This window comes from Phycodurus eques, chromosome 16 (genome assembly GCF_024500275.1).
Source record: "Phycodurus eques isolate BA_2022a chromosome 16, UOR_Pequ_1.1, whole genome shotgun sequence".
NCBI lineage: Eukaryota > Metazoa > Chordata > Actinopteri > Syngnathiformes > Syngnathidae > Phycodurus > Phycodurus eques.
The window spans coordinates 3,339,452-3,624,572 of NC_084540.1; the positions used below are offsets into that span (position 1 = coordinate 3,339,452).

General features: G+C 43.5%; 15 protein-coding genes, 1 long non-coding RNA gene and 2 other non-coding genes across 33 annotated transcripts; 7 read left to right on the forward strand and 11 right to left on the reverse strand.

Annotated features, from left to right (window-relative positions):
- Positions 1-2,839: 2,839 nt before the first annotated feature.
- On the reverse strand, positions 2,840-22,797 carry med25 (mediator complex subunit 25). Of its 3 annotated transcripts, XM_061701296.1 has the most exons (20): positions 22,626-22,797; positions 22,128-22,268; positions 22,004-22,049; positions 20,957-21,081; positions 20,778-20,876; positions 19,323-19,443; positions 19,106-19,253; positions 17,984-18,108; positions 17,774-17,849; positions 16,653-16,921; positions 16,471-16,560; positions 15,890-15,975; positions 15,773-15,830; positions 15,586-15,693; positions 14,816-14,992; positions 7,003-7,113; positions 6,748-6,819; positions 4,182-4,352; positions 3,982-4,102; positions 2,840-3,225 (listed from the first exon to the last, which is right to left on the reverse strand). In XM_061701296.1, exons 2-20 carry the CDS (start codon positions 22,262-22,264, stop codon positions 3,122-3,124), a joined length of 2,244 nt encoding a protein of 747 aa, XP_061557280.1. In that variant the 5' UTR covers positions 22,265-22,268; positions 22,626-22,797; the 3' UTR covers positions 2,840-3,121. The 3 variants fall into 3 exon arrangements, with proteins under 3 accessions (XP_061557280.1, XP_061557281.1, XP_061557282.1); XM_061701297.1 differs by lacking the exon at positions 6,748-6,819; XM_061701298.1 differs by lacking the exons at positions 20,778-20,876; positions 20,957-21,081.
- A 4,114-nt stretch (positions 22,798-26,911) lies between these two features.
- Positions 26,912-52,117, reverse strand: syt3 (synaptotagmin III). 4 transcript variants are annotated; one of them, XM_061700614.1, is made up of 14 exons: positions 51,862-52,117; positions 49,150-49,268; positions 47,907-48,247; positions 43,527-43,928; positions 43,318-43,356; positions 42,189-42,297; positions 40,668-40,844; positions 36,685-36,811; positions 34,107-34,325; positions 32,306-32,426; positions 30,967-31,138; positions 30,753-30,882; positions 30,486-30,582; positions 26,912-29,890 (listed from the first exon to the last, which is right to left on the reverse strand). In XM_061700614.1, the coding sequence occupies exons 3-13, from the start codon at positions 48,055-48,057 to the stop codon at positions 30,490-30,492; spliced, it is 1,740 nt and encodes a 579-aa protein (XP_061556598.1). In that variant the 5' UTR covers positions 48,058-48,247; positions 49,150-49,268; positions 51,862-52,117; the 3' UTR covers positions 26,912-29,890; positions 30,486-30,489. The 4 variants fall into 4 exon arrangements, with proteins under 4 accessions (XP_061556598.1, XP_061556599.1, XP_061556600.1 ...); XM_061700615.1 differs by lacking the exon at positions 51,862-52,117 and adding an exon at positions 50,779-51,037; XM_061700616.1 differs by lacking the exon at positions 49,150-49,268.
- Positions 52,118-66,366: 14,249 nt separating this feature from the next.
- Positions 66,367-79,809, reverse strand: si:ch211-51c14.1 (protein kinase C and casein kinase substrate in neurons protein 3). The gene is given in 11 exon segments (XM_061701149.1): positions 66,367-67,729; positions 67,816-67,895; positions 67,980-68,050; positions 68,421-68,541; positions 68,861-69,036; positions 69,941-70,052; positions 70,054-70,097; positions 71,862-72,097; positions 73,767-73,923; positions 77,663-77,730; positions 79,600-79,809. Coding segments are annotated over 10 exon segments (1,167 nt in total). The 5' UTR covers positions 77,723-77,730; positions 79,600-79,809; the 3' UTR covers positions 66,367-67,619.
- Positions 79,810-82,675: 2,866 nt separating this feature from the next.
- LOC133414395 (uncharacterized) lies at positions 82,676-84,399 on the forward strand. Its single transcript, XR_009770016.1, has 3 exons — positions 82,676-82,777; positions 83,723-83,819; positions 84,037-84,399. It is a non-coding gene; the product is annotated as an uncharacterized LOC133414395 (long non-coding RNA).
- LOC133415533 (small nucleolar RNA SNORD88) lies at positions 83,557-83,647 on the forward strand. Its single transcript, XR_009770148.1, has one exon. It is a non-coding gene; the product is annotated as a small nucleolar RNA SNORD88 (small nucleolar RNA).
- Positions 83,882-83,970, forward strand: LOC133415534 (small nucleolar RNA SNORD88). The gene has a single exon (XR_009770149.1). It is a non-coding gene; the product is annotated as a small nucleolar RNA SNORD88 (small nucleolar RNA).
- Positions 84,400-84,432: 33 nt separating the features above from the next.
- shank1 (SH3 and multiple ankyrin repeat domains 1) lies at positions 84,433-161,123 on the reverse strand. Its single transcript, XM_061699715.1, is given in 28 exon segments — positions 84,433-86,715; positions 87,774-88,664; positions 90,926-94,301; positions 95,210-95,288; positions 99,157-99,272; positions 99,462-99,518; positions 99,597-99,623; positions 100,728-100,808; positions 100,876-101,011; positions 101,370-101,494; positions 101,567-101,649; positions 117,498-117,573; positions 121,471-121,584; positions 122,563-122,726; positions 123,214-123,338; positions 123,460-123,629; positions 123,872-123,938; positions 124,067-124,144; positions 124,367-124,483; positions 125,742-125,909; positions 128,769-128,923; positions 130,092-130,200; positions 130,573-130,644; positions 131,423-131,626; positions 141,882-142,221; positions 142,223-142,365; positions 160,850-160,929; positions 161,011-161,123. Coding segments are annotated over 26 exon segments (7,101 nt in total). The 5' UTR covers positions 142,315-142,365; positions 160,850-160,929; positions 161,011-161,123; the 3' UTR covers positions 84,433-86,636.
- Positions 161,124-162,442: 1,319 nt separating this feature from the next.
- kmt5c (lysine methyltransferase 5C) lies at positions 162,443-178,966 on the reverse strand. Of its 2 annotated transcripts, XM_061700826.1 has the most exons (9): positions 178,701-178,966; positions 177,346-177,478; positions 174,420-174,585; positions 172,797-172,906; positions 171,901-172,064; positions 170,386-170,405; positions 170,085-170,221; positions 169,844-170,004; positions 162,443-169,146 (listed from the first exon to the last, which is right to left on the reverse strand). In XM_061700826.1, exons 2-9 carry the CDS (start codon positions 177,456-177,458, stop codon positions 164,441-164,443), a joined length of 5,577 nt encoding a protein of 1,858 aa, XP_061556810.1. In that variant the 5' UTR covers positions 177,459-177,478; positions 178,701-178,966; the 3' UTR covers positions 162,443-164,440. The 2 variants fall into 2 exon arrangements, with proteins under 2 accessions (XP_061556810.1, XP_061556809.1); XM_061700825.1 differs by lacking the exons at positions 177,346-177,478; positions 178,701-178,966 and adding an exon at positions 175,996-176,241.
- Positions 178,967-180,452: 1,486 nt separating this feature from the next.
- ppp1caa (protein phosphatase 1, catalytic subunit, alpha isozyme a) lies at positions 180,453-194,741 on the reverse strand. Of its 2 annotated transcripts, XM_061700019.1 has the most exons (9): positions 194,523-194,741; positions 194,160-194,259; positions 188,513-188,527; positions 187,372-187,503; positions 186,030-186,260; positions 185,829-185,933; positions 184,976-185,199; positions 183,730-183,864; positions 180,453-183,598 (listed from the first exon to the last, which is right to left on the reverse strand). In XM_061700019.1, the coding sequence occupies exons 2-9, from the start codon at positions 194,212-194,214 to the stop codon at positions 183,482-183,484; spliced, it is 1,014 nt and encodes a 337-aa protein (XP_061556003.1). In that variant the 5' UTR covers positions 194,215-194,259; positions 194,523-194,741; the 3' UTR covers positions 180,453-183,481. The 2 variants fall into 2 exon arrangements, with proteins under 2 accessions (XP_061556003.1, XP_061556004.1); XM_061700020.1 differs by lacking the exon at positions 188,513-188,527.
- Positions 194,742-197,067: 2,326 nt separating this feature from the next.
- Positions 197,068-203,667, forward strand: cldni (claudin i). Its single transcript, XM_061700879.1, is given in 4 exon segments — positions 197,068-197,262; positions 199,131-199,263; positions 200,521-200,999; positions 201,001-203,667. Coding segments are annotated over 3 exon segments (636 nt in total). The 5' UTR covers positions 197,068-197,262; position 199,131; the 3' UTR covers positions 201,026-203,667.
- coro1a (coronin, actin binding protein, 1A) lies at positions 203,468-212,077 on the reverse strand. The gene is made up of 11 exons (XM_061700877.1): positions 211,973-212,077; positions 210,758-210,964; positions 208,604-208,726; positions 208,395-208,524; positions 207,925-208,106; positions 207,724-207,843; positions 206,514-206,618; positions 205,776-205,921; positions 205,638-205,695; positions 204,483-204,701; positions 203,468-203,738 (listed from the first exon to the last, which is right to left on the reverse strand). Exons 2-11 carry the CDS (start codon positions 210,953-210,955, stop codon positions 203,646-203,648), a joined length of 1,374 nt encoding a protein of 457 aa, XP_061556861.1. The 5' UTR covers positions 210,956-210,964; positions 211,973-212,077; the 3' UTR covers positions 203,468-203,645.
- A 1,256-nt stretch (positions 212,078-213,333) lies between these two features.
- On the reverse strand, positions 213,334-220,795 carry paqr4a (progestin and adipoQ receptor family member IVa). Its single transcript, XM_061700878.1, has 3 exons — positions 219,746-220,795; positions 218,121-218,339; positions 213,334-217,391 (listed from the first exon to the last, which is right to left on the reverse strand). The coding sequence occupies exons 1-3, from the start codon at positions 220,017-220,019 to the stop codon at positions 216,958-216,960; spliced, it is 927 nt and encodes a 308-aa protein (XP_061556862.1). The 5' UTR covers positions 220,020-220,795; the 3' UTR covers positions 213,334-216,957.
- A 1,160-nt stretch (positions 220,796-221,955) lies between these two features.
- Positions 221,956-229,057, forward strand: LOC133415063 (perforin-1-like). Of its 3 annotated transcripts, none has more exons than XM_061700873.1 (5): positions 221,956-222,956; positions 225,571-226,049; positions 226,132-226,270; positions 226,357-226,544; positions 226,638-229,057. In XM_061700873.1, the coding sequence occupies exons 1-5, from the start codon at positions 222,699-222,701 to the stop codon at positions 227,506-227,508; spliced, it is 1,935 nt and encodes a 644-aa protein (XP_061556857.1). In that variant the 5' UTR covers positions 221,956-222,698; the 3' UTR covers positions 227,509-229,057. The 3 variants fall into 3 exon arrangements, with proteins under 3 accessions (XP_061556857.1, XP_061556855.1, XP_061556858.1); XM_061700871.1 differs by having other exon boundaries at positions 221,957-222,956; positions 226,333-226,544; XM_061700874.1 differs by having other exon boundaries at positions 222,865-222,956; positions 225,487-226,049; positions 226,333-226,544.
- On the reverse strand, positions 227,849-234,064 carry LOC133415064 (uncharacterized). Of its 2 annotated transcripts, XM_061700876.1 has the most exons (22): positions 233,552-234,064; positions 232,857-232,904; positions 232,228-232,251; positions 232,093-232,152; positions 231,945-231,980; positions 231,469-231,540; positions 231,307-231,384; positions 231,155-231,178; positions 231,036-231,080; positions 230,508-230,573; positions 230,383-230,427; positions 230,254-230,310; positions 230,120-230,173; positions 229,998-230,033; positions 229,852-229,896; positions 229,715-229,756; positions 229,573-229,644; positions 229,415-229,477; positions 228,632-228,658; positions 228,439-228,480; positions 228,242-228,298; positions 227,849-228,082 (listed from the first exon to the last, which is right to left on the reverse strand). In XM_061700876.1, exons 1-22 carry the CDS (start codon positions 233,667-233,669, stop codon positions 228,078-228,080), a joined length of 1,116 nt encoding a protein of 371 aa, XP_061556860.1. In that variant the 5' UTR covers positions 233,670-234,064; the 3' UTR covers positions 227,849-228,077. The 2 variants fall into 2 exon arrangements, with proteins under 2 accessions (XP_061556860.1, XP_061556859.1); XM_061700875.1 differs by having other exon boundaries at positions 227,849-228,298.
- Positions 234,065-238,141: 4,077 nt separating this feature from the next.
- On the forward strand, positions 238,142-240,675 carry LOC133415405 (cytochrome c oxidase subunit 6A, mitochondrial). 2 transcript variants are annotated; one of them, XM_061701446.1, is made up of 4 exons: positions 238,142-238,309; positions 238,454-238,517; positions 240,271-240,413; positions 240,471-240,675. In XM_061701446.1, exons 2-4 carry the CDS (start codon positions 238,454-238,456, stop codon positions 240,609-240,611), a joined length of 348 nt encoding a protein of 115 aa, XP_061557430.1. In that variant the 5' UTR covers positions 238,142-238,309; the 3' UTR covers positions 240,612-240,675. The 2 variants fall into 2 exon arrangements, with proteins under 2 accessions (XP_061557430.1, XP_061557431.1); XM_061701447.1 differs by having other exon boundaries at positions 240,522-240,675.
- A 4,622-nt stretch (positions 240,676-245,297) lies between these two features.
- Positions 245,298-260,090, reverse strand: armc5 (armadillo repeat containing 5). 4 transcript variants are annotated; one of them, XM_061701363.1, is made up of 9 exons: positions 259,788-260,090; positions 259,242-259,578; positions 258,703-258,733; positions 258,481-258,591; positions 256,435-257,314; positions 251,006-251,709; positions 249,412-249,544; positions 246,856-247,399; positions 245,298-246,813 (listed from the first exon to the last, which is right to left on the reverse strand). In XM_061701363.1, the coding sequence occupies exons 1-9, from the start codon at positions 259,853-259,855 to the stop codon at positions 246,103-246,105; spliced, it is 3,519 nt and encodes a 1,172-aa protein (XP_061557347.1). In that variant the 5' UTR covers positions 259,856-260,090; the 3' UTR covers positions 245,298-246,102. The 4 variants fall into 4 exon arrangements, with proteins under 4 accessions (XP_061557347.1, XP_061557349.1, XP_061557346.1 ...); XM_061701365.1 differs by having other exon boundaries at positions 245,298-247,399; positions 259,836-260,090; XM_061701362.1 differs by having other exon boundaries at positions 245,298-247,399.
- Positions 260,091-260,418: 328 nt separating this feature from the next.
- si:dkey-66i24.7 (uncharacterized) lies at positions 260,419-262,290 on the forward strand. Of its 2 annotated transcripts, none has more exons than XM_061700942.1 (2): positions 260,419-260,657; positions 261,385-262,290. In XM_061700942.1, the coding sequence occupies exons 1-2, from the start codon at positions 260,504-260,506 to the stop codon at positions 261,963-261,965; spliced, it is 735 nt and encodes a 244-aa protein (XP_061556926.1). In that variant the 5' UTR covers positions 260,419-260,503; the 3' UTR covers positions 261,966-262,290. The 2 variants fall into 2 exon arrangements, with proteins under 2 accessions (XP_061556926.1, XP_061556927.1); XM_061700943.1 differs by having other exon boundaries at positions 260,419-260,549.
- A 4,792-nt stretch (positions 262,291-267,082) lies between these two features.
- LOC133415365 (jupiter microtubule associated homolog 1-like) lies at positions 267,083-283,927 on the reverse strand. Its single transcript, XM_061701355.1, has 5 exons — positions 283,689-283,927; positions 281,055-281,197; positions 272,362-272,516; positions 268,753-268,783; positions 267,083-267,592 (listed from the first exon to the last, which is right to left on the reverse strand). Exons 1-5 carry the CDS (start codon positions 283,742-283,744, stop codon positions 267,456-267,458), a joined length of 522 nt encoding a protein of 173 aa, XP_061557339.1. The 5' UTR covers positions 283,745-283,927; the 3' UTR covers positions 267,083-267,455.
- Positions 283,928-285,121: the final 1,194 nt, after the last annotated feature.

Here is a 285,121-nt window from a genome sequence, read left to right on the forward strand (position 1 = left end):
TTCTGGCCACCGCTATTACGACTGTTACTTCTCCTCGTGGGCTGGAATAGCAGCTCACTGGTTCCATCGGTCGGTGGTCTTCCGTGCAGATGCAACACAGATGTGAAGCAGCTCAACATTCAATCGCTGTCATCTGTGCAGGCCAGTCTCACTTCCCACGCCGCAACAGGGCAAGCAACCTGCTCTCCCGTTTGAACACGTGACCGCTGCTGCTTGCGGCCTTCACGCACTTAATGAGCACTGTAAGTGCTCATTAGCGGAGACCGCCCACCCTTTTCTTTTTTTACCCCCACTCCCCTTACACGCCGTCTGCAGTGAAGGTCTGCCGTTATGATGCCTCACGCACAGCAGCAGCTTGTTTAGTGGCTCCCTCGGTGTGGCAGCTATTAAATTTCAAGTCACACAACAGTGCAGTGGAGATCCCTCCCCTCTCTGTTCCCCCTCCACCCCCACTGCCTTTCACACACACGCACGCACATACCCCTCCCCTCTCTGGCTCACTGCGTGTATTATGGTCATTCCGGATGTCTCCCGCCTCTCTTGTCACTCTGCCTCCCACCCCGACTTGACACCCCTCCCTCCGCGCCTCATTATTTAAATAAGAGCCCCCTCACCACACGTACCCCTTCACCCATGTCCCCTCCTCTTCAGGTTTGTGCTGCAGAGCCTTTAACACACACACACACACACACACTGCATGGGACTGAATAAAGATGGCCGCCGGCGTTATACGGACGCGCCTCGGGTGGGATATCAGAGCCTATCAGCCTTTGCCTTTCACACAGATCTCAGTAAAAAAGGGGTATTGCAGTGATTGGAGGTGATTTCACACAGCAAGATCTTGAAATCAGACAATTAGGTTGGATAAACACCCGTTTCTGGGACATATCAAATTCAGGGTGGCAGTAGTGAGTGTCGGGTGTTAAACTTGAACCCCCCCGTCCCAGCTTTCCGCCGACTGTAATGTAATAAAGCCAGGATTTCCACCTTTGGCCATTTTTGTGTGGCAGGTACAGAAACTGGACAGCTTCGACAGACAGTCAAAGGGGGCGTCATTGCCCTGTCAACTTCAACATCACTTGTTCTGTATCATTTCTTTAACATCTAAAGACAGCTTTGATAGGCAGTGTGAAAGGCGCTTTACAGTTGGAAAGATTATGCTAAAACATAACCAAGTCAGATTTCCATAAAACTTGGTAGCGGTGACACCACCCACTCTGGTGTGATCTATCAACTGCTTTGGCAGAACGAGTGAGTGTCGGGTGTGACTTTTCATGACTTCCACTATTCCCTTTCACACAGATGCTTCCTACCCTACTTTCGGAAGCTAGGAAATTGCCTCAAAACCCTGCAAATTGCGGCGTCCACGTCAACCATCCCTCTTTTCAGATTGTATTTTCAGTGCAAGGCTTAATGGATAGCCCCTTTCACGCTGTCTGCCAGATGTTCTGCCTGAAAAGCAAACATTGACTTTGAAAGGGAAGGGAAACCTGATAAGCTGGTAAATTGCCAACCTGTAACGCCCACATTCTACAGTCTGTCATTCACACAGAACATGAAAAGAACAGCTTTGACAGACAGTGTGAAAGGTGCTATACCGTTAACGAGGTAATGCAGTCAGAGAACTGGGAAAGCCTTGCACCGGATGCATCAGTCTACTGCATCTGCTTTTCTGTCCGATTTTTCAAAGCGACTGACTTGCGCCCGCGAAGTTCAGTGCCTTTCGGAAATTCCAGGTCGATGTTAGCGTGGCGTGAGCTGAAGTGTCGCTGAAGATTTGAAGCTTTGAAAGACGCCTGACACAAAAAGGCAGAGTGGCTTGCCGTTGCGCCCAACAAAATAATATCAGCTCTCCCACTCTGGTAAAAACGTCCTGTGTTCGTTTAACTGTGCTTTCTTCCCCTGCCAAATTTGACAAATTATTTTCCCGAAAGAACGCGATCCGACTGGGAAACTTCGAGCTATTTTCATTCAAGGCGCATGGCCAGTTTTGCGACAATACCGTCACGAACTCAAGCAAAGCGCGTAACACACATTAAAAAAACTAAACTTCGATATGCTTTGATGCCTTCGTAAGAGCCGCGTGAAAACGGGCAAAGAGCCGCGGGTTCGCCACCCCTGCTGTACAACAACAGGGTAAACCAATGTTAGCGTGCATGTTTATTTAATCCAAGAGGAGACTGGGGGCAGCAAGAAAACAGTGCTGCCCCGGAGCTAGTGAGAGGGGACTAGTTAGGGGTACTGATTGAGGGGTACTTAGGGGCCTAGTGACAGAGCCCTATTAATGGGACATAGTGAGAGATACTGATGATAGCGAAGGGGCCGAGTGAGGGCAGCCATAGTAATGGGACCTAGTGAGGGGGACTAACGAGGGGCCCTAATGGTGGGGTACTTCTGGGGGAACAAGTAAGAGCAAGTGAATGGGCCGAGGGGGACACGAGAGGGGGCCGGGTGAAGGGGCTTTATTATGAGGGGCCTAATGAAGGCTCCTAGTGCCTAGTAAGGGGATCTAGTGAGGGGGCCCTTGTTAGAGGGCCTCGAGAGGAGGAGCTTAGTGAGGGAGTCTAGTGTCCATCGAGAAGAAGAAAAACGGCCAGAAAAACAAAAGCCCACTGTCGCTATATCCTAGCAACCGTCTCCCGGGTGACGGACGGCGACGTCACTTCCTGATCGGCGCCGTTGGCGGCCGAGCGGCGCCATCTGGTAGGACTACTTGGCCACGAGCGGCGGCTCTGCGTGGCGGGAGGGGGCAACATATTGGAGCCGTTAAAATTAACACGCTGACACCGTTTGGCTGAAAACAGAAAAAAAAACAAAAAAAAAAACAAAGCATCCAACATACTGCGTTTATTTTATGAAATTAGTAATTAAACACCTAGCCATAATTACTGAAGCATCACTACTACTTCCTGTGTGTATGTGTGTGTGTGTGTGTGTGTGTGTGATCAAACCAAACCAACCTTAGCTTCACACATACTCAGTCCTGCTCATCATTTGTTCCTCAATTATGTCCAAGGTCTGCCCCCCCCCTCCCCCCCCAAAAAAAATACAATAAAAAAATACAAAAGAGTCCAAAAAGAGAAAAAGTAAGTCCAGGATCCGACCCACTCCCAAAATTCCCTTAAATAAGGTCCATGAGGATTTCGTCCTCCATGACGCTGGAGACTTGGGGCATTCCGGGTTGGGGTACGGCCCCCCGCTGAGCACCGGATATCAGCATCTGACCTGCAAACCACGCATAAGCATTTAGACTAGTATTGTTGTTATATTAAATACAAAGATGCAATATTCATGATGTGCCGTCAAATCAAGTAACTGGAATACAAAACCTAGTGGTGGACAAAGTGGCCTTACGTTCGCCACAGTTAATGAGCGGTTATAAAATGCTAACGTTCTTACCTATCATGCAAGTGTTTAGGAAAAAAAAAAAAAAAAAAAAAGTGAACCACTGTTAACGCGTTTACTGCTGTGGACATTCATACTGATCAATTGGAATTGGAGGAGTTTTGGCACCTCAACCTCGAACTGAGTCTGCATATGTATGGCACAAACAGAGTATGTGTCGCAGCAGGTAAAGCAAAAAGAAAAAGCTGTTTATTTGCACAGAAAGCTTGTTTTCTCCACTTGTTGGTCAGAAACCGGTGATTTTGGTGAAACCAAACCATGCTCTACTGCTAATTAACACCATCATCTCAACACAATATTCTGCGAGTGTTCAACGATGTAGCCGGAATGCTCTAAAACGCCCGCTAAGTGAACGGGTTCATGGATGAATGTTGACGCGCTCAACATTTTCAAAATTTTCTCGGAAAATAAATGAGGCGCCGTTGAATTTCGTAAGATGTAAATGTCTTTATTCAAGTGTTAAAAGAGTTAACTACCATTACACAACAGTCTGTGACAAGAAGTTAACCACTGTGAACTGACATCTCACAACAAGTGTAAAAAGAATCTAAGTAGCGTTACTGAATTGAGTCAAACCTGGCATGGGCTGTCTCCACTGCGCCTGCATTTGCGTGCCCCCTGCTGGCGCCGAGTGGACCATCTGCTGGCTGAGTCCCTGGTGTGACATCATCCCGGGCATGTGGGACACGCCCCCCTGCTGAGAGGCGGGACGACAAAGTCAAACCTCGCCCAAGGCTCCGGCAGACGCACCGGAGGTTGGACGGCAGCGTTCTTACTGGCTGCTGCTGGCTGAGGAGGAGGCTGCGTAGTTGCGGATTGGCCCCTGGGTTGGCCAGACGCAGGATGGAGCCCTGGGGCGGGGCCTGGCCGCCCTGCGTCACCTGATTGGGCGGCGCCCCGCTGACGGGCGGCTGCTGGCTGTTGGGCCCGGCGGCTCTCATACTCATCTGAGTTCAAAGATCACACGGGTTAGTCACGCCAGCCGGCTCGGCGCAGACGCTCGTTTCTGACCTTCACGCCAACATAATTCACGACGAATACACACACGATATTCATTTTCTATGAATACATGTATGCTGTTAATACAGTCACTATGAATACATGCGTGTTGTTAAGTGTGTTGGCATGCGGCTGCTGCAAAGGAGAATAAGAATGGAGATCAAAGACTCATCCACTGTGAAAATGAATAAAAACACTGCGTTGTCCACAGATACCATTCTATATTGTCTTATATATTATGATTGTAATATTGCGTGAGTATGTTCATTTCAGTGGAAGTGTAGGAAGCATCTTTAGTATGATGATGTGAAAGTTTATGTGAAAAGTATGTGAATTTTTGTGTCGTCGTAGAAATGACGTGAATTTCTGTTTGAATGTACCAATGTGTTCGTGTTTGTCAGTGTGAATATTTTGGATTTTCTTTTGTATTTTAAATATTTTTGTCAAGTATCTGTACATTTTCTATAAACTGGTGCCTTGAGATGCAGACCCATTCCAAAAAAATTGAATATCATGGAAAAGTTGATTTATTCCCACTCATTTCTTTAATCACTGCCTCGATGCGCCGTGGCATTGAGGCCATCAGCCTGTGGCATTGCCTGGCAGTTATGGAAGCCCAGATTTCCTTGATGCTTGCTGTCAGTTCTTTGTTTTTGGGTCTGGCGTCCCTCATTTTCATCTTGATAATACCCCATAGATTCTCAATGGGGTTTAAATCCGGTGAGTTGGCCGACCGGTCAAGCACTGTGACGGCATGGGCATCAAACCAGGTTTTGGTTCTTCACCCGTCTTCCTCCAAACCCTTGGACCTGGATTCCCAAATGAAAGGCACACTTTACTTTCATCGGAAAAGAGGACCTTGGACCACAGGCCAACAGTCCAGTCCTCCTTCTCCTTGGCCCAGTTGAGACGCTTGCTACGTCGGCTCAGGCTCAGAAGTGGCTTGACCCGAGGAACCCGACAGTTGTAGCCTACCTCCCGGATGCGTTTGAATGTGGTGCTTTTTGAAGCTGTGACTCCCGCCTCATTCCACTCTTTCTGGAACTCTGCTAGGTTCTTGAATCTTCTCCGTTTGATAATCCGCTGAAGCCCACGGTCATCTCTTTTGCTGGTGCATCTTCTCCTGCCACATTTTGTCCTCCCACTAGACTTTCCATTGATTTGCTTGGACACAGCACTCTGTGAACAGCCAGCCAGCCTCCTTAGCTACGAACTTTTTGGCTTACCCATCCTATGGAGGGTCTCAATGATGGTCTTCTGGCCAGTTGTCAAGTATGCAGTCTTCCCCATATTGAACCCAACTGAAGCAATTTAATGACAACTGAGGAAACCCGTGCAGGTGCTTTGACTTTAGTAGAGGATTAGTGTGTGACACTCAGTTTAAAACATTTATGGGCTGCAAAATTTGGGCTGATTTCTTCACAGTATTCTAGTTTTTTGAATTTCTGATTTTGTGGGTTTTATGAGCTGGAAGCTCAAATTATGTAAACATAAACAAATAAATGAAATTGTTTACACTGTGGGCCTTGAATCTATAATCTATGAAAGTTTATCTTTTTGAATGGAATTATGGAAATAAATAAACTTTTCCATGATATTCCATTTTTTTGGAATGGGTCTATACAAGTTAAACTGGGCAAATTTTTTGACTGCCACTCATATGCCTATGAGTATTGTTATACTGTCCGTCTACTTGTGTTGCTGTACCGTGTCTTCAAATATCCGTTACTTAAAGCGTTATAACACCACCAGATGTCATTCATTAGCCCGTCTATGGCCTTTTGCACTGTGTGTTAGCATTAAGCTACACTGACTTTATCATGGCGAAGCTATATGGTTGCGGGCAGCCGTGGCCCAATGGTTAAGATCATCGCCTACCACCGTGGGGGACTTAGGTTCAAGACCCCGACTAGACCATCCGCCAACATCCCCTGGACTCACGGCTGTGGTGTCCTTGAGCAAGACACTGATACCCCGAAATGCTCCCCGGGCGCTTCAGCTGCCCCCTGCTCCAGTGTGTTCCACTAACATGTGTATGTGTTCACTGTGATGGGTTCAATGCAGAGAACAAATTTCGTGTGCATGCATGCATGTTCATGACAATAAAAGGTGATTCTTCTTCTTCTTCTTCTTCTTAAATACACAATCTGTGATTGTGTTTGTAACTAATTTTTTTTTGCTTGCAAGTCAAAGTCCCCCAAAAATCTACCCAAAAAAAATCCGTGAGTCGGGTCACTCGTATCTCAAGGCACCACAGTATACAAGTGTGTGTGTGTGTGTGTGTGTACGTGTAAAAGGGCCAGAGCACACATGATATGGACTGTACATGTAAGAATCTCTCACCATGTTGTTCTGCCTCTGCTGCTCCTCCATCATAGTGACCTGACTAACAGGGGGCATGCCCACCACCACCGACTGGACAGGAGGAAAAGGAGGAGTAGGTGGAAGAGGAGTAGGAGGGTGTTGGCGGTGTTGTGAAGAACCAAAGAGTTCATTAAAAGAGGCGAGCAAGAGTACATGCACACAAGTCAACAGCACAAGGCAGCGTGTGTGTGTGTGTGTGTGTGTCTTGTTTTTGTTGTTGTTGATGTGGCCGACCTGCTGCTGCACATTGCCGTGGGAAACGGGGATGGGGCCGGGGGGGCGGGTGAGGAAGTTCTGGTTGGGAGGGACTTGACCGGGCTGCATCTGACCTCCGCCACCACCCAACTGCAAAAACCAAAACTTATTATGAATAAAGTTTCTTCTTCCAGTACCACCTTCTCACCTGCATTCAAATTGAAATGTGGAAATGTTGAACACTTCACACTCTCAAACAGAAAGCATTTGCATACATAAAAAACTAGTATATTCAATATTTTGATTGAAGACTCTAAATTTCCCGTAGGTGTGAATGTGTGTGTGAATGGTTATTTGTTTCTCTGTGCCCTGCGATTGGCTGGCGACCAGTTCAGGGTGTACCCCGCCTCCCGCCCCACGATAGCTGGGATAGGCGCCAGCACGCCCGCGACCCTGGTGAGGAAAAGCTTCAAAAAATGTTGAAGAACAATGTAAAATGTAATTGTATATATGTATTACTATGCAGGTTAACAAATATATTTTCTTTACAACTGGACTTGTTAAGCCTTCCTTTTAGAACTAATCATGCGGTACCAAGAGCGTACACACTTCCACCTGCTGGTGTGGAGAGTCGATACCTTCTCTTGCTTTTTCCGAGGGAAAATTCAAGCAGATTCTAAATACAAAACAGTAAATGACAGATTCACCCTTTTACTTGATAACATTAAAAGGTAATGTTATGCTAAAGGCAAACACAATTTAGAGGGAAGAAGCGGGAGGAAGAACTATATTTATGCAGCTTATTCCACCATCTATCAAGTCAGACATTTTCTAGTCCTAAAAGTGGCATCATTTCAACTTATTGAACACACTCCATCCACCACAACCAGACAAGCAGAAGAAGAAGAAAAGAAAAAAAAACTATTTAGATGTGACGATGTGATGAATGAGCGCATCAGATGGCGGAGAGAAAAAGAAACACTGCACGGGCCTCGCAAATCCTGGGAGCGAGCATGCGAGGAGACGCGAGATCCTAAAGTGCTGGCCCTAAGACGTGGGGCGCACTTTCCAGGGAAAAGCGTCACACGCTAAGAGGAGCGCGTCGTCCCGCCGAGCCGATCTCGGCGACTTGGTGCAAATTGAAATTTTAATTACGGCCTCAAGATTGCTGCTGCCGTGGCTTCCTTTATTAGCGATGCAACACTGAATACGTGATGATACACAAGAGGCAGCGGTTGAGAGGAAATAAATAAATAAATAAATTACAATCATTACTGTTTCATGCGTTCCTTCCACTGCCTCTAAATGCTCAAGACGCACACGCACTTTGTCCGGATATAAAATTAGCAGGATGACTAAACAACCACCATCGCCAAAAACGAACACAAATAGAATCAGGATCATTTTGTATTTTGCAATGTTTGTGAGTTCTTCTGCGTACAGTGTGGCTCAGGCATGGCTAACGTTACAGTTACAATATTTACAAGTGACCCGATTCACGAGTTTTTCAAGATACTGTCCAAGCTGTCGTATTTTGGCTTGCGAGTGTCACGGTGTCATAACCTTTAATAGAGACGATTTGAACACAAACGGTGCATCGACACATGAAGACAGAAACTATAACAATACTCACAAGCATATATTTTCATCATCTGCGACTCATATTACTGCAGTTTAATGAGCCACTTCCAGTAGTTGTGTCACTAATAACTGTATTATACTGCCCCACACACGCCAGAAGGAGTCACAATCAATTAATCATTAATTCTTTACATTCTAGTTAATGATGTTATTACCCAGTGATATTTTCCTAATTTAAAAAACATTACAAAACGTTGCTTGTTTTTTTGGGAGGGAGGCTGGAATGGATTAATGTCATTTCCATTCATTTCAATGCAGAAAGATGATTTGACATGATGTGTTATGGAAAATTGCAAAGTCGGTTTCTCTGTAATCATTTTAAAAGCAGCTTGTCATTAACTTCTGCTATGTTTTACAAATTGTACTTCTGCTGTATGTGTCGTTTTGGAAGGTTTGTCCCAAAAGCTGTTAACTACACAAACTTTCTGTTCTACATGACCGGTCTATCGCCGTGCGTATGCCTCTCCGCCCCATCTGTACCGTGAGTCTTAGTGCAATACAGTTAGTTTTCCCACAATAATTATTGAACCGTGAGATTAGTACCATGATAAAAATCGAGCCAAGTTTTAAGAAGGGAGTTATTTCAGTAACTTCACACGAGAGGGTAGATTCGCACACATCAAAGCCAGCCGCAACCTTATCGGGAGATTGCGCACAAAACAATAGCATGCTGTTCTACACGAGATGCCCGGCTAACCAAAGTTACACTGGGGTGAGTTATGGAACATTTATAAAAAAAAAAAAAAAAAAAAAAAAAAAAAAGAATACACAATTGAAGAATATAAACTTATAAAGGTTAATATAAGTGACAGTCACTTGAATGCAGCATTCACTCGATAATAACCCAAATCACTGGGAATACAATTAAGCTCAAATAGGAGAAAAGTATGATGGAATCAGTTGCATTTTGCCGTGTTTATCGTATTCTTCAGGTAATATACCTTTAGTGGTACCAGGCATTAAAATGAACAAGAAATTGAAGAAACAAGGGTGCTCTAATAATTAAAAAACAAAACAGATTTGAGTTAAGAGCGTGGGCACGTAGAACGAAATAGACTTATCTCAAGGCACCGCTGTATACTAGTTAGAGGTGGAAACGAGAGAGATGTCTATGGGTGAAAAACAAGCAATTGTGAAGCTGAGCACTGCATAATTTAGTCTTAGTATAGTAGAGTTGGGCATTGAGTACCGAGAATCGGTTGGAACCTGAACTCTGATTCTCCTGGAATATTTCATATTTTAAAAGTTTCGGTTTCGATGTTGACAGTCCATCGAGCCGCCGAACCGAAGACGAACGTGCAAAAAACGAAAGAAGATGTGTTGAAAACAACAAAGAAGGGCCAACAAACTTTTGGACTGAGAGACGACCACTCTACCACCTGAGCCCTGTCGCCCCCTGTCCTGTGAAAGGGTAAACTATACTCCTGTGAAAATTAATATCATATAAATTCAAGTTTATAGCTTTTCCATTAATACTGGTTAAGAATTAACCGTGTGAGAAATTGATAGTCAAGTTCTTAAAAAGTAAAAAGTGAATAGAACTGCAATTCATGTAGAAGTTCAGATGATTTAATCCATAAATAACTGGTTATCTTCATTTAAACCAGGGATGTCCAAACGTTTTCTTCAAAGAACTCAAATGAGGCAATTAAAGTCTACTTGACATCTTTACTTAAAACAAACCATCAGTTTAACTAAAGATATGTTAAGCTATAGTTATTTTTATATATTCTATGTAGTTACAAAAATGCAGCCCTTTGGGGGGCACAAGCCAGTGCAAAACTGTAGGCCGGTCCCAAGCCCAGAAAATGCAGAGGGTTCCGTCAGGAAGGGCAACCGGCTTAAAACTTTGCCATTCCCGAGCTGTTGTGGCTCGGGCTAACAACGTCCGCCACCGACACTGTTAACCGACAGGGCGGCGGTCGAGATTCAGCTATTGTGGGTCGAAGACGAAGGAGAGGTAGAAAGCGGGTTCTTCAGCAGAAAGAGAAATGGAAAGCACAGGGCCTAGAAATGAATGTGTGAGACTTTGAATATTGGGACTATGACAGGAAAATCCTGGGAGTTGGTTGACATGACAATTAGGAGAAAGGTTGATATATTGTGTGTCAAGGAGACCAGGTGGAAGGGCAGTAAGGCTAGACGTTTAGGGGAAGGGTTTAAATTCTTTTACCATGGTTGGACACTAAAGAAGGAGAAAAAGATCTATACAGGTTGGGCAGACAGAGGGATAGAGATGGGAAGGATGTGCAGCAGATTAGGGTGATTAAGGATAGAGATGGAAATGTGTTGACTTGTGCCAGTAGTGTGCTGGATAGATGGAAAGAATACTTTGAAGAGTTGATGAATGAGGAAAATCATAGAAAAAGAAGAGTAGAAGAGGCAAGTGTGGTGGACCAGGAAGTAGCAATGATTAGTAAGGGGGAAGTTAGAAAGGCACTAAAGAGGGTGAAAAATGAAAAGGCAGTTGGTCCTGACGACATTCCTGTGGAGGTATGGGAGCATCTAGGAGAGGTGGCTGTGAGGTTTTTGACCAGCTTGTTCAATAGAATCCTAGCGGATGAGCAGATGCCTGAGGAATGGAGGAAAAGCGTACTGGTGCCCATTTTTCAGAACAAGGGTGATGCGCAGAGCTGGGGGAACTATAGAGGAATAAAGTTGATGAGCCACACAATTAAGTTATGGGAAAGAGTAGTGGAGGTTAGACTCAGGACAGAAGTGAGTACTTGCGAGCAACAGTATGGTTTCATGCCTAGAAAGTGTACCACAGATGTATTATTTGTCTTGAGGGTCTTGATGGAGAAATACAGAGAAGGTCAGGAGCTGCATTGTCTTTGTAGATCTAGACAAAGCCTATGACAGAGTACCCAGAGAGAAACTGTGGTACTGCCTGTGGAAGTCTGGAGTGGCAGAGAAGCATGTTAGAAAAGTACAGGACGTCTGAGGGCAGAAGAACAACCGTGAGGTGTACTTGTAGGTGTGACAGAGGAGTTTAAGGTGGAGGTGAGACTGCGTCACGGATCAGCCCAGAGTCCCTTCCTGTTTGCAGTGGTGGTGGATAGGCTGACAGATGAGGTTAGACTGGAGTCCCCGTGGACCATGATGTCCGCAGATGACATTGTGATCTGTAGCGAAAGCAGGAAGCAGGTGGAGGAACAGTTAGAAAGGTGGAGGCGTGCACTGGAAAGGAGAGGAATGACGTTTAGCCCAAGTAAGACAGAATATATGTGCATAAATGTGAGTGGTGAAGAGGGGAGAGTGAGGGTACAGGGAGAAGAGATAACGAGGGTGGATGACTTGAAATACTTGGGTTCAACAGTTCAGAGCAATGGTGAGTGTGGTCAGGAAGTGAAGAAACGAGTCCAAGCAGGTTGGAACGGGTGGAGGACGGTGTGTTATGTGACAGAAGAGTCTCTGCGAGGATGAAGGGCAAAGTCAATAAGACAGTGGTGAGGCCAGCCCTGATGTATGGATTCGAGACAGTGGCACTGAAGAGACAACAGGAAGCAAAGCTGGAGGTGGCGGAAATGAAGCTATTGAAGTTCCCTCTAGGAGTGACCAGGTTGGATAAAATTAGAAATGCGCTCATCAAGGCGACGACCAAAGTTAGATCTTTTGGATACAAAGTTAGAGACAGCAGACTTGAATGGTTTGGACACGTCCAGAGTAGAGGGTGAGTGTACTGGTAGAAGGGTGATGAGAATGGAGCTGCCAGGCAAGAGAGCTAGAGGAAGACCAAAGAGAAGGTTGATAGATGTCGTGAGGGAAGACATGAGGGCAGTTGGTGTTAAGAGAGGAGGATGCAGGAGATAGGCTTACATGTCGCTGTGGCGACCCCTAATAGGACAAGCCGAAAGGAAAAGAAGAAAAGTTACAAAAACCGCAAGGTCATAAAGCAAAACGGCAATGATTTTGCAGCAAGGAAGTGAGAGATGAGAACAAACTTCTTTTCCACCCAGAGTAATACAAGAAAAAGTACTGTCGTAAAATGCAGGCACACGACACGGGCTGTGTCAAATGTTCATTTTATTCTATGCTGCACGCCGCTAAAAAATGGTCGTACTTTGAACACCCCTTATTGAAACCGTGCACACCTTTGTGAACAAGTGCCCTAAAATAATTGTAATTAAGACTCGTGTGGAACCAGAATCAAAACAATGAACCGGAATTGGAATCAGAATCATTCAAATTCAAATGATGACCAAGCGTACAGTATAGTTTTGTAGTAACAGAACTGTATCTAAACAGACGCGGCGGACGAGTGGCTCTACCTCCATTGGGGAGACGTGGGGGTTGGGAAGGAAGCGAGCTCTGGTTGCGTCCCTGCAGACTGGCACACGACGTGTACGGCATCTCATGTAATATATGTGACATCTCCGCTACCCGCTCTCTATTATTCATGGCTGTCCAACTTTAGCTTTGTCTAATCTTATCACTTTCAACATCACTTAACTGCAGCACAGGGCCTCATATGTACTGTCTAAACATTCATCAGGCCCTCAAACTGTGCACGAAAAGATACAGGAGGTCTGGCATTTTGGTTTGAAAAGTCAATTTTGGGGTTATTTTGGTACATTCCTGAGCTTCTAAAATTGGAATGCCACCTAGATTTTTTTCAGATTGATTCAAAATTTGAACCACGTACAGAATACTAGACAAATTTGCGACGCCAAACTGCGTAGAATTTGAGTTTTCGTCATTGCATGTGGGTAGAGGATGACGGGGAAATTTGATGACTCGTCGAATGACACAAAATTATTAAGTCAATTTGTGAGCTCCGAGTTATTGCCCTCAGTCGAATGGTGACTGTAGCGACACCAGCTGTTCTTTTCTCATCAATCCATTGCTCGAGTTGGTCAGCTTCGTCTTCTTGACCTGGCGGAGCTCGTTTTCCTGCTTCCTCCACTTGCGAACCATGGATTCGTTCATCTTGAATTCTCTCACGGCTGCTCGATTCCCATGTTCCTCCGCGTAACTAATAGCTTGCAGTTTAAACTGTGCTCCGTAAGCGTGTCTCTTCGTAGGTGCCATTTTCGGGGGTCCTTAGCCAAACCGGAACTATATACCTACTGGGGGCGTGTCTTTAGTGTCCTCTGTCACGCGCAACCGTCCCCCTTTACGTCCGCGTCCGCCTACCTCTATATAAGCAGCGTGTTGGCAGGAAATGCTCCCAGTCAGTCAAGCGCAGCGTTCATTAATGTCACACAACATCATTTACAGATTTTGGGAACTCGGTGCACACGTAAGGAGCGCCGCATTATAAAGACTTTTAAGTGCGCCTTATGGTCGTGAAAACACAGTCCACATGCTGGCTGTCAAGTGGGACTAAAAATAATAATAAAATAAAACAATAATTTCAACAACAACAAAAAAAAACTTCTCCTGACAGTTCCGCCTTTCTTACCATGATATTCACGCACTCACAGCCGACGACGGGGTTCTTTAAAGCGGTCATGCCAGCCAACTATCCAAAGGGGAGATGTATTTTCAGGGTCTAGGCATAGCTAGTTAGCTAACTGCACATCGCAATTGCGCTGGATAACCACTGATGCGGACGAAGGCACTCAAGTTCTTATATTGTGGGGGAGCAGGGAACTCCAAGTGAGTCATGCATTGCAGTTTTCGTATACGATGGCGACGCGGCGTGAATGCCGATCAATGACGTAATTGATAGGCCCAGACAATGATTACATTAAAGCCGATTAGCTGATGAGCATAAAATGCTAATTATCGTCCGATACCGATCAAATCGGTGTAAAGTCTACAATACATCGCATTATCTTTAAACGTAGAATGCATTTAGAAACAAATCTCTGAATTCGCTTTGCAGGGTCTTTAAAGTGGGAAAAAAGGTTGAAAAATATTCAGAAAAATTAAAATAAAAAGCACGATGAAATTTCTTCTGTATATGGCTTTTACAAAAACAATACTACTTGAAACTGGAAAGTGAGCACGATTAGCCTCGTCGAGGCAATTTAAAGTTTAGTATCAGCCAGAGAGGTTGATGATGAGCGCTTATGTCGTTTTCCATTAGCATCTTGCAGGGGGATGCAGTGGAGTGCCTGCGCTGAATGAAACGTCAATAGCGATGCAGGTTAACCGCCAGTCAACTCCCCCAGCGCTCCTCTACGTGAACTCCTCCTCCTCCTCATCATTATCGCTCTGGTTCACTAGATCGCTTTGGCCGCCCCCCCCCTCCGTTAGCACTCACCGCGCGGTGACTCTGGATCTGCTTGTGGTTGGTTATGACCTGCCGGATACCGTTGACGAAGCCGCTCTGGTCATTGGGGATGAGGCCCATGAAGATGCGCTTCTTGGATGAGTAGAGCAGCATGAGCACGCGCACCTCGCATGGCGACGTCGTGTGTGGGAAGTGGACGCAGCCGGCCTGGAGGCAGAAGAGGAATGGGCTAGCAGCAAGAAAATGACAAATTGTGGCCTCCACCATCATTTAGGTTGCCCCTCCCTGCTAATCTATGCATAGTATACTATTAGTCTGCATAGTATAAAATTACACATCACTGTAAGGTACTTCATACTAATTATTATTATTAATAAAAACATTTCATATAATATAGCTTATGAAAAACAAATGGGTGTGTTTTGGTAGCTACGAGCATGGTCACAGAAAGAAACTCCTCTCAACTCCACTGTACTTTTGTATCTCTGCTGCCTTTTAATTAAGTACAGGCCAATATTTCTTTGAACTCGCCATTCAAGACAGTAGTTTAGTTCTATACATTTGATTTGTTCTTTCACTAATTGTTTTAAATTAAATTCTGTCGTGCGTTTTAACTTGTGAATAATCGAAAGGAAGAGGAAAAAAAAAAAAAATAATCACATCAAAACAGTTTGAAAACATTCAAATTCATCAATTTGATAATGGACCCACCTTGCTTTTTAAAAGTATAAGTATTGTTATCAGTGACACTAACCCTGTATCTACTTGGCATTGGATTGCCACCACATCTCGAAACTTACAAAACCGTTGGCCATAATGCGGTAGAGGCCTTTGAGCGATTCCATGTCCTTGTTGGTGAAGAGAAACTGAACCATTCGAGAGTTTCTGAACAGGGGACCTAACGTCGTCTGCGGAGAGAGCGCCAAACGGTCAAAATAACAACAAATGAGCTGCCGTTACAATTAAAACCACCTGAAAGCGGCTCACCAAAAGCTGCTGCGGGATCAGCTGCATTATGAGCTTCTGCGGCCACTGGTCCGTGTTGCTGTGGAGACAAACGTGTCAGCGGCAAAAGGTTGGCAAAAGAATGACCGGTCCACTCACAGGTTCTCCCCCTGGTTGACTTGCACTTGACACGGCAGGGAGCGCGTCAGATTGGTGGCAGAATCCATGGAGGAGGCTTTGGGTTTCTGCAGGAGGGGGGGAGAAGATAAACTCACACTCCAACTAGGAACATTTTTTTTTCTTCTTCTAACACCTGCTCTGATCTGCAAAGTCACAAGGTGAAAGATTTCACGCGATTATGCGACGAGGTACATCGCTGCCACGTTCTATTTTGGGTCTACGTGAGAAGTCAGCTCAATTTTAGGACGAGTCAACACATCGCACACTATTTCTTTACAATTTTAGAAAAGTTTTACCGACAAAAAAAAAACAAAAACACTAAAAATATAACATCACTTTATTGATTATTGCTACATGGACTGCACGGAACACATTAGGTAAGGGAAAGGAAGCGCAGCCACAAATTGCCCATAATTCAGGCTGCGCCAATAGTTACTGTTGTTTCCTAAAAAAATGAATTGCATATACTGTTAAAAGTTTAAATTTACATGCCATTACATTTGATTGTTTCCAATGTGTTTGGTCTCTCCAATTCTAAGTACGTTCACAAAATGAATTACCTCCTGCCACTCCAGCACGCCGCTCCACGCCACAATCTTGTTGGCCATGCCCTGCTGCTGCACCATAGGATTGGGGTTCACTTGTGGTGCCTGCCCAGCCGACGTTTCAAAGAACATTGAAACATAATTTTAGCGCTGTGTACACAAACGTGGCACAACTGCTCAAAGGTCGTATGTCGTACCATATTGGGCTGTGTCGTAGGCGGTGCGGGCTGGCTGGGCACCGCCTGCTGCTGATGAGTGGCCAGCTGAGGCTGCTGACCGGGCAGCGGCTGGCCAGACGGCGGCACCGCTTGCTGTTGCGGGTTGGGAGGGCCCGGCTGCTGCGGCATCATGGACTGAGAAGCTGTGGTGACGGTGGCAATGTTGGGCTGGTTGAGCTTCACCCCCGACAGCGACGGCATGGACGGCTGGCCGGCAAACGGCGGGCCTGCATTGACCAACCCCGAGACTGGAGGAGAGAGGGAGGACTTGTCGTTAGTAATCATGTTTTCCAATTCAGCAAGTCTAGCATAACTCTGTTCGCTTTTGAAAAGTATTTCTTTAATTGTACTTGTTGTTTACAGTGGCGTTTAAACTGCACTGAGCGATGATAATGCAGGAGTTTGCTTTGGTTGGTTAGCAGGGTGAGGCAAATCAAATTCAGATTTCTCTGTAAAGTACTAGTTGCGAGTCACTATAACCAGCGGGTGAAGCTGTGGTGAAAAAGCCTGCTTCTTCTTATTTATTTTTTTCCTAGGTTTGTTTGGGTTGCACAATTCAAAATTGTTAATAATCTCTCTATACTGTACATGACAATATGCCCCAAGAATTATACAAAATATTTTATTTTAGCTTTTGACCATATCAAATGGACTCAAGCATTTTGCACAAAGTTCTTGAACTTGAATTTGTATTTAATAATATACAAAAAGGTTTTTAGATTTTCATGTGATTTCTTGCCACACTAATTTATCATTGTCTCCTTTTATTGGCTACGGCCTTAGTCACGAATTCTGTTCCATTCTCGTGTCAGTGCATTGCAGAATGTCAATCACGATAAAATTCCCCTGACCCGCGAGGTGATGCACGTGTGCCTAATGTGGCCAATGACAAATACAAACCACTCAAATTCCACCTCAGCAATGTTAATAATCACCCTCACAGTGCTGTGCTTTAACAGCCGTTGCGTGTAACTCTCGTTGAGTACATCCTTTAAATAGCAAGCATGCAAACAAGAACAAGAGCGAGACAACAACAAGACAAAAGAAGTGGAAACTTGGCAAGCATGCACACACAGACACACATTGAGCTGGCAACTAACATCGGTTCTTCTGGCCTTTGGCTGCCTCCACAACCATCTGTGCAGCCACCTGAGCAGCAGTCATGGTGGGTGGATTCTGTCGGTGGGCAGATTAAACAGGAAGACAAAGCTGCGTCAAACATTTTTGCTTCGGCAACACAAACGGCGCCACCTGAACGCTGGCCAAATGCAAAATGGCTCAAATGAAAACTGCTGCCGCTGTCTGAGTACCTGATAAGGATGCGCCGTACTCATGCTGGGAGGCGCCGGCGGACCTCCGACCAGAGGCTGATTGACAGTCGGCAGCTGAGGCGGCAGGACTGGCTTCAATGGCCCGGGACCCCCAGCTGACGACACTACAAGACGTGGAAAAATGGTTAAATTGCATGTTTTATTACATCGGTCTTAATAAAAAATAAAACGTAAATTCATAGATTATTTATTGAGTCATGCTTAGTCGTCACACGTTTGTGTTTATTTCATTCTCAACTGCATATACATTGGTTAGATTGAATTATATTCAATGCTGCTGATTATTCTTCCTGCTTGTGACCATCTACATATCTAGTACCCTCTTGCATAATACATTATTTTGTGTATACTACTTGCAGATAATTAATATAGCTGGTATTTATTTAATTCTCAACTGTATAAACAGGCTAATTAGATGAAATGCTGCTTGACTATGCTTGCTGCATTTGGCCATCTGCATATCAAGTATGCAGAGACCATTTTTTATGTATGTTAGTCGCTAATAGTTAACGTTGCTGTGTTTATTTCATTTCCACCTGCTTTTTTTACATATGTTCATTGCTGCTGACTATTTTTGCTGCAGTTTACATTCATTTTTAAATCATTGCATTAGTTAATATTAATCGATTTATGAGAATCAATTTATTAATGTACAGCAAACCCGTGCTGCAAACCGAAGGAGCATACTGTATACCGCCTCCAGCTACAACATGCAAGGAGTTGGTTGTTACGCAGAAGACGGCAGATCAGGATTGGCTATGATAAGACTTGGAATCTACCAACCAATGGCCAGAACGTTTGTAGATGATGTCATCATGTTTGCCTCCGTGTATAGAAGAAAAAACTGGCTTCAAGCTCATCTGACGGGCCGCTGTGAGGCTGCAGCTATCTTGGTACTAGCTGCTACTGTGGCTAACACGGCGCAGCGCTCCTCTTTAAGTCACTGATCATCACCTCCACGGCGACGAATTACTCATAACTCTACCCTAGGATGAGGACTATGAACAGGAAAAGACAGCTAAGCCATGCTAAGATATCTTTAAATGTCATGAAGCAAATGCCAGAACAAGAGGTCCAATCTTAGTCATATGTGTAACTTACCAGGAAGTGAAATGCCCCTGACCAACACCATGTCTTGACTGTAGTCCGGGTGGGGCTCTACAACGCCTCCCACCGGAGAGGCCCGCTCAAACAGAGCTCGCAGCGCAGGCAGCTTCCTCGGGGCCACCACCGAGAAGTGGATTCCTCTCTGCAAAGTACACACTGACGTGAACGTCATGTCGCGCACGGAAATAACAAAAGGTTTGCAAGAACTCACATCTCGGATGATTTTAACCAGGTTGTCGGCAGTGCAGCCAGTGTAGCTGACGCTCTCCACGGCAGGAAGCAAGTACGGCGGGGAGTTACACAGCAGCACACACACTTTGTGCGTCTGACCTCTGGTGATAGCAGAAAAAAAAAAAAGCAACATGATAGCAAGAAAATAACCCACATGGGAGTTGTTGTGTGTATTTCTTTGCCAGCTCGCTAGCATAATTACTATTGGGGTTTGAGCATGTTCTGCAAATGTTTTGAAAATTAAGCCTCAAAGCTAAGTTTGACTTAACAACATGACATTTGGTAGCCATGTTTATTATAAATAGCTGCACAAGAGGTCATTGCTTAAAAGACAGGAACTCTGATGCTTTGAAGTGGCCATTTAAGGCTCATTTTGGACAGGGCTGTACAAGTTACCTATAACTGTGTTGGTTTATTTCTTAAACCCCATCGTATACTTGTATTTATTCTATATTTATTATGATTTTATGTATTTATTGCTAATTAGTTTGATTTATTATTTATTTAAAAAAAAACATTTTTTTAAACATTATTTATTTAAAATCCCGTGTCTGAAAAGAGACCATTTTGGTGTGATCCAACCATTTTTGGGTCACTGTGGTTATGACACTCCTGATTATTTTATATTGTAATAATAAAGTTACAGTTAACTGTATTGATTTTATTAGTTATAATTACATTTTAATTTAGTTAATATTTAGCATTACTTTATTTTTAATCTAGTTTAGAGTATTTTTTTAAAAAATATCATGAAACCACACCTGAAAAGACTCACCAAGGCATACATTTATTTAAATGTATTTTATATTCATTACGAATGTATCCATTTAATTTGTATTCATTTTAAAAAGTCGCCAAAAAAAACATTCCTGAAAATAAATCATTTTACTTTATGTTATTTTAGACATGGCTGTCTATTATTTAGCAATGTTACTCAAAAGTGTATTATGGGCAAGCAGTAAATGTTACTATCCTCAATAATTATTACATAATTTTTCTATTCTTTATTATTCTGCTGTTTTTTGATGCAAAATGCATCTTGACCAGACTCAGATCGCAATACTTTTTTTCAGAATTCCGTGTTACCATAGCGACACGGTTCCCCAAAGACTGCCCAAAAAGTCCCATTGGCAATTACTCTCCCCCCCCCACCAATTTCCCTGTTATCCCAACGACGTAATCGCAAAAAAAAAAAATACAGAAAAGTCCAAAAGTTCCATTGAAATGAATGGGACCCGTGTCAAGTTTAACGTATCCGCACAAATGAGGGGTGAATAGATTCGTCTCGGCCGGACTAGGATTTGACTTTCCAACTTGCAAGAGTCAGCATGCCCGTTGAAAAGCTCCGCTGGAATTTTCTAGTTTTTATTTTTAACGTCCATTTAGTATGGCCACCTGTCTGACTTGAGACTGTAATGCATGTGAAGAGTCTCACATTTGTTCCCGCATCTTCTTGAAGTCGTCAAAGAGCTGCAAGGCCACAGAGAGGCCCTCCGCAATCAGGCTGCAACTCTCCGCTCCCCCCCCCATGAATCTGAGCAGAGAAGTCGGGGAAAACACTTGAGACGCCCTGCTGCTAAATAACGCACACTTTACACAAAGAGGTGGACTCACTGGATGCTGTCGATCCAGGAGACAAACTCGAAGGCCGAGCTAGTGGGTGCGTGACACTGGACGTATGACTCGGGGGCGCAGTCCACTGTGTTGAACACCACCAGGCCATACTGAGTTCCCCCGTACTGGTGGACGGTTTGAAAGGGGGGAAAAAAAAAAAAAAAAAAAAAAAAGCATGTCTCGTTAAACAGCCATGGCTAGAAATAATGGCACCCCAGGGATGCCAATATTTTTGTGCACGACTATACGCATTATATATTCATATGTTTCAGTGACACGGCACAAGCTTTTACATAGGATGCAGTATGCCTATATATTGTATGCCCCTCGATCGAGTATCGTTATAACACGCCACACAGAAAGAGTTGTAGGTATATACAAGGAAATCATCACCTCTTGTCAAATTTATCGATTTAACTGCTCTATGTCTGCTATATAATCACTTTGAAATGGCAGATGTGGTTTGTAACGGGGTTCTAGAGTTATCGAGAACATTTTGAACATCTTTGTCCTGTTTTCAATGTTTATTACAGTAATGTAGAACTAAATTTGCCCGTTTTTAACATTCAGACAGAGTTGGTGCACCCCCCTCTCTTAAACACTTTATAGCCAATGAAGGAAGGGCGTTTAGCGGTGTTAAAATTACATTTTAGAAAAGAAAAATACATATTTGACCTGTGACCTCCACTTGGGGCAAACTAGATGTGTCTAATTCTCATATTCACTGTATCTGCAGGTTTTTGGACACCAATTTAAGACTTTTAAGCAGCCTTCCAATCAGATTTAAGACATCTCCTTCACTAAATTTGAAAACATTACGTACAATTGCCAGTACATCCATTCCTCATTGCATCTGTGGTCATTTTAGAACAGCTGAACCATGGACTTAATCCTCATTTTTAAGAGTAATTAAAGCCTTTGTTTAAGGAAAATCCCCATCCCAAGGGTGTGCAAACCACAGTTTGGTAATTCCTAGATAAGTAGTAAATGATCACACTGCCCATTTCGGGCATCAGATGGTACAAAAAGCCATACTGAAACACTCACGTCGCCTCCAAAGTCTGTTTCCGCAGGCGGGCCTCCGTTGAAAAACCTGTGGTAAGACATGCATTGCATGAATTAACTGTTTATCCATGATGATAAGAGGAATCGTCATTCATGATGGCCTTACTCAATGGCTGGAAGTATGTAATTCTTCCGGAGGGACTCAAAGTAGGGACCCAGGTTGGCAGTGCCTTCAATAACAAAGACCACATCTGCCACCTGGTTGCTGCCAGGCTTGGCGGACGCCTCCATGAGGGACACCATGGATCTACACAAACAAGGATCAGCAAATGCATCAATTATGATTCCATTCGCGTTTTTTATGATGCTTTTCAAGGTCTGGCACCTCAAACGACAGTGACGTCTTGTCAACAGAAACTTTGTCAACAGTTAGCTTCGTTGGCTCCTAGCTTTAAACTGTCAAGACAGGCTTAGGAGCACACGCAAACGAGTGCACAGCATTTTTTTTATTATTATTATTTTTTTTTTTTACAAATTACACTACTTTTCAATTACATGGTGAGCTAGAAAGATACAGAGAAATCGAAAGTACAAAAAGAACAACAATGTAAAGATGCTTTGGAGTGACAGCAGCCATTAGCCAGGCACCGAGTTTTAAACTCACGCGAGTGAAAACAAAATGTCCGTCCGTCCCGTCACAACATGGCGACGTTCCGCCACATATATCAGGATCGAGAATCAGCTTTTAGTGAAATAAAAGACGAACTAAATAACCTAAACGTGTGACTCGCTCTTGTCACAGCATGGCTAGCATAAACGTTTTGTTGTATTTTCACAGGAAGTGGCGGAGCAGAAAAGTGAAGTGACGCAGGTCTTTCGTCTTCTTCGTCCATCATTTTAGGGCGGTATTTTGACTCTGCTGCCGCTCAGCGGTCATTGTGGTTGACACCGACCTCTCTCCCTCCCTCACGCCCACGGTGTGGTGAGCCACGTCGTCCAATAGATGTCAGCAAATAGCTTCAGCGGATAAAAACTGGATGTTTGACACCGAACAAGAGGCTTTGAGGGCTATTAAGGTACTGATTCCCCTAACAGGGAGCTTAGAGTCCGTACATCAGTATAAATTAAAACACATGTAGCAAACATTAGGATGTAATATATCATTACAATAGTAGCCTCAGTGATGGGTAAGCCACTGCAATGTAATGCTAATCAGGCACAGACAGACAGACAATTTTATATATATATATTTATATATATATATTGTTAAGTATCAGAACTATTACAAAAAAACTATTCGAAAAAAAAACTTCAACAATAACTGAGACAATACTGAAATATTTGACCAAAAAAAATGGACAAAAAAGACAAACATAAGAAAAATATTATTAATTATTTAGATACTACACAAAATATAAAAATATTTCAACAAAACTAACATAAAATACTAAATTAGAAAAAAAATATTGGAAACAAATACAAACATTAATTGAAAACTACACGATCCCCGAAATACTGAAATTTTATTCAAAGAAATCAAATTAAAAATGTTTGACAAAAACGACACAATAGAAAGAAACCCCAAAAGATACGAAACTAACAAACCAAAAAAAAATGCAACAAAATTATCAGGAAATAATACAAACTAATACAAAATATTGGACGAAAAATACAGAACACCTAGATGGAAAATACACAATCCAAAATAGTAGAAAGCAATACAAATGTTTGACACAATAGAAACAAATATTTGAATATATACTGTATTATTTAAAAAATGCTACAAAGAATAATCACAATCATTTAAAACATATTTAAAACTAAAACCAAATATTTGACAAAACAAAGTAACTAAATTATTAAATGAGAACGACACAATATAAATAATATTGAAATATTGGACTAAAATACAAAAATGTTTGGAAAAAATATTTGGCATGTGATTTCTTTTAAATGCGAACAAAAAATAACAATATAGCAATTATTAGAAAATAAGGCAATAAATACAAAATACCAGACAAAAATCACAGACAAAAAAATGAGAACATGTTGGACAAATATCAGTAAAAAATGTTTAAAAAAATAAAAATAAAATAGGGAAGAAAACACAATAGAATGGTTAGAGAGGTTAAAAGTGTGCCGATAACCATAGAGCAGGGAATGGACATTCCATGTTAGGTGTCTTCAAAGAATGAGTCGTTTTACTTGATTTTAGCCATACCATACAGTGGTTAACTTGGGTCCCGTGAGCAATAATGATGCTCAAATGCTACTTAATGCCTTGCTTTGCACAGTTTGAACCTGGAGCGGCTGAATTGTTGTGTTACGTAATTGGCAAAGCGCCGCGTGTCCATCACGCCGTGATTCATTGCTCTTGTTATTCTAACGAGCGACATTAGCATGAGCAGCTGCTAGCTGCTGAACTTGTCGGCATCTTAAGCCGTGCAGCGCGATGTATAAACGCCTCGCACCACGGCCCCCCCACCCCCAAGACTATCACACCACCACCACCTCCTCTCCCTCGCTCGATTCTCTCAGCTCACTGAACTGAGTCAAATGTCTTTCCCACTAAATTATTTTTTTTCTCTTCTGCACAGTGGGAACGTTGCCATGGAGACACGAACCCCCCTCGCCCCCTCCCCTCCCTCTTTTCTTCTCGAGCTGGTGCCATCTAGAGAGGCATCATGCCCAGTGCCCATTTTAGCAATACTCAGAAGAGACTCTTCAACCTTTACATGCATGATGCAGATGATGTAATATTGTTGATGTCATAGACGTAAATGGCTAAAAGGGGATATTTGTTATTGGGATTAAACAAATAAAATAAAATTACACAACGTATCGGTATTTGTATCTAAAAAAAAAAAAAAAATAGCTCAAAAAGTCATCGGTATCGTATGTAATTAAAATTTTCTGGTATCGCCCATCACTATTTCACACACTGAGAAGCGACGCGTTCAGTGGCACTTGGAAATCTCAGTCCTCAGCACAACTCAGCTTTTGTACTGTACTACACATATATATATTCTATTCCTTGTAATGTGTTTTGATGAATTTTCGTTTTTCAGCTAGAATATGTTTATTTTACCACAACTAGTGGGAGGCGGATCGATCCAAATATCGATAGTATTGATACCAAGTCCGTATCAGTATCGGGTGGATACTAGCGTGGTTAGATCCATACGGTAGTATCAGTTTCGCTGTTGTATGTGCCGCTGGGATTTTCGTCAAACGGGCGACGGCCAGGTCGCCGGACTCGTCGCTTCTGTTTTTTAATGCGCTCAATAAAACAAAAAGAAAACCTGTAACTAAAAACCTTTGTTTTGCACAGGGTGGCTTCTTTTTTTTTTTTTTTTTTAAAAGGCTTAGGGAATTGTTTAGTTGTTCACATCTTATTTATTATATTTCCACCAGTTGTTTGTTCTTTTTTTTCTTTTTTCAATCACAGAAAAGAAGTGCAGTGAAGGGGAGAAATGTTGTTTTATTTTGGGATTGGATTCCCTGAACACACATTGTCCTTGAAAAAGAATTGGTTTTAAATGTTGAATAATATTTGCTGTGGAGGGATAATTTTGAACAACTTGTTTATTTAAGTAAAAAAAAATTTAAAACAAATAAACGGTTCCGGCATAAAGGGGATACAGATCCTCCTTTCTGCTTGACCTAAAAAAATAAAAAATAAAAGGATGTAGTAGTGTAAAGCATGCCGCCACTGGACTCTGGAGCAGCGGAGACGCATTCTCTGGAGTGACAACTCACGCGTCTCCATCTGGCAATCTAATGGACAAGTCCGGGTTTGGTGGTTGCCAGGAGAGTGGTACTTGTCTGACTGCATTGTGCCAAGTGTAAAGATTGGTGGAAGGGGATTATGGTGCGGGATTGGAGCTGGCCCCTTCCTATTACAACATAACCGTGCACCAGTGCACAAATCAAGGTCCATAAAGACATGGGTGACAGACTCTGGTGTGGATGAATTTAACTGGTCTGCACATAATCCTGACTTCAAACCGATAGGACACCTCTGGGATGAATTAGAACCTTCTCGTCCAATATCAGCGCGTGACCTCACAGATGCGATTCTGGAAGAAGGGGCAAAAATGACCATAAACAAACTCCTAAACCTTGTGGACAGCCTTCCCAGAAGAGTTGAAGCTGCTATAGCGGCAAAGGGTCAACTGACATCATATTGAACCCTATTGATTAGGAATGGGTTGTCACTTAATATGTGAGTCAAGGCAGGTGAGTGACTACTTTTGGCAATGTAGTGTACATATAAATAAATATCGTAATAACGGTGAATTATCAGCCATATAAATACGATTTAAGAAAATCTGCAATGCACTGAATCCACAATAGGTGAATGTAGTGGGGGATTACTTTACATGAAAAATGCAGAAATATTATGCAAAAAAAAAAAAAAAAAACCATCTGCAACTTACCGTAAGGTGTTTTCTCAAGTTAGAAGTGGGCTGAAATATCAGAGTTTGGGCTGTCACAATTGAAGAGCTGCATGATGAAGCTGTTGTTTTTGAAGGCTGTAAAGTAAACTATGAGTCGTTTTGATCGCCTCGCGAAGGCCTACCTGCACAGTCATGTGACCGCCTCGCGTCGTCTGATGGGTGGAGTCAAATGAGACTCGTGATCACGTTGAATTGGCGCAATGTCGCCCGACGCGGAAGTCCACAAACGGAGTAAAAGTATCGATCCTTCCTCACATAAATACTCAAGTAAAAGTAAGAAGTGTGGTGCATTTAAAGTACTCTGACAAGTACAGTTTATCGAAAATGTTACTTCAGTAAATGTAACGGAGTAAATGTAGCGCATTACTACCCACCTCTGCAGATGTGTCTTCTTCTTCTTTGTTGTTTTTGTCTATTGTTAGCCTAAGCATCCTAAACATTGTACACACGTGTTGAAAAAAGCCATAGACACCAGCGGGCTGCATGATACATAGCTTTTATTTCCAACGGCATTGCTTCACTCTTCCCGGACTGAAACAATCACTCCCCGGCTTTAAAAAAAAAAAAAAAAAAAAGCATACTTGTGAATAAACCCTTTTTATTTCAAAAAAATAAATAAATAATCCAAATTGTTCAATATTAATCTTAATTCTGACACAGAGAGAAAACACACATTTGCCCCGCGTATCATTATTATCGTTGTGGTCATTAGTTGTATTAGTAACGAGTTCATAATTTTTAAAATTGTATTTTATTTTATTATTTTATTTTTTTTTAGCTCCGAGCGTCACTTATGTCATTTTGCGTCGGGTTGACATCATTCGTGTTAATTGAGAAGCATGCAGAGCTCCGTGGCGACCATTCACAACACCACAGGGCAGCCTGGGTGGGAGCCAAGATGGTGGGACTGAGTCATGAAAAAGATGGAGGAGGGAGGGAAGGTTAAAATGAGGTGGCAGCAATGGTGGATAAGTGCTGACAAGAGAGAGAGGGTGAGAGTCACGGAGCCTTGGGACCACTGGATCCATAACTTTTCCACTCAGACAAAGCGGATCCATAATGTACAAGTCACAGGACGCACACTCACATACAGACATCCGTTTAATTCCCCAGATGAACGCTCGAATCAAAAAAGCCGACTTTTTCGTTGTATTGTTTTGAAGTGTTTTTTGTTTTTGTTTGTTGCCGTCACCCGGGTTCTCGTACAGCACACTGAATAGCGAAGCACGTCAGAGTTACACGACACTGGGAGCAAGAGGGTGGGAGGCCGCGAGGGCTGAGTGACATGGACGAATGCATGAGAAACAGCGGCTTTACACAGACTGCAAGATCAGTCGGTCGAGTAGTTTTACTGCATTTTACTTCTCCCGTGGCATGAAATCGATTCCATCAGTAGCTATAAAATAATACTGTATGGCTCTGCAGTTCAATTTGAGGGGTTCACATATTATTGGGATGTGGGGGGAGGGGGTTTGCTTCTTCTTCGAGGATGTACAATTAATCAAAGCGCCTCCTTGGTGATGGTCTTCAAACATTGAAGGTAATGACTGAAAACGCGCAAAAAGACGACGCGACAGCCCCGGCTGGCGCGGCCACTTTTGGATTGTCTCGTTATCATGGGATGGAAAAGCTCTGTGACCACCTGGGTGGGATATATTGAAGCCGGCAGAGAGTTGAAGCAAATAGATTTTCGCAGCCCGAACATGCAAGGGATGTGCGGTATAGGCAGAAGAAAGATGCGCCACGAAGTCACCGTCATTCCACTGGTATTGGATTGACAGCTGAGCAGGAGGTGGTTTCAGCGCATTCGAGGGCCACGGCATTTGTTTTTTTTAATCATTCAAATTTTGCACGGTTGTTAAAAACAATCGTCTCTATGGTGTGCCAAATTTACAAGACATTTATTTTCTTTTACAGGGACTCAATTCTAGGAGTACCTATATAGTGCAACTAGGTGGCGGTGTGCTTTTACAAACAATTAACTTGATGGTGTTCTGTCAGGCTGTTCTGCTTTAGTGGATTTTCGTTTTAGTTCACCGTGGTAAATTTGGCCCACTTGATGAAGAGGTCTGTCCCAAAACCTTTGCTCCGACAAGATGGACACTATCATCTCACAAAGTTGTCCCACAGACACAAAGTTGCTGATAACAAGTGAAGTCAATTTAACCGTCTGCGCTTTGCTGGCCAGCCCCATCAGTCCTGAATCTACGGGATTTATGTGGCAAAATGTCGCCTTGACAAATCTTTACAGGCATCTTTCTAACATTGGGTCACACCAAGTTTCGGATTTCTGTACACATCCGTGGTCCATGTTTTTGGTGGAGTTAAACTCGTAGCCCCTAACCCGAGCTCTAGCCCCAACCCAAACCCTAACCTATGGAGTTTATGTGAGTCAACATTTTCTCGGTGGCGTCAAACCAGTCTTAACCCGGACTCCAATCCTAACCCTCAAGCCGTAACCCAAATTGTGATTTCATTGACATTGCAGTCCGAGTAAACGTCCGTGTTCGTATATCTGGATATTGTGCGCACAACAACATGGATCCTTGTGACAATGTGAGACAGGGCTCGTGAAAGTCTTGTGGGCGGGGGGGGGGGCAAAGTCAGAAGGGGATAAGGAGTTGAGGGGGTGGGTCATGAGCACAGAAGGTCACTTGGACACACAGGCATACATATACAAAACAAACACACCCACGAACACGGAAACACACGGATGAAAGCAACACAGATGTGTCACATGTATGACTTGATTCTAAAGCTCATGATTGGGAAAATCAAAAGAAAAGTCCTATTTTTATTTGGGATGCATCCACCAGGGAAATGTCCAACAGTTTTTTGGGGCGTCCCTCGTATTCTTGGTACAAAACGGCACAACGTTCCATCCTGGGAATGGTAAAAGAAGATGCCATGAGGACAACGGGATGCGTGAGGAAGACGGACGCAAGGTAACATGCTCAGGCCACAGTCAGTCACTCCTCTGATATCGATGAAGACCACGTTGGTCCTCCTTCCTTTGGGGAGCAGGGTCAGTTGCATTGGACTCAGGGAAGGCCCGGAGAATCCAGCAAGTCCGGCTACCTTGTGTGATATGGTATGTCTTCTTTTCTGAAAGTCTGTACAAGAGGTTTGGTCCCACTCCAGGTGACCGCGTGAGAATGGCTTTGGTTTTTTTTTGGTTTTTTTTAAATTGATGTGTGTGTTTTTTGTTTTTTTTTAAAGAGTTTATCACATCACACGCCTCCTAGATCAACAACTACATGTCAACTACGCACCTACAGCAAACTAACTGTGTGTTAGTGTGTTTGTCTCCGCTGTTGCGTGGTTGTTGTTTTTTTTTCCCGTCGACGGATTGAGCAGAGGCACAAAACCGTCGACTATGTCTGCTTGTCTCTCTTTGATGGAAAAAGACGGATTCACAGATGAGAGGAGAGAAAAAGGAAAAGTCTGGAGGTGGAGCGACTGCGTGGACCTGCGGAAAAAGAGGAAATAATAAGGAACTAGGCCAGTGACAGCAGGCGTTTGTACTGGGGAGGGGAGAGAAAAGGCTTTGAGGCATTGCGTAAGACGTTTTCGAGAGCGCCCACATCTGACAGACTCATTGCACGCGAGGTTTTACACACTCGAGCCCAAACGTTTAACACCAACGCGTACTGTAGCACTAACACTCACCCAACCCCAACGGAACCCCGAACCCAAAACCATCGCCCTAACCAAAGTATCAGCCCTCGCCCTCTGACTTAACGCTGATGCTGACTCTAATTTTTTTCAACCCAAGTCTAACCCTAACCTACAACCCAAACTCAAGTCGTAGCCCCAATCCAAATCCCTACACTGAACCTTCACCTAACCCGAACCTTAACTCCAACCCCAAAACCAAACAGTTACAGTCCATGTCAACTTGTTGTCCTTGTTATGCCACGCGGCAAGTGTCCACCCAATAACATGGCTGTTTGGGATGCCCTTGCATAAGGCACGTAACACGAATTCATTTGCATGCCTCCTCCAAACAAAGGATGCCAGTCAATAAAACAAATAGACAGCACAGATGCACAAAAGGTACTGACCCATTTAATCGGAGTGAGGACTGTCCACCACGATGTGTGGCTTAGAGGAGGGTGACGCTTCGCCCTTCGTCGACACAAATGTACCGATTGCTTTTTCCTGCCCAGAGAAATAAATAAATCAATACAAACTTAGGGTAATGGAAGCGGTAGGTTAGGCAAGTGAGGGTTAATGCCAAGGCGTTAGCTTAGGTTTTGGGGGTAGGCTTAGGCTTGGTAAGGTCATAGCATCACTTCAAACGCCACGCCAAACAAATGTGCGCACGTTACCTCCACCAGCTGATGCCAGTGCTCTATTGGCTTGCGTGGATTGGCCAACATGGCAGTCCAGTGGTCCCTCCCCGGGCCATCGGCGTCGCTGCCAACGCGGCACATCCCTATCACTTCGTTATGACCGATACTGAAAGAAAAAAAAAAAAAAAAAAAAACAGACGTCACAACGGCTCATGCTGGGCGGGCCCGCCGGCTGCACGACGAGGCTCACCAGTCGTAGTCCATCACAGCGATGACGATGGACACGCTCTCGATATTCTCATTTGGAATGTCGAACACCAGCGCCTCGTTGTAGGTGGGATTCAGCGTGTTCTTCTTGATGGAGGTCTTCCTCTTCTTCAGCCTGCGACCGTCGCAGATCAGTGAGGCCTTTACGTAAGGGTCTGAAGGGAAGAGCAGAATACAGACGTTCCGTGAATTAGACCGGACCGAAATGTAAAAAGCAGCAGGTTGATTCGCTTTGTTATTCATTCAGCACGCCGCCCTGGGAAACGCACATGCCCACGCCGTTGTCTTTTTTTTTTTTTTTTTTTTTTCCCACACTCTGTTTCCCGAGCGTCTGTCTTGCACTGTTGGGATCGCACTGGCGATAATAGTTGCTATCTCGTTTATTCCGGGAGGGCAACGCTGCCAACACTAACGCCACTTCCGCCGCCACCGTTGTTGCTCCCCAAGTGGCGAGTAATAAAACAGCTGTCAGTCAAAGATGGCGGTCAACAGGTGCACCTTTTGTTCGAGAAAGCTGGAAGCCTTAGAGAAGCAAAAGTAGACCTGACCTTTCAAGAACAGAGTCAGGCTCCTCTGGGCCCAAAACCAGACCAGGACCACCTCTTATAAAGAAAACCAGTCAGGTCTCATCGAGTCCTGGTCAAGTTCTTTATCAGAGAAAACCAAATAGTTCCAAGTACTCCTTTATCTGAGAAATTGGTCGGATACTGTGTCGTCCTTTACCCACCAAACTCACGAGATTCACATTAGTCCTTGACCAGGGCCAGTCAATCGCAGGGCACATGTAAACAACCATTCACACTCACATTCACACCTACACACAGTTTAGAGTCTTCAATCAACCTACCAGTTATGTTTTTGGGATGTGGGAGGAAACTGGAGAAAACCCACGCAGGCTCGGGGAGTACATGTAAACTCCACACAAGAGAGGCCGGATTTGAACCCGGGTCCTCAGAACTGTGAGGCAAACGTAGTAACCAGTCGACCGCGCAAGTTAATCCTTTGCCCAAGAAACTAGCTACCACCCAAGAAAAACAGTCAGGTCCACGTAACCATTTTTAGTCAGCTTTGTCATTTTTGTTCCATTTTAGTCTTTTATCTGTCTTTTCATCTGACAAACCTTTAGGTCTAGGTCAGTCCTTTCGCTGAGAAATCAGTCAGGTCCACATTAGTCCTTTTAGATCTATGCTAATGCTTTACCCGAGAAACCAGTCAGGTCCATGGTCTGGTCTTTTACCAGAGAAAACCAAGTAGTCCTTACCCCAAGAAATCAGTCAAGTCCATTGCAGTCCTTTTAGATCTATGCTAATGCTTTACTTTACCCGAGAAACCAGTCAGGTCCATGGCCTTCAGGTTTGTAGCCTTGATGACGGTGGCCGTGAGTCGGCCAGCAGTGGGCAGGTAGCACAGCGAGAAGTTGAGCTCCCCAAGGTCGGCCTTCTCCTGTGGATTCAGATAAAAACAGAAGTCAAAGGAGTGTAGTGGTGGCGGGTGACAGGAAGAAGGTGGTTAGTAGATTTCGAGGGGGCTGGGTGACGTGTCACTGTAAATAATCTGTCCTTGCCAACCGCAGGCGACGACTCTGTTGTGTTTTTCAGGCATCGCATCCATTTAGGATCAATATTTCCTCCGCGAGACTGAAATTGTTTAATAAATCAGACATTCATGAGTTGTCTTGTTGCATGAATAATTCATTTGTAATGGACTCTAGCCGTCTTTTTCTTCATCTGCACGCAGCACGCATCTGTCACTGATCAGTTGGCCAATGAGACGCACAGCAGCATGCACGTTGCTCGTCAAAAGTAACTTCGAAGGACCACACCAGAACAGCGCACAGTTGAGGGCTCAATGACTTAACGTCAACAGCGGATCAATAGTCAATATGTGAGCGTGAAATGTGCATTTTTAAAACACGCAAGTGGACTCGCATTGCGAAAGACGAGCTGTTAAAGAGACGATTTTATTGATCAGGCCCTGTGTCGGGAGTGCTCAGCCCTGAAATGGTTGTTTGATATGGTCGAATTCGAGTTTAACCAGTGCAATGTCAACATAAAGTGGTCAGTCAGGTCCTTGTAAATCTTTTAGTTCTACGTTTGTTTTGGGTCTATGTATGTCCTTTACCTGTCAAGTCCCCAATGAGTCCTTTTAGTGCTCTTAAGGCCAATTCATACTTTCCGTGCCTGCATGTCCACAAGGTGTGCATTGGTCCATGTGACGTCAATATTGTCATCTGCCCCTGCGCGGGAGGGTCTGCGTGGACCCTTCTGCAGTCAACTGCGTGCAGCCCAATGTGTTTGTGACTGCGCAGACTGAACGCAGCGACCACGCATGCCCCAGGGCAATGAAAAAAAAAACAGCAAAGGCACTTGCGTCACCTTGCGCAGAGGCAGTCCTGGACCAAATGGTGCCCTGTGCGAGGGACAACAATTTGTCAGGTTCGGATTAGTTCTTTTAGGTCTCCATATGTCAGATCTATGTTCCTTTACGTGAGAAACCAGTCATGTCCAAGTTAGTCCTTTACCTTAGAAACCAGTCAGTTTCAAGTTAGTCCTTTTCGGTCTATGTTACTCAAGTCAATTTTATCTATTTAGTTTACTGAGTGCTCTTGGATCTTTACCTGGAAGTCAGTTCCATATTATTATTATTATTATTATTTTTTTTTTTACCTGAGAAACCTTCTGGTCCTTGTTTGTCCTTTACTTGAGAAACCAAAAATGTCTATGTTAGTTCTTTACCTGAGAAACCAGGCCGTTCCACGTTAGCCCTGTTAGGTCTACATTAGTCTGCCTAGGTTTATGTAAGTTCTTTACCGAAGAAACTGGTCAAATCCACGTAAATCCTTTTAAGTCTACATTAGTCCTTTATTCGAGATACCGGTCGGGACCGAATCACCACTCTGAGGTGGTCTTATTTGGATTTGGAAATGTGAACACAAAGTGGTCCAAGTTGAGTTTGCCTTAGACATAGCCTTGTAATGGAGCAGAACCAAAATCGTGTTACTTTTCAAGACAAATGGCAAGAAACTGACCTTAGTAATGTGAACGCAAAGAGAACTGAATTGGGTTTTGGTTGCTTTGCCTTTGGTCGGAGTTGGTAAGAATTTGACTAATGGTGGTGACTCACTGCCGTGCCCTCCACGATGTCCCTCCACACTGGTTTGTCTCCACTGCCCTCACTGAAGTCCAGCAGGTTGTCCACCACCACTTGTCCAATCAGGTCGTGGCGGGAGAAACGGTCAAAGTCATAGACGGAGAAGTGAAGCTTGCGGGAGTGGAGCTCGTTCAGGGGCACACCGAACTGGAACGTCTCGTTGAACACAGGGTTCAGCGTCTTTCTGTGAACCTGCAGGAACACAAGGAAGTCAAGTTAGAACGGTGCTCCTTTTGTTGCTGCTTTTTGTGCTCTCTTATCTCTTTGCTTAACGTGATGTTCCAAAAGGTGCGGTCTTTTTTTTAAATGACTTTTGGAGCTCTTTTCTCCTTGTCCATTTCCCGACAGGTGTTGTTTCTGTTTGCGCTCTTCTTTCTCGTTCCGATTTATCCGGTTCCTCAACCAGGTGTCGACAATTCATGCTGTTGTCTTTGGTTATTAGTTTTTGCTCTCTTTTTGGTTATTACTTTTTGCTATTTTCCCCTTGTTTATCACCCAGTCCCCTCAGCAAGTTGCTGTCTTTTACTGCTGATTTCTCTCTTCTTTTTCCCCCCAGCAGGTCCCCCGACTATATTAGAACAGGCGTTGTTGTGCTTTGTGATTACTCATTGATCTCTTATTTTTCCAATTGTTTATCACCTGTTTCCCCAATTGGGTATCGTCTTTTGTGACCACTTTCTGTGGCCTCTTTTATCTGTTTATCACCCGATTGCCCCAACAGATTGCCCAAGGTGTTGTCGTTGTCCTTTTCCTTTATTTCAGCACTCTCTTTTCTCCTTGCTTATCATCAGGTTACCCAAACAGTTTCCGACAAGTGTAGTTCCCTTGTGTTGTTCCTTTTTGCTCTCTCGTTTCTCCTAATTAATCTTTCCAGTTTCCAACAGGTGATATTGTCTTTTGCCAACCACTTCTCAGCAGGTCTTTGTTGTCTTTTACGCTCCCTCTGGGTATCACCTACTTCCCCTACCAGTTTCCAAGCGTTATTGTCTCTTTTATTGCTTTTTTTGTGTGTTCTCGTTTCTCATTGTTTGTCCTAGCAGGTGTTGCTGATGCCGTTATTGTTGTTGTCTTTGGTCATTTCGTTTTCTCTTTTCTATTCTATTCCGTCTCAAACCTTGAACGATCTCTCCGAAGGCATCCGAAGGCTTCGCGCGTTTCATTCCCACAAATCCGGCCCACCAACCGGCATTTCGGGGAATTGGCCGAAAATAAAAGGGCCCACACGTACTACACTATTGGCACTCCGCTTGATTAATTGCGAGGTCGTACCCACCGAAACGTCCTTGAGAAAGTAGATTCACCTTTATGTTCTGCCACAGAGCGCAAAATTTAATTTCTCCCGCTTTCCTGCAGGGAGCAAGAATCTAATTGACCTTTGTTTAAAATGTCATTTTCTGCCTCACAAAAAACTATGCGATTTCCTGTTTGTGCCACAGACATCAAAGACGCTAAAACGAGCACATTGATGTCTTTGTTTGCTGCACTTTGCTGATTCGCTGCAGGAATCGAAGCGTTGGATGAACTAACAAAGACCACGACAATGTGCTCGTTTCTCATGCTTGCTCAGAGGATCTGTCACTCTCGCTTACTGTTAGCGCCCCATCGTCTCCTGTTAGCGGTGCAAGCTAACGGGAAGCCGATTGGAGCGGGCGGCGATGAGACAGCGGGGCTCAATGAGGGCCTGATTCCATGAGACTCAGTTGCTTCAACACATATAGTAGGCACTACGCAACATAACCTATATTCCGGAGAACAAAATTCTTGTTTTCACTGTCCAGAGCTGCCCATTACTGCAACAAACTCGTTGAGCCTGGAGCCATTGCTTCAAGATATACAGTAGTGACTTCACAATATAACCTTGTTGATTCTAACAAATCCCTGTTTTGATGTTTACAGCAGCCTGTTCAAGCAGGAAACTCGTCGGGCCTGATTCCACTATCCTCCGTTGCTTCGACACAGCGACGACACAAGATAACCTAGATTCCACGAAGCTAAATTCCCGTTTCAAGGTCTGCATCAGCCCATTTAGACAGCAGCCTCGTTTGACCTGAATCTATTATAGTTGGTTGCTTCAATACACAGCAGCAACACACGATAATCTTGGTCATCCTAACACGTCCCACATAACGTGTCGCTATTTCTACAGCAGCCCGTTCATGCAGCAAACTCGTTCGGCCTGGAGCCATTATCCTCCTTTGCTTCAAGACGTAGCGACTGCGCACAAGAATCTTGTTGATGCTACCAAATGGTCTACAGCAGCCTGTCAAGGCAACGGGTCTGACTCATTAGCCATAATCCCTGAAGACATGCAAAACAGTAATGACACAACATAACCTGAAATTCCATAAAACGTAATTCCCTTTTCCATGTCTACAGCAGCGTGTCTAGGCAGCAAACCTAGTAAGGCCTGAATCCATCATCCTACATTGCTTGAAGACAGTGATTACGCCAGATAACCTTGTTGATGCTACCAAATCCATATGACAGAATCCCTTTTTTGACCATCTGCAGTCGCCCGATGAGGTAGCAAACCTCGGTCAGGTAAGCCTACCTTGGTCTGGAACTTCTTCTTGCGGTCGGGAAGTAGGTAGATCTTGACGTAAGGGTCGGAGAAGCCATTGGCGTCCTTGGCTGGCAGATCCAACGCCTTGAGGATCTTCACCACCAGCTGCTCCGTGCTGACACACGGACAGACACACAAACATACCCGTTTAGGCTAATACGCCAGACATGCTCGGCCCACACACACCTGGACTGGCTGTGTACACAAATAACAAGGTGGGAGGTTGCATGTCTCTGGAGCAACCGTGGACCAGAATAGCACTACACCGGCGTGTGTGCGTGTGTCGCTACGCTGCGTATTTGATTAGCAGGCGGCCACTAATCAGACCCGATGAGGCGGCGTCTGCGCTTGTTAGCCGGCGTGTCGCCGCATCATTAGCCGCCCGCCGTGCACTTTGGGCTGACACGCCAACCAAGCGAACGAGCGGTCGATCGGCACACACGTGTTCACCTCCGTTAAAACACTTCGAAGCAGTCGCATGGAATCATGGTGGAAGTGATTTAAATGACATTGGCTTGCAGTGTGAGTGAAGAAATCCTGGAGCAATTCTGTTTATCTGTCTGCCGGGATCACCGCAGAGCAACCGGTACAGAGTTTAATCGAATGAAAAATGTTAATGAATGGTTTCATTTAAATGAATCGCTGACTTGTACGCCTGAAAAGAAATCTTGTTGTTGTTTTTAGAGACGAGAAAAGGTTTACAGAAAAAGAATCGTATAATTTGGAAAAATATCTTATTTTTAAAGAATAAGTTCATATTTTTCCCAAGACATAAATTACATTATTTTCAAATATGAAGCTGGGTTTTCCTTTTTCTAAACACGTAATAATATATTTTTTAAAAATCATTATTTTTGAAGAAATGTTATTTTGATTGAAAAAAATATTTTGGATTTAATAAAAGATGGGAATTTGTTTTTTTTTTTTTAAATTGTCTAATTTTTTAGCAAATAATTCTATATTTTTTGTTTAAACGTATATATTTGAGAAAAATGTCAATAATTTAGTTAGAAAAAGCTTGCAGTCTTATATTTTCAACAATCAAACCATTTTCAAAAATACATGTACATGCTCCCCGCAACGTGAGGTGACACAGGGACTGCCAAGACTAACGTATAAACAGCCAGTCTAAATGCTTGACCTGTGAGAGTAGAGAGTCCGGACCGGACGCGTTAAACGCTCACGTTTTCAACTTTAGTCCAACACACAATGTTCCATTTCCATTTTCGTACGCCTATTTTCTTCTTTGTACCATTATGAATGTTATTTTATTTCTTTAGTGAGATCCCCTTTGAGTGTTTCCCTCTAGATCCCTTGTAGATGTCATAAAATACACCAAAAATTCCAGTCTTGGTTGTGTTTTGCGTGTGGGCTGAGTTTAAGTAGGCCTCTATCAACTGGAACTCGTATTTCAAAAAATGTAGCAACGTTCAGATTCTGAGACTGAGAAAACAGGTTCCTCGTCACTTTCCCTAAATTTTATACATATAAAAAGTGACGTGGTGCCCCTTTACAAGACAAATTAGTTTGATTTTAACGATTAAAGCGTAAATTGGACTAACCCGGAAGTGAACGCAGGCGTTTACCTTCCTTCGTATCTTTTTCCAAATTAATTGTATTTTCATTTCAACCAACATACGCTACATACATAAAAGTCTTTTCAAGAAAAAATAAAAATTAAAAAAATCCCTAGAATTTGAAATGGGCATTTTTAGGAAGAAAAAACATCTAATGAGGTCTCTTTTCTTTCATAAAATATTTGTATTTTTAAATTGTATTTCTAAAGATTGCATGTACAGGGGTACCTTGGCTTATGAGTGACCTGACTTCCAATTTTTTTTGTCGTGAATCGTGAACAAAACTTTGAGTTGCGAGGTTAAAAGCATTAGACTTTTTGGTTGATTTCCCAAAGAAAAAGAAAAAAACGCAAAAAGTGAAAAAAATGGTTCAAAAACAAGGCCAAGTGTTTGCTTCAAGTTGTTTATTGTGGTCAGTTGAGGTTTTACAATCAAAGTTTAATTGTTCACATTCCATTTAATTACATTATTAATCATATCAAAATGAAATAAATACTGTATAGTGCTATTGTTCGTATAAATTTTCTTTTTTTTTTTTTTTTTTACACATTTGAGTGCTGTCAGGTGCCTGTCACAACCACGTGCGGCACTATAACACCACTTTAGCCAATCAAAAACCGGAAGAAAGTCATTTGTGGAAAAGGCCCGAGGACAACACTGGTGAGCGGAAGGAAATGATTCATAATTATGTGGACAAAATGCTAAAAAAAATAAAACAATAGTTGTGTTTTTGTGGACGTAGTCTTGATGTAACAAAATATTTAGTGTTGTGCTGCCTTAGAGGATAGATACTGCGATGTGGAAGTATTCTGCATCCCATTGAGAGCTGTGCCTAATATTTTGGTAGCCTTCTACCGGGCGGAGAGCCTGCGAGCTATTAGTCCTCTCAGGATGATGCAGTGCCACTGACAAAGTGGACGGTTTTTCGAAAACAAGCTCACGTGCTCCGCGGGACATTCGGGCCGCTAGCTGGCCGGCGGCGGCGGCGGCGACGCGTTGAAGCATTGCAACGGCGCCGCAAAGTGCTGATGGTCAGAAAAGTCAAAGGCGGCACGTGAATTATAAATGCTGAGCCGCTTGAAAGCACAACAACACACGCACAGGCACACATTCACGCATGGCGGGAATGAGTCCGGCGGCGGTTGGATTGGCCTCATGATAAAAAGCATTCATACGGCCCATTTATGAGGGCGCAATATGATTTATGGTGTGATGCTCCTCACACTGTCGCCTCATTAACTGGAGACAAGGCACAGTGAGTGTGTTAGCATGTGTGTTAGCATGTTGCTCACGCACGATAAAACCGACGGATATTGCCGGCGTCACAACAACAGAGTCAATATTTCTCGTGTTCCTCCGGGAAACAAAGATTCAATCGGCAGGCCCATTAAAAGCCGACACACGGTCGGTGCGGGAGTAGCAGATAGGTCGTCTTATCTTTTTTTTTTTTTTTTTTTTTTAAAAAAAAGGTATTTTACCTCCAAATAAATTGGGATTGAGAAATGTTTTTTTTTTGTTGTTGTTGTTTTTCAAGATTTGTCCTTATTTTCAAATTGTATTTTGCGAGAAAAATGTTTGGGGGAGAAATGTTTTGTATTTTGGAAGAAAAATATGATATAAGAAATGTTTAAAAAAATTTTAGGTAAAAAAAAGCTGTTATTGTTGATCTTTTTTGCTAAGAACATTTTTCATTTTTAAAGAAATTTGAAACTTTGAATTTGGACTTTTTAATTTTTCAAGAAAAAACTGCATTTTGGGAGTTTCAAGAAAATTAGGCATTTTTATTTTTTAAAAAAAATAATAAGTAAAGGTGTATTTTTGGAGAAATGTTTTTTATTTTCCAAGAAAATCAAATATTTTTCAAGAATTTATTTTAAGGAATGTTTTTTTGGACATCCAATATGGACTCCAATACATTCAATAATAGTTCTATTTTCTTAGGGAAAGTTAAGCTATTTTCTCAGGAACAATACCCATTTTTTAAGATTTTAGTCTCCACAGAAGAGAAAGAACATGGAAAAACACTAAAAATTAAGTTTGATTATTTTTATTTTTGCATTAGCTTGAGCATGCAGGTGTGCCTAATGTTATGTCCAGTACGAGGATCCCAGCATCACCGCCGGACGGTTGTGTGTCTTTTGCTACATTTTGTGTCGTAGGATGATTGCGTGTTTTTGTGCAGACAATGACGACAACTGTGAGAGGCGAACGCAACCTTGGAGACGTTTTGGGAGGATTTGAGGCTGTTTTGAAGGCGGTGAGCAAGCATAAAGTCAATAAAGGCTTAGCACAGATGCTGAGTCAGCAAATTCCCACCGACTTGGCCTGGCTGCGCGTGCGTGCGTACGTGCGTGTGGGCGTGTGTATTAGGCCGCGCGCGCGATTGTCACTCACTTGAAGGCGTAACGCAGCAGGAAGCTGATCTTGCCGCAGGCTTCGCCCTGCTTGCCGTCGCCCGGGTCGCCTTTGGGCCGGTACAGCTCGGGTTTGATTTGCCCGATGCTGGTCACCTGCTCCTTCTCCTCGCCGTGGAAGTCGGGACTGGACAGCTGGTGAGTCATGGGCTTGGGCCTGAAAACACACCACGGACACACAACGGAGTATCAAGTCAAGCAGCGCCAAAGCATCTTCTTCCACTGTTAATATAGCCCGACACTTATTACAGCAGCCCGGCCTTATTACAAACGATTTTCCAAAGCCTCCAAACACAGTAAAACCCGCTTGCAATAAAAACTAAATATGTGGATATGTGCACTTAAAGCTTTTATAAGGCATGGAATCATATTTGATCATGAAACTCGAGACTAAATGCTTGAAAGAAAGTCGGAATCCTGCAGGAATAAAGTCGTATTTAAAAAAACAACAACAGCAAATGTATATTTTTGGAAAAATAAATCACAAAATATGAAAATAAGCTTCTTTTTCCTATTAAAATACACAGCAATGGAAGGGTTTTCTTTCATTTTTCTTTTTTTGTTGGTATTTCATACACTGTGAAAAAATTCCCTCTCACTTTGTTTTCTTTTTTTTAGAAAATAAGACTTTTTAAAAATATATAATTTTACAAAGCCACAATTTAACTATTTATTTTTCCTTTGAGAATAAAATGCACAACCTAACAAGAATAAAGTCAGATGATTTTTTTTTCCCAATAAATATTTTCTTTGTAAAATTATTTATCTGAAAAAAAAAAAAAAACAACTTTAATTATGGGTGAAAAAAAATCCAATTTGTTTTGAATAAAAGTTGTAACTGTCCTAGAATAAAGTTTTATTTTTAGGAAAAAAGTTGTAAAACGTAATCATTTTTTATTTAAATTTTATTTTAAAATGTAAAAAAAAGGCTTTAAAAACAGAATGTCTTTTACTTTCAAGAATAAAATCTAATTTTACCAGAGAATTTTACCAAAGTCATAATCCTGCAAATAAAAGTTGCGTTTCTACAATAAATATCTTTATTGTAACAAAAATGACACTTATGAGAAAAAAAATCTTTCATTGTATAAAAAATCTCATTCATTTAGAATTAAAGTTGCAATCGTCCAAGAATAAAGTTTTCATTTTAAGAGGAAAAAAGTAAAACAAAATATATATATATATTTTTTTAATATTATTAAAAGAATATACAATATGAGTATTTTCTTCCTTTCTTTTCTTACTCTCTTTATTTCTTTTAGTTTGTTATTTAAAAAAAAAAATATATATATATATATATATATATAAATATATTTATATGATTCACCAACAGCAAAAGAAGGGCCATTTGTGTGAAATGGGTTGGCCTTTTTTTTTGCGCTCCATTTCGTAACGGATGCTGACTCGGCCATGAATCTTTATGACGTCATAAAATAATATCAATCGAGGAGTTCATTGGTGATGTCATTGACGGTTTTCCTGCAACTGGAGGCTAACTGACCGGGCCGTGACCTGCTGCTGGGAGACGGCGTTGGGCAGGTCCTTGTGGGGGTGGGCGCCCCCCTCCGAGTTGGGGACGTCCGGAGACGTTTGGCTCAGCTTCAGGGTCCCTGAAGGTTCCGGTTGAGAAAAAAAAAGGGGTTAAAAAAAAAAAAAAAAACACATAAGTAGAAGAAACCAAGCAGCATTAATTACTTCCAGTACGAGCAGGGAATATCATACAGGAAGGCCGATATTCGATCACAGAACCTCAAAACCGTAAGGCAGACGGACAAACCACTCATCTTCTGACTGAGAGTGACGTTGGTTATGTCCACTGGGAGTCATCGATGCCATCGATCGAACGTACCAAACCCGTTTTAAATGTTGGCATAAATACAAGCGGGTCGCCATGGAGACACCACACCAAAACATCCCGATTGGATATCTTTTCAGCGGGCCAGTCGGAGCATCGTGCGGAGGCCCCCCGCCCCCACCCCCACATAACACTAATGACAGCAGTGCGGTGTGGACTATTTATAGCACACGCACGCTTTATACAGCTCGGTAATGTACACCGAAAGGACAATTTATTAGGGACAGCACACTCCACACGCAAAGTGTTTTCGCTTCGTTATTTTTTTTTTTTAGAACCTCGCCTTAAAAGCGTACCAGGAAAATGTGATGTGTGACAGTTACATTAAATGCAACAAATCACATGAGCGACTCGCTGTGGTGACCTCTGACAGGAATATAGACGAAGGAATAAATACTGTGCCGCCTTCAAGAAAAACATTCCAAAAAAAATGTTACTTTTACAACAACAACACATTTTTTTTTTTTTTTTTTTTTTTTTTAGAAAAAAACCGAATAAAGAGATGGGGCGGCACGGTGAACGACCGGTTAGCACATCTGCCTCACAGTTCTGAGGACCCGAGTTCATAGCCGGCCTCGCCTGTGTGGAGTTTGCATGTTCTCCCCGTGCCTGCTTGGAATTTCTCCAGGTCCTCCGGTTTCCTCCCACATCCCAAAAACATGCGTGATAGGTCGACTGAAGACTAAATTGCCCGTAGGTGTGAATGTGAGTGCCAATGGTTGTTTGTGCCCTGCGATTGGCTGGCGACCCATCCAGGGTGTAGCCCACCTCTCACCCGAAGGTAGCTGGGACAGGCTCCAGCGCTCCCGCGACCCTTGTGAGGATAAGCGGTACAGAGAATGGATGGATGGAAAATAGAGATGGAAAATAATCAACAAAAAAAGATTGTTTTGTTTATTATTAGTTCTTCGTTTTCACCTTTTCCTCAACAAGAAATCTCCCTTGAATTTTAGCTAAAAAATTGGTGTCGAGTGCAGGTCTCACCAGCGTTGTTCGGGTACGAGTCCATGTCCAGGTAGGAGTGCTCCTGGGTCTCATGCGGGCCGCCCACCACGCCGCCAACGCCGCCACCGCCGTCACCCCTCTCCAGCCCCACCAGGTCGGAGAAGTGCGGGTGGTGCTGCCCCTGCTGGCCCAGCGACGGGTAGAGCGATGACGAAGACTGGCCCTCCTTCCTCTGCAGCAGCGGCGGCAAGAAGGAGGAGCCCGGCGCGCCGCCCAGGCCTCCCATGCTGCCCGGCAGCAACCCCGACGTCAGGCTCAGGCCACCGCCCTCTTTGTCCCGCCAGGGCAGCCAGCACAGCTTCCATGACACAAAGAGCGACACCGACAGCAGCACGATGCCGCAGAACGTCACGATCACCGACAGTAGGCTCACCGAAATCTCTGAAAATGACCACACGGACGATTTTAGTGAAACAAGACCTATGCCAAGGCGCTACAATATGGCATCATGTCATTGACACGTCCCCCAGTAAGGGCTTCATTCTCTTCCCGCACACCACCCCACTGATAAACCGGGTAACTAACGACCTAGATGATGAGCGCAGTCATTACAGTTTATATACGAAGTCACCAACATACTAACAGACAACAAATGGGCTAAATAAATAACAAAAAAAACAAACCAGCTGACAAGTTCAAATTGACGCATTAACAACGAAGTAACACGATCCCGAATGAATTTAATTTAACAAGCAACAGACCATCCAGCCGACCGACCGGACTTCGAACTCCGAACCCCAATTCCAATGAAGTTGGGACGTTGTGTAAAATGTAAACAAAAACAGAACACAATGATTTTTAAATCCTTTTTAACATCTATTCAGTTGAATACACTACAAAGACATGTTATTTTTGAATTGAATGTTTCTGATAAATACGATATTGATGATATTTGTTTTGCACATATTCACCCATTTTGAATTTGATGCCTCCAACACGTTCCAAAACAGCTGGGACAGGAGCATGTTTACGACTCTGTTAAATCACCTTTGCTTTTACCAACACTCAACAAGTGTTCGGGAACGAAGAACGCTAATTGTGGAAGCTTTGTCGGTGGAATTCTTTCCCATTCTTGCTTGATGTACAACGTCAATTGCTCAACAGTTCGCGGTGTCATGTACTGTCCTGCAGTTCCATTATAGTAGCCTTGAGGGCTCTTTGCGTCCTCTCTCCCCTCTTTGTTTTCAGCACATGTCTCCAATCAGCCTCATCACCGCCGGTATTTAAGCCTGCCTGCTTTGCCATGGAGGACGTTAGTGACAAACGCGACCTTGGATCGTTCGGTGGGATAACTACGGTTGTAGGTTGAAGACTCGGGAGCAATTGAGGAGAAATCGGCTACATGCACCTAGGTCCCCGGAGTAGGGCTCGGGCGGGGGGGACATGAGGTTCTTTGTACGGGAGACGGGGTGGCTCGGAGGCTGCGGGCTCGGAAGGAGTGCTTACTGGGGAGTGGTCGGATTGCATGTTCGGCGAAAGGAGGGAGATTTGTTGCGTGAGGGACTGTAGAGATTCCATGAGTTCTTGAAGAGTTTTGAAGTAAGTAAGTTGCGTAGTGTCGCCAAAGATGGACGAAAATGACAAAAACAAAGACAATATTAGAGAGGTATCCTGATCGTGTCAAGCCTCGTAGCCGCACAAGTGTGCACACACCCTTTAAATGACGGTGTTCAGAATTCACCAATCACATTTAAACTCATGTTTTAGGAGTCAGCACACACCTGACACCACTTTAAATACCCCCGATTAACCCCAACTCAAGTTCAGGTGTTTTAGTAGGCTTTTATTTTTGCTTTCAAGCAGAAGCCTGAAGGTTTCGTGCTAACACTGGCTGCTATTTGGGACTGTTCAGAATTCCCTCCCCAGTTCCACCGGAAGAAAAACAGCCCTCAAGCATGATCCTGTGAATTCCTGATTGTCTGGGCGAAATCACGTGACTCAAGTTATCTAACTCATTCGAAAATGCTTCTTTCTCAAGGTCATATTTTCTTAGGTCGAGTACGTTCAATCACTCAACGACGGAATCGGGAGCCGAAAAAGTGTCTGGAAAACGCTGGCTGGTCGCTGGCAGTTTTCCCATGATGCGCTCTGCCTGCCCACCCGCCCGCCCGGCCTCCCTCCTGTGAATTATTCATCAGTCTCTGTATGTCATTAATCAGCACTTGTTCCTCAGTGATAGGACTGCAAAGAAGGGGGGATGGGAGGAGATTCAGGAGGGCTTTTTCAGATTCCTTCGCCTCGCTTAGCCCCAAGAAAGGGGAACTGGCGTGCAAAAGGGAGGTGGAGTGGGCGGTGGTCCCGGGGATCCACCTTTCCACCTCGGGGGACACAAATGAATACCGTTAGAGAAAAACAGAATAAACAGAGGGACACGGAGAAGGTTATTGCCGAGTGCATCCGTTCCTGCTTTTCATTCGTCCCGAGGAAGTCGATGCGAGCGCGCGTGAAGGAGAGACGGGTAAAAACAAGATGGCGATGATTTAGGGCCGAGGCCAGTGAAGGCGATGAGAAAGCTTCATGTATTGATTGGGGGGGGGGGGGGGGGGAAGAGGAAGGAGAAAGGGGGGAAAATTGAAGTAGTGGGCGACACAGAAAGTGTCGCTAATGCTCGGATGTGAGTAAAAAAAGTGCGTCGCCACTGTCGGGATGTGCCACCTTCCTGTGACACCAAAAAAACATCAACACAAACCCACCCATCCATCCATCCATCCATCCATCCCTCCATCCAGCCATCCATCCATCCATCCAGCCATTTTCTGGACTGCTTGTCCTCACCAGGGTCGCGGGCTAACACAAACCCCTCGTTTGGAAAGAATTACACACATTGTGACGTCATACAAGGATGAATCGTCAAAGAAAAATGTATCCTAAAAGCAAAACAAAAAAAGCAAAAGACAAAACTGTTGAAGACAAAAACAATCATCAAATACAAGAACAAAGCTTGCAACAATCATCAAAATCACAAAAACAAAAAAATAATCATCATCACAGATAAAAAAACAATGGAATAATAAGACACAAATAACCAGACCAAAACAATCACAATCAGACAAACACAATCAAAGACAGAAAAAAAAAAAGAGAAATCTCAGACCAAATCTGAGACGTAGAATACTCTGCTGGACCAAATTGAAACTCTCGAGACTTGTTCCACTTGGAGTATTCGGTTCTATGCCGAGGGACTTCAACTGGACACCACCGAACAGTGCTTGGGTTTTAAAATGTTGATTTGTTGTTGTTGTTTTTTGTCGTGTTATTTGAAACATACCGTAGCACCTTAACTCTCACTGTCTATATTGTCTATTTTGTCGCTTCCTTGTAACTGTTCTCATGACATGCTGCTGACCTCTTGGCCAGGTCACTCTTGTGATGGGTTTTACCTGGTTAAAACAGGTTCAATACATACAACAAATATATCCAAGACCAAATTGAAAGACCAAAATAAACCACAAACCATCATCAAAGACAAAAAAAACAAAAAAATGCAGCACGGTGGTGAGTTGGTTGCGGCGGGGCGGGGGTTGTCTCTGTCGCGACGCTGCTCTGACACTTCCTGTCAATCACATCCATTTGCAACTGCTCTGGGAGTGTGTGCGCGTCAAAGACTCCCCCCCCCCCCCCTCGCTTCCCGTCCCTCAGAGACCACCGCCTTGGGCCGCGCTGTGACATTTTCTTCGCAAATCTCGCAAAGCGGCGACCGATTCGGGCCAATCGACACGGCAGCGGTGCTAATCTGCAAAAGAGCGCACGGCTCTGGAGCGAGCAACGGCGCGCGCCGAGTCCATCGGAGCGAACAATCAAAGAGCTTTCATAGCGAGACTCTTTGGGGGCTCATAAAACAAATGAGATGCGCCTATGAATATTTCATGCGCGAGCATGTTTACGCATCTTTTTAATGACAGACGCGCTTGGCACTCGACGCAGATAATACTGAACAAACATTGAATGGCAATGAGTTGCGCAAGTACATCAAATCCTCGTTTCCACCGAGTAAGGCGGTTCGGTTCGGTTCGGTTCGGTCGGATATGAATTCCTAAAACGTCAGAAATATGGTGTTTCACTTTTTAGGTGTTTTTCGTTGAAATGAGTTGTCCAGGCACATCGAATTCTACGTTTCTTCCAAGTACGGCGGGAGGAAAAAGTAAGTAAACCCTTTTGAATGTATAGTTTCCATCGAGTAGCCCGGTTCGGTTCTGTTTGCTACGGTACAGATTTCTCAGTGTATTCCTTCTAAAGAGTCTTAAAATATCAGACAAATAACATCCCACATTTCAGCACTTTTCCATGTTGGTTACGGTTGCGCTACTAGAATAAATCTGTAAAATTCCGTTTGGTACGGTTCTGTGCTTTTCTTCTTACCTGCGTCCAGCTGTCTGTTGCGGCCCCTGAGCAGGTAGCTGAACTCCTGACAGAGTTCGCTCTGGCTGTACCCGCGGGGCGAGTTTAAGCACAGCTCCTCCACCAGCATCAGTGCCTTCTTGCACAGGTCTTCATCCCAGTCACCCGACATCCTCCAATCCGCATCGCACTCTCGCCCGCGCTCGGCCAATCGCAGCGCAGCACCTCAGCCCACTGCCCGCCCCCTCCCTGTCCGGAAGTTGAGCAGAGAAGAGGCTCTGCCCAGGAATGTCAGGGCCGGATCACGCGGACCGAAATGACGGGCCCATGAAGGAGCGATGGACCCCGCCGATTCACTTCGACTGCAAAAACAAAATCAACAACGAAGAACGTCACATATCTGTGCGCCCGCTATAATGTTTGATGCAAAGTTCTACTGGGAAGGTTTTGCAAGGAAGATGTATCAGAAGTTCTATTGAGATGCCTTGCTAGGAAGTTCTACTGGAATGGTCCACATGGAGGTTCTACAAGGATGTTCTTTGGGATGCTAGACTGTGGAATTTTACTAGAAAGTTCTACTGGGATCCTGTACTCAGTTACTTGTACAAGGAAATTCAGTTAGGATGCAGTACTTCAGAGTTTCTCGTAGATCATTGTCTTAGGTTGCTCGAATGTTCTACTGGGACACCGCACTAAGAAATTCTACCAGGAAGTTCCACTGGGAACATTGACTGGAAAGTTGTACTGGGAAATTTGGCTGGAAACTCTGCCTCGGGTATGTAGTAGGGGACTTTTACGAGGAGATTCTACTGGGAATTGCTGTTGGCATGTTGTCCTAGGAAGGTCTCCGACAAAATTCGAACGATATCCTGTACGAGAACGTGCTGATAGGAAGTTCTACTGGGAACAAAGAATTTCAATTGGGATGCTTTACTAGAAGGTTCTCCTGCAGTACTGTGCTGGGAGGTTCTGCAGAAAGTAGAATCTACTGGGATGTTGTATTAAGAAGTTCTCCTGCAATACTGTACTAGGAAGTTCTACTGGTAAATTCTATTGCGATCCTATACGAACAAATTCTACCGGGAAGTTATTCTAGGGTGCTGTACTTGGAAGGTCTACCATAAAGTTCTATTGGGAATTTCTATTGGGATGTTGTATTAGCAAGGTCTACTAGGAAGTCCTATTGAGATCCTGTACTAGGAGCGTCTACCTACTGACAAGTTCGACTCGGATCATGTTCTAGGAAATTGCGTGTGTGTGTAACCTTTAGCATGTCGTCACGTTGCTAAAGAGCAAAATGAGCGCCTTGCTTTTTATTCCTCCGGCTGAAACCTATCAGCCAATCAGCATAGACTTCCTTGAAGGACTCTCTCCTGACATCTCCTAAAAGCACACAAATGAAAGAAACCAATCAGTCTAAAACCAGAAGAGAGTTTAAAACGCCAACACGTTGAGTGAGCATGCTTTATAGCTCTGAGAGAAACTTTTGTTGTTGAACTAATTCTGTCAAAAAAACACAAAAAAAAAACCCCCAAAAAAACAAGCAGACAAAAAAAAAAAAAAAAAAAAAAGCAGGTCAGAGCCAGAAACTCTCGCTTTCGCTCAGCCTGAACGCCTCCGGGGACAACTGCAAAACGACCACACTCACAGGACACTTTATTAGGTGCAGCCCGCACACACTACATTACAGCTTTGTCAAAAAACAACAACAACCTATGCCAAGGATAGCAATGCTCACTTTCGATCATCACTGTCAGGAGGCACGTTTTCACCGAGTAGAATAGTTCACTTCCGTTTGGTGTAGTACACATTTTTTGGCATATTCCTCATAATTGAATCCTGAAAGTTCAGACATCTAACAACCAGTTACACTGTCGAAAATGTAATAGCGGTTGAACTTACTTTCTCAAAGTAATATAACTAATCACACTCGATTAGCTTTTCAGCGCTTTTCTTCATTTTGAACGACTGCGTCAACAGAACCAATCAATCAGAGGCAAAAGAGCGGCAGGAGGTCAGTTCGAGGAGGGACCGGAGTGAACGGGCGATTGGTCGCCGGATGTCATTCGAGGAAACGTTTCTCTCTGAGTGGCAGAGAGAAACGTGGCCGCTAAATTCATGATTATTCGCTCAAAAACAATCAGGTTGATCAGTTTGAACGTGAAATATCCTTGTCTTTGTCGCGAAGTAAAGCAAATGTAAAGTAGTAAGTCAATGAGGACCGTGTAGTCCAGTTTGTAGTCCAGCTACTAATAAAAACGGGCTAACCGACTCGGCCACATCGTGCGCGGGTTTCTGAAGCGGAGCATTTCCGTGGCTGCTGGGTAAAGGAGCCTTTTGGTGCACGCGTGGCAACACGATACCTCCCGCAGACGCTCCATTGACCGGCGCGCCGCTCGGGATCGATACACGCAGCGGGCCGCCCGGTCGCAACCGTGCCGCCGGACAAGGTCGGCGTCACATTATGGCGGACAAAAGGGAAAATCACCAGAAGATAATAGCCGGTCAGATTATGAGGAAATAGATGGAAACAACGGCGGAAATGTTTGAAATGTACATGATGACCTCCAGTGACTCATTAACAAGCTGCGGCTCTCATTTTGAACAACGCCACCCTGCCATGACTCGGCCGTCAAGCCGACGGGCTGCTCGCGTCGCATCGTTGGATTGCAGTTCCCACCGCACAAGGTGGGCGGAGGGGTCCACCAAAGCTATTTAAACACCCACATTTCCCACGGCTGGGAAAGGGGCAAGCGCGACGATGAGGACGATCGGTTTCCCTTGCTCAGAGATTTCAATTAAAGACAAGCAACAAATCCAAACACAAGCAGGAGGCTCATGAGGGATTATTTCCAAAGCGGTCCAATATCTTCATCTGGGATCAATAACTCACATTGGCTATATATGGAATGGCAGAGAGGAGAGGGAAGATCACGATGATGGAATTCCCTTGCTCTGATATTCCGGTGACGACAAATAACATATCCCTACCCGAGCAGAAGGTTTATAAAGGATTATTTCTAGAGTGGCAGGATTGGGGAATCTCTCCTGGCACTATGACTTGGATTCGGGACGGACTGGATTAAGAGTAGGAGGGAAGAAGAGGACAATGGAATTTCCCTGCTCGGAGATTACGATACAGACAAACAACAAATCCCAACCTAACTAAAAGGTTTACGAGGGATTATTTCCACAGTGACGGGATCATGAAATCTCTTTTTTTTTTTGGAGGGGGGGGATTTAGGAAGGGCAGGGTAGCGGTGAGAATTGGGAAGAAACGGTAGACATTCGGATAAAATCCCAATCCGAGCATGAGGATTCTTCTGACACGCCGTACAGCTCTTTGCTTACAAGGCACCGATCACTTCAATTGCGCGTGCGGTTTTGTTTTGTTTTGGGAATTTTCGATTGCTTCTGTCTGGGCCACCTTCCTTCTGGCATTTTCGGTTCACAAACAGGCCGATTGAATACTTCGACGGATGGGAAGTAGAGGTCAGTGCTTGTCTTTTTGTGCTGTGACAAACCGCTCTAGGTCCTATATGTCTATACTACACACACAGGCTGCCATGTTCTGCTGTAACAGGAAGAGCAACCTTTTTTTTTTTTTTTTTTTTAACGCCGCACGGGGCACGCGCACGCGCACACGCGCTATTTGCACGAATCCCATTTGGCGGTCAAGGTAAAGGGGCGTGGCCCCGCGGGAGCTGCGAAAGCAAGGGAGAGGAGACGCTTGACGGGCGCGCGCTCGCACGCAGAAGGCAGGTTGACGTGCGCGCGCGTCACCCGAGAACGTCCGCTGCTGCTCTTAATTTTTTTTTAAATAAAAATACATGTGCAGTCGGCAAACGTTGGCGCATCCTCGCTACGTGCAAAAAAAAAAAAAAAAAAAAGCAACATGAACGCCGTGCGCGCTACACGTAGAACACGAGATGTGCGCGCGCACGTTGCGTGACGTATGGAGTGCGCGCGTGCCTACCGTCGAACGTGCACGGATCTCGCCGCTTGCCGCCGTCGCGTCGGGTGAGAAATGCGGGCGAGAGCAAAGAACGGGCGCCCGGCAGCTTCCCCACCTCGCTCGCGTCCTCTCACGCTCGCTGACGAGGATGCGGAGAAATGGAGCAAACGATGGCAGCCCTCCCGCTCGCTCGAATATTCCTCACCCTCCTCCTCCTCATCCTCCTCATCCTCATCCTCCTCCTCCTCCTTCCTTGCTGGATGCTTGCTCTCAGCTTCCCTCCCTGTGCTCGGAATACTAATTCCCTGCCTCGCTCTCCCACTCCTCTCTCTCTCTCTCTCTCCTCTACTAAAGACACACTGATGTATGGGAGGTGTTTCTGTGTGTGTGTGTGTGTGTGTGTGTGTGCATACACGTTGTGTGTATATCCGTCTGTGGGCAGCACCTACATATAGCATCTGTGCTATTGCAGCTGCGATGAGGTGGTTAGATCATAATTATAGTAACAACAGTGCTGCCGCTGCGGCATAGGTCCCTGGAGACGCGTCGACGGCGGTAGCGGTGGTGTCGAGTGCTTGCGCGTGCGTGCGGTTCCAGTATAGTTCTTGGAATTGCAAGTATCGCGATACAGCTCGTATCGCGACGCAGCCGGTAGCGCAATACACATTTTTCTTCGTTGGTATTCGCCGCTTTCTTCGTCGGGGTCGGCGGACTGGAGGCATCGAAAGCGGGAACCGACATTTTTAAATTTGAACCATTCCAGGACAACCGGAACGTCAGTCCCGGTTCCAATCGGTTCCCGATTCTCGATGCCCCGACCCTCATGGTCGATACTGATAGTATCACAATGCAAGTTGTTTAACCACACCGTACAGCTAGTACCGAGTACCTTGTATTAGGATACTGCCAGCATCACGATATAAGTAGCATCACGATTCACCCACTATAACAACACAGCTATTATCACGATGCGGCTAGTATCATGATACCGATAGTATAACAATACAAGTAGTATCATGATACAGCTAGTCACATGATACATCAAGTATCACAGTCCTGGTATCAGGTTTGTGCGATTGGCTGACGACCGGTTCAGGGTGGACCCCGCCTCTTGCCCGAAGATGGATGGATGGATGGCATTACAAAATTGTGGGACAAGAAAGAAGCGCCACAGGTTAGTTATCTATTATTTCATTTTTTTTCAGCAAGTCACCAACATCTCACTGAGGCTAACGAGGCCCAGGGAGCGGGCCTGTTTCCTGGAATGGCGCTGCCCTCGCACGGGCGCCGTTCCGTCTGCTTTTCTGGGGAGAATCTGATTTGATTTGTTGATCAGGCGGTGAGGAAAATGTAATTGGAATGTCAGCGAGATGTCCGTCCCCGTAACGTACGGCATCCGTCAGGAGAAATCTCATCAGAGTTATCAGACAAAGTGATTCGATGGTTGGGGGTGGAATAGCGGCTGCGGGTTGTAATCCGTCCCTGCGGAGCGTGTGCAAAAAAGGGGCGCCTCAGCCTCGGGGGGGCTGGGCCCCACGCCAGCATGCTCTGTCATTATGTAAGCGCCAGAAAAGTGCCGCGTTTTCCCTGGTCAGGATAAGTGGTACAGAAAATGGATGGATGGATGGAGGTCAATTTGATTGGACAAAATATAAAAATGCAACATAGACAAGCAAGCACTGGAGGCAATGAAGCCAAGTGAAACGCTACGACTACCGCGGTATCATGGTAGCGCCAGTGTCACAATACTGCCGGTATTACGACACAGCTAGTATCAAGACACCGCTCGTGCCATGATACAGACAGTATAACAATACCGTACGTGATATCATAATCATGTTGTGAAGGGAATCCTACGCTGAGTGTCAATTAAAAGTGAGCATTGTTAGCTTAGCTTAGCTTTGAGCTCACTAGAATGCGCAGGCATACTGTACCTAATAAAGCGAGCGCAGAGATTGGCCCTCGTCTCAGCATCGCCATTTTATTTATTTCTTTTTTTGTTTTTTTTCTCCCGATGACGGACAGCCGCCGCCTCCTCGCTAACGAGCTGTCGGGCCAACTCGCCGATCTGTCACTCACGCTGTAAACAGGAAGCGGCGGTACGAGCCAGCAATGCTGAAAGCGTGGGTTGCCAGCGCCCGGGGGCCAAGGCAACCGATTTGACCTGGTAGCACCCTGCACATATGTTTGGGACAGAGCGACGCAGGAAAGACTGCCATTCTGGTTCGAAGTGGCCATTAGGGTTCGGTGGCGCCCTCAGGAATACAAAACAAATCATCCCCCAAAGCCAGTTTCCCTCTGCAGCATGACATTTGGTCGGCTTGTCTGGCAGAAGTAGATCCACAAAAAAAGTCTCAAAAGCTCCCCTTTTGGCCCTGTAGTGCCCTCAAGACTCATAAAAAAAAAAAAAAATCGCCGAACTCAGTTCTACTTAGTGACATGAAATTTGGTAGACATCTATCATGAGTAGACCAGCCCCTGAAACCCATAGCAGCTAGCAACATGGAATTTGATGTCCAACATGAGTAGACCTACAAAAAGTCACAGCCATCTTTTTTTTTTTATTTTGGCTTTGTTTACTGTGTTTGTACCCCTGCAGTGTACAGCCACAATTGTCTGCTAATTGTGGCTAAACTGTGACCTACGCCAAGTGTCACAACACATACTGAGATACACGACAGAGACAGCAGGGGAGGAAGAGGAGGCTGGCGATGAAGAGAAAGGAGGAGTCCAATTGTGAGAATTAAAAAAAAAAAAAAAAACAAGCGGCAACAACCAACTCAGAAAGGTTGTTTGTGTCCTCCTGCAAAACAAGCACTGGTGTGACCGCACTTTAAGGAGAAAATCATCTGCTCGAAAACACACACACACACACACACACACACACACACAAACACCAGTGATATTTCGATATGCCCTGATGTACCCTCAAGTACAGCAAAACTCCCAAGTATTGTGATACAGACATCATACGGTACAGCTAATAATAACATGGAACGGCTAGTATCACAATACAGTTAGTATCACGACGCAGCAAGGGTCACGATACTGCTGGAGTTACAATATGGCTGGTATCACGACACAGCCGGTTAACACTGTATGAGCTCGTATCACAGTGATAACGATGGGACAGTTTTGTGTCGAATGTGAGGAAGTGGACAAAAAAAATACCTGCACCTCACAGGCATACATTGTATAATGGCATTAAAGTATGAAGCTTTTAAATATAGAGAGTGGGCCAAAAAAAAAAAAAAAAAAAATAGGCTGATTTATAGCAGTTGAGAATTACGGTTCGGATAAGTACCAAGACCTTCCAACAACTGATAACAATTAGATAAAAAAAATAAAAATAAAATAAAAACATGCTTAACTCATTCAATGTCAACAGTCCAAGTTACTTCCCTGGATCTACAGTGGACACTTACCCTTACTCATTTCTCAACCATTTTTCATGAGGTTTACTTTTTTTGTCAATGTCAAAGCATGTGCTATTAATACAGACCATTTGAAATAAGGGCAAAAAAAAATATTCTTACCTTAGCCTCGTCGTAGGCCTGTAGCTCAAAGAGGCGTGTTGTATCTACCAAATGTGCGTATCTTTGACCAGCAAAAGACTAACAAGTGGTAAAAGCATCCATGCTACTTCAACCACTTCCAAATATGGGCAAACTTGCACCGGACGTAGCGAGCAATCCTTTTCTAGGATTGTAGACATAAAAAAAAAGAAAAGGAACAGACTTAGTTGGGAAAATGATATGAGTGGGACTTGCCAAGGTGACAATCAACATCAAAATTCACTTTCATTTACGGTAAATTTTCATTGAACTGTGTTATGTTTTAGTTTTTGTGTGAAAAGCATTTTCCTGTTGGGTTTCTTCTTTCTTTTGTTCATTTTGTGCATAAATAAACTATATGCCTGTTTTGAATTGGACATAAACCATATTTTGTGTTTCCCAATTACGAAGGGTTCCGTCAATGCGTGTATGAAAACAAGGTTAAGACCCACTGGACTAATATAGTACACAACAAGTATTACGATGCTGCTAGTATCACCATGCAGTACTCTGAAAAGCATGCAGCGTTAGGACAAAAACTATTGGGACATGTACAGGAAGTGAAAAGTGAAGAGAAAGATACGTTTTGGAAGTATGACAGCCTCTACTCATCTGGGAAGACTTTATACTATTTTTAATATAAGATGGAAGGGGGAGGGGGGAAGCAGGAGAAGCACAAACATCGTTATTAAGTCCACTTCATCTTCTGTGCCTCCACACACTTTCCACTGGTGGACAATTAAATGGCCAAAAAAAAACAACAACAAAAAAAACAATTACGGAAGAAGAAGAAATGGCACCCCAAAAAAAAAAATAAAAATAAAAAAAACAATTAGGGAAGAAGTAGAATCTGCTGCTGTTCCTGTGAGATAATGGAAGGGCAGCAACTTCTGGAGTTGTTTTCGGGCCACTGCCGCCTCCCAAAGTCAATTAACCGTCAGCGCTGATAATTTGACACATGAGCATTCGCTCGCTCGCTCCTGGCCAGGCGGAAGACAACAACATCATCAACAACGCCGTTCCACGTCAGGCCGTCTGCTCTGTCTCCTCTCGCCAGAGGGGACAGACATGCCGAGGCGACCGTGGCTCAGAAATTTTGGCTTCCTCGGCGGAAAACCAGAGCCAGCCAGCACAAGATCGCATTTGTCTCGATAAACACACTGACAAGCAAGAGATAAACATTCAGTACCATGGTAAACCTAGTACTACAAAACAGCTAGTATCACAATACCACCGATATCAGAAAATGGCTAGTGCTGTATCATATCATGGTGTCAAAATAATGCTAGTATCACAATACTGCTGGTAGAAACACGTCACGTATCACGGCACAGCTAGCGTCACAATACGGCTAATATCACAACATAGCCGTTATTACGATACTGCTAGTGTTACGAAACAAGATGTTAGCACACTACCACGAGTGTCATGATAAAGCTAAGATCACGGAATTCCTAGTATACAAGTACAAGTAGTACCAAGACATCGTTAGTATCACGTTGCAGCTAGTATCACAATACTGCTAGCATCACAGTAAAGCACAGTAAGGCTAGTATTACCACAGCTAGTATCTTGACACAGCCAGCGTTAAAAAAACAACAACAGTTGATATCACGATACTGCCGATATCACTGAATTGCTAGCCTCATGGTACCGCTAACTCACGACACAGCTAGTATCGCAATACTTCTGGTGTTATGATATTGCTAGTATTAATACAGCTAGTATCACAACACAGCGAGCATCACAATACGGCTAGAATCACGATTCCGTTAGTGTCACGAGACAGCTGGTATTACAATACCGCTAGTATCAGGATAGCGCTAGAATAAATGCTAAAATGCTAAGATCTCAGAATTCCTAGTATCATGATACAGCTAGTATCACGACACTGCTAGTATCACACTACAATACAGCTAGTATTAGCACAGCTAGCATCACGACACAGCCGTCATCACAATATAGCAAGCATTACAATACCGCTAATGTCATGACACAGCAAGTATCGCAATACTTCTGGTGTCATGACACTGCTCGTATCACGAGACAGCTGGTACTACTTTCTTACAAAGGCTATTACCCCAATGCCGCTAGTGTCATGCTATAGAAAACAATACTGAAAAACGGAAAAAAAAAAACTGGCGTTTTGGAGAATTGAGACTCAAGAGATGTGCAGTACAAGCTCACATTTGGTCTCACTCAAGCTAGGAAGTCGCAGGTAAACAAACTGATTCGACGGCAATAGCAGACCATTCATCACCATGGCAACCCCAGTTAAAAGTAAAAGACTGTTGACCTTTACAGCGACTGTTAGCGCTTAGGTAGCATCAGTGAGCTAAAGGTCTCCTCATGATTAATCGCCACCGTGGCTAACCAGCCTTGTAGAAATCGTTCGTTCCGGGACGAAACTGTCATGGTAGTATTTACTCGCAAAGTCATGCAAGAGTAAAAAGAAGTGAATCCGTGTTCACAGTAAAACAATCAAACACTTATCAATCAACTGAGTTAGCTGATTCCATGCATCCCATTACAGTGCCACAATGTCACACATATCACGCTACCGCTAATATCATGAAACTGCTAGTATTGTGATACAGTTACCACAATGCCGTGAGTATCACCATACAAGTAGTGTCACAATATGTCTACCTTGATACCACTAGTATCATAATTCCCTGAGTATGGCTATATAACTATCTTGACGCTGCTTGTGTCACAGTACCACTCGTATCCCAAAACTGCTAGTATCACAATGATATCAATCCCACTCGTCTGATGATATATGTAGCTCGTATTACGTCACAGCGAGTATGATGATACGGACAGCATTCCGATGCCTTGTCAACCCAGGTTGATCGTAATAAGCAAAACATATTTTAACATTGCTGAAAAGTCACATTTGGCCGAGGCCTCTTGCCTCTTAAGAGCCTGCCCCTCCACCCACCCGGCGCAATCCCCTTTTCTGGCGTCGGCAGGTCACGCCTGCCGCCACCGTCGCTCTCGTACGTCTTTTTCTGGTCGTGATCACCCGTTGCCGTGACAACCTTCCTCCCCTTTCTCGTCGCCCACTGCTTCCGTTCACTCCGGAGCGTGTGCCGCGACTCCCCCGTCACCCGTCACTCACTTTTCCTTTCTTTTTACACCCCACCCGGGGGGAAAACCAAGAGTCATCTTTCTACTGTTATTCCTTGAAATAAAGCATAAAGCGAATGTACGGAAAGCAGTAGACAAAATCTGCCAACTCACACAATGGCAGCTGCTGTCACACTTATGTTAAATATCCATCTGCCTCGAACTGACAAACACACGATTGTTAACGATCATATCGTCATATTGAGTTTTGGACAAAAGTATTGGAACGCTTACAGGAAGCGATAAAGAACAAAAAAAAGCAGCGTCCGTTATAGTACACTGAATGACCGGAAATAGTGAAAAGTAGCGAATAATTGATGCTTATTACAATGAACATTTTGGAAAAAAAAAAAAAAATTCCCTAAAAAAGATCGAATAAATCTAAAAAAATGATTAATAGATTTTATAAATCTAAGAATATTGACCAAAGTATTGGGACAACTACAAGAATTGAAAAGGGAAGAAATTATTTCCATTATTACTGTAAAAAAAAACAAAAAAAACAACAACAACAAGTAAACATCGAGCCACCTCATGGTGACAAACATACAATTGTTGACTTGGAAAAACAAGCTACCGCCGCGCTGAGTTTTGTATAAAAGTAGTGAGACACCTCAAGGAAGCGGAAGGAAAACATATTTAAATAAACTATGTGATGCCAAACATACAATTGTCGCACCACATGCTGCTTCACCAAGACACTATTATTTGCTCCGGGCCGTCTGGCAGCCTGTTCTGATATCCATCCATCCATTTTCTGTACCGCTTTATCCTCACAAGGGTCGCGGGCGTGCTGGAGCCTATCCCAGCTATCTTGGGGCAAGAGGCGGGGTCCGCCCTGAACTGGTCGGCAGCCGGTCGCAGGCCACATCGAAACAAACGACCATTCGCGCACACATTCACACCTCAGGGAAATTTAAAGTCTTCAATCAACCTACCACGCATGTTTTTGGGATGTGGGAGGAAACCGGAGTACCCGGAGAAAACCCACGCAGGCACGGGGAGAACATGGAAACTCCACACTGGCGGAACCCCGGTCCTCAGAACTGTGAGGCAGATGTGCTAACCAGTTGTCCACCGTGCCGCCCTGTTCTGATATATAATATACATTAATTCGTCGGGGGGGGGGGGAGTCCACTCGGCAGATTTGCCAGCAGGCATCTGCAGGGATGCCTGTTACAAAATGACGAGTCATCAAAAACGCAACTAGAACCCATGAAAGATGACGGATGACACCTTCAAGTAATGTGGGAATTCCGGAACACTTAACGTCATCTTAGAACGTGCGGTTGCAAGAACGTTTTTGTCGGGGTAGTGAACGATTTAGCATTAGCGACTTAGCACGTATATCACACGCACACTTTGAGACACGTTTGCCTTGCGCCGGCGCTGTGAAATGTATCGATCGCTGTGGTGCGCGCTGGCCTCGTGTCATCACTCGTCTCCACGGGCTGCACAAGCCAGGAGACTAATTTCATCCTGCGGGGCCCGCTCCCAATGCGTGAGTCACGGCCCAGGCACGTCAACGGCCCTGTGACTGTGTGTGTGCGCGTGCGTTGGGGGGAAAAAAATGTGTAATTGCATTCAAATGTAGATGAGATTTGAAAAATCGCCGCAAAAGCTCCAATTTTCTTTTTCATATCACTTCGCACTTCTAAAGGCAACGCTTGTGACGGGCTCTTTCTTCCATTCCGCCGTAGACTCTAACACGACATAAATTTCCAAATATGCCCTTTAAGCGCCACCTTGTGGTGCAATCTATTAGTTTGTCGGACATTTTGAAAAGGTTTGACTCGTAGTTATGCTTTTGATCAGACAAAAGAACAGTGACTTTTGTGACTTTAGCTATTACACATTATGACTTCAGTTACGCATTTATGACTTTAGTTACACATTTGTGACTCAAGTTACAAAAATCTGTAAATCTACTTTTCTCTATTTTTGATGATTCTTTTTTTTTTTTTACATATTTGGGGATTGAAAGACTCATTTTCCAATAGTTTTGCCTGCAACAGCGGCCCCATATCATGAGGGCTTACTCGATCGTAACACAAGCAGCGTTCGCGGCTCGTCTCATAGCTTACCCAGAGGACGCGTTGCCCTGTAAACTGCAGGGGAGCGCTACGGATAAGCATTTGGTCTCGGGAATGCAATTGTCCTCTTTGAAGCTGAAAGTTGAAAGCGAAATCGCGGGAAGCAGTCAACACTTCCGCGGGCATCCTGCTATGCTGGGAAAACGTGCTGATTAAAAAATGCACTACAAGGGCAGCCATCGTCAAATATCCCGAACGTAGAGATGCCAGCAGGCCTTTCTTGTGTATCAAGGATTTCTTAGACGTACTGTCACTGTCGACGAGGAGGACGACATTCGCAAGGTGCCGCGTGTTTGGCTGGGCGCGGCTAACGAGCGGCGATTAGATGGCAGCCAATTAACTGTAAGCAGCAGACTGAGACCAGGAAATGAAAAGGATGTGAACGACTTGGGAATGGCGCTCGACGTTGTTAACATGCTGCCGTGCTGATGTGGAAACGCTTTGTGCGTGTGGGTGTGTGTGTGTGTCGCTCCAATAAGCGCGCCACACGACCATCTGGCAGGCGGATGCTGGAGTGTTGGTTAACCTTCTCGCTGCCAGCAGGCGCCTCCCCCTGCTTTATGTTTGATTAATGGATACATTTATTTCCGTCCGTTTTTTCATTAGAAAGCTGATTTGAGAGTCAATCAAGGGCAAAGGTTACTTGTTCTTAATGGCGATGTTGTTAAGGCCACGATAGTCCACACATGGAAAGAAGCCTGCCCCCGCAGGTGACGAGGAGGGCCGGATAATGCCTGCGGCCAACGGTTCGCTGATATAGGTCTCCGTGGCCTCCCGCTCCGGACGAGAGAGATGTTAAAAAGACGGTTGCTAGGGAGCGTTGCGCCGGGCTTTAGCGCCATCGTAAGGTCTGTGCGGGTGTAGAGCGGTGGCATGGCGTTTGCTGAATACTGGAGCAAGGTCATGGTAGCTCGCGGGAACACGCGGCAGATACTCTGACTTCGGCCACTGCGGCAGATCGCAAGCAGTTCTCGAGATCTTGGGCACAGTCCAGCCGTCGCCGGGGTCACGGCGACGGCTGGACTCTCCACAATATAAGCACAGATTAGTGGTCCTCCTGCGCCTCTTCTCCAAATCTGTTCGGCGCAGTTGCACGGGTTCGCCGATCTCCGGGAGCGGGGCTGGCGACGAAGTCTGCGGCCCATAAGGAGCATTTGGGAGTGGAGCGGAAGGAAGCGAGGTAGGCGGAGTCTGTGACCTCGAGTTGCGACAATCGAGTCTGATGGAATGATCCATCACCTGATCCAGGGAGCTTGGCTCATCCCTGGAGGCCAGCTCGTCTTTAAGAGACTCATTTAGGGCCCCGTAGCGCCTCATCATTGAAATTGCTCTCGGCAGCCAGAGTACGAAAAGTGATCGAAAATTCAGCTACACCGCGAGAGCCCTGTCAGAGTGACATCGGCCGTTTAGCGGCTGTGGGGCAAAGAGAGAATCCCCCGAATTTTGGTGTAGGTTCGAGGTTGTTCAAAAATGCTAACTGTATTATTTTGTTGGTATTATTATTGAAGTAAATCAAACATGAATCTTAAGGCGTATTCAGATTATCGATGACAGTCGCTGCTGGGTCAAGGTAGCGTCGTTTGGCCTCGGTGCAGCTGTGATGTTTCAAAGACATTCCCTCGCCTGGAACGCTGCAGTCATTCCGCATCCCGGTGCGCTTCAGCGGGCCAACGTGGCGGAGCCAAGACGCGAGTAGTGTGTGTGTGTGTGTGTGTGTGTGTGTGTGTGTGTGTAGGAGAGTGTGCGTGTGTGTGTCCGAGGACGGAAAAAATACAAAAACATAAGGTTAATTTGGCTATCTTGACTGCTGAACCCCTTGAGAGCTGCACACATGCATGTACACACACACACACACACACACACACACACATGCATGACATCGATTAATCGACAATCACGTGATTTTACAATTAGCATTAACAGCATGAGGGGGGGTTTACATGGCGCCTTCTATTTCGATTCCAGTCGGTTTAGAAGCCCTAACCGAATGAAAATGCTCCATATTAGCACTTCAACTGGAATAAACCGCCCGAATGCGAATGGAATTTCATTGTGTCACGGGGTGGAATATTCCTTCTGCCGAATCGAACAAAAGTCCATTTTGGCCATGTAAACTGTCATGTGGAATAGAGCCAGGAAAAGCTCTGTCTGCGCATGCTTCGTCTTGACGTGACTGAGCGGTGATGTCTTCGTTTATGGACGGTGTAAATATGGCGGGTCCCGGAGGAGCTCGTACGCGATTGAGATCTTCTTTTTAACTACTTGTAAGTTGTTTTTAATCAAGCGTGTTTTTTTAAAAAAAATAAATGATAAAAGTCAGTTAAGCCGCGAACAGCAAGTTGACAACTGAAACAATGAAAAATATCAATGACGTCAGGAACACAAAAAAAAAACACACACACACACACCCTTGGGATACCCCTCAAGTCACATTTAAGCCCCCTTGACATCTCAGCACTTTAATGGTCCACCCTGTAGCTGCTGAGGAATCAAACCTGCACACACTTTCCGTCTCGCTCCAGCAAGCCTGACACTTGAACGCCGTTTCTCTGGCAATTCAAGGCAGAGGCGAGAACAACAACGGGCCGGAGAACAACAACATCGTCCCTCAGAGGACCAAGGGGGAGGGGAGGGGGGTGTCAGAAGTGAGGTCGGCAGCAAAAACAGCACAAACAAGTAAAGCAGCAATATATATCTATATATCGATCGATCGATTGAGGCACAGAGAATAAGTGGCATGAGGGCGCAGCACAACAACGGACCCCAGAGGACCAACGCGCGCTTGTGTGTCTGTGTGTGTGTGTGTGTCTCACAATTGCCAACTTGTATTCCAATGAGTCTAATTAACAAAAAAGGGCAACAGGCTTCTACGAACAATGGTGAGTAAATGTATTTGTGTGCGTGTGTGTGTGTGTGTGTGATGAACAGAAAGAATCAATCTTTTATAACGGAAAAGAAGGTGACTCATTAACCCAACACACACACACACACACACACACAGGGAATAGGCTCATCATCACACCTGATCTTACATGCAGCATTGATACACACACGCACTCGCTCCTTCATTGACTTTCTATTAATTGCGGCGCCGCCTCGGCAGCTCTCCGTCGCCATGACAACGCAAAGTTCCGTGCAGTCGGTGCGTGAGAGATGAGGGAATAAAGACATTTTCCCATTAGGCCGCCAGCCAGCCAATATGTCGGCAAGCAGCCTCGCTCGGGGAGTTTACGATCCCTTCGCGCCCTCTGCCGGAACACACCGACACTTAGTTGAGTCGAGGTCAAACACTTTGACTTTTGGCCTTCACCAACATGTCCATTGCAATCTGCACCAATTGCGACTTTCTCTCAGTCTGGGATGCTCAGAACAACTTCGTCTAGCTCCTTCCAGAAGTTCTCTTTGACCTCTAGGTCACATCCTAGGTTCTGAGATCAGATGAGATTGGGCATTCTCGGGACAATGCGGGGCACCTATTCAGTAGTGCCCCCCTTGGAAAGTTAGAAAACAATGTAGCCCCTGACACCGAAACAAAATTTGGCGGACGTCGATCTTGAAAAGATTGCACAAAAAAAGCCGCAAGGACTTCTGGGTGAAATCAAATCGGAAGTCGTCCATTTTGGTTAAAAAAATGGTTTGGAGTGAAAATTCCAGGGCTTAGGTCATTTGGAGGAGTAACCATGGGGGGAAAAAAAAAAAAAAAAAAAAAAAAAGGAAATATGATGATATAGTTGTTAACGTACGTAATTGCTAATATGTACAAGTTTCTTCTTTTTTGGTGCGTTTTTTTTTTTGTTTCTCTGTGTGACGCTTCGTTAGGTACACCGTCGAATGCCGCCTTTCACTTCCTGAAAGTCATACCAGCGGGGCAGGCGGGGGCGGGGCTGGATGTCGACGTTAATAACATTTAAGGGCTTTGGTGGACGGAGGCCAGGAGGCAAACAAAGTCATCACTGGCAGACAAAAGGGAAAACAAGCACTCAGGTCATCAACCCGGCTTGTCGTTCCTCATAAACGTTCCCCCAAACAAGATGTGCGGCGTCTGCGTCAGCTCGCCACTTGGCCGCCGTGAAGGAGTGCACTCACTCTTTTTTTTTCTTCTTTCCCCCCCCCCCCCCCCCCCCCCAAGGTGTCACAAGGCCTTTTATTCATTTTGTTCACTGGAACGCTTCATCATCGCCGCTCCTTTAAGTGCAGCCTGCATCTAGCACGCACTCAATCCGGCACGGAGACTTTATAAAGAGTGAAGCGGCTCAAAGGGTCCACTCGACTGAACTTTATTTATAGAGCACTTTAAAATAAAACGGGAAAAAAAAAAACAACCGCAGCTGAAACAAAAAAGTGCAGTACATAAGTTCGTGCAAGAATGTTTCATAAAGCTCATTAGTGTACATCAATTATACGGAAGCATATTGCCAAGTGTTTCAAGAGATGGAACATTTGAAAAGACACATGAACTTTCATGTACCTGGCTCCACCAGTGACCTGAACCGGAAGGAATTGCTTTGCTTTGTTTTTTCCAAACGCGGAAGTCAAATGTATCATGTTTTTACGTAAAACTGAACTTTTTAAAAACAAATTAAGACCAAGAGCGCTGTATGGTGGCGGTGAACTCTCAACTCGCTGCGACAAGCTCGGCAGATAGCGAACAGAGGCTTCAAAAGTGTTTTTTTTTTTTTGGTTAAATGCTCACGCGCAATGCGGAATGCCATAAACGGGCTAATGAATAACATGGTGTATCAGTGTTAGAACCCTTTAAACGAGATATTTGAACACAAATAGTGGAGCAGCACATGTAGACAGACAACATAACGATATGGTGTTCACAAAGGATAGAGATAGTCTTAAAAGATGACTGATATTTCTGTAGCTTACTATGTCAGTTGTAAAACTCTTGTTCATGTCTGTGCTATGCTACCCACAGGTGGTCAGGTGGACTAAAGGAGCAGCACAGTGTCCATTGAACTGAAGCAAAACATGGGGCCAAAACTGATACTTTACATTCTATTAAATGATGTCTTTACTATTTGTTATTATAAAGTAAAATATTATAGTTGTATTTATGATTAAAAACACATTAAAAACGTTTTTTTTTTTGGGAGGGTTGGAAGGTAATAAATCAAAATAACCTGCTAATTTTTGTGTCCTTTTAAAAAAAAATCATAACGTTACGAGAGTAATTTTTGTTTTTTTTTGTACAAACTAAAATTCATTTGAAAGGAGTGGTAATTATACACAAGTGAAGCTGTTTTATGGGGTTGTTTGTTAAACGGAAAAAAAGTTGGAATGTATTGTTGCAAAGGAAATGACAACTTCATTCTGTTCAGCAAATGGGAAAAAACATTTCCCTAAAAATCTTGCTTCAGCAAATTAAAAATAAAAATATAAACCTGCTCATCGGTAAATCTGCCTAGTAGCAAATTGCCAATATGCGGGTACGGTGTGTGTGCATGTGGGTGTGCGCGCTGGAGCAACTTACCAGGCCAATTCGTCAATGCTGGTGCAAAGCCGGCGGCCATATGTGGACTGACTCGACTACTTATGTCCGGGATAAAGAGCAGCGTTTGACCTGCCGCCGCCCGGGTGTCTCTTGAGTGCGTTTGCGTGCACACACTTGACCGCTGACACAAGCGGAGACTCCCAAATGTGACGGCGCTATGACTCACACACACACACACACACACACACACACACGTTTGCAACACATTCAATTGAAGTTTATTTCCTAAAAAAAAAAAAAAGAAAGAAATGTGCTACAAAGGGTTACACACACATATAGAGGATAAGACCAAAAGAGGAATGCAACTTTCTTAAACATATACATTCATAAAGATAAAGATATGTTTTTAAAGGAACATGTTTGCCAAGTGTTGTTTTTTTTTTCTTTTTCTTGTTTCATGCAAGTGTTCGCCGGTTTTTAACTTCAGACCATGTCGCTGTTAAGACAGTTTCCTGTGAACAAGGAAGTGTAATAAAATGAGACTTTTTAGCACCACAGTTTAAAACGACAACTAAGTACAGATGGCCTGGCGTCCAGCGTGTGTCTCGTTAGCATCGCTGATGCGTTTGGAATAGCGTAGCCAGGTAGCAATGTACAATGTAGAATTTCGACGACTTATGTTGTCACACCAGAGTTTAGCTACAAATAAAGTGATTTGACATTTAGCAACAGTCAAGCAACGTTTGAAATGTAGAATCGTGACGTACGTCTCGGAAGTGCCTTCGTAACGTACCTTGCTGACGCTCATTCGTTAGCGTACATCGTACCTTTGCAATGTGAATTCCTTAACGTGCGTTTGAAACGTACGCTCGAAACATAACTGCAATGTACCTTCGTGATCTGACTTTGCGACGTACATTTGGAGCATACCTTTGTAACGTATCTGTAATGTATAGATCCGTAACATTTGTAACACGTATTCATGACGTACCTTCCTAACGAAATTTTGGGATGTCCATTTGGAACGTACAATCGTAACGGATACTGTATTCGTATTTACTTTCTACTTTTTTTTTTTTTTTTTTTTAAATGTCCATTCAGATGTATATTCTATAAGTACATTCAGAAACGTACTTTCAGAAAGTACATTTGGAACATACCACTGTAACGTACCTTCATAACAGAACCTCATAACAGAAACCTCTTCCGGAACTTCATAACAGAACTTCTGAACTGAACTTCGGAACGAAGCTCCGGCACAGAACTTCATAGACCAACTTAAGAATGGAACTTAGTAAGGAAAAGACAAAGAAATGTTTGTGGTAATATGGTGAAGTTCGGAACAGATTACAGTCAGAACACAAGACGTCCGTTTTTACAGCAAAAAAAATATCTTAATTAAAATCTCTGCATGTTAAATTGTTCACAGATCTTTGGCTAACAGCTACAATTTTTTTTGTACAGCATCGTTTTTTTTGTTTTGTTTTGTTTTGTTTTACTTAAAAAGCAAACATCCACAGGAGATTAAGGATCAACTCGACTAAATCTGATCTATTTCCGCTAAACCAGCTCCACGTAATTAGCAGGGTAAAGCCCTTCCAGGCCACCGTCTTTGACCCCCCGACACCAGCCTTGGTCATCCTCTTCCTCCGTCTTCATGAACTCTTCGCCTGCAAAGAAAAAGACAAAGGTTATCTAGTTGTTTTTATTTTTTTGTCGCACACAAACGCGAAAAAAAACCGGGAATGACGTTCACCTGCTTTGAAGGATAGTTCATCCGTCTCCTGGCCGACGTAGTCATACAACGCTCGCACCCTCACGCCGACGATCATCCCGCTAAAAAAATAAAATAAAAATAAAATAAAATACAGGTCATTGAACGTATCGCCATCACCGGAACTTTTGCGCACAATTTCTTACCTTTTCTCTAATGTTTCTTTGTCTACAACCACCTCCTTCCCCTTTTTGTTTTTTTTCTCAGGCGTCCATTCCTGGACATCATTTCAATAGAAAAAGATTGTTCACATGTTAGCATGAGTAAATGCTACCTCGCTATATATATATATATATATATATATATATATATATATATATATATATATATATATATATATATATATATATATATATATATATATATACACACACACACACATATACATACATACATATACACATATACATATATACATACATATATATATATATATATATATAGTGAGGTAGCATATAATGTTAGCCAGCTACCACCACAGTCGAATCGACTTTGTCATTTGATGAGATTTTATGACTTGTGTTTTTGTTGTTGTTGTTGTTGTTTTTTTTTGGGCAAAGCTAAGCTAATTAGCCAACGAGAAGCACCTGGAAGTGCGGCCAGTCGGTGGGCATGCCGGGCCCGTGCGTGTTTTTCCACCAGCGGAGGTCCTCGTGCTCGTCGACGGCTGCCACAGTGTCGTGTAGCTGGCTGTAAAGTTCCTTCACGCTGCGCGGGAGAGAAACAAGAAAGAGATTGATGTTGTCTATTAGCACGTCGATGATGCATTATTAATTTCACGAAGTGCTGAGCGGCATGTATTTATGAGTCGGGCGGAATATATGCTGTTTTCCTGTTAGTGCAACACAGATGGCAGACGAAGAGGCACACGGGAAGTTAAGAGAGCATTCCAGTTAAAGATGCTGCATTTATTTACATATACAGTGGTGCCTTTGAGTGAAGTTCATTAAGATATAAATTGAAATGGATTTAAATATTCAAAAGTGAGACCGACGAAGTTGATTCGAATATACTAGGGTGTCGGAACCTTTCGTTGGTGGTGAAGTCGAGGTGCTTGTCGAAGGAGAGGAAGGCCTGCTTGAGGAAGACGATCCGCTTGCGCTCCTCGTCCTGTGACTGGTCAAAGATGGCCTCCATCTCCTCCATGTAGCGAGGGGCGTAACGATTGGTCTCCTCCAGCACCTTCTCGTAACGGGCTCGCACCTGTTCGCACACGTAGAAGCGCCAGCAGAAACGACATTATCAAGAATCCTTTACTATTTGCTGCATTCGTTGAGATGTTTTTTCCTGAAATGGATGAGTTAAAATGTATTTTGTTGCATTCATTTATCTCAAAAAAATAATTGTTTGATGATTTTAATGTTTAAAATAATTAACTTATTTATTAATTCCTTTTTCTTCATTTGATCTCATCAATGGGTTCATTTATTTATTTATTTAATGTGTAATAAATCAATTAGCCAATCTTTTCCTGAGATGAATAAAAATGTATGACAACAAATACATTTCAATTAACTAATATGTATTTTTTAAATTCATAAGTCATTAAATAATTGGTTAATTGATTTATTGTAAATAAGATGATCGATTGGTTAGTTAAAAAAGAAGAAAAAAGGTCCTCATCCCATTTAAAATTGGTTAACTGATTTTATTATTCACAGTAAATTACCTTACAATTTATTTGTTTTTAGTTTTGCACGTTTATTTATGAAAATTAAATAATTGTTTGTATTATTTACAAGAAATTAATCAATTATTTAATGGTATAAATTAATGAATGAATGAACAATAAATACATTTTATCTAATAAATCTTTGATGGAAAAATGGTTAAATTTTAAATGTTTTTTAGCTCAAATCAACTTTTTTATAGAGCACATAAAAAACAACTGCAGGTGGGTTTGAACCCCGGTCCTCAGAACTGTAAGGCAGATGCGCTAACCAGTCGCCCACCGTGCCCCTAATTTGAATTTTCATTGCGGATAAAAAAAATACTTACATTCACTTTCAAGTTTATTGGACTTCAGTTTGTACAAATTCAAATTATGTTTTTCAAATTCAGGTCATAAATTCAAATTCAATTCCAGCCCGTAGGAGTCGTTCGTCACCTTGTGTGCCTCCTGCTGGACCATCTCTCGCTCCTCCTTAATCTTCTTCTGCTTGTCTGCCGCCACGTTCTGATTGGCTCGAGCGTGCGACTCGCGCTCCCGGGCAGCAGTGCTCCTTTCGGCTTGCCTTGTGGTACGCCCGCCTGGCTTTGTCCAGCTGACCACACCCGTGCACACACACACACACACGCACGCGAATCATACTCAACATTCTGTGCACCTATAAAGCTCAATTTCCACCAAATGGTTCGGTATGCTGGTTAAAGGGGACCAAAATAACTTTATCTTAGGCGCGCTTTTACTAGCCCCAAGGATTCTGAGCCCTGGACAAAACTCCAAATAGAACCTTTTTTTTTTTTTTTTTTTTTTTTTTGGAGGAGAAAATCTTCAAAGACAAATAAATAAATACGCCTATCAATAGTTAGCACGCAAGTTTAGTAGTTCTGTGTCCATTGGCTATTGTTAGCTCATAGCAATGAGGCTGACCTGTTGACGACTGCCGGTGGTTAGCAAACATGTTTAGCTCTGCGTTTGCTCCTTAATGTGAGCTCGTTACTAGGATTGAGGCTAACTGAACTTTGCCGCTTACATTGAGACTAACGGACAGAATATTGAACACTGGGGAACAATTTGGGGGAAAAAAATTCAGGTTGAGTTACACTTTTATGCTGATTAAAACTAAAAGTTTTTTTCGAGCACGTCATTTTTTTTTCTCCACAGTTTACCCTCCAGATAAGCAAAATTCCACTGATTAGCTGTAGTAAGACTTGCCAACTGATTACATCATGTACAGCTACGTGGCAACTTGTTTGCGCGGCTCCCAATAGGTCAGTACTATCAATATCTGCCAACAGAAAGCTAGCATAGTAGGAATTAAGCGGATTTGTGCTGGCTTTTCGCTTAACCTTATAACCATGGGCATACCGTTGTAAGTTCTATTTCGTTTTATGCTGGGTTTTTTTTTGTTTTTTTTTCAAAGCTTGTAACTATTCCATTTTAGTGGTTTATTTACATGGGTATATACAGTATTTCCTTTGTTCCACTTTGTTCAAAAACTTGACGTGACAGAGAAAAATATAGATCCGTTTCCACACCCAACATTTGTTAAAAAAAACAGCTGTCAGACCTAACTCAACAAAAATTGTGTTCGCCAGTGAATTGCTGATGGTTAGCAAACAAGCTTACCTTGGTATCTGCTAGAACTAGGCATGCCTGTCGACTGTTGAGAAGCAGGATTAGCTCTGCGCCCGCTACTTATTGTTACTTCGCTCACCACTAGCATTGAGGCTAACAGACCTAAGCTGCTAACACCGAGGCTAACGGACTGAATTTTGACCATTGCCGATGGTTAGCAAACAAGTTTAGCTCTGTATCTGCTCGAGCTAGTGATTCTTCTCTGTCGACTGTTTGCAAACAAGTTTAGCTCTGCATGACAAAGACTAATAATCAGTGAGAGGAGATCACTATCTCAGCAACTCTTCGAAGCCTCCAATTTGAACCATTTGTGCAGATAACCTTAAAACTCAATAGGATTTTTGGCCTGACTAAGAAAAATGACCTAAATCTCAATACTTAAAATCAATCGTGATCTTTATCCCGAAAAGACCGAAATAAGGCTTGTGAAGCCCATTTTAGCCTCTCGGCTCCTTGAGTCCAAATTGAATAATTTTGATGAAGAAAACTGTCCAAATCATAAATAGTGGTCTTCTTATGTGCTGTATAAACCTTCCAAAATCGATAGGGTTCTTGTCCTGACAAGCCAAATAATCCCGAAGAGAATATGATTGATGAAATAAGACTTTCCGAAGCCCATCACAACCTGTGGATTGGACAACCCTCAAAATGTACAGTACTCTTGCGTGCAAGTAATTTCCCACTGTGTTGAAGTGTTTTCCCTTTAAACAACCCAACCCTTACCAACCTTTTTGAGGCGTTTGGTCCAAGGCTTCTGCGCCCTGGCGAAGCCGTTCTCGGCATCCTGGGCCTCCTTGAAGCCCCCGAAGATCTTCTTGGTGAAGGCGTCCTTCTGCCAGGTCCTTAGCCTCTCGGCATCCTCGGTCACCAGGGAGCGGCAGATGGATGCATGCAGAGATGCCAGACGGTCAGCCGAAGACAGGAAACACTCCCAGGCCTTCAGCAGGGACCCATACAGAGGACCTGAGGAAGAGGAAGGTGAAACATAGACACAGATTCTACATTTTATATACTTTATAATTCAGTATATATATCATCATAGTAACAGTTTTACATGAACTGGTAGCTGTAAACACTCAGGGAACCATTAGAAAAAAATACACACCAACCTTCGTACTAGACCCTTCCCTAGGTACTAGTACTGTGAGAAGGTTTTAGTCACGAGTGACGATACTAGTCCAGAGAGGTTTTAGTCTCAAGAGAACGTTTTACTCCGGAGAGCTGGTTCTTATCCTGAGAGAAGGTTTTAGTCCTAAAAGAAGGTTTAATCCTGGGAGCTTTTAGTTTCAAGAGAAAGTTATACTCCTGACAGAAGGTACTAGTCCTGAGAGACGATTCTAGTACTGAGAAAAAGTTATAGTCTCAGAAGAAGGTTTTAATCCTGAGAGAAGGTTCTACTCCCGAGAGGTTTTTGTCCTGACAGAAGGTTTCACTCCCGAGAGAAGGTACTAGTGCAGAAAGGTTTTAGTCCTTTAATCTTGAGAGAAAGTTCTACTCCTGACAGAATATACTAGTCCTGGGAGGTTTTAGTCTCAAGAGAAGGCTTTAGTCCTGAGAGGTTTTCCTGAGAGTCCCGGGAGAAGGTTACAGTCCTGAGAGAAGAATCTAGTTCCGAGAGGTTTCGGTCTCAAGAGAAGGTTCTACTGCTGAAAGGTTTTAGTCCTGAGAAAAGATTGTAGTCCCGAGAGGTCTTTAGTCCCAAGCGACGGTTTGAGTCCTGAAAGACGGTTGTAGTCCCAAGATAAATTCTTAGTCCCGAGAGAAGAGTCTAGTTCCAAGAGCCGGTTTTAGTCCTGAGAGGTTTAATTCCTGAGAAATTATCTAATTCCAAGTGAATATTTTAGTCCTGAGAGGTTTTAGTGTTAAGAGAAAGTTCTACTCCTGACAGAAGGTCCACGGCCCACGAGAAGGTTTTAGTACTGGGAGAAGGTTAGTCCTAAAAGGTTTTGGTCTCAAGAGAAAGTTCTACTCCTAACAGAAGGTGTGCTAGTCTTGAGAGAAGATTCTAGTCCCGAGAGAAAGTTTTAGTCTCAATAGAAGGGTTTAGACTGGAGATATGCTCCCAGTCCCAAGAGAAGGTTTTAGTCCTAATAGAAGGTTCTCAGTACCTTCTCTTAGTACTAGACACTTCTCTCACGATTTGAAAGTCTTTTTGGACTACTCTATCGTCTCTAGAACCTTGGGACGAGAACCTTCTGTCATTGTTTTGGTTGCTTCCCTATATCGTAAACATATAAGGAGTAAACATTTAAAATCATCAGATGAAAAGTTACAAATCACAGCGTCAGACCGAAACCTCCAATATCCATATTTAGTCAAGTTCATATTTTTTCCACAAATCTGTAATATTGGTCAGTCCCCACGTGGGTCTTTTATTATTATTATTATTATTATTATTATTATTTTTTTACAAATGACTGACCAATCTAAGGCGTTGAAAATGGCTTGCTCTCTTTGACGACGCCATGTTAATGGCTCAACAAACATGCTCGTGTCTGTCGCCAGCGATATGTTGATTTTGGTGCGGCGGTGCCTATCTGTTCATAAAAATAACGCACGCTTTACACGAAAGCATGAGCGGCATCAACTTTGCGCACGCTCTCGGTTGGCTTCATGAAGTTCAAACACTGACCGGATTCAACGTGCGGCTTCCACTTGTTGCTCCACTCGCTGAGCTGCGCAGCGTACTGACGTTCCACACGGGCTCGCTCCTGGAAGCACGTCGCCAGGTCGCCGCACGCCTGGAACGCGTCCTCCGTGCGCCGCACCGTGCACTGGTAGTTGCCGGGCTACGAAGACGGAGAGGGGACGACTTAATCATTCAGAATCAATTAATGGCCCAGACAAAAGGAAATAAAGCATGTAAGAAGACTGGCTAAAATAACAACCATCTTGTACCCAAGATCACTCAAACTCAACAGTGTTCTTGCGGTGACATTAAGAACTAGTAAATCCTCAGACAAGGTCAGATGGGCTGTGTGACGTCATCATTAACAAAACAAAGACAACAAAGACTGGCCCTGTCGTTACCATGATGGCCACCAGGGGACACCAAAGGACACAAGGTCAGAGTCCCACACCAGAGAGAAAGAGAGGCCAATTTGTGGATGTGGAGTTTGGACGTCACAATCCAAAGTTTCCTGGCAGCGTTGTATTCTTTCTGCACTCCTTTTAATGTCAACGAGGCTGTAAGTCCTCTCTGTTCATGACATGATAGGAAATTACCATGAAAGTAAGAGAAATAGAACGGAAATATTATTGGAAAAGGCCTTTACAATGAATGTAATAACAATCCCAATCGGAATCCCGTTGTCGTTGCCTTCAGCATGTCTATTTGCATGCCATCTAGGACATCTAGCTCTTGTAGCCTATTTTATTTATTTATTTCTTTTTTTTTTGTTTGTTTTTTTTACAGGCCTCACGGTGTGTGTGTGGGGAGGGAAACGAGAGTGAGTGAGTGTGTGTGAGTCTTCCCTAAGCAGAACCAGCTGAGGAATCCACTGGCGGGCCAACGGAAACAATACAGAACAAAACCAGTTGGCCGATGCTAACGCACTAGCAGCAGCAGCAGAGGTTCTATAGCAGTCCATGCAAGGAATTCTGGGAAGTCTGGAATGCTACTCCAGCTAGCGTGATGCTATCAGATGGTTGTTGTTTTTTTGCATGCGTGTGTGTGTGTGGTTTAGTGCCTCTTTGTGCTCCTTAACAATGGCTGGCAAAATTACAAATATAAATACTACAATCACACAACTCTAAATATGACAAATACTAACACGCTAGTCACAGCGAGATTGATAAAAGGCCAGCTTGCTAAAATCAAAAATAAAATAAGAAGCAACATACAATAAAATTTGATGCATCAAAGTCACAACCTTAGAATAATTCTGTGTTAAAGGAATGGCTGGACTTTGTGGGAACAGGAGTTGACTGGAGGCACACTGCTGCTTGTGTCTCAACTGTGAGCTGCATTCAATTTGCGTAGCGTAGCATGCTAACTGGAAACAAAGAAGGGAGGTTCGGGGGGGGGGGGGGGGGGGGGGGGGGTACACCTCGCTAATGAATGTCATGTTGCCACAAGCCAAAATGTTTTCTCGTCCAGCACGACTAAAACGAGCAGAAAGCAGTTTGATTCTCATAGGATTTTGATTTTAACTACTGTGTCATGTGAACTCTCAGGAATGAATCTACATTCACCCTCTGGAGTCACAATGGCTGATTTTTACACAAAGAACACCTTGTTAACTCGCGCCGATGCCTCTTGCGCAGACGACACTTTGTCATGTGTTTAGACTCACACGCTATCTGACGCACACACACACAGACAGCGTTTTTTCATGTTTCAATGTCCTTGTTCAGGCGGACTGATATTTAACATTCTGCCTCGTATTCAGTTACTATTATAAAACGAGACTGGATCAAATGTTAACAGCAAACGCCACAGAAAAGAAAGCCTGGCCAGTGACATGCACGGACGCCATATTGTCACCCAGCTTGAAATCACGTCACTAAGCAATGCAATTGACTATTTCCAGAATTGACCATACAAAAAAAAAAAAATATATATATATATATATACAGTATTGGCCCCATTATATTTTTGTTAAGTTACCTGGCCATGTTCGAAAAGGTAATGGCATGCCACTGCATTTTATTCAGATTCAAGTCTGGATTTTGACGAGGCCAAAACCTTCATTTTGTATTTTTTTTAGGCCATTCAGAAGTTGACTTGCTGGTGTGTTTTGGATCGTTATCTTGCTGCAGAACCCAAGTGCGCTTCAGCTGGAGGTCACAAACTGATGGCTGAACATTCTCCTTCAGGATTTTCTGTTAAAGAGTAGAATTCATAGTTCCATCAATCACTGAAAGTTGTCCAGGTCATGAAGGAGAAAAGCAGCCCAAGACCATCACACTACAATGTTTGACTACATGTTTGACTGTGGGTATAATGTTCTTTTTCTAAAATGCTGTGCTACATTTACGCCAAATGAAACGAGACACACACCTTCCAAAAAGCTCAACTTTCTTCTCATCAGTCCATACAATATTCTCCCAAAAGTCTTGGGAATCATTCAGATGTTTTTTTGCAAAAATAAGATGAGCCTTTATGTTCTTTTTGTTCAGCAGTGGTTTTTGCCTTGGAACTCTGCCATGGATGCCATTTTTGCCCAGTCTCTTCCTTATTGTTGTGTCATGAACACTGACCTTAACTGAGGCAAGGAAGGCCTGCAGTTCTTTAGAAGTTGTCCTGAGTTCCTTTGTGGCCTCCTGGATGAGTCATTGCTTTTCTCTCGGGGTAATCCTTGTCGGCCGCCCACTCCTGGGAAGATTCACCACTGTCCCATGTTTTCTCCATGTGAGGATAATGGCTCTCCCTATGGTTCGGTGGAATCCTAAAGCTTTCGAAATGGCCTTTTCCAGACTCGACTGTCCTGGAATTTCTTTGGATTGTGTCATTTTGTTGCAGCTTTTTTAGATCTTTTCTCCCACTTGATTTTTTTCGGGACGGATTCTGTTTACGTGATTTCTTGATTGAACAAGTCTGGAGGTAATCAGGCTTGGGTGTGATCAGTGAAAATCAACCAAAAATTGTGATTTGCCACAATTCATTTGTGATTTGATTTGGGGGGTAATTACTTTTCACGCAGGGCCAGGTAACTGAATATATATATATTTTTTTTTACTTAATGAATGAAATCACCATTTAAAAACAGCATTTCAAATTCACTTGGGTTATATTTGTTTGATATTTGCATTTTTTTGAGGATCTTGAACATTAAAGTGGGGAAACTATGCAAAAATATAGGTATTTGAGAAGGGGGCCAACACATTTTCATGGCACCGTATGTAAGGGATATTTTCCACAAAAACCTCACAATATGTATGTTTTATGATAATCTAATAATCTGATCTAATCTAATCTGATAATCATCATGGCGCGTTAGTGAACCATAAAAGAAATTAGACCTGATTATTAAGACATGTTTTCTGTTTTGTTTGTTTGTTTTTAATCAAGGCCATCAGAAAGGGACAGGGGGTGCATTGGTGAGCGCCCCCATTTTTAAAAAATATTTTTGGCACAAAGTAAATGTATTATTCATCTCTTTAAAGTAATGTATGCTAGATTATAGGCGTCATCTTTTTGGGTTTTGCGAGAAACTATCCATCCGCTCGGCTCGTCCGAGATGAGTGGTACAGCCTACCATTTTTCCAAAAGTCTTCAAGAATCACCCGAAATCCTCTTAAAAAAGCAAAACATAAAAAAAAAACTGTCCGAGTACAATGCGAACCAATGCCGGAAATAAAGACAACACGCCGTTCATAAACCATGTGACGTGGATTTAACCAATGGGGAGCAGTGTGGTGTACGGCTTTGTTAACATCTATCCAGATAGCAACTTAAATACAGAACACGCTTTGGCAAATAAATGTTTTTCATTTCATCGTCGGGGTGCTATTTCAAATGACAATTGCTAAAGTGCTAACATGCTAACAGTTGTTATATGATAATATATGGAGATAGCGTCTCACCATCCAGAAGCTGCAGTTGTTAGCGTCCTCGCGGTTGTTGTTGGTTGGCAGCGTCGACATTTTTATGTCTGCGAGAGGAAACTGTGAGTCGTTAGTTTCATGTAGCTTTGAGCTATATCTAGCAAGGCAATCACATTGCTCTGATGTCATCTTCAGCCACTACGGGCACATTTGCACAGTACGTGGCTTGCTAGGAAGTATCGTAATGTATTGATGTATGCAAATGACTATGCGGATGGTTGCTAAGAATCTACAATCTGCAAATCATTTTTTGGGACAAATTCCACCATGTGGCAGACGCATATCTTTAGCCACACCCTTCTTTTATATTGTGTTGTGGAACAAACAAACAGCAACCCAAAAAAACGTTTGGCCATACAACACGTGACCTGTGCAGGTTCCTCAACCACAATCATGCCATGACGCTAGCGTTGCTAACAGCTAACTAGCCTGTCACGGCCATGCAGATGAAAACAACCCCCAAATCAGGTCTTGTTTCATTAAAATCAGCCACATTTCAACTCAGTGGGTTCTAAAAATAAATCTGGTGGGAACATGCGAGCAGCGACTTCCTGTCCACATTCAACTCGATTCCCACACTTGCTAACGCTAACATGACAACATCCATTTTCCCATCCAAGAGCGCCAGAGCTTTTTTTCCTGCACGGACATGTTGCCTGCCGCAGTTATATGGCAAATGATCACGATTTGTGTGCCTCGCCCCGTCTGTCTCGCTCGTTTTCCGTGGTACGATTGACATAACCCCGAAGGACGTAATGAATTGCCGTGCGTTTGAACCCTGACCTCCACTTCTTGCAATGCAATGCTTGCAGGACGTAGACGGGAGGATGGGGAGCTGCTTTTAAAAAGCCACTTCTTGCAGGCTTTTAAGTCATCTGTCAATCAAATGACAAGTTGATGTGATATTATTTGATAATGCCGAATTAAACATAGAAGTGCTTCGCTACGACTCGTGAACATCATCATATCAATTACTTGTATCATCCTTGATAGAGGTTAAATTGGCAGTTTTTTAAGTGGACAGTTTCCAGTGTGAAATCAAGCTGACAAAATTGCGTTAAAACCCATGCTGAGCTAAACACAGCAGTGCTTTACTACTAGTTAACATTAACTTGACGTGAATTATGTGCGTCATCATTTAATCAGCAATCCAATGCTGAATGGCCATCTAACAGTTTCCAATGTGAAGCCGAGTGGACATAATTGTGTCAAAAACCATGCCGAATTAAACAGAAACTGATTTTTTTTTTTTTTTAATAGTCTTGTTACAATTGCATTAACCCACTTTAAAAAACAAGGGCAGAAAAAGTCCCTAATTGAAAGACGGTTTGACATTGGTCTATTAAACGCCAAGTCGAATTAAACACAGAAAGCACGTCGGCGCCACTCGTGAACATAATCGTCATATTAATATCCTGTCATCGCTTAATCAGCAATCCACAGTTAAATTGGTTTATTTTTAAATGGAGACTTAGTCACAGTTCATCTGGGCCTTGCTGCACGTGCCAAAGCTGCACTAATCGTCTTTGTTTTCACTTAAAGAGGCCTCAGATGGTCCAACTGGAACTTATTTTCCCAATGCATGCCAGTTTACAAGAAAACACAAGTTCACTTCAGTCTCCTTTGTGCGTTCTTGTTGAGGCCCCAAATCAGACAAAAGTCGCTTAAGATTCCTGTTGAATTCAAAACATTTCATTTTTTTTTTTTTTTTTTTTTAAAGTTCATGTGCAGCTCCCCAGCAACCGAGCAAGCTTGAATCCTGCAGCCAAGCGGGCGTCACGTTAGGCCCTCCCCCTTGCCCCCGTTTTCATCTGTCAGACATAACTCAGCACACACACACACACACACGCACGCCCACAGGAAAAACAGCAAAGAATAAAGAGCAGTAATGAGGATGACTCCCTTTAAAAACTTACATGTAGAGTTTTTGTCTTCTTCTGTTTGTTTGTCAACTTAATCACTTTCCACACAATCTGTTTCCCCCCCCCCCCCTATCCCCCCCGAAAAAAAAATCCTGCTCTTGTCTTCTTGACTTTTCCTACTGGTCGCTGCACAGTGCCACTCCCAATCGTCTCTCTTCCCTTTGGCTTTTTGCTCTTGTGTCAGATGAGTTGGCCTCCTCTTCCTCCTCCCTTCAGAAGCCCGCCCGCCCCTCCTCCACCTCCTCCCTTCTCCCGTCTTCTACCTCCTCTTTCGCTTCTTTAGTGCCCCCATTTACCCCCTTCTTCCTCCGCTCACCTCCCCCCCGAAACAGCTGCAGGACTCTCTGATTTGTATCCTGTTTCTGGTTGCCTTTCCGCTCGCCTTCTTCGACTTTACTGCACAATCTTTAGTTGTGCTCTGTGTGTGTGCGTCACCAAGCTCAAAGCAGCGCAAAATTTCCCTCTTTGCCCCCTCAGCATTCCCCTCCGAGCACAGCTGGAAGATACATCTGGCATGTAGGTGTGCATCAGTACCCACCCCCCAACAAGTACAGGCGCATTTTTGACAACAGAAACTTTTACACCAATTTTCAAAGGACAAGTCATTATGTAGCCAAGGCCAAATAACGACCCTAGCTAGAGGGGTAGTACTTTTAAAAGGTCCAAGGAACCTTTGGGGAGGGGGTCTAGAGCTCTGATTGGAAACATTTTTGTTCTGGGAATTACCAAGAACGAAAGATTCTGTCATCAACGAAATGCGACATTTTGAAAGGGAGTCCGTTACCCTGGAACAACCAAAGGTACTTCTGAGGTCATTTGTGGGGGTCAAATGAAGACCCTGTTAGATGGGTGGTATTTTTGAAAAGTCCCGGAAACTTTGGGGTGGGGTCTGCAGATCGAATTGTAAAGGTTTCTGTTCCAGGGAGTACCCAAGAACAAAACATTCCTGCAACTTCAGATGGAAATTCGGCATTTCAACAGAAGAACTTTGGCCCGGAATAACAAAATGTACTTCTGGTGTAATTTGCGGTCACCAAAAGAAGACCCTACTTGAACTGCAGTACATTCATGAGGTCCAGTAACCTTTGGAGTTGGGAATTGTAGCTTTAAGCATATCTAATTGGAGCCTTTTTTTTTTTTTTTTGTTCCGATAACTTCATGTATCAACGTATAGTTCAACTGCAGGAACTACAAACCTTTGGAGGAGTTGATGCGGATGAGTATTGAAAATGATTTCAAGCGAATCGCTTAAAAAAAAAAAAAAAAAAAAAAAAAAAAAGCCTCATCCTGTGAGACACGCCCACATGCTGTCGAGCACAGGTGTCAAACTCCAGGCCCGCGGGCCACATCCGGCCCGCCACGTCCATTGATGAGCCCCGCGAAAGCAAATCAAGCGCGTCGACTTTATGATTCTTGCTGAAATAACGACATTGCAAATGGTCTTCCCTTTTATATAACGCTGATTGCAAACATTTTTGTTACCCATCCCTGTTTACCAAATTCAGTTCCAGGGTCATTTATCCAGGCCGAAAGAAGACCTGGCTCGGGGGTAAGCTTTAGGGGTGAGGTCTGCATCTCTGAACATATCTGATGGGCAACTTTTAGTTCCAGGAAGGAAAACTAACACGGACGAGCACTTCTTCGAATTTACTGTTTGTGTCTCCCACGAATGCATGCTGTATTACCTCATGTGATGTAGCTCTCGTGCAGCCTGACCGTGTCACAACTTGCCTTATAGTAAGCTGTTTTTTTTTTTTTTGTTGGTTTTTTTTTTGCAGCTGTTGTGTTGTCATGCCGGCTGGAAGCAACAGTCAGCAGACTGGTAATCCAGCTGTTAGTCATCAAAAGCGGAGAACAAGACGGGACACACTGGGACGTCCCTCTGGGTAAAAAAACAAAACAAAAGAAAACGGTAGTTTACGCTTAAAACACAGGGGGAGACACACACCTTAAAAGTGCGGTAAGGTTAAATGTGTAAGTGTTGCGCCGAATTAAACAAGCACACTAGCACTACTCATAAACAATCTTTAATATTTGTTAGTCAAGGAGACTCTGTTAAAGTGGCATATTTTCAAATGGAGTCTCGTTGCAGTCATATCAATTCCCTTTGAAAGTGGCCCACGGTGTAGAAAGTGCTCAATGGGAAGCTTACTACGGCATCAACCCTCATGCCGAATTAAACATAGAAGCACGTTAACGTTACTTGTGAACATCAATGTCATATTATGTTCTCGCGTTGTCAGTTAATCGGCGAGACAACGGGCAATTGGCTGATTTTCAAATGGAGTCTTGGGACAACTCGCTTTGAAAATGGATCGCGGTGTCGTGGCGGAGTTCCCCGATTTTACATGATTTCATCGTGCCGAATTAGACGCAGAAGCGCGTTGTCGCTATTGGTTGACATTACTGTCGTAATTATTACCCGTGTCACCAGTTAATCGTTGTGGCAACGCTTAAATGACCGCTTTTTAAAAGAAGCGTCGTTACAACAGCTTTAACGTACCTTGAAAGTGGCTCATTGTGTGAGGACTCACTAATGGAAACCTGATTTGACCTTATTACAATATGGCGAATTAAACACAGAAGCATGCTGGCACTACTAGTGAACATCATTGTCATATGTGCTCACATTATCAGTTAATTAGCAAGGCAACGGTAAATTGGGTATGTTTTTTAATGGAGTCTTGCTACAAGACACAAAACCACGTTGCCACTATTCTTCAGCTCTTTTTTTTTTGTCGTATGAACTCCTCCGTCACGAGTTAAACAGAGTGGCAACGTTAAATTGCTTGATTTTTAAACGGCGTCTTGTTAGAACCACCTTTAACTCACTTTGGAAGTGGATCACTGTTATAGAGCTGATTGACGTCATTACATTGCGCCGAAATAGTAGCATGTTCCCGCTACTCAGGAACGTCATTCGTCATATTAGTTTCCCGTGTCATCAATTAATCAGCGAGGTAGCGTGAAAATTGTCGATTATTATTATTATTATTATTATTATTTTTAAAGGAGTCTCAAGACTCAATTGTTACGTTGCGGTGCTGTACGCCCTCCATCCACGCGGTGGCAATAGAGCACACAAACGTGGCCGGAAGCCGACAAGTGAGCATAAAATCGAGGCAGGCGGAGCATGTTGTTCATTTGTGCTCATGACGGTTAGCTGTGTGAGGTAAGAGTTGACATTTAACAGCGAATTACTAATATAAAGACGTGACAGTGTTGTTTTTAATGCAAGCAGTAGTGACTTTGCATGTCGTCGTTTACACAATTACCTTTTTTTTAAACGGGAGTAATTTGACGTATTCTAATCTTCGCCGAATTAAATATACTATTACATTACTACTCCTTATCAAATTTTTGTCCATTTGTATCGCGGCCGTCATCGATTAATCTACGAGTGAACGTTCAATTGGCTAATTTGTTCAATGGCGTCTCACTCTTTTTCGGGCGCGGTACTAGGATTCCCACATGGTTTTCAGGCAGGACACGCCCTGCTCCAAATTTACTGGCTCCAGGACTCGCGCCGCTGCACTGTGATAGGCTGCTGTATCCCGGCAGAACGCGCTACTGCTTTCAGACGGGAAAAGCTGTGATTTAAGTGTGGCGGCGTTCATGTGATCCTAACCTTAACTCATCCAAAACCGCCTTAAAGACCCAACACTTCGCCCGAACCTAACCATAACAAAGTTCGTTTTTATTTCGTACAAATGTGGCACATGTTTGGGATAGTCGTCTCGTTTCATCGTTGTAGCCTGCCCTTCCCGCGGCGCAGGAGCCAATCGTCTTGCAGTGGGGCGTGTCCTGTCTGGAAACTATGTGGGGAATCTTAAGGCCCCTTGGCCTCGTCGCACGTGGTTAGCCGGCCATGTGGTTATGTAGCTACAAGCTAACTCAACATGGTGAAATATAACCACCCTCCACCTTTTTTTATTTTTATCGCCAATGAAAATGCTCTTGTGATGACGTGCACTGGGCTCTGAGACCACATGGAGATTCTGTGCATCTTTGGCCCTGACAAGCCAAAGTTTCTGAGGAGACTTACTTATTTGAAATGTAAATAATTATGACCACGACTTCACCATAACGGTTATGATTTGTTTATTTTTCTTTGTAGATCTCCACAGAAGAGCCCAATGGAATCATCCATCTTTGGACCCACCAGGGTTGGGCACCTCGGTGCCCGTTCATGGGTTGCCAGATGTCAACACATGGTGATTTAGAATTGTAGTTATGATCTTGTTTAAAAAAAAAAAAAAAAAAAAAAATTAATAAATAACTTCTGTGATTGATTGCACTGGGCTCAGAACATTCCTGTTGATAACGTGCAGCTCTGCTCCTGACATGGCAGAGTCTGAGGAGACATGAAATCTGCATTTATTTTTTTTGAGATTGGTTTGTGGGTCGTTCTGAAGACTATTTATTTTTCAGGTTCCCAGGTGATTTGGTCAGACTGTGTTCCGGAACATTCTTTTGGACTAGAGTGTGGCTGGGCTGGAGGTCTGATGATTGGACTCTATGGCGAGTACCTGGTTGTCAGGCCCATGTCTCAAATTCCGTGATGGGCACCAGGTAGTAATGTTTTAAGGTTGCATTTGTCTGTGGGACCCTGTTCCACAGCTTTGGAGCTGCATTGGGTGAAGGACCTCTGTAGGTGTCACTTCCCACCAGTTTCACCATCATTGTTCGAATTTGGCACACTCGTGCAGAGACTGGATGGATGGAAATTCGTTACTTGCTGTTCTATTGTTAGCATTCATTTGTTGTAATATCAATAATGAGATTCTGCTGTATGGGAGATGATGTATAAAAACTTTCATGAAGGGAATCCAAGCATGTATTAAAATCTTGCCATTGTCTTTATTATAATTCTAACAATTTGTCTCTTAAAACACTTTATATTCATATATTTATAGGAATGTGTATATGTGGGTCACATATACATACAGTATGTATATATTTATATTGTAGTAAATTATCTTTCCACAGTTCATCTCATTTAGAAAAAAAAAAAAAAAATCTAAGAGATAAAATTGCTTTTTATGCAGTCGTGCCAAATGTTTACTAATGGAGTTGTGAAATGATCTGTCGGAAGAAGTAGAATGCTCCTGCAGTATGTCTTTGCATAAAAAATAAAATACATGGCTCAAAACTGGATAGAAAGCAGCGGCGTTAATTATCTTTTCATTTGGAAGACGAGATTCTATATAGAGCTTAAAACCACAGCTTAATTCGTCCTTATTGTTATTCATAAACATCCCTTGGTGACCAATCACAGCAAATATTACTATAAAACCCCAAATTAAACATGGATGTGTGAGAGAGCCCTTTTTCGTTTAACTCTTTCTTCTTGCGCTGAATCATTAGCATCTTAGCTACTCAGCACTATACGTTGACCTCCAAAATAGGATTAAAGCGTGGAAAAAAAGAATTTGAAATGTGCTCAAATGCAAAAATACTTTGTCTGGTACTCAAAGCACGGGAATAACAGTAAGGACGACAACGAAATCATCCTGCTGACGACGTCCGTCGACCCGGTAAAAAGTTGTACGAAGAATCCGAGTAGTAAAACGAGTCGTCCGGGATGGGAAGAAAGCGGGACATGGCAGTTTGTATCCAGGAAGTAGGCTTTGCCAGACAGGAACTCCTCAAATGTTGATAGATACTCGATATACCTGTGTGTGTGTGTAGAAATGGAAATCCGGTTGGGCATTTATTTGACATATGAGTGTCCGTGCGCTACTTGGGTTTTGTTTTTTGTCCTCACTAGTAATATAATTCACTGCTCTAGTAGAACAACTAGGGCAAACTTATAGGACTCTAACACACTAGTAGGATGACTGTCTTACTAGTGATGTTTCCCCCCCCCCACCCAACTGTATTACATTTCTGCGCACCAGTATACTGACGAGAATGAATGGGGCTCACTTGTTGAATGAGAGTCTTACTCGTGCTGTTAATTCCACTGTACCAGACTTGCTCCATGAGTCCTTTCAAACTGCCCTAATTTGCTTGAGGGCTCTGCATTATTTGTTCAATTGAATCAGGATTACCACGTTAATGGCAACCCTTCATTGCTAAGTGGCTCTACGTAGTCCTAAAAGTACGTTTTGTTGCGATAATTTTGTCGTACTAGAGCGGCTCCCGCTACCGGAGACAAATTCCTTGTGTGTTTCTGACACACGTGGCAAATAAAGATGATTCAGATTCTGATTGCGTTCCAACGGCTGTATGGCATTTCTGTGCGCTAGAAGAATGACTAGGGCACACTAGAATAATCATGGTGCACTAGTAGAATGACTAGGGTGCACTAATAATACGACTGTCTTTTTTCCACAACTGGCTTTCACTACAGTACATTTCTGCGTACTAGAACGACCCGTGAGGCAAAATTGCGCACTAGTTGACAATTGCGAGTGACTCGTACTATTGGTGACATTATAAAATTCTACCAGTTCCCAGACTACATCTACCACTTCATTAGTAGTACACAGTTGTCAACTAGTGCACAGTTTGGCCTCACTAGTAATGTAGTTTTTCTACTAGTACCTTGAATTGTCTTACTAGTGAGGTAAAAAAATATATATACTAGTACCTGGGCAATTCATTGCACTCGGAGGATATGGAATAAATGCTCAAAGGTTTTCCATAGTGTGTGTACCATTTTTTATGTTGTCGGTCTGGGCACTTGTTTATGCTACAACAACGTGATACAGTGACCAGTCTGTATGTTTGTCATTAAAAGTGACGATGGATGTCGATCACAGCGCTGAGGTAAGCCCGGAAATATTCTCCAATGTCAAGCAAAATCTTTCTCCAGCTCCCGTTTTGGATTTCGGACCATTCCTTTGGTCACTCCCGGTATTGTGATGTCACGGCATTGCCAAAGGGCATCTTGGTGTCCGTTTTGGGAGGAGCGGGTCGCATACGGGGGAGCCCTTTGTTAGTCCTGACATATCCCGATGTTTCAATTTTGGCACACCCCATCATCTTCCACAACTTTTCAGGTGAATCCACTAAATTCCGCCACCTCAATTCCGACTACCGTCATCCATCCTCCCCTCGTCCCGAGGCGAGAGGACCGAGATGGGGAAGGGACTGCTGGAAAGCCTGGAGGACACCAAAGAAACAAAACACGAGTCGGACACTTTGTTGCTTTACATAGCTCACGACTTTAGAATTCGGGGTCTAAGTTGGCCAGCAGTCAGGAGATCTGTGTTAGAATCTCAGTTCCTCCCGCATTCCAAGAACATACCTCTAAGGTTACTTGAAGACTAAAGTCAAGGGTGGACCCCATTTCTCTCACCAAAAGTCAGTGGGATAGTCTAAAAACATTTAGCATTTTGTTACTTTTATTAGCTCACAACTTAAAAGTTGGTGTCTAGCTTTGGTGATTGGCAGTGAGTTAGTGGTTAGCTGATCTGCCCCACAGTAAGGAGATTGGGGTTGCTAGGTTAATTGAAGACTAAAAGTTAGCTGAGATAGGCTAACTGACCTATTTTGGAGATGGGCAGCACCGTGATGAATGTTTAGCAATATTCCAAAAACATACTAGTAAGGTTAAGCGAAGACTAAAGTGCAGGATGGACACCGCTCCTCTTGCCAAAAGTTAGCCTGGATAGGATTGACAAATATTTGTTGTTTTTCTTATCTCAACCCAAATTTGGTGTCTTAAGTTGGTGACTGGTAGCACAAAGTGTGGTTAGCAGATCTGTCTCGATCTGGGTTCAAATCTCCCTTTTTCCCCACAACCTGAAACATGCTTCTCACATTCATCGAAGATATTAAAAGTTAGCTGGGATAGGCTGATTCTGATTTCAGAGACTGGCAGCACAGCGGTAAATTGGTCCACCTCACAGACAGGAGATCCGCAGTCAAATCTTCCCTGTCGTCCTAACGAGGATGAGTGCTATAGAAAATTGATGGCTGTAGAAGTATAGTTAAAAGTCACCTTTTGCGCTTCTGAACTTCCTGTAGTATAGCTCTGTACACTCATTACAGTCTGAAACAACATAAGGAAGCAAAGTAAAGATTCTGTAAACCTGTATAAAATCCCCCAATTTGCCCCTCTGGGATAAATAGTTTTCTTTAATCTGAATCGGAAAAACAGGGGGCACCTTTCTACTACCGCGACAACCTCGCTCTCGTCAGTGAATCTTTAGCCATACCTGTCAATAACCGACCTCAGGGCCCGTTCTATGTTCATGCGGTGGCCCACGCGGGTGACGCCCAAATCCAGGTAGTCGTCCTTGGTGAGCGAGGGCAGGTGGGTGCCGTCGATCTCGTTGTCCAGGAAGCGCTCACGATGCTCGGCCAGATTCAGGTAGCCCAGCCAGTCGGCCACGTCGTACTTGGTCCAGTAGGGCAGCGGCTTGGAGGCGAAGGGCTTGGTCGGGGATGGGGGCGGCAGGTGGGGGTAGCTCAGACAGGTGGGTGGAGGAAGTGGGTGCAGGGGTGGAGAGGACGTCCCGGACAGGAAGTGAGTGGGAGAAAGGGAGCGGGAAACAACCAAGGTGGAGTTTGGAGGAGGTGGGGCTCCGGAGGGTGCAAAGAGGGGCGGTGAGGGTGAGAAGTAGGGGTCTCCAAGAGTGTTGCCGGGCGAGGGCGGGGTGATTGAGCCCCGTAGGTCGTACATGGCACTGTACAGAGGCGAAGTGGGGAGCAGAGGGAGGGACGAGGGACGGGGCGGTCCCAGTTTGGGCCTCTCCGACGGGGAGATGAGAGGACTGGGTGCTCGCCTACGCTGGAGCATGTGAGGATCTGCCTTACGGGACTCGCGACTTGGGATGAACTGGAACTCCAGGGCTTTGGTCCGGTAGACAGGTCTGTGCTTGGGGGAGGTTGGATAAGGGGAATAGGACGTTGGGGACAGCGGGGAATGTGAACGGGGAGGCTGCGAGGGAGCGGGAGGCTGAGGGGATGGCGAACGTCTCCAGTTGGGGTAGTGGGAGGCAGGGGTCGGGGAAGGGCACAGGGAAGGTTGCGATAAAGAGATTGGTGACGGCGACTGGGAGCGAGCCGACGGGGGACTCAGAGCTGAGGCCGAATCTTCAGAGAATCTGAGGAATCAATAGAGAAAGTCATGTCAAAAGGTTCGACTGAGTATTTGAAACAGAGATAGGACAAAAGTCACATATGTGCAAATCAAGATAAGTATAAAGTCTTGATTCAAGACTCAAGATTCAAGTCGAGTCGAGTCCCCACTAAATTATGACTTACAGTGGGCACGGAAAGTATTCAGACCCCCTAAAACATTTCACTGTTATATTGCAGCCATTTGCTAAAATCATTTCAGTTCATTCCCCCCCCCCCCCCCCCCCCCCCTCATTAATGTACACACAACACTCCATATTGACAGATTTCTTAAAGAAAAACTGAAATATCACACAGCCGTAAGTATTCAAACCCTTTGCTCAGTATTTCGTAGAAGCACCCTTTTGAGCTAATACAGCCGTGAGTCTTTTTGGGAATGATGCAGTTGAAGTTGAAGTTTTTCACACCTGGATTTGGGGATCATCTGCCATTTTTCCTTGCAGATCTTCTCCAGTTCTGTCAGGTTGGATGGTGAACGTTGGTGGACAGCCCTTTTCAGGTCTCTGCAGAGATGCTCAATTGGGTTGAAGTCAGGGCTCTGGCTGGGCCATTCAAGAACAGTCACGGAGTTGTTCTGAAGCCACTCCTTCGTTATTTTAGCTGTGTGCTTAGGGTCACTGTCTTGTTGGAAGGTGAACCTTCCGCCCAGTCTGAGGTTCTGAGCACTCTGGAGAAGGTTTTCGTCCAGGATATCCCAGTACTTGGCCACATTCATCTTTTGCAACCAGTCTCCCTGTCCCTGCAGCTGAAAAACACCCTCCACAGCATAATGCTGCCACCACCGTGCTTCACTGTTGGGACTGTATTGGACAGGTGATGAGCAGTGCCTGGTTTTCGCCACACATGCCCCTTAGAATTAAGGCCAAGAATTTCTATCTTGGTCTCATCAGACCAGAGAATCTCATTTCTCACTATCTTGGAGTCCTTCAGGTGTTTTTTAGCAAAGTCCATGCGGGCTTTCATGTGTCTTGCACTGAGGAGAGGCTTCCGTCGGGCCACTCTGCCATAAAGACCCGACTGGTGGAGGGCTGCAGTGATGGTTGACTTTCTAGAACTTTCTCCCATCTCCTGACTGCATCTATGGCGCTCAGCCACACTGATCTTTGGGTTCTTCTTTACTTCTCTCACCAAGGCTCTTCTCCCCAGTTGCTCAGTTTGCCCAGACGGCGAGCTCGAGGAAGGGTTTTGGTCGTCCCAAACGTCTTCCATTTAGGGATGATGGAGGCCACTGTGCTCTTAGGAACCTTAAGTGCAGCAGAATGTTTTTTGTAACCTTGGCCAGATCCGTTTCTTGCCACAATTCTGTCTCTGAGCTCTTCAGGCAGTTCCTTTGACCTCACGATTCTCATTTACTCTGACATGCACTGTGAGCTGTAAGGTCTTACATAGACAGGTGTGTGGCTTTCCTCATCAAGTCCAATCAATATAATCAAACACAGCTGGATCCCAGTGAAGGTGTAGAACCACCTCAAGGATGATCAGAAGAAATGGACAGCACCCGAGTTCAATATGAGTGTCACAGCAAAGGGTCTGAATACTTATGGCTGTGTGATATTTCAGTTTTTCTTTATTAATAAATCTGCAAAAATTTCAAAAAAATCTGTTTTTTTCTGTCAATATGGGGGTGATGTGTGTACATTAATGAGGAAAAAGATGAAGGGGGTCTGAATACTTTCCGTACCCACTGTATTTGGGTTAAGCAAGTCATAAGTCAAGTTATACAATCTTGTTTTACACATTAGCCCCTTTGCACTCAATAGCTGTACTTGAATAACTTAGTTGTACTAACAATTTCACAAATCACATTTATAAATGATTTTTAATGGTTCCAAAACCAGTTTCCATAATGTCTATTACTTTATTCTTTTCACTGAAACAGAAGAAACATGAAGCTTAGTTTGACCAGCTATCGGTAATCGAAACTGCGAAGTTAACGTAGCTTAACTGTCTTTGTGGGTTTTATAATGACGGACGAAGTTGTTCTGTGGCACACGATCTTGAAAAAGCAGATTTTCAAATGTAAACAGGCAAGACCCGTCAAGTCACGTTGTTCATGTCTAAGTCAAGTCAAACCCTGTGAATACAGAGTCAAAGTCGAGTCCTTCATGAGTTTTTCCAAAATCGTCCAAAGTTCTAAAATCGGTGTCTTATTCTTGTGTCAAGTCATAAGACTCGAGTTCCCCACCCATGATCTGAAGGTCATGAAGTGACAAAAATTCTCGTGTACCTGTGTCTGCTCAATGGTCTCTGGCTGCTCCAGCTGTCCTTGGTTCTATGCTGCAGTTTGCTGTTCAGCTCATTGATCATATTTGGCTTCATACTCGATGCTGGAGGGTAAATCTTCTTCCCCTCTAAGAGTGTCCTGAACTGCCCCCTGGTGTCTCTGCCAATCTGTCCCTCACCCCAGAGAGGCTTCATTTCGGGAGTGCGTGGGTGTTCAAAATAAGGTGAATTGGGACGTCCTAAATTCTGCATGTCTCTCATCCCGTACCCGTCCTGGCCGCTCTCGTCTTCCGTCGTGGCGCCCTCCTCGGCCTCCTCCTCCTCGTGGTCCTGGTCGTCTCTTCGCCTGTGGGAGTGGAAGGATGCGGGAGCGGTGCTGGTCTGTCTGTGGAGCTCGCCCACTCGGCTTCCCTCCCTGAACCGGCTGCTTTTTGGGTAGGTTGATGCTGCTGCTGTGGCATTCTGCATCTCAAAAGTTTGCCCATCCAGGTAGCTCATGTAAGCCTCCAGAAAATCCCCACGTTCCCCCGATTCCGCTGTCCCACCTGCTAACCGGTTGCCTGCCCTCTCCCCTCGGTCCAACCTGTCCGCCCGAACATTAGCCAGGATGCTGTCCAAGTGGTGGTCGCTACTACTGCGGCTGTCCAGCTCTTCTATCCCAGAGTCCACCACTGTCTCCTGGGATTCTCCCTTCTTGGCAGCAGGGGGTGGACGGTGGCGCTCCCCGGTCCTGTGGTGGGTGCTCTGAATAGAGGCGGTGTATGTGGCGTGGGTTCGCTCATGGTAGAGTTGCGTGGAGGTGCTTGTTGTGGTGGCAGCAGCAGCGGTTGTGGTGGCACAGCTTGTGGTCTGCAGAGGAGCGGAGGTGGCAGCTGTGGAAGAAAGTGCAGGGGGACCCCGGTAAGCAGGAGGCGGTGTCACAGCAAGTGGCGGAGTGGGTGAGGAGCGCCCAGGAGCATGGGTGCTGTTGTACAGGTGGTGGGGATGGGACACAGATAAGGGTCTGTGATAGGAGCCAGGTGGCGGGGGTGGCGACACCGAGGGTGGAGGTGGGGGTCCACTTGTTGATGTGGGATGCAGGATGGAGGGTGAGTGGCGAGGAGGTGGGTTGGGTGATGTCTGGGAGGGGGAGTGAGCAGATTGAGTCAGATTAGCTACCTCGCTGTCATAAGAAGTGAGGCTGGAGGCAGTGGAGTCACCCGCCTGGGGCGAAGGCAGGGGCGTGTGAGCGGGAAACACACTTCCAAACAGTTCTTTTTGGGCAGGTGGAGGTGGAGGCGGTGGCGGTGGTGGGGGAGGCAGAGGAGGCGGCGCCTTCTCTTGGGTCATGTTGGGGAGAAGCCGATGTTGCGAGTATCCCCTATCGAAGCTGTTGGCAAACTCTAATGGTGGTGGAAGGGGGTCGGCATAGACAAATTCATCGTCTGCGTCCACCGACGGGGCGGGGGGCGGAAGAACCATCAGGCCAGACCCAGTGTTCCCAGTAGCACTGGCTGTTTGCTGAGTACTAATCGGTCGAGTGCAGGGAGTGGTGTGGGACAAGATGTAGGCGTCAGTTTGACTGTCCATCCTGAGGAACGAGGGCCGCCGAGGTTGCTGGGATGCCTGCTCATTAGCGGCCTGTTCTGCTCTTCTCATGTAGCCTTCCTGCTCTTTCTCCCGCTCTAGTTCCCTAGAGGCCTCCCTCTCTCGCTCCCTCTCCTTAAAGGCGGGCTGATACGGCTGGGACTGGTAGTGGTGCGTGTGGACCGGTTTGTCCTCTGAGAAGCGCACTCTAAGTCCCTCACGAGCGCCACCCCCTTCCCGTTCTCTTTCCACACCGCCGCCGCCTTCATCAGCCCACACGCCCCCTCTGAGGATTCTGGGTGAAGGTGGACGTCCAACAGAAGGAGTGGTGGCAGCCAGGGAAGAGGAGGTCACCAAGTAGGAGCTGGAGGACTGGACGGAAGACGACGCCGGCTGCGAGGTGACGGTAGAAGATGGGAAGACCACGCTGGACATCTGACGGATGAAAGGGCGCTCTGGGCCCCTTCGTAACCTGCTGTCGTCGCGCAGGGCACGCTCCCTGGCTGCCAGGGCGAGGCCTAGTGGCGATGTGGGGTCCAGAGCCTTTCCTGTCAAGGGGTGAATGAAAGTGGACGAGGGGGCGGGCTGCCTTCCTGCGGCGGTGTACAGGTCAGCAGGCACAGATTTAGGCTGATAGTCCAGGGCCGGCGAGGAGTACTCTGGTAGCCCAAAAGCTGGAGGCATGCTGCGGGTGTGATGGATGAAGGTGTCTCCGGAGAACATGCCCTCGTCGATAGACTTCGAGGGGCGCAGCTTAGAGGAAGAACTTTCCGCTTGCGTGTTGAGCTGCTGCTGTGACAGGTGAGCCCGTGTTAGTCCTCCCATGCCATCACTACTAAGACCCATGTCCTCGTCCGCAGACATGAACAAGGAGGCGCTCTTCCTGCGGGCTTCGTGAAACCGTTCGCGGTCCCGGCGAGCCGCACCCACGACGGCTGCCCCAAACTGGCTGGTGAAGTCCAGCCCATCCTGGGCTCGCATGGAAGGCAGTGATGGAGGCGAAGGTGCGGGGACGGAAGGTGGCGCAGGGGGCTGTGGAGCAGGACTGCGAGGAGGAGGACCGTGGGGGGGTTTGGTTTCATTTGCCTCCCCAGGAGCTGGGGTGTCAGCCTCCACACTGCTGCCTTGGCTGCTTCGCCCGCTGCTGCTGGTGGAGGGGGCCTTAACGATGATGGTGGGGATGGGAATGGAGCTCTTCTCCACTTTTCCCCCCAGTGTGCCCTGGGCTGCTCGTAGGTCCTCCACCTTGGATTGTTTCACCAGAGGACCCTTGCTTCTCCGGGCGCCGCCTTTAGGACCCCCTGCTCCAGTTGTGCTGCGCTCTACCCGTTGTGGTTGACCCATCTGCTGTTGCTGCGGCATGACGGTCGCAATGCTCGACGGGGGTACGGCACTACTGTAGCCCCTCCGAAGACCAGTGGCTTTAATGCCCCCTGTGACACCGATAGGCTCTCCAGTATAGGCAACCTTCCGTGTGGCAGTCCTACTTTGGGCGGTGTGGGCGCCCACGTGGGAATAGAAAGACGAGTGGTCCACCGTTCCACCCCCTCTCTCCCGGCCCAGTTGGGTTAAGTGCACCGCCTGGGAGTAGGGCTGGTAGTACGAGGAAGAGGCAGCCAAGGACTGCGACACGGAGACAGAGGGCTGCTGGGACGACTTGGCTCTCCAACCCAGGGGCGGTGCAGAGGAGAAGGGCGGTTCCGGCGGCGCCGTGGTTGGGGGAGGCGGGATGTCATCCGGGCCGGGCACTGACAGACTGCGGGCAAACTTCATGGCCGGAGGATGCAGGTGCTGTCTTTCCTCCTCGGGCACTCCTAGAACCACAGACGAAAGCGGAGAAGTTGAATGTGACTACTTAAGGAAACGACAACAGGCACAGGAACATTGAGGATGTCTGTCTCGATCTAACTGCCTGTCCACCCACCGCCAAGTCTGTCCTCAAGCCTTGAGCCAGTAAATTTACAAGTCTGTCTCGGTTATATTCTTGTTATAATCCAGAACAGTAGAGAGTACGGTATAGCGGGAAGTGACTCAAAGAGTGAAATCCTGTGACTCCTCCAGGGCCCACTGGTGGAAAAGGAATCATGGAAAAAGTGCCCCCAATTTGGAATTTGATCAACATGACGATGCTGTCACACTATGATATTTCTTCCAAAAAAGCAGCCTCAATACGGGAGGAAGAATATACACAGGAAGCTGTGTTCAAAGCAGTCCGTTTTTCTTCCAAGTTAAACTCGACTTTTATAGTATGTAGTTCAATTGTTTTTCCCGTTTTTGTGTCTTTGCGGTTGTCTTGTTTTATACATACATCACGGCAAAGAATGTATCAAAGAAAAATGACAGGTGAGGCGTACCGACGACGACCATAGATATTGTTCATTGTTAAAGACTTGAGTGTTTTGTGTTTTCAACAGTGGTTTTCACACCTGCACAACAGTCAAGAATGCTCCCTAAAAACACTCAAAGCGCAGTTTGAAGGTACATGTTCGACCTTAGTGGTTCCACTGTCTTGAAAGTGTAATGTTGCAAGCGCTGTTATGTTTACACCACAGGCACATGGAGAACACAACAGAAGCCTTCCACAAAAACACTTAGGGGCCACGGACAAACAGACCAGCACAGTACGATCCCCCAGCAGGTCCAGAGGACAGACAGACAGGCGGACGCACGGACAGGTAGGAGAAGCAGACCACCTCACCAATTGATTTCTGCCGCAGCATACCGTGCGGGGGGCCGTGAGGTGTAGCATAGTGGCCCCGCTCGTAGGCCAGAACCAGACCGGCCTGGTCCGCGTAGTTTGGCTAGAAGAGCACAAAGAGACTTAATACACACACTTGCATATTGCGCCAAAAGTGGGTATACCCCCTTTTAATTCACTTTTTTTTTGGTTACAGGTATTTCAATTAATAGCACAAAAAAAATGGAGTCAAGAACAAAGAAAGTGGATTCTAAAGCAGTATTGGACAAGTATCAAAGGAGGAGAAGCAGGAAGGGAGAAATGTCGTTTTGAGCGAAGGAAGAATTGCTGTGAAAGAAGACAAAGCAGGTCTAAGGCGGAAGGAAAGTGAAAGGAAAGGAGGGAAGGTAGTAAAAAGGAAGAAGGTCAAGATTAAAATGAAAAATGGAGTGCACTTATAGAGCGCGTGAACTCCACCATCACGGCCGCCCAGTTAAAAAGCAGGTCTGAGGGAAGGAAAGAAGGGGAACAAAGGAAGGAAGACAAAAAAGATGGAAAGAAGGAACAAACAAATGGAGGAGGAAAGCAGGTCTGATGTAGAAGGAAGGAAGGGTGGCATAAAGGAAGCCATGTGGGTAGGATGGAAAGGCGGACATAAGGAAGGGGGAACAAAAAGAGAAAAAGCAAGGTAGGAGGGAAAGAAATAGGGATAGAAGACAAAAAGGAAGATGCAAGAGAAGGAAAGAAGAGAGGAAGGAATGAAGGCAAAAATAAAATTAGGAGGAAAGAAAAGATGGAAGGTATGAGGGTAAGAAGGAAGGACAGAATGACGGAAGGGGGAACAAGGTAAGGAAGAATGCAAAAAGAAAGGAAGGAGGGAGAGAAAAAGGAAGGAAGGAAGGAAGGAAGGAAGGAAGGGAAAAAAGCAGGTCTGGCACGGAAGGTGTCAGGTGCGACGTCTCAGCACCCCCTGAGCTCGACTGCTGTGTGCATCTCAGCACCTTGATTGCCGCTGACTGTTCTTTAGGCACTCTGGGACACCAACGGGTCACCAGATTATCAACCACCTGCGTTGAGTCAGTAATCGAGCTATCATTCACTCTTCCAGGCGTCCCACCACACCGGGCAGACCGCGTCACGGAGTTATCAGGGAAAACAAAAGGCGGCGGGATATGCTTCTATAGCAACGAAAAACGCTGCACCGACGTCACGGAGCTCAACGCACACTGCAGCCCGGACTAAGTCAGTCTACTCGCCGTGCGAGTTCGCTTCATTCATACTTGCGGGTGTCTACTTTCCTCCTCGAGCTAAAACAAATGCCGCACTGCTAATGCTCGCTGAACAAGTAAACAAACTTGAAAAAAAGCACCCAGATTTACCCCTCATTGTTCTTGGGGACTTTAACAAGGCCAAACTTAACCACAAAGTCCGTTAAATACAACACATTAACTGTCGTACCAGGGAAAAACAACATTCTAGACCACTGCTATACCACGCTAAATAACGACGCATACCGTGCTATCCCCCGCACAGCTCTGGGCTCGTCCGATCACTGCTTAATTCACTTAATACCAACATACAGGCAAAAACCTACATGTGCGAAACCTGTGGTGAAAACAAAGCAAAGTTAGAACTTCAAGACTGTTGAGACTGCACAGATTAATATCTATAGCCTAGCTGAATATACGGACCGCGTCACATCCTACATCAGTTTCTGTGGAGCTGTGTGTGTACCAACAAAGACATTTGGACCGTTCAATAACAACAAGCCGTGTGGTTCACTGCCAAACTTAAGCAACTTCGCCAGGCTAAAGAGGACGCATATCGAAGTGGGGATAGTGCCCTGTACAATTGCGCGAGAAACCAGCTGACTACAGAAATTAACATTGCAAAGAGAAATTGGGTAGAAAAACAGTATACCGCTAAGGACTCCAAGTCAGTCTGGCATGGATTACAATCGCAAACCAACTACAAGCGACCATCCCCCAAGACGACGACATTCAACACTCATAGCGGGCACTACGAATACCTCGTCATGCCTTTCGGCTTAACCAATGCCCCTGCTGTCTTCCAATGGTCAACGACATCCTGTGTGATGATGAGCAAATTTGTCTTTGTGAACCTTGGTGACATCCTGATTTTCTCCATTTCCAGCGCAGATCATAAACAACATGTTCGCCAGGTTTTCCAGAGACTTCTCAAGAACAAGCTCTTCGTGAATGCGGAAAAGTGTGAGCTACATTGTTTCAAAGACCACCACCCTGGGCTACGTGACTAAGGGGCAGCTCCAGAGGGACCCATCCAAGGTAACTGCGGTCATTGAATGGCCAAAACCATCTTTGTTACCGGACTCCCCACTCAAAAATGAAACACTGTCGTTTTCTAAGGCAGCACACTCTATTGGACTTCCCAAGCTCCCGTTGGCCAAAGAAACCGCCGACCTATTGGCCCGCCACGTTTTCCGATTGCGTGGCATCCCTTCTGACATAGTTTCGTTCACTTCACCTCACAGGTTGTGAAAGCATTTTGTACAGCACTCTGCATTGGTGTAAGTCTCTCGTCTGGTTACCATCTTCAGGCCAATGGACAATGTGCATGCACCAACCAGCACCCGGAGACTGCACTCTGTTGCATGTCTCATAGCGCTTTGTGAAGCACCCACGTTGCCTGGATTGAGTATGGCCACAATTCTTTGCCGTGCTCCTCTTTAGGTACACTATGTCCCATTTCAAGTGCTCCTTGGGTTATCAATCACCAGGCAGATTAAGCCTGTTTCCTTCAAGCCCACTGTCCCCCCCCTGTGTCGCCCCTTCCTTATCCTAGGATGATCGATGGAGATGCCACTTATGGTGGCCAACCTCCTAGATGTGCAATGCCGTCGGTGCGGCCTCCAGTACTTGGTTAACTGGAAAAGCTATGTTCTGGAGAACTAGAGTTGGATCCTTACCCAGCAGGTTTCTTGCAGGTCGTTGATTCGTCACTTCCATTGCGCTTGCCCTGGTCGCCCGCATCGTGCGCCACGTGGCGCCCGTGGGAGAGAGGGTACCGTCAGGTGTGACATCTCAGCACCCTGAGCTCGGGCCCCTGTGTGTGTTTGTATGTTTGTGAGTGCTTTGCAGGTTTGGTGGATTGGAGTCACGAGCAGCTTTCTGCAACTGTCTGCCCCAAACCAGGCGGTTGGCACAATAAACATTCATGGTCTAACTGCCCATTCTCTCCACTCTGCATCTGGGTCCTACTCATTACCAGAGTCTGGACAGAAGGATGGAAGGAAGGAAAGAAGCAGGGAAAGATGAAGGAAGGCAAAAAGGAGGGAAAGAAACAAGGAAGGAAAGAAGGAAGAGCGGCCAGAAGAAAGGAAGGAAGGAATGGGGAAGAAATGAAGGGGGAATTGAGGAAGAAAGGGGGGAAAGCAGGTCTGACATGGAAGGAAGGAGACAAAGAAAGAAGGAACCAAGAAAGGAAGGTAGGAAGGAAGGAAGGATGGAAGATGAACAAAGGGAAGAAAGAAGACAAAGAAATTTAGGATTGGAAAGACGGACGGAAGGCAAAAAGGGAGGAAGGACAGAAGAAAGGAGGGAAAGAAGATGAACAAGGAGAAGGAAGGAAGGAAGACAAAGAAAGTTAGGATCGAAAGGAAGGGAGAACAATGGCAAAAAAAGGTAGGAGGGAAGGAAGTAAGACAGAAAAGCAGGTTTTTACGAACAAAGAAAGAAAGAAGAAAGCATTAATAGAAAGCAAGTCAGGACAGGACAGAGAGAGGCCAGAAAGGAAGGAGGCAAGGTCGGGACAAAGAAAGGTCAACGGAAAAATAGGTTTCAGTGAAGGCAGGAGGTGAACGGAATGAATGTGAGAATGAAGAGCAATTCTGGGGTCAGGCGTGAAGGAAATCTTGCCAGGAAACAAAACTAAATGTAAGAAGTAAGTTGTATCCAGTATTTTATTACATTTACCCACCCGGTATGTTTACAGTTCATATTACACACACATACCTCGTTGCTATAGAAAGTGCGTCCCCTGTCCCGTTTGGGCCCCTGTCCCCGCGTCCCCGCCGCCTCGTTGGTGCTGATTGTCTGCTGAGCCGCTGCAAGAATTTCATCTAATTTATCTGAGAGCAAGAGCGAGGGAAGAGGAAGGAAAAGAAAGGAAGGACAGAAGAGGAGGGAACGCACACGGCAATGAAACGGGAAAAAAAAAAAAGGGGGGGGGGGGGGGGAACAAAAGCCACGCAAATCGGACGGGAAAAATGATGGGACGAGGAAGGCGGGAGACGATGAGGACGATGACGAGGCCTTACTCAGAGCCATCTGGTAGACGGTCCGCTTCTTCTCAGCCACTTGGGAAGATTCCAGTTCTGAAAGAAGAAAGGCGACGAGTGAGCACAGGCGGTCGGTGAGGGATAAAAACAATTAAAGAGTGGCCGGGAGATTACCTGACTTTTTTTTCCATGGGGTAGCAGCTGCGAGGAGGAGGAGGAGGACAAAAAGGACACTCGTCTTTGGCGGGAGCATGACAGCATTGTTTCGCGGAATACTAATTATGTTCCCCGGAGCGGGACATGCACTTGGATGCAAATACTTTGTTGGAAATGACAACTAAAGTTATCCCAAAACACTTTTTACATGCACTACCCTGTATATTAAAGACAAGAAATAATATAATAAAATAAGTAGTAAATAAATAAATGTGCACCTCTTTCCACTGTTGAAATATACAGATGGCACCATGAGGGGACAAAAAAAAAAATAATTGTGAGTTACCCTTTATTTGATATTTGGAAACTGGTATGCAACAACCACTGCTGCCACCCATAGGACTGGAGAGGAAAAGCATCTGCAACTGCAAAGTCACTCATCCAATAGCAGTTGCCCAAGTCATATTTGACCATTTTCAGAAAACAAGAAAAAACTTCCTCTACTTAAAAAAAAAAAAAAAAAAAAAAAAAATCAAACAAAGGGTCATAAATACGTAAACCTAATATCATAGTTGCTTAAGTCATATTTGACCATTTCGGAATAGAAAAAAAAAAGCAATCGTCCATGTTTGTCCACTGTGGGCCCGTGAAGCCCTGCGAGACTCTTTCGTGATTAAGGGCAACACAAATAAACCTGACTTTCTACTATTCCTAAGGAACCACTGATATTTTTCTCATTTACATTGTGACAGTAAGTTGAAAACAAGTTTGGCACTTATGTTATTAGACTTAATGATATAAAATTGTTGGTTATTGTTTGGTGTTGTGAAAATGTTCAAAATGACTTGGGATGTCAATTTTTGTGGGCCACATCATAGTTATGGTTTACCTCAGAGGGCCCTTGTGACTATGAAAGCCATATAAACATATAGTTACCTCACCATGTTATATATATGTATTGTTAACAATAAATTCAGTTTGAAATCAGAAGTCAATGGAAAATTGTGGCAGACAATTATTAAGTATACAACAATTGTATTAAAAGTAATTCTTAAATATGAATAGTCAAAGTAGCGTTTCTTAACAAAAATACTCGAGTAAAAGTAAAAAGTATCTCCTTTTAAAGCCATGTAAAAGTGTTCTGCTGACCCATCTCCTCCAGCTCCGAAGTCATGGACTTGGAGCGCAGGGCGATGGCAGGCGTGCTCAGCCTCTTGCTTTGCTGCGGGACTGCAATGCAAGCAAGGCAACGGTCACAAGAGGTCACTCACGGGGATTCCTTCTCTTGACACCTTACTTTTCTTGCGGGCGCCCTCCTCCATGTCGGGGTTGCGGGTCACCATGACCACCTTGACCATCAGGCTGTTGCCACCTTGCCGGATCATGTTGACCACCTGGCGGTGACCCACCTTCACCACATTCTGACCATTGACCTAGAAGAGACAAGGAGGATTTTTCCTGCTCTGGGATTACCAACACGGCTACATCTGTTCTGTATGATTATTATTATTATTCTTTTATTTTTGTTTTGTGCCTACGGCTCTTAAAACTCTGACATCATGAAAACTGTTGTCTGACCAGTGTTGCATTTGACGATTCGACTTTAACTTTGAAAATACAGTTTTCTAAAAAAATCAAAATAAATCAAATCATAAAATCAAATTTTCTTTCCTACTGCAAAGGTGTCAAACCATTTTGTGGCGTTTCATACGATTTAATGTTGTTTCTTTTGTAACCAATTTTCTTTCTGAGGAAAACAAACAAACAAAGAGAGTCATGAGTACGAGTTACCTCGATGAGGAAGTCGCCCATCCTGAGACCGGCCCGCCAGGCCACACCGCCCTCGTCCACCGACTCCAGGTACTGCAGAGCGGGGAAGGCGGGCGTCGGGGTGAACTCCTCGATGGGAGTCTGAGCTGGAAGATGAAAAGAAATCTGCATCATTGTTGTTGTTGACATTTTGTTGTGTAGTCGTCGTTCCTCCTCACCTTTGGCGCCTCGCAGCACAAAGCCGAAGCCCTCGCTGTCTTTCTTCTGCAGAAGCACCGTCTTCTCCTTGATGATGTAGTCGCTGGTGGAAAAGTGCAACAAGCCGGTGAGATGTCAGGTGAACAACACATCCCCGTCTGAAGACATCACCAGGGTCATGGTGGATTTGTAATGAAATCACAAAACTTTTTCTGCACTTACTATATTGATTTATGAGTGCCTCAACTTACGAGTTTATCCAGTCAGTCACGAGTTGTAGATTGGTACGTAGCGAACGGTTAACTTTCCCGTGTCTCTGGAACACCGTATGTGGCGAGGACACCCACACACAACAAGACCGAGCGAGGCACTTACTGACCTATCGGACGACCCTGCCACGGTCGAGCGAGCTTGTTAGCTCACTCGCTCGCTAGCTTGTTAGCTCGCTCGCTCGCTAGCTTGTGGGCTAGCAAATGTAACAAACATTTAACTTTCCATTAAGTGTCTCTTTTGTGAGGATCTATGCGTGGCGCATGGAGCGAGCCTGCGGAGTACTGGCCTTGTCCGCCCGTCCATGAGTCCACTAGCGGCTAATAGCTATTAGCCTATTAGCAGCTGTACGTGGCCAAAGAGAGCCACAGTCGCCGATGCACTTTCACCCATTTATTGAACGGGACAGTCAAATATATAAACACAAAATGAGAAGTATGTAGAAGACATTAACACTTGTGTCTTCCGCCCGACTCCAAGCTCCTGATGTCCCTTCTCTAGTCCATGCCCCTTAAAGGCACACATCCAACACATGGATACTACATTATGTACAGTAATTACACTTTATAAAACCACTTTATTTATTTCCATTGTTTTTACATACAGTGATATTTGTCTGTATTAAAAACAAGGAGGGCGGCACTGTTGACGACTAGTTAGCACATCTGCCTCACATTTCTGAGGACCCGGGTTCAAATTCAGCCTCGCTGGGGAGTTTGCAAAAAAAAAACAACAACAAAAAACCAACAACTGATGAGACGCTTTGATGGTGCTGTCACATTATGCACTAGAACAAACTTTTTGTTACAAAAAAAAAAGACAAGATCATGAGTAACGAGGGAGAGAAATGTTTGCCTTGATGTCATACACATTTGAAGGCTTTGTTTTATCAGCCCGGTTCCACAAAGTCGACTCTCTATGGGTTTTAATTCAGTTCTCTGCTTTTTTTTTTTTTTTTTTTTTTCCCCTTCCGAAAAAGAAACACCTCAAAGCAGGAGTTATTAATACACACTGGCAATAACGTTTAATAAATAATGTATGTTACAGTATCCACAAATAAAGGATCAGGTTCAAGTAAGATTGGGATCAGGGATCTCGTATTGATGTGCGTCTGGGCACTTGCTGCCTTCTTGGCCAGGTCACCATTGCAAAAGAGATGCTCTGCTTTACCTGGTTCAGTAAAGTTTAAATACAATAAATACAAATCAATCTGGTTGCACAAGGATGCGCTCCCTCTTATAACTGGAGTGTGACTGTGTTCAGAAGTAACAGATCACATTCAAACTCATGTTCAATGGGAGTCCTCACACACCTGCCACATTGAAATGTTTTTAAATGGGGGGAAAAAACAACAACAACAACAACACATGCGTAGGGCCTTACAGAAACATTATTTGCTTTATCCACTAAAATGACTGAATGAAAAAGCTGTTTGCTGACCAGACTTATTGATTGTGTGTGTGAGTGAGAGAGAGAGAACAGAACGTACCCCAGAAGATATGCTTTACAGTGATTTATGGCCATAAAAAAGGGCTAATGTTGCCATATGCAGAGCCAAAACAAAAGCAAAAACATCTGCAACTTACCGCAAGGTGCTTTCTCAAGTTAGAAGTGGGCTGCAATATCCAAGTTTGGGCAGTGACAAAACTACGCTGGATGTTAAAGCTGTTGTTTTTCATAATCCGTAATGTAAACACGAGTCGCGGGGGGGGGGGGGGGGGGGGGGGGCTGTCACCGCTCACTTTGATTGGCCCGCGAAGCCCAATAAAAGACTGTGTGCAGACAGGTGACTTTCTTGTGTTTGATTGGTGAACCTGAGTCAAACATCACTGTGGATTGGAGCAACGGCGCTATATGAGGAAGTTGAAAATGAAAGTCTAAAAATACTGTCGATCGCACACGAACGGCATGTAGATTATTGTAACAAGTAAGAAAAAGTACTGTGTTCTTCTGAACATAAATACTCACTAAAACTACTCGGACAAGTACAATTTATGCAAAATGTTATTTGAGTAAAAGTAACAGAGTAAATGTAGCGCGTTGGTACCCACCTCTGCCCAGGACGCACATAGTCTCAAGTGTAAAATGATCTATGTGATTTAAAAACAGCAAATGTTGTGCGGGTGAAAATAAGACCATAGACACCTCGACAATTGCGGAGGTTAAACTAGTGAAAAAGTATAAATCCTCCAAACCTAAAATTGCGTAGGTAAAAATAAAACTACCACAAATCCCCCAAAACATGACACAGCTTCCGTTTTTTTAACGGTACACTCGCGTTGGGCCGTACCTTACCGGGCTTCAGCCCAGTACCGCTTGCTTTCCGATGTAATCCTATGTGCCCCAACCAGGCTTACTTCCACCCACGTTAGAGTACGGTATGTTTACTTGCAGCACTGTCCATGCAAGAGCAAGCGTACCATCCTCAATCCCACTTCCTTCAATCACGCTGGGACAGGGTTGGTTCCCGTGCTCTGACACGGCACACAGCGCTCAAAACTAAGTTGTCAAGAGTGCCCTAGCATGGCACTGATTGCCTAGCGTGAGTTTTCCTTGGCTGTTTTGCAACATTTACATTGATACATCTGTAAGACCAAGCGTACTGCGCTCAAGCCCGCTTCTTCCAACCATGCCGGGGTCCAAGGAATTGGACATTCTTATCTATTATTCAACTGATCTATGTGTAAGAGGAAGCTGACCATGCTCCAGCTCGATTCTTACACCCGTGAAAGAGATGTGAACCGTGCTCAAGCATGGTATGGATTGTCTCGCATGAGCGTTTTGTTGCGTTACTTCTCCCTCTACAGGAGAGGTTGACTTTCAGCCATGTTGACTCGCTTCAAGATACAAAAACGATGGCAGTGAACAGTGATAAGCAGGTGAAATATTGGGGTCTTCTACATGTCAGAGCAAGCGTACCGTGCTCAAGACCGCTTCTCCCTCATCGAGCCGGGGGCTGGGGTTGTGGACTGTGCCCAAGTATGGCTGTGGATTGCCCAAAGTATTTCAGTAGTATTTTCTTTGGCTTTTTTCATGACCCTTCACTCTTGAATCCTCGAGCGAGCGATCTTGCATCCATGCTCGAGTACTTTCACCATTGCTTTACTGCAACTTTCCTGACCGTAGCTTATTTCAAGTGCTGGTTCTTTCTGTTGTGGGTTGTCAGTAACACCAAGTATGAGAAACGTCTCTTCCGCCTCATCCAACGAGCACTGATAAACACACAACATCGCGACGACCCACAACCCGCTGTTCGGCCACAGATGTGTGAAAGGATTACTTTGAGCGGTCCTGGTTATTTCTATTGTGCAAGGTGTCACTTATCAGTAATACGGAGGTCTGTGTACCTTACCCAAGCATGACATGGATTGCTTAGCATGAGTTTTGTCTTTGGCGTTGTCTGTGTATGTACACCTCTCCAAAATATCCAACCTATCCCACTTGTCTGTGTAAGAGCAAGCGTACCATCATCAAGCTCACTTCGTGCAAGTGTTCTTTCCCCCGAGATGGTACAAATTGCCGAAAATGAGTGTATTATTTAGCTTTTTGTGTGTGTGTGTGTGTATATAACGTTTCACAGACATATCCGTAAACCCAAAGGTAAACGTGTTACTTTTAACAACAATCACTGCTCCTTTTTGTACTTGCAGGACATTAGACGATACTAAAATGTGACTTTTAAGTTCAACCACACGAAAGTGATCAATTCCATCATTTCGTATGGGGCAAATTCCGTTATCAACTGGCACAAAAGGAAGGTGGAACGAGAACAGATTGCTTTTGACTGCATAATGAGAGACTCACATGCACGGATAAACACACAGCATTACCACGCACAACATGCCATCAATCCAGAGGCATGACACCAACAGTGTGTGTGCGTGCTGCGCACGCATGTTCATTCAGTGAAATGCTGGCACACGTGCCTCACACACACAAAATCAAAACACATCCAGGCGCCGCTACATCTGTCAAGTCTCTCCAATCGATCCCGCCAGTCATGACGTGCATGCATACGACTACCACGGCGACGGCGAGGAGAGGTGGGAGCAGGTGTTAAAAAAAAACAAAGGCTCGACGGGTACCTGTAAATGAACCAGATGCTCCGATTCACCGGACCCAGCATCGGCCAGGAGGAGGAGAGGGAGAGGGAGCGGGAGAGATCCTCCTCGCCGCATGCCCCCGTCGCCATTTCCTCCCCTCCCTCTCCTTCTCGACAGCGGCGAGAGGCGAAAGGCGAGGAGGAGGAGGAGGAGGAGGAAAAGAGGAAGAAGAGGAGGAGGACGGGAGTGGGAGCGGGCCGCACTCCCCCAGCCCCTTCATGCTTAAAAAGACGCGAGTGGGAGCTGCGTCGGATGCGACAGAAGGGGAGGATGAAGGGAGGTGGCGTAAGGAGGAAGGGAGATGCTTTGGAGAGAGGTGAGTGGGTTTCTGCAAGGAAGGGGGCGGGGCCTTCATGCAAACCCACACATGCGTTCGATCACTTCACTGTCATAAAGTCCCATTCATAAAAAAAAAAAAAAAAAAAAAACATGCAAATTTCAGTCCAATTTAAAGACAGCTGTCAATCATCACGGGACAGTTTTGATGATGCAATACCACTCACAAACGGAGAGAGATGATTGGTTAAAGACAGGGAGGTCAGTCTATGGGCTGTATTATCGATACACATCACATCAAATGTCGATAATATGGCTGATTGCTGAAAACACACTTTACTAAAAACAGGAAGAGGGAAAACAAAATCACTCTCTGTCGTGATTAGGGATGAGAATTCACAAGAACTTAGCGATTCTGATCCAATTATAGATACGATTCTTATCTAGTCTCAATAAAACTAAAATATCCAGTGGAAGAATACTCTTCAAAATATCTGATGGTAAAACCAGTTTTCAAGGAATGTGCACTGTAATATAATGTAATGTACAATGTTTACATCCTTGCTCCTCTAGCAGTGCCATAGACGAGTATTTGCGGCTAATGTGCAAGTGTAAGATAGTGTCGTATCGTCGGGAAAATATCGCAAAAACATTGTTTTATTACAACCCCAATTCCAATGAAGTTGGGACGTTGTGTTAAACATAAATAAAAACAGAATACAATGATTTGCAAATCATGTTCAACCTATATTTAATTGAATACACTACAAAGATGGGATATTTCACGTTGTTCAAACTGATCAACTTGATTGTGTTTAGCAAACAATCATTCACTTTGAATTTAATGGCTGCAACAGGTTCCAAAAAAGCTGGGACAGGTGGCAAAAAAGACTGAGAAAGTTGAGGGATGCTCATCAAACCCGTGTTTGGAACATCCCGCAGGTGAACGGGCTCATTGGGAGCAGGTGGGTGCCATGATTGGGTCGAAAAGGAGCTTCCCTGAATCGCTCAGTCATTCACAAGCAAAGATGGGGCGAGGTTCACCTCTTTGTGAACAAGCGCGTGAGAAAATAGGACAATGTTCCTCGACGTACAATTGGAATTTAGGGATTTCATCATCTACGGTCCATAATATCATCAAAAGGTTCCGAGAATCTGGAGAAATCACTGCATGTAAGCGGCAAGCGGTGTTTTTGGAAACGTCGTGTCCTCTGAGCCAGAGGAAAAGAACCATCCGGACTGTTATGGACGCAAAGTTCAAAAGCCAGCATCTGCGATGGTATGGGGCTGTGTTAGTGCCAATGGCATAGGTAACTTACACATCTGTGAAGGCACCATTAATGCTGAAAGGTACATACAGGTTTTGGAGAAACATATGCTGCCATCCAAGCAACGTCTTTTTCATGGACGCCCCCTGCTTATCTCAGCAAGACAATGCCAAACCACATTCTGCACGTGTTACAACAGCGTGGCTTCGTAGTAAAAGAGTGCGGGTACTAGACTGGCCTGCCTGCCTGCAGTCCAGAACTCTCTCCCATTGAAAATGTGTGGCACATTATGAAGCGTAAAATACGACAACAGAGACCCCGGACTGTTGAACAGCTGTAGCTGTACATCAAGCAAGCAAGAATGGGAAAGAATTTCATCTACAAAGCTTCAACAATTAGCGTCCTCAGTTACCAAACGTTTATTGAATGTTTTTAAAAGAAAAGGTGATGTAACACAGTGGTAAACATGAAACTGTCCCAGCTTTTTTGCTTATTTGCGAAAAAAAAATCAAGTTTGAACATGAAATATCTTGTCTTTGTAGTGTATTCAATTAAATATAGGTTGAACATGATTTGCAAATCATTGTATTCGGATTTTATTTGTTTAACATAACGTCCCGACTTCATTGGAATTGGGGTTGTAGTTTAAATATCAATAGTTGCATGTATTGTTTTGTAGTCTTACGATACTGTACATTATGAATACAAATATCGATATCGTCACTGTCACAAAATTTTAAATCTCTGTATCCCCCCCCCCCCCCGTAGATGGTTTTCAACCAATATGTTCATTATCACTCAGTGGCTGCAGCTACTGCTGGTATCGTATTGCTACTATTGCACAACCATTTTGTTGCCCTGTGTGCACAGCAGCTCTAAACAAACATGTACGGGACAGACAGGAAGAAGAGGTATCAACTCACATCATCATCATCCGCACCAATCTCTCAGTCCAAGGAGCCGACTACAGAGTCGTCATCCATGGAGTCGCGCACCCCCTCCATCCTGCACCGCCACACCACCTTCATCCAGCCATTACTACTTCTTCCCTCCCTGCTTCCATTCCTCTCATCTCTCGCAGGAAAAATCGCAGCGCTCGCTGGCGCGCCTCTCACAGCACGAATGTGCATGTGTGTGTACGTGCACGTGTTTGTGTTTGTGTGTGCGTGTGGTTGGCCAGTTTCCAGGCAGGCGTCAAGGACTGCGCTATGACAATTAGACTATTAGACTAAGTAATATCGAACTGCCATCGGGGACAATAAAATATCATTTTTGGGTATTAAAAAAACAAAAACAAATATATATTAGTGTAATTGTATTACTTACAATACTTAATTAGAAGTACTAAGCATCCATCCATCCATCCATTATTATTTTTTATTTTCTTGAATAAATATGACTATTTTCATAATATTATGCCTTTAAAATAAGACCATTCAACCTTTTTCTAGCTGAATACTACTTTATACAAAAAGAGAACAAGTTCAGTTTTTAATTTTAAATTATTCTAGTAATAGTATAACTTTTCCCCTCAAAAAATGAAACCTTTTTCAACATGTTTTAATGCTTTTTTCAAACGATTCCCACTATTTGCTCTCGCTGCTTTTTTCTAAAACGTAAAATAAAATGGAAATTTTATTCCCTTTTCCTTGAAACGATACTTTATTTTTGTAATATTACTCCTTTTTCTAAATAAAAGACTATTCCTGTCCACTACATTCTGTCCACAAAATACTACTTTTTGTCCTTGTAAGAAAAATAAGACTTTTCAGTTCTTTTTAATTCTATATTCTTGGAATAATAGTATGCCCTTTCCCCAAAAAATAAACCTTATTTTCCAATAATTGTTTTTGAAAGACTATTTACAAAATATTACTACCTGTTCCTATACGACTATGTACATGTGGTTTATATACGATATAAATACAATTTTTGCTTAAAAAATGCATTATTTGTGTTTCTTAAATTTGACTTTTTCTTGTATGGTATAACCTTTTCAACCCCTAAAAATGTATTTTTTCAAATTTTTTTAAAAAGACTATTTTCAAAAGAATACTATTCTTTCCTCTTGAAAAATCAAACTTTTTTTCTGGAAAAAAATATGAACCTATTTTTAATCAGACTGAAATGGGGAATCTTTTTTCATATGCCTTTTTTCTGGATTTTTTTTCATAATATTATGCCTTTGTGTCAATAAAAAAATATTATAAAATACTAGTCTTGAAAGATAGCAACATTTTCTCTCTAAAATACATTTTCCTAAAAAAACAAAACTATTTTAATGTTTTAAATTCAATTTCAAGCTTGTAAGATTATCACTCCCCCCCCCCCCCCCCAAAATGAACCTTTTCCCCCTTTTTTTTAAACACTATTTACAGAAGATTATTACTCGTTCTAAAAAAGAAAAAAAAAAGTATTACCTTTCCTTGAAAAATACTCAATATTCAGTCATATACCTTTTTTTATTATAATAAAATGCCACTATTTTACTGTAAAACTTCATTAGGCCTTTTTTTTTTAACCCAAAATTATTATTTTTCCTAAAACAAATATGGCTGTCATTCCTCTCGCATAAATGTCCACATGTGGGGCTGCGTGCGTGCGGTTGGCCGGTTTCCATCCAGGCGTCAAGGACTCTGCGGTATGACAATTAGACTATGAAGTGATATCAAAGCTCCGTCTGCATGCGTCGCTTTGTCGCTCTCAGCATGGAGACGGAAATCTTTGAAGGCTAATTTGGAACAAATCCGGCACTCGGGATAAATCGGGATACGGATCCAATATCGGGGGCTTTGTGCTGCCGGCCAGGGTTGGTAGCACAACAACCCACGAATTAAACAAACCATCGTCTTAATTTCTGTTGTGTGATAAATGGCCTGGTTGTTTAATGGCCTGGTGTCCCAATATAGTGTATAAATAACAATAATAATAATAAAAAAAAAAAAAAAAAGAATGTTTTCGGCGGTAGTTTAGATGGATGTCGGCCAACGATACCCAATGTTGCAGTAACAATACCATACACAGCTGTGCCTTGACTTAGGAGTTTGATTCGTTAACTCAAAACACTCATAATTCAAATCAAGAGAAACGCCATTAATCTGCTCCAAACAAAAACAAAACTTTTAACATGTTTTTTAAATATGAAAATAGAACTCTAGGCTATTGTAACTTTATAAAAACAGTCAATAATAAGAATGAAATAGAACGTAAAAACTTAGTTTGTGCATCTTGATTTAATGCTTTAATTTAAAGGAGAACAAACAACCTCAGAAATTAAGTTGTGTGTAATAATGCGAAATGACAGGGAAACAATATTGAACACGCGAACTGGTATTTATTTAATACTTTGTAAAAAAAAAAAAAAAAAAAAAAAAAAAAAGCCTTTGTTTCCAATGACAGGTTCAAGACGCCTCCTGTATGGAGAAACTAGTCGCATGCATTGCTCTGGTGTGATTTTGGCCCATTCCTCCACACAAGCAGTCTTCATACCTTGAAGGTTCCGTGGGCTTCTTTTATGGACCATTAGTTTCAGTTATTTCCATAGACTTGTGATTGGATTCAAGTCAGATGATTGGCTGGGCCAGTCAAGCAGCTTTATTTTTTTTTCTTTGAAACCAATTGCGAGTTTCCTTGGCAGTATGTTTTGGATCATTATCCTGCTGAGATGTCCACCCTCGTTTCATTTTCATCGTCCTCGTAGATGGCAGCATATTTCTTGTCAACAATGTCTTGGTAGATTCAGTAATGTGAAGTTTACCAGTACCATTTGTTGAAAAGCAGCCCCACACCATCATGTTCCCACCTCCGAACTTCACTGTCGGTATGGTGTTTTGAGGGTGATGTGCAGTGCCATTTCTCCTCCAAACGTGGTGTGCATTATGGCATCCAAAGAGTTCAATTTTGCTCTCATCAGACCAGACTATATTCTCCCAGTATTTAACTGGCTTGTCCAAATGTTGTTCAGCAAACTTTAAACGAGCTTTGACATGCTTTCTTTTTTTTTTTCCAGCAATGGGGTCCTGCGTGACGAGCGTGCATGCAGGCCATGGCGGCAGAGTACATTACATTACTCACTGTTACCCTTGTGACAACAGTACCTGCTAATTCCAGGTCTTTTTAAAGCTCTCCACGGGTGGTCCTTGGCTCGAGGACAACTCTTCTGATTATTCTTTGCACTCCTCTGTCAGAAGTCTCGTGAGGAGCACCTGATTGAGGCAAATTTTGGTGGCATGATTGGCTTTCCACTTAAGTATTACGGCCCCAACCGTGCTCACTGGAACCTTCAGAAGCGTAGCTATGCGCCTGTAACCAATGCCATCGTTATGTTTTGCAACAATTACTTTGTGATGGTCTTGAGCCAGCTCTCTGCTCTTACCACCCATCACGAGATGTGTCTCGACTCACACTTGTGCAATGAGACCTTTTTGTAGGCCATCGATTAGGACTGAACCAGCTGATATTTATTTGCACTGACAAGGGGCTGGATTGCTGTTCGATTATAGATCGATTTTAGGTGTTGTCTTGGCTTTCCATGCCTTTTTGCACCCCCCTTTCGTCATGTGTTGAATACTTTTTCGCTGTGTCATTTCACATTTTTACACACAACATAATTTCTGATGTTATTTGTTCGACTTTGTTTGTATGTACGGGTTGCTCCCAACATCTGGTGGAAATTTCATGTCAATAGCACCCTTGGAAATACATTTAGTGAGAAAAATGATGACGTGTTAAATACATATTTCTGCCGCTGTAGATATAATGCACAGATTTGACGGTGTAACATGTGGGCAGTTGCAATGAAGTTGCAGAAATAGGAGTTGTTTTTTTGCAGATACGGTGATACTTGATCCAATTAGCAAATATTCTTCCGAAAAGAGGCTTCAAGCTGTACATTGCCACTACCAGTTGCAGTTGACTTGAGAACTAAGTCTAAAACAAAAAAGAAGGACACGTTGTGTATTTGGAACAACCACAGCCTCCACGCATATGATAGAAAACCCCACAGCCACAGAAACATTGAAGAAGAACTGAACGCCATGTTAGGTGCAAATGTTGTTAGCGTGCGTTTGTACACAATGCCGCACTGTGAAAGTTTTTCAAACTTTTGGCCACGTATCCGGTTGCTGACGAGAGACACACGGGAGCAGAGAACGTGAGGGGCCAGGGGTTGAGCGAGTGTGGGCAGGGAGGGAGGGAGAGAGAAGGCGTATTTAAAGGCACAGGCACGAAATGAAACCAGTGTGTGTAGACGTGTGAGACTTTTGGCTTGATTACACGTCATAAAACCAGTGAATATTTTTATGGCTATATTTTGCAATATACCTTTTTTTTTTATAAAAACGTTTAAAAAAAAAAAATTAGTTTTTTTTTTTTTTAGGACCAACAGATTTATTGGATGTCCAATTTATTTTAATGGGGAACATTTGTTCTGCGATAAGAGCATGGTCACGGAACAAATTAAACTCGCATCTCAAGGCACCGCTGTTATATGCCCGTGTGTATCGTTATATTGTCTGTCGACATGTGTTGCTGCGCTGTTCGTGTTCAAACATCAGTTGCTTATAGGGGTTATTCCGTAACAACCGCAATATCAATGCCAGTTGGGTTAAGCTGTGTATGGAGTGTTGCATAGTGTCTTAGCATTAAGCTAGCAGTTTGATGTTTAGCTTGACAGTAAAGTTAAACAGAGAATGCCATTGAAGAGCTCGAAGCCTCTCCTGCATCCTCCTCTCGAACACCAAATGCCCTCACGTCTTCCCTCACGACATCCATCAACCTTCTCTTTGGTCTTCCTCGAGCTCTCTTGCCTGGCATTTTCCATCAACATCCTCAAGGCAAATAATGACTATTAGACTAAGTAATATCGAACTGCCATCGGGGACAATAAAATATCATTTTTGGGTATTAAAAAACAAACAAACAAAAATATATTAGTGTAATTGTATTACTTACAATACTTAATTAGAAGTACTAAGCATCCATCCATCCATCCATTATTATTTTTTATTTTCTTGAATAAATATGACTATTTTCATAATATTATGCCTTTAAAATAAGACCATTCAACCTTTTTCTAGCTGAATACTACTTTATACAAAAAGAGAACAAGTTCAGTTTTTAATTTTAAATTATTCTAGTAATAGTATAACTTTTCCCCTCAAAAAATGAAACCTTTTTCAACATGTTTTAATGCTTTTTTCAAACGATTCCCACTATTTGCTCTCGCTGCTTTTTTCTAAAACGTAAAATAAAATGGAAATTTTATTCCCTTTTCCTTGAAACGATACTTTATTTTTGTAATATTACTCCTTTTTCTAAATAAAAGACTATTCCTGTCCACTACATTCTGTCCACAAAATACTACTTTTTGTCCTTGTAAGAAAAATAAGACTTTTCAGTTCTTTTTAATTCTATATTCTTGGAATAATAGTATGCCCTTTCCCCAAAAAATAAACCTTATTTTCCAATAATTGTTTTTGAAAGACTATTTACAAAATATTACTACCTGTTCCTATACGACTATGTACATGTGGTTTATATACGATATAAATACAATTTTTGCTTAAAAAAATGCATTATTTTTGTTTCTTAAATTTGACTTTTTCTTGTATGGTATAACCTTTTCAACCCCTAAAAATGTATTTTTTCAAATTTTTTAAAAAGACTATTTTCAAAAGAATACTATTCTTTCCTCTTGAAAAATCAAACTTTTTTTCTGGAAAAAAATATGAACCTATTTTTAATCAGACTGAAATGGAGAATCTTTTTTAATATGCCTTTTTTCTGGATTTTTTTTCATAATATTATGCCTTTGTGTCAATACAAAAATATTATAAACATTTTCTCTCTCTAAAATACATTTTTCCTAAAAAAACAAAACTATTTTAATGTTTTAAATTGAATTTCAAGCTTGTAAGATTATCACTTTCACAGGAGGTCGCCGACTGTAATATAATAATGATAATACATCAATTGTCATTGTAATAACAACAAAATGACTCCATAAACAATTTATTTTTCTACTTATTTCAAGTAAATGTTAGCTTGAAACAAGTGAGACTTGTCCAAAAACAAGTTACTTTTTAGGGGATGAGTCTTATTCTCAGTGCAATCAGTTTAGTTCGGATAGAGAGAAGACAAATATCCTCGGTAAGATTTCGCCTTTTTGCAGTACAGCTTTCCGTCCAGATCATCTTGAAGCTCGACCAAGCACAGCCGTAATGGCCGACGGCTGTTTGGTATGAGTGGATGTTAACGGATTGAAGAAGGGTTCTCATTTCCTCGTCGGGGCCTGCAAATTCCCAGTTTTATCGAATGCAGCATTTAGTTCACCTTTTGAAAAACAACACGAGTTACTGTGGTGATTTTTCTCCAGATAAGCAGCCAGTCAGCGCTGGTAGGCGAGCATATGCGCCGATTATCTTTGCCGTATTTGGAGATGAGAAGCAAAACACGTGCAGTCTGTTCATCTCCTCCGCATGAGATCATTGGAGGGGCAACGGCAGGTCAGATGAGGACACTTGGAGAAGCCCATCGGCGCTCAGACCACTTTACGACATTTGGTTGGGGGCGGGAGCTTCGGTAGAACTCCTCGGGGAACTGTCGACAAGAATGCGCCACAAATTGCCTAATTTACAGCACACAGGGCAACCGTGAAACATGAACGTATCTATGCTGTCAAGGTACAGTACTGATTCAGCAACATCAGATAATAACGATGGAAGTTTGACGTTTTAGTGTCAAATTTGTTTTGTGCCGCCGACTACAGACATGTGAATGAATATAAAGTATATGGAGATGGTCTCAGTCAGCTCCAGTAAGTACTTGGGCCAAAGTGCTGCTAGTTGTGAAGCGTCGAGTCACCGCCGCCGTGCGGTGCTCGTATCTCAAGGCTCCGCTTGCAAGTCAAAGAAAGAAAAGAAATCTCGAAAACCTCCGAAGTCGGGTCACTTGTATCTCAGGCACCACTGTATTCTACTCAGTGTACTCCAGAAAAATATGCTATATATTATAATAATAATATTAAATTATATTATAATAATATTTGGTTTTTAAATAGGATTTTTTTTCTCATAATATTATACTTTTTGGGGGAGAGGTCTGGCGGATATGCCCTTATAAAACATTTAAACACTTTATTTTATTAAGATTAATACATTTTTACTCCCCCCCAAAAAATCGGAAAGAATACTTTAACCATTCTCAGAGAATAACTACAACTACTAAAATATGAGTTTATTTTTGCAATGTTAAGCATTTTTCTCGAATACGACTGTTTTATAAGATCACTACTTTTTGTCTGGAAAAATTCTGATTTATTCTTGAAAAAAAATCCAAGTTTATTTTGTAATGTTACTTCTTTCTTCTTGACAAAATGAGTTTATTCTCTTAATATTGTAGTTTTTCTGAATAAATCCCGACAAAATTTTTGTTGGAAAAATATGACTTTATTCTCATAATATTACGACTTTTCCTCAATAATAATAAAAAAATATATATAGTATTCGTATTCGTCGAGTAATATTACACCCTTTTTTTCTGAAAAAATACTTACTTCCTGTATTAGTACTATTTTTTTTTTTACACTTAAAAACAAAATACATAATTATTGATGCAATACATTTTGATATTTTATTTCCAATGTGCTCCCTAATACACAATACTCCCTTGAATTTTTTTGTCTTGCTTTTGTCGTGGATAACCTTGCTTTCTGGTGCAAGGCAGGGCTAGCAATGCTAACTTATGACAGACTTGAAATGTAAATTATTGTGGAGAACAGTTCAGAGTCAAGATGTCCATGTTCAAAGTGGACTTCCTGGAACATTTGCATAGGGAAATTAAAAAAAAAAAAAAAAAAAAAAAAAAAAAAAAAAGTGTCCCCTTTGTTGCCCTTCACCGTGTGGCCTCCAGATGGAGACACCACAGGGGGGAGCGGACAATTAAAAAGTGCATGGGGGGGGGGGGGGGGGTTCTCGGCTAAATTAAAAAACAACAGAGGGACGTTGCGACAGTCACGGATGACAGGCGCGTCTGCGGGGGATTTGACCCGTGTACCGTGGCAGGCTAAAAGCCGCCGCTTGAATTATCCACTGTGACGAAAAGCATTTTGAAATCAATAAAATATGACGCCACCAGAGACAAACACACTTAGCCGGAGAAGAAGAACAGTCAGAGATTCAAATAAGAGGTGGAGATCGCGTAAATAATACATGCCAAGGATAAAAAAATAAAGAAAGAAATATAAATATATATATTTAAATTGCCAACTGCGATGAGGTAGGATGCTAATATGCTAGCAGTTGCTATGCTGACATCGAGCAAAATAGCAACCCAGGTGCCAACTGTGATAAGGCAGATCCATAAGCGAGGGGCCCCCCAAATGCTCAGGGCCCTGGGAGAATTGTCCCCCTTTTTTCTCCCACTTCGACGCCCATGCTGGTGAGTAAATTGTTTGTACGTGCTAGCTTTTGCATTCATTTAAATGAGCCTTTTCTCCAAAATGTAACGCGTATAATCGAAATAGTAAGTACATTTGCATAAGGTACGCATATTTTACCACTCATATGTTAATAATAGGATTCAAAAACTTTTACATCTTGCCCTCTAGTCACATACTCGTTTAAATGATTTTGTTTTTTGTTTTATGCTAACATGCTAGCAGTAGCTTAGCATCAGTTAGCGCCGAATTGATCATTTGAGGGAACAACTGAGCAGCAATCGATGTGTTCTCCTTAGAAATGAGTGTGCAGACGTACGAGTCGAGCTGAAGTGAAATGAACAGCTGGTATGGCGCTCGTCCCCATCGCCATGCTGCCCCCCCCCCCCCCCCCACAACCCTCAAACAGCTGGTACCTCCTCCAGGGAAGGGTCATCACGGTGTCCCGCACCCCAACAGTCGCAGTCACGACAACAACTTAAGCGGCGTGACTCGGCATGTGCTGCGTGTCCAAACACGTGAACGCACGCTCGCAACGACGACCGTGACGAAGCACTCCAGTGTAACTGTAGGTGGCGCCAGGCAGTCTTTTTCTTACCTGGGAGCGTCGAAGCTGTCGTAGGAGCCGACCGTGTAGTGACGGAACAAACGCTTGGCACGCTCCCCACGGCTCTCTGGAATTATAATCAGAATTAATTGACATTAATGCCAATAATACGTACAGTATATAACACAATACTATCTCATACAATAGTGCCATAAAATAAAGAGGGGGAAACAGTGAATTAGATCACGAAGAAAACAGAAATAAGCCAGAATTAAAATAACTGAAATAAAATACAATCAAATGAGTAATACAATAGAAATTACTGAAGACAAAAATGGAAAAAAGACATAATAGTAAATAAAGAGGTGCCAAATAAATTACTGTCATATAAATATGTATGTAATAAAATTAAACTAAATTCAAACCAAATTGATTGAATTCATTTTATTGAAAAAAAAATCAAATACAATAAAATTGAATAAAAACAAATAAAACAGCACGTGAAATATAACAAATGAAATACAATTACAATGAAATAAGAGAGAATCAAATAAATGTCTTACATTTGCATTACGTTTATGAATAGGTATTTCATAAAATATGTAATATAATTAAAATAAAATAAAAATACAGTAAGATACAATTCAATAGATTCATTTTATGTAATATAAAAAACATCCAACAATACAATACAAAAATGGAAAATAATTTTTAAAAAATGCAATAAAAGTAAAAAACAAATGGTAAATACAATTACAGAAAATGATCAAATGATAAAATAGAATAAAAATCAAAATATAATTTATAAGTAATAATCCAAATAAAATCTAAATCAAAATGACTTGACTGGGCTACTTGACTTGGAAATTGAAATTGCAGATAAATATCCATCCATCCATCCATCCATCCATCCGTTTTCTACCGCTCATCCGAGGTCGGGTCGTGGGGGCCACAGCCGGTGGCGTTCCCAGACCAACCGAGAGACGTAGTCTCTCCAGCGTGTCCTGGGTCGTGCCCGGGGTCTCCTCCCGGTGGGACGTGCCCGGCACACCTCACCGGGGAGGCGTCCGGGAAGCATCTGATTCAGATGCCCCAGCCACCTCATCTGGCTCCTCTCGATGTGGGGGGGGGCAGCGACTCTACTCTGAGATCCTCCCGGATAACCGAGGTTCTCACTCTCTCTCAGGGAGAGCCCGGATAACCTGCGGAGGAAACTCATTTCGGCCGCTTGTATCCGGGATCTCGTTCTTTGGGTCACGACCCACAGCTCGTGACCATAGGTGAGGGTAGGAACGTAGATCGACCGGTAAATCGAGAGCTTCGCCTTTCGGCTTAGCTCCTTCTTTACCACAACGGATTCGTACAAAGTCCGCATCGCTGCAGACGCTGCACCGTTCCGCCTGTCGATGTCCCGTTCCATTCTTCCCTCACTCGTGAACAAGACCTCAAGATACTTGAACTCCTCCACTTGGGGCAGCATCTCGTCCCCGCCCTGGCAAGGGCACGCCACCCTTTTCCGACTGAGGACCATGGTCTCAGATTTGAAGGTGCTGATTCTCATCTCTGCCGGTTCACACTCGGCTGCGAACCGCTCCAGTGAGAGTTGGAGGTCACGGTTTGATGAAGCGAACAGAACGACATCATCTGCAAAAAGCAGAGATGCATTACTGAGGTCACCAAACCGGACCCCCTCTTCAATTCTGTCCATAAGTTATGAACAGAATCGGTGACAAAGGGCAGCCTTAGCAGAGTCCACCCCTCACCGAAAACGAGTCCGACTTACTGCCGGCAATGCGGACCAAACTCTGACACCGGTCGTACAGGGACCGAACAGTATCAGGGGGTTCGGTACCCCATACTCCCGAAGCACCCCCCACAGGACTCCCCGAGGGACACGGTTGAACACCTTCTCCAAGTGCACAAAACACATGTAGACTGATTGGGCGAACTCCCACGCACCCTCGAGGACCTTGCCGAGGGTGTAGAGTTGGTCCACTGTTCCACGGCCAGGACGGAAACCACACTGCTCCTCCTGAATCTGAGATTCGACTTCCAGACGGAGCCTCCTCTCTAGCACCCCTGAATAGACCTTACCAGGGAGGCTGAGGAGTGTGATCCCCCTGTAGTTGGAACACACCCTCCGGTCCCCCTTCTTAAAAAGGGGAACCACTACCTCAGTCTGCCAATCCAGAGGCACTGTCCCCGATGTCCATGCGATGTTGCAGAGGCGTGCCAACCAGGACAGCACCATAACATACAGAGCCTTTAGGAACTCCTGGGTGAATCTCATCCACCCCCGGGGTCATGCCACCGAGGAGCTTTTTAACCACCTTGGTGACCTCGAGCCCAGAGATAGGAGAGCCCGCCTCAGAGAACCCAGACTCTGCTTCCTCATGGGAAGGTGTGTCGGTGGAGTTGAGGAGGTCTTTGAAGTACTCTCCCCACCGACCTACGACGTCCCGCGTCGACGTCAGCAGCGCCCCATCCCCACTATACACATTGTTGGTGGTGCACTGCTTTCCCCTCCTGAGTCGCCGGATGGTGGACCAGAATGTTCTCGAAGCCGTCCGGAAGTCTTTCTCCATGGCCTCACCAAACTCCTCCCATGCTGTTTTGCTTCAGCGACCACCAAAGCTGCATTCCGCTTGGCCAGCCGGTACCCATCAGCCGCCTCAGGAGTCCCACAGGCCCGTTGGTGTCCACCAACGGGTTCAGGGATTGCCGCCACGACAGGCACTGACCACCTTACGGCCACAGGTCCGGTCGGCCGCCTCAGCAATGCAGGCGCGGAACATGGTCCACTCGGACTCGATGTCCCCCGCCTCTCCCGGAACATGAGCAAAGTTCTGTCAGAGGTGGGAGATGAAACTCTTTCTGACGGGATTCTGCCAGACGTTCTCAGTAGACCCTCACAATATGTTTGGTTGGACCGGCATCTTCTCCCACCATCGGAGCCAACTCACCACCAGGTGGTGATCGGTTGACAGCTCCGCTCCTCTCTTCACCCGAGTGTCCAAGACAAGCCGCTGCAAGTCCGATGACACAACCACGAAGTCGATCATCGAACGAGCGACCTAGGGTGTCCTGGTGCCAAGTGCACGTGGAGACCCTTATGTTTGAACATGGTGTTCGTTATGGACAATCCGCGATGAGCACTGAAGTCCAAAAACAGAACACCGCTCGGGTTCTGATGGGTCAACTTAGCTCCCAGGATCATTGGGACACAAACCCCTCCACCACGATAAGGTGACAGCTCAAAGAGGGGACAGACAAATAATGAAATAGAATAGAAAATGTTTAATTTGATTGAATAGTAACATTTTAAAATAAAATCCAACTAATTGGACTTGTATATGTTAATAACGAAACAGATTTTTGATTTTTTATTTCATTGAAATAATACAAATAAAAATACAAATAAAAACAGCCCGAGGGGGCTTCTTGACTTTGAAATTGAAATGATAGAAAAATAATCCAATTAAACATTTTTTCAATTTGATTTTATTCATGAATTCGTCTCTTATTCATTCATTCATTCATCGTACCGCTTCTCCGCACTAGGGTCGCGAGCGTGCTGGAACCTATCCCAGCTATCTTCGGGCGAGAGGCGGGGTACACCCTGAACTGGTCGCCAGCCAATCGCAGGGCACATATGAACAAACAATCATTCCCACTCACAGTTACACCTACGGGCAATTTAGAGTCTTCAATTAACCTTGCATGCATGTTTTGGGGACGTGGGAGGAAACCGTAGTTCTCTGAGAAAGCCCACGCAGGAAGGGGGGAACATGCAAACCCCACACAGGCGAGGCAGGGATTTGAACCCGGGTCCTCAGAACTGTGGGGCGGATGGGCTAACCAGCCGTCCACCGTGCCATACGAATTAGATTTGATTTCATTGAAAAACTAAAAACAAAACTGATCTGATCGGGCTTCATAGTAAATCATAGTCAAATAAATGATTGAATGTTGAATTCCATTCAATAGAAACAATAAAAAAAATAAAAATAAAGATAAAACTGACCTGATCGGGTTTCTTGACTTCGAAGCATCACTTCCTCCACGCAGTCAGAGGGGAACCATCCGGTGCGACCGCGGACCGTTCCCTCCCAGTAGCCGCCTTCACCCACGCTCAACACTACGGACGAGACAAAAAAAAAAAAAAAAAGCATCGTGTCAGTAACACCCGGAGAAAAAAAAACATAACACATCCACACAGAACAGACATACAGCACATGCCTTTAACATTTTGCGTTACCTTACTGCATCACTTTTGATAAATCTCTGCCATAAAAGATCGACTTCCATCAATAAAATGGAGTCACATTCAAACGATACGAAATTGGATGAAATACAGAGAATAAACTGACAATAAAATAGAGAGAAAGAGAGTCCAGTCTCTAAAATGAAGATCAAATAAAGAAAAATAAAACATTTAATAAGATGGGCAATAAAATGACAATAGAATAAAACGAAAATACTATCACGATGAAAAATATATTGAATTGAAAAATATCGAACAATACAATGAAATCACAATAAACCAAATGAAACAGAATACACTGAAATACTGTACTGTAATACTTCGACAAAATATAGAGAATCAAGTATCATTTAATTTAATTGAAAATTGAGATAAGATTAGAATAAAAATTAAAAATATGAAAATACAAAATGAAATTATATGGAACGAATGATATACAATAATAACAATACAATTAAAAAAAGATAAAACTGATTTATTTCTGTGAAAAAAAAATCTAATAGAATGTAATAAAATTGAATTTTAAAATGAGGTAAAATAAAATTTGAATAAAAAAGGACTGCAAAATTCAATTTAATGGAAAATAGCGTTGATTATAAAAAAAATGTAATTACAATGTAATTACAATTACAATTGTGTTAATGTAATTCAGTTTGTTAAATGCCACCTTGAAAATTCAAATTTAAATCCCGGCGCTCGCTGAAATGAAATGTTCAACAGCATCTGCGCGGTGAGAAATAATTTGAGCGTTCGCTTCATATTTCCACGGCAACACGGAGCCACTGGTTGAATTGATGTTGACGGGCGGAACCACAGTATGGGTGTCGCGAAGAGACCGCCGAGCGTGCTCACCTTTGACCCGGTCGCCTTTGCTGAAGCTGATTTCCCGCTCGCCCTGGGCCGAGTGCGCTCGCGTGGCCACGAAGACGCGGCCCGGCACGGCGCTGTAAAGGCGGCGGCGCTGGCCTGCCGTCTGGGTGCTCGCGGAACCCGTGGCGGCAGGAGTGGCAGTGGGCCTGGAGGGAACATTTCCAATGTACACGACGTAAAATGAGTGAGTGGGTTCAATCCAAAGACATTGAGAAAAGGCATAGCTTTCCATTTTTCATTCATTTTTAAGGTATTGTATATATTCTGCATTTATCCTCATCCCTCAAGAGGAAAATAACATTTACACTCTGGTGTATAAACAGTGGTGCCTTGAGATACAACTTTTATTCATTCTGTGAACACACACTTAACTCAAAACACTTGTATCTATATTTATCTGTTGTACTTTATAAAAACATCCATCCATCCATTTTCCATGCCGCTTATGTCCACTAGGGTCGCGGGCGTGCTGGAGTCTATCCCAGCTGACTCTGGGCGAGAGGCAGGGTACACCCAGAACCGGTCGCCAGCCAATCACAGCGCACATACATTCAAACGCTCAAATTTTGAACAAACGTTATTTGACTTCGGAGTTTTCACTTTACATGAAGTCAAAAGTCGTTCTCCTCTCACCCTTGTTTGCGACTCTGCTGCCGGCTGCGGTCCTCCTTTTCCCCCATCCTGCCTCGGGACGGGGATCGCGTCCTGGCTCCTCGGGGACTGCTGGAGCTGCGGATGGTTCCCGTGTGTTTGAATCCCTACAAAGGAAGATGTCATTTATTCATTTTAAAGATCCGAAATTTGAGGCCTATTTGGGGCTTAGGAGGGACAGGAAGGTGTAAAAGTACCAAAGTCCAGAAAACTGTTTCCGGTGGGTACCTGCACAGACACGATGTTGGTGCTCAGTGAGTTGGGCATCGCCATCCAGTCGGGTAAATTCATGCTGCTGTCACTGTTGGCGCGCAGGAACGGGTGAGGGTGAGGCAACGTCAGGGTCTGCGTGCTCTCGCGCCTCTGGGGGGCGTACTTTGGAGACTCCACGAAGGGAACTGGTGGGTGGTGGGTGGGGGGTGGGTAGGGGTTCGAAGATTAGTGGATTAGGGGATTGGAAGGTGAGGGAGTCAGGGTGTTAGGGTTAAAACAGTGGGTATGGGATTAGGGGGTAAAGGAGTTGGGAAGTAGGTTTAGAGGGTGAATGTTTTTATCTAGCAAAACCTCATCTTTCTTTCCACTTGATCTTCATGATCTTTTCAGATGAAAAAAATGTAAAGTAAGACACACAAAGACTGACCTACATCGGCGTCCCGGTGGTTTTTGATGATCTCCCCCAGCTCGAAATGACCGGACATGACGGCCACCTGATCGAATGACAGCACAGCACAAGTCGTAAACTCGTTAATTTGCTTTTAGGTTGTTGTTTTTTTGTTTGTTTGTTTGTTTTTTAACCAAGAACAAATGCTAAAGTAGTCGAGCTTTCCCACATTACCTGAAAGGGTGTTTGGCCGCTGTTGTTCTTTGTCTCTTTGTTGGCTCCTCGGTAGAGCAGAATCCGTGCACAGCTTTCCTACAAGAATCATTTAAAAAAAAACAAAAAAACAATGTGCAGTCATTCCCAATATAAAGTCACAGACCACACCATTAGGTACACCTGCACAACCTAATGAGAGTGGGATTGGGGTGTTAAGCATATAATTCTCAACCTGGATCTCATTTGATGTACCTCATGTTGTGGTCAAGACACTGATCGAACTTGGGAAAGTAAATGTATTATTCATGTAACGTGCACCTTGTTGTATAAAGCACAAATGTGCAAGGCAGTGTTTCCAGATGCATTCTGGGAGGTGGAGTCGGCCCCGTAGAAGAGAAGGTGCTCCAGGTGCTGAGAGTTGCCGTTCTGACACGCCTGAGGGTCAACGACACACACGCAACACACCTCAGACACGTGTGTACAAACAACCTCACACCTATGTTCATGTGCAAGCACGCACTCAGCCACACACGTGCACGCCTTTAGAAACATTCACACTGTAACGGACACGCCAATAAAGACGACACCCGGCAACCCCCAGTCTCGCGCTGTTCCACATACCTGCCTCGGCCGCCGGCTGCGTCAGTCTGCATACACAAGACATCTAAGGAAAACCTTTGTCTGTTCATCAAAAAAGAAGCACGAGGAGGCTTAACTTTGCGCACGGACGCTAAATGAATTACCAGCCAGTCCCAAGTAGCTCGTTAAAGCTGAGACACAGACATCTGATTTCTCACCCGGACGCTAAATTAATTAACTTCCATCCCCAGCCAGCCTGAAGAGTCTCACCAACAAAGACTTCTTTTTACCGCTGTTTTCAGTGACATTTGTTCCTCCTGTCTGGGACAATGGATGGAGCACTCGCGACACCCACAGGTAGTGGAAAGCTAATGCAACCCCGTATTAACTAATCACAATCGTCACTGGATTTGAATATAATATTTTAAGAACTTTGCATGAACGCCACCAGCAGTACCGTTGCAATAGCGCCACTAGTGATTGTATTTCTGCATTGTATTTCTATTTCTGTTCTATTGATTGTATTTCTATTTCTGCACATTTGAATGCCTGATGTCAAATCTGTTTTGTCAAGTGAACCGGACGATATGTTTTTACCACACACAACACAAATGCCACATTTCAAATATTACAGTTTTCTCAACAGCCGCATACAATTGAAACATTCATTACAGGGATTCAAGAGGATGTAAGGCTGGGAAATGGTCTCATTATCTTAGCATAGATAAGGGGTTAGCATAGATAAGGATAAGGGGTGGCTCCGGCGACGATAGACTTTAGGGTTTATACAACCAGTTTATTGGGGCATAAAGAGCCGGTGTGCATCCATCGCCGATCGCCCCCCCCCCCCCGGCGACAAATCGGGTTAGGGGTTAACACACACACTTTCACATAAGGCCCTATACAGTATTTCAAAGCACCATTTATACAATGACAATGACTTCATTCAATCATTCGGTCTTCATTCATTGATGATGATGAGGATGAAGCTACCTGAATTTCTCCCACCAGGTGTTCACTTCAGTAGAGGGATGGGTGATGATGCTACAAGGTGACATGGCGGACACACGTGCTCACGGGAGACCAAGACAAAGGCACACGCAGACGAGCGGACCTGGTGCGTTTCGTCCCAGCCGTTCTCGTCCCTGATGCCCAACTTGGCGTGGTGGTACAGCAGCGTTTCACAGCACGACGTGTCGCCCCCTGTCAGCACAGTGTGGTACAGCGGCGTTAGGCCCCGACGGTCCTTGTAGTCCGGGGAGGCGCCCAGAGACAGCAGGACCTGCGACCACAAGCGCGCCAACATTCACCATTAAAACACAATCGCTGGAGTACATTACAGAGACAAGGATTTATGGATTTATTGATTCTAAAAAAAAAATAATCCATCTGTTAGATGTGCAAAGTGAGGCAGTATTACATATCATTATAATAGCATTTAATTACATTAGAAATATTGAATTTAAACTTAAATATACCCCTCATCCCTCCCAAATTAGAACTGTATTTCTCGAAAACAAAAGTTATTTTTTTAATCTCTTAAATGGAATGCGGCTTTTATGTTTGGATTAGTCTTTCTGTACATGAAAAGTGAATATAAATAAAATGTATGATTATTATGAATATGATAAATACTTATTTTATTTCATTTTTAATGTGTTCTTTTAAATTTTTAATGAGTTTCTGTGTACAAAAAGCACAAAAGAAAATACTATTAAGATTATGACCAGTTTTTAGTTTATCAGTAATTTTATTAGATTTTTATGTTAATTTGATTTTGTGTACATGACAAGACCTATTTATATGATTATTAATTTGAATTTAATTACTTATTTTCAATTTACATTCATGTTCAGAGACAGGAAAAGTGCTATATGAATAATTTTTTTTATTATTATTAATACAATGATGCTTTGCTAATGTTTTTCAATTCAAATTAATTTAAATTTGTAGCATTTTTTATTTTATATCATTCATTTTAATTCGACTGTGTACAGTATATACAGTATATAAATATATATATACAGTATATAAATACATTTTATTACAACGGCAACTATGATCAATCAATTTTAAAATCTAATTTAAATTTGATTTGATCAACGATTTGTCATTGAAATTAGTTTTTAAGGAATTGAAAAGTGCCTTTCTTCTGTATTTTATCATCAGAATTATGATGAAGCTCTTCAGAATTGTTTGTATAATATAATCATTGAAATGACTCTCAATCTATTACTATTTTAATTGTATGTTCTTAAATGTAACTAGGCTTAGTGTACATGTACATATAAATCCTACTTTATTTTCAGTATGACAATGATTATGAATTTTAATTCAATTTAATTATTCATGTATTTGTTTAATTGTATCTTTGTTATTTATTTTATGGCTCTTTATTGTTATTTTTAATGCATCTTAGTGCACATGTAAACAATATGAATCCCATTTTATCATGATTACTATGATAGCGTGATTATTATAAACCCAATTCCAATGAAGTTGGGACATTGTGTTAAATAAAAACAGAATACAATGACTTGCAAATCATGCTCAACCTATATTTAATTGAATACACTAAAAAGACAAGATGTTTCATGTTCAAACTTGATTGTTTTTAGCAAATAAGCATTAACTTGGAATTTGATGGTTCCAAAAAAGCTGGGACAGTTTCATGTTTACCACTGTGTTACATCACCTTTTCTTTTAACAACATTCAATAAACGTTTGGTAACTGAGGACGCTAATTGTTGAAGCTTTTTAGGTGGAATTCTTTCCCGTTCTTGCTCGATGTACAGCTTCAGCCGTTCAACAGTCCGGGGTCTCCGTTGTCGTATTTTACGCTTCATAATGCGCCACACATTTTCAATGGGAGACCGGACTGGACTGCAGGCGGGCCAGTCTAGTAACCGCACTCTTTTACTACAGAATGCAGAATGTGGTTTGGCATTGTCTTGCTGAAATAAGCAGGGGCGTCCATGAAAAAGACGTTGCTTGGATGGCAGCATATGTTTCTCCAAAATCTGTATGTGCATTTCAGCATTAATGGTGCCTTCACAGATGTGTAAGTTACCCATGCCATTGGCACTAATACAGCCACATACCATCACAGATGCTGGCTTTTGAACTTTGCGTCCATAGCAGTCCGGATGGTTCTTTTCCTCTTTGGCCCGGAGGACACGACGTTTCCAAAAACAATTTGAAATGTGGACTCGTCTGACCACAGAACACTTTTCCACTTTGCATCAGTCCATCTTAGATGAGCTCGGGCCCAGAGAAGTCGGCGGCGTTTCTGTGTGTTGTTGATAAATGGCTTTTGCTTTGCATAGTAGAAAAAGTTGCACTTACGGACGTAGCGCCGAACTGTATTTACTGACATTGGTTTTCTGACGTGTTCCTGAGCCCATGCGGTGATATCCTTTCCACATTGATGTCGGTTTTTGATGCAGTGCCGCCTGCGGGATCGAAGGTCACGGGCATTCAATGTTGGTTTTCGGCCTTGCCGCTGACATGCGGTGATATCTCCAGATTCTCTGAACCTTTTGATGATATTATGGACCGTGGACGATGAAATCCCTAAATTCCTTGCAATTGTATTTCGAGGAACATTGTCCTTAAACTGTTCCGACTATTTTCTCATGCACGTCTTCACAAAGAGGTGAACCTCACCTGTGGGATGTTCCAAACAGGTGTTTCATGAGCATTCCTCAACTTTCTCAGTCTTTTTTGCCACCTGTCGCAGATTTTTTGGAACGTGTTGCAGCCATAAAATTCAAAGTTAATGATTATTTGCTAAAACAATCAAGTTGATCAGTTTGAACATGACATCTTTGTAGTGTATTCATTTAAATATAGGTTGAACATGATTTGTAAATTATTGTATTCTGTTTTCATTTATGTTTAACACAATGTCCCAACTTCATTGGAATTTGGCTTGTGTATCATTTAAATTTGGGATGAGTGATGCATATTAGCTGACCTGAATGCTGCAATACAGTAAGTCACATTGTTCTTTGTATGTGTGTGTGTGTGGGTGACAACGTGGGCGAGTCCATTTTTGTACAACACTCTCCACAAGGATAAAATGGAAAAAAAAAAAAAAAAACAAAACCGTTTTCAAACTATGATGGGCTCGTGTCCGTACCAGCAGGGCAATATGGCGGTGGCCTCGCACGGCCTTGTGGAGCGGCGTGAGGCCGTCTTTGGCACGGAAGTCGATGTGGGCGCCCCCGTCCACCAACACCCGGATGGGCTCGCCCCCGCCTGGCTCACACTGAACGGCCAGCGACAGCGGGGTCTCTGGGGGTCACAAACGTACACACACACAGAAAAACAGACATACACGCGCAAAAACACGACACTCACGAAAACACGACGCACACAAAACACACAAAAATTACAAACACACACAAACTCAAACAAACACACATACATACATACATACAAACACACACACAAATAGACAAATTCATATACAAACACACACCCACGAATACAAAAACAAACACACGTTAAGACAATCAAACACACACAAAAGCACACGTATACGCGCCATCGCATACATACAAACACACACAAACATGCACTCAAAGACACGTCATCACACACACACACACACACACACACAAACATACACGTACTCAAACACATAAACACACATTCACACCACCACACACGAAAACACAAACATACATATATATATATATATATATATATATATATATACACAAACAAACAAATACAAACACTCATACACACACATAAACACAAAAACAGACAAAGATATTTGCACAAACCCACACAAATACACACCAACAATCAACACAGTATAAACACACAGAAAAGAAACACAAACAAACAAATCACACGCACGCACAAACCACCACCACCACACACATAACAAACAAACAAACAAACACACACACACACACACACACATTATGAGTGGCGGCAGTGAAGTGCACCGTCCCCCTGCTGTCGACAGGAGGCATTACGCGTGTCGACACCGGCAGCCTCGGCAACACTCGGACTGTAAAGCGAGTGTCAACAACAGCGGCAAGAGGCGCCGAGAGCAAAGTGACGCATGGAAGCCATGTTGTCACACGTAAGGCGTCACTTATATTCTAATCGTAGTCGGCACGTGTTACTCCTTCTCTGTGACGGAGGTTTCTAATGAAGTCCACGCTTCCTTGGCCTGGTGTCGTTGGATGGCTTTGCGGTCACTGGTGAGAGGCTTGAGCGAAACGTATGTATGGCTATATACAATAGACAGACCGTTCTTTTTTTTTTTTTTTTTTTTAACTTATTAACTGCCGTGGACCTTTACACTGAAATCCAACCGTCAATACAGGGAGCTGAGCATTAAAAACAATTGGCAGTGTCGGAGTTAGGTACATCCATCGAGTGCATTCACACACGCTGGTGTTTTTTGTTGTTGTTTTTTTTTTTTTTTGCGCATTCTACTGACCGCCGGTGTCGGCATCCTGGTAGTTGGGATCGAGGCCTTTGTCCAAGAACTTGCTCATCTTGTCCACGCCGCCGGTTTGGATGTAGTCCATGAATTTCTTCAGGCTGGCCTGCACGGGGACAGAAACACGCACTCTTTATGGCGATCCCCCCCCCCCGAACACATATACTGTAACTTACAGAGCAAAGTTGTCAGAAAAAAAAGTTTTGCTTTGTTGACACAAGTTCCAACTTGAGCTCAGTATGCTTTACCTTTTCGACCATTTAAGGCCACTGTACAAAGCCCAGCAAAACCAAACAAGTATGTACCAGCCGGTGGATGTTTACTTTTATTCTGTGGAAGTAGTTTTCGATATTGTGATATATGACAACATGATCTCTCACGATGCAGTGTCAATACACAATCATGAAGTACCGGCACAGAACTGTCAATATTTCGATTATTGTGAGCATTCGGAGGTCTTTTGTGGAGTTTGCTTAACCTTGGTGTGCAGTTTGGCCAGCTGCTTCTCATCCAGGTTGGTCTGCTTGTACACTCGCGTCTTGTATCGGAACTAAAAGCAGAGGGAGAGAACACTTGCTACACATGTTTTAAGTTGAACTCGACACACAGTATAGAGATGACGGTGCATCATATGCTGCTATGTCTCAAAGTCAGGAGGACAACAAAAAGAATGTCCCAAAAAATAGGGGTTTATTTAGTTGTTTAAAGGTTGTAGAAATGTGACAGGTAGCAAAAAACAAAAACAAACAAAAAAAAAAGAACTAAAACAAGACAGTGCATAGAAAATATGCTGTTTACTGCCATTTTTTTTAAAGACAAGAAGACAAGAAAAATATGGAAATGTCACAAAAATCAGGAGTTGCTTTGTTGTTGTCAGGTACAGGACAGAGAACTTTAAAAAAAATAAAGCAAGAGAGTGCATGATATGCTGCTGACCCTCATGTCTCAAAGTCAGGAAGACAAGAAAAGGATTAACATTTCACAGAATTTTGGATTTACCTTGGTGTTTTACCTAGTTGTCAGCTACAGGACGGTGAACTTAATAAATATCTAAAGCAAGAGGGTGCATGATATGCTTCTTGTTGCCGTGTCTTAAAGTCAGGAAGGCAAGAAAATGTCACAAAAATTGGGATTTACTTTATTGTTATCAGTTGTCAGGTACAGGACAGTGAACTTAATAAATAACCAGCAAGACAGTGCATGATATGCTGCTTGCAAGTATTTCTCAGTCATGAAGAAAAGAACAAATCTGGATTTACTTAGTTTCTTTTAAGTTAGTAGCAACGTGACAGGTTAACATATAAAGAACTAAATTACGCTGCGCATACCTCCAAATAGGGCACCCCTTTCTCAAAGGACTGCGGGTACTCCTTGAGCAGCCGCTCCTCCTCCAGGAATTTGGCGTCGTGGCCGTCGGTGGCGGGCTGGAAGAGGCCGTAGTTGAGGACGTCGCGCAGGGACTCGGTGAGCGAGCACAGCACCTGCTGTTTGGCCTTCCACACCGTGGCGTCCGGGTTGAAACGCAGGCATTTCTGCGGGAAAGAAACGCAATTTGGCGGCAGGTTTCGGCGGCCTGAACGGACAATGAATTTCGAGGATGTCACTTCTCGACGATGTTGGGGGAAACCAAATGCGAGCGCTTTGGGGACTTTTTCAGCAACTTTAAGAAGTCTCATTCACTCGAACATTTGAGTGGGTATTAACTCAACTCATCCCAACTTTAGCCATAGAACACTTCAACAACGACCGCAACTGTAACTGAAGTGCAGCACATCAGATGGAACACAAAATAGAAACCCCAACGAATATAATAAGTACAGTCATAACAAAGGTTCAATGAATAAATAAATACATATTTTCTAATAAAAATATGAATACCGTACAAAATTTTGATGGACTAAAAAATATCTGTTAAAAACCATCCTGTTCTGTTGCAGGCACATTTGACCCATTTTAAAGTTTTTGTTTTTAAATCAACCAAAAAACATTTGAGATCAAATGTCCTCCGTTGGCTCAAACTTGAAAAAGTATATATTTTATTTTTATTGTTTAAAAGTATATAAATCTACAAAGAGATTTAAGCAATATTTTGGGTAAAATGTAATTTTCTAAATCATTTGGGATAAAACATCTTCTGCAGGCTTAACCTTCTCCTTTTAAATTGACCCTTTTAAAGTGTAAAAATGTAGAAACAAATATTTTCAAAAATCTTCTGTTTGCTTTTTTTTTTTTTTTTTTTCCAAACCATTGTATTTTTTTCCATTGACCCATTCTAATGTTCAAAAGAAAAAAAAATGTAATTTCTGGGAAAAAAATAAATAAATCTATTTCATTTGCAAGCACCATATATGGTAGTCTATATTAACTATATTGATCCGGCAGCGAAATGAGAGCATAAAAGGGGGCGGAAATGTCTCTTTTATAGACTATATTTCATACAATATATGTTATAGGCGCACATCATATTGACCCTAATTTAACACAAACAAATCATGAATTCCATTCTCCGAACCGCTTATCCGTTCCCCATTGTTTTGGTGCAATATGCCCTGCGACTGACTGGCGACCAGTTCAGGGTGTGGTCCGCCTTTCGCCCCAAGTCAGCTGGGATAGGATCCAGCGCCCCCGCGACCCTAAACAGGATGTTGAAAATTGACGGATGCACGCAGGCACGGGGGAAAACACGCAAAGTCCACACAGGAAGGCCAGATTTGAAGCCATGATCTCAGAACTGTGAGGTGGGTGTGCTCACCAGTCGTCCACCGTGCTGTCCTTCATATTTCCATACCGCTCCAATTTACATCATAGTCACAAAAGACAAGATATCTTTCGAGTCATGATGAGACGACTCGCCCGCGGAATTGCTTCGAGCGATTACGAATAATGTTTCGTGAAGTTCAGGACGCAATTAAATGGGCAAAACTTTGAAGGACTAAGAAAACCGCAGGCGCAGTGGACCGTCCGTGCAGCAGGGGGAGACAGCGCCAGAGCAAAACAGGTCAATGCTAGTGAAGAAGGTGCACAGATTGTGAATGACTGTACGGTGCGGCTTCACACGCACACACCCACACACACAAAGAGCCTCTGTCAGCAAAGTGAAGAAGTCACAACACAAAAAAAGCGTGAAGGACATTTGTTGTCACGGCGACGCCGCACTGCTGTGCATGATTGCCCCTCACAGAGTATACACACGGTAGCTCACCGTCTCAAACAAACAAACACACACACACACACACAGATTTGTGCACGCATCACATTCATTCTCCCTTGGTTTTATTCACCATCTCGCACAGCCAGCGCGGTTTCCACGGCAACCGGTTCATTAGCTGAGCAAGCTGCTTGTTGCCATAGAGACATCCTGTAGAGCTGGGGTACTTTGTGTGCGCGCGTGTGTGCGCGTTTGGTTTTATTTGTGTGTGTGTCTAAAGGGGGTGGGGGTTAAAATGGAGGGCAAATGATTCAGAGAGAAAATGGCGATGATTAGTTTGGCTCAGTTTCACGCACACACAGACACTAATAAACACAAATCTACAAAGTGCGAGCTCAAGTTGACATCTCAGGGGAATAAAAACAATCGTGATTCTTAAGCCGCGGAAGACGTTTTGGTCGGCCTATCGAGCGGCGGTCCCTCCAGGAATTAGACCGTTCTGCCAGTTCGGCCAATTAGGGCTCATCACAAACACGCCGGACGAGTTTCTCCTCCACGACTTCATCAGGGACGCAGACGGCTTATGTAAACATTCTTTCGAAAAAAGTTCCCCCGCTCTGATCTGCTCTTTGTGTTGATGACATTAAGGCTGTCTTTATAAACAGCAAGACAGAGCATGATATACCTGTTATGTCTCGCTAAACTCAAGGAAGGGAGAGAAAAAAAAGATTCTATGGTCACCAAAAATATGATTTCCTTGTTGATTTTCAATTTGTAGCTACATGACGAGTGGAAAATAACAAACGGACGCAAGACTGCATGATGCATGTCTCATTGAACTCATTGAACTCAGAAAAAAGAAAAACAAAGTCACAAAAATCTGAAATGACTGGTCTCTTCTCAGTTTGTACCTACATAAAAAGCTAAAAAAAAAAAAAAAAGAAAAGCAACATGGTGCATGATATGCTGCTGACAGCGAGGTCTCGCTAAACTCACGAAGAAAAAAAAAGACAATCAATCACAAAAATCAGGATTTAGTTGTTGCTTTTCAGTTTGGAGATACATGATAGGCTGTCAAAAGATAACTAAAGCAAGAAGGTGCACAAAATAATGCTAGCTGGTATTGTCAAATAAATCCGGATTCATGACAGGACGCCAACAATGTAGTAAAGCAAGAGAGTGCATGATATGCTGCTTGCTGACCTCATAAAGAAAAAATATAATGTCACAAAAAGCAGGATTTCTTTTGTTGCTTTTCAGATTGTAGCTACATGACAGGCTGCCAATCAAGAACTAAAGCAAAATGGTGCATGATATGCCGCTTGCTGAGCTCAGACAGAAGAAAACATTTATGGCCACAAAAATCGGGATTTATTTTTGTTACTTTTCTGTTTGCAGCTACATGGCGAACCGTCAATAAAAACCTAAAGCAAGATGGTGCACGATATGCTTCTTACTGACCTCAGACATTTTCACAAACATCAGGATTCATTTTGTTACTTTTCAGTTTGTAGTCACATAACAGGCTGCCAATAGTTAACTCAAGGAAGAGATATGCTATGCTGCTCGCTAAACTCAGAAAGAAGTAAAAAGATCAGGATTCATTTTGTTGCTTTTACATTACGGGGTGCAGCTAAACAACTAAAGCCAGATGGTGCATGATATGCTCCGAACTGAACTCAGAAAGATTGAAAAGAAAAAAACGATATTTTCACAAAGATCAGGATTCATTTAGTTGCTTTTCTGTTAGTAGACACATGACGGGCAGACAACAAAGAACTAAAACAAAATATGCTGCTTGTTCTGTTTTGCTGGACTCAGAAAGAAGAATAAAGACAATATTGTCCCAATACTTAAACCATAGTTTCTAAGGGTGTTTCTGAATTTCTAACATAACGAATGGCCAGGGGAGGAAAGAGATACAATGGAGACAATCAACAGCTGGTCAAAATAAATCAATTGGAAAGAATGAAGGAGTTATTCTGAAGAAGAAAGGCTCACTTAAATGGTGACATGATTGTCGTTTAGTGCGTGCGCGCGTGTGCGTGCGTGTGTGTGCGTGTGTGTGCGTGTGTGTGTGTGTGTGTGTGTGTGCGCGCACGCGCCGTGTGCGTTTGGGGTTATTTCCCAACGGAGCTCATTAAAGTCTTCCCGTCCCCTGAAACACTCAGCCTGCGCTCAAAGGCCACGGTGAGGGAGTAGGGAGCGAGAGAAAAGGTCGGTCGGGCATGGGCAAATGAAGATGAAGAACGGCGAGGACAGACACGGTGGGCGGACCATAGCGGAAAAGTGCGCTTCCGCTATCAGACGGGATTTGTTTTCATAGGTTGCATGAACACACAGAGCGAGGGAAGATGCCGCCACAGCAAATCGTGGAAGTGCGATCGAGAATCTCAAAAGACTGTTTTTCAACTCAAAAAATGGTTGGATGGTATGAAGAAGTTGGGGGGGGGGGGGGGGGGTGACACTAGACACACAATTTGCATAAATATGCAGAAAAAGACCTAAAGCAAAACAGTGCATAACATTGTATTATTTTTTTTTTTAATACCTGGATTTATTTTGTCAGTTTTCCCTATGCAGCTACGCGACGGGTAGCAAATAAACAACTAAAGCCAGAAGCTGCATGATATGCTGCTTGCTACAATGTCTTGCTCAAAAAAAAAAAAAAAAAAAAAAAAAAAAGAAGAAACAATTGCTTAAATATATGGATAAATTGTACAAAAAGCAGGACTTATTGTGTTGCCTTTAAGTTTAACGCTTCATGACTGGTCGTCAATCAAGAACTAAAGCAAGACAGTGTATGGTAAGATGCTGGCTGAACTCAGGAAGAAGCCGAAAAATTACATCTGTCAAAAAAAAAATAAAAAATAAATCAGGATTTATTTTGTTGCTTTTCATTTTGGCTGCAAAGTGGAAAATCAACAAGACAACACTGGCAGCAAATAAAGAACTAAAGCTAGAAGGTGCATGACATGCTGCTTGCTACAATGTGTCACTAAAAAGGGAAGGCTTTGTCTGAAAAAAACAAAACAATTTATATTGTTGCATTTAAGTTTGTAGCTTCATGACAGGTTGCCAATACGTAACTAAAGCAAAACAGTGAATGATATGCTGCTTGCTACCACAGTTTATTTTGCTGATATTTTAAGTCTTTTTTTCCCCTCAATCTAACCCTAACTCTCCAACAGCTTGTAGAAAGTCCTCCCCGAAGAATTACGTTCTTCACTTCCTGTAAGTGTCCCAATACCTTTGGATTCCTTGGTTGAGCCAAGCAGTCGCTCCCTGGTCTCATTACGAGTCAAAGCAAATTAATGAGCCATTAATGAGTTTATTGAGGGTGAATTAGCTGAAACGAACGAGGCTCATGCACGACGACGTGCATTCCAAGGGGTCAAGATGAGAGCGCAGATGTCACCAGGAAGTGGGAATTTTTGTGGTTTCTGGGAGGTGTTGTTCCAAGGGATTTAAGAGGGACATTTTTAGGCTTGAATGGGTTGAAGTAAGGACAGGTCAAAGCTCGCCGAGGAGGAAGGTAGGATAGGTAGTAGAGCTAGATTTGGGCGGAAGGCTAGGCAAGGTGGAAACCTGGTTTGGTAAAAGTTCAATCAGGCGCAACCTACTTCCGCTATTTGGCAAACAGGTCGAAACACTTCCTCCTAGTTCAAGAGAATGGCGGAGGGGGCCGTGACAAAGCAACTGTACGACCTTTAACACATTCACTGCCATTGACGGCTTCAGTAGTCAAATATCCATGTTAACTGGGAAGGCTGGCAGTGAATGAGTTAAACATCTACGATGCCTTTTTTTTAAACACAAGATCTCGCCACAGAGCCACCAAACCCTGTCTGCAAACACGTCGCACCGCCGTTGGCCTTAGGAAGGCTACGGCGGCTCGCAGTTGCTATAAGTCTGACAAGCATCGGCCGAAAAGCATATATTTCCCAGTGTCATTAAACGTCTCAGGGAGGTACATTGGATTACAGGCACATTACCTAAGATTCCGAATGTTCCAGTGAGCACAGTTGGGGCCATAATACATAAGTGGAAAGCCAATCATACCATCATAGACTTGCCTCGATGAGGTGCTCCTCGCAAAATTACTGACAGAGGAGTGCAAAGAATAATCAGAAGAGTTGTCCAAGACCCAAAGGCAACCTGTGGAAAGCTTCAAAAAGCCCTGGAATTAGCAGGTACTGTTGTTACAAGAAAAATAGTGAGTAATGCACTACGTCGCCATTTCCTGAAAGCACGCTCATTACGCAAGACCCCATTGCTGGAAAAAAAAAAAAAAAAAAAAAAGCATGTCAAAGCTCGTTTAAAGTTTGCTGAACAACATTTGGACAAGCCAGGTAAATACTGGGAGAATATAGTCTGGTCTGATGAGAGCAAAATTGAACTGTTTGGATGCCATAATGCACACCACACCATACCAACAGTGAAGTTCGGAGGTGGGAACATGATGGTCTGGGCCTGCTTTTCAGCAAACGGTACTGGTAAACTTCACAATATTGAAGGAAGGATAAATGGGCAAATTTACAGACGTTTTTTACAAATATCTGCTGCCATCTCCGAGGATGAGGAAAATGAAACGAGGGTGGACCTTTCAGCAGGATAATGATCCAAAAAATACTGCCAAGGAAACTCTCAGTTGGTTTCAAAGGAAACAAAAATAAAGCTGCTAGAACGGCCCAGCCAATCACCTGACTTGAATCCAATCCAAAATCGATGGAAAGAACTGAAAATAAAGGTCCGTAAAAGAAGCCCACGGAACATTCAAGATTTGAAGACTGCTTGTGTGGAGGAATGGGCCAAAATCACACCAGAGCAATGCATGCGACTAGTTTCTCCATACAGGAGGCATCTTGAGCCTGTCATTGCAAACAAAGGCTTTTGTACAAAGTATTAAATAAATACCAGTTGGCGTGTTCAATACTTTTTCCCTGTGTCATTTCATATTTTTACACATGACTTAATTTCTGAGCTTATTTGTTCTACTTTCTTTGTATGTATGGATGACTTCTGGTAATCATCTGGTAAAATGTTCATGTCAATAGCACCTTTGTAAATATGACAAATGGTGACATGTTAAATACTTATTACAGCCGCTGTATTTATGCTCACTAATCCCCCCCGTAGGTGTCAGACGATGAATCAGGTGCTGATTTTGATGTTGATTAATTGTTCATTGCGTTTTTCTTGATCTGTGAATAACATTTCTTCACCTGAATTGTGTGTCTTCACTACAAACACAAAATGAGGTAAATTAGTTAGTACACGCTAGATGGGTCTAACAGGTAGCTTGGTTAGTTAGAGTAGAAGTTTGATTGGGCAGAAACTCGGATATGAGGAAGCCTTTAAGACTGTTTGATATTCTTAGCGTTGATGACAATATATTTAAGGTTTAATTGGCTCAAAATGAGGTCAAGTTGAAGAGAAATGATCACTTTTATGGCGCCTTTCATGACTCCCACATGAATTTACGCTGCCGTCCTGTTCCATGCGCGCGTTCTCTAATAACGGCAGCAAGCGCCTGCCAACCTTAATTCACCTCTGTCCCTCCCCAGTTTCCCTCCGCTGCCGCCTCCTTTTATTGCCCCTGTAACTCTTCCTCTCCATTCCCAAATGGACATCTTTTTTTGTCTTCCCGCTCATCCATTCTTCCCATTTGTCCGAATAAACAAGCACGCCTGGGTGAATTATTCATGTCGGGATTTATTCAAAATGGAGAAAAACGCAGTGGATCAATAATACATCACATGTCAGCAGAGAGAGAGAGAAAGAGGAGGCATCTATAGCTACTGAGACTGTGTTAAGATACAAACTTTCAGCTCTGGGTGTGACTGCTTATGCCTGTTTGCTTTTCACTCTCTGACTCACATGTACAAATTTCCACCAAAACATCAAATATTCACCAGAGAAGTTCTTTTGTTTCAGGCGTTTCCACAGGCCAAGTCCATAGTCATAGCAAGATCAAATACCTTAAACAGAAAAATACTTTGATTTTTGAGTTTTATCCAATTTCAAACTTGGTGGACATATCGTTGGCAGCTAGCTGCTTAGCCACTTTAAATGTAGGCAGAGATCGACCTTTACATTAAGTAGGGCCGGGGATCGTTTGAATTTGAGCGATTCCGGTTCTGATTCCGGTTCCTTATTCCGATTCCGGTTCCAAACGATTCTCAATTCCGATTCTTTTCGAGGGCTGGGTCAAAAAAAGTATGCATGGTTGAAATAAAAGTTGTCCAAATTATGAACATCCACTTTCTCGACAGCCCGCAGCATAGACTAAAATGAACATTTGACTCGGGTTATAACCTGTATCAATATCAAACCTATGAACTAAAAGGCAATGCGTGTGGAACGAACCCAATTGACTTAATATTCATTCATTAATGTTTCAGCTAAAAGATAAACATAGCATTGTCAAAATAGTTATTTTGGACCTGTTTCATCATGTCAAATGGTTTATATGTACAAGTTTTAACTCGACTTCCTGTTTTTTTGTTAAGGTTACGCACCGGAACTCAGCATTTACACATGAAAAGTAATTTAAAACGGCACCGGTGATTTTTATTTTATTTTTATTAATGGATGGAACCGACTGCTATAAAACGCTGCTTCCTTTCCTGATTTTCACCAGTGAGGAACATGGTTAGTGTTTGTGATACTGTGAGACAACGTTTAGGTGAATTTTCTCCCAAGTGATGTAAACTTGCCACGGTGAAGTTTTACCTCAATGTTAAGCTTTTTTTTTTTTTTTTTTTTTTCCCCCCCCCGTCACCGGCTCCTACGTTGGTTTGCACATGCAGTTATACATCAAATTAAAGGCCGCGACATAGTCTAAATCTTAAGTATTTTGGCAGTATGCTTTTACATGTTGACACCATAACCAAAAATCATGTTTTGCTCATGTGGCCTACTGCTCTAATCAATTCCCTCTTCACTCTGTTGCCGTGTTCAGAGTGCCGGAACGTGACTGCTCATCGATCCATCCCAATTGAAGACGAGGCCTATTTAAAAAAAAGCCTTTTTCCTGGTTGTATCATACAATTTAGGAGCTCTTGTCGTTTTCTACTTCCCCTCTTCAAATGCTTTTCCCACATGGAGGGCTTTTAAACTCCTCTCGCCGACGACCACTGTGATGGCAATTCAATGCTTTTTTTTTGTTTGTCTGAGGTCACCTTGAACGGCTGGCTCTCGAGCTCAAGCGCAGTTTAACTTGACGGATTGAAGCCCTCATCATGCTAATAAGTTGACTAATGTTCTTAGCATTTGGGCAACTGGGCTGCTTTGCAAATTAATTTAATTCAATTAAAAACAATTTTGAGCTTTTCTCATGCACTTGCTTTGCTAACTTTTACAAATAAGTGGAAATAATCAAGCTAGATTGAGCAAAAGCTAGGCTGGGTGGTAGCTAGATTGGTGGGCGGATAGGCTAGGTGGAAACTTGGTTTGGAAGAAAATAGATTAGGCTTGAAGGAAACTAGGATGGGCTAAAATGGGTGGAACCAAGGATATAAGAGAAAGCCAGGCAAAGGGAAATCTAAGAAAAATGGTGGCTGAGTTACTTAGTTAGTAGCTTGGCTAAGTAGAAGCTAGGCTAGGAGCGAGCAAGGATACATCTTAGCTAGAATGGGGCGGAAGCGAGGCTCTGTGGAAACTTGGTTTGGTAGAAGATAGATTAGACCACAAATTAGGCTAGGAGGACGGTGGGATAGGGGACACTAGATTGGGGCGAAAACTCGGTTTGGTAGAAGATAGATTAAGATAGGAGGAAGTTTATATGGGCTGAAATGGATTGTAGCAAGCACAGCTGGAAGCTAGGTTAAGGGAAAGCTAGGATACAGTATGTGGTAGCTGAGCGAAGTGGTAGTTTGACTAAGTAGAAGCTAGACTATGAGCAAGCTTGGGTAAGTGGAAGCTAGGCTAGGTGGGAACTTGGTTTGGTAGAATATAATTTAGGCTTGAAACTAGGTTCGGAGGAACCTAGGATAGGAGGAAGCAAGGACGGGTGGTAGCTTGACCAAGTAGCAGCTAGACTATAGGCAAGTTTGGGTAGGTAGAAGCTAGTTTGGGTAGATGTTAGGCTAGGTGGTGGCTAATATGTGGTAGCGCAGAGAGGTGGAAACGTCGTTTGATTAGCCAGACAAGTGGTAGCTGAGCTAGGCGGAAACTAGATTAAGCAGAAGCTGAGTAGAAGCTAGGCTAGGAGGGAGATCGGAAAGGTGGTAGCCTTGGTAGGTAGAAGCTAGATTTGGCTGGAAGCTAGGTTAGGTGGTACCTAACCTAGGTGGTAGCTCACCAAAGTGGGAACTTGTTCTGGTAGAATTTTGATAAACCAGTAGCTATCATAGGAGAATGCTAGATTAGGTAGAAGATAGGTAGAAACTAGATTGGGCTGAAACTAGGCTAAATGGTAGTTTTGGTAGGTAGAGGCTGGATTGGGCAGAAGATAGGCTAGGTGGAAGCTAATAGGAATTCAAGGTCCCTGTTAAAAGTGATTCTTGTTGGCTAAAAGTGTTGTCTTGTTGCCGTGGTTACACCAAGTGAAACTCATGTTTGCCAAAAAGAAAAAGCATTCTGGCGGCCGCGTTGGCGTTCCCCCCCTCTCCCCAAGTTCCTCGGCGTCCACTCACCGTTTGTTTGATGTCTGGAATGCCGATGCGAAACACCATCATGGCGATGTGGGCGTCCTCGGGGGGCGGCGGCCCGGAGCCGGACGTGCGCTCCTTCGGCCTCCGTTGCTGCTGATTGGCCGGCTGCTGGTGCGTGGGATTGGCTGAGTAAGGATTAGACGCGTGTCCCGGGTTCCCAGCTCGTCCGGCGCCTTTCCCCAACTGCCTCGCCCCCTCGGCCCTGCCGCCCCCTCGCCGGACCTCCTCCACGTCCTCCAGCTCGCCGTTCTCCCCCTCACCGTCCTCGTCATGCTCGTCTTCCTCCATCTCCTCTTCCTCTTCTTCTTCCTCCTCCTCTTGCCTCATCCTCCACCCCCGGGTACGGGCGTCTGCTGTTTCCGAGCATCCTCTGGTGCTCCTCGTCGCTGGACAGCGGGCTGAAGGGCATCGTCATGGCGACAGCGAAGGCGGCCCTAACGGTGACGCCATCATTCCAGGGGTGATGCTGCTTGGGAAGGAAAAAGTTAATAGGAAGTATGGGAAAAGCCACAGAAGAAGTAGTTGACCACTTTTTAATGCTAAAAAGGGTAGTTAATGTGGAATGGTCACAAGATGAAAATGAAACCGACTTTAATGCGCCGTTAATGCAGACCAAACTCTGACAGCGCTTTGAAAAGGGACCAAAGAGGGTGCCCCATATCCCCATACGCCCGGACAACACACACCCGGAACTGGTCGCCTGTCAATCGCAGGGCACATAGAAGCAAACAACCATTCGCATTCACAAGTACGGGCAATTTAGAGTCTTCAATCAACCTACCACGCATCTTTTTTGGGATCCGGGAGGAAACCTGAGTACCGTGAGAAAATCCACGCAGGCACGGGGAGAACATGCAAACGCCACACAGGCGCGGCAGGATTTGAACCCGGTTGCTCAGAACTGTGAGGCAGATGTGCTAACCGGTCGGTCACCGTGCCGCACAGTACAGAAGAGACATACGGATCGAGACTTCTCATCCCTCCATAAGTCGCACTAATATTCGATGCCAACGATGATGATGACAGATACTAATTGGTTTTATGACACTGTCCATTATTTCCTAGGACAGTGATTCTCGAAGCGTGGTCGGTACCATTAGTGGTCGAGTCACTGCGTTAAACTCCAATGAAATAAAAAAACTCCAATGATTGAAATCAAACGTATGACAGTGCCCTGAAAAAGTAGTGGCGCCCTTCTCAAATGATTTGCATAGTTTCCCCTCTTTAATGTTTAAGATCATCAAAAATAAAAAATAAATTTAAAAAAGACCTGTTTGGAACATTCCACAGGTGAACAGGTTAATTGGAAACAGGTGAGTGTTGTGATTGGGTATAAAAGAAGCATCCCCAAAAGGCATGGTGAGCACTTTGGGTCCCATGGCATGGGTAACATGCACATCTGTGAAGGAACAATTCATGCTAAAAGGTACATACAGATTTTGGAGCAACCTATGCTGCCATCCAAGCAACGTCTTTTTCAGGGATGGCCCTGCTAATTTCAGCAAGACAATTCCAAGGCATATTCTGCATGTGTTACAACAGTGTGGCTTTGTCGTAAAAGAGTGCGAGCACTCGACTGGCCTTCCATTGAAAATGTATGGCATGTTATGAAGCGCAAAACACAACAGGGGAGACCCCAGACTGTTGCGCAACTGAAGTTGGACATCAAGCAAGAATGGGAAAGAATTGCACCTGCAAAGCTTCAACATTTAGTGTCCTCAGTTCCCAAACGCTTATTGAGTGTTGGTAAAAGGAAATTTGATGTGAAACAGCGATAAACATTTCCCTGTCACAGCTTTTTTTGGAACCTGTTGCAGGCATCAAATTCAAAATAAGTGATTTTTGGGGGGGAAAAACACACCAAAACATTTTCAGTTTGAAGATTTGTCTCAATTGAATACAGGTTGGAAAGGATTTGCAAATCATTCTATTCTGTTTTTATTTACGTTTTACACCATGTCCCAACTTTATTGCAATTGGGAATGCCAAGTTAGCATTGCTAGCTCCAAGTCGGCAAGAATTTCCCAAGATGAATAAATAAAGCAATCAAAAGATCAAAGTAGCCATGCTAATCTCCGTTTGATAATCTGGCTGTCATCCATCTTCCCCTCTACCAACTGTCCCCGGAGATCCGTTTCCGCTGCAGGATCAAACCGTTAGCGCATTCAATCAGCTCAGCTGCATTTTAAAAAGCACATTAACCCTGCTAACCCTTCAGTAATAGTGCCAAGAGTGGGGTAGCATAAGGTGCGCACATTTTTAAATGCAAAAAAGGTATCCTCTGCACCAAAGACAGCCAGGATTCATTAATATGTAATAGTATCTTAGGAGAAGAAGAGGGTGTAAAATAAAACGCAGTAGCTCAGCTAGGTAGAAGTTAGGCTGGGTTAAACCGCTAAACGCGCAACCAACTTTCGCACTTCCTCTTCGCTCGGGTGAATGGAGAAGGGGACCGTGACATAGGACCGGTGGGAACTTTAAACGTCTACAATCTCTCTTTTTTTTTTTAAACATGCGACGTCATCACAGAGCCACCAAAGATGACAATAGCCGGTCATATCACATTTGTATAAATAGTTATGATGGTTAGCGTAGCGTACACAGAAAGTCAGCTATCTCGTTTTCCACGTTGGTACGTGTCGTTTAGCATATACAACATTTCAAGATTAGGTGGAAGCTAGGATTGGTGGTAATTGACTTTGCTGGCGGCTTTGCGAGGTAGAAAAATAGATCGGGACTAAGATAGGCTAGATGGAAGCTAATAAGTGATTAGACCACAAGGTCGAAACTTGGTTTGGTAGAAGCTAGATTAGCTGAAAGCAATGCTTGGAGGAAACTCAAGGAAGGATGCACGGATAGGTGGATGATAAGAGAGCGTAGGACTGGAGGGGACTGAGTCAGGTGGTAGCATGACTAGGTGGAAGCTGGGCCAAGTGGAACCTAAAATGGGATGGAAGCAAGATTTGGTAAAAGTAAGCTAACGGGGAGTTCAGCAGGGTAGGGGCTAGCTAGGTGGGAGCAAGGATAAGAAGCTAGACTGGGCTAAAAACAGGTTGGATGAAAGCTAGGTGGTAGATATGTGGTAGCTTGGCTAGGTAAAAGCGAGAAGAAGTAAACCGTGGCTCGGTACTAGAGTGGCTTAGTAGAAGCTACGGTACACATGAATACTGAGACACAACACGCTCCTTTTGAGCTGTGTGCCTACGGTGACGCTAAGCTAGGGAGGTCAAAGTCATCAGTCATCATTTCTTGTGTGTGAATGGCAAGAAGACCACAAGAACAAGGATGCTAGCACATTTTTCTCCATACAGTTGTGGACCACGCTGTACAATCACAAGGGAACTAGGATAACCTTTCACAGGTAAAAATATTTTTTTTACTTTATAAAAAAAAAAAAAAAAAAAAAAAAAAAGGTAAGAATAATCAGACTTCGTTGTTCGTGTTCGGTCGAGCGCAACTGTTGACTGGCAGTGATTAGAGCCAACAAGATGATCAGCAGTTGTTGGGTGTGGTGATGTCATCACATTTCCTCTTCTCTGGCGGGACAGTTCCGAAGCTCATTGCTCAGTGCTAACTAGCTTCATTAGTTGCGAGTAACACGAGCTAAAATGTTTGTTTTAATTTAGTAAGTTTATTTTAGTGAGCTAATGAATATGTCACAGTTAATTATTACTTGGTCAAACATTGTTTTGTCATACATAGTCATTCACGAGGGCCAAAAAGATGCAAAAATGCAACGCAGCAGACATATTGTATGTGGTAAAGACACCGCTGCCTGTGATTATGCACGTGGCCAGCAGGTGGTTTCGTGTGCAATGAAGCATCAAGAAATTAACCATGACTCGAACCAATGGCTTAAGTGTTTCGATGCTTCATCATCATCATCGTCATCTCGCCGGCTTTTGTTATGTAGTTAGATTCACGTTGCGAGCGTACGTGTGGGGCATCCAGTGAACTGTGTTAATAAAATAATTCTAAATAAATAAATACAAGGCAACAATGACTGTAATGTGTTACGGTCATTAGTTTTTTTTTTTTTTTTTTATGGTATTATTTTATTAATTGCTTAAGAGTGAGGCGCAGTCTCCTGCTAAACTGTCATCAAGCAGTCAATCATTGAGCTATATCAGTGACGTCAATGAAACACAACAAAATGTGACATTCAGCCTTTTTATTCCGGTCACACACAAACGCATCTTCATCATGCTCAGGTCTGCCCTTCCGTCTATCTAGGACACGAGTATAGATAGACCTCCTCCTTGTCTCGGTTCCCAAGACATTTGCCTGGGAAATTTCCAAAGAACACATCAGCCCACTTTCCTGCTGTGAAAAAGTGGAGCGGCACAATTTCCCTGCCTGCTTGTTTGACATCGACGCACACAAAAGTGACACGCAAAAAGTGTCCAACAACAAGGCCTGTGTGTTTGGGTTTTACGGCATACTGGTGTGCACACGCGTGACATCGAGGACATACTAAAGGGGTCAACTGTGAGACTTTCACCTAGGATGTCACGTAATCGTCCACGTGGGATCGCAGGGACTCCAAAGTCACACACGGGATTCTTTTACGCAAAATGTGATGTAACATTCCCACTCGGATTATGAGAGGTGTAAGTGGGGACACTTGAACCAACCCTGAAACACTGTTTTTCCAAGAAATACTACAGATTTTATCCTGACAAGAGCTGTGATGCTTTTGTTTACTTCCGCTGCCATTTTGACTTACTGCACATTGCTTCTACACAAATACACAATGTAGTTTCACTGCGATCTCCACAGTTTTGTTTCAAAAAACAATTATTTCCTAATATTTTGTCTAATAACTTTCTATTGTATTTTTGTCAAACGTATTATTTTCTTTCTATTTTCTCACCTATTATTTGCATACCTAGTACTTATGTTTAACATTTAACAGATTTTTTAATGTTTAATTTTTACCAAATATTTTAATATTTCCCCCTAAGATTGTTTCAGTATTTCCTGATATTTTTGTGAAATATTTGGTGCTTTTCTCTTTTAATTATTTCTGTATTTTACATCAAATATTAGTGTATTTTTGTCAAATATTCTTTCTAACATTTTTGTCTGATTATTTGTTTTTACGTTTTTGATATTTTACTGTTTGGTCTAATATTTGTAAAAAAAAAAAATTCCCATTATTATTTTTTCTTCTAGCATTCTCATTTAGTACAATTAGCATTGCTTTGTGTGTTCTTCCTGTTACTGCTTCATAATATGTAATTTCTGTCTCATGTTTTCATTTTTTTCAAAACAATTCATTTGTATTACTTCAAAAAAAAAATCCAATATCTGTGTATTTTTTCTAATATATTAGTTTTTTCCTTTTGTGAGTATATTTTGGATTTCAGATTGTGCTTATTATTGCTTTTGGCCTTTGTTAGCGTTTGCAAGTGTGCCTTATATTTTGACTTGTGCCACTCTCATTTCTTGTCATAAACATCACAATCATACGGATAACCGTGACGATTCGGCTCACTGTAATGGTGATATAAAATTTGAAATGTCGCGCGTCAGGCACAGTCAGTGCCGCTCGGTATCCCAGAAGCACCTCTCGGTGGACCCTGAGTCATCGGAACCATCCCGACAAGAAACCCACAAGACGTCAGCGCTGCTGATGTGCTAGCGTCACCGCATCCCATCAGAGTCCCCCCCCCCCCCCCGCCATAACCAGAGAGTCTCACAACAAAGACGCGAGGAGGCGTCTCATAAGTACACAACGATGCCAAAGAGGACTTCTTCAATTCATGAGTGGCACAAACGGAAGCTGGCAGCTGCTGCATCACGTCGTTAGTAATGGACTCTGCGGGTGACCAAACTTTATGATCACAACATGACGGGCAGACCCTCCCAACAAAAGGTTCTCTGTCAATTAACTCAAGGTGGGAGTGGGAGTCAGGACCCTGTCACATCAAGACAATTTATTACGAATGGATAGGCATCTATGCAGACACCTAAATATGACAGTAATTGGTTCAAATATTCAAATAGCTAATGCGCGCACTCATAACAATATCGACAGTAACAAATCAAGTAAAGAACAATGTTTAATGAATTCTGGGTACTCGTAACGCTTTTTCGCTGACTGCATTTCCCGAGACTGTTTGTGTGAGGAACGGTGCAAATGGTTTATCCAGAAAATTGCCTGCTCCGACCATGTCCGCATTGGCTGTTGTTCACGTCACTCAAGCGTGGCACGCCCAATAGGCACGTGGATGGTGACCTCCAGTGGACAAATAATATATCTGCGCCTCTCAAAAGTGCATCATTGAACTTAAATGTATATAGTAGTACAATATAAACACGATTTCATTGACTGCAGGGGGGTTCTGGAATATAACCCTGCAATAAACGGGTATTTACTAGAAATTATACAAGGTAAAAGAAAGAGATTCCCTCTTAACCAGAGGGGGGGGGGGGGGGGGGAATGTCTTAACAAAAGAAATCGAAAAAGCAGTAAATAATACATTTGGGACCAATTTGGTGAAACACGGCACATTGGTTGGGAATCACTGGACAATCTGCATTTGGCCGCGGCTCGGGATCGTATATCTATGAAGGATTCATTTAGCATTGGGAAATGTCAGTCAGACCTCATCTCCACATTTAGGACATGGTTCCTCTACTAAGTGGTCTTCTTTTGATCTCAACTGCACAAAAACCATATATTATATATCATCATCACCATTAGCCATGATCTATCCACCGCAGGATGAAGGCCTCTTCTTCACGTTTCCAACTACTATGACATTTTGTAATTATATATATATATATATATATATATATATATATATATATATATATATATATATATACACACACACACATACAGTGGGTACGGAAAGTATTCTGACCCCCTTAAATTTTCCACTGTTTGTTATATTGCAGCCATTTGCTAAAATCATTTAAGTACATTAATGTACACACAGCACCCCATGTTGACAGAAAAAAATGGAACTGTTGACATTTTTGCCGATTTATTAAAAAAGAAAAACTGAAATATCACACAGCCATAAGTATTCAGACCCTTTGCTCAGTATTTAGTAGAAGGACCTTTTGAGCTAATACAGCCATGAGTCTTTTTGGGAATGATGCAAGATGTTTTTCACACCTGGATTTTGGGATCCTCTGCCATTCCTCCTTGCAAATCCTCTCCAGTCCTATCAGGTTGGATGGCGAACGTTGGTGAACAGCCCTTTTCAGGTCTCTCCAAAGATGCTCAATTGGGTCGAAGTCAGGGCTCTGGCTGGGCCATTCAAGAACAGTCACGGAGTTGTTCTGAAGCCAATCCTTTGTTATTTTCGCTGAGTGCTTAGGGTCAGTGTCTTGTTGGAATTCGAACCTTCGGCCCAGTCTGAGGTCCTGAGCACTCTGGAGAAGGTTTTTGTCCAGGATATCCCTGTACTTGGCTGCATTCATCTTTCCTTCGATTGTCGTCCCGTCCCTGCAGCTGAAAAGCACCCCCACCGCATGATGCTGCCACCACCGTGCTTCACTGTTGGGACTGTATTGGACAGGCGATGAGCAGTGCCTGCTTTTCTCCACACATACCACTTGGAATTAAGGCCAACAATTTCTATCTTGGTGTCATCAGACCAGAGAATGTTATTTCTCACCATCTCGGAGTCCTTCAGGTGTTTGTTTTTTTTCGCAAACTCCATGCGGGCTTTCATGTGACTTGCACTGAGGAGAGGCTTCCGTCGGGCCACTGAACCATAAAGCCCCAACTGGTGGAGGGCTGCCATGATGGTTGATTTTCTAGAACTTTCTCCCATCTCCCGACTGCATCTCTGGAGCTCAGCCACAGTGATCTTTGGGTTGTTCTTTCCCTCTCTCACCGAGGCTCTTCTCCCCGATTGCTCGGTTTGCCCAGACGGCCAGCTCTTGGAAGGGTTCTGGTCGTCGCAAACGTCTTCCATTGAAGGATTAGGGAGGCCACTGTGTTCCGAAGAGCTGTGCTCTTAGGAACCTTAAGTGCAGCAGAATGTTTTTGTAACCTTGGCCAGAACTGTCCCTTGCCACAATTCTGTCTCTGAGCTCTTCAGGCAGTTCCTTTGACCTCATGATTCTCATTTGCGCTGACATGCACTGTGAGCTGTAAGGTCTTATATAGACAGGTGTGTGGCTTTCCTCATCAAGTCCAAATCAGTATAATCAAACACAGCTGGACTCCGATGAAGGTGTAGAACCATCTCAAGGATGATCAGAAGAAATGGACAGCACCCGAGTTCAATATATGGGTGTCACAGCAAAGGGTCTGCATACTTATGACTGTGATATTTCCATTTTTCTTTTTTAATAAATCTGCAAAGATTTCAACAATTCTGTTTTGTTCTGTCAATATGGGTTGATGTGTGTACATTAATGAGGAAATAAATTAACTTAAATGATTTTAACAAATGGCTGCAATATAACAAAGAGTATATATATATATATATATATATATATATATAAAATTACAAAATGTCATAGTAGTAGTTGCAGTGCCATATGCCTGATCCTCAAGTGTCTTGTGTCAGCTGCCGTAAACCGGACGTTGTTTGCTATTTTATTAAACGTTCTAAATTGCACTTGGCCTGCAGTGTCAATCCAGCCTGATGTTGGCGTCTAAAATTCTGCACATTAACAGCCAAATGTGACAGCACCAGTTTCAAATTTCGTGGAAATATCTATCATGAGGGTGGCACGCTGTCCTACTGGTTAGCACATCTGCCTCACAGTTCTGAGGGCCTGGGTTCAAATCCAGCTCTGTGGAATTTGCATGTTCTTCCCGTGGCCGCGTGGGTTTTCTCTGGGTACTCCGGCTTCTTCCCACATTCCAAAATCATGCATGGTAGGTTAATTGAAGACTCTAAATTGCCCATAGGTGTGGATGTGAGTGTGAGTAATTGTTTGTCCATGTGTGCCCAGCGTCAGTGGCTGGCAACCAGTTCAGGGGGTACCCCGCCTCTCCCAGTGTTAGCTGAGATAGGCACCAAGCACGCCTGCGACCCTAGTGAGGATAAGCGGATAAAAAAAAAAGTCTCCAGGTCACATCCCCAAGAATAAACAGGAAGTCGGCCATTTTGGTTTGGAAAGGTTAAGACAATTTGCCCCGACACATGTTTCATCAATCGACACAAAATTTGGTGGACTTGACTCATATAAGAGGACGCATTAAAAAGTCTCAAGGACCCACACCGAAATTGAACAGGAAGTAGGCCAATTTTAGGCGAATTCCCACAGGAGTGGCCCCTGGAAAGTAAACAAATAAATACAATTAAATAAATCCGCCCCTGACACCAATTCCACAGATCAACACGAAATTGGATGGACGAAAAAGTCTCAAGGACGCATACCGAAAATTGAACAGGAAGTCAGAAATCATTTTGGGTGAATTCCCTTAGAAGAGCTCCCCGGAAAGTTCGGGAAAAGAATCGTTTCACTGATTAGCATAACAATTTGGTGGACATGCCTTCCATAACAGGACACACCAAAAAGTCTCAAGGACCCATAATAAGTAATCAAACAAACTATCGACTGCTCTACCCTGCACACTGCTACTACCGCCCTACAAACCCACGTGTGTGAAAGTGTTCCTATCCTCTGGAGAAGCGATGACGCCGGTGCGGTCCTGCTGAGCGCTGCGATCACACACAAATAGCCTCGTAATTAATTAGCTCTGCTCTGTCTCTGCGGGACCGGCGCGAGGACGGGTGGCGCTTCGCCGCTCGCCACGAAAAAGGCTCGCGGAGACACGACGCCAGGACCCGCCGGTGGCCTGCGTGGGGCCAAGCTCATCCATAAGTGACTAACGACGGGTGTAGCTGCGGGCCGTGAGGCTGCCTGAACATATGAAGTGCTGTGAAATATTAATGCTAGATGCTAACTAAAAAGGGGACAAAGAGGATGATTGAACCATGTGACAACAGCCCCCTGTCCCCCCCCCCCGACAAAAGAAAATCAACCAATTTGATCTCTGTCGATGGTGGCGCTTTGGATTAGAAATCGTCACAGCTTTTACGTACAGTATAAGATCAAGATAAGGTGGCTTGACACGTTGATTATGAGGGCGGGTTTTCTCGAATTTTATGACTCAAATTCATCACTGTTAAAATATGGCTACTTTGTATAAAAAGTGCTCTAGTGCTGTATGAATTCAAAGTATACATGCAGGGAAGACAGAGTATTTTCCACCAGCGGCAATGTACTTTCACGCTAATGCCAAATACTGTACAAAACCGTGCAGTCATTTTTGTAAATACAGCATGTTACTGGGTGAAACTCGGTGATGAAGTACCGTAATTTCTCGTGTGCAATGCCCACCCCCAAAGTTGACCTAACAATTCTGGAAAAACCTTCTACCCATGTATAATGCATTTTTACAATGCATGATTTTGCTTGTACCCATATAATCAAAACATTCAGTATTTTTTCAAAGAATGATTCTGAAGTTAGGCACTTTATTTGAACATGTATTACGTTTTTATTTCCTTGCTCGTATTTTTAAATTCACAGCCATACTTTTATTTAGTAAATGAGAAAACACACAGTTGTGCTCATATGTTTGATTACCCAGGCAGACTTTGTAAGATGAGTACAATTCTTTCAAGAAAACATGAAAGGTTAGGCAAAACACATTTTATTTTATTTTATTTTAATGGGATTCAAATTCAACTGTCAAGCATTTCAGAAAAGCATGATCATTAAACAAAACATAACCATAAAGAAATGAATGATGGTTGTTGTTGTTCAGTCATATTTTAAAAAAAATAATAATAAAAATTTCACAAATTCTGCCAGGCTATGTAAACGTAAGAGCAAAACCGTAGATACAGTATATGCAGTCATACGTACTCCTGTCATATTGGAATGAAAGCGTAGGCTACACCTTTTTCATAACCTCTAGGTGGCGGTGACATTGGAATGAACATGTACAGTGTTTTCATAACCGCTAGATGGCGGCAAACATTTATAAAATGTGAAAGCTTTTTCATTTTCCCTTATACCCATGTATAATGTGCACTGTTGACTTTTGAAATTTGGGGGGGGGGGTGCGCATTATACATGAGAAATTACAGTAAGTACTGTCCTTTCAGACTGAGTTTTCAGCTTTCACCGTTGCAAATGTCGGATAAGAAAAGAAAAGTCGGCGGGAGGCAGACGCAGTCGCTTGCTGACCGTTTTCATGTGAACTCGGGCCGGTCGATCGATAGCAGAGAACATCAGTCGGCAAAAGTCGAAGTATGCATATTTGTATCAAGATATACTCTTGTCAAAGTGCAAGTTTATTATTCACGTTGCATCACTGTTGCAGCTCTAAACTGTACATTTACGCACATTTAGTCCTCACTCGTTTCCTCATTGGGAACAGACTAAAGTGCCATTTATCAATGCAGCAAGAAGGCCAAACCCTTCCTGTGGCTTCGTCATCATCATCATCATCATCATAAAGTTAACATTTTTTAAATAAATAAACACCCACAGGTGCCCACTGCTGCTGGCACAAGAAGACAAACGTGTAACGAGCACAGTAGAGGAGGAGGAGGAGGAGGAGGAAGAAGAGGCAAAAATAACTCATCTCCATGTCAGATCAGTGAATGCTGGGAGGAGAGAGAGCATCAATACATCCCATTGTGGAGATTTTGCATACAATAAAGCCTCCAAACACAAGCGAAAAGGCCGATTTTTCAAAGAGGAAAAATTGGAAGTTTAGATAACGTGTACGGGGCCATTCACCAACCTATTTATCGCCGTTTGCTAGCCATGCCTGTACCCCGAAAAATGTCCGCGACATAAGTGAACATTTTTACAGACAGCGCTTAAATAGCATCAAGGATTTTTTTGCCAAAAAACTATCTGTCCCGTACAGTAAAGTGAACCACTAATGTGACGCGAGACACACTTGCTTCGATAAAAACGGGACTGTGGCTTCAGCATAACCCATACTTAGAATTTCAGAGTTATTCTTCAGCGATGAGAACATTTTGGAATTGCCTGTTTTTAAAACTATTTTCTTGGAGTTGTCTGCTTTGTGACGAAATAACATTGAAGACGCCTTTAAAAGACTTTTGTTTTTTGTTTTTTTTTGGGAAAAGGTGAAGATGTTTTTTTTTTTTCAATCAAATTACCCTTTAAATTCATAAATGTATTTTAACTTAGAATACCCTTAATCTAAATGATTAGCTTTAACCTGAAAACCAGAAATTACTCAGTTTACTGAAATAACAACAACAAAAATCTGAGCTTCTCTGCTTTTTGGATTTGAACTCTTCACTCCTCCTCTTGATACGACCTCACAAACTGGCAAATTTGCAGGTTGACACCCCCATTCCATATCAGTACCTTTTACACAACGCTACTACGCTACACGGTCGCTCCAGCTGTTTTTTTGATGTATTTCAAGCCTTGGGGGGAAAAAAAAAAAAAAAAGAAATAATTCCATGCAGCGATTTTCTTTGATCCTTGCCAGCTTTCTGCAGCGTTTGACACACATACGGCGTGCGCGCAAACACACGCACACGACCAGCAGCAAAGATGAAGCACTGCAGTGACTGGTAGAAACTCCTCCCAACATGGCAGCTAAATGCTCAGTTTGCGGCGTTACGGCGAAGAAACAAGTGTGTGTGTTTCCCACTGGACTTGAATGCGGCGTGAGAAGCTGCAAACAAACCCATGACACACACACACACACACACACACACACACACACACACACACACACACACACAACAGTCATCCCGGCCTGTCTGCTGCAGCTAAATATAGATGCACCACTTTGACGATGCTGCGGAAATGGTATACAACCCCCCCGAAACCCCCTCCTCGCCGCTCAATAGTGCAATTAGCCCCAATAAACTGAGAGTGACTTCATCGCGTGTGCCTGTCTGCACACACTGGCAAGACAAGAAAGCGTGAATTTCTTTTGAGGTAATACGGGGACAGGGCGGTGGTGGTGACCGCGTGAAAGGGGACAGAGGAAAGCCAGGATCGTGATATAAGATTCAACACCGAAGTTTAACACCCAAGACTCGCTTATCACGGCCCGGTGTTCTGCTTGAATGGCGGGCTGAAGTTGGCGGAAATTTGACGGCTTCTGAGGTAGTATCAGGGGTGGGATGGCGGCTGTGTGAAAGAGGACAGCTGGGACGACCAAGGTATGAAGTTCAACACCTGCGACATATCACTGCCCATCCCTGGGGCCAAGGTGGAGACAACCAAAACCTCTCCTGCTCTGTTGTGTTATGCAACATTCCCCCCCCCCCCCCCCCCCCATCTTGTGCGATGAAAATGTTCATCGCATTTGCGCAAGTGCTTGTTTTAATGGTTGAAAGTCGCCTTCCCCCCTCTCACGCGTGCAAGAGAGCGCGAGAGAGAGAGAGAGAGAGAGAGAGAGAGAGAGCGATCTCAATCATTGTTATGAATAGCATTTGAGTTAACAGCGAGTCGCTGCAACATGCGTGGCTGCCCGCTGGAACATAATCGACTGCTTCTTCCGGATGGGACACGCTATTTTCAACAGCACCGCCGCGGACATGCTAGCATGTGGGGCTACACCTCGAACTGCAAAGGTCGCCGGCCTCATTGTTCTCTCGTTTTCCTTTCACGCATTACAAACACAGTTACGTGCAAAGGTTGTTCGAAGCTCGCAAAGCTAACACATCTGTGCAGCTAAACCACAGGTGTCAAACTGGTGGCCCGGGGGCCAGATCTGGCCCGCAACATCATTTTATGTGGCCCGCGAGTGCAAACGATGGTGGTTTCCTGTGAAAATACCAAAATTGGTGTCTTTTCTTGTATAATGTTGAGATAGTGCAAACATTTTATGTTGCAACCACCTTCTTGGAATAAATGTAATAATAGTTGAACATTTTTTATTGGCTTCTGATTTTTAAAACGAGTTATCCATCAATTTGTTGTGTATCGGTCATTATATGAGACAATATTTTAGATGGGTTCACAGTCATAACGGCCCTCCGAGGGAAGCCATAACTACAATGTGGCCCGCGACAACAAATGAGTTTGACACCCCTGTTTAGATCATAGACATGAAGCTACTGTACGTGCAAAGTTAACAAGCCCATACAAATAGGATTGTACAGGAGAAACAAACTCATTAAAATAAAGTGCAATAGTTGCAGTAGTAATGATTTATCCATGTTCTGTTTGGGACTAGGTACATTGGTTTGTATTGCTCGTAAATAATGAGCAAAATCGTGTGAATAATCATAAACGATACTTTTATATTGTGGTGGTACACTTATGCAATCGTTTTTAAAGGGATGTCATTCACGTGGTTGTGGTAATGCTCCAAATGAAGTGGTTTTCCCAGGGGGAGGCAGTTGGGAGCCCTCACAAGAAGAACTGCCCCCTTCGAGTCGAACAAATGATTGCCATTGTTTTGTTTTGTTTTTTCACAGTAATACCGGTGCTGCTAGTGCAAACGTTAGTGTAAAGCCCTGGGGTATAACTGAGGCAGGACTGCGGTTGTGTGAAAGGGGATATCAAAAAGCTGGGACGGAGGTGTGAAGTTTAACACCTAAGACTCATTTATCACTGCCCAATGTTCCGTGTGAATGGTACCAACAGAATACAATGATTTGCAAATCATGTTCAACCTATATTTAATTGAATACACTACAAAGACAAGATATTTCATGTTCAAACTGATCAACTTTATTGTTTTGAGGAAATCATCATTAACTCAGAATTTTATGTCTGCAACAGGTTCCAAAAAAGCTGGGACAGGTGGCAAAAAAGATTGAGAAAGTTGAGGAATGCTCATCAAACATCCCACAGGTGAACAAGCTCATTGGGAACAGGTGGTTGCCGTGATTGGGTAGAAAAGGAGCTTCCCTGAATTGCTCAGTCATTCACAAGCGAAGATGGGGCGAAGTTCACCTCTTTGTGAACAGGTGCGTGACAAAATAGTCGAACAGTTTAAGGACAATGTTCCTCAACGTACAATTGCAAGGAATTTAGGGATTTCATCATCTACGGTCCATAATATCATCAAAAGGTTCAGAGAATCTGGAGAAATCACTGCATGTAAGCAGCAAGGCCGAAAACCAACACTGAATGCCCGTGACCTTCGATCCCTCAGGCGGCACTGCATCAAAAACCGACATCGATGTGAAAAGGTTATCACCACATGGGCTCAGGAACACTTCGGAAAACCAATGTTAGTAAATACAGTTCGCCGCTAGATCCGTAAGTACAACTTAAAACTCTACGATCCAAAGCAAAAGCCATTTATCAACAACACCCAGAAACGCCGCCGGCTTCTCTGGGCCCGAGCTCATCTAAGATGGACTGATGCAAAGTGGAAAAGTGTTCTGGGGTCCGACGAATACACATTTCAAATTATTTTGGGAAATTGTGAACGTTGCGTCCTCCAGGACAAAGAGGAAAAGAACCATCCGGACTGTTATGGACGCAAAGTTGAAAAGCCAGCAACTGTGATGGTACGGGGCTGTGTTAGTGCCAATGGCATGGGTAACTTACACATCTGTGAAGGCACCATTAATGCTGAAAGGTTTTGGAGAAACATATGCTGCCATCCAAGCAACGTCTTTTTCATGGACGCCCCTGCTTATTTCAGCAAGACAACGCCAAACTACATTCTGCACGTGATACAACAGCGTGGCTTCGTAGTAAAAGAGTGCGGGTACTAGACTGGCCTGCCTCCAGTCAGGACCTGTCTCCCATTGAAAATGTGTGGCGCATTATGAAGCGTAAAATATGACAGCGGAGACCCCGGACTGTTGAACACCTGAAGCTGTACATCGAATGGGAAAGAATTCCACCTACAAAGCTTCAGCAATTAGTTTATTCAATTCCCTAACGTTTATTGAGCAATTAGTGTCCTCAGTTCCCAAACATTTATTGAATGTTGTTAGAAGAAAAGGGGATGTAACACAGGCCAGAAGGCGCTCGATGCAAAAAGCAGAAGCCGCATTCTGAATCATATTTATCCATTTAACTGCTGTATATCTGCTATACAATCACTTCGAAATGGCAGATGTGGTTTGTAAAGGGGTTCTTAGAGTTATCAATACAATTCTGAACATCTTTGTCCTCTGACCTTTCAATGAGTGGAATGAGTTAGCCTGAGTGGAGGCAAAGTAGGGCAGAGCGCTGGGGAGGCTTCCTGTCCCAGATCGGTCGTTAACCGACGGCAAGAAAGGGGGAGAGGGAGGGAGAGAGAGAGAGAGAGAGAGAGAGAGAGAGAGAGAGAGAGAGAGAGAGAGAGAGAGAGAGAGAGAGCGAGAGAGCGAGAGAGAGGAAGGCACTGGCTAAATCTGGAGTTATGGAGCACAACCCCCCTGAGCAGCCGAGCAAATATTGCAAAGAAAGCCAAGATGTGCGCCAACAAATAAACAGGGGAGAAGTTGAGAGGACAGCGTAAAAGCTCCTTGACGAGCTGTCGATAAACCCGTCCCTGCGCTTCTTCTTCCCACGCCCCGACGCTAGCGCATTCCTCATTGAATAATCCAATTCATGCTAATTAATCATCTTTTATCTCCAGCCAGCAAGCTGTCAAATTTCCCGGGTAGTGTCGGAGAAAGGCCAGACGGAAGCTGTGTGAAAGGGGGAAGCAGAAAGTGTGAAGTTTAAAACTCAAGGTTCGATTTTCCCATGCTGTTGTGTTTAAAGCAACTGTCAAGTTTCCCCAGCTTCCAAGGTTTTTCCTTGAAATCAACCACTGCCCTACCTCTGTTAATACCCCCATTTCATAGTGGTACCTTTTAGCACAGTGAGTCAGGGAAAAAGGACAAAAAATCAAATAAAAAAGCCACTTTTCACGTGGAACTGGTGTGGTGCTGAATTTTATGTGAAAGACGCTCAAGAAAAGCAATTGCCAAATATCCCCGGCCTCCGAGGTGGGAGGGTGACTGTGTGAAAGGGGGTAGCAGACAGCAACAGCTGCTTTCAACAGAACAGGGCGGGAACAGTGAGTCTCGCATGTTAAATTTCACATCCACGTCCTGGCATTCCGGGCGTCTCGGGGTATAATTTAACACGCAACACTCATATCACGTTCTCACCCTGGCATTGCTGAATCCCCTTTCACACAGCCATTGTTCCACTTTCTTACGCCAATGAGCCAGCAAATTTGTATTTGTGATTTGTCGATTGTCAATGTAAAAGGGCTGTCGTAAGCCAGGATATTGAAAGTGTGAAATTTAACACTTCACAGGTCCTGGCATTCCCGAATCCCCTTACATACAGCCGTCGTCGTTCCACTTTTTTTTTTTACACCAATAAACCGGCCAATCTGTTGATTTGATTTGTTGATTGTCAACGCGAACGGAGCTTGAGACATAACAGTAGTTGGATCAGCTTCGGGAAATACGAAATCGGTGCCAAAGGGAATTCACAAAACAGAGGCGGGAAGACAGCTGCGTGAAAAGCGGGGAAGCGGAATGCGGAAAAAGTCGTCCGTCACTGTCCTGCGCTCGTGTTCCACAGAAAGTTGCTAATGAATGCTAATAAACGCAACGTCTCGTCACTCCACTCAACAAAACCATCTGCAACACATATGATAAAACCCTCTCGCGCTGATCGTTTCAGAATCCTGTTCTCACTCGCCGGCCCCCCCCGGCGATGACAACATCAGCTGATCAGAACTTTGACTGGCGCTCAAAAAGACTGAAAGACTGACTCATCCACTTTGTGGCGGAACAATAGCGACTGGTAGTTGTGACAAACATTCTTGCACGTCACTCAGGACAATGCAGCGATGATTGAGGCGTGTGACTTTTTTGATTTTTTTTTATTAATTTATTTTTTTTAACTGTGGAAAAAGGTTCAAATTGTTGCCCGGCAACAATGATTTTCCATCGTATTTTTCACACTATAAAGACTCAAATTGTCACTGTAAAAGACCTTTGTGAACTGTACTGCATCCATAAAGTTTAAAAAAAAATTGCCTCATTTAAATAAAGCAAAAATGCTCATCCAAAGATAGTGGCCCTATTCATTATTATATTTACATTATACTGGCTGCTGGAATGTATTTTTCACTTCAGTTTTAAACACATTACATTTTGATTATATTTATTTGAGAACATTCCAGAACATTCATATCTGTACAAACTGGCCTGAATTTGTGGCAGGTACATTTCCTGTTTTATTCTTATTGTCACACTTTTTCTCTTCATCAGCATCGACACGCACACAAAGCCAAAGAAAAAGCACTCCTCAGCACTTTCTCAGCCGAAACCGCACGGGAATTGCCGAAGTCTCGTGGTAAAAGTAGAAGTAACATTTTCCATAAACTGTACTTGTCAGACTACCTTAAGTGCACGGTACTTTTTTTACTTTTGAGTATTTATGTGAAGATGGATCGATAGCTTCACTCCGTTACAATGATCGACATGCCGTTCGCTACTTTTATATATTCATTCTTGCGTGCGCGCGTCTATTTTTAGACTCCATCTTCGACTTCCGCATAGGGCGCCCGTTGTGCCGTCGACTCCAATTCACCAATCAGACGACACAAGGCAGTCACATGACCCCGCGGCAATCAAAATGACTCATTTGTATTTTACAGGAAAAAAAAAAAAAAAAAAAAAGTAAAGTTCCTCTTTACTTGAGCAGTTTTGTCATTCAGTACTTTCTTACTCTTAATCAAGTAACTATTTTGATGACTACTTTTTTACTCGAGTCATATTATTCTAAAGTAACAGTAGGACAAGATTTGGCTACTCTGCCCACCTCTGCATATGGCATGAACATACTGTACATGGGCGGGACTTTGCAGATGTCACACGAAGCAGCAGCTGCTGCTCCACACAAATATACACACACACACACACACACACACTCCCCCCCTACGTTAGCATCAGACAGCTATGCCGCATCTGGGCTGCCTTGCTCCAGGGCACACCGGCAGCTCATTCGCACGCACACATATGTAGCAACCAAAAATGATATGAAGAGGTTCTTACTGTCTTCTCGAGCTCCTCGTGATGATTTTGATGATGGTGAATGTGAAGAAGTCCTGAGGAGGCGACGAGGCGAGATGGTGCTGTCGGAGAGGAGAGAGAGAGAGAGCAGTTTTTGGTTTTTTTGTTTTTTTAAAAAAGGAAGACTGAGGAAAAACGGGTACCGTGGTAACCAGGCTGCCTCCTCTCTCTCCCTCTCCAATCACCTCCTCTTCGTTGACGGGATGGAGGAGCGTTTATCCTGTCCTCCTCCCGGAGTAACACTCGCTCCCCGTTCCTCCCGAGCTCGCTCGCCCCCCGCCTCCTCCTCCTCCTCCTCCTCCTCCTCCCTTCTGCAGCTCCATCCTGGGTTTACCCCCGTTTCTCTCTCTCTCCTCCTCTTCCCGTCTGTCTTTGATGTTTGGACAGAGCGAGGAAAAAGAGAGATAAGGCAATAAAAGGGAGATGTGGAGCATTTTACCGGCATGACTCAATCTGAGTGAGCAGGTGACAATGACGGTGGAAGCCATTGCTGCAATGCTTATTATTAAACATGAAGGGTTGGGGGCAGGAAGACATCAAGTCCTGTCTGAAGATGACTCTCTCAGCCTCTGCTGACATTTGCAGTTTTTAGGGGGTACAGCAACATAATTTAATCCCACAGGTCACCAACCTCATCCACCCATCCATTTTCTTGGCCAGACTCCCCTCTCCCCAGCCACTTCGTCCCGCTCTTCCGGGGGGGATCCCGAGTCGTTCCCGGGCCAGCCGAGAGACGCGGTCTCTCTAGGGTGTCCTGGGTCGGAGCACCATGCCGGGGAGGTGTCCCGGGTGACATCCTAACCAGATGCCAGGCCGAGCCACCTCATCTGGCTCCCCTCGATGCGGAGGAGCAGCGGCTCTACTCTGAGGTCCTCCCGGGTGACCGGGCTTCTCGCCCTATCTCTAAGCGAGAGCCCGGACGCCCCGCGGCGGAAACTCATTTCTCTTTGAATCTGAGAGCTACTTTTGAATACAAAGGGCGACCAGATTCATACACACTTTTGTCAGTAACATGACTGCTCGTAGGTGTTTCTAGCCCATTTGGCAGGCGCTCAGGCCCTCCTAAAATTCAAGATTTTTTTTTTGATTTTTTAAATGACATACCCTTTTTAAACAAGCTAGAAACGTATGCAACCATACAGTACTTGGTTGAAGCATATTTTAACAACAAAAATGCAGCAATTTATAATTTGGGGTATTTTTAGTGCTCACTGGAGGAGGCATGTTCAGAAAAATGGTATATCGGTCATGTGTAGGAATAGGTGCTGCTGTATCAAAATGAGCTGTCTTCCCCCAAAAATTAGTCGGGTTATTATACATTTGTTTTATAAATCCAAGCCTTTTTTTTTTTTTTTGCTGTGTCCAATTATTTAAACTTTACCAGATCTGATGGTAGTCTTTCCCAAAAAGTGTTACGCTTCTCTGCCCTAAGTTTGGGAATTTCAGCACCCCCTAAACCTCTCTAAACTAAAATACCGTATATAAGTAAATCCCCCCCCCCCCCCCCCCCCCCCCCCCCCCCAGTCGCAGGAGGCGAGGGAATACCCTCGGGATCCCTCCGCAACAACTGGGCAAAGTGGCCGGGAGAAGGAAGATCTGGGCTCTATTAATGGATCGGCCAAAGAAAGAGAAAGAAAAAGCACTTCATCTGTCAGTCTGTGCAGTTTTGCACCACTAATAAAAAAATACAAAAATAAAAATGAACACAAATTATTTAAAGCCAGAATGTTACAATTATATGAACATTCCAACACAAAAATGATTCCAGAAGCTGAAATATGAAAAGGATTAAGTCTTTAATAATACAAGCTACATTTTGTACATTTCTACAGCAAACTTTTTTTTTTTTTTTTTTTTTTTAGTAAGACTAACACTTTTTAAAAGAGGAAAGGGGGGCAACCTAATTTAAAGTTTTACAACAGCGGGTGAGAAATTAAATACAAGTCATATAATATATAATTATATATCTATATATTCAGCTCAGTAAGGTTTTTTTGTCCCGTTAAATAACCGCAAAACATTTACTCCTATCAACAATCGAGGTGAAGTATAAATTAGGTTCAAGCACCATTTAGTTTTCAAACTGGGACCAGGAGGAGGCCAAGAAGCTTGAAAATAAATACACGACAGTACACTGGGATGGAAGGCTGCCATGGAAACACGACAATGACGACAGACGACAACACGGGCGACGAGCACACGTCGCCCTCAATGGATGTTTGAAAAGATGACGACAAACAAGGAGTGGAAAGATTGTCACCGTTTGTTCTTCAAAACAAGTTATTTGCTTTACTGTGGATGACAAGGGGACCCTCCAAAGTGTTTTCAATTTCATTGAATTGTCAGAAAGGCTGATTATTAGCATAGTTAAGTGTTACGTGGTACGTTATACGAGGAACCGTTTATCACTGTTGTTTGGGTTTATCATCACGAGTCTCTTTCATACAAGTTCTGAAAAGCTGGTGCATCAGAAACTGAACCAAAGCACCTTTTTGCACCAGAGCTCACTGGAGTTGGATATCTATGCTCCTGCGTCAAAAAAGCCGGCAAAACGTTTGAAAGGCCGCTTTGTTGTGTGATGTTGAAATTGATGTGAAAGGGGCTAGAGGCGGGGTAGCAGCTATGACAAAAACGGGTGGCAGAAAATTGGGACAGGCGGTGTGAGATTTCAAATTTACTTAAAATAGTAGTCGCACAGCAACGATTCCTCTCACCAAAACAAGCCTGGAAAAGTCAGTGTTGGGTTTTAAACGTCACACCCCCGTGCTAGATGACCACTTACCCCTTTCCCACAAGCTGCCTGCCCCTGTTGTGCCCATGATACCACTCGACGCTCACTTGGGACGCTGGCGTCAGCTCATCCGTGTTCCGTTTTGATCAAGTGACATTGCGCATATAGCGGATTGCTTTGAACACAACTGGGTGGCGCAAGCTAGTGTGTGTTGTAAAACGTCACACCCCCATCCCAGCTGTCGCCTACTCATTTACACACAGTCGCCATCCCTGCCTCTGATACGTCGGGGAAAATTTGGGGGGGGGGTCAACTTCAACCCCCCCCTCCCCAATCTGTACCTTTCACACCGAACAGTGATACGCGAAAAGTCTCACCTTGTTACAGATGTTGCTACCACATTGTCGGGACTTTTCGAGTGAACTCGACTTGAATTTTAGGTCGCGTTTGGGTGACAAACAAAGTACTGAGGGTCAACAATGAGACGTGACGGTACACAGTAGCCAGTGGTGACCGCTAAACTACAAAAGAAAACACTTCGCACACGTACAAACAGTGAGAAAGGAGAATATGGTGGGTATAAAAGGCAGGTTTCAAAAAGTCTAATAGGAAAGACAGGGGCACGAAGCTGCCCGTTAAAAACTCAGCACACCAGTAGCATGCCTCCCTACACCGTGGTGAGGTTAACAAGTCGCCATCGGCGACTTCCAAAGAGTGGTCGCCAATACAAGTACTCATCAATTTGGTCATCGAATGAACATCTCTTCTGCGCTCATTGTAATGACGGAAAACTTAGTCCCTCAAAATAGTTTTACAAAACGTTCTAGGCCTATTCCAGTGGCTCAGTCGGAGTATTGGAGGTCCAAGTCCACGGTTCCGTCCGTCACCACCAGCCTAACCCGCTTGGGCTTGGTAGATCCCATGGAGTGAGAGGTTGGTCCATAGTGCGGTATGTCCTGATGGTCGCCCGGCTGGTTCTGGTGGTGTGTGTCCTTCTTAAAGTGTTCCTCCGGACCCCCTTTGTGTCCCGAGAAGCCACCCACGGAAAATGAGGGCGGGATGGACTGAGAACCGCATGGCTCCAGGACCAGCCGCCCCTGCGTGCCCGATGGTTCCATCAGGCAGTGGTAGGTGTAGTTTGTCGGGCCGAGTCCTGAGTAACCTTCGGGCCCATCCCGAAGGCCCAGCGTCAACGAGTGGTCGCCGCTGAAGTTCAGTACATAAGGGGGTCCCTGCGGGCCGTAAGGGAAGGAGGCCACCGGGTGGGTCTTGTTTGCTGGCGCCGGAGTGCCAGGCGGCGTGCTGTGGACTACTTGAGGACTGCTGTGATGCGGCATTGGAGAAAGCGAGGAGGCAAAGCTGAAATCAAACAGATCCTGCTGAGGGTAACACGGCTGGTTCTTGTCCGAGCCCAGCGGAGCGGATTTGTCGTGTTTGGAGGGCTTCTCCTGTGGGGAGGAATAACCGTCTTTACTGGGGAAGAAGAAAGGTCTGGGCAGGGCAGAGAAGTTTTTGTACATCACCGTGGCGTCGTCCTGCTTTTCGGAGGCCGTTTTACTTCGGCTGAACGACAGGTGCGAAGACAAACTGTGTTTGTTTAAATGGATGCCGGGCCTGCCGGGGTTGGAAGAGGGAGCGAAATAGCTGACATTCTGAGCAGAAGCATTACCTTTGGGGTGAGTCTCCTGGTCCTCGTGACTCGTATCCATGGGTTTTGTTCCAAATGTTTTGGTCATGGAATGGCTGCTGGCAACCACATGGTCTTTGGAGGGAGCACAGTACAAGTTCTGGCTCGGGTTGGCGCCTTGAAACTTCAGTACCCTGTGGATGACAGTGGAGGACTTCTCCTGGGAGTTGAAGGGATTGTCAGGGGGGTTTGGATTTCTTCCGGTGAAGAGTTGAGGATTAAGGAACTTGTTGGCTATTGGAGACGAAAGGACGGGCTTTGTCTGGTGGACGCCTCGCTGTGCGCTAGGCTGGGAGTAAGGAAAAGACTGAGGTTGTTTGGGAATGCTCATGCGGTGGAAGGGTCCATGTGTTTTGAGGTGGGATGTGGCTTTTGACTGACTGCTACTCGGTTTGACGTTCAGGGCGGACTGGACGAAAGGAAGAGGATTCTGAGACATGGCGGCAGAAGAGCCAAATAGGCGAGGTTTGCTCACCACGGAGGCAAAATGACCTTTTAAGTCCTCTCTGGACAGCCTCATTCCGGGAATTTTGCTAAGAAGTCGTTCCTTCGGCACCAGTTCGGGATTGGTGAGCGATGAAAAACTATAACTGGCTTGTGGCGGGATTCTGCAGGAGGGGTTCTTTGCCTCACAGTCCAGAGAAACCGACTCGTTTTTGGATGAGAGTAGACCAGGGAAGAACTGGAGATCATCACCGGTGAAGTTATTCCCAGGACTTGGGGGGCCGAGGTAGGGCGTCTCGGTGGTCCATGTGTCGGAGGGGCTGTGCGAGAGGGGGCTACTGAAGGGATCAGTGGGGGGGTCCAGCGAACACAGATCAGATGGCGACGAGGGGAGGATGTTCTGTGGCTGATCGTAGCCCTCAAAGTTGAGACACTGGAAGTCCAGGATATCATCACAGCAGTTTGCAAAGTTGGGCTCGCCCGGTAGAATGTTTTCCGCAGTGGGGAATGGAGGAGACTGGGGTGGGGGCTGGATGATGGAACTGGGAATTCCGGTCAAGGCGGCTGTCTTTTCCAGAATCTGCGATGAGCACAGACCCTCAGAGAGCCTGGAGAGGCTGTTGTCAATCTGCTGGAGGGACTGACTAAGGCAGCTCGTGGGCGCCTCCGCGTGACCGCACTTGGACGCCATTTTGTGCCGCTGCTTCCTGCTTCCACCGCTGCTGACTTCCTGTCTCTCTGCGATCACATTGGCTACTGCCATGCTCTCCGGGTTCTCGTTTAGCGGGGAAGACAAGGAAAGCGGCGACAGCGACAAAGACATCTGCGGTGCTTCGGTTTTCAGGAGCAATGAATTACTGTTCAACTTCTGACTCACGAGCGGGGGCTCCTCTCGGACCTTGCTCAAGTCCAGCAGTCCTGGCGTTTGCTTGGCTAAAGCAGGACCTCGGAGCTCTCTCTTTACCGGTGTCTCCGTTTTAACTTTGGGATGGTTCTGCTCCTCATCCTCGCCATCCACCTCCCAGATGTCCTCCACCTTTCGGCGCAGTTTGAGGATTGGCAGAGGAATATCATTGAAATCCAAGTTGGACTCCAGTTTCTGCTGCAACCCACTTTCAAAGAGGCAACAGCTTCTTGTGAACTGATCTTCCATTTTTGTTCCTTGGACAAAAGATGATGCTGCGTTCTGGACTTTGTCCCGTGGCAGGCTAGTACCAGAAGGAATCGCCCCATCTGTTTTTTCTTTACGGTCTTCTCCGCCCAGCTCTGACTTGGTGGACGCATTCTTCCTCTCGCCCCGTTTTTTCAAGCGAAGCAGTCTGCTCTTGGACTTCTTACTGGCCTGCACATGAGCTTGAGCCGCCTGCATCTCCATGCTCAACACAGACACTGAATCCATGATGGCCTTGAGCGGATCATTGTCGAGTTCCTCCCTCTTTTCCGTTTTGAAAATCATACCCCCCAAGCCGTTGCTCTGCATCTCCCACACTTTCCCTCTCCTGCGCTTGAAACGGATCCTGAAGTTGAGGTCTGGCTTAGTCTCCTCAACATCGCTTAGTTCCAAGGCTGACGTTTCCATCACAGAGTCTTTCTCTTGCTCATCCTTCATCTGACGGTTCCTACCAAGCTGAACAGTCTCTTGGTTGTCATCTTCATCTCGCCTCTCGGATTTAAACTTGTGAACTTTCCTCAGATGACTCTGAGGAGCGTCAGTAACTCTGGGCCGAAGAACCCTGCTCACGTCGTTTTGCCTCGTGATCCTTCTGGAGCTCAAGCGCTGGACTTTTGGTCGCATCACTTTGCTTTGTCTGTCTCGTTTGACAGTCTTTTCTGTATGACGAATCGGTTCCTGCCTTGTGGACAATCCGGAAACTTCTTTCCGGTTTGTGACAAAAGTAGCAGTCGCGCATGGTTCCGGCTCCACGGCACTGCGGAATGTCCGTTTCTTTAGAGGTATGTTGGACTGCATGGCGTCAAGGTGCTGAGCGGTCTGACGCGTGTTGGCTGAAATGTGCGACTCGAGAGGTACCGGGTCGAGGTGGGCAGCCGCTGGGTGGCCGAGCTTGTTCAGATTTTGCGCTGAGATGACTAAACTGGTGTCTGTGCTATTTGACTTCAGCTCGGCTTTCGTCTTCACTTGACTGTGGATCTTCTGCCGCCGTCCAACATTCCCCCTCGTTGCCACACAGCTGCCAGCGTGACGTTCTTTCGGATATGAGGGACAACTACCACCCTGTGGTTGCTCGTCTACCGAGGCGTTATCTTTCTTTAAAAAATCAGAAAGGAGAATCTTGGCCTGCTTTATGACTATATCATTGCCTGGACTGTGTACTGGTTTACTTGGGGTATGAGCTGACGGTTCTGAAACAACTTCGCATGAATTAGGAGCTTTAACCCCCTGCGAGTTATTCGGTCTGTTCATTTTTGCACTGGGAGCAGCATTACATTCAACAGCGGCGCCCTTTCTCTTCTCTCTGTGCTCTTGAGGTTTGACTTTTTCTGGTCCCGTTTCTTCTTCTGCCACAGTCTGGATTTCAATGACCTTGTTCTTCCCTCCTTCCTCGAGCTGGGTAGAGTCGTCCGCCGTCCCATTTAAGACGTGCCGCTTCTCTACTGTTCCCTTATCGACGGCCTTGAAGAACATTTCTCGCACTCCTCTGGGAGCTTCAGCGGCGCAAGGGCCTGGCAGAATTGGGGGTGGCGGTCCCTGCCTCAGCTGGGATTTCTGTGTGCTCAGTGGTCTGAGGCCCTGAATCTGTCTCATCTTTCCTCTCAGCTCCTCCCTTATGTCCCGTTCGTCAACGGTCGTTCCCGGTGCCTCTCTGTAAGGCGCTGAAATTCTAGTGAGGCGGACGGTCAGGTATTGCTTGAGTGATAGAACCGGATTGTCTGAAGCTTTCTTACAAGAGTCCGGGACAATCTGACAGACGGCCGGCTCTGAGTTTTCTTGCTCAGTACTCTCCTGCTTTATTGTGATGGCAGTTTGGTCCGAGTTGACCCTGTCCGCGCTCCTGGTTCTGGACGAGCTCCTCAAGGGAATTGCTCTGACAGACTTCCCATCAGGGCCGAACCATCCACTGTTCTTACGCAGCGGGCCAAGGGGGAAACGCTTCACGTTGGGGGTCGTCTTTGGCTTCACCACCTCAAGTTGCTGCAGTAGGGCCCTTTCCTTGCTTTTGGGATCCTTGCAGACCAGCAGAAAGTCCAGCGTGTGGCGCCGCACCCTGATCTTCAGATCCCGGATCACGCACTGCGACGGGAGCGGCGGTGCCTGTCGCTCTTTCCTGGTCCGACCGACTTCAGAGGGTCTCGAGAGCCTGTGGTTCTGTAGCCTCCACTTATTTGTCTGGTTCCACTTTCGGTTCTTCAGGGCGTTCCGACGCATCTGATGGGTGAAGGAGTTCCTAGAGGGGATTGCTACAAAGGAAAGACAGGACAAGGTCAAGTGACTGCAGGGAGTTCCAATCTAAAAAGTACAGCAGTACCTTGACTTAGAGGTTTAATTCATTCTGTGACAAAGCTCATAACTCAATTGACATGTACAACAATTTCCCAATGAGAATGAATTGAAATGCCATGAACCTGATCTCCCCGCACTCCCAACGATATAACATTTCTGTTTTTAATTTTTGGTTTTTTAATCTTGAAAAAGCACTGTATTTGATAAAAACGTAATTTTTTTTCAATGAAGCGTATTTACTACACATATTACTCAAGTGTTGCAGGCATGCTTTTAAGTGGAATGGCCTACTGAGTGACGCCAGGAGCAGGAGTCAGTCAAGTTGTCTGGTTATTTCAGTGTGAGCCTCTCTCCTTGTGAGCGTTCCTTTGGATTTTTGTGTTTGGCGATATGTACCATTCAATAAACAGCTGAAAGTGCATCAGCGACTCTCAGCGAATTACAGCACGTTAATTGCTCAATTTTGTCTTCACTTGACCGGCGGCATATCTGAAGCTTGCTTGCAACTCAAATTCTGGCTTGCAACACGAAGCAAAACTAAAAAGTGGCAGAGCATTCGTAAGTCCGGGTCCCAAAGTAAGGGATATTTCTGCAATTACAAGCAAAAAGTTAAGAAAAAAAAAAAAAAAAAAAAAAAAAGCCCTGAAAGGATACCTGAATGTAATCCAGCGATAATTGGCCTGGCACTTATGTGTCCCTTCTCTCGCTGGTGGCGAAGGTAGCGCTCCCGTAGGCGGTACTTCTGGCCCACGAGGTCTTTTGTTTCCTCACATTCCGGCTGCTTCCCTCTGTGTTTAAAGTGGCCTTCCCCTTTCCTGCAGGAGAGTCGATGTCAGCACATTAAACATGACTCAAAACGGGTCAGAAATCTCCAGCGTGTCGCGCAGGGACGCACCTCTCGCAGGTGCAGCACTCGCACATTTCATTGCCCTCGCCGAAGAAGCTAGCACCGTAGTAGCACGTGATCTCCTCCCCGGGCGAGATAGGTCGAATCACCTCGACACAAGCACCATTCTTCTCACCAGGGACAAACTGGGCGTGGGGTGGGGTTGAACGTGGGGAAAGACAAAAGGACGTACAATTAGACAAACAGCTATGGCAAAAAAAAATCTGAAATCGTCACGGAAACGCTGTGAATAATTATTTGACTTAAGACATCCGTTTGCGTTGTCTCTGATGATTGAAAGTTTGCTTACCTTGCAGTTTGGTTTGCAGTCTTCCAGAACAAAAGACAAAAAAGAAAGACAAGATGTGATTAATGGGACACAAATTCAAGTCAAATGACTCAATTCACTGAATGGATATTCATGGGTCCAAGACATGAATAAAATCAGAATCAGAATCCTCTTTATTTGCCAAGTATGTCCAAAACACACAAGGAATTTGTCTCCGGTAGTTGGAGCCGCTCTGGTACAACAGACAGTCAATTTACAGAACACTTTGGAGACATAAAGACATTGACAAAAAACAATTGTGCAAAAAGATTCCTCTCGTCCTCTAGCACTTAGAGCAGTTCGAATGGCTAATATAGCAATAGTCCGGTGCAATGACCGTCGTGCAAAGGGGCGCTGAGACTTCAAGGAGTGTATGCGCTTATTCATCTGGGACAATGTTGGTTGTGCAAATGTTCCAGATACTCCTCAATCAGTGTGCAACTGGAGCAGATGCTACTCTGGCACGAGTGGCCAGTATATGCAAATAGTGCAGCATGGCGAGACAACTACAGTGAGTGCACGAGTCATACATAATTGGCCCCACAGAAATGTGACAACGAACTCAAGTCCAAAAATTGCCAGCTTGTTGTAATGGAATTATAGAAAAACAGATACGTTATCGTGAAACACCAAACTTTACAAAAAAAAAATTTGACAAGAATGTTATGTTTGCTTGACGTGACAATAGAATTTCTGTTTCCAATGTGCATAATGCCATCAAAGCAAGCAAATAAGCGTAATATTGTGTATATGACAAGTAGGAGTGGATGATAAATTGTGCGAAATGTTTTTATTCAGGAAACTCGTCATTAAAAAGTAAATCAGTTGTTTAATGCATTTGTGACATTTTTAGGTTTACTCTAATACACTCATATTTAAGGATTTTTTTTAAGTGTAATTACCTTTAAAGTATTTTTCTTACGTAATTATACTTATTTATCCTTAAAAATGACATTTATTCCTTAAATTCCACTTTTGGAAAAATAAAATTTCAGACTTTATAAGGATCAATGGACAGCGAGTATCTTGAAGAATAGGACACGTGAAGGGCAAATTTAAGGATTAAATACATTTAATTCTGAAATTCTCATATCGAAACCCAATTTAAGACTTTTTAAGAATTTGGGTCCACCGATCATAAGATGAGGCAGAATGGAGTTTAAGTACCTTTAAATTGCAGATATAGTGACTATATGTCACTTTTAAGGACAATTTCTATGAATCATCCATTAAAAAAAATACATTTTAACCCTTACATTTCATATTGTAGACTCTAATTGCGGACTTCTGAAGGATCTGTGGACACGCCAAATATCTTGAAGCAATAATGGCAAAAGGCCAGCAGAGGGCGCCATGCATTCAGACACAACGAGGGCTGTGGTACAAATTCAAGCACATTTTAAAGATGTACCATCGAAGACATATTGTGTTGAAACCTGATTCCTTTTGGCTTTTTACACCCTCTTATTTGTTCTGCACATGACTGTCCAAACTGACCGTGGTTGATGAAGGCGGCGGGTCCGAGCCAGAGCTGAGCGCAGCGTTTGCGCGTGGAGTACATGACGCTGAAGTCGTTGACACCGGCCCGCAGCACGGCGCTGTCGGCCGGACTCAGCTCAGCGATGCAGCCCAGAAGGACCTCCACGCGCTCCCCTGCGAACCTGCCCGCCAACAAACTATTATTTCCTAAACTCTTCTACAGTGACATTTATTGGCCTTTTCATAATGTTTGTAAGCGCCAGGGTACATCCAGGTGGAAGAAAGTGATTGACTATGACTTGCATGAACTGAAAACAATGACAAAAGCTTTAGGTTTAGGTTTGCACCACCATGTATACGCACGCCATCATCGGGTATCTGGAAGGCATTTTCTCACAGGTAGGTATAAAATATGAATTTGGGTAGTTTTGACTTATTAAAGAAAACAATGTCACGTCGGTTCTGGAGCACGCTATTCATTTCAGTGTCAAAAGAGCACGTCTGTGCCATTAATCCGAGCAGCAGAAAAGAAAATTCCTTTTTCATGAGCAAGGCCCTCGTTGATCTTGTTCACTATGTCTGAATTTCCACCACGTGGATTTTTGAATCAACTTTCCTGTTGAAATGTAAATTACGGCCAGTGTTCCCGTCTCTCTTCGAAGCAATTGACCTCACGTAACAGATTTTTGACCAACACTTCCAATTCAAACTAGAGCGGTAGAGAAGGAGGCTAAAATCATTATTCAAGCCATTTCTCTTTTTATTTTTCCCAATGGCATCTGCGTTGGCCAAATGATGGAAAAAGGGTTTGTTCAATAATGGTGCCATCGGGAAAAGCATAGGCTTTCTGCCACCCAGAAGTACGTGTGACGTCAGGATGAAATATCCGATAGAACAGCAATGAATGGACGCACCAGTGCCTGGTGGAGGTAATCTTGGCTCCGTTGGTCTCCGAGGAGTAGCGGTCACATGACTCGATCTTGACGCCACTGTCCAATAAGAAGGCACTGAGGTAGCGGTACACCTGTGGAGAAGACAGCGACTGGTTAGCACATCTGCCTCACAGTTCTGAGGACCGGGGTTCAAATCCCAGCCCCGCCTGTGTGGAGTTGTTCTTCCCCGTGCCAAGTTCCACTAACTGGATTATTTCTACTGTTCTGTTTATTTCTGCTGTGTAACTATATTATAGAACTAACAATATAATTAAGTACTGTTGAGAAAAGCCTGGGAATTAATTATAAGACGCGTGCATTACGCCCCATATGCGTCACAGAGTGTGCTGTCGATTTTTATGATGAAATTATTCCTGGTGTTTTTGTTCAGTTGTATTGCGCTGGGTGGTGGTTATAATGAATAATTGACGAGTTCGCCGGATCACTAATTGTACAATACACACCAAACGTGTAACAGTGTGCAAGGGACATTTTGATTCTGGATTATTTCGAGTTTTTGTTATTATTTATTTTTTGTTATTATTTATTTCATACAGTCGTTTTCTTTTTTGGCTTGATACTCTTGTGAAAGCTTTAGACAAAAAAAAAAAAAGTTTTTTTTTTTTTAATACAGTCAATGACTATCTGCTGTTCCTGCTGTGTGCGCGCTGGCCTCTTGGGGGCAGGGTGGTGCGATGTATGCATGGAGCTACTTGTTTACTGTTGGCTTAAAAAAAGAGTAGAAGAAGAAAGTCACGAAATAACGTTAATAACTCGTGAGTACTGTGCTAATATTAACTAGCCCGTCAATATGGTTTTTCATTGACTATTAGCATTAAACTGGCGAGTTCTAAAACAATGTGTCTTGTATTTAAAAAAAAATAATAATTGCAATTAATTAATAATAATGAGATATAATTATGTAAATTATATTACCACGTCCACAACAACAACAATCGATCGCATCGTGTTTATTATAAGAACTAAATGGGGGAAAAACGTGTGTTGGTGGTCACCGGTGCTCGGGAGAGGACGATGTTCACGTACTTTGAATACGATACGGCTCGCAAGCAGGCAACAAAACGTGATGTCGCCTAGCAAGCTAGTGCTAGCACTAACGGTTGTACCGGCATTTTGCCGAATCATGCTCGAAGGTTCCGGTGTGTGTGTGACGTAAATGTAATGACAAAGTAATTGAATTACAGTGAGTTAGCACCCATTCTCTCATACTGTAATGATTGTTTGGTTTGTTGGCTGTCAATTTTTTTATTTTGGGTTCCTAATACTTGTCTGTCTAGTTGCAACTTTGATGCCAAATTTTGAGCCACTGCTGCGAGGGACAAACCAGTGGAGAAGCGAACAACAACAACAAAAAAAGTACTTAATTTTTGGTTGTAAATGATTAAAATGTGGGAAACTGATGTAATTTTCCCCCCTTTTCCTCGAAAATAATATGTCAGTTTACATCATTTTAATCATGTGCAACCGATGCACGTCGGAATTAACTGATGTACATGTTCGAATTAAGTAAATTCAAAAGTTTTTTTTTTTTTTTACTGTGGTATAATAAATAAAACAATGTAAATTAAAGATACGTGTACACACGTGCTGCCTCAGTAGCTCCTGTCGGTGGATCCCCAAAGCGTTGAAGTAGTCGCCCGCCAGCTCGCCCACCGTCAGCGCTTCAAAGGTGGCATTGAAGTCGTGCGTGCGTTGGAAGCGTAGCAGCGTCTCCTTCAGGTTGCCCCAGCGACGCACCTCAGGCTGGGGGCTACACACGCAGACACAGAAAGAGGGGAGTGTTTCAGAAAATATGACCCATTTACAGCACAAACCACCACGTGGAAAAGAATAAAATAGATAACAGAAATGGACATTGATGGGAACGAGGGCTATCGCATTTTTAGAATCAAGTGGCGACCGGTTCAGGGTGTACCCCGCTTCCCGCCCGAGGATAAGCGACGCTAGTGAGGATGAGCCGTAAAGAAAAACGGATGGACGGAAGTATTATACCCGATTATCCCATCGGTTAAACGACAATAACGTGCTTTTTTTTTTTTTTTTTTTTGCTGATAGTACTGGCAATCCAGGCCTAAACAATGTTGACATTTTTTAGTATTCAAGCAGTATAACTTGGTTATACACGTAAACTTATGTTTATGTTGTGTCAATCCATGCGCAATAAAATGTGAATTAAAACATTTTAGTTTGGGCATGTATTGTTAAAGAGTTTATTTGTAATACAATGGAAACGACAGGAAATGTGAATCCTTACCTTGCAAATTGATTTACAACGTGTGCCCTGTAATTTTCTGCTTGTGCCCCCAAAATTTGTAATTAAGGGCTGCTCTGCCATTAGTAAAAAAATAAAGTTAGCCTGGGGCCCTGCTCGACAGATTACGTCAAGTTGTTCTGTTTGTTTCCATCACGCCAGGTGATGTTTATCATGAATAACAGGCGAGCGGCGTCTGTATGACAAAACGTCATGTGTGCTTGTGCATGACTGAGTGTCTCATGCATTATTTTTGACTCAGTGGATTATTTCTAGTCATTCCATTCTGGATTTGTCTCTCCTTTTTTTTTTTTTTTTTTTTTTTTCATGGGCCAACACCTTGTAAGGTTGAGGTGGCTGCCTGGTTAGCAGTGAAGGCTAAAAACGTGAGCCCCCTTTCCAGCAGTTTCAGAAAAACATGGCGAATGACATCCTTCTTTCCCGATCACTCATACATGACATATACATGACATTTAAATACCCATCTCATATCTTCCACACTGTACATGCTGTATATTAGAGGTGCAACAATTAATAAATGAATCAACAACTAACTCATCATCAAATTAACGGACAACTATTTTGATCAACTATTCATCGTTCAGAGACTTTAAGTTAACAGGCCTCGAGACCGTGACATGATTTGGTCACACCGTTTTTTTTTTTTGGGAGGAGGGACAGAATGGCCACGGCACACCGCACTTTCGTATAAAGATTGACAATGACTCGAGATATGATATTTGCACAATATGTTTCTGCAAACAAGACGTTTGAAAGCAACAAGCAGTAGCACAGAGCAACAGAGGGCCCAGTTCTCATTGTGAGTGCTCTTCCATGAAACCATTTAATTTTGAGCATTACCACAGCCATATGATTGACATTCTTTTATTTACTTGCAAAACAAACCACCTTGACGTATTTGCACGCTGCTGCACAACGACTTCATTTTGAACGACGAGTCCGCATATCGACAGGAAGCGGAGCGGCTGGAGCTGCGGTGCGGCCGACACAACCTGGAGCCGAACACGCTCGAGACTGTAGAGATGATCGTGGACTTCAGGAGGCATCCTTCGCCACAGCTGCCTTGTGTCAACCGTCGAGACCTTCAAGTTCCTGGGAATTACAGTCTCTCAGGACCTGAAGTGGGCGATCAACATCAAGTCCGTCCTCAAAAAGGCCCAGCAGAGGATGTACTTCCTGCGGCTTCTGAGGAACCACGGCCTGCCACAGGAGCTGCTGAGGCACTTCTACACAACGGTCATCGAATCAGTCCTGTGTTTTTCCACCACAGTCTGGTTTGGTGCTGCTACAAAAAAAAGGAAAAACTCCGAGTGCAACGGACAATCAAAATGCTGAAAAGACTGTCGGCGCCCCTCTACCCACCCTTGAGGACTTGCACGCTGCCAGAACTAAGACAAGCACATGCAAAATCCTCTTGCACCCTCCACATCCTGGTCACCATCTCTTCCAGCTCCTTCCCTCCGATCAATGCAGACCCGAACTAGTAGACATTCCAACAGCTTCTTCCCTCTTTCCATCAACTTCTAAGTTACAATTCCATTGCAACATGCTGCCAATATTTTTGCCTTGAGCTTGTTGTCACATCTATACATTACTCGTGCACCCACTGTGGTAGTCTCGTCACGCTGCACTATTTGCATATCTGTTGTTGACCAATATTGGCCACTTATGCCAGAGTAGCATCTGCACCACTTGCACACTGACTGAGGAGTATCTGCAACATTTGTACTATCGACATTGTCCCAGATTATCGCACTACTAGTCACTTTAAACTGCATACATTCCTTGACGTCTCGGCGCCCTTTGCACAATGGTCATTGCACCGGACTATTGCTATATTAGTCAACCAAGCTGCTCTAAGTGCGAGAGGACTCTGCATCTTTTTGCACAATTGTCACCAAAAAGTAATAATAATTATACCAGCATGACCAGATAACGAGCAGGCCTTTAATGCTAAGTGACTGTTTTTCTCAATGAATTTATGTCTCAAAAGTGTTCTCCGTCAATTGACTGTCTGTTGTCGTACTAGAGCGGCTCCAACTACCGGAGACAAATTCCTTGTGTGTTTTTTGGACATACTTGGCAAAATAAAGATGATTCCGATTCTGATCACTCTCCATTCGTCACCTCAAAATCTCAAATGCACCAAACGAGCTTGACGTTTCAAATGGACTCAAGTGCGGTTTGAATGAGCTCATGACTCTGAAGTGATCAAATTGGGAGTCAGGAGCCAATTACCTGATGTTCATTTTATGGGTGCTGAAGCCCAGGAGAGGGTCCAGTACCAGGCTGGTGGCCAGGTCATCAGTCTCACACAGCTCCTTCACACTCATTCTAGTGCAGCAGTCCATCGCCTCCCACCATCAGCATGCTAAAAAAAAAAAAAAAAAAAAAAAAGGTCAAGCGAAACCAAAAAAAATTATTATATTAATTTTGTTTTTTAAACATTTAAAAGGCCAATAAATTGCATGAAATCAGTTACTTGCAATCCATTGCACGTGTAATTAATGATGCTCAAAACAAATAAGTATTTCAACTTATGGACAAAGTGTCAAACTGGACCACAAATAAAGCCAAAGCATTAACAAGTGCCATTAATAGAGTTTTTAATTGCAGAATCCACACTGTTCAAAATGTTACTGTTGCACTTATCTGAATTCTTCATATCCTCCACAGAAGACAAATTATTTATGCTGCAATTTACTGATAAGATTTAGGCTGTTGACGTTTTCATTTGAAATGTCATTAAATATGTTCCACAAAAGACCAGCCGTTTGTTTTGAATTTTGTTCCTTTACTGTACCCAAAGTGAACCGAAGAGTGACCTTAAATCCAAGGTACATACCAAACCGGGATGTATGCGGTTGCATTTAGCGATCTTTTCCTTTCTCCCCTCCATCCTTCCTTCCCTCTGACCTTTTTAATCATGCATCCCTCCATCTTTCAGTCGCTTATTCCTACTCCTGTGCCTTTGTCCCTTCACACCTGTTTGTTTACTCACGCATCCTTACATCACTTGAACCTGCTTTTCTTCCTTCCTTTCCTTCCAACTCAGACCTGCTTTCATTTCTTTTCTTTTGGCATCTTTCCACTTCCTTTGTTCTGGTCTCAAACCATTTGCCATTATTTAAGGTACCTGTGTATATATATATATATATATATATATATTTTTAAAAAATTAAAAAAAAAAAAAAAAAGTTAGTGTAAAAGGTGCGTAGGCCTACCTACCCTGTACATTGTGGTTTAACAGTTGTAACACTAACCCCGAGGGCAACCCTAACTACGCTGTGACCCTTCGATTAAACCAACTTTAGCATCCCCCGACTATACAGTGTGGGAATATACACTGGCCTTCGTTATTAATAACCAGCTACACTGCGTGCTCGCGTTCAAGCAGTGTCACAACGTCCCCCAAGTTGGAGCCATAAAGTGTCAACGAGTTCATTATTGACCAATGTATGTAGTGCGTTAGCTTAGCATGTAGTATGTACTGTATAGCGGGTCGGCATCACACAAACACATCATCACATAATCGGCGAGCGATTCGAAGCACGGCGCTATAAAAGCCTCGACGTCGGCCGCGGAGAACCCACCTGGGAGTCTTTTCTGGTCAACAGAATTAGGAGCGTCAGGTGAAGGAGTAAGATCCCAAAAAGGTCTTCGCCTGGGCAGCTAGCCTAGCAACATGCTAACGAGCGAGCTAGCTGGCTAGCTTTCCGCCCCAGATTATACTAACACTTCTGGAATGTAACGGCAACGCGGCGTGCAAATATCCGCGATTCACTTGGCAAATGTACACAGTGAGTTGTGTTTGTTGTTTTGTGTCTGTAGTAGGCCAGCTAAAACAAGCTTCGTCAGTTTGAATCGTTTCAAAAAAAAAAAAAAAAAAAAAAAAAAAAAAAAAAAAAAAAACACAACACCTTCGTCTCTAGTAGTAAAAGTTGATCGGCTACGCTGCAGCGCAACCGAACCCTACACTTGCGGAACGCCCACCCAAGCCCCCCCATTCGTTGCGTCCAAGGTCAATCTGGAAAATCAAACACACACGGTTGGAATTCGACTCGTGATTGGTCGGTGTGCGCACGGCGGGCGGAGGCAATGATTTGTTGATAAACGGGAGGTGAGCAATAAACACAACACACCGGGCCTCATTTTAGGGAACTCCATTGGTCAAGTCCCACGTCAATCTGGCAAATCACATGCGGCCTCTTGGGTTTTGAAGTCTCTGATTGGTCACGTGTTTGTAGGAGGGCGGAGTTATTTTGTGTTGATATGGTGTCAGGGAGTACAGTACAGTGGCCTCTTTTTGGCAACAAGAGTATTTTTACCACTCTCGCCCCCTCCTGCCCCTCCTGGCTAACATTTCAGCAGTGCAGCGCTGACGAACACTGGACTAGCGCTACTACACGAGGGAATGTTCTAGAATTCGCCACTAGCTGAAGTAGCAAGCGTCCCATTGGATTAGCGAGCGCTACCAGTAAACACAGTTGAAAATAAGGGATTGCGAGACATGTAGTCGACATGCCGTCATCACAGCAGAAGCAACAGCAGCCACCATTGTGATGCACAGTAGTAAAGGGTGGGCCCAATTGCATTTTTAAATAAAATACATTTTAAAAATTGTAATTAAAAGATTCAAAATTGTAAGGAAAAAAGAAATCAAAAAGTCATTGTGATGCAGAGTAGTGATGGGTGGGCTATCCTTTTTTAATTTAATAGAAAATGAAAAATTAAAGAACTACAATTAAAGTACAAACCAATATTGATCCCAGTAGTGAAGTGGGGGCTATCATTAAATGATTTTCGTGGTATATATGGTAGGTGGGCCTTAGAATATTATTTGTAATTAAATGTTGATTCATATTGTAAAATATATTTTTAAAAAGTGCAACTAAAATACATTAAAAACCTTTAAATTTTTAGTTAAATTTTTTTTTTTCGAAACGGGAAAAAAAGTGTGGGAATTTAATGTCCTTTAAAGTAAAAAGGAAATACAAGCTGAACTAAAACAAATTAAGCAAAACAAAATACAAATAAAATGTAATTAAAATCACACAGAAATATTCAGTGAACTGAGCCATTCATTTAATTTCAAAAAAATATTATATGAACATGATTAAAAAAAAATTTTTGGGCCATATTTTGATTTTTGATTAAATTCCCTTAAGCACTTGTGTCATTTTGTGTTGTTGAAAAATTAATTTGCTATATTTGACTAGTGTCAAAGTGGGTCACCACATGGAAAATGGAGAAAATTGCAGGGCCTTCCAGCATATTATTTGCATTGCAGTCATGTAAAAAAACAACAGAACCCACAAAAAGCCACAAGACACCAATATACAAATTCTATGTATATTTTTTTAATTTCTATGCTTTTAACAGAGACAAATTACAATGGGTTGAGATCTACTGGTGAAATTAACAATCAAATACAATATCATTGTTATTAGTTTCACTTGTTTCTCTTTTATTTTTAAACATGGGGATCATCTGATCTGCTGCTGTGCTAACACATCCAGTGAAAGGACATGGTGCAAAACATCCCTGATCCGTTCCTTTCAAAAAAACAAAAAACAAAAATCCTACAAAGAGAGAGATACTGTACAATTATCAGTAAAAACATGAACAAAAAAAGAACAATGGTTAAAAAAAACACACACAAAGCAGATGTCTGTACAGCTATGGAAGTGGCCTCGTGTGGCTGTCTTGGACCTTTTTTTTTATTTATTTTTTTTTTTTTTTAATTAAATCCTTAATTTCTTCTTGGACTGCAATTTCATGCATTGGACTCTCTACCCTACCCGGCAACCAAATTTTATCGTTGAAGGTTTTTGGTGGTCATGTATCTGCATACGTACGATTTGTTTTTTCCTGATCACTTCCTGAGTTGATCTCAGTGGATGGGCGTTGACGTGTCGTCATTACAAAACGAAATAAGAGGATGTGGAAAAAACGTGGCAACCGAGAACGGAGAAAAGGAGACGGCCGAAGAAAGTGTAAGAAACCCTGAAAGACTGCAGGATATGTTTCCATGTGGAGCGACACCCTGTTTGCCTTAATATTGTTATTACTACTACCGACTCCATGCATGCTTATGTAACACATGATGAACGATAACAATGTCTATGGCTCTTGTTATCTGTCGCTCGCCCAAAAAAGCAGAAGCAAAATACATGTGAATCAAATCGCAGCCGCCGTACCTTCGTCTCTTTTGGCTAGTTGTCATGGTAACTGCTCACCCCGGCGTATCCCCCATTTTGGGCCGTGTTCACACTTGTGGTTCAGTACTCTGGTCTGGACCAAAAACATTTGTATCATGAAAGAGAAAAATGAGAGTCACAACCCTGATTGGACCACATTTTGTGTACATAAATGTTTTTTTAAATAACCTTTGATGTCCTTTTATCGGGTTGCCAAGATAATTTGGGCTGGAAATGCCCCAATGTCCTTTTTCAAGCTATTCCAGTTGGTCTTTTTCACACTTTAAACAAATGGAAAAACACAAATTTCGCCGCACGTGCTCTTTAGTATCTCATTTTAACACGGGTCCGTGTTCACACTCAATTGAACTGAACAGAGTTAATCTACAACTCGAATAACGCTGTGTTCACCCTTGGAGTTCAGTACTCAGGTCCGGGTGGCTTCGCGTTTACGCTTGGCATTAACATCATACGAAAATCTGTTAAGTAAAATATCTAGTTGTAAACGTCAAGTCTTTTTAACTCCAGCCAGTGTTTACGCTCAAGCGAACTGAACTGTGCCAGAGTTCACTTACAAGCCGACTGATGCAGTGTTCAAACTCGTAGTTCACGTTTTGTGTTACGAGAATGTCGTTTGCACGGCGCAGTGAAGCTCAAGTGAACCGAACTGTGCCAGACTTCCCTTCCAAGCGGACTATGCACTTACAGTTGCTGAGCGTTCACACTCCCAACTTTTACCATAAAAGGAAAGAAAAATAAGTCACGACCTGATTGGGCCACATTTAGTTTGACGAAAACGGATGGATGGATAATTATATACATTTGATCTACTACATTGATCTAATTTTAATCTAATTTGTTGTTTTTACAAACTGGGAGAAGCCTCTAGAGCGTACCTTCTGACACTTGCGGCTATATATTTGTGGGTTTTTGCTGTTGTCTTAACGCAAGTTAGTGCAGCTCTCACACTGAAGCTCAACCGTGCCAGAGTTCACTTGCTAGCCAAGGTTTACATAAGCTACCAATACCTTCAAGAAAAAGACACATTGGTCCAGTTTACGCCACATTCACACTGGCATTTTTATCAATCTAAAATGTATAGTCTCAACTTGAATAGACCTAGTTTGAGATTTTTTTTGTGTGTGACAAGACGTTACGTTTTGATAACAAAAATCCTCTGTTCCCTTGCATGCATTCATGATTTTTAGATTTTTGCTAATTTTTCCAAGCTGAAGCTTTACTAAACAATACTAAAATGCATTTATAATAAATTAAAAAAAAAAAAAAAAAAAAAAAAAAACAAAGACACCCATGAACGGATGCATGTGTAGATCTTTACTGTTATAAATTTGTGATTTCTCTCATGGTCATTCTAATGCAGTGTCATGTTCACACTGAACCGAACTGAAGCAGAATTGGTTCTTTTACGTGCACCATGATTGCATTCACACTGGACCCAATGAACCGCACACTCGCAGACCAATCGCACCAGAGTAACCGAACCTAAAGTGTGGACGTGGCCTAAAACGCCAATCGAGCGCCGTGACGTCTTTAAAAGACTACATTGGCGTGTTCTGGACCAGTGTTCGGAACCGCGGAGACCCTTCAAGATAATCCCACCCACCACACCTCATTTAGCATCAGTATAAGTGCCATGTTCACAAGGTTGGATTTGGTATTGGCAGCGTGATGCATCCTCCTCTTCTTTGAAGGGGTGAGGTGGAAACACGTCCTTCCATGCTTATTTTTTGTATTATTCTTTAAAAAAGGACATCGCTTAAATATTTACAAAATTAAAAAGTATTTCACATCTTAAATCTCTCCTTTTTGAATGGTTATCGCCTGTGCACCCACCCAGCCAGCGTGCACTATGTAAGGGCCCCCACACACACTAACCAGCAAAAGCTACCATCTTGAAAGACGGCTTCGAAAATGCAGTGATTATACCTTAAAAATGGACACAGCTTATTTGTCGAGAAAAAGAAAAGAAAAAAAAAAAAAGAGAGAACAAAAATTCATGTGTGACAACATGCACACAGACTGGGGAAAAAAAACGAGTGAAATGTCTATAGGGGAAAAAAAGATATTTGGGAGGTAGGAAAGAGAAAATAAAAGAGCATCGAGTTGACTTGTGGTGGAGGGAGAAGAGGAGGGAGAGAAGACAGTAGCGGGTGTTATTTCTTAGCCTTAGCGGCCTTGGCGGAATTTCGTGGTGGGGTGACGGGCCTTCCTGATCCCATCCCAGCACCGCCACCGTAAGGATACAACTTCTTATCTGCCGGCTTCAGGATCTGAGACATAAAAACAGGAAGGTGATTAAAGTACTTTTGATAGTTTCCTCATGTGCAAAGTGTCAACCTGACACCTGTCGTTAAAGATGACACACAGCGAAACACAGACACACGCGTCTATAAACACACACCTGGAAGGAGCACATCAGCGTCTCGTCTACGCTCATCATGGCGCCGGCATTGTCAAACTCCCCGCAGTAGTTTGGGGCGGAGAAGAGAGTGACCAGCTGCCTCTTGGCAAAGAATTCGTAACCGTCTTCTACCACCTGGATATGTTAAATATGGTACAGTAGAGGTGCACAGACAATTAGGTACATTTGACATGCACAGAGCATTCATTATCTAGGGTACATAGGAGGTGCACGGACCATGAACTTTGGACATAATGGCACGGAATGAACATTAAATAAGGTCAATTTAGGTAAATATGGAACGTTAGGCTACGTTCACACTGCAGGGCATGACGCCCAATTCGGATTTTTTGGTAAATCAGATCTTTTTATGTAGTCGTTCACATTGCGCATGCGCGCTTACACGAGCCTCCATGTTGATGGAAGTAAATATGGCCCCTTTTGTAGGTCTCGTCATGACGCATCTGTGGTGATTCCAAGGATGTTTTGCAACCGGAGAACAACATTTTCTTATATTTATCAGTTGTAAAGCAACTTCTTTTCGCCACCGACTGTTTTCTGCTTCTTCGTCCTTGTACTGTTCACGTTGACATGAGAAAATCAGATGTCACATTGGGCAAAAAAAATTTTTTTTTTAAAATCTGAATTGACCTGCAATGTGAACATAGCCTAAGATATGCAGACTATTAAATAAGGTCACTTTAGATGCGCTTAAATATAAGGTAAGAAGTAGTAAGAAGGGCACGAACCAATAAAACACCGGAAATGTATCGGTGCATAAAAGATTGAATCAAGTAAATTTAGAGGTGCACAGACTATTAAATGTGTTTGTTGCAATACAAGTTGTGCACCGACCATTAAATAAGGTAATTTTAGGTAAATATGGAACATTAGAGGTGCACAGACCATTAAATAAGGTAAAATTAGACATGCAGACCATTCAAAGTGGTAAATTAAAGTTGCAGACGATAAGTTATATAATTTGTACACGGCTTTTAAATAAGGTACAATTAGGTCAGTATGGATACTTGAGGTGCACAGACCATTCAATTTATAATGACTGGTCTGTACACCTCTAATATACTTTACTTAATGGTCGGTGTGTCTAAAGGACATTACAACGTGCAGAGATCTTGAAATAAGGTACCTTGCTTGTGCATAGATCATTAAAGAAGTAGAGCTAGAATATGTGCAATATCTGTACTGCATGTCAGCAGGCTTCCCGAGGTCCCACTCCCCAGCTAACCTGATGCGCCCTGCATATGAGGTCCATGTCGTGCTTGTGTAGAAACTTGGCCACCACGTCGGCGCCGAACGTGAAGGAGACGCCGCGGTCATTCTCGCCCCAGCCCAGCACGTCCTTGTCGGGGTCGGCCCACAGTAGGTCGCACAGCAGACCCTGGTCGGGCACGTCCGTTGGCCGCATGACTCGGCGGATCTGCTCCATGGACTGGAGGTCGGGTGAGAGGCCTGTCGAGGTCATGTCAGTCAATGGCCCTGTTTGATTAGGTACACGATCCAATCTGGGGTACACACATACCTCTTTTTAGCATTTAAATTTTTTTTTAAATGTGAGGGTGCCCACACGAGAAGGAAAAAATGGCCAAGTGTGTTCTTACTGCTCTTGTGGTGTGTGATATACATAACCATGTAGATTGTAGTACCAAGACTGGCCGGTGAGAGGCAGTATGGTGCCACAGGGCATCCAGATTGCCAGAAAATAGTGCAGTAGGAGTAGTAGAAGAAATAGAAGACGGCAGAGTTGGCCACCTCCAAATATGATACGCAGGAAAAAACCCTGACCAAAATAGAAAGTGTTTTTTAACATCCTACTAGTATCCTGATTTGTCCATGCACTAGTACGCTCTTTGTCTTCAATAGTAGAACAACTTACTAGTGAGGCAACATTTTGCACTGGTTGCAGAGCTGGCCCTAACCAATGTGGCGCACCCTTACCTCAGCATACACTTATAAAAGAAACTGAATAACAATGTTTTTAACATTGGTTTAAATTTCTAATAAAAGGCAAATGCTCAAATTTGGTGCAATTCGTAGTATGTGTGGACGCCTGCTTAAGCTCCGTTGTATGATGTTGCTACCTCCGTGACAGCAGAAGATCTTCTCGTCTACAATAGCAGCTACTGGTAAACAGTTGAAGCAGTCTGTGAAGGTCTTCCACAGTTTGATGTTATACCTTCGCTTGCCTGAAATAAACAACAACACATTTAGAAAAAAAAAAAAAAAACAAACACACACAGATGAATAAGTTATCGTATTCATTTGTAGCCCGCGTGCCTCACATTCATCGTAGAAGCCGTAAATTCGGTTGATAGAGGCGCACTCGTGGTTGCCGCGCAGCAGGAAGAAGTTTTCCGGGTACTTGATCTTGTAGACCAGCAGCAGACAGATGGTCTCCAGGGACTGCTTGCCTCGGTCCACGTAGTCACCCAGGAACAGGTAGTTGCTCTCCGGGGGGAAGCCGCCGTACTCAAACAGCCGCAGGAGGTCATAGTACTGGCCGTGGACATCGCCTGCGGGGAAGGCGCCAGAGAGCGGTTAAAGTGCGCCCGAGGTGCACGTGTGTATGGCAAGCCTTTGGAGCATTTCTTCAATATCCTACAAGTGCCCTGTACTCACTAGTAAGACAACTCATGAGCACTCGCACAGCAACAGTCTTATTAGTCCGTTTCTTTCCACTACTGTCTTCCACTATTGTATGACATTTATGCACATTAGTAGAAAGAGAGCACACTATTACTACAACAACAACAACAACTACTACTACTGTTACTATTTATACAGTATAATATCCTAACAGAGCGCAGAATTGTCCATATACTGGTACGCTTTTTGTCCTCACTAGTAAGAGAATTCAGAGCACTATTAGAATGACAATGTATTTACTAGATGTTTTTTTTTTTTCCAAACCACTATTACATTTCTCCGCATTAGTACCATGACTAGGGTGCACTAGTAGAACTACATGGTATGAATTCGGCAAAACTCTGCACTAGTGGACAACTGCATGCTAGTAGTACAACTAGTGACAAAAATTCTACTTGTTAACATCTAGTGCTACACTACTAGTAGCGCGACACGGTTATGGACTAGTGCAGTTTTGCCTCACTGGTAAAATGCAGTTCTTCAATTAGTGCACCCTAGCCATTCTACTCGCGTGCTGAATTGTCTTGTTAGTGAGGACAAAGAGTGTACTAGTACATGGAGAATTCTGCGCTCTAGTAGGATATCAAATAAATGCTGAAAGAGCTTTCCGCGTGCATAGTTTGTTCCTCCTGCATATCAGATTTGGAGATGGTCTCATCCTAATACCCTGTACGCATTTAGCAATGCAATACCGGGTCTGAAATACCCGGTACGCATTTAGCAATGCAATACCGGGTATTTCAGACCCTAATAGTCTTTCTTTTCAAACTAAACAGAGCTGATTTCACACAGAGCCCTACATCTCAATAAAATAAAATAAGAATAAAGTAAAATTTATGAACATTTTAAGGAACAGTAAAATACAAAAAGTGTTTGTTTGAGGCAAGCATTAGCATCTGTGCGAGTGATCAGAATGGTACCATATCTGCCTTAATTTGACCCAGGAAAAACCCTGGTGTGTGATCGCGCTGGGCTCACCACAGATTTTGAGGGGGGCCTCCAGCTCGAGAAGGATGGGCTGGCTCAGGAAGATCTCACGAGATTTCAGGCACAGGCCGCGGATCTCGCTCTCGGTCAGCTGCACGTTCTTACCGGGCCGAGAGCCCTTGACTGCAATACAAGATGAAGATCGAGACGAACACGTCAACAACGCACACGAGGCGAGACTGGAAGTCAACACCTCCCACACAGGAAACGCTGTCAAATGAAGTCAAAATAAAATACGCATTGGCACTCTGAAACTCGAACACACATTCACAAGCACAGTCAATAGAACATATACGGTTTAATAAATACAGGTTTAAATATGCTACATCAGATCTGTGCAGACCACTAAATGTGATGTATATTTCGTACGTTAAATATGATCCAAAATGGTATATTACTTGCACAAACACCATCAAATACAATGTTAATATGGTGCATTAAATAGGGCCTAAATAGAATACAATCTAAGTAAAGAGATACATGGTCTATTACTATGGCCACAGAGTTTAAAATATGTTAATTTGGTGCATAAAATGGGATGGAAATATGGTACATTACAGGCGCATAGACTATTAAATTTGACTGTGCAAATGCGTTACAATACAGGTGCTGAGACTATTCAATATGATATGATACAGTGAACCCCCGCATATTCATCATCCTGGTGCCAAGGAACTATGTTGAAGGGGTTCATTTAGACAAACTAGTGCTTTGCCGCCATCTCGTGACAGCTACAAGAAATTACAAAACCTTTTTGGGGTTGGGCATCAATTACTTCCAATTTTGGCTATTCGGGGCACGGCTCAGGCCCTCTCCCCCCACCGATAGCGCAGGTTCACTGTACACGGACCATGAAATATGGTCCAAATGTGGTACATTACAATTGCTCATACCATGAAATGTGCAAATAAAGTATATATGGGCGCAGACCATTAAATATGATGTAAATATAGCACAATATAATACAGGTGCTTCCATTTGTATAGTCTAATATAAGACCGTTAAAGATGGTCAAAATAGGGAACACTGCAGGTACAAATGTGGTAACACTACAGCGCCACAGACCATTTATGGGCCCAAAATGGTACATTAGAGCTGCACAGAACAATAAATGAAGAGAAAGAGTACAGACCTCCGCCAAGGCCAGCTTTTTTTCGGATGAGGAAAAAAGAAAATGAATTTAGTTTTTGAGGTCTGTGTAAGAATGATGGGCTCAATCACACGCCCCCACACACACATACAGACACACACACACACACACACACGCACACACACTGCTTAATAGCAGAGCAGGGGGCCGCCATGATGCACCGTGTGACATCTCACTCCTCCCACATCCACACCACACTTGTCCTGCACACCTGCTGTGTTGTTTTATGATGGACAGAGTTCCATTCTACTTTCTGTCTTTTGAGAAGTGACTGCTAAACTGTGCAAATATGATATTAATTATCAAGTATGCTGTTGGAATCCAAATATTGTCATTGTAATAAAAAGGCCAGAAGGCACTGTGATGCTGCTATGAATGCGCCTCGTCAATGGAGGTCAGACTACAGTAGAGCAGCTACCCTTAATAGTGAAAGAGGGCCTAAATACTACAGCACTGCTACTAGTGCCTCCTGAAGCGGGATTAAAGCCATTTTAGCCGCAACACAACTAACTCCAGAGTTAGCCGTGTCTCTAGCAGGAAACGGAACAGAAACTAAACAAAGACTTGGACCATAAAACACCCACATTCCGTCTAGATGTCTGCATTGGTAAAATGAGACCTTAATGTGTTGTGTTACATTGGTTTGACACACACACACACACACAAAATGATAAGTCACATGAAAATCAGTGATAGTCAGCACCCAAAAAAAATCCACAAAAAAAAAAAGACGAATCACACGAGCACACATCAGTCAAACACAATCACACAAAAATGGCAGCCACACAGACACAAAAATCACACTCGCATGCACAAAGATAAATCACACACAAACACCGAGCAGACGCTCAGAAAATAAATAAATAAACGAATAAAATAATCACACTCACATACAAAAAAAATGACAGTGAAATACAAACACACAAAACATAAAAAGCAAACACTCAAACAAAATCAGTGTCAAACAAAGAAAATCACACGCAAAGACTAACAGACAAATATCTGAAAATCATGCTCACCTCCACAAAATTCAGTGTCAAACACACACAGAAATCACACTCCCACACAAAAACACATGCACAAATATCACATACGTGCATAACAATGACAGTCACACACATGAAAATCACTGACACACACACAATAATCAATACAAAAATGTCTCACACAGAAATATCACATGCACAAAAAATATGAAAAAAATCACACGCTCACAAAAATAACAGTGCCACACAAATTGCGTACTCAGACAAAAAATTAATTTTAAAAAAAATCTACCAAAACGAAAATAATTAATAAAATACATGAACAGGCTCACTTTCACACAAAAAACTAGGGGTGGAGGTTGATTTAAAAGAGAACCTAATTAATTAGAGGCTTTATAATTAATTAATCTCAATTAATCACATTTGAATCGTGTAACAATATTTGTCCTAAAAAGCACCATAGATTAATTTAAATAGATTTTAGGGGAGGACTGAATCCAATAATTGAATCGGACAGGAATACTGTTAAAGCTAGAAAAAAAATTGCATTTAATTACATTTCAATACAAAACAGTAGAAAAGCTACAAATATTCCTGGCCAATTTCTTTTTTTTGAACAATATTGCCCTTGAATGGTTTCTGCATGGCAGTTGAAAAGTTAGCCAACATTGGAGGGTTGAAGTGCTTGAAGTGAAACTCCCTTTTTCCACAGTTTGCACAAAACCATGTCGATCAATGCTTCCATCCAGTACCTTTTTTTTTTTTTTTTTTTTTTTAAATGAAATTCGCCTCTCATCAGTCCTGGCAACTGTTTCGTCTAATTCCTCCATTTTGGTAGCCAAGCCCTGACGTGCGCGTCAGTGTAAGCGGTGCACCAGAAAATCGTGCATTCACAAAGGTGACACGTTACAATACAAAATCATGAAATGCGATGAAAAGGCCTATTTTTTGACTCATTAATTTGTTTGCAATTTATTAATTGCGATTCATGTGTTAAATTCCCATCCCTAAAAAATATATACACATTATTTTTAAAGTCCCACACACACAGTTGAAATCTTGGACACAAACTGAGTCACGCAGTGAGTTGAGTTATTTGAGTGTGACAGTAATCCAATTGACTGAGTTGGTGGTTAACCCAACACATTTAATTGGCTGGTTGTTGACATACCCGGGAGAAAGTGGACACATTGTACGACACAAGCGATCATTCATTTATCATTTATATGCGCACATATGTGAGTGTGGTTACACTTTTACACAAAACAATAGAAACAAGTGATTGCTTGTTATGGTCCGCAAAAAAAAACAAAGACACACCGGAGGTCATTAGGGTTATGCAAGAGCACATAAATACTGCCACTATCTGCCTTGTTTGAACGCATACACGCAAACACAACACACACACACACACACACACACACACCAGCTGGTCCTCAGTCAAAGTCAACAGCAGCTAATATGACTGCTGTGCTTGCTGTTTTTTTGGGGTTTTTTTGGTGAATAATCCAAGTCACCTCCTGCAGATCAACTCTATTAAGCCAATATCCCACCAACATTCATTCATTTAACCTACTGAAGATGCGGAAAACCACACAACTGTCCACACACAGGTTTATTTAAAACGCACATTTTGGCCATTTGTCAATATGCAAATATTTTTAATGCAGATTTCTTTTTCTGCTGTTGATGAGGAAACTAGCACAATGTTTTTTCACAGTGTTATCTCATTTTCAAATGGTATTAATAATGTGCATTCAATTAGTATGGGCATATTCAATGTATAATCAAAAATTATTTCAATGATTAACTACTTCTTGAAGCAACCAAGAAAAAGGAGTGCTCTACGTGGCAGATAGCAGAGACGCTATTGATCACTTTAACAAATCAATAGAAGAAAACGTCAGCTGTACGCTACGACCTCCGCAGCATTTTGTTCAATTATCTGCGATCCAAAATTTATAACGTAGTACCTCAACTTACGAGTGACCTGACTTACAAATGTTTCAAGATAAAAGCCGTCGAACTAAACGGTGACTGCCATTCGAGTGACCTTCACAACAAGCCGCAGTTTGGCAGAAAGTGAAAAATGTTTCAAAAGAGACCTCAAGCTGTTTATTGCCACTCCCAGTTGAAGTTTATTATAAAACTAAACATAAAACAAAGCAAATTACAAGTTATGTATTTAGACGGCTTTACACGATCAGGATTTTTGGGGCCGGTCACCAATCACAGAGTTTCACAAGATGGCGGAATGGGTCCATTTAAATGACAAGTTCATTTACTGTATATACTTGTGTATTTAATTGCTCAAAACATTATATTTACAATAAACAATGTATATTTGTTCCTCTATTTATGAACTGAGCACCGGTGACCACCAACACACGTTTTTCCCCATTTTGTCCTCATCACATCGTCGGCGCGCTCCACTCTTGTCGTCGCAACGGGAACGAGTGTATCCGGTCACATTTGAATTGACAAGCCCAATGATCGTACAAAACGGGTTGCGGTGGTATCGGAATACAAGATTTTATTGCAGTAGTCTGACAATGCAATCGTGAAAGAGCAAATTCAACCCGATCAGCATAAAATGCTAAATATCGGCCGATACCGATCAACCCGATAAAATCGGTGTAAAGTCTAGTATTTAGTCAAACCACATTTGTCGACGAAAGTCTGCTAGTTTCATGCTAACACACAATGCAAAACACCATGGGCGGGCTAAAGAAACTAGCATCGACGTCGTGGTGGTTAAAACTCTTTAAGCAATGGATACGAGAACACAAAGGGTGGAGCAACATAAAGACAATCAACGTAATACTCGCAGGAGTAAATTTGTTATCTTCTGCAAAAATTTATTAATATTACTACAGTTTAGATGTGACAATCTTCTACGTGTCACACCATTAAATCTGAGTAAATTATAGCTATGCATTATACGAACCCCTTGTGGCCAAAATGCTCACAACGGGAGGCCCGTTTAATTAAAGCATGGAATAATGATGCAAAAATGTATAATTCTTAATATGTTGAATTATGTTTTTACTGCATGCTTTTTAAAAATCACAATCCCGTCAAGTGCTATTTTTACTAACTAAAAAACATGTTACACATTTTTTTTTGGGTGGTGTTTTTGGGGGTCCGGAGCAGATTAATAGCATTTGCATTCATTTCAATGGCGAATGATTTCAAAACGTGTTCTATGTTACGAGTGTGGTCAAAGAACCAATTCAACTTGTAAGTCAAGGCAGCACCGTACAGCAGTATTTCTCCTAGGTTGAGAATTTTCTTGCGGTGGTTGGCAGGGTGGTGCAGGGTGGCACCGTGGCGTTTGATTGGCACATTCAAAATAATCTAGTCAAACAAAGGTTAATGAACCATGCTTCTTTATTGTACATACGCAACCGTATCATTTACAGTTAGCTATTGAAAAAGTTGACAATATTTAAATGGAAATGTTTCTGAATATATATATATATATATATATATATATATATATTTCATATTAGAAGGGGGAGAACGTATGAGATATTCTCTCTGCTTCTTTTCATACAAAATTTTGCATTTTTAATTAAAACAAAAAAAAGCATAGCACGTTAGTTGATTAAAATTAATTGATTAAAACAAAGATAATCTAATTTGGAGACCTATTCAAAAAACAATTTATAAACTCTGTAAAATAGCCCAAACAAATGCAAAAAAAACATTACTGATGTTCTAAATATTTATCTGGTGATATAGTTTTGCATTTATAAGCACCAGATCCTGGCTGACACGGTAACCCAATTCCAGGTTTCATTCATCCTTCCTAAGTAGCTGTTGTTGTATTTGTCTCGGGACACTGCAAAAAAATAAATAAACAAAAATAAAATGCCTGCTTTGCCATGATTGTGTTTTCTGTATTTTCGGTTTATTTTAGTTGTATCTTCTTGGACGGCTGTCAATCTACTTCGGTGGCTTGCCCAAGTTTCTTCTTTAAATTAAAAAAAAAAAAAAATTGTTCATTTTCAATACCTCGTACAGGAAAAGGTACATTTGTTGGGGCAAATATAATGATGGCAACAAAAACAGTTCGTAAGAGTTTCATTTAAGAGCTGATCTATAGCCATTTCCCATGGTTTTATTGGTAATAACCAAAATTACTGTGAATACAATGAAGCTTAAGCGTGTCAAATAGGTATTGTGGAACGAATAATATACTTTTAGTGGTACCAGGCATTAAAAAGCACAAGAGATTGAAGAATCAAGCGTAGTCTAGTAATTGTTTCCGTGACTGGAAATAAAATATTGACAATTATGTCTGTGTGTTCTTCGGATGAACTCCACACTTGCTGACATTTACGTTTACGTTAGTGTCCACAAGCTTGTCCTTGTCTCTCTGTTACACAATCAAGTGGTCGACTACCATCGTGTACATACACGAAACACGTGACTTCTACCGAATATCTCCCTTTAACAGCATCATGATCAAATATATGATATGATTCAGTGCAGGAAATATGCTTGCAAAAGTGTGCGGCGATGGCGTTTTGTGTGTTAATCACTGGGGCTCTGACACTCACTCAACTCCACACTCAGTGCATAAAACAGACATCTTATTCGCGTAAAACACAAATCGTCGTCGTTACTTGTCGTCTCACCTTCCAAAAGACGCTGAATGATCGAGTCGATGTTTAATTTGTCTGGCTCCGCCATTTTCTGTAGATTCTCACACAGCGCTCCGCGATTCCCGTTTGGCACCTTCAGTTTCATGTACACCCCCCCCCCCCAACCCCCCCCCCAAAAAAAAAAAAAAAAACACCGCACAAAAACAGTATCAGTCATCAACTACATTATAGTTATCCATTAATCCTAACAGTCCCGAATAATAATATTACACACCGTTAAGATAAGGCGTGTCTCATATTACTCATAATAGCTTCATTACATTCGCTCTGAGCTAACTAGTTAGCACGTAGCACAGCTTGTCACATATCCAAACTAAGCGGGTGACATTGTCCTACCTTATTCGAGTAACAGTCCTCCCAGCGTATTAGGAAACAAAATGTTTAAAAAAATTTAAAAAAAAAAAAAAAAAAAAAAAAAAAATCCCCTGAGCTCGGCTCGGCCGGTTCCCCCTTGCCTCTTCCTCCGGGAACTTTAGAAGCAGGCCGTGGTGGTAGCCGCCTCTCGAACTCGGAGTGTCTCCTCCGGTCGCTTGTCTTGCATCCGAGAGGGCCGGAATCAAACTCGCACACGTCACACTCTTCTCAGAATGTGATTGGTCGGAAGCTTGAATATTATTGGTGGCTGCGCCTGTCAGTCTGAGGTGCTCACCCCGCCCCTCGAGGACCTAAACGGTGTCAATGTGGAACTCGAAGGGCGCCATCTCGTGTGAACACACCGAATTGTACAAGCATCTTGTTTGCTTTTCACATCAAAGTTGACACTCGTGACGTAGGGTTACGTGGAAGTGACGTAAAAAGTTGCGCGTGATGGTGACATCAGCGTTGTAAGGAATGAGACGTCGTGACGTCATCCGATGAGGACTTTTTGTTCTTTTTAGTTTGATGGCACATCAGTAATTTTTATGTATTGCAATGATCAAATACTAAATATGCTTCGTGTCATCCATACGAGAATATTTTGCTCATCTGTATATTTGTATGTTTATCTCTATATAATTTCCCTGATTTGTATGTTTACTGCATACGTTATTTCAACTTTTAATCTAAAGTTGTCCAGTGAGGGATCATTCAAGTCGTATCTTAAATTTCTAATGAACTTTGGGGTAATGTGGAACACTTCATTAGGTACACCACCAAATAAGATTCAGTACAAGAGCTGTATCAATCAATATATTCTCTATCCATCCATCCATCCATCCATCCATCCATCCATTTTCTACCACTTATCCGAGGTCAGGTCGTGGGGCAGTACCTTTAGCAGGGCTGCCCAGACTTCCCTCTCCCCAGCCACTTCATCCAGCTCTTCCGGGGGGATCCCGAGGCGTTCCCAGGCCAACGGAAGGACGGAGTCTCTCCGGCGTATCCTTGGGTCGTCCCCGGGGTCTCCTCCCGGTGGGACGTGCCCGGAACACCTCACCAGGGAGGCGTCCGGGATCAAGCCAACAGAACCACATCATCTACAAAAAGCAGAGATGCAATACTGAGGCCACCAAACCCGGACCCCCTCTGCGCCTAGAAATTCTGTCCATAAAAGTTATGAACAGAATCGGTGACCAAGGGCAGCCTTGCCGGAGTCCACCCCTCACCGGGAACGAGTCCGACTTACTACCGGATATGCGGATCAAACTCTGACTCCGGTCGTACATGGACCTAACGGCCCGTATCAGGGGGTTCGGTACCCCATACTCCCGAAGCACCCCCCCACAGGACCCCCCGAGGGACACGGTCGAACGCCTTCCCCAAGTCCACAAAACACATGGAGACTGATTAGGCGAACTCCCACGCACCCTCGAGGACCCTGATATCCTGATAGGATTTTGATACACGTGTATCTTTTTTCATTTATTTTTCTATCGTGTTATACTGTGTGTGTGTGTGTGTGTGTGTGTGTGTGTGTGTGTTTTCTGTGGCAATTTTGTCTTTAGAATGTTCTGGGTTTTTTAATGTATTTTCATATTATTTTATATTATATATTGTTTTCATATTTTTAAAAACTATGTTAAGATGCAGATGTTTCTTTTTAATGTATTTCTTATTATCTGATATTATCTTTTATATATATGTTTTCATATATTTGTGTTCTTTCGTTTTTTCATTTTGCTATACTTTAGTATCGCACACGTTTCCTTTTTTAAATTTGATTTTTGTATTTTTTTTCTTTTATATTTTAAACAGGTACATATTTTTGTGTTTTGTGTTACTTCATTTTTTGGGGTGTTTTGAATGTTACATTTTTTGTATTCTATTCTCATTTTCATGATGATTTCATTGTAATATTGTTTTATTATTTCTTATTTTATTGTTATATTTTGCAGAAGTGTAACACCATATAGTTTGTATTTTTTATTTATTATTATTTTTTTTTTTTACACTTTTGTATTTTTTCATATTTGTCACATCTGTATTTTTTTTTTACAGGAAAAACTTTTGAATGAATCCTCTTTCTGACCTTTTTCATTGGATCTCATGAGACGGCATATCGAATGTTGCTTCCCAGAGAGGTTACACAATCCTGACTCTTCCAGCAATCCTGACCATCTTTCCCACAATCGCTACCAAAATATGACATCACAACCTTCTATTTGTCATACATTTCGACAGTGGGTGGCGTGTGTGTGTATATGTGTGTGTGTCTGCCTGTGTGCATGTTCAGGTACAAAACAAGAAGCCTGCTTGGTATTTGTAGTTTTGTTTTTTTTTATGTGCAAAAACAAGAACTCAAGCTAAATCATGAGCATCATGAGACCCAAATATTTTCTGCTGGTTTGTTGTCATCACAAAAGGGTATTGAAGGAAAAAAATGCGTAATGTTTGGCGTGGCCGAGGGCGTTCCCCCCCCCCAGTGTGTCAAAAGAAGAAAAAGAAGACGAAGAAGAAGAAGAATAGTGGAAAGCAAGTCCAGTCTGGTCTGTAGGTACGTCGTTGGCGTGGCCCCACCCTGCACCTCAAATTCCTCTTCAAATACTCCATCTTGTCCCAGTATCGCTACACACCCTTTGCAGGACATCAACCAACAAGAAGAAAAAGAAGAAATCCAGGATTTTTTTTTTCTTTCTATCTCACATTTACAACCTAGGTAAGTCCTTATCTTTGCCCAAATATTGAGTGGAAATCTATTTTAAGAGGATGTTTTAATAGCATTTATTTTGGCAAACTGTGTTGATTTGTATGTCAAAAAGCTCCCAAGTACTGGAGCTCAAGTAAGGACGTTTTGCTTTTTAAGAATTTTTTTTTTTTTTTTTACCCCAGGCAGGAGCCATTTTTGTCCCAGCATAAATTTGTTTACTTGGGCTGATGTCATTTGTCTTCAAGTGTTTGCCACATGGATGTCTGCGTTGAAAGAAAAGGAGTCATGAAATATAAGAAAACTCGAGATGAAAAAAAAAAAAAGATAAAATACAAAATAAGATGCAAAAAGTTTAACCTCCATTAAAGGAGATAATAAACAAATAAAATAAATAGAAACTAAAAAAAAAGAAGAAAATACAAACAAAATAAAAAACATACAATTCTTACGAAGCTGGTGAGATTAAAAATAGAAACTTAAAAACACAATACAAATGTGTAAGAAAAAAGGAAAAAAATATAAAAGAACACAAAATAGAATTTTAAATTTACATAAAATGAAAAAGTTGATTTGGAAAAACACAACTTTAAACACTCCCAAAAAAAACTGGGGGGAAAATTTACACTTAAAAGGTAAAAACTAAAAAAAATAATAATAAAAAAAAACGGGTGGAAAATCTAAACAGAAAACTAAAGAACAAACTGCAGAAAGTAACTAAAACAATAAATAAAATACAATTTGAATACAATTTAAAAATAGAAACTAAAAACAAAAACATGAAAATAGATTTAACCGTGTCTGTGTCGATAGACAGATAGATAGAAGAGAAAGAATTCTGTTAAAGATTGTAAATAAGATGGAAAATGGAAACTAAAATAACAATAAAAATGTAAAGAGCGCTAATGATAGAATATTTATTTTCATTTCAGCAGAATCTAAGAGAAGAACATGTGCTCCTGGATAGAAACCAACTAAATTGAAGTGCCGCACAAACAAAAACCACCCCCAAAAAAATTGTTCCCTACCTCTTCTATCATCACATTTCCACAATGATTCCGAAACGTAACCAAAAAAAAAAAAAATTACCAAAGGCGATAACTATATCAGGAATATCTCTTTCAACACGCTTTTCCCGACAAGGAAGAACTTGTGTCTTGTTGTTTTTTTGAATTTTGGGAGCGGTTGTGTGCATTTAATGGGAGGAGAACCAGCCGCTAAAAGGGCCTGTCCAGACATGCACTTACTTTAAAATGTAGCCCGAAGTTACATTATATCGTGTGTGTGTGTGTGTGTGTGTGTGTGCGCGTGTGTGTTTGCGTGTGTGTGTGTGTGTGCGCGCATGCGTCTGTGTGTGTTTGCGTGGCACCACCCTTGACATACCGTCTTGATCCAGGGGGACATTTTTAAACAGAAACTATGACAGTAACGATCAGGCTCAAGATTTCCAGGTGCCTCATAAAAAAACTGATCAATAAAGTTGTCTTTCATTTAAGGCAATTACTGTACTATTGTTTACTAACAAAGGTTTCAACGTTTACCACGCACGTCCGGTCACACTGAATTTAGTGTAATCGAATGTGTGTAACCGACAGCAGCAAGAGCCAGAAGCGTTTTGTCAGAGGTTGTAGAGTTTCATCTTCAAGATGCGAGCATTGCAACAGTCAAAATGGTGAACTACAAGTATATTAAATTTTGATACTGTAAACTCATACACTGCCATGGACGTTAATATGTGTCCACTGGAATCCAACTGTTCATTAGTCCAGTACATTTTTCAACGGGTAGGCGTGGAAGAGGGTCTCACCCGGCTTGTTTGTGAAATTCGGGTTTGTGTTTGACTTCCTGCTTGCTGACCTTTAACCTCCTTTTTTTGTCAGAATGGGATCAGTGGGCGTTCAGATGGTGTGTGTGGCCCTGGGGGTCCTGGGCCTGATCGGGGCCATTGTGTGCTGCGCAGTCCCCCGCTGGAAGGTTTCCTCCTTCACGGGCTCCAACATCGTCACAGCCCAGGTAAGCACTTCCCGCCTCCACGTGTACTGTATCTGTAATAATCCCTCTTAACTAGTACTTGTATATACGTAAAATAAACGAACCGCCAGTCACATTTGAATTCATCTGTAAAAATGTATATTTAATTTTGGTTTAGAATTGATTCATAAAAGACACATGTTTGTGCATCATTTATTTATTAGAAGTGACTTATAGAAAATGTATTTATTCAAATACATTTCATGATTTATTGAGGACATTTATTTTTGTTCATCTGTACAAATTTTCGGACAGTGCATATCTCTTTATGTCTTGTATTAATGTATGAATATTTTTATTTATTTAAAAATTCCATTTTAATGTATTTATCAATCATTTAATTATAATAACCTTTTACAGTTTATTTATTTGGGGCATAGTATTATTTTTTTTTATCAAATACAAATGTTTTTTTTTTTTTTTTTAGATCAGTCTGTGAACTTAAATTACATAAATTTTACCCGATTATTTAAGATTTCAGCAGCCAACTAAAATGAAATTTTTATCAAAATGGTTGACATGTTATCAGACAGTGATCATTCATTAAAGTACATAAAGCAGACTCAATATAATTCCATTCACCCACTAAAAATATGTTTCTATCAAAAATGGTTGATTTGACCAAATATGTTAACAGTTGATCACCATAGATAACCGAAAAGTTGACCCCATTTAAGATTTCGATCAAAACCAAAAATATTATTATTTTTCCAAAATAATAGATTATTTTTAATCAGATCTAAACAGTCAGTGACTGTAAATCACATAAAGTTGCCACAATTTAGGATTTCTGGAAAAAAAAAAACGATTGTTTTGGTATCTGAGAGTGACCGTATATTATATAAAGTTGACCTGCTTTCGGAGTTCAGTCGCCAAGTAAAGATGTTTAAATTAAAACGATTGATATGGTATCCGCTCGTGACCACAAATTCCATAGAGTTGACCTCCTTTCCGATTTCAGCCGAAGCTGTTTCAATTAAAATGATTCATTTGTTATCAGGCAATTGAGGCAGTGACCATAAATTCCATACTGTTGACCCTATTTAAGATTTCAGTCGCCAACTCAAGATGTTTCAATCAAAATGATTGTTTTGATATCAGACAGTGACCATAAAATAACTAAAGTTGACCTTCCGTTTAAGACGTTTAGACAGATATGTTCTTCTCAGACCTTGTATCGGTTTGAACGACAAATAACAAAAACGTAAATGAGTGGAGATCATTTTTGTGGGCGTTTAGAGCCACCAGGAGGGCCTGTGGAAGTCGTGCGCCGTGCAGAGTACGGGCCAGCAGCAGTGCAAGAACTACGACTCTCTGCTGGTCCTGGCCTCGGACCTCCAGGCGGCCCGCGCCATGACCATCATCAGCTGCATGCTGGCCGCCCTCAGCCTCCTGATCCTGTTTTGCGGGGCTGATTTCACCACTTGCGTTGAGAACGAGGAGGCCAAGCCTAAGATCAGCCTGGTGGCCGGGGTGGGCTTACTCCTGGCCGGCCTGATTCTAATCATACCTGTCAGCTGGTCGGCCCACACGGTGGTCCGGGACTTCAACAACCCCCTGGTGCCCGCCTCGCAGAAGCGCGAGTTGGGAGCGTGCATCTTCGTAGGCTGGGGGGCCGGGGTTCTGCTTCTCCTGGGCGGGGGGCTCCTGTGCTGCTTCAGTAGGCCCAAGTCGGGGGGGTCTGGGGGGACGGCCAAGTACTACAGCAACAGCGCGTCCTGCACCCAGCAAGAACTACGTGTGAGCCGGGATGGATAACCGAGATTCGACCAGAGGTCTGTTAGCCACATTAGCTTAGCTCATTAGCATCTCTGTAAATAGTAAACACTGACATGCTCTTTCTACGAGGGTAACATTTTTCTTCTTATGGTGCAGGGTGCAAATGTACATTTAGCTTCAGGCGGCTTCCGTTTTGTGGCAATTAAATGAACTGCAAAACACTGCTAGGATGTTAGCATTTGATCACTTCTCATTGGAAATAGTATCAGACTACAGGCTAAGATCCTTGGCGATCTTAGCGCTTTCTGCTCTCATGTTGCTATCTTGCCATTTTAGTTACCCCAGCAACTGTTAGCATGTTTGCATTTCCACAATTATTATTGCGTTTTGTTACAAACTAATTAAACAATAAAGTAAACTGCTAGCATGTTAACATTTGATCTTTTTTTAAAATTAGAAATAGTACAAGACTGCAGGGCAAGATACTGTACTTAGGCCCAATACACACAGAGATAATTGAGCTGTTTTTTCCCCCGATTTTGCTCCTTCCCGACCAAAGACGACAAACACCAGACTATTTGATATCTTGAAGGATTATCCTATAAAACTATCGTGTTTTCTGAAGTGTGTTAAGAGTGGGGTTTCATCTTCAAGTGGGGGGGTCTGAAACAGATGAACAATCTTTTTAGATTTGAAAAATCCCAGTGATCCGTTTTAGCACTTTCTGAACTCGGGTTTGCTATCTTGCCATATTAGTTAGCAATAGCATAGCAAATGCTCGCATGTTTGCATTTTACAAATTTTTATTCTGTTTTGTTGTAAGCTAATTAACCAAATTGAATTAAATAAACTGCTAGCATGTTAGCATTTAATCACTTCCCATTAGAAATTGTACCAGACTACAGCGCAAGATCCTTATAGATCAACCTTAGTGCTTTCTGTACTTACGTCGCTATCTTGCCATTTTAATTAGCAAAGCAACTGTTAGCATTTTAGCATTTTAGTCATTCAGATTAGTACCAGAGGACAGGGTCACATGCAAGATTTGTAGCACTTTTTGCAATCAGGTCATCTTATCTGTATCAAGTGTTAGCATTTTATCAATTCTTATTTGAGATAGTACCAGACTACAGAGATACATACAGAATCCTCATTGGCTAGCGATTTCTGTACTAGGGTTACTATCTTGCCATATGTCAACGTAGTAACTACAAACAAGCTAGCATTTGATTAATTCGCATAAGAATTTTGACCCAAATACAGGGCAAGACGTTAATTTCTTATCTAACTAGTTAGCATACCAACTATTAACATGTTTGCATTTTAGCCATTCCAAGTAGTAAAATAGTACCCAACTACAAGGCAAGATGTAAAATCCTTTGCGATCGGCCTTAGCGCTCTGTACTTCGGTTGCTATCTGGCAATATGTTTGTGTACCAACTGCGAACATGTTGGCATTTGATCAGTTCTCATGTGACTTTTGAGCTAACTACAGAGCAAGATGTAAAATCCTTATCAAGCCAGTTAGTATACCAAGCATTAGCATGTTAGCATTTCAGCCATTCAAAATAGTGTACTAAAAGTAAGTAAAGAGCAAGACTAACGTAAAATAGGGAACTGCATTAGCGCTTTCTGTACTAAGGTTGCTATCTTGCTATATAGTGGTGGACCATATGTCAGCATGTTAGCATTTGAGCCATTCCAAATAGTCCCAAACTTCACTGTAAAATCGGTATCGATTAGCCTTAGCGCTTTCTCGTCTCAGGTTGCTACTTTGCTATTTGTTAGCATACCAACTGCTAGCATGTTAGCATTTGATTTATTCTCATTTAAAATACAGTGGACCCACGCTATTCCCGGGGTACAGGAACCGGGCCGGACCGCGAATAGCAAAACTCCACAAATAATTGACAAACATTAAAATTGCATTTTAAACCCCCCAAAATCTTGAATAAATGGAGATAAACCACCAAGAAGTGATTTTGTGATTCGTTCCCCCCAAAACAAGAAAACAATTTTTTTGTTTTTTAAAGATGAAAAATTTGAACCAAATTTGAAAAAAATATTTGAAAAAATATCGACGAATAGGAGAATCCACAGGTGCCGAACCGCGTCTATGCGGCGGCCCACTCTAGTACCTGACTAAAAGAGTTTATGTAAAATGTAATGTGCCTTAGTGGTTTCTTTACTTGTGTTGTTATGTTAGCATTTGCTCAATTCTCATTCAAAACAACGTGCAACTGAATGGCAAGATGTCAAATCCACTTCAGCGCTTTCTGTACTTTGTTGCCATAAAGTTATAACTTTGCTTGTTAGCATTTGATCCATTTTTATTCAAATATTACTTGACTACAAGGCAAGATTTTGTAAAATGACCAGTGCAAATGATGACATTTTTTTTAACCAATTGTTATTGTTTTTATGTATTTAGATTTTTTTTAAATAAAAAAAAAAATAAACAAAAAAATGCTTGGAAAATATTGATTTTATTTCAAAGTAATATAGCATATATTTCAAAAAAATATATATAATTGAAGCGACAAATTGAGCCTGGAATGGGTTTTCTCTTTGTTTCTTGTTTGTATCTCTTGACTTAATTTTGTTTCACATTATTTCTCATTTGTTCTGTAAAAAGTCCTGGTGGTTTAATGTTTGCTCTCAAGCGAGCTCACGCGATTGCTAAGCTCCTCCAGTGACGCTTTCAGAGCCTTCAACTCCCGCCTCAGAGCCGACACATCCTGGAAACAAAATCAAAGAAAAATAAAACTAAATTAAATGATGATAACATTGAATAAAATTGTGTCTACGTTGAATCAATCGAAATAAATACATAAATAAAACAAAAGAAATGACGGCAATACAATTAGAAATGAAAATAAATTAAATAAACTAAGAAATCAAATAAAACAAAATAAGATAAAATATAACAAATGTAAAACAATACAAATAAAATAAACACTGTTTATTAAAATAAATAAATATATTAATAATAATAATAAAAATATATCGAAATATAAAACTGATGAATAAATAATAAAAAAAATAAAAATAAAAGTGAAATAAAAAGAAAAATACTCCACTACTAAAATTCTAAATAAAATACGATAACAACTGATATTTTTTTCAAAACTAAATTAAGTTAATTAAATAAAACAAAGCTAATAATTACCAAAAATAGAAAGTATATAAATATGTACATGTATAATAAGTTATGTATAATAATAAATAAACAAGATAAAACAATACTAAACTACTAAAATTCCAAATAAAACAAAATAACATAAATACAAATACAAAAATTAAAATAAAATAATAATGAAACAAATGAAAAAACAAACAAACAAAATTTAAAAAAAAACAGCAGAAAATTTAAATAAAAACAAACAAAAAAATACAACTAAAATACAAATATATTTTGAAATAAAATAAAATAAAAGCTCCTTGGTGGAGGTCAAGCTCTTAAGTATAAGGCAACTTCTCACCCCTCCACCATCTACGTGAGTGACGCCAGGGGAGGCCACGGTGGTCTTGAGGAGGCTCTTGTGAACTTTGAACTCTTTGGCCTTGGTGGTAGCCACAAAGCCATCTTTGAGTGAGATCAGCACAGGCGGAGCGTCTTTGGCCGCAAACCAATCATCGGCTTCAGCGGAAGGTTCTGGACCGATGGTGTCAGGGTACAGGTCCTCCTGGAACAAGTCAGACTGTGCAGAAGGAATTGTATCAATATGGTTGTGTCGCATAAATACTATATCATGACTCATAATGATACGATACTATACATCTTGATATTTCGTCCCACCCGACTGGAATTTAGCCCAACCGCGTCTGAAAGCGGTACATCAATACGGCATGCTGTAACATGCTGCCCTCGAGCAGACTCAGAGTGGCCCCTCAAATAATTGTCGGAACAAAAATAAAATACTGCACGTTCTGGTACGCCCCGGCACGTTCCCGCCATTTTTTACTTTCCTTTCTGTAACAAAGAACAAAGCAACAACAATGGCGACCGTGGAACAGAGTCTGCTCGAACAAATGGACCTAGATGACCAGATGACACGTTTAATTATGCTGCAAAATCGATCGAGAGCGCGGTGGCGGAGGTGCTATGTGGAACCGGGAGGAACGCTGATTACATCATCACAGCATGTGACTAAAGTGGACCAATGACGAGAGATGATCTCCGTGGCATTCTACGCGCAGCAACAATTTTTGCCGGCCCACGACCGATGCGGTATGGAATACGACACAATAAAATATGATATTGATATTCTGTCCCCCACTAACGATATGATACATCATGAGATCGATGTCATCACCCCCCCACCCACGATACGATACATGGCGATATCAATATTTTGTCCCATTGTGGCGGAAAGCGACAATACACACACACTCATTATAGATTCCCGATTCTGGCTTTTCCTCACACAACAACAACATCCATATTAAACAATGCCCTAGCAATGCAATATCGTACCACACAATACGATACATGGCGATATTGTTATTTTTCCACACCACGTCAGAAAATGACGATGCGCTGTGGTCAATAATAGAATTTGATGCCAGCCAAAATCGATATTGACGGCGCTGTATCGATACCATATGGTTAAATCGAGAGTGTTTGATTGTGTCACCTTCCTGGGCACCGTCATGACGATGGGCTCGCACTTCCTCTCGTGGAGTTTGTAGAACCTACCGGCGACAAAGAGCGACGTTGGCATGCGGTAGAAGACTTCCTGGACTGTGATGCTAACATGCTAACAAGACGCTACCTGGCTATCTCGCACTTGTTCACCTCCAGGCCCCTCTTGGGCATGTAGCCCATGCCCTTCTGGCTCTCCTTGCTGCTGTACATGGACAGGTAGTGCACGTAGGGTGCCTCCTCCGTCACCTCGAAGTAGCGGATGCTGCTGTCGCCCTGCAGGGGGGAGGTTCAGAGTTCAATTCCCGCCGGAGGAGGAGACAACTAAAGCGATACTTTGACTTACAATTCTTTCAAGACAGTTTTGTTTTTTTTCTTAGTTATGCTTGGTCGATTTTTTTTTTCTTTTGTCTGTTGCAAACCAAAATTTTAGTTATGAGCAATCTTCAGAAAAATGAAGCTACTTTGTTGTTTTCATGCTCAGGCTGAAGCAATAAAAGTATTACTGTCATCTTGGTGGCATCTTGGTGCCATAGAACCTTGCTAAAGTGAGTTGAGGCGGTTCATTTAGACAAAAGTAGTCCTTTGCTGCCACTTCGCGGCATGTAGGTGCCAAGGAACTATGTTGAAGTGAGCTGTAGAGGTTCAGACAAACAGCACTTTCCAGCTATCTTGTGGCATCTTGGTGCCAAGAACCTATGGTAGAGTGGTTTGACGAGCTTCATTGAGAAAGTAGTGCGTTGCCACCATCTATACCATCTAAGTGCCAAGAAACTATGTTGAAGTAAGTTGAGGAGGTTAATTTAGACAACAAGTAACAAATGAAAGTTTTAAGTCAAGGTACCACTGCACACAGAGAGATTCTGACCTTGCCGCACAAGTAGACCACGCTAGTGTCCGGGTCGAAGAACGGCAGAAGGACGCCGCTGCTGGTGTCCAGTTCCTGTAGGGTCAGCGGTGAGCCAAAGTCCTCCTGAGACAAAAACTTCATGGATTAAAAATTCGTAGGTGTTTTAATAACATTTCTCAAGTATGCTTTAATCAAAATACCCCCCCCCCCCCCCCAGAACAAGAATAATACAGTAGACGGTAGACATATTTTTACAGTATACTTTAAATCTTTGATCTCTGCATGAAAGTCATTTTGAAACAAAAACAACATTTTGAAACAAAAACAACAAAACAAAATATATTATGACCTATTTCATTTCAAGAACCAAAGACATTTTTTTTTCGAGAAAGTAGACCTATTTTTTTAGAAAATGAAGGTGTCTTTCGAGAAGACAAAGTGTTTTATTTTTTTTGTGTTGTATTTTTGAAAATCACTCCTCACTCGTTAAATTTGGACTTCCATATCATCTGAATATTGTGACTATCCTGAAAAATGTGACTTGAATCTCGTGACATTACATTTTACTCTGACAAATTACATCGTTTTTTGTTTTTGTTTTGTTTTGTTTGTTTATTTGTTTTGCTGTTTTTCTTCAGCTCAGAACGAGGGTGTTAGCCAAGGTGGAGGGAATTGTGAAGACTTTCAAATAGTAATCAGCGTTCACAAAAAAACCTTCGGGCTTCTGCAAGAAAGAACCCAAAAATGCAGGAAAAGCCTACTAGAACATCCATCCATTTTCCGTACCACTTATCCTCACTCGGGTCGCGGGCGTGCGGGAGCCTATCCCAGCTGACTCGGGGGGAGAGGCGGGGTACGCCCTGAACTGGTCGCCAGCCAATCACAGGGCACACGTAGACAAACAACCATAATCCTGATGCACAAACTGAGTTTTTCATATTCTATGTGGTTGTGTTATGAATGGATGTTTTTAAGCAGGATCATACTTTCAGAACGTGATTTCTCTTATTAAAAAATGCTTTTTAAAATTTGGCGCTGTTTTTGGGGTGGCTGCAATGGATTAATGGCATTTCCATTCATTTCAATGGGGAAAGTTAATTTGACATACAAGCGTCTTGAGTTAGTACTGTGGTCACGAAACGAGTTAAACTCGAAAATCAAGGTACAACTGAATTAAAAAGACCTCCACGTTGGGTTCAAATTTAAAAGGAGGTCCATTTCGACTCACCGGGTCCCATAGCGCCACCTGCCTTTCGCTCATGCGACTGAAGCCGGTGGTGAGGATCCTCCTGTCCGACACCCACACGGCCCGGACCGGCCTGGAGCCCTCGTGTGGTTTCTCCGTCTCCTGCAAACACGTAACAGTTGGGCCTTGGCGGAGGTCGGAGTCCGAACGGATCGGGAACGGCGAGGGCGAGAGGGTACGTACGGCGAGGACGGTGCCCTTGCGAGGGTCCATCACCCGCATTATCTTGTCCTTGCAGGAGGTCAGGATCTTGGAGCCGTCCCGGTTCCAGCAGGCGCTGTAGATCAGGTCGGAGTGAATGTCGTCGATCCTGACGGCCGCCTCGGCACGAGCGACGTTCCACAGGATTACCACGTTGTCGCAGCCTGAGGAATGAGCGGAAGGACTTTGCATCAGGGGTTGGGAAGTCAGTGCCCCTCCAGATCTAGCAGATGGTGGTGTTTTTAAAATATAGATTTAAAATATAGTTCATTTTTGTTTGTATTCTTGTTTTATTTGTTTGATTTGATTTGTTTGATCGATTCTTTTCATAAACAGCTGTCTTGAATTCTCAGCCCCATGGGAAAAATGTCATTTTAATTGAACTGCAAGCCTCACGGAGGCCTTAATGAGTGTTTGAAGGACTTATCCAATACCTCCATGCTTGTGCTCACCTGCACTCATGAGGACATTGTGCGCTGTGGGGTGCCAGCTGAGGATGCCCACACGCTTGGAGTGACCGTCCAGCTTCACCACCGGCTGCGTGAGTGGCGAGCTCAGCCCGGAGTCCGGGATCTCCCAAATCTGCCCCGTGTGAAGAAGAAGCTCAAGGGAGACTTTGTTGGCGTGGACGGACGTAGGCGACCACCGCCGCAGAACTCACCATGACGCTGCAGTCCTCAGAGCCGCTGGCGATTATGTTGTCGTTGTGGGGGCAAAACTCGATGTCCAGCACGGGACCTGTGTGGCCGCATACGGTCGGGTAGGACATGTCGATACGACCGGTCTGCACACATGCAAGATGGTTAGGTTAGCAATTTTGGCTTGGTAGCTCCCCCGGGAAGGTTTGGAAAATTCAGCCCCCTGAAGCCAGTTTCTCTCAGCAGCATGACATCTGGTAGGCGAGTCTATCATGAATAGACCCACAAAATAAGTCTCAAAAGCCATGCCACAAAAGATACAGGAAGTATGCCATTTTTCTTTCAAGTGGATATTTGACACCAAACTGTAATAAACTCTTAGATCATCAGTGTTTTAAAGATTCGGCCCCCAAAACACAGTTTTAGTTAGCAATATGAAATTTGGTAGACATGTTTATCATAGTAGACCCACAAAAAGGTCTCAAGGACCCATGTCTTAAAAGACACAAAAAGTCGCATATTTCGGTTTGAAGTGGCCATTTTGTAGCTATGTACTACGGTGTTGGTTGGTGCATGTCGGTTTGGCGTTGGCCAATGGACCAGATGTGTTTGAGCCGGACGAAGCCTGCCGAGCAACAAAACGGCCCGTCGATGCACTTTATAGCGTTGGAGGTTTGACTGTAGCATTTGTTGGTTTCGCGAGGTGCATTAAAGGAACAGTACGCCACCGCATATGTATGTCATCTTTAAGGAAAGTGAGGCGGTTGTGAGGCCACATCCTGCCCAGACTGAACGAAACAGCAATGTCCAAATATGGTGAAAACATCTTTACAAGTGACAAAAAAAAAAAACTTCTCCAAGTTGCAATTTAACTTCCTCATTTGCTTCTTAGTGTGAACGTGACTGTAGTGTGGGCATATTTAGACCCCTTTGACGCCTAAAGTTCATGTGAGCATCTCTAAACACTCCCAACGTTGATGGGTTTTATCGTGAGAAGCACATTTTATTGTGGTAATTTCTGTGATTTTGGTACTTTTTCACACTGTAAATCTTTTGCGGAGTTAAGACTACGAGTCAGAATGCATTGCCGATAGACCAAATACATCAACAAGTAGCTGTCATTAAAAGTAAACTTCAGCTGTTTAAGTTTGCTCGAACAACGTATCAAGAAATGCGCTGGCCTTAATGGGGCAAAATGAGTTTGCTAATCATCCTATGTATAATACTCAGCAAAATCAGTTTTCTAGCACAATTTACAAAAAACATTTGGTGGCCTTTAAGGGACAAAATGAGTTTGGTTTAAAAAAACGAAAACAAACAAAGTCCGTTCTAAAGGTTAACTTTACCATCAAAGGTTTGGAACACAATGTACCAGGAACTGCGGTAGCCGTGACGGGACCAAATGATTTTGGTCATCATACTAAAAGTAAACTTTAGCATAAGCAATTTGCTAGCACGACGCAACAGAAGCTACCGTCGCCCCGAAGAGACGAAATGAGCTCGGTAAAAGCGCGCCATTCTAAAATTAAACTTTAGCGCAAGCAGTTTGATTGCACAATTTACCAGGAAATATGGTGGGCTTAAAGGGAGAAAATTTGTTTGGTTAAAAAAAACAATGTGCCAGAAAGTAAGGTGGATATTAAAGGGCCAAAATGAATTTTGAGGGAAAATATTAAAACAAGTCCTACAATGCACTCCAGTAGCGGCTACGTCAGTTGTTAGCGTTCATTTAGCTAATTTCACCCTAGGTTATTATTATTATTTTTTATTTTTTTTCAAAATACTTGTTCACTAAATGATGCCACCCAAAAAATGCGAGTGGAAGTAGATTAGTTTGCTTTGCACAATGTAGCAGTACCTAAAAAATGTCAAAAGAAAAGTTAATAATCGTGTCATAGTCAAGTGTTGTGTTTTAAATTTGGAAAATTATCTTTCGTACGTTTACACGTTTTCTTTTTTTTTACGCGCGGCTTACTTTACACAGAGGCGTGTACGTGTTGTGTTTCCAAGAAACACGTTTGCATGTTGAAGCCTTTCAAGCTCTCTAGCTTAGCTTTGCTCGCTAGCCTCTAACATAGACGCATTTGTGATCAATACATCGCACAGCAGAGATCAAGTAAAGTGGCCGCCGGGAACTACAGTGGCCATCAAGGGACAAGATAAGAGTTGGGTCGCACCTTGCCGAGGGGCAGCACCATGAATGCCCCGCCGCCGCTGGCGTCCACGATCATGGCCACAAATTTAGGGTTGACGGAGCAGAAGTTGCTGTCCCACGTCATCTGGGAGATGCGGATGTCTTCGTAGCAGTGGTCAGACTTGGCCGCCTGGCCGAAGACGTGTCGGAACTTGCTGCTCCGCACCACCTGCCGGGACATGGCGACGACCTAGCGGGAAACAGGCCGAAAAAAAAAACCAAACAAACAAAAAAAAACCAGTATCTTTCCTGTGATGTTTGTTTTGAATCCAATCAGCAGCAATGTGGCCATTTATGAGCGACGTGAAAGAGGAAGCAGGGTGAGCTTTCACAACGACTTCTGCTTCTTTTTGCTGCTTGTTAGTGAGTGTGTAAAAAAATGCAAATAAAATGCACATACAGGGGAAAAAGACGGAGATGTTAAAACGGCACAAACGGAGGCCTCACAAGGTGCAGATGTGTTGTCAGTCAAACTAAAAGACTTGCACACACACACACTTTTTCTCACTGACTGTTCAAACTGACTGGAAAATCCCAGACACACAAATCTTTAAAAAAAAAAAAAAAAACGTGCATATGCAAAACTTCACAAAATGGCTGCTCTAATTGAAATAGTTTTAAATGAGCGGTGTTCAACCTAGCGAGAGTATGGGCCCCATCTCATTTCTCAAATCTGAGTAAAAACAAAAATCAACAATTACAATTATTATTATTTTTTTGCTGCTGCTTGCGTGAGTGTTTGTTAAAAATACTACAAATAAGTGACATTGCTTGCGTTCATTTTATTCCAGTTGCTTTAAATCAGGGACGGGCAACTTAGCGAGGGCGTGCCGTCTCATTCTGAAACCCCGAATAAAACCTCCGCATCGAAACGTAAACCTTTTTGGCTGCTTGTGTAAAGAAATACACGCAACATGCAACGCTTTAGAGGTTAAAATGACGCAAAAATGAAGCAAATGATCCTTTTGTGGTGACCTCACAGACGCAGATGTGTGAAGTGTTGTCAGTTAACCACCGCACTTCCTCCTTCACATACTCGCATGCACACAGTTGTTCTTATTCAAAAGTGACTGCAAAGTTCCACACAAAGCTTCAATATACATCGACGCCTCACAACATGATAGGTGTGCGTAATGGTCATGATTTGAAATTGAAACGCAGGTGCATGGCGGTGGCGATGATGAGGATGACGGTCTACCTGGAGGTTGGTGGTGGTGTAGTCGGCGGCGAGAGAGAGGGGGGGGCGGGCGGGGGGGGGGGAGTGCGGGCGGCGGTGCCTGTCGTCGCGGAGCGGTCGCCGGAATGAGCGGCGACGGGAAGAACAAGAAGAAGAAGAAGCAGAAGAAGGTTGAAGAACGCCGCCAAAAAAGGCCAGCGACAGGGTAGGAAGTGCGGCAGGAAGTAGGCGGGGATCGTACAGCTGCCAGACCAGCATGTCGGAGGTAAAAGTGCAGCAAAATCAACAGGGTTCTTGGACTGACATAGAAGAATTATGGCAATTGGAGCAAAAATAAATAGTGCTCTTGTGCTAACCTAACCTCTAGACTCCAGATGATTGACTATTAACTCTTTATTCTAGATGGTTGACTTTATACTCTCGACTCTCGACTCTTTACTTCTGGACTCTAGACTCTTGATTCTGGACAATTCACTCTTGATTATGGATTCTCAATTCCAGATTCTTGAATCCAATTCCTTGATTCCTCACGCTTGACTCCAGGCTCTTGACCATAGACTCCAGAGTCCTATCTCTTGATGTTGGACTCTTGACGCAAGCCTTGACTTGTGGACTGTTGACTTTAGACTGTAGACTTCTCACTCTTATTTCATAGTCATGAACCCTGGGAAAGTTCACCACTGTTCCATGGTTTCTCCATTTGAGGGTAATGGCTCTCACTGTTGTTCACTGGAGTCCCAAAGCTTTAGAAATGTTCTTTGTGACCCTTTCCAGACCGAAGGTCGTCCATTACTTTATTTCTCGTGGGTTCTTGGATTTCTTTGGAACACGGCATTTTATTGCAACGACCTTTTGAGATCTTTTGGCCGACCTCATTTGGGGTCGATTGAAGTGATTTCTTGATTGAACCCGGTCTAGAAGGTAATCAGGTTTTGGTGCGGTCTGTGAAAATCAACTCAGCTTTCCCAAAACAAATCTGATTACTCACAGTTAATTCATGGTTCAGCAATGGGGTCAATTACTTTTTCCACTTTTTTTTTTTTTTTTTTTTAAACTTATTTAAAGGTAGCTTTGAATAGTTTTGTGTCCTTAATTTAAACCAAAACAAAAATAATCACCATTTAAAACTGTATTTTATGTTTAATTAGGTTACCTATTGCCTGAATTTGAGAACAGGGCCGATATTTTCACGGCACTGCACAGAGTTGAATGTAAGACAGAGGTGAAAGCAAACTGGGCTAATTTGACCTTTAACCTCAACACCCTCGATTCAAAATCAATAGCAGGGTATTTCTTGCCGCCCGGAAATTTGACGCTGGTCAAAACTAATAGGCTTATCCGAATAGAAGACATCAGCAAATAGTTACAAATATAGACTTCAGTTTATTGCACAATCGATACTGGAGCACAGACAGTTGATTGGCGCGACGCTTCACTCGGCCCACAAAACAGCACCACCTTGAGCTCCTTCATGGTGCAGCAGTCCCCCGTGTCCTCACTCTGGGTACGAGAAGCGCGATTCCCTTTGGAAACTCATAGGCTATCCGGCACCTGTGATATATTCCGATTCTATTTTTGAAAAAGCGCAACTCTATTGGTTTGCGGTGCCATCCTGAGGCCGTGTTGCGGACTGGCTCCGCTCCCCGTGCGGTGCCACTGCATGCCAAAATATACGGCAAGAGCGTCAAATAATCAACCGGACGGAAGCCTCGGCTTGGCCTTCCAGCTACTGTTACGGCACCCTGAGAGCTGGGAGCGAACACGGAGCGAGCGTCCATGTTCCCTGGTTTTGACTTATGCATAGATTTACCCGCGCTAGTGTCCGTTTTCTCTCTAAAAGTGATACTGCCTTCTATGTATGCCTACATGATCTTACATACTTTGAGATATTTACATGACTTCGATAGACTCAAGAGCCCTTTTGAGAGCAAAGAAATGAACGCGAGGCGAAACACAAGCTAACTCGCGAGCGACTCCGCGAGCGACTCTCATGCGATGGGGACAAATCCAACGTTAACGTCGTACGTACGGCCTGAAATAAAAGCGCAGGGGAGTGGAGAGAAAAACAACAACAAAAAAGCATCAATAAACAATGACAAAAATGTGTACTTTTTCATTCAATTAGTAAATCCACAATGTAGCTTGTGGATTTATTTCGGGACAAAAGCACAACTACAGCAGAACCTTTTAAGTCGTCCTTTTGGCTTTTTCTTTGGCTCGGCGGCGAATCTCATTTTTAAAGCGGCAGCCCCAGCTGGGTTGTGACATTTTACGACAGTTAGTTTTGTTTTGACGCGTGTAAAAACGTCCAAAACAAAAACGAGTTGAGTAAGGTGGATGTGAAACAACCCCAACTGTGAGACTGTTTTTCTTGATTTCAACTATGTAACAGCGGTTAACTTACTTTTTTACACGTACGACAGTCAAAGATGTTTAAAAAAAAAAAGAAGCTTCATACAGAAAAGTACTTTTCTGCTGTTTACCATTCCACAAAAAAATGTCGCTTCTATGACATAACAAAAACGTCTTTAAAAAGATACAGAAAAGTGTGAAAGCCTTTTACTGCTGTTTTCACAAGGGTTGCTTGAACTAACACTTCCAATCGCATCTGTGACGTTTTCTTCAGTTTTCTTGTTTTGAAGAATTTAACAGAGCTTCACTGAAACTCCACACAGGAAAGCTGCAGCATGCATTTGACTTTAGGGGGTTCCGCTGTAGTGGTGCCACTGAATGGGGAAGAGGCCAAATGGCATATTTTTTTTTTGTCCCATTTCGAGTGCAAGGTCCTGTTCTATTGTAAATGCGCATAATCAACCTAATTCTTCGAACTAACTTTAAAAAAACATACTGTGTATCAGGGCTGCACGATATTTTGCGCGAGCGTCATCGTCGCGATGCACAGCTGCGCAATAATCCCATCGCAGGGGCTCGAAAATAGAGAGAATCAACTGTCGTATTAAAAGTGACCAGCAGAGGGACCCGTTTGGACATGCTAATAAAATTAGCGCCCATATTACAGTAAATTATAACGCTTCAAACAACACACGGAGTTGCCCAGAGTGCTGCGTACTTATCTCCTTGTATGATAATTATGAAAGAGGACACGACAAAAAAAAAAAAAAAATGTACACCTGCTGCATGTCCCATTTTGCTCTTCGCAATGAAACTACTGTGGGATTTGGCGCGCGAGGTGCGTTCAGGGACACTGCGTAAATGGGAGTGACTATTTCCCTTGATTCTTTTGTCATCCAACACATAAATGGAAAGAAATGAATTACTCGGAAAATTATTATTTGTCTCAGCATGCTTTAGTTAAAGCACTCTATGATCACAATGTGATAATATGGAATTTAGTTTGTCTTGTAATATAAGCGTAGGTAAGATCAAATATTTTCTTCATAATTCATATAGTCAGCCACAGCTGGTTGGAAGGCAAAGTTATCAATGTCCTTTCACCGTTGTTGCTGTCATACATGTGTTGCGTGTCTTTGTATGCACATTAAGGACGGCAGTCCTGTTTTTTGTTTGAATTCCTCAGTTTAAAAAAAATGTAAAATAATTAAAAAAAAAAAAAAAAAAAACCACTATTCAATCAACACGTTTTCGAGTGTTTCAATTGTAGGCTGGGTGAAAGCTGCAGATGGCTACTTGTGAGGACTGACCGGCTGGCAACAATGGGGAAATGAAATGCCACTATTTTGTAGTCGTCTGTCAGCAACATAAAAATATGGAGAGAACAAAAAAAGAACGATGAACTCGTTCATTTGTGGACCGGTGAACTGAGTTTGAAATTTTGAACGATGAACTAAACTCGTTCATTTTTAGAACTGAACTTTGAAGCAGTTCGCGTGGAAAAACGAACTTTCCCAACACCTGTATTATTTCACATCGCAATATATATCGCGGGTTCAAAAATAAATCGTGATGTCATTTATTTTTATTTACCCCCCCCCCCCAATATCGTGCAGCCCTACTGTGTACGTGGTGACGCGCGATGCCGTTGATACGGACGCATCGGTAGCTACACCGACGTCGAACAGCCAGCCATTCGCATCCACTGACGAACTTCCTACGGAACCTCAGCGGCGTGACTTTACAGCAGAGGCGGGAGCAAGTCGCGTAAGTCAAGTCTCAAGTCTTAACCTTCAAGTTACAAAGCAAGTCCCAAGTTACTGTGACGATACATAACATAGTCTCTTGACCCCGAGATGCCACAAGATGCCGCCGAAACCCTTTTTCTGTAAATGAAATCCCTCAACCCACTTCAACACAGTTCCTTGACACCAACATGCCACAAGATGGTGTGGCAAAGTCCTATTTCTCTCAAGATGAAACTCCTCAACTTATTTCAACATACTTCCTTGACACCAGGATGCCGCATGATGGCAGCACAGCCCTACTTTTGTCTAAACGAGACTCCTCAACTCACTTCAACGCAGTTCCTAAACACCAAGATGGTGGCAAATCAAAACATCTTTCTTTGGCCTGAGCACAAAATCAGCAAAATGTTTTTTGTTTTTTTTGTGTGTGTTTTTTTTGTGAATAATAAAGGATAGGTTATAAAAATAAAAAATAAAATAGGCGAATTCACGCATTCCGAACGGCTAATATGCAGGCGTTCACTGTACTTTAAAAAGTGTGTTTTCATAAGTTTAAATATGTTGAACGCGTGTGGGCGGGGGCGGGGGGGGGGGGGAATAAAACTATTTAATTCATCTTCTGTTATGTTCTTCCTATATCGCAGACGTACAATCAACGTGTTGATTTGAATTCAAGTCGTTGTCAAGTCGAGTCTTCCCTAAGTTGTAGCCAAGAAAGTCTCAAGTCCTGAAATTGGCGACTTAAGTCTGACTCGAGCCAAGTCACGTGACTCAAATACCCCCCCCCCCCCACACACACACACACACACACACACACACACACACACACACCTATGCTATACATCGTCTTCTACTACTCGGACGAAAAAGGGGGGAGAAAATCACGGACGGGCACACGGGGCGGCCTCAGTCCGAGGGACAGTTGTAGCTGTTGATCCACAGCAGGTCGTCCAGGACGCCCCAGTGCAGGTAGAGGATGGAGCCCACCACCAGCACGTGCATGATCTGGTGGCTGTTGCACCAGTAGTCAAAGAGGCCCGGGCGGAAGCGCTCGGGGATGCGGGCGATGTTGATGACGCCGCCCAGCACGGCCAGCGCGTCCATGGTGAGGAAGTGGCGCAGCGAGGTGGGGCTGCCGCCGCCCACTCCGGCCCAGCGCAGCACGAAGAAGGAGAAGCGGAAAAGAGCCTGCCAGGCGAAGGAGCGCAGGCGCCGCACGCTGCTGCGCGCCGTCACCGCGCAGTAGATGCCGTAGCTGGACAACAGGATGTAGACGGACAGCGCCACCGTGCGGATCAGCGGGTAACACAGCAAAGTGCTGTACAGGATTGGCAGCGCTCCTGAAACGTCAACAACATGCTCATGTTCATTTTTCATATTTTTAGAAAGCAATTAAGGAGTTTTTTTAAAAACGATGGCAAAAAAAAAAGGGGGGGGGGGGGGGGGGGGATCATGATTTACCAAATTGCGCTTGAATTAAATTCGGAAATGTGATGTGAGTTTTAGTAGTACTAATCATTTTTCATTTTTTAAATTACAACACAAATGACATGATTTTATGCAAAAATATCTTTACAAATTTCATTTAACAACTTTTTAGTTTTGTTTTGTTTTGTTTTTTCTTTTATGGAATTTTACATGTCTTAATCATTTTTTATTTATTTAATGACATGTTTATTTCATGGATGTTTTCATTTCATGGAACTGGAATTTACTTTTCTATGTATTATATATTATATACATATTATATATACATATGATGTATTATATACATTTTTTATTAAATTGATGTTTTTATTCATCGTCCATCCATTTTCAATACGGCTTATCCTGTAATTGTTTTTATTTAATGAATTGTTTTTATTAGCGAGTGAAACACCTTATTTCATTGAGTTTGTGTTTTAATGAAATATTACTTGACGTCTATTTTTTTTGATATTCTATTTTTATGACAATGGACTTTTTTTTAATTTGGGATATTTCTGGGGGGGGGGGGGGGGTGAATGCTTTCGAATGGCATTTTAAGATATGGCGCTGTACGGCGTCGTTCTAAAAACTCGCTTGCATACCCAGTGTGTTGATCATGCAAATGCCGCACACGTCCAGCTTGAGGAGGGTGTGGTAGACGGGCTCGCCGCCCTCGTGGTTCATGAAGAGGTGGTAGAGCACCGAGCCCAGCTGCGGCGACAGGCAAGCCAGGAAGTGCACCACGGCCAGCCATGTCACGCTGATCTGGGACCAGGGGATGTTGAGCGGCAGCAGCACCAGGAAGCACAGCAGAGGGATGCCTGCGCGGGGCAGGGGGGGCAGAGGTCATTCCAGGTGACGATCAATCCGCCAAACCTGTTCTGCTTAGAAGGAGTTTGTTTAAGCAAAGTGGCATCTTCACTCTTCTGTGCTTCTTCTCCTATGCAATGACATCCTTCGTTCTCAAACATTTTAGCCCGAACGTAAAAAGTACGACAACGACTCTTGGCTGGACTTAACCTCAAAACGCACAATGGCCGTCCCGCGTTCGGCGGGGGCAACTGCGAGCACGCATCCGCTCGTGACACGCATCACTACACCAGCTTGCCTTTAGCATCGACGCCAATCGAACGATCGCCACCGTCAGCAACAATTTGACATGTAATTCAGTAATTCTTCAAGGGCCGCTGGATGGAGCCAATGTGTGACTGGATTAGCTGTATGGATGCATGGACACGTTACTCATGTGATGAGTGAAATTCATTATGAGGATTTCTCATGATCTGTTTGCGTTTAAAAAAAAAAAAAAAAATTCAAAAAAATAAATAAATAAAAAAAGAAGGATCCCAAAGAGCCCCTTTCACGCTACCCATTACAGCTATTTTTAGAATTTTTTTTTTTTTTTTTTTTTTTTTAATTCGATTTGTTTATTCTACCTCCGATGCAGGATTCGTGCGAAAGAAGCTACCGAGAAGTCCCATTCACACTAGCCACTCTTTAATCACTGTGTGATTAAAGAGTGCACTCCTGCTATACTCAAATAGCTAGAATGGTATGAGGTGTGACTCACAGGATATGAGTCACAGCCTCCTGCGTTTAATTACGTCGCCCAACTTGTTTCCTTTTCATGCCCAAGCCATTCGCGGCGCCTCAATGTCCGACAATTGCAAGCTCGGAGTGCAACATGGGGCGCTGCCACGCTAGCGTGATATGACTCAAGCAAACGCAGTCCTTCAAATAATTATTTGAGACGAGCCGCAATTTGGATCGCTGGCATGGTACAGGAGCATGCCTGACCCCTTGTATGCTGTAAGAAGTTGCAGTTCTGGTTCTACGGTTATCATCGCACTTTTCCTCCCTGGCAGCGTCATTTAAAATATATATATATATATATATATATATATATATATATATATAATAAAAAATGTCAAGGAAAAAGTAAAAACACACACAGGGGGGGGCTTACTTTTTGATCTGGTTTGTGTATCGAATCTCTTCAGGATAGGCTAAAGTGATGAGATACGATTGCGATTATGGATTTGAAATATGGTCGCCAAACTTTCCATGGGAACGAACAGGCATAAACAAGGGATGTACCCAAAGTTGAACTTGAACTTGAACTCAACTTCAGGTCGTTGAGCGTCACAAGTCTCTGAACAACCTGCATATGATTCCTGAGAATTCTTTCAGTCCAGCGGTCGCCTGCCTGCGATCAGCGTGCACCCACCGTGAGTGTAGATGTTTCCCAGCTCGTTGTGCAGGTAGAAGAGGCTCCGGATGCAGTCCTGCACCGAGGAGACGGGCCGATAGCCGGTCAGGACGTACTTGTTGAACTGCAGGTGCGGGGGCGAGCTGGCCCAGTCCAGCAGCCGCGGTCCGCTCAGGAAGGCCAAGGCGAACACCGCCGACAGCAGCACGCCGCCGAACAAGCACAAGACGGACTGCACGCCGATGTACACGTTGAGCAAGAGGACGGCCACGAGAACCTTGTGGGACACCATTTCCGATTGCGCTCGCTGGCTTCTGGCTGGCTTCCTACTGCCGTACCCGGGGAAGGCGGCCCAGCGCCGGGCCCGCCGGTACCTGGCTGAGTGTCATCCGCCGGGCTGGGGCGCCGCACGGCCGGCCGCGTACGTGACGAGGTCCGCGCGGGTGTCTCATGAGGACAATGTCAGCGTCGCACCCGAAGGACACAAGCCCGCAGCTCGCCTCGTCTTCATGTCAGAGACACTCCCTCGCCGCTAGCATCCCGACCGGGGAGGCGGCCGCGCCACGGCCAAGGATGCTGCCGGCGGCCGGCGCGCGTCCATGCAGCCCCGGAGGGGATGTCCGCTACCGACTGGCCTCGATTCCCAACCCCGGTCACGGCGTTCGCATCCCGGACGCGAGGAGGCGGTCGGCTCCCCCTCCCGGGTGCTCCTCGGAAAGTCGAACGGGGAAACGCAAGAGATTCTCGGGGCTGAGGTCGGAGCTAGCAACGCCGGGCTACCACCGTCCGGACGCCGCGGGGTGGGGGGACGCTGCTGATCCGGTTCCCTACACGGAACATTTTCGCCGTTGTCGTCATCGCGCTCAATGGAAGTTTTTCTTTTCTTTTGGAGCTGAAAGGGCGGCTGTGGTGTCCCCGCAAGGCGGCCTTGGATCAGCTGCAATTCTTTGGTATCAAAAAGTCAAGTGCCACCGAGCGCAAACGATTCATTATTTCAAAATAAAACTGTCGTCGCTGAAGGAAACGCACTCGCGATTTAGTAACTTTAACACATACATAAATCCAACATACAAGAGTACAGAAAGAGCGGAAATGACTTGACACAAATTGAAATGAGATACAGCAGGGAAAGTACCCCTCCGGAAACCTTTACTTTGAAGGCTCCGTTTCACATGTTTTGGTCTATCGTGTGTTGCTAAAACGAGCTTGACATTGGCGCTCGTCTTCTGTAGCCTCACGGAAAAGAGCCCATTGTTGCCCCTTTTGTCACAGCGGGAAGTGTTACATGTGCGCGTGAATGACACAAAACGTCGACAAATCCACGCAGACACAACAAAAGACATTTCAAGCACGGGAACGAGGGATTAACGAAGTAACCTTTGGGTGGAAGCATAGCCCATTACAAGATAACAACCCAATCATTACAACGCAGGTCATCAAAGTAAAGTGCTTCAAATTCAAAAGTTGGTTCCTGGAGAACAGACGGGTGTCAAACTCATTTTTGTCACGGGCCACCTCCAAGTTATCCCTCAATTTGTTGTGTAATGGTAATAATATGATCAGGATGAAACATTTATATGGTGTCACTGTTCTAATGGCCCTCTGAGGGAAATCATAACTACAATGCGGCCTGAGACAAAAATGAGTTTGACACCCCTGCTCTAGGGGGACACTTACTTGGGGGCTAAGGACAGAGCCGTGGGTGACACCTTTAACAGGTGTACAGTGCCTCGAAAAAGTATTCTTTTTTTTTGCACAGTTTCCCCACTTCAACGTTTAAGACCTTTCAGCAAATGTAAATATCCGACCAAGATACCCATGTAAACATCAAAGGCTGTTTTTAAATGCTGATTTAATTTATTAAGGGAAATAAAACATTCAAAGTTACCTGGTCCCGTGTGAAAAAAATAATTGTCGCCTAAACCTAATAACTGGGGTCGGGGACTCCCTCAGCAGCAACAACTGAATTCAAGCGTTTTGCATTTGTGGCAATGAGTCTTTCACATCTCTGTAGAGATATTTTGGCCCACTCGGCCTTGCAGAATTGTTTTAAGTCCGCAACAATGGAGGGTTTTCAAGCATGAACATCCCTTTTAAGGTCATAGCACAGCATTTCCATCAGATTCAAGTCTGGACTTTGACTGGGCCTTCATTCGGTTTTTTTTTTTAAGCCATTCAGAAGATGACTTCTTGGTGTGTTTTGGATCGTTGTCCTGCTCCAGAAACCAAGCGCACTCCGGCTTGAGGTCACGAAACTGGTGGCCGAACATTCTCCTGCAGGATGTTCTGGTAAAGAGCAGAATGCATGGTTCCAATCAATCACAGCAAGTCATCCAGGTCCTGCGTGCGCAAAGCAGCCCCGGACCATCACACTACCGCCGCTATGTTTGACTGCCGGTATGATGTTCCTTTTCTGAAATGCTGTGTTACATATACGCCAGATGTAACGAGACACACACCTTCCAAAACGTTCGACTTTCATCTCTTCAGTCCATAGAATGTTCTCCCAAAGGTCTTTGTTGATGTTTTTTGTTGTTGATGTTTTTGTTTTGCAAACGTAAGATGAGCCTTCATGTTCTTTTTTGGTCAGCAGTGGTTTTGGCCTTGGATCTCACCCACGAATGCCATTTCTGCGCAGTCTCTTCCTTATTGTCGAGTCACGAGCACTGACTTTAATTGGAACAAGGCAGGCCTGCAGTTGTTTAGATGTTGTCCTGGGTTCGTTTGTGACCTCCCTATGGTTCGCTGGAGTCCGAAAGTTTTAGAAATTCCCTTGTAACCCTTTCCAGACTGATTTCATTTAATTTATACATGCATCCTCAAGACCGCTTATCTTGGTTAGGGTCGCGGGGCGTTGGACATTGAGAGTAATAGGTACCTAGCATAGACCCCAGGGGGATTGCTTCCAAAAGCCCTTGTTGGCTACAAACCATAAAGAGCGTGACAAATAGAACCACTTCAGGGGAAAAAAATGTGCACGGTCTCGGTTTCTGAGTTGACGGGAACGCCGGCATCTTGCTGCCCCCGCGTCCCCCCACCACACTCACACACACCTTCCCCCGTCATGAAAAAACAAAAACTGTCAAACTATAATCCGTTAGAAGACCACTATCACCCGCCCCCTCACCACAAAATTCTGACTTATAAACAGGTGTACGGTTTGACACACGCATCATCCATCTTCTATACAGCCAGTGCTGTCGGCAGCGCAAAAAAGACAACAGTAAATGTAAGTCTGCCATGTATATATTGATATTTCATATTGTAAAAGATTTTTAGCGCCGTAGTTTCGTGTCATTGCGTTGCTTAGCGTGTGACAAACGTCTCTTTATTTAAGTCCGCTTGACACGAGACATCAGTCTTATTTCTTTGGAAATACTGTCGTTACAATATAAGGACAAATGTCAACGAATCCAAGTTCGCACTTTGTGAGTCCTTAGGGACTTTAGTGGGGACTTGTCTTGCTTGATTTCTTTTTTTCCACCCCAAAAAATTGTGACTTATGCCTTGCACATGTGACTTACTCCCACCTCTGATTCATGAACAAACTTGTTTCAACTCGATTGTAAGGCAGAAGCCACACAAATGTTTTGTTTTTATTGGACGAGGTCAGATTCTTTGGTCGGTTACCGAACGACGAGAAATCGGTGTGTTCGGTGAAACGCCAGGGTGTCGAGTTTCAGTTTTGCTTCAGTCGTATGAGCGCAATTCTATGCGCCCCATAAAGACCAAAGGTATTAGGGCATTTTGGTCCTTCCACCGACAAAAAAGCAAGGGAACAATTGAATGTTTTACACCTAAAAAAGAAGGAAAAAATTGAGATCTAGGGATCACGTCATTACTTGGGTAAAAAAAGTCAAGCCATACGATCTTGGTCAGTCGCAACACATATTGTAGCACGTTAGCCACTTTGCACTCAGTATCTGTACGAGCGTTAGGTACCGGTAGTTGTAGGAACACATTCGCAGTCACGTTTTATTTTGTCTTTAATGGTTCCAAAAACTCTCTCCCTATTGCCTATTATTTTACTGTCTTTGTTTTGTTGTACACTGAAGACATTTGGATTTCAGATCAAAAGATGAATATGAGACAAAAGATCATAATTCTAGCTTTCATTTCATGGTATTTCCATCGAGCTGCGTGAAACAACTCAGGACAGAGCACCTTTTGTTTGAAGCCAGACACTTCAAGTGAGCAAAAGTATTGGAACAGACATCATTACATGAACTTCAAGTGAACAACATTGAATATTTGATGGCAAAACCCTGACTTGCAGCAACAGCATCAAGCCTGCGACCCGTTGACTTCACCAGACTGTTGCATTCTTCTTTTGAAATGCTTTTCCAGGCCTTTACTGCAGCCTCTTTCAGTTCTTGTTTGTTTCTGTGGGTTTCTCCTTTCAGCCGCCTCTTCAGGAGGTAAAATGCATGCTCTATTGGGTTAAGGTGCGGTGATTGACTTGTCCAGTCTAAGACCTTTCACTTTCCCCCCTTGATGAAGTCCTTTGTTGTGTTGGCAGTGTGTTTTGGGTCATTGTCTTGTTGCATGATAAAGCTTCTCCCGATGCGTTTGGATGCATTTTTCTGAAAATTGCCGGATAAAATGGTTTTGTAGACTTCAGAATTAATTCGAGTGAACCCGTTCCAGAAGCAGCCCGAGCCATGATACCGTGCTTCACAGATGAGCTTGTGTGTTTTGGATCATAAGCAGATCCTTTCCTTCTCCATACTTTGGCCTTTCCACCACTTGGGTAGAGGTTAATCTCGGTCTCATCAGCCCATAAAACTTTGTTCCAAAACATTTGTGGCTCATCTCTGTACTTCTTTGCAAAATCCAATCTGGCCTTCCGATTCTTTTTTGCTGATGCGTGGTTTGCATCTTGTGGTATGGCCTGTATATTTCTTCTCTCAGTCGTCTTCGAACAGTGGATTGTGATACCTTCACCCCTGCCCTGTGGAGGTCGGCAGTGATGTCAGTGACTGTTGCCTTCGGGTGTTTCTTCACAGCTCTCACATTGTTTCTGTCATCAACTGCTGTTGGCCGACCTGTTCGATTTTTGTTGCTCAGCACACCAGTCGTTTCTTTCTTTTTCAGGACATTCCAAATTGTTACATTGGCTATGCCCAATGTTTATGCAATAGCTCTTATCGATTTTCCCTCTTCTCTCAGCTTCAAAATGTTTCGCTTTTCTCCCATAGACAGCTCACTGGTCTTCATGTTCACTTAGCAGCAAATGCAGTTTTCACAGGTGAAACCCAAAGCCAAAAACAAAGCACTGTCTAATGTTTCAGCAATCACTCTAAAAGGCAACACCTGAGCAACTACAAACACCCACCAGTCACATGTTCCAATACTTTTGCTCACTTGGAAAGGGGCTCTGTTCTCAGTTGTTTAACACATCTAGATGTAAATACTATGAAATATAAATTGGAATTCTGAACCTTTGTCTCATATTCATCTTCTGATCTGAAGCGCAAACGTCTTCAGGATACAAAACAAACAAAACAAAGGAATTGACCTTGGCGTTCCAATACTTTTGGAGGGGAATGTAACCGTCATGAAGCTTCGATCATGTTTGATGCTGCAAAAGGACAATCCATAGTCACGAAAGCGAGACAACTCAACAAGCTGGTTTTCTAAAGAATTCTGGGAATGCTCGGTGCATAATGTTGGAATAGTGTAGTGAAGACATTGGTCTACGAAAGATCCATTCTGTCCGTCTGGAAAAAGTTGAATTTCCTCGTTTGTCTGTTTTTCAGAGCCAACAATAAGTGTGTCTCCCAGGCAACCTCAACATGATTCTGTTGAATATTTGCGCTGCCCTCACTTTGTTCCTCCCCCAGCGCACACACCAGTCCTGTACAGCGGGTTCCCCCAAGGAGTGTCTCCGGGCAGATTTCGCTCCAGGCACCAATCTGGCTGGGGAAGGCTTCGATATCACCGAGATGAAGCGCAAGGGAGCGTTTGTTCTGGACATGAATAGGTGGGAACACAAGGACAAAACGTGCACCCTATGCAACAACCCCTTCCTGGAGAACGCGAAGCAGAAACTTCCCCTATCTGTGGAGGACTGGAGGGCCAAGCAGTCCTGCAACTCGAAGGTGTCAAGTACCCTTCACCGGTCCAGCGAGGCTCTCGTCAACTCCATAAGCTCTACTGTGGAAAACAACTGGAAGCACAGTCTGGAATTGCATCTTCAGGACTATGGTGGAAAATTCATGCTGGCTGGCACACAGTCAAAAATTGCCGAGTACGCAATGGAGAAAACAAAGAGAGACAAGTTCAGCTTCACCAGCCAAAAAATAACCTGCGAGTACTACAGGTAAGACTGTCAAGACTAATTCAAATGTTTTGCAAAGGCAATACTTTGATACAATTCTTTCTTTGTGTCTTGGTTTATACAGCTACCGAGTGTCCAGCAAGACTCGACTACGCAGAGATTTTCAAAAGGCGCTGAAAGATCTTCCAAAGACCTACAGCCCTCAATACAAGCAACGGTTTTACAGACTGATCGACAACTTCGGCACTCATTACATCACGAAGGTAACAAATCAGTAAAATATGATCGACAAAAACAACAGTAAACTAATTGTCTTCAATTTGAGGTGAAATTGGGAGGGTCTATCCAGGCCGTGACCAGCATCAAGCAGTGCCAGGCCAGCCTGCGGGACCTCAGCGTGGAGGAGGTGAATATGTGCCTGGAGGCCGAGGCTTCCGTCACCATCAAAGCGACCTACGAAGCTCAGGGCAAACACTGCAAGAAGGACATCGACAAGACGGAGAGCAAGAATGCCTTCTCCAGCCTCTTCAATGACAGGCAAGACCTTATTCTCTCCCGGGCCATATACATATTTGCACTCATCATAAAACCACCAACCGGGCTCATCTGATGCACACGTCTTACCAACAGGTCCACAGATATAAAGGGGGGTCACACCACTGAGATGGACCTTCTCTTCTCTGCCGATAAAGACCCATCTGCCTACAAGGAATGGCTCAGCACGTTGCATCGATATCCAGACATCATTTCGTATTCCCTGGAGTCTCTGCACGAGCTGCTGCCGATTAACAGTTCCGTTCGAAAAAACCTGCGCTCGGCCATAAGTCACTACATCCTGGAGCGGGCTCTGATGAGGAACTGCAGCGGGCCCTGTCTGGCAGGCATCAAGAGCGAGTCCCAGGACCCCTGCGCCTGCCAGTGCCACAACGAACTCGCCGTAAACCTGGACTGCTGCCCCACCCGTAGGGGCATGGCCCGGGTCATCATCACCGTCCAACGGGCCTCGGGTCTTTGGGGTGACCACAGTACAGCCACAGACGGCTACGTAAAGGTGATTTTCAACAAGCGAGAGCAGCTTTCTCCGGTCATTTACAACAACAACAACCCGCACTGGGGCACCGTCGTGGATTTGGGCGCCCAGGACTTGTCAGCGGCCCCTAAAGTCACATTTGAGGTGTGGGATCAGGACAGCGGCTGGGATGACGATCTTCTGGGAAAATGTCAGCTCGTACTAACAGCGGGTGCGCAGATGGACGTGTGCGCCCTGCACGACGGAAAGCTTTTCTACAAATGGGAAGTGGAATGCGCGCCCAGTCTGGGTGGCAGGTCATGCGCGGACTACAAGCCTTCGCCCATGAGTCCGAGTTTGATGAGCGTCTACGTGTCGCGCCATGCTCACCGCGTTCCGCGAGCCGCTCTGCTGAGGATGGGAGTCTTTGCCAACAGTAGCAGCGCCAAGTCTAACCAGTCTCACCGAGGTCCTCTGAATAAGCGAGTTTGAGAAAGCCGTCACCACGGGAGACCATCATGACAGTCGACTTTAATGAGCGCGAGCGTGTCGGTCTCGCTGGGTAATTTACTGCTTTGTCGCTTTTCATTCTGGATTTGGGCATTTCTCGAGCGATGCTTGCTTGTTTTGAATTTTACAAAAAATTACATTAAAAAAACTGTTCGTTGAAATAGGCGCTAAGCCTTAGTTTGCTGCGTCATGAAACAGGAAGCGGTGACATTTCCTGTGAACAAATGAGGTGTCAACGGGTGGCGTGTGAAGCCATATGTGGCACGAAATGTTCTTAAGTTCGTAGGATGGAATGAATACAAAGACGGTGTTATTTATTTTTTTCTTCTTCCATATTTATTTTAAAACACATCACGCGCTTCGTTGTCGCGTCACTTTCACGTTCACCAGCGAGTGCGTGCTTAACAAAAGGTCCGTTACATGAAGATTACAAAAATATAACACGCAGGAAGACTTACAAAGAGAGAAAAAAAAATAAAAATTAAAATTAAAATAAAAAAAAAAATCAGCGAAAGGAAAAGATGCACTTGAAAGCCATGAGGTCATTTGCATCAACCTGGCAAAAAGACACAGACAAACAGGACGATGACACTATGAAAACTATTTGGAACGAGACAAACAAAACCTTTCATGTCGTGTTTAAAAAAAGGAAACGTGGATGCTGAACCTTTAAGGCTTTTATTGTATTATTTTCCAACGACCCTTATATTCTCACCTCTGTATCCACCCGCGAGTGGTCCGGTTCCTGCACCGTACTTGGCCGCTTTTGCTCCTGTGGAAAAAGAAGTAGTAAAAAAAAAAAAATCTGTGTCATTTTGAAGCCTGATTTCACATACTTAGCGAATTTTATTTTTATTTTTCTTTAATCCACACATTCATCGAAGGAGGAAATCTGACCGGTGTCTCGCTTACCCAACGCGTCCTGACCTGGGCCTAGCTGCTGCGGTACGTAGCCTGAGTAAACGCACACAAAACACTCAATGGCCACGATGTACAACAAATAAACACACCGCATACTTCGAATTCCTCCCACGTGTCCATACACTTGATCAACTGCGAGCGTAGCTAAAGAGAACAATGACAAGAGGACAGTGGGGAAGGTCACCTGTTTGTGGAGCTCCATAGGCGGAACCTGAAAGCACACGTAATCTAATGAACGCTCTTCAAAAACAACCATTTCCTGCTGACCTGAAACGTTGCGCTACTTTAAACGAGACAAAGGATACTTTTCCCCCCACAATTAAAAAAAAAGAATAATGTTAATATGCAAGTAGTTGATGCTCCCTCCTAAAACGTTTTAGAATTGCCTTTAAATGCCACGAGATGGCAGTCAACCACTACGAATGAAGCTCCTCAACTCACGTGAACAAAGTTTCCTTGGCTCCTTGACTGCGTTAATGTTACCGTGTCTTGGCAAATGTGTTCGGTCCATTTCAGTTGTATTTAACTTTGAAATACCACCCATTTGCAGGTCATCTTTGACAACTGTTTGTTTGAAAACCTTGAAGTAAAATTCTGATTTAACGTTTAACCGCAACATTTATTATTTAAGCCAGGTGGGTCACATTGAGATGAAAAACCTCTTTTTCAAGAGGTTGGCCAAGAGAGACATTTTAATTTCGTTTTTTGTTTTTTTTCTCCTGTATATAAAGTGCATTGTGATCAAACTGTGCATCACGGTACAGTGGATTACAGTCATATTAAATACATTTTTAAGTCACGATGGTAGTGGAGACCCAGGTATTTTTTTGCGTGGTGGTATCACTGAACTCAGCCATTATGAATACATTTAGCGGGGGCGTCAGTTACTCGCGGTCGTTCGTGAAAGTGGGTCAGGTGCAGTCGAAGCGCACGTTTCCCCGTCCGCAACGTCATCGCTCATCCTCACCGCGTTTGCTGCCATCGCCGCTGAGGCCGACGGGCTGGGCGGCGTAAGGGTACCCGCCGTCTCCTGCGGGGCAGACATGTTCAAGGTTACCATCGTAAGAAGGCGACAGGTTAGTTGAAAAGTTGAGAGAAAAAAAAAAAAAAAAAAAAAAAAGTGACCTTCAAGTCTGCCGGGAGCCACCGGAGCGCCACCGTAAGGGACCTGAGCTGCCGCTACTGGTGACGCGCCCCCTGCAGGATGAAAACAAACTCTTGGGGTCACATTACGATGTTCGTAATCAGTGAGGTCGGGCATTCTCACCATATTTGCCAGCAGCTGGGTCCAGACCGCCGCCGAGGCCCCCTGGAAGAAGATCAGAGGCCCTCTGCAGACGTGAATTTCTAACACACACACAGCAGGTACTTGTCACGAGGGAGTCGGACCGCTTCGTGTCTTACCATACGGGGTCTGAGGCTGTCCAGCGTAGCCTCCGGTACCCAGAGCTGCAACATTCAGGGGAGAAGAAGAAGAAAAAAAAAAAAAAACGAAGCTCAAACGAAAGCAACAATCATCACAGGACTCTTGATAATATAAATGCGCTCACCAGCTCCATACGGGTCGGCGTAACCATTCCCATAACCTGTTAAAAGACGTGGCGAGTAATCGCGGTCATTTGCGTACAGTTGAGTGCACCGGACGTTCATCTTTGGTGTGGTGGTTTCTTACCCAAGCCATTGCCCGCCAGAGCACCCCCGTATCTTCCTGCGCCGTTACCATAACCTGTAATTCAACACAATGCCAAAACACTCCCAGTCGCTACATTGCACATCCGAGGAATTCCCATTCAAACAAAGCCTGACCTGTTGATACCCCCGCAGGACCTTTTGTGTATCCCCCCTGACCAAGCGCAGCTGGAGCTGACGTGATTGACAGAAAAGGCTATGGATTTAAAAAAAACAACAACAAAAACAGAAAATGTGTGGGCTTACCTCCAAGTTTCCCAGCTGCACCCAAGTATCCTCCCTGCCCTAAAGCTGCGGCCGGTGCATAAATACGATTACATCCTGACGCTTTAGGAGGAACGCTACTCGTAATGTTTGCGGGCCAGCATTACCTGGTCCGTAAGCCCCCGGGCCCAGGTTTCCTCCGAGATAGTTGTTCCCTGCACCTCCAACGTAGCCTGTGAAAGACGAGAACACAACCGGTTGACACTCGACCCCACATTTCAAGACATAGCTTACAAATGCCGCCAGGGTATGTAAACTTCCAAGCGCGGCTGCAACAGTGTTGCTTTGGCACCATCTTGTGGCAGTCCGAAGTTACCCAGAGAAAATATTGCACTGTTGACGGGAATTTTGGAGATCTTTGAAAGCAGGAAGACAAGTACAACGATAATTAAGGGCTGAATTGGGGAAGGGGATCTGACAATCCATTTTATTGACAGCCTGGTGCCGTAGAGCTTTCGGCTCGGTGTAAACCCAAGTGGCCGCTGATGCCAAATAAACTGCATTAAACAAAAAGGGATCATCTCATCTGTTGTGTTAAACGAGCCCAGAATCAAGCGTTTCCTTGGATTTATGCAATTAATAATTCAATACATCTTACAGCAATTCCATGAGTTCAGATATTGTCGTTCTCGTACCTGGTCGGACGGCGGGGTAGCCCATGCCGGCGTAAGGGGCGTACCCTGGAAAGAGAAAGAACAAATATTATGAGTGCGACGTGGGTGAAAGGTGTGATAAAACCAGACGGGATGCTCACCTGGAAGAGGGCCGACGCCATAAACTACAGAAAAGGGGAAAAAAAGGACAAAAATTGTTCTCATAAAGTCCGATTATTTCGCCTATTTTTTTCCACAAGGATGAGTAGAACACTTGAGTGTGCCGCAATAACTCCACCGAGGCTCGTCTTACCTCGTTTGCCTCCGCGGCCCAAGCCCAGGCCGTTTGCGGGCGCGAGCCCCAGTGGCAAGTCCGTGCCGACGTTGGCACCTGCGAGGAAAAATACTTTCAGTGGTCCCGGACAGCAAACAGAAGAGGTGCATTACGGTGCTAAAAATAAGTGGGGTTCAATACCGGAGAGTCCGTGGGTGCCATAGGCAGGAAATCGTGCGGGTGCAACACCTCGTCCAAGAGGTCGGTAGCCCCCTGTGAAAACAACCATTGGTCTGATTTGTGCCAGTTTTGTGAACTTGACAAATGTTGCTCATGTTTCAGCCTAAATATAGTGTCTGGGGGGGGGGGGGGGGGGGGGGGGAATAAATAAATAAAATAAAATAAAATAAAATAAAATAAAATAAAATAAAATCACATCATATATTATCTGGGTTAACTACATGCACCAGGCAAATTTAATTCAATAGGCTTCGTGGTGGAAAACATAAAAGATTTATTCATCAGCATTCCAACAGCATATTCCAACTACTGAATTTAATGTTGGTCATATTTGTGGTACTTGGAGAGTAAAAAAAGTATCTTTTTTAGGAGGCATATATATATATATATATATATATATATATATATATATTGTATAGCTAATGATGACAACTTACCACCGCCTAGTGGACTGGGAACATGATAATGGCCAACTGAACGGAGAAAAGCATTTCCATATAATGATTAGTTTGCAAGCTCAACACTCAGATAACCGCATTCCGACCGATGTGAGGAAGAATCAATCGTGAAGAAAATGAAACATACTTGCAGCCTTCAGTGGTTTGTTGGCATATCTGCTGGCCAGCGCTCCGTGGGCAGCGTTCACTGTGGCACAATATCAAAACATTACAGACATCGCTCGTGCGCAGATGAATGTGTCGCGAAGGAGAAAGTAGTCACCTCCTTTGGTTCCAATGCCGACACCTGGAAAGCAGATGAAAACAAGATAAGGTAGTTCCTCAAATAGTGGCCGCCACTCCAATAAGTTCCTCGATGCAACTCCTGATCGCCTTTTGATCGTTCTGTTACGAACAAACGAGTGGTCGCGGCACAATGTTGCGTGCCGCCTGTATTTATGTTCTACTTCTATTCGCTAATATTTCTTCTGCCCACAAAAAAAAGTCTACACACCCCCTGTACAAATGCATGTTTTTTGCGATATGAAATAATTTGACCAAGATCAATCAATTCAAACCTTTTTCCCCACCGTTCAAATGACCTATAACCTGTACAACTCAATGATTTAAAAAAAATAATAATAATTTAAAAAAAATTGTAAAAAAAATCATTTTTGGGACAGGAGGTAAAAATAACTGAAATGAGTTGTATAGGTGAAAGGCCACATTATTGATGGAGAAAAAAAAAAAATGTATCTTGGACTTTTTTATATCCACTGTAGTTCTCCCCTTTTATTTGCCTCCCCTCTAATAGACATCGGCCCAAAAGAAGTCTTCTCTCCCCCGAATGAATAGACACAGCGATACAGTATTTACGGATTTTATAATACTTGCAATCCCCTTTTTCTGTACCTCTGGCTGGCATGATCCTCCTCCAGGACACACCCTGAGCTTTAACCCCTGCAAAATGAAAATATAAAATAATAACAACCACATGACACAATTTCGACTCCACCTCCTAAATACTTGGACTGAATGGTCACATTGACAGAGGTATCCACTGAAGATAACTGTTTAAAAAAAAAAAAACTGAGGCGACTTTGTGGAGTCTGCAGCTTCTTCTCGCACGCGGCCGCCAAATTTGATCCCGCCGCCGTCCCTCAACCCTTTGATCAAAGCATATTAAATGATTCCAAGTGCAGTGGAGTGGAGCGATTTTTAACACGCGGGTGAGAGGGCAGCCGCTGAAGGCACCGATTCATGGCAGCTTTGGGAGAGAAATCGGCCTCCTCTTGACTGTTTAAATAGAATGGGTGGGACTTGCTGCGGGGGTCATTTCGCCCCGACATTATATATATATTCTTTAAATACAGTCAAGCTTTGTCACATTGAGAATAGTTGTAGAAATTTAAACCTTTTTTTTCTACCAAGAGCCGTTTTAAGTCTTCCGAAGGCCGTAGCAAGTTGATGAAAATCATTTTGAAAAAATATATTTAAAAAATGTAGTACAGTGATCAAAAAGTGAAAAATATTTTCTAAGAGTTCCTCGGAGATTGTGTTAATTTTCACTCAACGGTTGAAGCGTTTTTTTGTTTTTTTTTGCTTACCGCCTTGCAGAGTTCGCCTGGCGAGGCAGAGGAGCAGCGAGGTCTGAAGAAGAAGAGCCGGACACCACATAATGGAGGAGGGCAACCGAAAGATGGATGAATGAATGAATGCATACATCCTCCGACGTCTTTTATATGCACGCTCCGGCTCCTCCCGCCGAGCGCGACCCGCCCAAGGCGCTGGCACCGGCGGCTCACGTAAAGGTTAGGCGAGTGCCATCTCCAGGGCAACGCTGACGCTGAAATGCAAGAGCGTCTGTGACGTCGGATTACAAGTTTCATTTTCCAGTTCCCACGCTCATAACTCAAAAGAATTGTGTCTCACATCATCTTTCCCTATTGAAGTGAATGCAAATGACATTAATCTGTTACCGGCTCACGTAAAACACCAACAACAAAAAATGTCTGTAATGTTTTTGTTTGTTTTTTTTCTTGGTTTTTTTCAATAGTAAAAATAGCACTCTTAGTGTATTGCACTTTATAAGAACATAAAGTAATAACATAATTAATTAAACCGTAAAGAATTTGTTTTTCCATCCGGATTTCATGCTTTTAGTCATTGTGCACCTCCTTCTGGTGTGAGCTCCTTGGCCACCATATGTATATATATACATATATATATACATATATATATATATATATATATATGTATATATATACATATATATATATATATATATATATATATATATATATATATATATATATATATGGACTCCAATGAAGGTGTAGAACCATCTCAAGAATGATCAGAAGAAACGGACAGCACCCGAGTTCAATATATGAGTGCCACAGCAAAGGGTCTGCATACTTATGGCGGTGTGATATTTCCGTATTTCTTTTTGAGTAGATCTGCAAAAATGTAGAACGCTTCAGATTCAGTAATGAGTAAAAGATTGGATAAAGAAGATTTGGTGGTGGGCTCACACCAGCGAACAAGACGGGAGTGCGACCATGCCAAGACAATCTGTTTAAAAACGATGAAAGTGTGAAAGAATTTCCATAGCAACAAGAAGTTGTGATCGGGTGTTTAGACTACGAACATAAAGTATAGGCCCGTGATGGCATTTATTTCATTATTTATGTAACATTTACGTCGTCTGAGCACATAAGCACATAGGCCGGTTCTGCTTCGATTTTTTTTTTTTTTTTTTTTTCCTCCAGCTGACTTTGGACCACCACATCGTCTTCCTTGGAGGTAGCAAGCACAAGACCAAAACATCACCGCCGTCTGACTCATTGACTGCTGCTTCACCTTTAAACATTTGGGTTTCTGTGCACGTTTGCCGGGCAATAAAAGTCACGATGCCGTCCGTAAGGGCCCGCTGCCTTCTTCCCAAGAGCGCGAGGCGACGGCTGTCGAGAGGCTTGTCGGGACAAAGGCGGACTGTGTCAGCTCATTTAGCCGCACGGGATTTTCAAAACAGGGCATGGCGTCTGGACATTCATCTGGATGCTAGTTTCATGGTGGTCTGTCCTCTTAGAAATACAGCTCAAAATGTGGACACAGATGACAACTGTCCTGAAGTGCCCTGAGCGGTATTAGACAATCAAGGTGGGAGTTTCTCCGTTTCTGCTCTCTGTGGATTACGACAACAGTCAAATCAGAGCAATTCCTGACCTGCTATCTGTGGATTACGGAACATTGCATCACTTTGGCCAAAGACAACCCCCCTATCTTGAATGCCTGACCCTCTTGACTGTAACGTGAACTGCTCTGCATCTCGGCTTTAACTTGCTCTCTCAGTTGATCTTAAATCGTTAAAAACCTTTCCGACTTTTCTTTTGGTTCGGTGCTTTGCACTCGGTTCCTTCACCACACGCGCCACGTGTCAAGATGCAAGATCAGTATTTTGGCACACAACTGGATCAAATATCAGTAAGTGACACTCAATGACAATTTTGCTTTTAATAAATAGTAAATCACCATATTACCCCAATTGTTTTTATGAAAATGTAATTGGAAATGCTATCTTTTCATCTTGCTTAACTTCCATGGATGAGGAAGAAGTGCACGATATTTTTGCCTTACATTTAATTCATTAAAATTTTCCATTTCTTAGTTACGTCCAGTGGTAAACATTACTTTCTTCCAATATCAATTCCAACCCCAATTCCAATGAAGTTGGGACGTTGTGTTAAACATCAATAAAACAGAATACAATGATTCGCAAATCATATTCAACCTATATTTAATTGAATACACTACAAAGACAAGATATTTCATGTTCAAACTGATAAACTGTATTGTTTTTAGCAAATAATCATTAACTTGGAATTTTATGGCTGCAACACGTTTCAAAAAAGCTGGGACAAGTGGCAAAAAAGACTGAGAAAGTTGAGGAATGCTCATCAAACACCTGTTTGGAGCAACCCACAGGTGAACGGGCTAATTGGGAACAGGTGGGTGCCACGATTGGGTAGAAAAGGAGCTTCACTGAATTGCTCAGTCATTCACAAGCAAAGATTGGGCGAGGTTCACCTCTTTGTGAACAGGTTTTGGAGAAACATACGCTGCCATCCAAGCAACGTCTTTTTCACGGACGCCCCTGCTTATTTCAGCAAGACAATGCCGAACCACATTCTGCACGCGTTACCACAGCGTGGCTTTGTAGTAAAAGAGTGCGGGTACCAGACTGGCCTGCCTGCAGTCCAGAACCTGTCTCCCATTGAAAAGGTGCGGGGCATCATGAAGCGTACAATACGACAACGGAGACGGCTGAACAGCTGAAGCTGTACATCGAGCAAGAATGAGAAAGAATTGCACCTACAAAGCTTCAACAATTAGGTGTCCTCAGTTCCCAAACGTTGATTGAATGTTGTTCAAAGAAAAGGTGATGTAACACAGCGGTAAACAGGACCCTGTCCCAGTTTTTTTTGGAACGTGTTGAAGCCAATAATACGTATTAGGTGTCATAGTGTCCGACTGGTTAGCGCATTTGCCTCACAGTTCTGAGGACCCCGGTTAACCCGGGTGTTGGGGAGAAATAGAAGCACGCAAAAGCAGTCTAGTGACGGTACTGACGCGCTAACTTCGAGTCTCGGGAACCTGACTCCATTCCAAACAAATTTCCTTCTCTTCTTGTTTTTTTTTTTCAAAAGCTAAAGTGCCCCATTTAGGTAGCAAACAGGTTGAGCCCGATACTGAAACGAGTGAAAAAGAAAATCACCTGCTGGTGTCTGCTCTTCATCTCGAAGTTTTATGCTCGTGTTAGTCATCGTTGACCACCTGCTGCGCGGGATCAATGTTAATGTTGCGCTTATTGTAGCGTAGTCTCACGGGTGGAATTGCATCAAGGTGTGACAATGGTTCAGAGAAAGTCATTTATGACCAAAGCAGAGCTTTGCGGGTTGAAGCGAAATAGTTGATCGGGGAGTTCCTCATGAGGTAATCGGTCAAATCCATATTTTCATAAGGTTTACAATCACAAAAGCGAGAAAGAAAAAACACAAAAAAAACACAAGCAAGGGACTCCTGCAGAACACCTGCAGCACATGGAAAGGCGGGCCCGTGCCGAGATGGCGAGTAAGGGCTCGCCACAATAACACTCTTGAGGCGGTCAGACTGACTGTTTGCATGACATCACTGCTGGCTGACTCGGGCGGTCTGACAGTCGCCAGGTGGACGCAACAAAAGCATCGCTAACAATGTGAAAAACTGAAGATTCAACACCGAAATGCAGACGGGGGGGAAACTCCGACCATCTGTCTTCATACGCAACATGTCGCACACGACGCAGTTTGAATTGGAATTTGTGGTCTTATTTGCATTTGATTGTCCACCGTTTTAAAGGTACTTCATGGAAGATCATGTCAAATGGACGGGAGGTACCATTTTGCTCCAATTATTTAGTTTGAAGTAGTTTTTGTGGAACCCTCCTGAGTCCTTACAAAGTCACCAACCAACCAACGATCAAAATATAACCACTCACCTCCTGATTTAACACTTGCGGTAACAAGAGTAGTTTTTCTCGCCCTCAGAAACAGGCAAAAATTTGGGGGTATTACAATGGGGGAAAACTAAATAGTACGTAAGGTTGACGATCGGGATTATTTATTTATCGTCGACTTCTGTGCTGTTGCTATGGACACTTGTGTAGGTATTTATACGTGCCCTGCGGCAGACTGGCGACCAGTTCAGGGTATAGTCCGCCTCTCGCCCCCAAGTCAGCTGGGATAGGCTCCGGTGCCCCGCGACCCTAACCAGGATAAGCGGTGTTGAAAATGGATGGTATTGGCTCTGAAAAATAAAAAATAAATAAATAAATTGGTTTATCTGTAGTTGAAATGGAGATGAAAATAGTCACAATCTGATATCGGCATTCAATTGGAATTAAGCTCTTGGACATGCAGTGTAAATCCATCCAAAGTGGGAAAAAAAAAAATGACACTAAACATTTTTCCACTTTCTACTTTCTCGCTTACACGTCTGAATTTTGAGTCTGGCCGAGGATTCAAAGTAATGTGAGACTTTCAAAAAATGGAAACAGATCTTTTTATATGGAGTGTCCTGAGGCGGAGACACGCCTCCATAGCTTGTCAGTCTCATATCAGCGGGCTTGCTGCACTTGGTTTAATATAAACTCAATGTTCCCTGGCGCAGCGACAGATTGAGAGGTGGGAGGAGCCTGCCGCAGTGAGTTCACCTCAGGACAAGACTGAAGGACAAAACAAGCAGGAAGGAGACGAAAGGTAACGCCAGCAACAGGCGCACTGCGAGGGAAATAAAGACTTAGCATATCGCCTGCCTGAAAAAGAGTAAGTTCTGTCAATCTTTTGATTGGCATGCATGTTTGAAATGAGAAAGAAGTTACTGTTCCTTATGTTATGAGTCCGGATAACAAAAGTAAACAACACAAAGTGTTATCATGTCTTATCGTGCAAATTGTCGTCTGTCCGCAGATGTCGTTGTCGGCTGTCGGGCGGGTGCTTGCCGCCGCGTCGCATTCGAGCCACGAGGGAGGAGGTCAGAGCGTCTTCACTCTCACAAAACATCGAAAACACAAAACATGACATACCGTGAGTGACAGAAACGTTCATTAGGATGGCATCAAACACCATTTAAAGAGAAAAGACCTTGCAGGGTAGACTCCTTCGCTGGTTCTGCTTCAGGAGCTGGCCCGGTCGGCCAGAGTAGAATTCTCCATGGCAGCGACTCCGGAGGAAGTGGTCCTCCTCAGATCTTGTCCCAGTGGGTCGGTGCAGAACTCAAACGGCAACAGCCTCGAATTCGGTCCACATCGCCTTGCTCTCTCTCCGAGCAGGAGACGAGGGGGAGGAGATAGGACAAACAGCAGTAAATGTACTTTATATGTACTTTAACTAAATGCTAAAGAGTAGAAATGAGTCTTAAGTCAGGAATTAAACATTTCTACTGAGGTAGCAGCTCTGATATCTGCGGGTAGGGCATTCCGGAGTACTGGAGCCCGAATAGAAAATGCTCGAGAACCTGTGGACTTCTTTCTGGCTCTCTTGAGTCACCAAAAGATCAACGTTTTGCAAGCGTAGGTTTCAGGACGGATCATACGGTGCAACTAAGTCAGAGAGATAAGAGGGTGCGAATCCATGTGATATTTTATGAGTGAGTAACAGGACCTTAAAATGGCATCTCAATTAAACAGGGAGCCAATGCAAATTGGCAGCAGCATATAAATACTGAACAAAAGAGGGCCGGGTACAGATCCCTGCGGGACTCCACAAGTGACATATTAATACTCAGAGGTCACATTACCATGAATTACACAATGCGTCATATCCAAGAGATAAGATCTAAACCAGGAAAGTGCTGGGCCTGTAATATCGATACGCATTTCGAGGCCATCAAGTCGTCTATTGTGATCAACGGTATCAAAGGCAGCACTGAGGTCGAGCAATAACAGTATTGATGAGGTGTCGCAATCCATAGCTCGTAGAAGATCATTCGTCACTTTTCAAGGGTCGTTTCAGTAGAGTGATCTGCCCTGAATCCGGACTGAAGAAGTTCAACAAGATTGCTAGGAGCCATGTGATCATGTAGCTGTCGTACGACATTGTTTTTCAAGAACATTTTAAATAAAAGGGAGATTTGACACCGGCCTATAATTGGTAAGACTCTCAGGGTCGAGGTTGGGTTTTTTAAGTAAAGGGGCGAATAACGGCTGTTTTGAAAGCTGCAGGTACAGCGCCGGAGGAGAGGGATACATTTATAACATTTACGATTGAAGGTCCTAAGATTAAAAAACAGCGCTTGAACGAGTTTCCCAGGAAGACGGTCGAGCAAGCATGTTGTCTGTTTTGCCGCACTAATGAGTTTACGGAGTCTGCCAAGGGATACTTCCTCAAAATGAGAGAGCATAGAAGGATGGCAATGGGGAAGGACTTCAAATTTCATCAAGTAATGGTCGGACACAGCAGTGGTATAGGGAAGTACAATTATGAAGAGCCTCTGGACCCTCAAAAACGGGGGCGACTCGGCTCTCAAAAATTCGAAATAGTCTCGAAAAGTACAAATGAAGGCAAAAGTAAAGTGTACAAATGTAAGTAGATGAGGGGAAAGCGTTAAGAGTTTGTCTCTCAGACGCACACAGCGTCGTGTGACTGGAGGGGGTCTGAGACCACGCTAGTGGGTCTGGGGAGCTTGTAGCTGAAGATAAAGGTTTTGCTCCTAGGCAGTCACTCATATGGAATCCATCATGGACCACCATGAAAACATTTCATTCATTCTGCCAACTTTTCCACAGCGAGGACCTGGAAGATCCTGACCTTCGTCCTGGCCTTGCCCGGTGTGGCCGTGTGCATTGCCAACGGCTACATGAAGATGCAGGCGCACTCGCACGAGCAGCCGGAATTTGTGCCCTACGAACACCTCCGCATCCGCACCAAGGTGAGCAGCCCCTGGACACTCCCTCGGCATTATATATATATATCCTTCATGCCCCAGGCCAAGATTTATGGGACGACTCAGACATCACTCACCGCTGTCTCCCGACAGAAATTCCCATGGGGCGATGGCAACCACTCACTGTTCCACAATGCCCACGCCAACGCTCTGCCCGACGGCTACGAGAGCTCCCACCACTGAAGGGCTGTCCTTCTACACGGTGATGATGTCTTGCACTGAAATAAAGATCACCATTGTGCTTGCATTCAAGTGTCACCTCTTTTTTTTTTTTTTTTAAAGAAATCGCCAGGGCCGTACCGGGACATTTTCAGTACAGAGTATGAAAAGTGACTATAAAATAAGCATTGACTTCAACCAACTGGGCTGTTGCTTTAAATATGTGCATTTATCTACAGTTCGATGGATTTTTGAAAAATATTTCCCGAGGTGATGTACTTTCCACCGAGTTGTTTAAGCCTTATGTACACTACTTCCACCATAGGGGCTGATTAAAGTAATGATTATAACAACACCTGTTACTATATGTGCATTTAGCAATCCATCCATACATCCATTTTCCGTACCGCTTTTGCATGGCACATATAGACAAACAACCATTCACACTCACATTTACATCGATGGGCAATTTAGAGGATTCAATCGACAACCGCAATTCCAATGTAGTTGGGACGTTGTGTTAAACATAAATAAAAACAGAATACAATGATTTGCAAATCATGTTCAACCTAGATTTATTTGTATACACTACAAAGACAAGATATGTAATGTGAGAAAATAGTCGAACAGTTTAAGGACAATGTTCCTCAACGTAGAATTACAAGAAATTTAGGGATTTCATCATCTGCGGTTCAGAGAATCTGGAGAAATCACTGCATGTAAGCGGCAAGGCCGAAAACCACATTGAATGCCCGTGACCTTCGATTCCTCAGGCAGCACTGCATCAAAAACCGACATCAATGTGTAAAGGATATCAGCACATGGGCTCAGGAACACTTCAGAAAACCAATGTCAGTAAATACAGTTCGGCGCTACATCGGTAAGTGAAACCTGAAATTTATCAACAACACCCAGAAACGTAGCCGGCTTCTCTGGGCCCGAGCTCATCTAAGATGGACCGATGCAAAGTGGAAAAGTGTTCTGTGGTCCGACGAGTCCACATTTCAAATTGTTTTTGGAAATTGTGGACGTCGTGTCCTCCGGGCCAAAAAGGAAAAGAATCATTCGGACTGTTATGGACGCAAAGTTCAAAAGCCAGCATCTGTGATGGTATGGGGCTGTGTTAGTGCCAATGGCATGGGTAACTTACACATACGTGAAGGCACCATTAATGCTGAAAGGTACATACAGGTTTTGGAGAAACATATGCTGCCATCCAAGCAACGTCTTTTGCATGGACGTCCCTGCTTATTTCAGCAAGACAATGCCAAACCACATTCTGCATGTGTTACAACAGCGTGGCTTCGTAGTAAAAGAGTGCGGGTACTAGACTGGCCTGCCTGCAGTCCAGACTTGTCTCCCATTGAAAACGTGTGGCGCATTACAAAGCGTAAAATACGACAACAGGGACCCCGGACTGTTGAACAGTTGAAGCTGTATTGTGAGCTGAATTTTCATTTTCAAGGTGAATTCAACCCACTTAAAACACTGTATAATGGTTGTGTGTTGTTTGGTAAACTGAATGAAGTCTAACTACTGGCACAAAAATCTAAATTTAACACTGGTTAAACTTGCTAAATTTCAAACTTGAATTTCCCAGAAATTTTGTTTTACGTTCTTATGGTAAATGACTTGCAAGCTACTTCTTTTAAACATTGTACCTTTATGAACTGACTTCTTCTTTTCCTTTCGGCTTGTCCCGTTAGGGGTCGCCACAGCGCGTCATCCTTTTCCACGTAAGCCTATCTCCTGCATCTTCCTCTCGAACACCAACTGCCATCATGTCTTCCCTCACGACATCCATCAACCTTCTCTTTGGTCTTCCTCGAGCTCTCTTGCCTGGCAGCTCCATCCTCATCATCCTTCTACCAATATACTCACTATTTCTCCTCTGGACGTGTCCAAACCATTGAAGTCTGCTCTCTCTAACTTTGCCTTTAAAACATCTAACCTTGGCTGTCCCTCTGATGAGCTCATTTCTAATTTGATCCAACCTGGTCACTCCAAGAGCGAACCTCAACATCTTCATTTCCGCCACCTCCAGCTCTACTTCCTGTTGTCTCTTCAGTGCCACTGTCTCTAATCCATACATCCCCTCACCACTGTTTTATAAACTTTGCACTTCATCCGAGCAGAGACTCTTCCGTCACATAACACACCTGACAACTTCCTCCACCCGTTCCAACCTGCTTGGACCCGTTTCTTCACTTGCTGACCACACTCACCATTGCTCTGGACGGTTGACCCCAAGTATTTAAAGTCCTCCACCCTTGCTATCTCTTCTCCCTGTAGCCTCATTCTTCCCCCACCACCCCTCTCATTCATGCACATATATTCTGTTTTACTTCGGCTAATCTTCATTCCTCTTCTTTCCAGTGCATGCCTCCATCTTTCTAACTGTTCTTCCAGCTGCTCCCTTCTTTCACTGCAGATCACAATGTCATCTGCAAACATCATGGTCCACAGGGATTCCAGTCTAACCTCATCTGTCAGCCTATCCATCACCACTGCAAACAGGAAGGGGCTCAGGGCTGATCCCTGACGCAGTCCCACGTCCACCTTAAATTCTTCTGTCACACCTACAGAACACCTCACCGCTGTTCTGCCGCCCTCGTACATGTCCAGTATTATTCTAACATACTTCTCTGCCCCTCCAGACTTCCGCACGCAGCACCACAGTTCCTCTCTGGGTACTCTTGTCATAGGCTTTCTCTAGATCTACAAAGACACAATGTAGCTCCTTCTGACCTTCTCTGTACTTTTCCATCAACATCCTCAAGGCAAATAATGCATCTGTGGTACTCTTTCTCGGCATGAAACCATACTGTTGCTCGCAAATACTCTCTTCTGTCCTGAGTCTAGCCTCCACTACTCTCTCCCATGACTTCATTGTGTGGCTCATCAACTTTATTCCTCTATAGTTCCCCCAGCTCTGCACATCACCCTTGTTCTTAAAAATGGGCACCAGTACGCTTTTCCTCCATTCCTCAGGCATCTTCTCATCCCGCTAGAATTCTATTGAACAAGCTGGTCAAAAACTCCACAGCCACCTCTCCTAGATGCTTCCATACCTCCACAGGAATGTCATCAGGACCAACTGCCTTTCCATTTTTCATTCTCTTTAATGCCTTTCTAACTTCCCCCTTCCTAATCATTGCCACATCCTGGTCCACCACACTTGCCTCTTCTACTCTCCCTTCTCTATCATTTTCCTCATTCATCAAATCCTTGAAGTATTCTTTCCATCTAGCTAGCACACTGCTGGCACCAGTCAACATATTTCCATCTCTATCCTTAATCACCCTAACCTGCTGCACATCCTTCCCATCTCTATCCCTCTGTCTGGCCAGCCTGTATAGATCCTTTTCTCCTTCTTTAGTGTCCAACCTGCCATACATGTCATCATATGCCTCTTGTTTTGCCTTTGCCACCTCTACCTTTGCCCTGTGTCGCATCTCAACGTATTCCTTTCGCCTCTCCTCGGTCCTCTCAGTGTCCCACTTAGCTTCTTAGCTAACCTTTTTCCTTGTATGAGTTCCTGTACTGTGAGGTTCCACCACCAAGTCTCCTTCTCTCCTTTCCTGCCAGAAGATACACCAAGTACTCTCCTGCCTGCTTCTCTGATCACCTTGGCTGCAGTGGTCCAGTCTTCTGGAAGCTCCTCCCGTCCACCGAGAGCCTGTCTCACCTCTTCCCGAAAAGCTGAGACAGCTGCACAACATTCGTCCTGTCTCAGCTTCCACCACATGGTTCTCTTCTCTGCCTTTGTCTTCCTAATCTTCCTCCCCACCACCAGAGTCATCTTACACACCACCATCCTATGCTGTCTAGCCACACTCTCCCCCTACCACTACCTTGCAGTCGGTGACCTCCTTCAGATGACATCGTCTGCACAAGATGTAATCCACCTGCGTGCTTCTACCTCCGCTCTTGTAGGTCACCCTATGTTCGTGCCTCTTCTGGAAAATAGTGTTCACTACAGCCATTTGCATCCTTGTTGCAAAGTCTACCACCATCTGTCCCTCCAAGTTCCTTTCCTGGATGTATGAACTGACTGACTTTACCGGACTGGCGAATGTCTTACCTGAGGTGAGGCTGTGGCAACTTTCTTCCTTCCAAGTTAAGGCACAATTGACATTTGGGGAATTTGAGTGGGCTTTTCAAATAAGGTTGTAAAACGTGACTTGTGGACAATGGAAGCATAAATATAGCTCACAGAAAAATGCCAATTAGTGAATTGTGATACTTTTTAAAGTCTTTGAAATATTCATTCATTTCGTAACTAACGTAGGTGGAGCAGAGATGGAATTAAGTCAAAGGAATCGAGCTCAGATCTCCTGCTTTGGTTGACGTAAAAATTGTTAACCATGCAAAATGTCTGGAATTGTATATATATAAAAAAATAAATAAATAAATAAAAAAAGGAACATTTTCTATACATTTAATGTAACCTTTATAGATATGCGAGGCATTGAGACAATCTAAAAAAAAATAAAAATAAAACCTATTGTGCATTTAATACCTGTGCAACAATGCCATTCAAAACGAGTGGCTGTTCTTTGTACCAGAAGATTTCTACTTTAAACCACTAATTGTACATAGTTCGGAAAGTTAGTATACAGTACCTTATAGTGTATTACTGGTCCACAGGACTGAACGAATGTGCTTGGACTAGTCCACATAAAAAAAACAAGGAACATAGCATGTGTCGTAAATCTTTATATTTCAGCGGCATGGAGTCGATCTCGGGCAGATGAAATCCACACCTCTTTCTCTATGTACAAAATAAACAAGACATGACCCTGATTGTCCCAGTACTTCCAGCAAAACCACTTTAAACAAAGGCAATACAGACAGACCTTGTCTCGTTTAAAAAACAAAAACACAAAACGGAAGTACTGTACATCATAACCAATTATGATATCGTGAGACGGCCTTAAATTCATAAACACGGTAGGCCTAACCCCCCAAAATGTGACTTTGACTGCCCATTACTCATATTCTTTTTTCAGGGGAAAACAACCCTAATAGTAAATTCCGATTAACTTTTGATGCAAAAAAAAAAAAAAAAATTGTCGCTAAGTGCTCCTGAAAAATTATGCAGATGGATTGAAATCCCTGCCTCAGTCGGAATATCGTTAACAATGTTCATGTCCCAAAAATCGGCGACTATCGAGGACTTGACAGAAGAAATTGGAAGACAATGTCTCGCAATTTCAAATGAAATCGTGGAAACCATTTAGAACATTAGCGAACGCAGGAATGATAGTTAATACTAGACGTTACTTTTTTTTTTTATGTCTCAGAGTGATCTTAAATTGAATGTTATTTTGTCAAATTGAACTCTTGTATCTAAGTCACTGAACACCTCCCGTGAATCAAAACAAAATATCTGACTAATGGCCAGTCAAAGAGAGTAATATTTTTTGGGACACCGCTATATCTGTGTGAAAAAGGAAAACGATGCAGTCTCCCAAAATAAAAGAAAACATGCAAACAGGTGATACAATGCTTCTCAGCTTAGAGCGTCTGTAGCAAGACTGAGAAGATCCTGCTTAAGCGTGTCTATGCAGTCAGCCTGCCCCGCGGCCTCTCGCAGACAGTCCGTGGCCTCGCAGGCTGAGGAGGAGGGTCCCTGCCCTGCTTCCCGACAGCCCAGCAGCAGCGCGAGGCAGGCCCGACGCAGCGCCGGGTAGTTGTAGCGCTGCGCAAAGCAGTACACCTGCGGCAGTAGGGCAGTCGGGACCCCGCTCGTACCTCCCTCTGGTTCTTCCTCCGAGGGTTTGAGGCAGTCTGGAAATGTTGCTTTGAGGAGCTGAGCTGAGCTTTTGAACTCCGACTTCTCCTTTTCGGCAAATGGTTTCAAACTTTTAATTCGACAAATAGTGCCAGCTTTTCTTCCCGGGATGTTTTTGCTCTCTTTTTTATGAATGAAAGTTGTCGTTTTTTTGACGCTCTTCTCTAACAGAGTCTCAATTTGCAACTGAACGCACGTCAGATCCAGCTCTGAGGTCCTGCTGGCCAGGTGTTCCTCTGTGGTGTCCTGGTCTCCTCCTGCAGGAGGTGCCGCTGCATGGTCCTCAACATGGGTTGTCACAGCCATTTCAGACAAGAGTCGGGCCACGCAGAGCTCCTCCAGCTCTTTCTGAAGCTCCGTGGCCAGGAATCTGCACGCTCCCGTCATGGTCTCGCCTAACGGGGATTTCTGGAAGGTTGGCTCCTCCAACTGGCAGGAAGCGAGCCCCTCCAGAACCAATGAGTCCAAAACCTGGCACTCCTCCGCCTGGCTCAATGCTTCCAGCCGGCACCCGTGTAGGTGGTGCAGCACCGGTACTAGCATGCCTTCAGTCACGTCTTTAATGCGGATGGTTTCTCCGGAATTGGCCTCCCCGAAGCCGCCTTTCAGTAGAGCCCTGAAGTACTCCGAGCCCGCCCCGGCCACGGCCTCCCTATTGGCTGGGATCTCCGTGCCGTCATCCAGGAGCAGCAGGAGGTCAAAGTCGGATATGGCATAAGGGCAGACGACGGTGTAGCGAGGCTTTTTGGAGGGAGGTGGCACCGTTGAGTCAGTTTGACTAAATTTAATCTGGCATCGGGTATCAGGGTGCAATTTGATGCTGGACACCAGGGGTGAAAAGCAGCCAATCAGGAGGGAGAAGTATAGCGAATGGAGCGAGGCGTCAGGCCAGGCGGAAAGCAGACGTCTACAGTCGGCGGTGTGGTTGTCTGCGTCGTCGTGGCAACCGAGCGGCTGCAGGGCCAAACGGAGGCCGCCAGAGTCCAGGAGTAGTTTACGCAACAAAGGCTTGTTGCTTTCAGAAAAAAAGAAATTACAATTAGGAGTTTAATTACTCAAGTTCCTTGTATATCAAAATACATTTCCCCATTGAAATGAATTGAAATGCCATAAACCTGTTAGGAAAAAAAACGAAACATTTTTGAGTAGCACCTGTCTAAGAAAAGGTAAACACTATATGGCCCCTCTAGTTTGTTTGGGAAATTCGCTGTACATAAAAAAATGTTGCCTTGAAAAATCTTTCCCCACTTTTTGCTTGAGTTCAACTCATCTCTCAAGCCCTAGCCTAGCAAGAAAACTGAAAGAATATGACATTTGTCACTAATTTTGGAGAGAGTTGGTGATGCAAGCAGGCCTCTGGCATGGGGCGTCCCATCCCCTACTATATAAGTACCCTTATTCCATGCAGTGGCTATTCTGCGCAATTGCTACTTCCTTATTGATAACAACTAGCGCCATTTTTTCCCACGAGCATGCAGTTGGCCATCAAGCTATGCCAACAAATCGAAAAAATACATCTCCCCTGAAGTGTTATGTTATGTGGGGTCCAGAGTCTTTGCGGTGTGCACCCAACTGCAGCGCGTAGCGACACAGCAGCCTCTCCACGCCAGGTACGGTCTGGCGCACTCCACCATGATAGTAAGAATAAAGTGAACGCACTGTCTGTTATGAACGCTTGGCCCGGCTGCCGAGATACCGCCATTCGCCAACGGTCAATCAGAGCCAGGTTGTTTTCCATTTTAAATCGGGGAAGGTGAGTGATCCAATCAGAGCAAAGCTTATTTACACGTCACGTATTAATGAGAAATCTACCTGTCTCAACTGCCAGGTGTAAAAGACCAACTAGAATAGGTTGAAAAAGGACTTTCTGGGCATTTTCAATCCAAATTACATTGCAAACCCAAGATCGCACCCCGTCAGGTCACAATGATCACAAGAACGGTGAGCAAAAATCCCAGAACCACACGGGGGGACCGAGTGAATGACCTGCAGAGAGCTGGGACCAAAGGAACAAAGGCTACCATCAGTAACACACTACGCCGCCAGGGACTCAAATCCTGCAGTGCCAGATGTGCCCCATTTGCTTAAGCCAGTACATGTCCAGGCCCGTCTGAAGTTTGCTAGAGAGCATTTGGATGATCCAGAAGAGGATTGGGAGAATGGCATACGGTCAGATGAAACCAAAATAGAGCTTTTTGGTAAAAACCTGTCGTGTTTGGAGGAGAAAGAATGCTGAGTTGCATCCAAAGAACACCAGACCTACTGTGAAACATGGGGGTGGAAACATCATGCTTTGGGGATGTTTTTCTGCAAAGGCACCAGGACGACTGATCCGCGTAAAGGAAAGAATGAATGGGGCCATGGTATTGTGAGATTTTGAGTGAAAATCTCCTTCCATCAGCAAGGGCATTGAAAATTAAAGGTGGCCGGGTCTTTCATCATGACAATGATCCCAAACACACGGCCTGGGCAACGAAGGAGTGGCTTCGTAAGAAGCATTTCAAGGTCCTGGAGTGGCCTCGCCAGTCTCCAGATCTCAACCCCAGAGAAAATCTTTGGAGGGAGTTGAAAGTCTGTGTTGCCCAGCGACAGCCCCAACAAAATACCAGCAACAGTGTGTGAAAACCTTGTGAAGACTTACAGAAAACGTTTGACCTCTGTCATTTCCAATTTTTCTCATTTTGCCTCTCATAGGTGAGGCAGACCTATGATGAAAATGACAGGTCTCTCTCATCTTTTTAAGTGGGAGAACTTGCACAATTGGTGGCTGGCTAAATACTCCCACTGTATTTGAAAGTTGACTTCATAAGTCAATAAAAACAATGTTTATTGAGATTATTTTCTTTCCCCACGCTTCTGGTTCATTTCACATTCCCCAGGTCAAACGGATCTAGGAACAAAGCGTGTAAATGACTCAGTGAGTTGTGCTAGTCTCCATGGCAACGCAGCACTAAGACACTATGCTGCTCCAGGATGTCTAAAATGTACCTGGCAACAGTCGTTTTTGACAGTTCAAACGGGTCTCACCTGCTGATTAAGGGCAGAGAAAGGGCACAGTTGAGTCGGTCCGACTCCGAGCCCGAGAGCATGACGTGTGCGAGGACCCCCGCGCCAAATGCAGACTCGCACTGGACGTGCACATTGTTGAGGAGAGTCACACCTGCAAAAAAAGGCCACAAACTTGTGTTGCTGCATCTGGGGGTGCGTCGGTATAAACGGTTGACTAACTTCAGGTTTCTTTGGTATGCGGTAAAAGCTCTTCGGTTCAATCTTATCAAATCTGCTTGTACAGCCGATTATGCAACACGACACTACATTTGATATATTAATCCAACAACCCATTCATAAATGCTTCCATATAAACAATTTTACACTGACACTGATATCGCAACATATACCGTTACCACGAAGGGATTCAATTCATACCGTGATATGAATTTTAGGTCATATCGCTCAGCCCTACCTGTAACCATTTTCCCATCAGGAAAAGAAATAGTAAGAAGTGTAAGACACTGACAGTAATCCCTCGTTTGTCGGAGGAGTTAGGTTCCAGATCAACCTTGCAATAGGTAAAATCTGCAAAGTAGCAACCACATTATTTTGTATTTCTTTTTTATTTGACACTTATACATATTCTGAAGCTGTATGAACCTCCCCAGACTCTTATTAATCTGCCCCACACGCATATGAATCGGGTTGAGCATCATTTTAATTTGAGCGATTGCGGTTCCGAACGATTCTCGATCCCGATTCTTTTAAGTGGCTGAGTCAAAAATGTTTGCATGGTTCAAATAAGGGGTATCCAAATGATGAACATCCATTTTGTTTTTGTTTTTTAGCAACCCACAGCAGAGACTAAAATTAACATTTGACGCAGGGTTCTTTATGACCAGTATCCATATCAAACCGGAGTGGGAGGGACTAAACATGAAAGCTTCCTTTGCACAATATAATCTTATTCCAAGTGTTGCACTGAGACGACTGGTCATTTATTTTAACCAAGTTAAGAAACATTTTTGGTCGCCGTTAGACACGAGTACAACTTTTGTGCACGTTCTTCTTCGTTGGGTTTCGACACGTTCTCCTTCAGGGTCGGCGGACCGCAGGCATCGAAACTGGGAACCGAAATGTTTTTTAATTTGAACGATTCCGGGAGAACGTTAGTCCCGGTTCCAATTCTCGATGACCAACCCGACCTATGAAACTCTACCGCTACGCTTATAAACACCTTCGATACTATTCCAGTAGACCAACTGACGTGGGGGTTGCTCCGGATTGCGTACTAGTTGACTCTAATGTGGTTGCTCCACAATTTTGTGTGCGTAAATGTGATATGTTTTGAAAATACTTTTTAGCTCAGGCAAGTCTTGAATCCTGCAGAGTCTCGGCATTATATTTACTTTTAAACACCGGTTTTACTTAAAATGTTTAAAACAATTTCATATTATACCAAAAATGTTCAAATAAAGACTTAACCCCAAATAGATACTTTCAACAATTTGCAGAAATAGCGATAATCAAATTGTTCTGGCACACTCTAGCTGTGGTAAACTACACATTTGAACAACTGCACATACACAAAGGACTGTTACTTTTTCACAACATGAAATTTACATCTTACCGAGCTGTTTAACCTTGGCCCTCACTCGGTCTTGCTGCCGCCCGGCCCCTTCGCCCCTCTGGCAGAGGTGGTGGCGAATGAGCGCCACGGCTCCGGTGCGGAGGAGCGCCTGGAGGCAGCTGGGGTTGCAGCTGAGGCGGCACAGAAGGCGGAAGCAGCGGCTGCTGGGGTCCTGGTGCTGGCTGAGGTAGCGCAGCAGGCCCCTCACGGTGTCAGAGGTGACCAGGGCAGGGCTGGGGTCCGCGGCGTAGGAGAAGCGTGACAGCAGCAGCAGGACGGGCGACTCGGGTGTCCAGGGTTCGGGGTGGTACGGGTGGTGGTAAACGAAGGGCCGCTGTGCGGACGGAGGCGCATCAATGGAGAGTTTCGCTGTGGAAGTGACTGCCGAGTACGCCCGCTGCCGCCTTCTGTGGGGCGACGAGAACTTGGAAGGGGATGCCGGGTGGGTGGCTTTAGAGGAGGGGGTCATGGTGGGGGGGCTGCAGGGTGGCGAATCAACTGCTTTCCGTGGCAACGAAGAAGAGTTTGAAGCATCCTTCTTTGCGGTATTGGCATTAAAAGGAGAAGATGTTTTAAGTGGGACGAGGCAGTCGGGGTTCGGGGAGCTTTGAGGGGGTGACGCCACCCAATCCCCATCGGCACTGCTCGAGGAGTCCAGCAAGTCCTCTTCAGAGGAGATCATACCCTCGGACAGCAGCCAGGACCTGGACCGAACGAAAACATTTTTAACAACTTTTAGAAGTGAACCCAAGTCATTTACGGGTTTTGTTTTTAAATACATTAAATGCATTTGAAGATAAGCGTTGAAAATGTGAAAACATCCATCCATCCATCCATCCATCCGTCCATCCGTTTTCTACCCCTTATCCGAGGTCGGGTCGCGGGGCCAGTAGCTTTAGCAGGGACGCCCAGATTTCCCTCAGACTTCCCTCTCCCCAGCTCTTCCAGGGGGATCCCGAGGCGTTCCCAAGCCAGCCGAAGGATGTAGTCTCTCCAGCGTGTCCTGGGTCGTCCCCGGAACACCTCACCACGGAGGCGTCCGGGAGACATCTGATTCAGATGCCCCAGCCACCTCATCTGGCTCCTCTCGATGTGGAGGAGCAGCGGCTCTACTCAGAGATCCTCCCGAATGACGGAGCGTCTCACCCTATCTATAAGGGAGAGCCCGTACACCCCGCGGAGGAAACTCATCTCGGTCGCTTGTATCCGGGATCTTATTCTTTCGGTCACAACCCACAGCTCGTGTCCATAGGTGAGGGTAGGAACACAGATCGACCGGTAAATCGAGAGTTTTGCCTTTCGGCTTAGCTCCTTCTTTACCACAACGGATCGATACAAAGTCTACATCACTGCAGACGCTGCACCGATCCGCCTGTCGATCTCCTGTTCCATTCTTCCCTCACTTGTGAACAAGACCCCAAGATACTTGAACTCCTCCACTTAGGGCAGGATCTCATCCCTGACCCGGAGAGGGCACGTCACCCTTTTCCGACTGAGGACCATGGTCTCAGATTTGGAGGTGCTGATTCTCATCCCAGCCGCTTCACACTCGGCTGCGAACTGCTCCAGTGAGAGTTGGAGCTCACGGCTTGATGAAGGCAACAGAACCACATCATCAGCAAAAAGCAGAGATGCAATACTGAGGCTACCAAACCGGAGCCCGTCTACGCCTCGCCTGAGCCTAGAAATTCTGCCCATAAAAGTTATGAACAGAATCGGTGACAAAGGGCAGCCTTGGCGCAGTCCAACCCTCACCGGAAACGAGTCTTACTTACTGCTGGATATGCGGACCAAACTCTGACTCCGGTCGTACAGGGACCGAACAGCCCGTACCAGGGGCTTCGGTACCCCGTACTCCCGACGCACCCCTCACATGGCCCCCCGGGACGACACGGTTCGAACGCCTTCTCCGAGTCCACAAAACACATGTAGACTGGTTGGGCGAACTCCCATGCACCCTCGAGGACCCTGCCGGGGGTGTAGCGCTGGTCCACTGTTCCATGGCCAGGACGAAAACCACACTGCTCCTCCTGAATCTGAGATTCAACTTCCCGACGGACCCTCCTCTCCAGCACCCCTGAATAGACCTTACCAGGGAGGCTGAGGAGTGTGAACCCCTATAGTTGGAACACACCCTCCGGTCCCTCCTCTTAAAAAGGGGGACCACCACCCCAGTTTGCCAATCCAGAGGCACTGTCGCCGATGTCCATGCGATGTTGCAGAGGCGTGTTAATCAGGACAGCCCTACAACATCCAGAGGCTTGAGGAACTTCGGGCGAATCTCATTCACCCATGGGAGCGTGTGCAATGAGAGAGTGTGCTGTGAGTCAAGGCATGTATTTGATTGACAGCTGAAAGCCCCGGGGGAGGCGGTCTCAGTTCTTGACCATTCACATACTTTGCGATTTCTTTATCCATTCATTCATTCATTGTCCGACTTAAGAATTCTCATCTCTGTGGTGTGTCAAGACATTTTTTGACTTCTCTGGTTCATTTTTAATAACTTTTGCACTCAAGAGCCACACTTGATTAATAATACAGTCATTCTTGAATCAGGTAAAAAATAAAAAAATATAAAGTTAAAACATTAAAAAATATAGGACCGTGGAAAGGAAAAGTTGCTAACTCGTTTAAATCGACCACAAAAATTGGTCGATGCAAAAATGTCTCACTCGAGGCAATAAAAAATATAAACAAACGTATATTCGCGGCACCCGGAACCATGTCTGGTCACTGTCCATGTTTACTGCACGGACATTTGTGGCAGACAGGCACAGTATTGGGCCAGTGAAAAACATTGCTAAAAACGACAGAGGCGCATATGTAAGTAATTTTTAAGAGACTAATAGATGTCTAATGTACATATAACATGAGGTATGAGTGAGCTGACTAGTCGTTAGCTTTTTTTTTACCTAAAATGTAATCGTTAGCACACTAATGCTAATCGCAAATGCTAATCATTTTGCAAAGGCTAACTTTGTTGTCTCAAATTCTGTACAATTTATACCACACACTCGTACCAAAATATGCAGTTCAAGTAACAACACTACTTTTCTTTTTGTGGTGTAGGGATTACTCGAGTAATCAATGTAATAGTCGATAGAATAAACGAGTCTAAAAAGATTCGTTCGTGACAGATCTAGTAAAATAGTTTATTTTAATAATAGTGAAACAACAAAATTCATAATACATTTAATTATATTTGATCAATACATTTTCAAATAGTTTATTTTGGTAATAAATAATATTTCCCATTTTAAAATGTATATTTCTCATTCCTTGAATTATCTGAATAAATGTTAAATGTGTAAGTAAAATAGTATAGATAATGTTTTAATGGGCAATAAGCTAGTCTTCATTTCATTCACATTTTTTGTATTTTTTACGATAAACTGACAATTAAATAGAAAAGTCTAATTATTGTCAAACAAAATTTTTATACAATTCATTATAATTTTTTATTTTAAAATAAATTTAATTATATTTAATAAACATTTTTGAAGAAACAAATAGTTTGAGTAGTTTAATTGAATAATAAAAGTAATTTTCTTTCATTAATTATATTTAACCAATAAATAATTGGTTAAATATAATTAATAAATAAATATTAAATCTGTATGTAAAATAGTTTATTTTAACACAGTACACATTTTAAAATGTGAATGCATCATATATAATCAATATAATTAGAGTCAAACCATTTTTTTTTTTAAATGTGTAGGTAAAACAGTTTATCTTCATAAAATAATAATTCATTTACATTTTTTATTTAAAAAAAAAAAAAAATAACATTTTCAGTGGACCACCACTATTCGTGAGGGATAGGGAATGGGCTGGACCGTGATAGCTAAAACCCGCGAATAATTGATGCCCATTATAATTGCATTAAAATAATAATAATAATAATCTTGAATAAGCGGGGATAAACCACCAATAAATGTTTTCAGGGTTGGTTCCCCCCAAAAAAGAAAGAAAAGAAAAATAAATCGGAAAAAATAATCTGCTACTAGAATCTGTGCTGAAGTCCGAGTATGCGGGTCTCTACTGTATATGGAAAACAGTCTATTTATGAACGTAACTTTTAATTTACTACTTACGATAAACCACTTAATAAGGCTGCAACGATTCCGAAAATCTCATTCTTCAACTACACGATCCCGTGTCGTCTTTGAAATGGCAGAACCTCCGTTGCACATAAAGCCACGAGCTCACAGTGCGACCGAACTTAATGTAATTCAAGTTTTAATTATTTTTGTTTTATTGAATAAAAACGTAAGCCGAGATTGAAGATACGGCTTCATCAAGCCTCCTCAAACTACTTTATCCGGTTCGCCCATGTGTTGCTGTCGGAAAGTGTTGTTATTATTATTATTATTATCACTACTATTGTGCACATTCCATAACATGCCTCATGCAACACCGGTGTAACATCTGTAGTGTTTTGTAGCGTGTACCTCGTGCGCACTCTTGTTAACTTGGCTTCACAGAGAGCGCTAGGCTGTCTTGACTTGTTTGAAACAGTAAGAGAAAACTTTGTTTTTATTGCATTTCCAGTTTGCAAAACAGATCGGAAGCATGGTGCGGTGTTACCCCGATGTTTACATTGTTGCCGTTAGCGGCACAGACAGCAAGTGTGTTTCCTCAACTCCATTTAGTTATATTTTAAACAACAGCTTCTTTGTTAGTATAAATTACATTTCTGGTTTCGGCGGCGCGGTGGACGACTGGTTAGCACATCTGCCTAACAGTTCTGAGGACCCGGGTTCAAATCCCCGCCCTGCCTGCGTGGGTTTTCTCCGGGTACTCCGGTTTGCTCCCACATCCCAAAAACATGCACGGTAGGTTGATTGAAGACTCTGAATTGGCTGTAGGTATGAATGGGAGTGTGAATGGTTGTTTGTTTATATCTGCCCTGCGATTGGCTGGCGACCGGTTCAGGGTATAGCCCGCCTCTCGCCCGAAGATAGCTGGGATCGGCTCCAGCACGCCCGCGACCCTCGTGAGGAGAAGCGGTTCGGAAAATGGATGGATGGCATTTCTGGTTTACAGCACAGGCCAGTGACTATTATTATTTTACTTTTTACAATCATGTATAATTAAGTGTCCTAAATAATAATCCAGTTTTTGCTATTATAATCTCTTCTTTTTTTTTTTTTTTTTTTACCCCTCCTAAAAAAAAAATCTAATTGTCTATCAAACCATGGGTCAGAAATCGTGATACATATCGAATCGTGACCTTGGTGTATTCTTACAGCCCTATCAATTAACCAATTATACAATGACTGATGACAACAATTCATAGATGCATTTCAATTCACCATTTTTAGTCGAAAATAAAAACAACAGCATCAAAAAAACAGTTAAATTGGCACAACAAAAATGACAGGACTCTTGAGAGCTTAAGTAAAGACCAGACGGATTTGTCCTACCTGAGACTTAAAAAGCTTGACGAGCCCTGTTCCCTGCCGCCCTCCTCCTTCTTGCAGCCTTCAAAAGGCGCAAAGTCGAAGGACTCGAAGCACGACGGCGACAGGAGCTCGGCGTGAGACGATCCCGACAAGCCGCCGCCGGCCGCCTCAGTCTTCTCTCCCGTGGTGAGCGCCACCAGCCGGGCGACCAGCAGGTGTACCAGCCCCAGCTCCTGCAGCTGCTCCATGGCCGATTCGTCAAAGACAAAGTCCACGCAGGCCAGAATGGCGAGGCGAGCCAGGGGGTGACTCGGGTGCGCCGCCAGAAAGCCAACAACTGCCTCCAGCCCTCCGCTCTCCTTCACCTTCGCGCGGTTGACCGCCTCCTTGCAGCACAGGCACAGCGACTTGAGGAAGACCCCTGACTTGAGGGGGTCCTTCTTCACCTCCGCCGTGAACCTCGGGATGACCCCGAGGGAGCCCACTAAGGGGCGCAAGCATCCTTGGGAGCACAGGTTGGCCAAGGTCTTCAGCGCCAGCTCCTCGAAGGGCTTCCCGGCCTCTCCGGATGCCATGACGCCGAGCTGCGCCAGGGCACCCGAGCGGGACACCTCCCTGGCGCATTCGGGGCCGCAGCCACGGGTGAGCTCATGGAGGGTCCTGAGAGCCGCCCGCCGCAAACCTTGGGGGTACTCCGGGGCAATGAGAGGGGCGAGGGCCGACAGGGTGCACTGGGTGAGCAGAGACAGGCGGTTGGCGGGCGTGTCCGAGAGGTAAAGGAGGGCCCGCAAGGCGGACTGGGCGCACTCCAGCTTGGGGCAGGCGTCTTTGGGCTGCGCGGCGGTGGGCGAGGACGGGGCGGACGACAGAGACACGCAAAGGAGGAGGAGAGGAACACCACCTGGACAAGAAAAAGGAGAAAATGTGACGATTAAATCCATTTCATTTTTACCCATGTGAAGTGGCAACTGCTTCCAGATGCTGCTGATTTGGCATTTCATTTTGAGTTTGCATTTTATATTTCATTTAGTGGCCGAGGGGCTCGAATGATTGCACCCCATGAAATCTACCCTGCAAAAAAGTGACGAGGCAACCATAGCCAGGAAAAAGAACAAGGTGGAAATTTAATTACTAGGGCAGCAAATAATAATATTTTTTTTAACAATCAATTATTCTGTCGATTATGATTTTTGATTAATCAATGAATTTGATTATTTTATTTATTTTTTTTAAATATAACACAGTCTTAGTTTCTTTCTTCGTTTTTGGTCACAAAAATCACTAGCTCGAAACTAGCTGATAATGAATGAAAAACACCATTGAAGAGCTAACGGAAACTTGCACTGAACTCGCACCACTCATCTCCCTCAAAGTAATGAATATTGATACACAAACGCGATATAAAACACATACAATCAGGCAATATAACAATATTCTCTCTGGCATATATTCTTCAAACTCTGAGGAAAACGAGTTCCAATAACAATATTAGACCGTGACTTCTTCTACTTTCTTTGTTACTGCAAGTGTGTATCTCATTGGTTGCGCCACACTGCCCCTCAGAGGTCAAGACGCACACAGCAGTTAATAATAAATTGATACCAACTTATACCAACTGTTGTCGATGATTGTTCTGTTTGAGTAATATCACTTGATCGAGACTTTTCCAACATTCCATATTGTGCAAAATACGTAAATTATGTATCGGCTGCGGTACCGGATCGGAGATGAAAAAGTTGGGACATCCCTATTAATTGTGTGGATTGATACATGTACTATATAGTCATGCATATTTACTTAATTTTATTCATTTTCTCTCTGTGTGCTTTTTACCAATATTTTATTGTTTGGTATCCTTTGGTTTTTCTGAAAGGGGCTTGAAGTAAAATGCATTACTATTATTGTTATTATGATCATCATTCCTAGTTGAAGTTTAAACATAAAACCAAGAGAATGATACCTTAGGTATTAAAGTAAACCGCATAACTTAGGAAGCTCAGCTAGCTTAATGCTAGCACACGATGCAAAACGCAACAGACGCGATGCACAGGGGAAATGTGGACTCACCGGCCGAGTGGATGAGCGCCGAGCTCTCGGAGTCCATGGCCAGATTCCCCAAAGCCCGTGCAGCTCGGTTTTGGATGGTCTCCTGGGCCACGTTCCTCTTCATCACATCCACTGAAATAACAGGGACATTTGTCAAGATGTCATCACGTGTGTACAGCACACACGGCGGCGCTGATTTACGCCACAAATCCATTGTCAAAATATCTTAAAAACAACACTCACCAACAATATTTATTCCGTCAAGCTTGCGGACCTATATTGGAAAATTGACATCGATTTAATGGGGCAAGAAAAAGTATGTGAACCCTTTGGAATTACCTAGATTTCTACATTTCTATGTGCACACTGTACTGCTACATTTAGTACATGTTATTTTGGAAAAATAAATAACACATCATGGTTTGTCTGGTATTAGTTTAAGAAGACTTTATCTCTTGTTGTGACTTAGAGGAAGATTAGATTACTGTTGTCACGATACAAAAATTCTGACTTGGACACTAAACCTGCATTAAGTACACTGATACCAAAACTAAAACAATACAAAAGTAAAAAAACTAGATCCTAAAAGCATCAGTCGATATTCCCTCTTTATAAAATAAATAAACTGACACAGCAGTTAATTTATTCCACATTTGAGCACTGTCGGACATTTTTGAAGAAAGATAAAATGATTTGACTTGCCACTTCCGAGATATAAAACCTTGCTTAAAATATAAAAACTGCTTCAACTTCTAACCGCGTGGGTGGTTCCTTCGGCTCACCTCGATGCGCGTCTCCAGTTCAGTGCAGCAGTTGGCCAGGATGCTCAGGGCTAGGTCCAGAGTCTTCCTGGAGCACTCTAGTTGGCTGAGCAGGTCCAGCAAGGGCCGCAGACCCCCCTGTGTCCGGAAACGGGTGATGCCGGCCTTGTCGCCTTTTATGTGCTGCGTTCGGATGGCTACCAACGCCCGCCATTGGGAGAATCTGGACCTCTTGTCCAGTTCTCCTCCCGAGTCAGGTGGCGGTTTGTGCAGGTGGGCCAAGCACCAGGTCAAGGAGGACTCTGGCGCAGATGGCGATCCTTCCCTGCTGGAAGAGGCTCGAGATGGCTTCCGGACACTTTGCATGGGTAAAGCAGTCATGGTTCGTTGAACTTTTGTTTGATTTTTAATTCATCAACACGTTATTCCAACTGTTTGGATGCTTTTAACAGCTTTTCTATTTACTTTTGAGCATCATTGGTGCCATGATTGAGTTCATTCATAGAGTATATTACCAAAAAAAAAAAAAAAAAACAACAACAACAACAAAAAACAAAACACGCTCACATGGTTAGAAAAAGACACGTTCCAGGATGGAAAAGAAGCCTGTACCACCTGATGCCGCGGTTGCTCATGGGAAATGGAGTCCCAGCCGCTTCCCCTCCGCTCCCCGCAAAACAGGCCTACGTCGTGTCGAAGGCCAGCCAATCGTTTTTCCGGCTTCCTGACGAGTGTTTGCCAAATGGAACATATTTTTACACACTGAGTGACGAGGCAAAGCTATGATTACTCGCTGCCGTGCCGCATCCGACCAAATAGTTTGTGTGACACAAAAAGCAATCGCCTGTGTTAGCCGCTAACGCCATCTTTAGCCAAACAAGAAAACAGGGTCGCTCTGGGAAGGAAGCAGGGAGCGCAGAGGCGGGCTCGCTTTTATAAATGCTGGGAGTTGTAGTCAATATTTTAATCCGAGTCGCTTTCTATTGCGCGTTACCAGTTCCAGAACACAACAGTCACAGTGTCAGTGCGAGGACAATATGGCGCGCGGCCTCTCGCGTTTATAGTTGTTTTTTTAAATGAATGGATACAATTACAAGCCACTGCCTGAAGAATAGAATGGACTACATTTCCCAAAGCTGCCGAGTGCGACGTTATGTCCCCCGCTTGTCCAATGAGAAAAAGGATTTTTGAAGGCGTTGTTAATGTCCACGATGGAGACATCGCATTCACCGATATGCTTGTGATTTAGCAACAATATAGAGATTAGCGAAACAGGAACGCAAATGGAGGAGAAAGTGTCCTTTGTGGGCTCCGAAGAAACTAAAGCGGGTTGGTATTTGGAGAAATTAAGATTTCATTCAGGCATCGATGAAGAGGAGGAGAGTCTTGATAATGAGCGGATGAGCGAGCAGGCGAGAAAGAAAACATTGGATGCCGGTCCGTTAATGTCAGATTTACTGTTATTAATTCATATACAACTAACAAAAACAATTTATTTTAATCATTTTATGAGACATAGTGCTTCAAATAACATTTCAGATTGTAATCAATTCTTTTCCCCTTGAAAATTTTCAAAACAAATTTTGCTATTGGGCACCCCCCCCCCCCCCCCCCAATTTGTAATTTTTTTATTTCTCCTGATACCAAACAAGCTTTTAAATATCCATCCATCCATTTTCTGAGCCGCTTCTCCTCACTAGGGTCGCGGGCGTGCTGGAGCCTATCCCAGCTATTTTCCCCTAAAATTAAAAGGGGAGTTTGCAAGTAAAAAAAACAAAACAACAAATCAATATTTTTTGGTCATACTTGTCAAAACTGTCAGTGTGACCACACAGAAGTTCACGAGTAAAATGATTTGTGAAAAAGAAACTGCTGCCTCTGGCCCCATCTTGTGCCTAATTTGCAAGAAACCACCATGCCTGATGAGCAACAACCAGAAGGAAGGCATGACATATAGGTGTCAATCATTTGTTGCGATGTCAGAGTTTTGTCCGCATTTCTGGCAGTAAGTCGGATTCGTTTCCAGTGTAATGGGATTTCGCCAAGGCTGCTCTTTGTCACTGATCCTGTTTGGATCCCCCCCGCCCCCCCGGAAGAGCTAGACGAAGTGGCTCGGGAGAGGGGAGTCTAACCAACTCATTTTAAACTTTCTTGTCCCTTTTAGAGTTCATATGGACCGTCCAGGCCACGTGGCACCTGATCAACACCCGTCTGGAAATGGACCAAGCTTTTGAGCAGCCCGTGTGCAAGAAGAAGAAACTTTGGGAGACAGTGGCCGAGAGGGTCAACGCCCGTCTGAGGGAGGAGGCGCGCGAAGCGGCCGACGTGGGCGTCAAGGCCCACGAGTGCGACCTGAAGTGGAGAAACATGCTGAACACCTACAGGAAGAACGCCGAGCGGGCAAAGAGGCTGGGGGACGCCGCCGTCCACTGGGAGTTCTTCGGGGCCATGCGCCGCGTCCTGGGCAGGGAGGCGCAGGCCAGGCGGGGCGCCAAGATGGGCGGCACCAAGGCGAGCAAGAGGTTCGCGCCCATTCTGCCTTTGCCCCCTCCCGCGGCGTCTTCGACGTCCTCCTGCGCCCCGAGGCCACCGCAGGATGTGCTGCAGCTGTACATGGAGCTGCAGGGGAGGAAGTTGAACATGTGGGCCCAGCAGAAGGCGCTAGAGGAGCGGAAGATCGAGGCCATCAACAACCTGGCGCACGCCATTGCCAGTCTGGCGCAGAAGGACAAAGAGAGCTGCTAGACGGACGGGCGGACTCTCGTGGACATGCGCCTTGTCAAGATAATGCACCAAAAATACAGCTTTCTATTTTTTCTCCCCAAAATAGATCAGACTTTATTCTCATATGACTTTTTTCGTGGGGGGAAAAAAATGGATTTTAATCTTTCCTTTGAGAAAATATGGCTTATCTTGAAAAACACTTTGCTCTTGAGATATTTCAACATTATTCAATAAAATGTAACTTCCGTCCATCTTCTTCCGCTAATCCGGGGTCAGGTCACGGAGTCAGTAGCTTTAGCAGGGACGCACAGACTTCCCTCTCCCCCAGCCACTTCGTCCAGCTCTTCCGGGGGGGATCCCGAGGCGCTCCGAGGCCAGTTGGGAGACATAGTCTCTCCAGCGTGTCCTGTGTGGTCCCCGGGGTCTCCTCCCGGTGGGGCGTGCCCGGAACACCTCACCGGGGAGGCGTCCGGGATGCATCCTCATCAGACGCCCCAGCCACCTCATCTGGCTCCTCTCGATGCGGAGATCAATCAGCGTTATTCACAGACTTCAGGTCCAGACATAGACAAACGGGATACATATTGAGAAACAAACAAACAACAAAGTACAAATATACAGATACATCAAGATAATTGAAAGAAAACACATATTTACTTAAAAGCATCATACAATTTTCAAGTTTAGCTTTTTTTATAGTGCAAAATCACACCGAGTCTCACACACACGTACAACCCCAATTCCGATGAAGTTGGGACGTTGTGTCAAACATAAATAAAAGCAGAATACGCTGATTTGCAAATCGTGTTCGACCTATGTTTAATTGAATACACTACAAAGACAAAATATTTCATGTTCAAACTGATAAACTTGATTGTTTTTAGCAAATAATCATTAACTTGGAATTTTATGGCTGCAACACGTTCCAAAAAAGACTGAGAAAAGTTGAGGAATGCTCATCAAACACGTGTTTGGAACATCCCACAGGTGAACGGGCTCATTGGGAACAGGTGGGTGCCATGACTGTGAAGGCACCATTCATGCTGAAAGGTACATACAGGTTTTGGAGAAACATGCTGCCATCCAAGCAACGTCTTTTTCATGGACGCCCCTGCTTATTTCAGGAAGACAATGCCAAACCACATTCTGCACGCGTTACAACAATGTGGCTTCGTAGTAAAAAAATGCGGGTGCTAGACTGGGCTGCCTGCAATCCAGACCTGTCTCGCATTGAAAACGTGTGGCGCATTATGAAGCGTAAAATACGACAACGGAGACCCCCGGACTGTTGAACGGCTGGAGCTGTACATCGAGCAAGCATGGGAAAGAATTCCACCTACAAAGCTTCAACAATTAGTGTCCTCAGTTCCCAAGCGTTTATTGAATGTTGTTAAAAGAAAAGGTGATGTAACACAGTGGGAAACATGACCTTGGCGTTTGGCATTTGAAGGCAAACAGTAGGACCTTGAAGTCTGATCTGGTCTGAATAAGTAGCCAACGGGGTAGCACGGGGTAATTGTGTAGTTATTGAGGGTGGGGTTGCGGTTGAGGTCTGCATAACAAGCGAGTTTGTTTTTTGGGCCCAATAAATAGCATCTCAGGTTTGTTAGGATCAGCGTTGCCACAGTTACCTTGAAAAAGCAACTTAGTTACTTTACTGATGACTTACTTTCAGAAGTAACTGAATTAGGAAAAAGTAACTTTTTAGTGACTTTCAGCAGCTGTCAAGCTGTGGCACTCCACTCTCCAGATCTGGGATAGGTATCGTGTACAGGGTTGGGAATCGAAAACTGAAAACCGTTTTATTTTGAGAACCAGTTTCCAGTTTTTCAATTCCTCGGCCAAATTTGTCTGCTTGCCTGGTGATTCCTCAGGATTTTGTGTTAGCTCTTTTCAGAATCAGAATCAGAATCAGAATCATCTTTATTAGCCAAGTATGTCCAAAAAACACCCAAGGAATTTGTCTCAGGTAGTTGGAGCTGCTCTAGTACGACAACAGACAGTCAATTGACGGAGAACACGTGTTGCTAGTTCATCTTTTAATTTTCTTCAGGCTAGTTTCAGTCGAAGAACAGATACGGGGCGGGGAAAAAAGGTATCTGGTTAAAACAGAACTACTGATTCAACTCCTGTACATAAGTCAAAGTTAAAAAGTTGACTGAAATGCGCTTCAGTGCAAAAGTAAAAATATATATATTTTTTACTGTCAATAAGCAATCAAATACAGATACGGTACCTGCAAAATCTACTTAAATACAGTAGCCAAGTATTTGTACTTGTTTACCTCCCACCTCTGACAAAAACTGCAGAATGTTTTCAGCTTTCAAATAAAGCTGCGGAGATTTGTCAAGCCTTCCATAAAGAAACCTGCACATGTATGATAAAAAAAGAATAAATCAATAAAAAAGAAAGCATCAGACTTTCCATGTGGGTTCCGACAAACTGAAAATCATCAAAATGGCTCCAACATCCTGGCGTGTCTCCAGGACAGGAAGTGCTTATCCTGATCCTGAGTGGCCTCCACATGCCTTCTGGGCTGGAAACACAGCAGCTCTCCTCTCAGCCTGCTCAGTATCCAATTGTGGGATTTGGGAGTACAAATCCCAGGTAGGGAGGGAATATTTTATTTGATCTTACTTGGTTTGTGTGGCCAAACGTGTTCAGATAGCCAGCGTCGGATGTCCAAATTAACTCTGCAGAATTTAAACTTTTTCATTTTAGTTTGAATCAATTAATGACACTACTCATCCAAAGGATTCTTATTGGGTGAGGGTAAGAAATAATACAAAAGGGTTTAGAAATACAACCCCAATTCCAATGAAGTCGGGACGTTGTGTTCAACATCAATAAAAACGGAATGCAATGATTTGCAAATCAGGTTCAACCTATATTTAATTGAATACCCGACAAAGACAAGATATTTCATGTTCAAACTGATGAACTTTGTTTTTAGCAAATAATCATTAACTTCGAATTTCATGGCGGCAACACGTTCCAAAAAAGCTGGAACGTGTTGTTGTCATGTTCGCCACTGTTACAGCACCTTTTCTTTGAACAACATTCAATAAACGTTTGGGAACTGAGGACACTAATTGTTGAAGCTTTGTAGGTGGAATTCTTTCCCGTTCTTGCTCGACGTACAGCTTCAGCTTGTTCAACAGTCCGGGGTCTCCGTTGTCGGATTTTACGCTTCGTAATGCGCCACACGTTTTCAATGCGAGACAGGTCTGGACTGCAGGCAGGCCAGTCTAGTCCCCGCACTCTTATCGGGGTATTTGGAGCTGTGCTTTGTGTGGGCCCTCACCTAGGACCTGTTTGCCATGGGTGACCCTGCCAGGGGTGTAAGGCCCCAGACAATTTAGCTCCTAGGATCATTGGGACGCACAAACCCCTCCACCATGATAAGGTGACAACTCACGGAGGGGTCATTCACTAATTCCATACCCCCTAATCACTATATCACTATATGTATTCTTTGCAGACTTTTTAGGCAATTATCTAGGTCCACTGTATGAAATCCCCTATATAATTATTAGTCGAGAATGAATAAATTATTCCAAAACACAGCCCAAGGCTGTAAGGATTACTGCAACAAAGAAGATTACCAATGATTTAACTTTAAAGATATCATCCCAACTGTGATGATCCGCTTCATTCATCTTTACGCTAAAAAGGAAATTACCAAGCATTCAATTAACAATCCAGTAGATCAACATTTAGTCACTAATAAGAGCGACGCACGTCACACAGTCTGACCTTTTACCTTTCCTAAATCAGACATTTTGTATAAAAATATCCATTGAATTCATCGAGGTTGTACGTGTGTGGATGTTAGATTTTTTTTTTTTTTTGGTCCAATCAGAATTTAGCCTCTGTGTGTTGCCATGTCAATCTAATCTGCCCAGGGCCTTCAGAATCAGTTGCGCTAGCCTGTGTAACTTCAACTACAACTGCTACATGCGTCTTTAAGCAATCAAATTTCAGTTTAGGCCCACCATAATGTCTGCATTTTCCGGTTGGTCTGAGAAAAAGCTGATTTGAAGACGTGGACGACATAAAGGTGGCCGCAACGACGGCGTTGCGGAAGAATCCTTCCAGGAGTGCTTCAAAGCGTGGCAGAAAAGACTTCAGACTTCCAAGAGGAAAACCTGTAGACTGTCCTTTCCGACACGCCTCGTAAATCACAAGTGTGAAGTCGATTCTCGCCATATACAGTATGTGAAAAACAAGAAAAAAAACAAGAGTAAATGGATTAGCTCCGATGTCAAAAACGAAGGTCCGATCACGCTCTGGATCCCACTTTCCCCCCCAAACGGTACTAAAGACGCCGAAGGATTCGGGCCGAGGCGAGCACTTCCAAATAAAGCAAAGCCTTGAAGAGTGCTGTGTATTCGTTGCATGTCACACAAACCACCACAATAAAACGCACACACTCGCAGCTCATAAATCAGGTCAAGGAGATCCGAAAATCTGCCAGATGATGTCATCGTTGGACATCAAATTGGGAATTGACGATCATCGGAACCTTTTGTTGATGATGATAGAATCAACTGTATTCCCTCAAATATATTTATAATTTAAAAAAAAAAACATATTTTTAGAAATGTTTTAAATCATTGTAGAAATAGTAGCCTGGGTACTTTATTGACCACAAGAGTAACAGGCGTAATAATTCAGAGTAATGTTTCTTTTAGTCAAATAGTTTCCAGAAAAACATTTTCTTTTTTTTTTTTAAAATTCTAGAAACATACTTTTTATCTACAACAATCATTCAATTATATTATTCAGTATAATTTAAGTTATTCAATAACATTTTGCCCATGAATAAAAACAAAGATGGAATAATTCAACTACTTAAAAAAAATGCATTTTTATCTCTTAAGTTTTAAAAAAAATCGAATAAATCTTTCAACTATCTAGAAACATGTACTTTAGTATTTAAAGTAATTATAGTTTACTAGACTACAAGTCGTTGTTTTACATTATAGATGTTTATTTGAGGTCAGGCATGTATTTTTTCCAAGTCAACACACCTGGTGATTGAGGCACAGTCTATTTGAAAGTGGGATCCATTCAAATATACACAACATGATGAAATGTGATCTTTAATCTTAATGAAGAAACACAAAAGAGCCCCAGCAAATTCATATCAGTCTTTATTGTATTTAGAAATTCACGCAACAATTCAGTTTTGTTTTGTTTTTAGCATTTACAACACGGACGAACGGGGGCCGACGAGCTAAATGTCATGCCTTCCCCGGCAGGTGCGAAGGACTACAGAAGCGGCTTGAACGGGCAGGAAGGAGGGCACAGAGATACGTAAAGTGCTTTTATTGACAGTTCTTTAATAGAAAAAAAGGATTAAAAGGACATGTTGGCATTCGAAAGGAGGAGGAGGAGATGACCGTGCGGCGGACCCAAGTGATGGAGAGGGAGAGAGTGATGTGGGGAGGGGGATTTATCTTTGAAAAATAAAAAAATTGTGTTCAAATGGAAGAGGAGAAGGGTCTCTCAACCCAGGATGAGGCTGGACTTGCCACCGGGTGGGTTTCTTCGGCTGCCCGCGCCAGAGTTGGCACTTCCCGACGGGGCGGAGGGCTGTGGCGCCTCCTGCTCCTCCTGATCTGCCTCCCCGTTGTCGGGGCACTCTGTGAAGAGACGATGAATTCGCAACGGAAAAACCCGTTTACAAGCACAGGCGTTTAATGTTGTCACGTATCTGTACTTTACTCCGGTATCTATCTTTCTTTTTTTTTTTTTTAACTTTTATGTACAATATTAGCCCGAACCATCTTTGTCGCTTGTTATTACAAAATTAAATCAGAAGAGATCGTTTGTTGACATGACGCCTGACACTGGTCCTGCTTGTAAGTTATTTATGGGTGAACCCGTAGTCTGTCTGTCTGTCTGTCTGTCTGTCTGTCTCTCTCTCTCTCTCTCTCTCTCTCTCTCTCTCAGCAGATGCGACTCGTTTTTTTCCCCCAATTCTTTTACTTCCAATGCTAAGTACCTTTAATATCAAATAATGACTTTTGATACTTAAATACAACACCTGTCAGCTACTTTAAGACTTTTACTCGCGTAATATTCAACAATTTGGCTTTAACGTTCTACTAAAGGTATTTTCTGTGAAGATACTTGGATTTTTACTCAAGTAGAACTTTCAGGTACTTCATACGAGACTGAAAGTACAGAGAATACTTGTGTAAAATAAAAACAACAAATAAAAAAAGACTGGTCAAAGTAGGAGGTAATAATTGCTGTTTCTACAGAGCAGAGAGAATATTGTTGAATGCTCTGTATGTGTTGCTGCGCCGCGTGTGTTAAGCCTGCCGCACACTGCAAGATGCAGTCGAACCCGATTGGACACGACCATCGCACGCATCGAGCGACTGTATATATGGACGCCCTGAACAGCGAGCCTGTACTGTTTTTAACCAATACTGTTAAATTAAAAAACAAACCAAAAAAAAAAAACTTTATCCACATCAAAACATTTGCAGGGTGTCGAGCGTGTGCCAGAGCATAGTGGCGCTACCATGCTTGACCAATCAGAAGCATATGCAGAAACTAAAATCCCATGCATCATCGCTGGTCTTCTGGCTGCTCTTGTTACAAGGGCCTCCGCTTTACAAACCTTTCCATTTGACGGGACGCTTGCGCTTTAAAAAATTAAAAAACGGAACAAACCAACCATCATACCACAAAAAAAAGGAAATACACAAGCACTTGATAAAGAAAACAGTTGTCATCCCTGGAGATACATATCCTTATTCATACAAGAAAACACGAATGTCAAGATACTCACCATTGTTTGCTTGTTCTTGGCCATTCTCCTCCTGTAATGAAAACATGAAGAAAGAAAACAAACATGAACCAAAGCGACCAGTTGAACTGCATCCCATTCATCCAGACTTGGGACAACACCCTATCATCATGTGACATAATTAGCATGACAGCTGAAGCCCTGGCCTTTCAACGCAGGAAGGGGGGGGGGGGGGATTACGGTACATGGTAGCTAAAGTCGACATGTACAAACAAGTCGTCTTCTATATTCAAGTTGCATTTTAGCAGGTTCTCATAATAATCACAAGCACTGACCTACATTTACAACCCAAATTCTCATATTTCTTCCATGAAATTGTGTTAATTTATTCCAAAAAGTCTATTCTCCTCATTTGGTAGTGTTATGCTGGCTGCACTGCTTCCAGTATGTGTATGTTCTTCAGATTTTTCCCCCCCCCTTTTTTTTATTTTTTGTCCTATCAAATTTCAGCCTCTGTGTGTTGTCATGTCAAGCTAATCTGCCCAGGGCCTTCGGAATAAGGGGTGCTGGACCCATGCAACTCCAACCATATTAGCAACGAGACTGACCCTTGATAACTCCAGCATATTTCTGTCCTCTGCCAAGTAACTACGTGGAAGTTAATCGGGGTGGCTCATGTCGATAAAAGTAGTGCTTTGCTGCAACCCTGTGGCATCTACAGGCAATCAAACCATTTTAGGGGTGGCACTGCGTCATGAAACCTCTTAGCCAATGTGGATAAACAGTATAAAAATCTCTTAGCCACACTTGTGTGTGGCCACATCATCACGTGTTTATGTGGCTAAAACTTTTAGCCACCGTTAGCCAGTCCTCATGGGAAGCCAATAACATTAAAAAAAAAAAGAAAAAAAGAAAAACCCTTTCATTCTAAATCTTTGGTGGTAACGCTTAGGAGGCTAACTTTAGCTGTTGGATACAGTAATTGTAACAGATTTCAAAGGCAGGACAAAGTGGTCTAAATTACATTAGGGGTTGGGGTTGGGGGGGGGGGGGGGTGCGTGACTATGTTTGCCATGGGCCCCCAAATGACGAGCTAGCTACGTACGGCCCTGCTTTGAGCCGGCACCGCCGTCACTTGGCATGCCAACGTAAGTGGGATTTAGCGGCTTGTGCATTGATGAAGAAGGCAGCTAGTTAGTTGCAACAAATAATTGGAATTGTAGGACACATTGAACATCAACACTTCAAACGTACGTTGGCGTGATGCATATACGCGCATCAATTCGGCGCCAAGCGGCATCGGGTTTCGTCTTTCCCGATGTGCCGCTCCCCGCTGGACAGTGGATTGAAACATTTTACAATGCGCGGGGGGGGGGGGGGGTGAAACCAAACCACTAACACCGTTCACACACACACACACACACACAGCAGAATGAGCGTGGTCACTTTAACTTTCATCAGGAAGGGATTTTGAGTTTTGACTAGGGTTGGGCATCGAGATTCGATTGGAACAGGGACTAAACATTCCGGTTCTCCTGGAATCGTTCAAATGTAAAAATGACGGTCCTCAGTTTCGATGCCTACACTCTGGCCACCCTGAAGATCAAAGTGGCGAAAACCAACAGTGGCAGAAACCAACGAAGAACGCGCACGAAACCCAATGGTGGCGGCGAACAAAAGTGTGTCTTAACTACCGTATTTTCACGCCCATAGGGCGCAGTCTCAGTTACAGGGTCCATTTCCATTTCTGTATTTAACACATGCATAAGGCGCACCATATTATTGGGTGCAGGCATGGTAAAACATAGGCTAGCTTAAAACATACGGTAGCATGCATGCACGCTAAAACAATGTTTTTAAAAAGGCAGCGGGAGGAAAACTGAGTTCGGTTGTACTTTATTGAAGTATTTAACAATTCACTCAAGATTTTCCGATCAATCCTCATCCACAAATCCATCAAAGTCCTCATGTTCTGTATCCGAAATGAACAGCTGGGCAAGTTCTCAACCATACACGCCAGGTTCGAGTCAGTCTCGTTGCCGTGCGAAAGCTCGAACGACAGTGCAAGCAGACACGTTAGCCCGGCATCCACAATCCATTCACAAATTGTGGCGTAACTCGCCCGGCGCTGCCTCCTAGTCTTAGTGTTCGCCATCTGTCATCCATCGCTTCCACGCCGCTCACAACTTCACGCCCTGTTTACACCGATGTCCAGCGGTTCGTCAAGCCTCTCGGAATGATGGCGAGCCCCGAGTTATTCTTTGCTCATTAATCCATTGCTCGAGTTGCACCTCGCCTTGTTTCTGCGTTTTGTTTTTCTTTCCCCCCCCCCACGAAAACTCAGCTAACGTCGTTTTGACTTGGCGAAGCTCGTTTTCCTGCGTCTGCTCGGGGGTCCTTAGCCAAACCGATGTTGTTTTGCACAATGCACAACAACAACATCACACAGCAACATTTATAGACGTTGGAACTCGGTGCACACATAAGGCGCGGCGCATTATAAGGTGCCCCGTCCATTTTGGAGAAAATTTAAGACTTTTAAGTGCGCCTTATGGTCGTGAAAATACAGTATGTTAACATAAATGAAAATGACTAGTCACCTCAGTGTAACGCTTGGAATAAAATTATTAGACTTTACACCGATTTTAGCAGCCTGATCGGTGTCGGCCAATAATTAGCATTTTATGCCGATCGGCTTTAATGTCATAATTCGGCGATCTGATCAATGATCGGCTCCGCAAAAGACAGATACTCTGCGTCGCCATTGTGCACAGTATATTTGAATCCAAAAGCTCATTTATTTTTACCCTTGTCGCGTCTCTTGACGTAGTACTGTAAATATCTGACGGACAATCAAGTTATTTAAAAAAAAAACACACAAAACGTGAGCGGTGTGGGACAAACAACACATCTGAAACAGACGACACGCAATGCCCGCATCAGACTACAAGACAATGTGTTCTTTCACGATTGCACTATGTCAGACTACTGCAATAAAATGTTATATTCGTTGTATGGCTTTATCTTGTTGATGTGGCGGACTGGATCTGGCCCCCGGGCCACCGGTTTGACACCATGCGCTAAAAGAATCGGAATAGAGAATTCGTTTGGAACCGCAATCGAAATGAGGAACCGCAAATCGCTCAAATTCAAACGATGCCCAACCCCAGTTTTGATGCAGCCCATTTTGATTCGCTAGTGTGGCAAACGTGGGTAATATTTGCTTGCCATATCCTGTTTCAATTAGCCATTGGCGAGGTCGCGAACAGGCAGTGCGAATCCAGGAACACTGTATAATAATGAAAAGTGGTGGCAATTGTGTATACATAATCACAATATGAGGTGATTATACATTTATATTATACATTTTACGTTATATATTTTTAACGATGTGCCCCGCAATGAAAATGATTGAACTAATTGGGACAAGGCGCCTATTCAAGGCAGGGGCAGAATTTGAGGTCGAGTCCCTAATATGCGTGTCAAAACTGTCAAATTTCCAGTAGTGTAGCATTAAAGGCCAACAGTAGACTAGATTAGATCCTTTCCAAAGCACACAGTCCTCCCTCCCTCTCTGAAGAGTTCCCTGAGCTGTCGTATCTCATCAGTGGGAACGCTGATTTGGAAAGACAACTGCACGGGTGGTGTTACCTCTTGTCTTTGGTTCCACACCAAAGCGGCTCCAGAGTTGTGGATGGTGGTCAGCTCCGGCTGAGGGTTCTTGGGAAATAGAATGGGCTGCTGGCACCGTCTCAGTGGGGCTGAGGGCTCCCCGCACAGGGTCCCTGCGGCGGCATCACTGGCACCTGGGGAAGTTAACCAGCAAGTGTTTAGACAAAAGGGTCTGATTTATTAAGATTCCAAATAGCGGGTGCTAAATTGCGCATTCACGCAAACAGATGTGCACTGTTGGTGGGTATGTGGGGGATCATCTATGTACTAAGATTGTAGCACAGTTGACAACAGGTGCCAACTGGCGTATTTAACAGAAGGTTTTTGCTTTAAGTAGTACTGATGGTATTCACCATGAAACATTCGGAGAGCACAGCAAGCACAAAATTAAGTTGGAAGTGATGGTATTGGAAGTGTAAGTGGAAGACAAACATATTACTGAGTTACAGCAATCAATCACTCCCATCTTAAGGAAGCGAACAACCTTCATAAAAGCCATGTTTTGTTTCATTTACAGTAACTTGTGCCGAGGGCCTATCCTTCAAAGCACTGCGTTTAAAACTTGAAAACTGCACTGGGAGAGGCCAGCCCCAGATATCACCGTGCCCTGAAATGATCCATCCAGATGCAAGGAAATTCAGAGTTGAAAGTAGTTTTGTCGTAGGCGATATGGCAAGACTCCTCCTTGTGACTGGCTCTACGTCAGCCCTTAGATTATTCAGAAGATCCCAAATTGCATTGCTGAAAGAACTACGCGTCTTAATTTTTGTTTCTGGCTTTAACATTTTTTTTTTACATGCATAACTGCAGTCATTGTTACACAAAGCGGTTCCGGTTTGCGCCTGTCTATTTAAAAAAGGAAAATTGGCCACTGTAATTCCTCTAAGGTTTCTTAAATTCCGTTGCGTGTGGTATTTGAATCTAATAGTATTTTGCGCATTCGGGTAGAAACGCAAAATAAATTGCACAGCAATTTAGCGGGTTTGGCAGACTCAATGCAGGGTGTGCCTGGTAAGCAGATGAGCTTCCACGTCTATTTTGCGTGAGCAATCAAGTTTGCGCCTGTTTTTGTATGCACAAACCTTTAGTCAATCAGACCCAAAGTTGGCGCGCCCATATTTATTTAATCCAAATCTATGTTTTTGGCAGAGGACAGAAGGATTAGTCAGGAAACCGCTGAGACAGATGACCCATAGTGATTCAGGCTTCTGAGCAGATTTCCTCCAATATGGAGCCTAATGCAATTAGTCACACAGCCCCCTCACCCCTACACCCCTTATCCTGTAAACCAGGAACGAGTCAGACGAACCCTGCACAAGCCATTGACACAGGGGTGTAAAAGTAGCTACAGTATACAGGTATCTCGCTTTTTCTCTCTTTTTTAATATAACTATTTCAATTGTTTTTTAAAAATATTTCGACGAAGGCCAGTTGAATGGCCACCACGATCACAAGACGTGTGGTGGATTTCTTCTTTTGGGGTGTTACTGTTACTGTCAAATTATTACTGTTAAGTCATGCCGCACTACCTTCTCTAAACATGGACTGTGCTCCGAGTACCATAGCTTTAAGCAAAACACGTGTGCACCTGACGTTTGTCCCTTCAATAATGCCGTGGCTCTCTTCCCTTACCCCCAAGTGTAATTTGTTGTGACATGCATTTGTTCGTCACATTCTGAAGAGAGATACAGAAAAAGCAGCCGTGTAATTGTTTCCCCGTGTATAAATAGTTATCATCCGTTTTAAGAACCGCTTATCCTCACTAGGGTCGGGGGTGCGCTGGCGCCCATCCCAGCCGACTTCGGGCGAGAGGGAGTGTACACAAGACCTGCCGACCGATAAACATTCACTTACAGAACAATTTGTCTGAATTTCCATATTTTTAAAATCGTGTCAACATTTCCAGCTGTCAAGGGTCAGAACCATAATGGTTAATCAATTATGGCTTCAATATTTGCCATTTTAATGTTTTTATTACATCAACCTTGTTATGGTGGACACAGTTGCAGCCTAAATCAATGTACCAGTGTACGTAATTTCGACGTTCCATCATCAAAAATATCTGTGTCCATGGATTAATTCACTTTTGCCAATTCAGTTTTCAACCCTGGTAACAAAACAAACGCAAGGCTATTAAAGCAGATTAATCAGATTTCAAAAGTCCAAATTAAAACTCAGCACTCTATTTTTACAAACAAACAAATAACATTGCTGATAGACTGAATTGGATAGTTAATGTAAGGACAATAGTTTTGGTTTCTATTTTGTGCAATGTACTACTTGTACGTGTACAAGAAGTACATGGAAGAAGGAGCGATGTAATTGTGTCTTCTCTTGCATGCTGTTTACATTATTATACATTTGTATTTCCTACAGCCACAATTGCTGCTGAAACGCAAATTTACCCATTGTGGCACAAATAAAGGTTCTTATTTTATATTACAAATACTTAAGAATAATAAACTATTAACCTGCCCACCTTCTAAAGTGACGTGTGCAGTGACATACTAATTCATTTCCGGTTCAGACACGGCGTCCTGTGTGGATGTGTATTATTTTATATTTATATCTCTAAACAGGTATTATTTTGCCTGTTATTTTGTTGTTCAAAGTTGGTTATCCTCCGCAAAAAAACACGGTTCCAGCCAGACCTATGTGACAAATGTATTGTTTCACCAAACCACTGTTTTTGATGTTTTGCGACTGCTTGTAACAATAGCTTAGCAATTAGCATTGCTTTAACATTGTCTTCGCCTATCCACTCCTCGTCCTCCCATCGTGGTGCTTTTGTAAGAAGCATGGTAAGAAGTGTAGCTTATTCACTACCATGGAGGCAATGATCAGTGACTTACAATGCATTGACACAAGACCCAAAGAGAACTTTCACCTCTGCAGCTTGCCAGCCGGGGCATAATAAAATAGCCTGCACCAAGCAGCTGTTCAATGTGGTCGCGCCGGTTGTCAGATGCTGGATCCCCCCCAACATCTGGCCGTAATGACTCGACGTTCAGCGATTTCCGTAACCAAATACGCACGTTCCGTAACATTTGGCAGCTCTGGTACACCCTGAACTGGTAGCCAGCCACTCGTAGGGCACACATAGACAAACCATTCGCAATCACATTCACACCGACGGACAAGCGTGGAGTCTTCAATTAACCTACCATGCATGTTTTTGGAATGTGGGAGGAAACCGGAGTACCTGAAGATTATTATTATTATTATTATTATTACAGTTGATTGACCGCATAGCAATACACAACCATAGTGCAGGACCCTGCGATGTGACCATTGCGGACACGTACATTGCGATGACGATGCTCAAACGATAGTTTATTGTGCAGCCCTAACAGGAAGGGGTTGTGACTCAGCGAATGCGATGGAACAACTCCAGGCAGTCAACCTGAAAGCCAGCACAAGAGCGTCTTTGTCATGCAGGAAACAATGGATGGTAAGGAATCAGGGGAGTGGCCACTCTCGTTAATGGAGTGAAGAGCTTCAATGTGGGCCCCTCAACAACAGTTGCTTCATTACTGGCACAGTGTTTATGAGTCTGGTGGATTCTCTGGACGGTGTAACGCAAACATCAAATGGAAAGGAGAGAAAATGAAGAGAAAAGAATGCATCATCATGACACCCAAGTCTTTCTACTTAAACTTATAGATCCCCTGCGTGCATTAGGTCCAGAGTGTATAATCCACAAGCTTGGAGACAGGAGGAACACATCGACATCATAATACTGCAATGCTGATGGCATGACAGATTTCCAATCATTTATTCCCAATGAGACTCAGATTATAATCAGTTTAGAAGACCGAACCGAATAAAAATGCTCCATATAAACACCTCAATCGGAATAAACAGGAGAAATCCGAATGGAATTCATTCGGTTTCAACTGGGTGGAATATTCCTCTCCCCAAACCAATCCGAAGTAAATTTTCGCCATGTAAACCATCATTCGGAAATAGAGCCTGGGAACAGCTCTGTCTGGACGTGAATGCGTGGTGACTTCATCGTTTATGCACGCCGTAAATATGGCAGCTCCTGGAGGAGCTCGCATGTGATGGAGATCCTGTTTTTAACTAAGACGTTGTTTTTAATCAAGCAGTTTTTAAAATAAACGTACTATATAAAAACAATCCCAACTACTGTGCTCAATAGACGATAGATCCCCATCTTGATAAAAAAAAAAAAAAAAACGTGACGTTCACGACCAAGTGCGGATGTCACACAGCTGTTCTGATTGAATGTAGTGCACAAGAATACACCCAATCGGAATAGATCACGACACATGTAAACAGTTGACCAGAGATATTTAATCGGAATGATTTCAATCGGAAAGACAAAAAAAGTCTCCATGTAAACCCTATTATTTCAACTGTGCTGTAACTTTCAGACCCATCAGTGGAAGCCTCGCAATTGAACGACAGTATACTGTACAAGACGATTCAACTTTGCTCAATTTGAGCAGCTGACCAAAAGTGACTCGCTCATTTCCTGTACAGTTGACTTTGACATGTTGAGTTTAGATTTGATTACCAAGGAAGAGGCGTCTGGCTGCAATGCTAATGCTAATAAGCATTTCCTACATTTCCCTGAATGTATTGCATATAACTGAACATGTTTTACTTAAATGTTTAAAAACCAACAGTTAAATATTACATGCAAAATTATTGTACTGAACTTAAGTTAAATACAATTACTGAACTGCAATTCTTGTACTGTATATTAAAAAAAAAGTATTGTAGGCCAACTTGAAAAGTTTAAAAAAAATAAAAAATAAAAAAATAAATAAAGTACTGTACGTAAAAAAAACCAAAAAAAAACCACAGGATTTAAAAAGTTTAAACAGGCTGTATGCAGCAAGTTGGGCAAAAAGTATTTAGTCAGCCACCAATTGTGCAAGTTATCCGACTTAAAAAGATGAGAGAAGCCTGTAATTTACATCATAGGTGTACCTCACATAAGAGGGACAAAATGAGAGAAGAGGGGGAGGGAAAAAAAAAAAAAACTTTTAAAAATCCAGAAAATCAGTGTCCGATTTTTAAATAATTTATTAGCAAATTATGGTGGAAAATAAGTATTTGGTCAATAACAAAAGTTAATCGCAATACTTTGTTGGCAATGACAAAGGTCAAACGTTTTCTGTAAGTCTTCACAAGGTTTTCACACACTGTTGCTGGTATTTTGGCCCATTCCTCCACGCAGTTGGGGCTGTCGGTGGGCAACACAGACTTTCAACTCCCTCCAAAGATTTTCTTTAGGGTTGAGATCTGGAGACTGGCTAGGCCACTCCAGGACCTTGAAATGCTTCTTACGAAGCCACTCCTTCGTTCCCCGGGCGGGGTGTTTGGGACCATTGTCATGTTGAAAGACCCAGCCACGTTTCATCTTCAATGCCCTTGCTGATGGAAGGAGGTTTTCACTCAAAATGTCACGATACATGGCCCCATTCATTCTTTCCTTTACACGGATCAGTCGTCCTGGTCCCTTTGCAGAAAAACAGCCCTAAAGCATGATGTTTCCACCCCCGTGCTTCACAGTAGGTCTGGTGTTCTTTGGATGCAACTCAGCAATCTTCCTCCTCCAAACACAAGTTGAGTTTTTAACAAAAAGTTCTATTTTGGTTTCATCTGACATTCTCCCAATCCTCTTCGGGATCATCCAAATGCTCTCTAGCAAACTTCAGACGGGCTTGGACATGTACTGGCTTAAGCAGGGGGACACATCTGGCACTGCAGGATTTGAGTCCCTGGCAGGCGTAGTGTGTTACTGATGGTAGCCTTTGTTACTTTCGTCCCAGCTCCCTGCAGGTCATTTACTAGCCCCCCCGTGTGGTTCTGGGATTTTTGCTCACTGTTCTTGTGTTCATTTTGACCTCACGGGGTGAGATCTTGCATTGAGCCCCAGATCCAAGGGAGATCATCAGGGATCTTGTATGTCTTCCATTTTCTAATAATTGCTCCCACAGTTTATTTCTTCACACCGAGCTGCTTACCTATTGCAGATTCAGTCTTCCCAGCCTGGTGCAGGTCTACAAGTTTGTTTCTGGTGTCCTTTGACAGCTCTTTGGTCTTGGCCATAGTGGAGTTTGGCGTGTGACTGTTTGAGGTTGTGGACAGGTGTCTTTTATACTGATAATGAGTTCAAACAGGTATCATTAATACAGCTAGCGAGTGGAGGACAGAGGTGCCTCTTAAAGAAGAAATTAAGGGTCTGTGAGAGACAAATTTTGCTTGTTTGTAGGTGACCAAATACTTATTTTCCACCATAATATGCTAATAAATTCTTTAAAAATAAGACAATGTGATTTTCTGGATTTTATTTTCTCATTTTGTCTCTCATCGGTGAGGTATACCTTTGATGAAAATTACAGGCCTCAGAACTTGCACAATTGGTGGCTGACTAAATACTTTTTTACCACACTGTAGCTACAAGGTTCATTCTAACGTTGGATTGTGTTCTATGTTTCCAATCTTGTAATTTTCATTTGTATTTAAAGTGGCACCAAGCAGGCCCCAAAAAAATGGCATGTAAATTTGACACACCACAGAGAAGAGTAATGTTAACAATTCTGCCAAATTTTAATTAATAAAAAAAAATAATAATAAAAATAAAAATCTCCAAGTACATAAAATCAGGTTTGAAAACTCTCAGATGCTGTGGGTCTGTCAAATGGATGTGCCAAAAGGAATCAAACATACTGAGTGGGTGACAGCTTATACCAGTGATTGCCAACCAGTGTGCTGTGAGCGCTCTTCGGGTGTGCCACGGGAAATTATAAAATTTTACTTAATTGCTCCAAAAATTATTTATTTCCAAGAAATAATGTATCTTTATTCATCTATTTATGCCAGTGTACCTCTAGACAGCCTGCGTACCACTAGTGGTACTCGTACTACACTTTGAGAATCACTGCACTATAATCTTTCCAGGTGAACTTCTGTAAACTTAATACACGTCCAGTGGTTCAACTTGAGCAGAACGGCAAAATTCACAAATGTTTACAAAAAGGAAAATAAAGTTCACCTGCATTTTAGGTAAATCCTGAAATTTCAACCAAAAACCCAATAACTGAACATTTTGTGACTAACGTAAATGTATTCCCCATTGGCAGTGCAGTATATGTCTATGCATCCTAGTCTGATGAAGACGGTGAAAATAGTATATCTGTGCACCGAGGACATCTGCCTCAGCTGAGCAGCTGCTCCAAACAACTCGTCCAAAGTTAGCAACAGTCAACACACAAGTCACTCATTGTGATGATGAATACAAGCTACTACGTGCATCACCACCAACATTAAAGCGCTTCGTAGCCAGGGGTGGTGAAGCACCCATTTGCGGTACAGTGCTCGACGGTGACGCTGTGCGTTTATTTTGGAAATACTCTCGATCGTAGACACTGGATTTCAAAGGAATAGACTGCTCTCTGTAACAAAGAGAAAAATGCATGTCTTCAACCCTAAAACAAAATGGAACCCATGTGTACGAATAATCATAGGTGTGAATGATGTGCGTATGCGTCCACAGTCAAGATGTTCAACACAAAGAGGGGTCACAAGCACCACCTGGCTCGTTATAGGAATTTACACAGAGACGAAAGCCAACATAAACACTTGCAAGCAAATAAACATCTCCCTCTTGTTCTTGTGGATAGGAAGTACTACAGGAAAGCTGGCCTGAACTTGGCCTTCACCCTTGTCAAACAATGCGAGCAGGATGAAGGACCATTCCATTAGAAGGAAGGGGCTGCCTTCGGGTAGCAAATGGTAACTTGACATACGAATGCCCCCAGTTTTTCGAGTGGCGACCTTTCACTTGGTTGAGTTTTTTTACTTTGTGTTGCAGGTCAAAATGGAATGCCCTCGCATGTGGGCAAGGAGTGGCACAGTACACTTTCAGCCATTTATTGAATGGTACAAACAGTCAAAGACAAATAAAAAACTGAGAACACTTGCAGGAGCTGCTGTAGGCCACAACTCACGCCCAGACACTCACACGCACACACATACTAACCGGCCAACCCAAGTAAATTCACTTACAAGCTTGGTCACAGATCAAATAAAAATTTTAAGTCAAAGTATCTCTGCACCAAATAACCACAGCATGTGGATGTTTAAAACGCTGTTTTAAGTGAAAACGTGACGCTGCCTGTGCAAATAGAATTCCATTTAATGTTCTGCGGAACATTAAGAACGTTGCCAAACTGACATTAACGCCAGCAAACTGTAAAAAAAACCTACAGCGTTCTACTTAAGGATCATGCTAAACAAACAATGTAGCTTGTCGGGACAAAGTCTTCCCTGGATTCTTTGAAGCATACACGCAGGTAATATCGTGGGTGCTTACGTCGCCTTTGTCATTGAAGTCTCGCTCATGCCTATACAAGGCCCATACTTGAACTGACCCATTTTTTTTTCCATTGAGGGTTGATCTTATCCCCCCCGCCCCAATAACAAAGTCTCAGGTCAAATTACCCATATCCCAGCACTGCAGAGTTGCAGAGTATATTAGACCAATGGAATGTTCTGACTACTTTAACGGAAAAATTCTTAGTGATACTTTTCGTTTGTAACTTTTCCAGCATGGAGTGAAACATTTGAAGCGAGAGTGGATAAAAGTGGGGAGGGGGGAAAAAAAGAAAAAAAAAAAAGAGGAAAAACGAACTGACTGGGTGGATTGTTCCTCCGATGAGCATGGGGGTCCTCGGGTTCTGCAAAGATGCTGGAGGCCATCTTGTTCTTACGCTGTGGGGTGGTGTTTTCGTCTGTGCCAAAGGTGAAGCTGGAAGCGCCGCCTGGCGGTCGTAGTACCCTGCACAGGACCAAGTTATTTAAGTTAAAATGCATTCGCCACTGGCCTAAACGCTATTTGAAGAACTCACCCACATTTAAATCAACCTAAAATCAAATCTCTCTTCTACTCAGCAGCTTATACTGTATGTGTTGCGGTAAGTGACGTCGCCACGACGCTATCAGTCATGGTAAAAGATAACAGACTTGTGTTAGTAGCTGACTGTAAAGGAGGCTAATACAGTATTTGGGGTGAGATATTTACTTTTTCAAGTGCAGTTCTTTGGGATATGGCATATCATACATCGTTGACGTCAGACAGGAACCCCATATGTCCAAATATGGGGAGTTTAACTTTTTATTTTGTTAGTTTTTCTTCCACAAATCATCACTACAAGTTTGTACCCACGTCGTCTTATTTTTACGCATTAACCAATTTAAAAATCTAAATGTTGAAAACAGCTTGAGAACAAATCTCGAACACAACTGACTGAGAAATGTTGTAAAACTATGCCTCTTCCCTCACTCTGCGGGAGCCGTACAGCACTATGTCGCCTCACGCGTAATAAGAACGTATTTTTTATTTATTTTTTTAAATGAGTAAACATCGTTAGGTGCGAGAGCAAATTGAGGCAAGTCTGTTTTGTTCAAAATTGCTAGCTGTAATGCTCCAGTGCAGAGGGAAGCGGTCATCCAGGAAGGCACGTCGCGTACAGAATTCCTACAAATAAGTCATTTTTTTAGATGAGAGGATGGGCTCTTTGAATCACTGATTTTCACCCCTCACGCATAGGTCCTGGAATGTATCCCCCGCGATAAACGTGAGTTCAAAGTACATTAAAATGTCTGCGTTCTCAAAGATGGCAGTCATTCTGTCCGAGAATGTCTGCCCAGCAGCTGACTCCAGCTTGCTGCTACCCTCTGATTCTTTTGCAATTCTTTTGCAGTGACAAACACGTGAGGGCGGTTATCTCCGTTATTGAATGGCTATATTGAACCCAATGTTCTCGAGGGTTAATATTGCTTAACTGAGGTCAAAAGTCGACAATGTATGTTACTGGATGAATAGCCTTGGTAAGCAAAGTATTTTCACACCACAAATTGAACAAAAGGAAAAAGCTTTTTTTTTGCTTCCAAACCAAGGGACAAAAAGGCTCAGTGGACCACTCCCTCTTTTTTATTTTTTTATTTTGCTCTCTCTTCCTTGGGAGTCAATGAAGCCACCAGCTGACACACTGAGCAGCTGTCCAAGGCTCTGCTGGCCAATATGGAAAGACGACAAATGTGCGTTGTCTATCAACCAGTGCCTGCACATCCCGTGTCTGTCCCACTTGGCTAGTGGGAAAAGCTAAAGCAGAGCTCACCTTCGCGGCCAGGGGATGAGCTCATGCTTTCCACACAGACAGAGAGAGAGAGGGAGGCTTTAAGCGGCCTGGCAGCGGACCCCACCCAAGGCTCACACTGCAAATGACATCGATGTGTGCTTGAGCAGGCAGAGGCTGGGTGGGAGGACGGAGTGTTTGGGGGGGCTCGAGATGGCAAGTCGAAGGCAGCCTGGTGAGATTTGAGCCTCATTCGGTTCGCCTGATTGTGTCTTGGGAGGAACTCCTCACAGGGCGGAAAGAAGAGCAGTAAATGAGACTTAAAAAGGAGCGAGAGCAAAGATCCGAAGGAGAGATTTGGGAGGCTTAGCTAACCCAAAGCCCCCACCCGAGCACCCCCACCCTTCTCCACATGCCAGATCAAAACGCTTGATGACTGACACAGATTTTCTCAGCAAAAAAAAAAAAAAAAAAAATCAGCTCCCCTCTCCCCAAATCTGATTTATAGTCCCTGATTCATAACCCACCCCTCTCTCCCCCCACCTCCCCAGCCATTCACTGAGACAGCACATTTTCTTTGCATTGTTTTGTGGGCCAAGTGGGAGGCAAGAAGGCGAGACTCATGACTTCCAGCTATGATATGACTGCATACCTTTTGGATGAGTAGCCCTGCAGTGGGTTTTACTCACAAATGGAGGTTTTAAATACAGTCCGTTGTCTTTAACTTGAACTGGCCCCCGAGCGACAAGGACATTAAATGTCATTTACGGGTCCAGAAGACAAATCATGCGTTCAGAGCACTGCCAAACTCTTTGAATACAATAACTATTAGTTATTAGGCCTCGTGACTTCAGCGTCAATGACTAAAAGCATTGGTTATCTTTTTCTTTTTATAAATGATATTTTTAGAGTTTATTGCCTCTCTTAAGCTCAGCTCCCTAATTATTCAACAACGCCCAGACAGAATGACCCCATGCAGTGCAGCTGTAGGCTAAATGGCGAATCAGATTAACTTAATTAGCAAGATTGTGTGACAGTTTCGCTCAAACCACAGGAATCCAGAAGCAGGCTAACGGCGGCTATGGGGCTAGCTTCTGCGGTGGTTGGGTGGTAGGGGGGGGGGGGGGTGGTAGAGCCGCATCCACTCCTTTTGTTCCCCTCCACCAAATGGACTCAAAAACTCCCGTTTACCTGGAACTGCTTTTGGCACCGGGTTCCACTCCTTGGAAGGTGGTGGTCGTCGTCATCTTCGACGGGTTTCTTGATGAATTCGAAGCGACGAATAAGGGGGGGGGGAGAAATTCTTTTTTTTTTTTTTTAAAAGTCACCAGCCAAAGGAGATAAAAAGCGGCGGTCTCCACCCGACACTGTGGAAAGCCTGAAGCCGTTCGTCCACCGAGAAGAACTGCTTCGGTAACTGCAAATCGTGACTCCGCCCACTGTCATTCGTCTCACTCGGATTGGACGGAAGGTCATGTAACCCGTCTGTCATTGGACGAAAAACACGCAACTCACCTCTGTTGTTGGTGCCAGCGTCCCAATCCCAGTGAGTGAGCGAGCAAAAAAGGTCACAATACCCCAGGGCCATCTTTCTGTTAGCATTTGTATTATTATTACTGTATTATTTTAATTTTAGCTTCTACAGATCTATTGAAAATTATTCTAAAATGAGTAGCTCGATTCCACAGACCACATGGTGTGATAGTGGTTAGCACATTTCCGCAGTCTTGACGTTGAGGAAAACCTAAAAATCGAGTATATAAAACAAATGTTATAAACCAATCTGATCACTTGCTTTTGTAATACATTTTAAGAGACTTTGTGGACTGGGCGTCATGTACTCATTATATACATCATAAAATATCCAATTCATAGGAGTTAAACCTTTTGACATATTGCAAACCCCCGATTCCAATAAAGTTGGAACGTCGTGTAAAATGTCAAGCACATAATGCAATGATTTGCAAATCCTTTTAATATATGGCTTTCACTTTGCATGGTAGACTTTTAGCTAGCATTTGTAGCAACAAGCTGTGTTCAAAACCGACTGTTTTTCTTAACTTTTCCTGAGCCCGTGTGGTAATATCCTTTACACAATGCTGAGGAATTGGTGGTAACAAGAATTCATTGCTGGGTTTTCGGCCTTGCCGCTTATGTAGTGATTCCTCCGCATTCTCTGACTCGTCTGGTCACATAATGGACCGTAGATGATGCAATCCCTAAATCCCTTGCAATTAAAAAAGATGCTTAAACTGTTGGGACTATTTGCGCAGGTTTTCACAAAGTAGTGAAACTTGCCCCATCCTTGCTTTTAAATAACGGAGTCTTATAGGGGTGTTCCTTTTATACCCAAACATGCAACTCACCTGTTTCCAATTAACCTGCCCAGCTGTGGAATGTTCAAAACAGATGTTTTTGTTTTGTCCTAGCTTTTGTGGATCATGTTGCAGGCATCAAATTCAAAATGAGAATATGGTTAAACACCACCACCACCACCCAATTTTGAATGAATGAACAATCTCAAGACAATGTTATATACTATTATGATTTTGTATTGTTTGACAATAAAAGTTCCCCCCACCCAAAAAAACAACAACAAAGTTATATGCATCAGTTTGAACGTA

Coding starts and splice junctions, on each gene's coding strand:
- coro1a (XM_061700877.1), bottom strand. CDS start 210,955: ATGTCCCGGCAGGTGGTGCGGAGCAGCAAGTTCCGACACGTCTTCGGC. Junction 208,525..208,603: donor CTGAGGACTGCAGCGTCATG/GTGAGTTCTGCG, acceptor CACACGGGGCAG/ATTTGGGAGATCCCGGACTC. Junction 204,702..205,637: donor TCATGACGGTGCCCAGGAAG/GTGACACAATCA, acceptor CCTTCTGCACAG/TCTGACTTGTTCCAGGAGGA.
- paqr4a (XM_061700878.1), bottom strand. CDS start 220,019: ATGGTGTCCCACAAGGTTCTCGTGGCCGTCCTCTTGCTCAACGTGTAC. Junction 218,340..219,745: donor GGGAAACATCTACACTCACG/GTGGGTGCACGC, acceptor TGCCCCGCGCAG/GCATCCCTCTGCTGTGCTTC. Junction 217,392..218,120: donor TTGCATGATCAACACACTGG/GTATGCAAGCGA, acceptor TTGACGTTTCAG/GAGCGCTGCCAATCCTGTAC.
- si:dkey-66i24.7 (XM_061700942.1), top strand. CDS start 260,504: ATGGAGGAGAAAGTGTCCTTTGTGGGCTCCGAAGAAACTAAAGCGGGT. Junction 260,658..261,384: donor AAAGAAAACATTGGATGCCG/GTCCGTTAATGT, acceptor TGTCCCTTTTAG/AGTTCATATGGACCGTCCAG.
- ppp1caa (XM_061700019.1), bottom strand. CDS start 194,214: ATGGCGGAGCCAGACAAATTAAACATCGACTCGATCATTCAGCGTCTT. Junction 185,934..186,029: donor TTACGGCTTCTACGATGAAT/GTGAGGCACGCG, acceptor TGTTTATTTCAG/GCAAGCGAAGGTATAACATC. Junction 183,865..184,975: donor TCATATGCAGGGCGCATCAG/GTTAGCTGGGGA, acceptor TAACATATCCAG/GTGGTAGAAGACGGTTACGA.
- syt3 (XM_061700616.1), bottom strand. CDS start 48,057: ATGTCGGGTGACTGGGATGAAGACCTGTGCAAGAAGGCACTGATGCTG. Junction 43,357..43,526: donor CTCGTACCCGAACAACGCTG/GTGAGACCTGCA, acceptor TATCCTCACAAG/GGTCGCGGGAGCGCTGGAGC. Junction 32,427..34,106: donor ACATCGTGGAGGGCACGGCA/GTGAGTCACCAC, acceptor CTGAATCCACAG/GAGAAGGCCGACCTTGGGGA.
- LOC133415405 (XM_061701446.1), top strand. CDS start 238,454: ATGTCGTTGTCGGCTGTCGGGCGGGTGCTTGCCGCCGCGTCGCATTCG. Junction 238,518..240,270: donor TTCGAGCCACGAGGGAGGAG/GTCAGAGCGTCT, acceptor ACTTTTCCACAG/CGAGGACCTGGAAGATCCTG. Junction 240,414..240,470: donor ACCTCCGCATCCGCACCAAG/GTGAGCAGCCCC, acceptor TTCATGCCCCAG/GCCAAGATTTATGGGACGAC.
- LOC133415063 (XM_061700871.1), top strand. CDS start 222,699: ATGTGCACGGTCTCGGTTTCTGAGTTGACGGGAACGCCGGCATCTTGC. Junction 226,271..226,332: donor GCACTCATTACATCACGAAG/GTAACAAATCAG, acceptor CTTCAATTTGAG/GTGAAATTGGGAGGGTCTAT. Junction 226,545..226,637: donor TCCAGCCTCTTCAATGACAG/GCAAGACCTTAT, acceptor TCTTACCAACAG/GTCCACAGATATAAAGGGGG.
- armc5 (XM_061701362.1), bottom strand. CDS start 259,855: ATGAGCAACCGCGGCATCAGGTGGTACAGGCTTCTTTTCCATCCTGGA. Junction 258,734..259,241: donor AACTGGAGACGCGCATCGAG/GTGAGCCGAAGG, acceptor TTTCCAATATAG/GTCCGCAAGCTTGACGGAAT. Junction 251,710..256,434: donor TCAAGCTTTTTAAGTCTCAG/GTAGGACAAATC, acceptor CGTTCGGTCCAG/GTCCTGGCTGCTGTCCGAGG.
- LOC133415365 (XM_061701355.1), bottom strand. CDS start 283,744: ATGACGACGACCACCACCTTCCAAGGAGTGGAACCCGGTGCCAAAAGC. Junction 281,198..283,688: donor GGTGCCAAAAGCAGTTCCAG/GTAAACGGGAGT, acceptor GGTCCTGTGCAG/GGTACTACGACCGCCAGGCG. Junction 272,517..281,054: donor TCGGAGGAACAATCCACCCA/GTCAGTTCGTTT, acceptor TAACTTCCCCAG/GTGCCAGTGATGCCGCCGCA.
- kmt5c (XM_061700825.1), bottom strand. CDS start 176,153: ATGCCTCCTGAAGTCCACGATCATCTCTACAGTCTCGAGCGTGTTCGG. Junction 174,586..175,995: donor CAGCGTGCAAATACGTCAAG/GTGGTTTGTTTT, acceptor CTGCGTGTGTAG/CCCCCAGCCTGAGGTGCGTC. Junction 170,005..170,084: donor GAGTGCTGCACCTGCGAGAG/GTGCGTCCCTGC, acceptor ACTCTCCTGCAG/GAAAGGGGAAGGCCACTTTA.
- LOC133415064 (XM_061700875.1), bottom strand. CDS start 233,669: ATGTATGCATTCATTCATTCATCCATCTTTCGGTTGCCCTCCTCCATT. Junction 230,034..230,119: donor TCTGGCGGGCAATGGCTTGG/GTAAGAAACCAC, acceptor GTCTTTTAACAG/GTTATGGGAATGGTTACGCC. Junction 228,659..229,414: donor CGGCGATGGCAGCAAACGCG/GTGAGGATGAGC, acceptor GTGTGCTTTCAG/GTTCCGCCTATGGAGCTCCA.
- med25 (XM_061701296.1), bottom strand. CDS start 22,264: ATGGTGTCCCTCATGGAGGCGTCCGCCAAGCCTGGCAGCAACCAGGTG. Junction 19,254..19,322: donor TGGTTAAAATCATCCGAGAT/GTGAGTTCTTGC, acceptor TGTACTTTGCAG/AGAGGAATCCACTTCTCGGT. Junction 18,109..19,105: donor CAGGGGCATTTCACTTCCTG/GTAAGTTACACA, acceptor CACGTCTTGTAG/TGTCGTCAGCTGGGGGTCCC.